The 264,083-nt window shown below is 42.3% G+C and overlaps 5 protein-coding genes across 5 annotated transcripts; 2 read left to right on the plus strand and 3 right to left on the minus strand.

The window, feature by feature from the left end:
* Positions 1 to 20,814: 20,814 nt before the first annotated feature.
* On the minus strand, positions 20,815 to 112,170 carry LOC104570863 (mitogen-activated protein kinase kinase kinase 5). Its single transcript, XM_088529680.1, has 30 exons — positions 111,786 to 112,170; positions 84,400 to 84,539; positions 82,098 to 82,121; positions 74,353 to 74,546; positions 73,914 to 74,082; positions 72,853 to 72,959; positions 69,149 to 69,319; positions 65,356 to 65,468; positions 59,506 to 59,665; positions 56,950 to 57,103; positions 53,844 to 53,951; positions 49,567 to 49,616; positions 44,804 to 44,899; positions 43,678 to 43,759; positions 41,627 to 41,760; positions 38,473 to 38,600; positions 37,542 to 37,678; positions 36,702 to 36,807; positions 35,638 to 35,795; positions 34,986 to 35,163; positions 34,216 to 34,236; positions 32,932 to 33,109; positions 32,668 to 32,836; positions 30,173 to 30,358; positions 27,382 to 27,487; positions 24,554 to 24,797; positions 23,528 to 23,640; positions 22,518 to 22,630; positions 21,756 to 21,832; positions 20,815 to 20,875 (listed from the first exon to the last, which is right to left on the minus strand). The coding sequence occupies exons 1-30, from the start codon at positions 112,168 to 112,170 to the stop codon at positions 20,815 to 20,817; spliced, it is 4,062 nt and encodes a 1,353-aa protein (XP_088385806.1).
* Positions 112,171 to 118,781: 6,611 nt separating this feature from the next.
* On the plus strand, positions 118,782 to 160,511 carry PEX7 (peroxisomal biogenesis factor 7). Its single transcript, XM_088529681.1, has 10 exons — positions 118,782 to 118,902; positions 120,515 to 120,572; positions 121,670 to 121,820; positions 126,432 to 126,509; positions 126,806 to 126,914; positions 135,731 to 135,837; positions 136,230 to 136,343; positions 139,220 to 139,275; positions 151,929 to 152,028; positions 160,326 to 160,511. Exons 1-10 carry the CDS (start codon positions 118,782 to 118,784, stop codon positions 160,392 to 160,394), a joined length of 963 nt encoding a protein of 320 aa, XP_088385807.1. The 3' UTR covers positions 160,395 to 160,511.
* A 6,693-nt stretch (positions 160,512 to 167,204) lies between these two features.
* SLC35D3 (solute carrier family 35 member D3) lies at positions 167,205 to 169,454 on the plus strand. The gene is made up of 2 exons (XM_088529672.1): positions 167,205 to 167,640; positions 168,604 to 169,454. The coding sequence occupies exons 1-2, from the start codon at positions 167,205 to 167,207 to the stop codon at positions 169,434 to 169,436; spliced, it is 1,269 nt and encodes a 422-aa protein (XP_088385798.1). The 3' UTR covers positions 169,437 to 169,454.
* Positions 169,455 to 202,727: 33,273 nt separating this feature from the next.
* IL20RA (interleukin 20 receptor subunit alpha) lies at positions 202,728 to 209,922 on the minus strand. Its single transcript, XM_010223360.2, has 6 exons — positions 209,779 to 209,922; positions 207,854 to 208,032; positions 207,013 to 207,188; positions 205,378 to 205,522; positions 204,676 to 204,815; positions 202,728 to 203,672 (listed from the first exon to the last, which is right to left on the minus strand). The coding sequence occupies exons 1-6, from the start codon at positions 209,850 to 209,852 to the stop codon at positions 202,731 to 202,733; spliced, it is 1,656 nt and encodes a 551-aa protein (XP_010221662.2). The 5' UTR covers positions 209,853 to 209,922; the 3' UTR covers positions 202,728 to 202,730.
* A 41,898-nt stretch (positions 209,923 to 251,820) lies between these two features.
* On the minus strand, positions 251,821 to 256,319 carry IL22RA2 (interleukin 22 receptor subunit alpha 2). Its single transcript, XM_010223361.2, has 5 exons — positions 256,038 to 256,319; positions 254,981 to 255,131; positions 254,080 to 254,258; positions 252,629 to 252,798; positions 251,821 to 252,191 (listed from the first exon to the last, which is right to left on the minus strand). The coding sequence occupies exons 1-5, from the start codon at positions 256,099 to 256,101 to the stop codon at positions 252,036 to 252,038; spliced, it is 720 nt and encodes a 239-aa protein (XP_010221663.2). The 5' UTR covers positions 256,102 to 256,319; the 3' UTR covers positions 251,821 to 252,035.
* Positions 256,320 to 264,083: the final 7,764 nt, after the last annotated feature.

Below are 264,083 nucleotides of genomic sequence, written 5' to 3' on the forward strand. Positions count from 1 at the left end.
GAGGATCCCCTCCCTCAACCTGCTGGCAACACTCCTTCTGATACAGGCCAGGATCCCATTGGCCTTCCTGGCCACAAGCGCACATTGTTGGCTCATGGTTAACTTGTTGTCAACCAGGACTCCCAAATCCCTCTCCACGGAGCTGCTTTCCAGCAGGTCAACCCCTAAATCTGTACTGGTACCTGAGGTTATTCCTCCCCAGGAATAATGTGTCCTTGTTGAACCTCATGAGGTTCCTCTCTGTCCAACTCTCCATCCTGTCTAGGTCTCCCTCAATGGCAGCACAGCCCTCAAGAGTGTCGGCCCCTCCTCCCAGTTTGGTGTCATCTGCAAACTTGCTGAGGGTGCACTCTGTGCCCGTGTCCAAGTCACTGATGAACAAGTTGAACAGTACTGGGCCCAGTACTGACCCCTGTGGGACACCACTGGCCACAGGCCTCCAAGCAGACTGAGCCCCATTTATCACCAGCCTCTGGGCTGTGCCATCCAGCCAGTCCTCAATCCACTTCACAGTCCACTTATCCAGTCCACATGTCCTAAGCTTTCCTATGAGGATATTACGGAAGACTGTGTCGAAAGCCTTGCTGAAGTCAAGGTAGATAACATCCACAGCTTTCCCATCGTCCATCCAGCCGCTCACCTCATCGTAGAAGGCTATCAGGTTCGCCAGGCACGACTTCCCCTTGGTGAATCCATGCTGACTACTCCCGATCGCCTTCTTTTCCTTCACATACCTAGAGATGGTCTCTAGGATGAGCTGCTCCATCACCTTTCCAGGGACAGAGTGTATCACTTAAACATTTAATAAATCCAAGAAAGAGTTGTTAAGACTACATCCCAGGTGCACAAAAACCAACAAGGCAGAGGAAGAGGGACACACTAGGGCGAACTGAACTGCTTGTGTCTGAGGTAAAGGAATGGCTGCAGTCTCAGCTCATGCACTGAGAGGATGCATTTCTTTAGTTTCATATTAGCCTACTTGGACATATCTGTATGATTTACATAGAAAAAGCACGTTCACTGCTACCTGCAGCCACAGACACCATACCTCGTGCACAACACAAACTCTAAGGGAGCAACGAGGCTTTAAGTGTGCAATTCGGGGCCTGTTTTGTCTGGCCACTTTGGGGATGCAGTTGCAGCACTGCCAGAAAGCTGGTGACTGCAAACAAAAACAATTCACGTGCAAAATAAGCTTCTGCAGTCCTGTGAGAGCCGTATTTGAAAAGCATGCCCTTCGTAACAAAATCAGTGTGTTATAGCGGGAGAGGAGAGCAGGAGATTCTAACAACAGCGGGCGGTAAAAGCCAAGGGCAGAGCAGACTGAAGCAGCCTGCGCTGCTACCGCTCGGTGCCTTGGCAGCAGCAAAGCTGGGCCCCAACAGTGGCAATAGCGGGTGCTAAACACACGCAGAGGCCACAGAGGGGCTCCCAGTGCTACCCGGAGCGCTCGCTCTGGGGCTGCAAACACAGTGCCCAAGTGAAACACAGCACGTGTTTCACACGTGGCTACGTACACTACAGTTTGAATGGGAGATCTCTGAAAAGGGCACGCCGCTTTGGAACGGAGATTTAGGATGACCATGAGGGAGGCTTTCACTCCAAAAGATTGAGGTGTTTCAGCAAATAATGTTTTTCCAACTAAAATCATGTTTTGAAGGAAAAACGTGCTCTAAGTGCCTTCAAAAGCATGGCTCTAACAACTGAAAAATTAGGCACTAATGCTAAAACATCCAAAATGTCCCTTTGGAGACCTTAGTTTATTACTTGTCTGTGAACTGATTTCCAAGAACGCTCAGCCCAACAGAACCAGATACACCTGCAATATGCATTTTAGATAGATGCTGATCCTCAATTCACGTTCAGACTTCAACTGCGAAACAAACAGTCCCCAGGATTTATAACCTGGGCAACTTCTGGAAAAAGGCTGTCTAAGCACCACAGAGCCTGGACACCAGTGACAACTCCCACCACTCAAACAGCCTTCACAAACAAGTCATGAGTTTTCCTCCGTTCAAATATAATAATAAAAACATCTCTTCAAAGAACATGCTGGAGATGCTACATTTGCTTTCCCTTAGTGCTATTTTATACCTCTCCAGACATTCGAGCACTTAAACTCACTTGGCTTTATTTCAAACATCTGCTTAAAACTTTCTTGATTTAACTATCACCCTGGCAAAAAGACAGGAGGTATCAACAAATAATAAGAGTACTAATAAAAGTTAAAAACAAAACCAAAAACATTACAACATTGCAACAAATGAAATAAAACAGCAAGGAACAGCCTCATTACGAATGCCTATGGGATGAGAACGAAACTCAACCTTTCTGACATGAGCACTCCCTGTGAAAACATACATCAGCACCTTCAAGTAATGTACCTAAGTAGAAAAAAACACTAGTTACCTACTAAAAATATCTACAATAAATGGAATATACTCTCTCCACCACTGATTTCAGCCAGCAAACCAGTGAAAGTTAGTATATTAAGAAAAAACTTTTTAACAGACACAGGCTCAGATGAGATTCACACAGAGGCTTGTAGAAAATTCTCAGGTAGAGACTGGAGGGAAAAAACAGAAACAGTCCTGCTTAGTTCTAACTGCTAGTTTGCTACCTGCTACGCAGATGAAAGCAGACACACGATTAAGAACGCAGAAATCTACTGCTGCCTTCTCCATCCTCCCCAAACAATCATTTCCCAGCTCGGTAAGGTGTGAGGAAGCGAGAAGAGGGGCCTAGGAAGTTAAGGCAGGGTGAAAAGCAGTGAATACAATTCATAGTAAAAGGAATCAGAAGCACACAGCAACAGAGACCACTGAAGCCTTTTAATACCTCCAGCTTAAAAAGAAAAAAAGAAAAGAAAAAAAAAAAACCCTGACATTTTCATTTAAATATTTGTTTACACTGGAAGAACAAGTTCAATGCCTGCCAGGCCTCTCAGATTACAGTACAGGCAGTCAAGGACACTGAGAAATGGCTGGTCTTGAATCAGCTCACAGGAAATCTAAACTGTTAACCAGTTTACAATCTCCATAAATATTCTTATCCTTGATGACAGTATTAACTCTCATACAAACTCGGAGCAAGCCATAATGTTTTAGGAAGATCTGGACTACCCACCAACAGGAATATTTTAAAACTCACGATGATATTCAAACATCCCTAGCTAGAAGTGAACTGTTTTGTTGCTTTGGAGTAGCAGATCCATTAGAGGCCTCCTGGGTTTCAGAAGTGCACAAGGTAACCCAGCTTGCTCACAGAAACTGCCGATGAAAAACAGTTATTATCTAGCCTGTCTCCCACGAAGACGACACTAATTCAGTACGTGCTAGAAAAACACGCGCTGCAGAAGAGCGCTGAGCATGCAGCAAACAAGGCAGCTCCAGCACCAAGACGGAGCCAACACTGCAAAACAGCAGCAACCCCATGGGCTCGGGTGACTCAAGGAAGCTACACATGGATCCTCTGAACTTCTTACGTTTCTGCTCAGAGCTGCACTACGACCTTACCCAGTATCAGGTAGGGAAAGGAGAACGCAGCCTTGAATACATGCATTTCATACGACCAAGGATTCCATCTTTAGCCACCTTTCCACTGATCACGCATTCAAATATGCAGAAAGGTAAAAAAAGCTACATACACCAGTATGCAAATGGTGGCGGAGAGGCAGAATGTGCTATTTTAAGTATTCAGGGAAAGAAAAAGCCGTATTTCAAAAAGCTTTTGCACGACCTCTCATGCTTTCTCTCACTAAGAGCATTCAAAAGCAAGGCCACCTCACTTTCATCTTAGTAAAACCCTGTACATTTGTTTTCACATTTCACTGCAATGAGAGAAAACAAGAATGATCAAAAAGAAATCAAAATAACTTTAACGAGAGAGGCAAGTGAGAGGCAGCTCTATGTGACTGCTGTGAAAAGACAACACAAAGTGAACTAATAAGTCAACACCAACTTTTATCCTGGGAAACTATCAGTGGCACTGAACAACCAGGAAAACTGTTGATCTGTAGCTTTGTGGACTATTGACTCTGGCAATCATCCAGTGCTGATAAAGGAAAGTAATACACTTCTTAAAACACTGAAAACCACAATAACCTCACAATAAAATTTGCATCCTCATTTCATATGGGCAGGTTAAAAGATACGGAAGAGCAAGAACAACACAGTAGCCACACTAACAAAGACTAGCAATACAGATGCTATCATGAAGCTGAAATCTGTGACTTCTTTACTCTCAAGATAAAAAGCAGAAGATTTTATCGTAGAAACAAACACAGAAATTCAGACATGGGGAACTTTTGTTACAGCCACCAAATCAACTTTTTGCTTCAAGAAAATAACCTTTGAGCTGCAAACAATCCAGCTCCATGTAAATATACCTGCTATACATTTGCTATTTAAATGTTTGCTTGCTAGCTAGTCTTTCCTGTTATATGGTAGAATGGAAACATCTGAAATTTGATGCACTATCCTGAGGCTATCAACTAACAGATGTTTTGTAAACAAACAAACAAACAAACTCATACTTTTTTTTTTTGTTTGTTTCCAAATAAGACAATAAAAAAGAATGTTCACGTAACTGTAAATCACTTGATCAAGAACAACAAAATCTAAAATCCAATAGTATAAGCTTAAAATATCACAACTGCAAGATGCAGACTCAGAGAATTTAAACACTGGAATCCAGGCAGAAAACATTAATTACATGATGCAAGATAGACAGTGGCTACACAGGCTTGACAGACCTCTGCTATAAATCAAACACCAACATCCCTCCAGCACCACCGCTCACCTACGGCAAACAAATCATTTTTATCCAGCAGTAACAATTTGTCACAGCGTGCCCTCGTTTTAGTCAAACTTGTCAAAGTTGCAGTATCTGAACAATTAGGCACAGGAATGGAAGTACAGCTGATTTCACATCCTCTTGGGCAAAGCTGCCTTCGAGACAGGCTGGTATTGCATTCTGTATTCTGCAAGCCTAGAACCACCTCTTCTTACAGGTCCCTGTAAGCCCTTTCAGAGAAAATATATTGGTCAGTGTTCATTAATAGCTTCATTTTTAGGTAGAGGTAAGGGTCTTGCATTAGCTTTGCTTACCTCTACCTAAAAACGGAGTTATTAAAAAGTGTGTTTTTTAACTCAAACCCGAGACAGACGCTTGCATAACGGCGCAAGAGGCCGAAACGCCAGCACGTGCCGGAGCGCATCCGCGGGCGCCCGGACGCGTCCCCGGGCTGCGGCTCCGCGCCGAGGAGCAGCGCGGACGATGCTCCTGCTGCGCTGCGCACCCCCGCTCACCTCTCGGCCTTTTGGGGTTGCCGTTCTTCTGCAGCTCGTCCTCCTCGCTAATGGTGAATAAGCCCGGCGGGGTTGGCCTGGCGCTTGTCTTCTTCAGCCTCTCTTGGCGGAGGGCAGCAGTGGATCCGGGCATGGTGCTGCTCCCCCTTGCTTATTTCAGAGGGAAAAAAAAAGTAGAGCGGGCAGCCCCTGCGCAGCAGCTAGCTGCAACGCCGCCTGCTCATTTGAGCGCTTGTAACAGATCCCCTACGGGTAAGCAGCGTGCAAACAGCTGACAAATACCAACATCCACTTGGCAGCGGGGGGCCCGCCGCTCTCCCCGCCAAGAGAAGCCCGAATTGAAGGCACGCAGGTTCGGATGCCGCTCGTCGCGCTCTCAACCTGCTCAGCGAGATCCCGGCGCGGAGCTCCCGGTCCCTCGCGCGGCACCTTCCTCCCCTGCTCCCAGCTACAGCACGGTAAAATATTCAGCACGCCACGCAGGAGGAGAAAACACGATACGCCGCTGTTGGCAGTTGCCCTGACAACAGTGACACATCCTCGTCCAAGGAGGTCTCTGCTCGGCCGCAGCGAGGCGGCCTCGGGAGCGCGGCTCCGGCGGGAGCGCCCGCGGGATGGCGGGAGGACGGCGCTGCGCTTGCACAAGCCCGTGAGCACCGGGCGCAGCGCAGCCCGCGCGGCCCCGGGCGGGAGCCTGCGTCTTGCCAGCTGCTCTGTTTATTCATGTCGAGAGATCTCAGCCTGATCTAGGCTAAAACAATGAGGATGAGTCTTCTGCCGTGTACTCAGAAGTATTTTTTCCCTTAGCTTAATCATCTTCCTATGCACCACATACCTTTTGCATTAAGCAGGCAAACACCCACACACACGGGCAGGTGTTGGAACATTCTGCTTGGTCGAGAAAATCCAAAATCAGCAGGTCTGGCCTGCACAGACAGCAGAGGACTATAAAAGGACTTTTGAAGTGAATATTCTCCATTGCCACATCAGGTTTATAGCATGGATCATCAACATCCACTTGTACGAAATGAACAAAATACAAACCACCAAGTGATTAAAACTGCTCTTTTTTTTTTTTTTTCCTCCTCTTTTTATGTTGGCACCCTAGATCTTCTTTAGTCATTTACAACACAGCACTTACAGGTTTTGCAACCTGTGCATTCCCAGAACGGCTCCTGCTCAGATTTGCTCTGTTCTTGATAGCTCCAAGAGCCGCTATGCAAAACCCTGAATGTTTCACACACAAAACCACCTTCTTCCACCTCAAGCCTTCCAATGCACATTCACTATTTTAAAATACCATAGAAGAATAAATGCAAGATAAAAAACACTTTACAATGTCAAAAATGATGGTATTTCCTCCCTCTGTGGCTAAGACTATAAAGAGGAATTTTATGCAGACCGATCATCCCCTCCACCAGCAAGAACCACAGGATGGCCCTTATTTTACCTAACCGTTTTGTAGGGGGCTCGTATCAGAAACGCATCTCACGCAGCCGCAGAGTTAGCCGAGCAGCAGACAGCAGCTCTGAGCAAGAGGCGCCGGAGCGGGCGGCAGCTCCGTGCTACATGCACCGCTGCGGCCGGGATGCTCCTGCCAGGCAGGCGCAGGGGGAGCCGAGCGCCAGGACAGCCCGGCCCCGGCACCTCAGGGCGCACGGGCTCAGCACGGCCCAGCCAGAAGCCGCTTCCCTCTCCTCAAGGGTGGGCTCAGTGCCGCGCGGAGGGGCCGGGGGCCGCGCGGAGGGGCCGGGGCCGTGTGGAGGGGCCGGGGGGCCCGGCCTGCTGCGGGCGCCTCCTCCAGGCCCAGCCTGCCGCCCGCGGCTGCCCCGCGGCTTTGCTGGGTGAGCACACCGGCTGCCCGTGATGACACCCGTCTAAATCACTGAAGACACTTTGTACTGAAGGGTGTGGAGGCACAGGCACACGGAAAGCTCAGCCCAAGCTGTGCGTTACCTCCGCAATCTGCCTTCCAGTCCTTGCACTGGCTGCTCTCACACACTGTGAGAGGAAGGGGGCTCCATCCCCAGGTGCCCTCCCCTTACCGGCTCGTCACACACACACATGTAACTGCACATACAAGAAACGTGTTTGTGGCTGGATCCACAGTTCCTTCCATTGGTTGCGTGACACTGGTTTCCAATGGGAACAGATACAAATAACTGAAGACAACACCTACATGTCAGCTTAGCTAAATATCACTTCAAGCCAGTAAGAAGGAACTCCTGCCCCTTTTAAACATTTGGTTCTGGAGAAATTTGTAAAATAACCCCTATCACCTAGAATTGCTGATCTAGCTAACTAAGTATTTTAAAAGACGTAAGAATCACCTGAGAGAAATACACCTGTCTGGAGGGGATTCAAGTTTACAAGCATGACTAATAGCGCAATGGAAATGCTTAAAACAATTATTTCTCAGGAAGTTATCCAAAGAGCCATGGGAAACAGCTTCAAGAGTGGGAACGCCTTCCCCGCTCCCTGCAGGATCCTCTGCGCTTCCCAAGGGCAGCTCGCTCCGCCTAACAGCAGTGACAAGGCCCAGCGTTTCAGCTCGAGGGCTGACCAAAACAGGTTTGGGCTCAGACACGCAGCAGGTCGAGGCACGGGGGCACATTTCTTTCTATGGACTTAGTAATGAAAAGACGACTTCTGACAGAGGAATGGGACTGAGAGCACGCTCAGCTGAGGCAGCGGGATGTTATTTCAAGGGCACAATAGCTAAAAATCACAACAACCCACAACACGTTTGCAAGTGCCTAATTAGATGGCACCCAAGCCACCTGCAACATACTATGAAAGCGTAATAAGAAGACACCATGTAAGTTTAGGCTAACCCTTAAAGAAACCTTCAAGCGGGTCTGGCTGCCGCGTGCAAGCGGGCCGGGCCGGCACCGAGGGCAGGGGCCCCACGCGCTGTCCCCACCGGGAAGGCTCTGAGCGCTGCAGCCTCCTCAGCTCCCAGGCAGCTTCTCTCCGAGGCCTGGATAAAGGCAATTCTCCCAGGGGAGCAAAACAAAGGACGGTTTCAGCAGCAGGGCTGTTATATTCTTTAAAGGAATAATAAAAAGTGAAATAGCCATTTGTTTCCCCCATCCCCCTTGGAGATTTCCTCCCTAAAGCTGTGCTGACACTGAAGTCATGGTAGTGCCCTTACTGATGGGGTTAGATTCTCTCAGGACAAGGAATGAGGGCAATTGGGTGACTGAGTGGTAGATATTTCTTTTCCACCCCTCTCCTTTTTACAACATTTTCAAACACATCATCTGTTAAACCTCTGAACTTAAACACATCCACTTTCTACTGCTTGCAGAAAGCATTGCTGGATTCCACAGGCATAATTACAAAGTATGATCTGATATGTAACAGTCTTAAATAGCAGTCTGAACAAAGAATAATTATACTGTGATCTGGGAAATGTAAATATTTATAATAAGGTGCTAATTGATGCTCCTGTTTTAACATCACATATTAAGTCTTGGTCTCTCAACCTATTGAACATCAAGCAAGTTGAAGCCAGCCTCGTAATAGTCACTGTGATTCCGATTTACAGTCTGCGGGGGCCAATCTAATCATTTGATGGCTGAACACTAAACATGCTACCTTCATTCATTCACCAGACTGTGTTAGTACTTCTAATTATCCAAGCAATACATAATTTTAAATCGCAGTGATGAGCTTCATCATGACTTGCATATGAGTCGGTGTTCAGAGACCCCTGCCTTGCAAAGCGCTCTACCCACCTCGTCCTGTTGCTCGATCCTTGTGACCGCCCAAGATAAATGGTTGGGTTGAACTCAAATGAGGTAACACTTGCCAAGACAGAGTAATTTTTATTTTTCACGAGGACTGAGGTAACAAAACCTGTGTACATTCGCAAGGAGAGAGCAACCTTGTATCATCAAGCATGGCAGGCTGTATTTCAGAAAGCCAAGCCCATTGATGCCAGATCATATACTATTAAAAGAAAAAAAAAAAAAAAGAGGGAAGAATTTTGAAGAATAGCTAAGGGGAAAACTCTTCCTGAAAAGCCCTGCAGACGGCAGCACTCGTAAGACAGAACTGAACCACAACATATAGCCAGAATTCTCTCGCATTGCTCGGGAACAACTGAAAGTTCAGGAAGATACCTTTTCTAGGAATTTCACGTCCTTATTCCGCTGTTCTCCTAGCATAGCGTAGTTAAAACATCACTTTAAAAGAACACCGCACCCAAAGAGGAAATAACCAGAAGCAGAAGTCCCAGCTTTCTGTTTATTTTTGACTGGGGAAAAAAAAAAAAAAACATGCACCCTCCCAAGGAAAATAGTCAACACTCCCAGGTCAAATAATCTTAACATGCTCACAAAATACAAGCTATTATCAGGCATTACTGTGAAATCCAGGTACAGTGACCCTCCACGGATACCACTAGGTAAGCTCTAGCCTTCGGGTCCCTTTTCCTCGCCACAACAGGATACAGAAATACCAAAATCTAGAAGTGCAGAGATATGCAGCCAGGGGCAGGAGCCAGCATTGCCCCCAGCTCACCACTGCTTTGACTCTTGGGCTCTCTGAAGCTTGAAGCACATTATTCTGTTTTATATTTGAAGAAACGGAGACCAGAGTCTCAGTTAAACACGCTCAAAACATGTTCAGAAGAATTCTGGGAGGAATTCTTGTGAAACATTTTTCTCTTCTGAAGTACTTTGCAAGAGCTTATCATTGTTATTACTGTAACAGATAGCCAGCAACTACTGAACGCATGAAGAGACGGCACTGAACAGACAAGTCACGTGGGTGCTTCAGCTCTCAGAGCACTGACCACAATCCTCCCCTTATCCTGTTCTTTTATGTGTTACTTTCAGGTAAAACTGACCATGGCGGGTAGCAGAAGCAATCTGCACACCCCCATCACACAAAATCAGAAAGAAAGAAAGAAAGAAAAGATAAATAAATAAATCAAAGCACAAAGCCTGAGAGAGGTCTGGGTATTTGCCTAGGTATTTGTCAAGCAAAACACATGACTGCCCTGGGGTGCTGATCTGAGCCCACAAACACGACTGGAAAGCTGCCCCTCAGCCTACATACACTGTGTTCCAAGAACTAGATCACATCAACTCACACTTTCAACCCATGCCCCTTTCCAGTCGCAGATACCACGCTATTTCCAAGCTGCTTACACAGTGCCTGGGTACTACTAATGTGCAGAACAAGGTGGTCACATTACCTACAAAGCAGCATCAAGAAGGGACGTGTCAGTTCAGATTTAAAGATGTGTTTTACCCAATACGGAACAACTGGACTGGGATGAAGACCAGCAAAGTCAAGCTATGGTTAAAACCCCCCTTCTTTTCTGCAAAGACACACCCAAGTTTTCTACTGTGCTTCCCAATCAAAACCATAATAATCAGGAAAAAGCTAACCATGACATGCAATCATATACTGCATGAGCGTTATTCACATTAATAGTCAACTGTGCCAAAAACTTTCAAGAATTCTCAGAAATATGTCATGTCTAGGCAGGGCTGCATGTTAGAACATACATGCACTAACAAAACTCCAATTTTCATCTCTTCCTCATTTCCTTCAGAAGACTCATATCCCTGCATTCTGCTTCGACCTACCTCAGTAGATTGTACAATCAGGCCAGAAAACAGAAAGTAGGTTTTTTGTTTGGTTGTTTTTTTGGCATGAGCAAACAGCTATTTACTCAGCGTCAAAGAACTGGCAACCTTATTTTCAATGCCATGTAAATCTGGGGCAGCACAAAACAGCCTTCGGGAAAGACAAGAAAAAAAATGCTGTTTTCTTAACAGTGAAGTTGGAAATATATATACATTAAATATTTTTGATATATCACAGAAAAAATACTTGATGCCCTTAAGCCTAACACCACCACAAGTATCACACACCTCTATTTTTTCCCTACTGTGCACTTGTATTCTTTCTTCCCTCCACCTCCTACTGTCACAGAGGACAGAACAAGCCACTAAAGGCCCTGTGCAGAGGCATCTGAATTTGTTTACCCTCAAGGGGAGTTGCTAAAGCATCACTCATGTACAAGATAATAAAGTTGTAGTAGATTATTTCAAAGTACATTAATTTTTAACAGCTTTAGTATTTAGCATATATTTGACATAATTATCGATTTCTTCTTTCTACTTTCTTGGAAAGAGACCACTTGCACTACTCCTTAACACCAGATATAAAATACTAGAGCACAAAAAGTGAGACCTTCAGTTTTTTCACTAATGAGAACTCTGCCATCAAGAGTTCAGGCATCCTCTGAATAGCTTTAAATAAGCAATGAGTTGACTTGCATCAAGGCCAAGAAAACACAGCAGTTTCATTAATTTAAGCTTCATTCATTGAATTAGATGCTTTAAATCAAGAAGAAAAAAGCAAAAGCCTCCAGACAAAGTGAACATCCACTTAGACATGCACAGGGAGAACAGAGGGGAGACTCAGTGCATTACGGAAACTCTTCAGAAAGCAAACTCAGAAAGAGGAGAGGTTTATCCCTTCTCCCCTTTCTCACCTGAAAGTTTGAACAACTGGGTTTGTTTGCCTGAGTTCTGGTTTTACATACCCGTAACTTCTTCTAGTAAGAGTGCAGAATACTGTTTATTATCAGTATCTACCTAAGAAATAATAAAATACGCTAGGTCCAGAAATGAACTGCCCTGTCTCCTTTGGCTTGGCCCACCTGCCCCGCATGCTATCCCACGTGCTGCAGACACTGTTTTGATGCAAAGAGCAGCACGTCCTGGAGCCCCAGCCCTCTCCTTTATCCATTTCCCGTTGATAAAGAGAGGAGAGGAGATAAAAATAAAAAATAAAAACAAGGAGAGCAGAAGTCACTGCCACCACACTGAGGGGAGAAGCCGGGCAGCCCTGCCCCGCACGGTTCAGACTGGCTACTTAGAGGCTCCGACGCACGAACGTCTCCCGGGCCGTAACGCGACCGGCGGGTCCCGCAGACACCTCGAGCACAACAGTCGAACACCGGGTGTACGTCGACGAGTCTTGTTGCATTTCTAATTAAATGGATTTGCAGGGTATGACTAACTAGGAAGATTGCACCATGTTTTTGTGCAGCACGGCACGCATGAGCTCACTCTTAGCCAATACCTCTTATCCACACATAAGGGCACGCTGATGGATCAGGCCCTATCGTACAGTGTATCACATAACCTCAGTCAACGCTCAGTTTAATAAGGACTGGCAGTGAGAAACAGGGATGTGGCAGGACAGTGCAAGACATGAGTTAATCAATTACAAGGCCATTAATTACCCTACTAACTCTATGGGCAGTCCTGTCACTGCTCCTGTCGCTAAACAGGCCACATTTTTAATACCTACTTCATACACATGTCAAAAGAATCAAGTGCTTATAAAACACGCTGCAAATGAAGAGCACTTATGTATGTACTAACATTTTTTTGCTAGAAATGTGAGTGAACTTCAAAGAAAAGGCAACATGCCAAAACCAAATTAAAATTTTCTTCATTGCTATCACTGACAGCATCTGACAGATGAAAATCCGGAGAGCTCCTTCACGCTGTGTTAATTACCACCGCTCTCCTGATATCTTACTTTCCAACGCATTTATCAGGAGGGGGACCCAAGAAACCAGGAGGTCTGGGCCACTTTCTCAGAGGACAACACATGAGCGCATCAAAGAGATGAGAAATTTGGGTACTTGGGTGCATTACTCTTCCCCAACAACCTATTTGCACTTCAGCTATCCATCTGGAGCACAAACCCGGCCCTTATTTACCTCTCTGAAAAAAACCTCAAACTCAACAGGAGTCGGGGTTGCAAGACCAGCCCACTCCTCCCACGTCACGTTAATAAAACACCTTTTAGGCTTCCTTTCTTTAAACATTTCATTAGGTCTCTCGGGATTCAAATTTTCCAAGCGTTTCTTTCTGCAAAGCCACCAAGGGTGTATTTTTCACTTATTTTCATGAAGATGAACATTACATGATTGCAGAAGCCATACTCAGCAACAGCTGTAGAATGAAATCTGAACCGGGTTTCCAAGTTCACCTTCTTCTCATAGTCTTTTCCTCCTTGAACACATCTAATCTGCACAAGCATATTATATGTCACAGTTCCCAGGCAGAAGCCACATTCTGTAAATGTCCTTCCTGGAAGAAACATGGATATGCAAAGAGTCACCGCAACAGCGTGAGCAACACGCTGTGGCTTGCAGCACGCATCCAGATTTATGCACATTTTTCAAGGGGAAAAGAAAATACGTTGTTGCAAAATCACAGAGTGCTCACATAATTGAGGCAATTATTACACCGATCAGATTTAATTACATTTAACACAACAAATAATTTTCAGCTGTAAGTTTTAACTTGTTTATATGCACAAGTATAAACCACTCATCGTAAAAAGTGTCAGCCTCGGCTTCTTGCAAATTCTATGTGTTAAAGTTTGAAACAGCACGTAGGAAAGAACATCCATTTCCAGATGAGACCCCTGCGAAATGACCGAATATGCTGATTTAACTACATTAGCACAAACTGTCTGTACCGAGAGAGAGCAGCACATAACCCAGTTGCTCAGGCACCACCAAGCGTGTCTGATTTTCCCCCCAAAGTGCAGTATATACATACGTGTATACACACATACACACACAGGAGTGCGGGGGAGCGGGTGAGGGAAGCAGCATGGCCTGTGCTGCACAGAGCACACACAAAAAAGACACTTTCAGCCCTTGCACAAACATTACTTGGCCACGGAAAGATACTAAGATACAGGAATTTAGCAGCCTATTAACAAATCTTTACAGAAGCCATCCCTTAGCATTACCTCCCCTCGCTCTACCACATGCTTTTGAATTCAGTTTAGTTATATCACTTCTATTCTACAAGCTACGGAATAAATCAGTGTCTCTATGTCATAATGCTCAGAGATGCAGCATTATTAGGAAATTACTGAAGTAATTGTAAGACCTGGCCTAGAATTTGAAAGTTTGATATAGACTCTAATCAGAAAAAAGGTAGTAATGGAATGACCAAACTCAACTTTATTTTTATATTTAAAGGGTGAGAAATGTTTGCAATAAATCTGTATCTCATGTTCAAAAAACCTAGAGGACAATAACAAAAGAAAACATAAAGTGAAAGAAGTGGTATAACGTCTCTGACAAAACGTACGCTTTCTAGCACTTGCAAGAACTTACAGTTCTAGTATGTGTAAGAACTTACTACCGAGGCAATACCGTATCTTGTCTCACATCAATGTTACCTTCATGCTGCCTTGCTCTTTGATAAACACAGCCTGAACTTTCGAACCAGAGCAAAAGTCTTTGCTGGAGTTACTCTTGGTTCTGCTCCTCTGGTGCCGATACAAAACAGAATGTGAAAACTTCATCCGAACAGTTTTGGCAGCCGCAGAACAGAATCCTGAACTGCGGCATTCCCTCCCTCAGGAAGCGCGCGAGATCCTCCTAGCGGCACGGGCACGAGAAACCCGCGCACGGCGCGGGGCGGCAGCCAGCGCCGACGCACTGCCACACACACCGCCTCATTCCAAAAACCTACAGGAAAACACTGACTTTTACCATCTCCCGAGGAGGGCCGGCAGCTCTCGCTCACTTTAATGGGATCTATCTGCACAATAATGACCGGATTAAGATATCCTAACAACCTCTTAACCAAAAGACTTCAATTTATATCACAGATAGGAAGGAGTTTTAGGAAACTGGATAAGGTTCTAAGCTCCCATCTGCTGTATTCTTTCTGTATATTTATATTTCCCTTGCAAGTTATCTATTTGTTCAGAAGGCCAAATATCACAATAAAATAAAATTTCAGTAATTCCCACACTGAAAACAGATGAGGATAAAACAAAGAGACAGATGAAAAGCCTCCTTGCAAGCTGTTACAGAGAGAACACTTGAACAGTTTCCTTTAACAAGTCGGCCAGAAGATCTGGCATAATTTAAAGCACAGATTTGCACTGCTGGTAAAGGAGAACACAACTAATATTACAATTATTTGTTTAGGAAAAGAAAATGACTGGAAAAAACATGCAACATCATTAAATTGAAGTTTTCTTTGCAACAAAAGCAAAACCACCATCCTGCGTGGTTTCTTGATGCCCGTGCGAAGCGCTACCCCTGTTCACTGCTGGTCGAGGCGGGTTTGGCGGGAAGAAGCAGACGTGATTCCCAGGAGCAGAGGCAGGCGCCTCCGAAACGCTCCCTGCTCCTGAGGGTGCAGGCACATGGGCAGCCCCAGAAAGCTCCCCAGCACTGCGAGGTGCCCAAGAAACATCAGGGAGGGAGATGTATCCGTAACCAGCACAGGTTAGACTGCAGCCTTGCTGCTGGGCTCGCCTGGCCCCTGCACACTGAACTGCAGCCTTAAAGAAAAGCAGAAAGACAAGGAATAAAAGGCTCTCGCTGGTGGCCAAGCCGCGCACCTGGAGGAAGGCAGCCGGGCAGCGGGGCACCTGCCTACCACGAAAGGGAGCAGCCCGCAGCACCTCTGCGCCGGCCCTCGCGGCGCCGGCAGAGCCTCCCCGGGTTATCTCGCAGCGCCTGTGTACCCAGGCACCAGAGCAAACACCGAAAGGGCGAGCGGGAGCAGGGAGCCAAGCAGGAGGCCAAGCAGGAGGCCAGTGTCACAGGCGAGGAGGGCGAGCTGCCCCGCGGCGCCCGCTGCGGCGCACGGGACACCAGCTCGGCCCCGCCGAGCCCCACGGCCCCGGGGCCGGAGGACGTTCCTGGGGGCAACCGCGCCGTACGGACGGACGGGCCGCAGCAGGGAGGCACACGGGCAGCTCGATGAAAGTTTAACTCTGCTACGTGACACACAAGGAAGCTCTGAATGAACTTTAACTCGTGCTCGAGCCGCCTCGCGAGGAACGCAAGCGGATCCACCCCCCGTCCGCAAATATTTTGAACGGGTAGAGGTCAAGTTCAAAACAATAATGTGAAATGAAAGGAAAATAAACAGCAAAATCCATCAGAATAAATCATAGGCATGTGACTCTTAAAAGTGATAAATAATAAATACATAAGACGTGTGTTTTCTTGACGCTCATATATCCTTTTTGATAAATAAATAAACAAATAAATAAATCACCGATGACTGGTAAAGCAGAAGGCCCAGCAGCAAGGCAAAGACCCGCTAAAGACTTTGCAGAAGGTCTCCTGGCAGCGCACTGGGTCTCGGCCCTTCCCATGGAAGGGGCAGCGAGCGCGGCCACCAGCGTGGGCAGACGCCGGATAACCCCGCACATCCTTCCCGAGCCCTTCGCAGAGGGGAAACCCGCGCGAGAGCCCCGCGCCTCCAACTGTTATTAAAGAGGAAAAAAAGCAAACAACGCGGCACGGGGGCGGACGGGCCCCGCACGTTTGCCGCCCGCCGCGTTACATAAAGGCGCGTTACCAGCAACGCGCGGCGGCCGCGGGCCCGTCCCGCGCGCCCCGGCGGGCTCCCCCGCTCCCCGCCGCCCGCCCCCGCTCACCTGCGGGGCGCCGGGCCGCGCCGCCGCCGCGCGCCGCCTCCGCCATGTCGCGCCGCGCGCAGGTGAGGGCGCCGCGAGCGGCCCCGCGGGCGGGACGTGCCCGGCTGCGGCGCCGGGGGCAGGTGCGGGCGCAGGCGGCGCCTGCGGGCCGCGAGGGCCGCCCTTTCCGGGCGCCGGGGCCGCGCGGGGCGCTGCCGCCGGGGAATGGCGGCCGCGGCGGGGCAGCGCCACAGGTTGCGGCGCGGGGAGCAGCCCCGGCCCGGGCGGAGGAAGGCGCTGGCCTTGGGCGGGGAGCTGCGCCGCGCGGCTCGCGTTACCCCTGCGGTAGGTGCCCTCAGGTAGCGGCACCCCTGCCCTGCACCGGGCCGGGTAAAGAGCTACCGACACCACCGTCCCGGGAGCGCTCCTGCGAGGTGGCCGAGACGTGCCCCGGGTGCTCTGCCGGCTCCTGAGCATCTCTTTGAAAACAGCTCTAGATCAGGATTAAAACATCGTTTTATTTTGCACCTGCTTCCAGGTAGTAAAAATTCTTACAGCTGTGGCTGAAGCAGGTTGGATGCGACATGGGTGCCTGGCACGGGGGCAGCCAGGAGGCAGCGACCCAAGCGCCTCGCTCCTTGGGGGCACCAGCAAGCGGGGCTGGGCAAAGCCGGCCTGGCCCGCGCAGAGCCCAGCTCGGCTCATGAGCCCTCTCCTGGGATGGGGGTAAATGCCCCGGTGCCCCAGGAGCCACTCGTGCTCCGAGGCAGAGGGCCTCGGGGGTAAACACACCGTGTTTGAGCGTTTTTTCATTTTTTTTTCAATGCCTTGATTAGGAAATGAATTATATTCAACTTGTATTTTGTATGAAGTAAGGCTCCCTGAGATTCTTTGTGTACATGGAATAGCAAAGGGGAAACTATAAATCCCTGCTGTGCATATGTAAATGTTAACAGCTTTGCAAATGAGCCAGTTAGCACTTCATACATGGCCTGAAGCAGCTGTGCTATAAAAGAATTTGCTCTCAAGCGTGAGAATATTTTGAGAATGAAGTCTATCCAGTATATGGACAAACACTCATAAGTATCCTTCTCCGAAACCAGTCGTTGCCTACATAGACGGGGTTGTCCTGCCCAGCAATAAGACATTGGGCGCCTCTTCTAGCCCAGCCATGTTTTACCCTCAGACGATACATCTGTAGTCGTAAAAGCTGGGCACTGCTTCCAGGTGAAGCGACCGCTCTGCCGTCATGCCCGCAGGCTGCACGCGTTTCCTTTTGCCATGAAAGCAGGGAGGCCGTTGTGAGGGTGCTCCCTACACTGCGCAGGGCCTGCCCGCAGCGGCAGAACAGCAACATCCAGCGATGGTGCTGCCCTGTAATGACCAGCGTGACACACTCAGCAGGGAGCAGGACACTTAACCTGCAGCCTGGCTGGGGGTGTCCAGGACAGGGATGCAGAGATGGGAGCCGTGCAAGCACACTGGTGCTGCTCATGGGCGCTTTGGTGCAGCACTGAGCCCTCATGAAACCCGTGCTGGCAACGCCGAGAGCCACCTCAGAGTTCTCTGCAACATGTTGCAAAGCCAGGATTATAGCGGGAAGTGCAGCGAAGAGACAAACCTGCCTTCCCACAGAGCTGGAGCAAGTTTGGCTGGGCTTGTTTGTGGTGTCCTCGAAGGATCAGAGCTGGTGGCACAAGCTCTGTGAACAGACCCCCTGCCAGCGAGCGCTGGGAGGCCTCCAGGGACACAGAAAACTGTGGACGCAGAGCGCGCAGTCAGCCTCACCACGCAGAGCACGCGCTCAGCTTCACTACACAGAACCCGTGCTCAGCCTCACCACGCAGAACCCACGCTCAGCCTCACCATGCGGAGCGCACGCTCAGCCTCACCACGCAGAACCCGTGCTCAGCCTCACCACGCAGAACCCATGCTCAGCCTCACCATGCAGAGCGCACGCTCAGCCTCACCACGCAGAACCCGTGCTCAGCCTTACCACGCAGAACCCGTGCTCAGCCTCACCACGCAGAACCCGTGCTCAGCCTCACCACGCAGAACCCATGCTCAGCCTCACCACGCAGAGCGCACGCTCAGCCTCACCACGCAGAACCCGTGCTCAGCCTCACCACGCAGAACCCCTGCTCAGCCTCACCACGCAGAACCCGCGCTCAGCCTCAGCACGCAGGTGCCTTGACACGGCCAGCAGCAGGAGCGCGGGGCTGGCTGCCGAGCAGCTCTGCGGGAGCCAGCGGGCGAGCTGCGGGTGTTAATGCCCCCCGGTGCCAGGCTGCATCTCCTGCAATTGCACAGTCTCCATCCCCAGCTTACAGGAGGCCGATGTTCCCAGCCCAGCGTAACTAGCCACAGCCAACAGGGCTCCCAAAGCATCGACACGCAGAGCGCTGCAACCACGTTTTGTTCAGCTGTGTAACACCAAGGTTTTCAGGCTGCAGTTATTTGGTACAACCAGAACATTCTATTTTGTACTGTTGAATCAAATTAGGGATATTTTCTGAGGTACCCCTTTCCATGTAAATAAGTTTTAGTTGCTTTGGGTTTTGCATGTCATAAGCTCCACAACTGATTTTCCTGGTGCTTAAAATCACCTTGAAAAGCTATTGCTTTCACCTGTAATAGCAGTACAGATTGTTAAATAATAGCTATGTTTCTCCTGAAATGTAGGAAGATTGATTTCATTCCAAAAAGGTGACTGTACACAAACATCCATGAAATTATCTTCAGGGAGCTACAATTTTGTTGTTGTTGTTTTGCCTGTTTTTTTCTTGTATACAATGTTGTTGTTTTCCAAGGTAGCAAATTTACTATGTATGTGTTAGGACAACATCTGATTAGAAAAAAATATATATTTTATTTGAAAATATTTATTAAACTGGGAGAATTCAGGACAAACTGTTCACTGGTTATGAAGAGGCTTGTTTTTAAATCAAGCCTTATTCACTGGCATTTTTTGCAGTCACCTCCCAAGAATGTGATGTTAGCCAGAGCTGGAGCGCTGGAGGGACATTCAGTGTGGATGGAGAGGGAACATCCACTGTCCTTTTTCATGATGCATGAGAAAAGACGTCTTGACTAAACAAAAGCAGAAGGACACACATTCCAGAATGACTATTTGGTGTGTGGAGGGTGGATATTAATTTCTTGAATTTCTCCAGACAATATTTTTTTGTGTACCTGGATTATCAATGCTGGAATTAGACTGAATAAGAACACAGGAAATATTCAATGCTATGATTATCAAAAGAAAATCATAGTAACTTTAACACGTCAGAAAGGTCTCCTTGATACTCAGTATGATTTTTGTCCTCTTTTTTTTTATTCCAATATTTTCCAGTTCTACACCTTTATTTTTGAAAAGTCCAAAAGCATAGGAAAAAGTAATTCTTAGGTTCTCTTTATTTTTAACTGTGTATGTCAGAGATAGCTTTAGAACAAGCTAACATTACTATGGTTCTGGTGTATGCAACTGGTACAGTTCAGTAGTACATAAACAACTCTAGAACAAATGCACCATAGAACTTAAGTTACCAAAAATAAACAATATTAAACTAGGCAGTAGGTAAAAACAATTGCTTTTAGATCTTGCACGCTAAAAGAAAAAATAACTAATTGTGATTGAAATTATGAAGTTCTACAGATTACTGAGATATATTACAAAGAAAAATAAACTTGAGAAGTTGTTGTCACATTTTGGTTTTGTTCCAGTGATGCACAGTCACATGAAATCCTACATGATTGTTTTTACGAAATTAACGTCTGGTCACTTTAACAGGTCATGAATTCATAAAGCTTTGTGGAGTTTTTTTGTCTTAATTTTTGAAAAACTTGCATGTAAAACATATAAAGTAAAATAACAATGCAGGCTGTTTACATATTTCTTAGGGATTGTGGGAGTGAAAGCAGTCAGGAAGCTGCAGTGTTTTTAACATTGGTAAACAAATACTGGATTAAAGTGCAACAGTCCTTCTGACAGCACACCTGCTCTGTGCTGAGAGGAGAGGTTCTCCCTCTGCAGAGGAGCCAAGGCAGATTTCAGTCAGGTGTGTTTCTCTCGAAAGTCCGTGATGGCCTTCCAGAGCGTGCAGAGCATCCCTCCCCTGAAAGAGAAATCACAGAGATGCTCAGGTGCAAAGCTGCTCCACAGCCTGCAAACACTCCCCTTCAGGTGCACACTCATTTTTTGCTCTAGTTTTGATCAATGCAATTCTGTTACTAAAACTCAGGGGGAGGCCAGTCAAAGGTGCAGTACAACACAGGACACTCCAATGGGGGACAGAAACCTTCTCGGCTTGTGGTACAGGGCAGTGCTTCCACTCTTCAGGTGCCTCTTTCAGAACTCAAACTTCTGCTTCCAGTGACATGCATAACCAACAACAGACCACCATCATTATGATAATGTCTGTTATGAAAAATCTTACCACCTGTTTAATTTTGTGTGTATATATATATTCATACATATGTGTGTACATATATATATGTATGTTTTACAAAAAACTTATGTGCACACACAGTTTTGGCAAATGGCAATTTCTAGCATTTCTGTTTAAAATGGATCCCGCGTTGGCGGACACACTTGATGTGTCCTGATGCTAGGCTGATACAGCCTAATATCAGTTGCAGTCCATAAGTATTTCTGCAGCTTTCTGGTGATAACAAACTACATAAGGTCATGTTATCTTCCTTCTTACATAACAGCAAATCTCTAGTGGGACATCCAGTGCCTCCAAACATAAGGTAAAAGCTTTACTTTGAAAAATAAGCTTTTCTTCTAAAGGGAGGTGAAAGGATTTTTTTTTAACTTAAACATTATCAGCGTATTACCAGGAATGCGTCAATATAAAAAGAAATATTTAAAATTGTTACTTGTTTAAAATTAATACAGCACAATCCAGTAAGTAACTGCTCAGTATCAGTTACTTTCTGTTGTAACAGAGCACACTCCAGTTCCGCACAGTTCATTTAAGTCTGAAGCATTACCTCAGTCTCAAACATTTCAGATCATCTCGTGTAACATAGCAGAGAACATCCATTAATGTATAGTCTTCAGCTAAGAACTGCAGGAAAAAAAAAAAAAGGTTAAGTGAACAATTTTGCTAGAAATATAACCCAGTTTTCTATGTTTTATATAGAGGTTTAAGTTTAGAGTAAACCTAGAATTGAGCTGAAATGTGGTACTTAACATAAATCAGGGCAAAATTAATACCCTGGGTTACACAGATGAAGAAATAAAAACAGTTAAGATCGATCTTTTCAAAAGTGGCATCTAACCTTGCTTGAATTTCTAGGAAGTTTTCATCTGATCTGTAGGAGTGACAAGTACCCCCAGGTTTTACCAAGTCAGCTGGAATTCTGAAAAGTCCAACACCTCTAAAATGATGTCCTTCCTGAAGACTAGACATCTACTTCAGGAACCTTCACTTAACACAGTTAGCTAAGCATGAACAACTACTCTGTATCCAAGTGTAATCAACAGGAACTGCTGCAAAAACTGTGAAGATAATGAGGAATTATGAACTAAAGCAACAATCTTCATTAAACAGAGCAATTTATCCTCTTATGCCTAATCAGACTACTAACAATGCTACATTTTTATGAAAGCCCTCCATATTCATGCTTTTCTTGTAACACCAACCACAAGTTGATCTCAAAATGTGATAAAAAGCAAATTAAAAACCTGGGGATCTTCTCAAAATAATACTGCAACCGTGTCACAAGATGAGCAGAAAATATCATTCCTACCCTGTTTATGGTATCCTCATCTGCTCCTTGAACACTCAGCCAGTTTACGAGATCAGGGTCTTCAGTCCCTGTACCAGTGGAATGACGATGACAGACAGACAGTCCAGGAATATCTAGAACAAGTATTTTTGAGACAAGGTTATGTCTTGCCGAAGAATTCTCCTGTCATTTCTGACCTGTGAAGCACTGAGCTTTCCCTCGAGCTTAGAACACCGGTGTCCTCATAAATAAAGATATATGTCATTTCCCAGAGCTCACATGCTGAATGACAGTCTATAAGCAGCTATACACAAATTGTTCTGCTTAGTTAGGGATAAAGCTATTTTACTCAGAAGTAAAGTCTTCAACATGAATACATGATACAGATGCAATTTCTCTCCTCTCTTAAGAACAACTTTACTAGTAAAAGGCACATCAGTATCACTGTAACTGTGTCTATAAGAAGGTTCTTCCGTTGATTTAACTAAATTGTTCACTGTAAGTGATAAAACTGTGTAGGCAATGCCTTAGACTGAGGATCAGCTTTTGGAAAGTAACACTTCTCAGAAACACGTTGCACTGAAACACCAAACAGCACTAGCCCTTCCACCGCCCTTGCCGCACCAAACTGCTTCCCCCAGTAGAGCTGCCTTTACATCGCCTGAAATAGATCCTCTTGAACTTCCAAAGCAACTAATAGGGTAGTCTGCAATTCAAAGGACACATACTTAATACTACTAGATCATCCCCTTTAGGAATAATATTTATTTTGTGGGAAAGATTCTCGTTCTCTTCAATATGATCACAGACAAAAAATATTTGAATCATCCCTTTCTATGTACTGTGATTACTGAAACAAGTTAGTTAACTTATTCCCATAGTATGAACTCTTACTTCAGAGCAGATCCTACCAGAAGCAGCACAGTAAAACACTTGTGTTGAGTCTGGGTCAGCAAGAGAAACAGAAGTTTAGCTGCTGCTGTCTTTTTTTGTGTGTGTGAAAAATGTCTTTGAAATCTCTCCTCACTTACGTATTGGCTGTGATCTAAGACGCAGATTTTTGATCTCTTGATCTTTTTCTTCTATAGCTTGATGTAAGAGGACTTGAAATTCTCTCTCCTTTTGAACCAGCTCCTCCAATAGCCTGTAAAGTTATGGAAAGGAAGCATGCGTTTTTTTAAATAGCTTAGAGCTTTCAGGAAAATGAAGATCTTATTAATACTGTCATCTGGGAGTCACTCAAACTGGAGACATTCCCAACAGAGACAAGGGCAGACTACTGGGAAACCCACTGCCATAAATCAAATCCTGCAGCTAAAACATTTGCTCTGAGCAGACTAGCTAATATACTTTAAATGCAAAGAAAACACAATTATCTGGAAAACAATCTTTTGATAAAACAACAAAATATCTTTTTAAAGAAAGAAAAGGAACACTTTTTAGCTTCAGAATGGCATATGTATATTGATGAAAAATCCAAAACACAGATTTAGGCATTGTTACTTCTTTTAAACACATTTATTTCTCCATCCTTCTCTGATGAACAGAATGTCTTTTATAAAAATGTAGGGCTTGTAAACACTGATCCTCCTGCACTGAATTCTGTGCACAAAACAGGTCTGATGCAGTTTACTTGAGCAGTTTATGTGTGGCTGTCAAATAGCTTGTGTTTGTTCCCTAAGAATAACTACAGAAAGGAACAGCAAGTTCTGCCTGTATGGAAACAAAACACAACACCATTCATCAGCCATACACAGTATATGAAGGAGAGAAAGAGCAGAAGTTTGGCAGCAAGCTCAACTTTTCCAGACTTTCCTTGAAAGGGAACCCAAAATCAAGTCAGACCTTAACTTGTAGCACTATTGTTCTGAAATGAACAGCAAAACTAATACAAGATACCAAGCACCACTGAATGCTGACCCTCAGTTAAACTAAATACTTGCAGTACTATGGATTTTTGATGCTGTCATTTGTATTGTAACATATACATTTTAGGAGCAAAACAATACATATTGTCACAAATAGTCCAGGGGATCTTGACACCTGCTTGGACTTACCTGTTTGTCTCTAACTTTAGTCTCCCCAGCTGGACACTCAGTGACCTATGAACAGCCTGGGAGTCATGGGACACCGTGGAGCTGAGTGTGCTCACGCCTGAGGTAGCTACTGCATCTTCCATGACAATGCAGGGCTGCTGGACAGCTTGGTTCTGAGGCCGGTCATCTTGGTCTTCTTCAATTTCTACCTCATCCTGATCTGCCGTATCACTTTCAGACGCAAGACTAAAATGGGGCCTCAATTCTATTAGAAACATTAAAGCATAAGCAAAAGAAAATATCAAACAAAGTTAAAACAAAACTAGCCTTAAGTGAGTAATTACAGATGAGAACAGAAGATGCTTTCCAGGAGTTGACCACTCGGACAACTGCAACATACACGTTGCAGCCTAGTGACCATTGGAAGTGAAAACCTGGATGAATGGGACTCCCTGCAGGCTAGCACTGGAGGTCAGACTGTGCAGAGCTCTCCCCGCGCGCCGCCTCGCCAGGCCCAGCGCAGCGCGACCAGACCGGGGCACGAGTGCTCTCTGCTGCCCTGGGCAGTGACTGCCTTGGCCTCGCCAAGCGCCGTGGGGAATGTGCTGCTCTTCTCTTGTTGGTCATGAATGACTGCTGCTATGCACAGCATCTGAGGACACGGCTAGCTATTAATTAATACCACTCCTACCGCCTTGGATTTATATCTCGGCTATGAAGCAAAACAGCTGTGTGTCTTGTGAATGCCTCACAGCTGTGCAGGGGATTGGAAGCTTTAGAGATTTTTCAAAATAATCCCCAAATCTCTTTTCTGGCTCTAAGCTGAAGTACTCCATGTAGCAAAAGCACTTTGTTTTCCTTTATTCTGTTCTCAGCACTTTGTGATTTTTCCATGCATCTGACCTGAATCATTTTATTAAATAAATAACCATTATTTTTCTTTCATCCAAATATTCCTGATGCTCATATTCTGTCGTACTTAGCAGTCTCACTATAAGAACACCGTATTTACCAAAAAATTTCATCCAAACATACAGAGAGGAAATAACTAACAGACCCTCTTCCCAAGAATTAAAGTGGCAAACTTCCCTTTGACCTAGCGGGTATAACTCTGCCTGTTCTGTAACAACGTACGTCCACCACGTGCGTTTGTGTGGTGATACAAATCTGAGTAAACCTGAGTTTACCCTGCTTAAGCTACCTACCAGAATTTACCACGTATGCAAAATATGTATGCAAGGGCTGTCGTGCTCCTACAAAATCCATTACTGTAACAACAACTGTTTAATCCTAACCATTTAATAATAAATCTTCCTTCCTTCCTTCCTTCAATTGTAACTGCTCACTGCTGAGCACTCCCTTTAGTCTCCTCACCAAAACATACACTTTTCTATGTAAAACTCATTTGCTGGAAGTTTTTCCTTTTTTTAAAAAAAACTGACAAGCCCCTTCAAGCTCTTCTTTCCAAAACTGACATTTATTCCTTGATCCATTTCTTCATTTCAATGTTACACCTGTTTCAAGGCTGAATGCATCAAGTCTGTGCTTATAGTCTAAATTAAGGAAAACAGATTTATTGTATGGCAGTTACTCAAATAGTGCTATTACACTGGGCAAATATGTCGGGGCTTTCTTTAAATGTCTGGAACTAATAGGAACAAAAATGATTTTTTTTTTGGCCATGTAAGGCATCCACCAATAAGCATAACAATACAGTATCTACTTCTTACCATTCCTTAAACACTATTGTTTTTAGAAATATTAGACCCTTGATAATTAAATGTTATCCATAGGAAAAAAATAATCAGAAGGATGTGACAGAAGTGACAGAAGTAATCAAAAATTGGGGAAAGCACTTAGGGAAAAGGCAGAAGATCAGGGTCTGAAAGCTACTGAGGCAGCAACTTTAGTTTAACTTTGACCATGTGTAATCACCAAAATAAGAGTTTATTAAGGAGGAATTCTACAGTATGGCAATATACAGGCATGACATACATGGCTATTAAAAATACTCAGCATTCCAGTCAAAATTTAGATTTTCCTTGTGACTTGCAAGCTTCACAGAAAGTCTATTTATGCCTTGCTGGCTGGGCTGGGGATGTGGAAAATACCACGGACAGCAGGAAGTGCCATACCTTTTACTGGAATTTTCAGATCCCGTGTTGATAATTTAAGTCTTTACCCATTGCAGAAAACAGGAACTTAATCATTTTTACTTTAGAGTTGGAGCAATAAAGTGTATTTCACCATTAGTCCCAGCAGAGGGCTGGGGAGAGGGGATTAGACACTATGAAGCAGCAGAGAGAACTCTTGAAATAGGTAAACCAGGCAAACAGCGTGGGTTACTGCTTCGTTTATATGGAAGCCTTCCCTCAGCCAAGCCACGTATTCCACTGCCATAAAATGGAGTATTCAAGCAGCACAGTGCTGATTATCTGCTTTGGACAGCTTCTTACCAGGAGACTTCTGAGTGCTCAGAAAAGCAAACCATTAATCTGTGTTTGCAAAACAGGCTCAAAAATCCACGTGTGCTGGGTAGGTCAGCTCTCCTTTGGATTTCAAGGGACACTATTGGGCCCTGAAAAATGAGACCTCAGACTGCCTTGGTGAGCAGTAGCTGGCTACTACCTTGCAAAATGGCTTTAATTACACATCTTAGAAAGGTGTTGTCCAAAATAATTTGGACAACTCACTCGGAAATGTTTGAGCTGTGAAACAGCCAGCAAACAGGATAAAGCTCATTGCTAGTTTCAGAATACTAAGTAAGTGAAACACCCTAACTGCTGCTCTCAGGCACATCTAAAGGGATCAGGTAATGAATACTTGCTGAATATTGAGAAATGACTCACCTGGGACCAGAATAGTAATAGCAGTCTGCACAGCTTTTCTAATTATGCTGTCCAATGCAAACATCCAATGTGGTTTGATGTTGTGATTTCGGAGAACTTTGTTGACCTGGTAACAGAGAGGTCAGGTCAGCTATTACATCCCACAGAACTTTAAATTGTGATATATCATCAGCATTACATAAAAAGTTTAAACTTACAGGTGCTATATCAAAGCAGGTAACTCAAACTATTTCATGTTGTCATTAAATTAAGAAAATAATCACATAGCCATAAAATGCCTGTAGTTGGCAAGCCTTAAAATATTTTGTATTTTCATGAAGTACCAATTCCTGTGATGGGTAGATTTTGACAAATGTGACACTGAAGTTTATTTAACCTTCATGTTCATGGGCAGAAACTGAAAAATGCGTGCCCAAAGACAAAAAGCAAGGACTATATTATGAAAGTCTCATAACTTAAGCTAATTAATCTCCTTATTTTTTGGCATGGTTTTTGACTGCTTTGTCTGGGTAACACAGTTATCCATTTTAAGGTACAATTGTAGGAAATATCAAAGAACTAATGTAATGCTACTTCCTTTTGATTCAGAAAATAGTTAATACTGGTTTAAATGGCTTGGGCCCTTGTATTTGTATTCTGTACCATTTTCTTTCCTTCTCTTTTTTGTTTATTGCCTACACTGGATTATTCCTAATTCCCTACATGCCAATTGCGAACTTTGTTTTCAGATCCTATGGATGCTCTGTGCAACTTGCAGGAATGTCTCCATCTCAGGTAAAGTGTTTTCCAACATCCAAATGCCAGGGAAGAAGCAGGTGAGGTGATGGTGCTGAAACAAAATGGCTAGCCACAGTAAACGACATAGCAGAGAACAGTCTTAATGCTATTTTTCAGGCATGGAAACAGTCAAAATCAGCAGAATCTGTAAAACTCCAAAAGTTGCAGGAACATATACATTTAGAAAGTTATAAAAACTACTCCAAACCTTATGGGGGAAAAAAAAAAAAACATCAGCAGCAACTATGGCTTACTGAGGATACTCTTATATCTTCTGAAAAAAAAGAGAGTTTGATTTAATTCTCTCAAACTGCACAGCCTCTCTGTAAGAAGTAATCGCAGTCACACAGTCGATGCGTTCAGAAGACGTGTTCAAGATTAGTAAGTGTTATTAATCACAAACCCCCTCGTCCGTGCCCCAGCATTCCCGCAGGGAGCTCAATCTCCGCGCGGGTGTTGCCGGCAGCCGCGAGATGGCACCTGGACACCGGGCCGGAGGCGGCGGCATTCCCGGGATGCAGCCCCCAGGCCCCGGGAGGCAGCTCCGCTCCTCTGCCGCTCTCCGGCCAACACGCGGCTGCACGGAGGCTGCACGACGCAGCTCCGTCAAAAACACACACATCCACAGCAAAGGGATTTCCATTTTTATAACACAACACAAAAGTCCTGCTTTGGTTGCTCTGATGAGGATATCCTGCGTATTAAGCCTCATTACCTCAGATTACATTATTAAGCCCTGAGAACAAGGAACCGTTTTGCCTCGCTGTGAGCAATATCCCAGTCTCTATGGTGCCCAAGGGATTGGCACAGACATAGTGTTCCACCTACTAGAGAAATCATTTCTTTTTTTCTCAATCTAGTATATTTTTATTTCATAGGTCAAAACAGGAGTAGTATCAAGCTAAATGGAGAGCAGTTAAAAGGAAGTATACTCAAAGTGAAGACTCAAAGAAAAGCCTCTCATTTGGGGAAACTTCTTCTTTACAGATTCATCTTACACATGAGGTTTTTTTTTTTTTTTTGGTAAACAGCATCTAATTCTCTGCCAGTGCAGTCTGTGCAACAGTATAAATGCTGTGCAGTCCTTCCCGAAAGCTCTTTATTACCTCTCAGAGTGCCCAAGACTTAAGTGCTCACAAATCATCCACCTTGAAAGTCTACTTGGATTGTCTTTCTGGTTTTACTATATGATGCCAATCCAAACACAGTGATGCTCAGCACAGTTGCACTTTCCCACATCAATTATTCACTCTAAGCATCAAGTCTGATTGTTTGTGACTAACATTTAAATACAAACCTTAAGGAGAAAAAACATTCGGTTTTGGTAAACTAGCTATTTAAAGGTTATTCATGTGTGTGCTTGGTCGCTCACTTTAGAAAACATAATTTTTGCATTAATTACTGACCAAAATAAATCTTTCGAGTTTCCACCTCATGTAAAAAGAATATAAGCTATTTTTATTCCTATTTGTCTTGATTATTGTAAATTGAAATGAAAATGCCTAATTTGGCAGAATTACTAGACAAAAACACCAAAAGAGGAGTTCAATGCAGTATCATAAGGCAGACAAACTATAATTTGGGGCACAAAGTGGCTTAACAAACTTGTTTATAAGGGAAATTGAGTTTGAGAGTTTTGCTTTTATGTAGAATAAGCCTTAAGCTCAATGCTGGTCTTATTTAGCAGAAAGCACTTCAAAATGAGATTTTTTTCAAGGCTCTTCTACTGTAGTATTATGGTATAATCTTTGCACAACTTTGGTGAACCTTCTATATCTTTATTCAGAGAAAACTGGGCAGTCAACAAAAAGACAGACAACCAAGGACAGACAACCAAATTGTGATTGTGGTCTTTTTTTTTCTCTTTCTTTTTCTTACTAGAAACTCAGAGCCTTCAAATATTCATTTTCTGATAACTCTGAAAAGAAGCTACTGAAGTTCATTTGTTCTGACTTCTAGTTTGGATGCTTTCTGAGGTTTCATCACACAAAAAGTTTTGCGAATGACAACTTACAGCATCTTGGAATCCAAACAGCACCAGCTGCACCTGACTGATTCCATGGCTGTCGAAGTCCAGCTCCAGTTTCAGCTTTGAAAGAGTGGTCGCGATGATTTTGCGATCCGTAGACCGCACAAATTCTCTGAGGCTGGAAACAAGTGTCGTGATGTGTTCCCATTTTAGCTTGGGCTCTTCAGCTCCCTGTCAGAAGGAGAGGGAGGAAAGGAAATAGTATTGAGCGTTACCTTTTGAAAGGTACCCAGGGACTTAAGCCAAAAATGTCACCTGGCTATAGCGATTTCCAGAAAGTCTGCTGCTACAGCGAACGCAATGGTGCAGCTGAGGTCACGCTACAGTGCAGTATCCAAGAGCTCTACCACTGAGCTCCCTGCTCCTGCGGTGTGACTTATGAGTAGCTGACTTGGTGTTATGGTAGTTGCTGAAGCATACATACAGATTATAGTCTGCATGCGTGACCAAACAGAAGCAAAAGGATGTGACCTAATGCACTGCCCACTACAAGCTACTCCTTTACTTGCCAAAATAGGTACTTTGCAGTGCCTCTGTTTCTTCGATGTGAGCATAAAGCATGCAACAGTAGTTACAGCTACATCGTTTCTCTGTTCCAAGCATAAATTCAATGTGTGCAGAGAGACAACAACATGTGAAGCTCCACAGTGGCTTTTAAAAGAGGAGATAAGAAGGTCAAGCAAAACACTCAGAGACTATTTCTTCCAAGCATGCTTAATTTCTCTTGAAACGGGACTTTTACACTTACCTGTTCTTAGAGTATGTCTGCAATCTCTCACTAAGTGTAATGAATACTCTATAACCCACCACTCATCTACCTCTTTTTAGAAGCTTTTATGGTTTTGTGTCAGCTACAAAGACAGCCAAAAGTTCAAAAGCATTCATCAGAGTAAGTATCTAGGTAACAGCCAGAGGACTGTATTTGCTTTCTAAAGTTATGCCAACTGAATAAAAATTCATTTCCAAATCTACAAATGAAATCAGAAAGATAAAACCATTCTGACTGTTCAACATACAAATTCTTATTCTGAAGGAAAGTATTTATTAAGTATTTATGGAGACTAAAGACAAGTAACACTGATTTCCACAACAGAAGACAGCCCCTCTCTTTGAGGCAGTAAACCGCATCCTACTGAAGGGGTAATAGCCCCATGGTTGTGTGCTTTGAACTCTGCCTCTACAGCCCTATCCCTCTGCTCCTGTTTTGGATGGTGCAAGCCCAGCCAAGGATCGGCAGTTAGTCTGTCTGCCAGCATTTGGTGGCCAGTCCGGAGCAGATCCCGGTGGCTGAAGGGCATTCCATACTCACGTTACATGCACTATGAAGAGATCTCTCTACACCTTGAGGTTTTCAGCCTCTCACACTCACTTTGGTTATTCCTTTCATACACATGCTAACAGATGTATATGTTATAGCAGCAGAGCAAGGATCATGGGCATCTCTATTGCCATCTTCCATTTTAAAACTTTCTACAATTACCGATTTTGTTTATTTTGTTTTGCTCCCTCCAAGAGTTAGAAGCTTCTCATATTAGCATGGAAACAAACCCAGCTACGTAAACTGCGGTATATGCATGAGAATCATACTGGTTTGCATCAGTTTGTCAAACCACTGCTACCTTTAGAAACCGATTTACCACATTTTATACAAACACCCTGTGATACCCAGCCTTGAGAATGAAGTGAGTCAAATAACTACTAAGAAATTACAAACACAACATGTCCAAACTCTGTGTTGCAACATCTAGCAGGATAGTGGTGACCTAATTTATTCAGAGTCATCCTGAACTGCTACATCACGACCATCCCCACAAAGAAGTGCCATTTTTTTGTTTGCTGCAACAAACTCAGCACTCCCTACTCTATTCTACTCTATTTTCCCTCTCCTCTGTATATAATCTCCAACTGCTGTGTGGAAAGTCTGCTCCTTGATCCTTTCCTTCCACTTCTGTGGTTGTTGGCTGGAATACACTGAGGTACCAGTCAGCCCCATATTTTATATGCAATAACCTAACACAAGGTCGGAGGGCACCACAAACCCGAACCTTCTCTCCATGAAGGCACCCAGCTAGAACACAGAATGCTGCACGAAAGGCAGGTAATCCTCTCTGGAGCTGATCTCTTCTACCTTAGTCAATCTCACACCCCCAGTTTGATCTGTTTGAAAATCACAGGTGAAAATAGAGTAACATGAAGACATGTTTTTCCATTGTTCAACCATCACTAAAATCCAGACACAGCTATACTATTTACAAATAACATGAAGCATTTGTACTACAGACAGCATAAATATAATTTAGTGCCTATTTTTAAGAGCCTCAGTAAAACAATGAACCACTACAACTTACATTGTATGTGCCTTCAGGGTCAAAGATTTTTTTTTAAAAAATGCTCTAGTATTTAGTATTTAAATGTTTAAAGTAATTGTAGACAAGTCTTCAAAATATATAGAATTTTGTTGCCCTCTGAAATTGCTTTACCTGAGCCAAAGCTTCCATTAAGTTCCTCACCACCTTTTCTTGGTCCTCAGTTAATATCCTGTGAAGAGTGGCCCTCCTTTCACTGTCTTTCTTCAGCAAAAAAAACCCAGAATCTTTCTCTTCAGGTGAAGGAGGTGCACTGTGATCTTCAAAATTCTCATCTGGGATGCTTAAGGAAAGACAATGAAAAGAAACATTAACAAAAAAATCCCAATGCAACGTTCCTAATCTAGTGTGTAACATAAATGCCAGGTAGCTCTTTACCTCAGAAAAAGGGACCTGATTCCCTTTCCATCTTTTTCTCCACAGGATTTAGCTCGTGTTTTGAAAGAGAATGGATCGATTTTTAACTCTGTGTCAGGTGAGACGGAGCCATATTCACTGCTGCTGCTTGTATCTTCAACCAGAACAGGAACAGGTAAGGATATACTCCGAAGATACTCTAGTCATACAGGAACATTCAGAAAATTACAGATAAATAGCATTATCACTGTCTTGAAGTGAAAAGGCTACTCTTTCAGAGGAAAAAAAGACTCTAGTCTTTTTTTAATTGTCATTACACACACACACACACACACACACAATAATATCAAAAAAAAGTCCCCAGAACTCATTCTTCTGGAATAGAATAGTCACAATTTTAATGAAAAGCTGCATCAGATATGGAAATACTGGGCTCTTTGCAAGCTTACTTGGCAAATTTCACCAGTGGAGTGAACATGCATTCCATATCATCAATATACACTCTCAGAAATAATGAGGTATCTCTATACACAGGTAAGCTACCCAAATCCCTTGCAAGAATTTAACTTAATAGAGAAGAGATTGGCTCCATTAAACCCCATTTCCTGAAGTGTAAAAAAAAAGAAAATATATTTTCTGATTTTTTTAATCAGAGAGTACTTTGTCCAAGTTCAAAGAGTTCATCATCTTGAATAATAAACACTTATGTTAAGTCAGATTTTTTTGAATCAAGAGCACACATCCAAGTGCTGCAAGAAACAATTGGTACACATTCCACACACACACACATTTTTTAAAACATGCTTTGATGTTTTAAAACCCACCATGAAGAGAACTGTTCTTTTTTCATTTATACCCTCCTCCGTTCATTTTCATAAACAGATGAGTATTATGTACCCAGGCCAGACAAAATATCCCAAATGCATTCTGATTTTTCAAATATAAAATTTAGTCCAATAAAAATATTTATGTTATCATTTTCTACAAACCTTGGCTCTATTGCTATAACAAACAACAGCCCTTTGGTACCTTCTTCAAATTTCCCCTGAATGGCCCTACAACAGCAATGTAGCTATTCAAACCTCTATTTGCCACCTGCCTAGACAACCAAGCCATAGTCTGGTTTGATTATAAATAGTTATTTTAAATCCACACAAAGAATTAAAGCTTCCCAACAGAGAAAGATCACTTTACATAATTATACCCACTTCTCTGTGCTATGTTGTGGTGTAGCGTGTTACAGAATAACTGGCAACAACAGTGTCTACACATTCAGGCTTGATAGAAAAATATGTTAAAACTTACCATTTGAGCTAGCAGAAAGAGCTGTGAGAGAAAAGCAAAAAGAGGTTAAGCATTCTAAAATCAACTGAGAAGATACAAGTATATTCTAAAGGATAACTCTATTCCCACTTTTATGTACTAACTACCTGCACTCTCCTGTCTGCAATCTCATTTTAAATAAATACAATTTCATGAAATGTAAAATGAATTTAGAAAAATAAGTCAAAATTCTCATCTAATTTTATCCTTTATCTGTTTTTTTCTTCTTTTAGGTAATAAAAAACTTGCTGAAGGCATTTTTTCATATGCATATATAGATGTACATAAAAGTATTCCACTTCTACTCTCAAAACTCAATGGTTATGTCCTATAATTCAGAATGCTGCAGGGGATTAGCACATAAAAGAAAAACAATGCAGGATATGTGTACATTTGCCATGGAATAAAGATTTTTCTGCTCATATAGAAAACTCAGCTGAGGCTTAACATCATATTATGGCTTTATACAAAATGCACACTGTGCACTCTTTCAAGGAAAAAATAGGCACATTAAAAATAGATTGCACAAAACCAGAGAAAGACTTAGAAACTGCATTTATTTGAATCACTTTGTGCCATGGTGACATTCAAATACTACAGCCCTTCCGCAGCAAGGTGCTGGAAAAGATTATGATTAAAATTCAGCTGAAATGGGGATCTACCATTTCCATCCTAAAGACTAAACCAGCAGTGTTAGGAAACAGTATCATTATCCAGAGAAAAACTCCAAAGTGCACTCAGCAACGCTATACCTGAGAGCTTTGATGGAGACTTTCTTTTTCTACTTGAAACCTTCAAGAACTCATCTATAAGTAGCTCATGAGCAAAAGCTCGTTTATCAGGATCCGGTTCGAAGCAGCGCAGAATGAAGGCCTTGGCTTCTGCAGACATGGATTCGGGAATCTCTGGGTGTATTTTAAACATTCCCACCTGAGACAAACAAAGGAAAACACAATGGCCTGCATGGTTCTCTTCTCAATTATCAAACAGTATCAAAAAAAGCTTTACCATATTTGGACATTACCTTACAGTAACTACTTTATTAAAAATTAATTAATCCAAAGAACAAAATTATTCCAAAATGCATAATTATTCAACTACATAAAAACCCAGTTCCAAGAGGAGCTCTCACAAAATGTAAAACTACTTTGCTCAGCTATTATTTTATGGTTTTTTTAAATACCCAGGCTGGTGAATAGCTGCTTCATTGCTCAATTACTCTCTTCAAAACTATACAATACTCCCACTCAGTTGAATCAGCTCATTCTTCTTAATATCCTCATTAACCAGGCATTTCCTTTATCTTATTTTCCTGCAATCTCTATTTCCAGCTTTTCCAAAACAGTCATAAGATTTCCTGTGTTTACAAATACTGGTTTGAGCAGCACAAGGAAGGCGTCTGACCTTGAACATCGCTGCCTGCGGTTCTCCTAGTTCGTAAAATGGGGGTTTCCCTGTAGCCATTTCAATAATTGTGCATCCCAAAGACCAGATGTCTGCAGCCTTCCCATAGCCACGGGGGCCTTTGTCTATGATTTCTGGTGCCATATACTGAAGGGTACCTGTTTAAAAAATACTCATTTTTTACTTTGACACATGAATAATACAAAAGAGACAAGAATGAAATCAGTGGGAAATGAGTAATATCAAGAGATTAAAAAAAAGCTCTTATTCACAATTTAAAAATATTCATAAATAGTTGACATAAAACTCAAAATACTATTCAAAATTATAAATCATAATATTGGTGCTAAATTTGGTTGATGCTAAAAGCATCTGGTATCATCTACTCATCTGGTCCTGTCCCTTACAAAGTCAATAACAACTATTAGAGGTTTCAATAAGCTTTAGATCAATTTTAACTTTCACTTATTGTATTCCAAGATCAAGATTAAAATAAGGAAAAATATCCTGAACTGCATCCAAAGAGGAAAAGGAAGTAAATGAATGAAGTCGGGATGACCAGGTGATCTGAACATTTCCTCTGATATATGGGAATCATCCTGATATAGCACTCTACATTTTGTTGAATTTGGAGCACAGGAATTTAAAATAGGATGGAACTAAAATAAGTCACTTCTCATCTTGCATTATTAGTTAATATGGTACCTCTGAGTGATTTCCAGTCCAAACCAAATTACTAAGAGGAGTGAGGATCAAGTTAAGAACAGACTCTGCAGGTGGCAATTCTGGAGTTGAAGCAAGAGACAAACTCAAATATGACAGAAGACAGACAGCACTCTTCTGCTGTGGAGGACCTTCCTTTCTCAAATGAAGCTCCCCAGACAGTATTCTCTTTGAACAGTGCACATAGATAATCTGTAGTTGAGGATCAGGTACACAGAAATAGCTTACAGCTGCAGCTGCACCCTAATACATTGACTCAAAGTCAAGGAAAGCTGAGCAATGGTGGCACGCAAGCCCACCCTCACAGCTCGAGGGAGGAAGAGGTTCCTCTGGGAACGTACCCGTGAAAGTTTCAGTACATGGGTTGATTCCTGCAAGTCTCTTAGAAGTTCCAAAGTCTGATATCTTTAACACTCCACTGTAAGTGTTGATCAGCACGTTATCACCCTGGAGAACAGAACATTCAGGCTGATTATTTTTCTCTGCTGACTATTCACTTAAGATTTCTTGCAACACATAGTTCTAGAATAGACTCTTTAATATGTAGCAATTGCTCCCCAAGGCTCTTGCTAGGGTGATGAAATAGGACTCCAGAGTGTTCCTGCCTTCTGTAATCCCATTATAAGAAACTTCATTTCAAAGAGAATTTCCCCATCTACAGGAAGTTCTCAAAGAATACCAAAATGATGAAAAAAAGAAAAAAGAAAAAGAAAAAAAAAGCAAACAATTTGGGTCTGAAGGAGTGGAATCTCACTGCAAAAGCACCTGCCTATATCCCTTCCACAGTCTCCTGATAGCTTTTAAGAAAGTTTGATCATGTAATTGAAAACAGCAAAAGAAAAAATATATCACCTTTAGCACATTTTAAATGGTAGTGCTAATATAAGTTATTTCTTCTAATAAAAGATATTTTGTTGATGCAGACCAAAATTAACACTGCGGAACAGCAGATAATGTATCTGACAATAACTCATAAAATTTTTTTAAATACAAAACAAATGCTTAGATAGTTACATAACTGTGTGCTAAATGTTTGCAAGTCACTCCAACAATAAAACTGTAGTCATGTGATCTATTAATCATATCAAAGTACAGAGAACTATTCTTCCTTTCTTTCCCAAGCAAAGCATAAGATCAGTATATTACTGCTTTTACTCATTATTTTCATGACAGCTTCTCACCTTTATGTCTCGATGCACTATCTGATTATCATGCAGGTATTTTAATCCTTCAAGAATCTGTTTGGTGTAAAAGCCAATTGTCTGCTCATTATTTTTTAATGGTCCCCATTTTGATCGTAGAAGAGCAGAAAGGCTGCCTATAATTTTGGAAAGGAGAAAAGTGAGAGCAAAGCCCAATTACATTATGCTTTCTTTTCCAAAGGGAAAAAAGAAAAAGAAAAAAAAAAAGATAACAACAAAAATGAACAGCAATCTCAAATCAAGGGTAGACTCTTCTGCAGCCAAAGGCCTCTCATGGATAATGCTTATTTGCATCATCGTCTGCCCAAGTAATTAAAAAGAGAGTTTAAGTATTTCCACTGGCCTCAGCTGCAGCTGAGGAGCATACGCTGGTGCAAACAGGACGATCCGAAGGCACCTAATGAATGTGCCCCTCTCTCTCCGATGGCTGGACATAAGCTGCCTAAGAGGAACACTGAGAAAGGCGAAGGATAAGCATGCACATGAGAGCCTGTGTACATACACCAAATGTCTGGAGAAGTTAGAAATGGAATTTTTATTATGCCTGGCTGCTACAAGTTCTTTTGTGAAACAGAAGAAACAGTCACCAATCACCCTCTCCATGGCTATGTACATTAGGAGGATTTGGCCTCTTGAGACTGCTTTGCAGGATGACCACAGATCATCTCTGGTCTGCAGGGAGAAGGCGCTTACTTGACACAGCAGTGATCAGAGCTATATCTGTATCCATCTTATCTGCCCCATGACCAGCAGAACTCAAGTACTTGACCTTTCCAGTTTTTCCCATTAATTTAAAGAAGAGATGGTAACAAAAAATATATTTGCATAACGTATATTTCTTTACATTGCTATAGGCTTTGTATTTTTAAAACATAAAAAGAAAACCAAAACCCATTAAACCACAACTTACCACCTGGCACCTGTTCCATGAATATTTTAATAAAGCCATTCTCACTAAGAGACCCTAAATACTGGACAATATTCTTATGTTTGAGATGCTTATGCAAAGCTATTTCTTCATGTAGAGGTTGGGAGTACCTGCAAATAAAGGAAACATTTTATGCAATGTTGAGTTTAAAAAGCAAAGTCTTGCGCCTGCCATAGTACTTGAGGTCTTAGGAAACACATGGCACCTCAAATACTGGAGCACTATGTACAGCAATATAATACTTGTATGTATTAGATATTTTTATGTATTAGATATTTTTAACAACAGCGGTCATGAACTCCATGTACTAAAAATTATATAAACATAGTTACCTAGAAATAAAACTATATCCAGCAAAACATATAATACTCTCTATATACACATACACCATATATATACACATATACTTCTCATATATATATTTTTATATATATATATATATATAAAATACATATATATAAGCATATATATAAATAAACAAATAGAGGTAGCAAAATAAAGCTTGTGGAAAAGGAACTCTCCAGCCCAAGTTGAAGAGAATAAACATTTGGGCAAATAGTTGGATCTACATTAAGGCCAAAGTAAATGAGAAAGTCAGCACAGAATAATAACCAGCTCAATAATTAAAACAAATTACTATCTAAGTTTCAATTAGTTTATATAGGGGGCTTATCCAAAAGCAAGAGTGGAGAGCTATCAGATCCTCTCATGGGGAGGTGTTGTAAAGAACTGACAACGATTTCATCAGGCGCAGCTTGGCCAAAGGTGAAATATTTTTCAGTGACACGTTTCAGCAGTGTTTTTGCCAGGCAAATTTCTAAAGTCCAAACCCTTCCAGAGTGGAACAACACCAGGACTCTGTACCTTAGAAGCTGATGTGCTCCCTTCCAACCAGCAGTGAGTCACACACACCCCATCACATCAGTTGCCAGATTTAATATTTTATCTGGCAAAATTTAGACAATATGTTGAGTCTAATGGCCATTTTCACTAAAGCACTAAAATGTGCAGCTAGACGTCCAGGCTGCTGAAGTAGATGTTGGACACAGACCTCTTCGGTCAGTCCAGCTGCAAGAAGCAGAGTAGAGTGCTGAGTGCCAGAAGGACACACTGAGGAAATGCTGACTAGAACAGCTAACTTCACCTTGCGGCCTCTCGACACCAAAAGAAATAGTTTCATTGAGGTCTTCACCTTCATCAAGCTGATCTCTGCCCAGCCTTTGCACCAACACTGATGATGTTTTGGTTTTGTGAAGAACTGGCAGATTATTGTTGGTTTGGTTTGGTTTTGGTGGGGGTATAAAGAGGGCAGATGTAGCTGCGCTTTCTGCTGATTGAGCTCGAAGAAGCAGCTCTCCCTGGAGCCAGAAGAGCAGCTAGTGCCAGGAGTGCAAGCTAAGTGCTTGGCCAGAAGCTAGCAGGGAGAAGTGTGTGTGAGCTCCCCTCCTTTTGGACCAGGTAGTCATCGTTCACCTCAGCTACAGCCTCCAGCAACAAGTGACACCTGAACTTTTAAAAACATGTCCGAAAGAAAAAGTAGGGGCATCCGAATATCTCTTCAGAATATGACAAATAAAAGAAAGTTTCTATTTCATAAATAGTGTGCCCTTACAGCACACAAAACTTTGTAGAAGTTTTTACACAGTCTTCTCTCAACATGTAGGATCCTATACAATTATAATAACAATAGGATAGGTTGTGGAAAATAATGCTCTTTTTTCACAGCTGGTGGGTTTATCCCGCAGTCAGACATTCTGGATGAAAATGAGAACAGCAGCCATCATGACAGGCATGAATATCCTCTTGAAACTGCTGGTTTGAACACTAACACCTTCTTTAAGGCAACTGGGATATACAGATAGCTAAAAACGGTTTCCTTCCTGATATTAGCTGTATACTGAACACTGTGGAAACAAGGATCCAGTTATTTCTTCCTACAGAGAAAGTGTAGCATGCTAAAATATGGGGCATCCTGTTGGCGGAGAAGCTATCCAATAGATCAGATTACTAAACCAAAAAGCCAAAATAGGCAAAAGAAAACAAGACACTTGGAAATATAGATTCCATTCCCGACTTAAATAATTGGCAAAAAGTCACCTTTTGGCATGCCTGATATTCTGCCTACATTCGCTTAGCATTTGATTCCTCCTGCTACCAAGGGAAATTCTGCCTATATAAGAAGAGTTGCCTTTATAAAAATACTTATATAATCATTAAAAAAGAATAATTTATTTTTCTGTTATCAGCCATGCCAAAAGGTGACTACTTTGCTGGTTTTCTGAAAAAATCAGCCTGAATTAGAGACTTCCGTAATATTTTACAATGTGCCAGAGAGTCACTTTAAAGATTGAGACACACAAGTTAGCTGCTAAGAAACAACTCTTACACCACTTCACTACAAAAAAGAAAAGGTTATTGTAAAATATAAGAGTGAGAATAACTTTACAACTAATACCTTGAATTTGATGCTCAGATTTGCTGCCACTTCTACTACAACATGTATTGAAACATTTTTATTCACGAAAAATTCACTACTATCCTCAAAATTTACAGTTACTAAGGACATTAACTGTTTGGTCTTTACATGGTAACCTTTATAAATGAGTAGATCAATAAGCCCATAAAATGACTCTTATAAATGGTGGAAGAAAAGACCATTCCACAGTTCCACATGTTTTAGTCTCTTGTTAAGAGACTACATAACAAATTGTGCATAAACAGAAAAGGAAAATGTCTCTATCAACAATTCAGGCTCAGAGTTTTAAATAGTTCTATAGACCAAGAATATGAATAGTTCTATAATAAAAACATGCACATGCACGTATAAGAATACAAGGCTTATCACAATGTATTCAGATGAGATTCTGTTTTTGGAAAGAAGATCAATTGTAAACCAAAATGCCAAAACTTGTAAACATTTCAATGCTCAGTGGTGACCATTTGGATTGGTATTTTTCTGTCTAGAAACAAAACAAAGTTAGAACTAAAAACTGAGGAGACCATTTAATACCAAAGACAGGTAATTTATTGGCAGCTTTGCAGGTCAGTTACTCCCTAAGCGTCAAACTTGTTATACGTTACTTAACAATCTAAGTATGTAGCACACAGAATTTGTAATCAGCTGCACATACTTTACCTGCTATCTCTCTCTGGAATTTCTTTAATAGCAATTCTGACTTGATTGCTCAAATCTCGTCCCGCATATACAATGCCGTAAGTTCCTTTGCCCAGAATGACTCGCTCGCCATTTTCATCATATTCGTAATCATACTGCAAAATAAACCACAAAATGAGAGAAATGAAATGGATTTATTACATCTGACAGTATGCACACAAGTAAGGCTTCTAGGAGACTAGCTGCTCTCTGCAGACCACGGAGCAGGAGAGAAAGGCTCTACAAAAGGACAGTCAGATACTGCACAGACACGGCTGTGTCCGCACTGACTGTGCAGGGAGCAGTGGCTTCCGAGTGGCTGCCATGTCAGACCAGGCACGACGCTCAGCTGCCCTCCGTCCGGTCGGCCTCCTTACACGCGAGTGTTGCTCCCAGGAGACGCGGTAAACGCAGCCCGAGGCGACAGAGGGCACCCGGCACCCAGGCCAGGCCTCCCGCTCCCAGCGAGGCCGCGCGTGCCCGGCGATCCCAGGCGCTCTCCTGACCCGACCGCATCTTCCCAACGCGGCACAGCCTCCCAGACTTGAGGCAGGGCCCGACCAGCCGAGCGCGGCAGCAGAGGTCAGGCAGAGCTGCAGGCACTAGGGGCATCTTCTGCTGAATTCAAATTATCAAAGTTTAAGGCCCGTCCCGATGCGGCCACTGGGTTATATCGTCTGCTCTCCCATTTGACACAGACAACGGATTTCACTCACTCCACTGTTGAGCTCAGCAGCTCATGCTTGAATAAAGCTTTTTTTTTTTCTCTCCCTTTTCCTCCAAATAAAGACTGATATCTTTTTAATACAAGATATAGAGAATCCACTGCTTCCTTTACTAGTGTGTTTCCATAGTTAGTTACTCACGTGGTAAATCACGCCTATTATTTCTAATTCTAATTTCTTGGGCTTCACTTTCACATCATTGCTTTTCTTCACTAGATTAAAAAGCCCATTAGCACCTAGCAATTTTCCCTGTAAAGATACTTATCCGCTGTAATCAAGTCATCCACTGCTTGTCTTTTCTTTTTTTTTCCTAAAATACACAAATTAGGCACCCTCAAGTTCTCATTACAGAGCATTTTTCCTATTCCATGAGTCACACTAGTGGCTTCTGTTTGCCCCATTTCCAAACTTAGATATATTATAAGATTTCAGCAACAAAGTAAGATGCAGCACTGGATTCAGTATTTAATACTGACACTGCCAATCAGTTCTGGCAGTCACCAGAGCTTTAGGACACCAGATTTTCATGAGATGGGACATGGGCTCTAGTATTTTATCCCGTTCCCTGCCACCCGAAAGCAAGCCTAAACAGACCGAGTCCTGCACTGCAGCCCCTGGCGTTGTGCTCACCGCGTGAACGTCCAGCCGGGCAAACGAAGGTGAGAAGCCAGCTGTACAAGCATGCCCAGGCAAACTATCACTCAGCTAACGTGGGAAACAGCAGCAGAAGCAGGGCAGCCTGGGCTTCGGGGCGACTTCACGGGCTAAAAATACAAACCTCAGAAGCGCCAACACCCCTCGTACGCTTTGTGCTAGCTGCACATTGCTGTGCTTGCCCACAGAGCAGAACTAGCAGAGACAAGCCTGCCCACACCACAGTTACAGTCTCGTGTGCTGTGCAGCCAACCTGCCAGTGGAGCTGGGGTACGGGATTCCAGCGATACACGGGACGGGCAGCAAGCAGTCTTTAAAATTCAAACAGACCCTAACACCACCCGGCTCCAGTGACTGTCAAGAGACTGTAACAAGTGCCATTCTGTAGCAAGCAAGACAGTGCAGAATTCCAAAGTTTCTTAACTTGGTATGCTAACTGAAATAGGAGACATTTAGCTATGCTGGTTATAAATACTATATGAGGACAATTGCTAAAAATGATTAATTTATAAACAGGAGACAATTTAAAAAATAGCTTTAGTCTAATTTCTTCCAGTGAAGAGATCAGTAATTTCATCCCCCAAGTGAAAATCTATATTAAAATCTATATTAAGAGCCCCTAATTCTTATTATGGTGAAAAAAATAAACAATACCTCTAGAGAGTCTCCATCACATTCCCCATCATCTGTATTCTTCCCTATTTCTTCAGTTATACTGTTCACCATGTCAAAAAACCTGTTCAAGCAAACAAATACGCACTTGAGTCTTAATATGAGGGCATCAAGAATAATTCTCTAAATAAATGAAAAGAACAAAAGTGTTTTACTTACAAAACAAAAGCAAAACAAAGCAATAAGCACGAACTCAGTGCAACAGCAACTTGTTTGTGGGCAACATAATAATACTTTCTTTTTACATGGAGTCTTAACAGCCAAAATTTGCATTTTCTTATATATTTTTATAACATATAAAAAGTGGATGTTAAATGTCCATGATGAATGAAATTCACAATGAAATTCACACTTCAAAAAGCTATATACCATGTGAAATTATCATCCCATACCAATGACCAATAGAAGGACTGAAACATGAAAAGTTCCTAGTCTTGGATGTATTTGGAGACTGTGAGGTGCAAGAAAACTAGTTTCAGTTTTTATTTGAGTGGAAAGGTACTACAGAAGGAACTGATATGAACCAGGAGAGATAAGAGAACTAGGGATTGAGTGGGGCAGGTACAACAGACATTAATATGGAGATATGGAGTACTGCAGTTTTTTTTGTAAAGCTGCTGCCTTTTTAGCAGGAAAGCACATGAAATGTCCTCAGGGAATGCCTTCTGGATCAATTCAAGACTACAGCCCTCAATTCTAGGGAGTACAACTGTGGCTTACAGCAACTGAGATACTGCCCTAACTGTGCTACAACCCTTGCTATTTTTTTCCTGGTACAATTTTACCTATGTAAACATGACCACAGTTACGTAAGGAAATTAAGTACACTCCTCTCTAATCAGAGATAAAACATCAGCTTATTGTTACCCAAAATAATAAAGTTAAATTTGTAGGTATATTTGTTTTTAATATTTGCCTGTATCTGGGCTTTGACCCTTTGGATTTCATTAACCTCTAGGTCAGTACTGGGCTATCAGGTAGAAGATGAGAATTGAGAATGCTGAGACCACCTCTTCCCGTGGTTTGGAAACAGTCAGTCCCTGTTGTGCATGCAGACACAACCTACCCCATCGCAGGCGATCTATATGAAATCATAACTGGCACACACCTCCTGCAGTGAAGCTCTGTGCAGAAATAGATTTGAAAGTCATCCGAGTTGTGTAGCACATAGAGGAAACAGCACCGCTCCTCAAACTTGGAAATGCTGAAAGAACAGGCAAGCAGAACGTGTTATTGGGAAGATGTGTTTGGAACTCTACTAGTTATGTCAAACCACACAAATCAACCCATTTACTGTGAAAAACTGTCAACTTAAATCTAGGAAGCCATGATGCATTACTTCATCGCAAATTTATATTATTTTATCCTCCAAAGTTCAGATTCTACTTGCCTCTAGCTAGCACGTTGCCAAAAAGACAGTCTTGCTTACAGTAAGGTCCTTAAATTCCACTCAGTATTGTCATTACCAGGCTCCTCAAAGAAAATACCAATTCCCTATCTGAATGAGCTTTCTGCAAGTTTGTCACACATTATATATTATAAGAGAAAAGGATGCAACTAGAGTTACTGTGAGGGAATAATAAAATATTTGAGGAAACGACAAATTAAGTCTACAATATTCTTAAAATGCTGGATGAAATCTATGATCCTAATGAAATCAACTGACTTAAGCTGGATCAAGATCATGTTTTTAATCCACTGAGAAAACAGTATTATTCTATGTTGTGCCAAAGGCTTCCTGAGCAGACAGAGTTGATTAAAGCTGCAGTATTTGTTTAGATTTCAGCAAAAAATTGTAATTTTCATCCTTGAGTTAGTGTCTAGAGTTATCTGATCATTGTCTCTTTTTATGACTTTTGAACTGTAGTTTCCTTGTGGCAACATTTGATAAGCAAATGGCTTTTTGGGTAAATTGGGGGATAATAAAAACATTTTAAATAGGTACTTCATAAAGCTACTTAGAAAAAGAATTAGTTTCATTAATAATAAAAACATATATCTTTGGGTTTTGTGACCCATTTATTTGTATGTTAGGAAAAAGACATACGTGTTAAGTGAGGTACATATCTGGGAAGACAGTCACTGACTCCAGTTTATAAATTAACTTGTAATCCACTAGGGTTTACAAACGCATAGGTGAACTCACCAGAGTCCTACTGATATTAACAGAATTACTCATTCTTCTAAAGTTTCATGTGATTAAAATATTTTATTAACCTGACAGGCACAGAAACCAGTTACTGAGACAGGAGTGAATAAAAGGGTAAGAATGTGGGGTATACACAGAGGTCAGGCAAATCCATAAATATTTACAGCCTTTAAGGGAGTGTTTGCATTTGCTTATATGTTGTTTTCCTCCCTGAAAAAAGTAATAATAAAAAAAAGAGACTAAAAAAACCCTCAAACTTATAAAAAGAAGCTGGGTAATTTGCTCAGGAAATGCCTCATTTTGAGAGTTACCAAACATATGTACTACCCACTGGCTTCTATGACGGCAGAAGTGGAGATGAATCTGCAAGACTGAGAAGTCAAGCAGGGAAGGACAATGTTGTGTGGCCGCCTGCCCAGCTCCTGGGGGCAGCCAGAACTCCTGCTTGTCAGCGACAAATACAGCAAGTATGTTTACCAATAATTCTTAATGGAGAAGCAGAGAAAGCAGAGAAGCATTGGCATCAACCACAGAGAAGTAATTTCACGAAATTTCTGTTTATTTTCTAAAAGCAGAGACACCTTTTGTGGTTATGGTGAGCATTAAGTAGCGTGACAAGGGTCCAAGCTCCCTGAACGCCAGAGGAGACGAGAGGAGAAGCTGAGATAGCACACGAGCACCCTTGCTGTCAATCCTTCAACCATGGCGAAACTGAACACTGAACTAAATCCAACCTTATTGCTATGTTGCAAACACTACATTTATCAGTATGATCTGTGAGGCACTTTCCCATGGAAACAACACAAGTAGCAATTATTTCATAATCCAAGGCTCCTTCTGGATACCAGGAGTATTCCACTCGCAGTCTAGCAGCTTTGGTTTGCCATGTTCTTTTTTTAATTGGCAAAATGAAGACTGTATCCTCCTGCTCGTAAGATGTCGGCTCTGCAGAACATCAGGGTGTTTTTCTTTTTTTTTTTTTTTTTGAAATAACAGAGAAAGACATGAAGCACCTTGGGTAGCAGCTATTTTCGAAAAGCTTTGATGAAGATTTTAAGACTCACAGTACATTTTGACTTAATTCAATAATACATTTGTGTTTGAGAGGGTGAGAGGACATATGACAAAAGCAGAGTTATTTATGTTTCAGCACACACCGCTAGCCAACGAGTTTGCCAAATCAAACTTGGTTATCATGACTTCCTGCACATACAGTGTGATTCAGCACTGTGTGCAGAGCTGCTTATTATTTTTCAGGTCCCTTTGCAATTCTCCAGAGCTGAACTCTATTACTCATGAAATAAAGTGCTGATTACACTGGCTCATGAGTAGCACACGGAACAAGTGTCCCCTCAATCATTTCCTTGAAGTATTTAACAAAACCATTAGTCATTCCAATGCTAGATGTCGCCTCAGCCCTGCTGCCGAGAGACACCCTGTCTAAGCCAGTAAAGATTTATGGAGACTTTTGTTGAAAAAGTCTCCAAACCATGAGGAAAACCTGCCTTCTATGTTAAGCCTGTTCCTCTACAGTTGCCTCTTACTAGTCTAGAAAGAGTGAGAAGCCTCATTAAGCTTGAAACTCCGCCTTCTTAGACAGCTTTAAGTCTAGGACTTCAAAAGGGCCAAAAGTAGCCTGGATACAACAGCAGATTAGGAGCAGGCCTGGTTGTAAAGGATGTCCCGCTCCAAAGACTATCTAGTGTCAACAGAGCTAGTTTAAATCTGAAGATATTGGAAAGGGAATGATCAGAAACTCACATACGTTACAAAAACAGCCTTATTCTGTTTTGTAATAGCATAGGATAAAGACTATTTTCCCCCTGCAGCGCCTCATGGAAGCAGCCACTGAGCTTTTTAAGAATTCAGTGACTCTTGGCTCTACTCAGTCTTACTACAGTTTTCCAGGTCTTCTTGGACATTTGTCTAGATGATCATAGACTGGAATTTTAATTGGCAAATTAAATGACAATTGAACATTTAAATAACAAATGCGGCAGGGTACATAAAAACACTACTGTAAAAACACTACTGGCCACATAATGGCTTAACAGTGCCAAAAAAAAAAAAAAAAAAGAAGAAGAAGAAGAAGAAGAAACACAGAAAACACAAAGCTAGGCAAAAAAGTATATATAGTGTGTCTATGAGTATTTGGAAAAAAATATATATCTATATACATATATACGCATAAAAACATACTGTAACCAAAACCAAACCAGACCGAATTAAGTGCATCATTGCAAATTTTGCTTAAAATAAGTTGAATCCCACAGGAATGAATCTCACAGGAATGAATGTTAAGTTACTTTTTGGAAGGAGAAAGAATTATCCATCTGTGCAAAAAATGTACTGCAGACATAGCAACAGCTTTGTGTGTATGGAACAGTTATTATTAGAACACAGCAACGACTGTTTAAAAAAGCTAAGAAAATACACTAAATGCAAACACTGAAGAGGAAAGTCACAGGATGCCAAAGTGTTGATAAATCCTAGAAAAGCAAGTGAGACTGTGACAAAGAATTGATCTGAATAGTTCACAGCAGGTGTGCAAGACTACTTTCTTAGCATCAGTAGGTGCAAACAGTGCACATATTATGTTCAATGTGGGCATGTTAGCAGACTGATTGGCTCCACTTCTGCTGTTCTCTACTAACAATATGGTGCAAAATCCAGATTTAAAACAAACAGACAGACAAAAGAAAAGCAAACCCAACAACTCCCAGTGAAGGTTTTGCCATAGCAGATAGAAAACTTTCTGCTGAAACCAAGCCAAAAGATGGCTACGCTTCCTCTGTTGTCAGCATCTGACCAAAGACGGACGCCTTGGACACGTAACATCATGTCCTTCTAATCCAGCCAAAGTGTTCTTGCAGGTGGCTTCTCTGAACCTACTGCTCTAACCCACGTAAACTGGCTTCACAGGAGCCTTCGGGAGATTGTTTATTTTTCTTTTTCCTATTGACTTCCTCTGTAATCCCTCAAACAATCCTTAAGTTTTCACTCTGCAGCCAATCCACCACTTGGCCACATCAGTCATCACTGGATGGATGGACAATCTGCCTTCCCCATGGGCCCCCTCTGAAACTCTGCTCTGCTGCCATGCCTGTACAAAAACCACAATTAAAAACAACAACAACAACAACAAAAACACAAAGAACACCCAGCCCAAACTCAAAAAGTGCTAAGCAGCTATAACACTGCAGGAGACGAAGAACACCACCATCTCGCCAGCTCTTCATGTTCTTCCTGTCTGCCCCCACTTGTCATTTCTGGGCTTTTATCCTCTGAACATTAGGCATTCAGGACAAGAACTGCCTTTTTTTTTGTCATTTATGAATTCTCCAATATGTCAGAATCTCAAACCTGTGACTGCAGCTCCTGAGCACAACATAAAACTGAAATAAGACAGCATAAAATGTAAGCAGTTATTTTAAATTCAGCGTTACTTAGCATCAAGTCAGTGACTACTACCATCAAGAAAAACAACAGTGCTTTAACTTAACATGCTATTTGCTATTTTTTACGTAGCAAGCTCTGCAACTCATCATTTCTGAATCCAGCCTATGACTTCTCAGGCTTCCCTTGCATCAGGGAATCTGTGAAAGTACCTGCAATACCCTGATTCACTTTTGTGCCTTTTATTCCAACAAGGTCCACAGCATTAGCTCAGATAATACTCATTCAATTACTCTTTCCATTCAAAACACGAAAGAGAAACTCACCTTACTCCCCTGATGGAAGCAGCACTGAAGTTCCACTCATGAATACCTTTCTGCAACACAGAAGAAAACAAACATTCCTTTTTTAAAGTAAAGAGTCAGCAGGTACATCTTTTAGTCTAGAAATCAAGGGAAACACTCAGTTGTAACAGTTTATTACCCTGTAACAGTTATTCTCCATTTTTTTCAGTCATAGCCAATGTGACATGTTCTAGGTAGAAATGTTGGTTTTCTCATTTCTTCACTGTTTACATTGCAAACACAGTGCTCCCCCCACTTTTTTTTTTTTTTTTAAGAAACTGCGAAAGCATCAGACCAGAAGGGCTGCCCATACAGACTGACTGTCCTGGGTGCTGAACTCAAGGTCATGTGCCACCCTCTGGAAACAGAGAGAAAAAAAAAGCATCTGTGGGAATAAGAGAGCCAGCTCTGCATGCTTTGGCTCCTTATGGTGTGGGAAAAACAGGCTGGGAGAAATAGAACTCAGGAGTTTTGATGCTGCGAGGCAAGTTCCTAAAAAGCAGGCAGAATTACTTGGGGAAGGAGCAAATCAAAAGGCAGACTGTCCAGGAAAAGAGACACTATCTCTAAGAATACAGAAAAGAGCAGCAAGGCTCCACTAAAGCCCCCAGAGCTGTTGGAATGGGAAACTAGCCCAGAAGAAAGAAATCATCTTGCAGAAGCAACAAGGGCCAAGCCTCATTTATTTTCAGAAATCTGTCACAGAGCTGAATTGAGTTCCCAACACACAGTCATATAAGTTTAAGTTCTAATAAAACTTCAGGAATCAGAAGCCTTTTGTATCTTCCGATGAAAACACTCTTTCAGAGAAGTTTGAACTACACCACCCCAAAGCTGTGGCAGCCTTTCTAGCATAAGGCCACGGTGTCAGCCACAGACATAGCCAACTGTGTCCCAAAAGAGGACATCAAGCTGGGCAGCTTATAACACATTTCATGAATAGTGAGATCTGGAGAAGTTATAACAGATACACTGCCAAAATAGTTGCAGTATGTGCAACAAATCAGAGAGAAAATTATTTTCTCAGATACAACATTTTTCTGTAAGGCTGACTGGATCAGTTTCTCCTCCATAGCTCTTTCCTTGCTGTTCAAATTGTACTAAAGATTGTGAGGCTAATACAAAATTTCTTATACAATGTGCCACACTTATATGCAGTTTTATTTCTTGAAGCCCAAGCTTCGCAAGATTGTAACTGTAATACATAATTAAGTGACTTCTCCAATGTAAAACAGGGGGCTGGGAATTCCAATGGGGGAAGCAGAGGTGGAAGGAAAGAAGCCAGAGGTGAATAAAAGGTGGGACTCCATCTTGAAATAGAAGTACTATATTGAGTGTTTGCAAAGCTACCATTTGAGTTGCTTGGTTGTCTTGCATAAATATCACCAGCTCAGCCCCTCTGCTGATAAGGAGAGCAGATTTGCAGGGTCTGCCCCTCCCTCCACATATGAACTCTGCCACTTTCCAGTTTTCCATCATTGGAAACTTTCTTCAGTGCTTTTCTACTGGTGCCTGTCCAATTCCAACTATCGGGAATAATCTAGAATTTAAATCTAAAACAAGCACCGTGACAGGCAGAACTGTGCAAGCAGCACAACAAGAAGCACAAGCACTGTGGGTTTTTACCCATCATTTACATACAGCTAAGGTCTCCTGCATTCATACATCTTTCATTTCCCACATCATGTTCTCAGGCAACAAAATAACACAAAAACTGTGTCCCTCATGATCTTGCCAAGTTTCAAATACATTGGAGTAAACATATCAGGCATGCTATCCAAATTCAGCATCTGTTCTTTGCTTAGGCAAAAAAAAACACCAACCACTCAAAACAAAACTCAAAATGGATTCAGAAGCCAACACGAAACAGAGACAGGCTGTTCTATTTCAAACTCGCAAACAGCACTGCTGCATTCCTCTAAACCTGTGAGGGAAAAAAACTGCTAGAACCAGGGAACTGGAAGGCAACATAACACGCATGCTAAAAAATATAATGCTGTCTGACTTGTATATACATCTGTCCATGTAAAACTTCACACTGTGAAAGGCATAAACATTCAGATATGTTGCTAAAGAGTCATAGAAAAGGAAAAGGACATGTCATTTTTCTTGGCATTGACTGTCTATCCCCTACTCATTAGAAATTTACCTCTTTCTGACTCCACTGAGCTCCATTTTGCATTTGAAGCAGAAATTCATTTTGCGCACGAAAAAACAAACAAAAACCATACTCGTTGGAACTAATATTTTTCATTCTTAGAGCACTGACTGAATTTTGCAAAATAATGATAGGCAAATACATTAATTTATGAGCCAAAATGAACTGGAATGTGACCCATGAGCTGCTAAAGCTCTGACAGACCTGCAGTGGGTAGATTAAAGCTAGGGGGTTGAAGCAGCTTCTAAACCCACCTGCCTGTCTTGTCCTTGAGCAAGGACAGCTGCCCTGTGCCTGTTGTGGCAGTTTTCAGCCTTGCATATTAAGAAGAAACAAAGTAAGAGTATTTCTCACTTGGGCTGAAATACATCTAGTTCCTTCAGAAAAAAAATCTCTTATCGAAGACAGATATTGCTTTGGTTCTATCTAGCCAAAAAGCCAGTTCTCTTTCAGTCTCATTCCTCACTTCTGGTGGATTCTAAGGCTCACAAAATTGCAAGGGCAGATTAAAACTGTGTAAACTGAAGCTGTAACTACAGTATTGCCCATTGCATTCCTTTGATGGATGTCACGGCTTGCAGGGCAGGAATGCCAGAAGTGAGTATTGATCAGATCCCAAGATACTGCATAAACTCACCACGTGAGGGGTTCTGGCTAGAGCAAAAGTACTCGCAAGTCCATCAAAAACGACCTTATATAACATGATTGATGAATAACCAGGGTAGCAAAAGTAGGAAACACTAATCTGCAGAAAATTTGGAGAATAAGGAAGTAGGAATAAGGAAATAAAATGGGAATACCAAACTGGAGTACAGAATTGCAAAATGAGAAAACACTACAAAGCAAAGGCCAAACTGTGGATAGCTGAAGTCACCACACGCAGCAGACAAGTACAAACTAATACACCTAGATCCTTCTCCCAAGCACATGATGACTGTGAGCCATCAAATAGGACAGTCATGAAGGCAGCCAATGCTAGAAGTATCAAGAGATCCCCAGAAGCTGAAGACACACTCATGCACCACAAAAGACTTAAATGTGGTCTACAGTTTGGGTGCTCAAGAAAGGCTAGCTCAAACTGAAATAAAAACAGAGGCCATGGCAGGTTCACCCTCATGTCCCTCATGGGAAGGACACAAAGTCTGCCTACTTGTTTAGCCTAAAGAAAAAAATAAAAAGAGTAAACATTAAGAGACATTACAATTCTCCTATAATAAACTCCAGAGAGGAACTTTTTAACATGAGCACATTGGTACAAGGACCAACGTGAGTATGCAATGGCTGTGGACATATTCTGCCTGAAAGACTTCATGTTCCAGCCTTCATCTTCCCCAGCAGCTCCTCCAGCTGGGCAGCCACGCTCTGTATCCACTTTCCAACACGCTTCTCCGTGACACCTAACAAGCACTTAGAGGAAGTTTGACTATGTTATGTGAAATATTACACAGCAAGTGTGTCTGCTCAGAGGGAAAGTCCCTCCCCTGGCTTCATGCTCCATAGTCCCAACAATACAGTCCTAGGACCTTCTTACATGTATGCCACTTAGCAGAATGGAATAGACCATTTGGAAACACATTACTATATCTTAGAAGCAAAGTAAATAGATAAATAAGCAAACCACAAAACACTATTGAATATTCAATTGCTATTTCAATACAATAATTCCTATTTATGCATTAAATAAGCCTTTACCATAGATAACAAGCAATACTGAGGGTGCAAAAAGAAGAAAGTTCTATTTGTTCATGCTGCATCCTTTGTGATTTTCAGTATATTGTATATTCCTTATGAAATCCTAAGCTACAGATTTGTTGTATACTGCACATTAGTTTAAAACAATCTGAGATTCTGTGCGATTTTTTAATGATGAAAAGGAAAGGTCCATTAAACAGCAGCAAAAATAAGGATGAAGAATGCTATATTAAAAATAAATGCACAGCAAGATATGTGCAAGACATCTTTATGCATTTCACTAAAGCACTCTCCTTTGCAGAATCCATCATTAGGTATGACTGTGCACACTATATACTATATACCTCATGTGACATGCACTTTTGCTTGTAATATAAGTCACAACTGCAGATACTGTGATGGCATATACCTTGTCATCAGGCAGCACGTGCCAGATAGATACAGTCTTCTCCTCAGCTTCACTGTTGATGGAGAGATATGAAGGCTGATAAATTTTTGTTGGTTCTAATATTAAAACCTTGTAAAAGAAAATCAATTTTAAGAGTTAGTGCAAGACACACAAAATTTATAAGCATTAAAATCAGTTAGAACTATTTCTACAGTCATATCAAGGACCACCAGGGAAACACAAAGAACAATAAAACGTCAGCTACTGAGCTAGGCAAGAGTGGCTCATGCTAACATAAGACACAAAATCCCAAATTTATTTATTTTTTTAATTCAAGTCTATCACGTATCACTCAGTAACACATACATTACTTTTCCCAAATGTTTTTCTGACTACTACCAGAAATCTTTGAAATCTTTTGGTTGCAAGTCATTCAGTTGCAAAGTGTCATTTGGGAATGCGTGTCTCCCATGCAGAGTCAGGCGGTGTCTTTATTATCTCACTGTAGAAGCATATTTGGGGAGCTCAAAAAAAAATTACATAATTCTAGAGCTACAATTAACTGCTTTTGAGTTAATGGAGAGTTCTAGCACTACGGTGAGCTGGAGAAGCTAGATTAAATGATTTTCTCAAAAGCAACAGACACCACTGCAAGAATCTCAGGCTGACAACTAATAATTATAGAAAATTTCTTGAAATAAATTTAAACAAAATCTGGAAGAGTCATGTAAAAGAGAGAAACATGCAATGGAGAAACATTTTAACTAATATAGCCACTTCCAAATAAATGAAACCAAATCTATTACTTTAATAATGTTCTGACAGAACTACTTGCAGATCCACTTCCTAAAAGAAAAAGATCAACTGAAGAAATGTAGTTTCTCATTAAAGCTTTTTCTTTTTTCATTAAGGATTTTCAGTGCTTAAAATCTGATGTTTAAAACCCTAAATGTATATTGGCTGTGTAGAAAGCATTCTTAATTGAAGAACGTGAAACATTGATATTAATTCAGGAAAAAGTCACTCCATCTTCCACTGTATCATTTATAGAAAGATTTCTGAGTTTGAATCTGAAAGATTCTGATTTTAAAGTTGGTAAGCAGCCTGATTATCTCCTTCCTTTCTTCTTCACTTCCTTTTCCCAATAAAGGCCCAATCAAACACCGTCTCCAAAATATCCAAGCTGCAGAATTTCTTGTTTAATAGTTTTTTTCTACCAGTTTGATTTCTGGATTTTAAAAAATGCTTTAGAAAATAAATGATTGATGGTGGCAATGTGGTCTACAAGAAGCTGATTTATGAATAAGTTGCTTGTGTTGTGGATGCCACCAGAAATTCCCTTTGTCACTTCAAAAAAATACATGAAGTCTGCAGCAGGAACTCTTGGAAAGAGCCCACGTCAGACACCTAAGCCATGGCAGCTCCTACGGAGTCAGCCACCGTGGGCACACACTTTGCAGCTGACAGAAGCGCAGGGCCAAATTTTGAAAATAAATGGATGATGGCTAGAGAGATTTCAGAAGTACTTCTCTGAGCCTCCAGACACTTAAGTAGTTTTAAAACTAAAGTAGTTTTAGATCATCTCTCAACCTGGGGTGGTTGGTGTGTTATTTCTTTTGCTAATGGCTACGAGGAGGATAATGATACGCAGTCATCATCAGCTAACAGAGCAACTGACAGCTCAGCTGGTGTAAATGACCAGGGGAAGTCCTTACCCTCACGCTTTGAGGCAACTCATGCCAAGGAATCTGCAGAAAACTACTTATTTTAAAAGAAGTTATTTGTAAGTTTCTGGGAGAAGAAAGAAAATAAGTTACTATGTTTCATTTTGCTGGCTTGATGAATGGTGTGATTTTCCTTCCAAATACAGAGCAAATGACAGACACAAATATAATTTTATAATACAAGACATCACATATTCCTCTCTGCACTACCAGAACTGTTTCCTGTATAATATAATCAAATTATATGGTCATTGGGATGATCTTTTAGCCCACACTATCTCAATGACCAGTTTGTCTCTCAATATTAAAAAAAAAATCCAAACTATTTGGCTTGGACTGTTCTGCATGTCTGAGTCTATTTTAAGTATTTAACTGCAACATTTCATCATCAAAAAAAATCTAAAAAGGACATAGTTTCCTTTCTGTAAGACCCAGAGGATTCAAAATATTTTCTGTTTTACTTTCCCCAAAAAGTTTAGGCCCATTTTCCTCAGCGAAGCAGAATGCAGCTCCCTCATGTGTCACACTGTTTTCACTTTACTGCCTCAAACTGGTACTGTTCAACACTACAGTCTTAGGGTTTATTACTCCACCTACACAGAACCCAAAACGTAGAAACCAAAAGAACTGTACAAAACCAATATGCGCTTCGAGTATTTGGAGGATGACAACGACTGCTATTTAAAATGTTAAATGCTGTATTTGTTAGTAGTTACCGAAAAAAAAAAGAGTACATAGATGTTATTTCCCCTGCTTACATAGATAATGTATATGGGCAACAAAAATCTTTTTACAGGCTGTTTTCAGTTCCTTTTAGAACATCAGGTAAATATAAAAACATAAATAAATATAAACATAATATATTTAGTAAATATAAAAAAATAACAAATTATCCATGAGAGAAATTGAGAAAGCCTATGAATACATATAATCCAATGTTGTTGAAAGTTATTGTCTGATAGTAGCAACAATAGATTTCTGACTGTTTGGGTTCCTTTTCAACATCTAACAAAAGACAGAATTTATCAGCAGTAGGACATGCAAAACCTGCTGAGCTAGAGAAAGAAATAAAATCTCTTTTCTTCAAAACATAAAAGAGTATCACCTGGCATAAACTGGAAAAATTTGCTTTAAAAACATATCTACTGTTAGCAAACATTGAATAAAGTTCTGTCTTGACTTTTCTCTCATTATTTTGATATGAAATTGCCTGTGCAATCCCATTGTAACCAAATGCATGCAATTAAAATCAGTCTAATGTGCAGGCCAAATTAATTTCTTCTGGGCAAGGAATTTATTGCCTGGCAAGCTACAAAAACACAGTGTTTTTAGTAACCATGCTTGGTATTGATTCTCTTTATGTCACAATTAAATATAAAAACAAAACAAGACAAAACACTTACTGGAAATCTAACTACAGACACGTCTGTCTTTGTGGCTTCAACAAGGAAGTCCATCCAGAAGTCAACAAGTTCCTGCTTGGCCATATGTTGCTCTGGATTCAGTTTCTTAAAATGCTGATATATCAAAATGGTCTCTACAATAGACTTCAGGTACCTGTAATCATCCAAGTAGACACATATAGTACATTTAATATAATTTGTAAATAATAATCTCTCTACATTTAATCACAACTTAAGCATTCACGATTGAAACTCCAAGGCAGCCATGAGGATTTTGGTTTTCCAAGACTGCTTTTAAAAATAACAGTTTCTCAGTGGGCATGGAGGAACTATATTACTAATCTGAAAGATAAATGAGTCCTGGGATCCTCCTTCCTGCACATATTCCTATCCCTTATACTGCCTGCTATTCTAAACCATGAAAGCTTCCTCAAATAGTTAAATCTTGTACTTCCAGACTAAACTGAGCCCATGACAAGCTGTTTCAGTTGTAACCATCCTCACGGGAAAACTCGGATGAAAAGTCCACTAGTTTAACCCAGTGCACTGTTCTGGCTTCCATACGGCATCTGTATTGACAGATCTTTAATGTAGATTTTTAAAGATGACACGTTTAGGAAAAAAAAATTCTGTAAAGACAGCAACTGTAAGCAGTCTTTTGGCAATACTGGAGAAAGGATAGCTGAAACTGTCTCCTAAATGAAGCTCATACCATTCTCCAGTATTTTTTATTTCTGGGGCTGGTTTATGGACCTCCCCAAAGCATTGATTTCCCTTGGCTTTTTTGAGGGGAGGGAGGAGGGAAGAGAAAAAAAAATGTAAGCAATGTAAGCACAATCTTCCACATTTTTTATGGCTACTTGTGCAACAAGATGCTCAAGTCTAAATAGGATTTGTCACAGTTACCATAGTTAAGACTACCCTGAAAATGTAGTTGAGACACCTGTGGCAAGACGCAAACTCAGAGGCCTTTTGAGAACTCTTCCATAGCTGTGCAGGCTCTGACTGTCCTGTGGAGGCCAGCTGAATATCCTGGGAAAGCTACCACATCTATTCCCCTTTGTACCACGAGGGTTCTGCTGAAGAATAAGCAATGAACTGGGAAGGAATTTCTCACAGGAAATAATTCCTGAAAAGCAAGTGGGGGTACTGTGTTTTCAGAATTTAAGCCACAGACTCCAACCCCAAGGGCACTGGTACATAAAATCCTGACAAGCAGGCATTTATAAATACCAGGAAATTCTCATCAGAGACTTCTAAAGAGTAGTATCCAGTTTTTAGTAAAACATGGCATGTAGTAAAAATTGAAAGCATTGCAGATAAAAGCTGTTCACAATATGCTTATAAAACATTTGGTCAAAAAATCAATAGACTTGGTGTTTCCTATGTTATGTCAATATAATCCCAGGAGACAGACCTTTCTGCCTATATAAAAGGGCAAAAGCAAATAGATAGTGATGTGTGCACTTTGAGTGTTAAAGGGACTGCTTTTAGCCAGAAAGGCCTGGGTTCTCCCGAGCTAGCAGCACCCAGGCCTTGTGGGCAGGTGACTGCTGCCTACAGCAAAGCAGAGCAGGTGCTGGGCGCCGGATGTCACGGCCCTCGCGTAACAGATGCCAAGCACACAGGGCTCTCTCCAACCTCTCCATTTACATAACCTTTGCATTGAGCAGACCTTGATCTGCACTGCTCTCAGTCATGACCACATGAGACTTGTCCCAACCAGCTCATTTGCCTGCCCTCCCAGAAACATCCATGCAATTGTGACTAAATCCATGCGTCCCCACCACTTGTCCTCCTGCACAAGGCCACTGTACAGGAACTCAAACTAGTGCCTACACTGCTCTTGCCCTAAGGAGGGGCTAGCGCCAGTGGGTAGCACCCTCCTCAGCCTCTGAACTAAAATGTGCCATCATGTGCCTCTCTGCATCCTTATGCAAAAGGGGGAAATGATTCCTAGCCTGCGTGGAAGTGTAAGGAAGCAAGACACAGAGTAGCAAAACTGTTTAACAACCAGTCAAATAATCTATCATATACATTCAGGATAATTTTTTAATGATCCCTCTGAAGTCTATGCTTTCGAAAATTCTGCTGTGGAAAAAAAAATCCTAATGGTCTAAGTGCCTCCAGGGATTCAGGAACATGGTTAGACCTTGGTTTCCTTGTTCTGCACATGAGTTTCTCCCAACAAACAGTTAAAAACGATTTGAACATGCATTCTTAACCAGCTCCGAACACCACCTGCGAGGTTTGCTGTTCATAAGCATTTCTGGCTTGCTCTTACATCAAGTGATTTTGTATACCGGGAGAAAAACAAAGCACAAAATGACACATTGACCAGATTTTGCCCCAAAGAAAGGTTTGAAAGAGAGAGAGCATTTCTCTTGAAATCATAGACATAACATTTTCTGGGGAAGAGGGACACATTTTCATTTTAAAAACAACAACAAAAAAATATGGGTTATACATAAAAGTCTGAATCAGTTACAAATAACGCTAAGACATTTTGAATGCTTTAAAACACGGCAATGTACATGATCCTGCTCATCACCTTACCATGCTGGTGCCTTTAGCTTAAACAGCTTTTCTGAAGCCTGGATCACTCGTATGTGGTCGTTAGCCAACACACTGGCCCCCAAGAAAGATCCCACTTCCCAATAGCTCTGCAGTTTTTCCAAGCTCCCCTTTTTACCAAGCAGGCTGCTGATCTTTACTCCTGTAGTAATAAGAATGATAGGTCACAGAAAGGCATTGACATAGTTTTAAAATAAATATTTTCCTAATTTCAATCTATTCATTGATAAATTACTGCAGCCTCTCCATTTCAATGAATTAAGATGGAAATTATACTTACCAGACATTTTTTATATGTCTTCCAAACATCATAAGCTGTAGTAGATCCTATGTTTCCCTCCCCCTCTTCCTAAAGGCCTCTCAAGAAAGGGACTTTAAGACATCACTGTCAGGACAAGGCCACAGCCAGATTACCTACGTTCTTGCATGGACCTCATCTGTAAAGGTAAATTGGGGCCTTAGGCTACACAACACAGCTGCAAAAACTTAACAGATGCTGAACATGGCACCTATTATGTTTTTTTCTGCCTTTTTTTTTTTTGACTTACAAGCCCCAAGCCCCAAACTTACCTTTATAGACAAGGTCCCATGCAGAAAGGAGAGATGATCCATTGGGCTTCTTCCAGCAGTGATGTTCTTTTAATTGCCGCAAGTCCTACCCCAATGAAAGACATCTATTAATATTCATAAGTCCCCCAGCAATTCAAGACCATGGAGAGGCTCAGGTTTTACCTTGACTTGCTATGTTTTCTGAGAACTACATGTTTCCTTGTGGCCTTCAGGATGATTTTTGGTTCACATTAGCTGCCTAATGTTTATAGCTGACACAAGATAGGCTACATCATCACCCACAGATGCAAACAGAACTCCCAGTTTACAAGAAAAGCCTCCTCACCACCAGTACCCTTTTATTCACTTTCCCCACACTCCTCCGCTATGGCAGTTTTCCTCCCACATCACTTTTCTTTGTCCTTGGTACTAAGGCTGAATATTCCCAAGAAAGATGAACAGTTGTTCTATATTTATCTTTTCCTTTACTCTACTTGCTAGATGACTACGCTTCGTTCTGGCAGCAGCAATAAATCTTATCAGAGTGGATGTCATTACATTAACGACATTTCAGTCAAAGTTCATTTTGTTTTCTCATGCTGCTTACATTTTATCAGCCAGACAATAAATGGAGACAATTTTACATTTTATTTAAATACAATTTGTCTATAGCCTATTTCATGTCTGTTTCACATTTTGTGCTCTCTTGCCAGCAAGAAGTTGTCATATTTGCTAAACACTTAGAACAAAGTAACACTTAAATCTAATTAAAAACATGACTTGCTTCTTAATCAAATAGGGTTGCTAATTTATTCCTGAGAACATGCAATAGCTTTTGCAAAGCGCGGTCTTCATAGGAGACCATGGCAGCTATATTATCTCAAATAATTTCACAATATATTGCAGTCATTGTTTTTATGTATGTCACAACAGCTCTTCTAGGCTTTCAATTAGGGTGCCACACACACACTGAGTGTCAACAGATGGCTCCAGAATGGTTTGTTTCATGATGCAGTTGCTGTTGTAGGCTGCAAAGGAGGGACTTTTAAGTTACGTTTACTCCATTTGGGGTTCTGGAAACTGAAGCCTATGCTTTATCTACGTAACACAGTACAAGGGATAAATCATCTTCTCCGGGACCCTAGGATATTCGGCAGCGTCCCGGAAGGCTGAAGGGCTCTCCTAGCACGTCTAGCACATGCAGGCAATAGCAACAGGCACAGACACCAGCACACAGACACCTATGGAATTCCATGGGCTTTGAACACGGCCGCCCCACAGGGCAAGCAAGGCCGTGGTGCGGGCAGAGGCACCAGAAGCCTCTCAGGGGACTATCCTGCTGCCGGGGAAGTGAGGAGGGAGCGGCTGAGCTGCGCGGGTGACCCCGGTGAGCGAGCGGGTGGCGGCTCTGGGCCACAGCGGCTGCCTTGGGGCTGAGGAGCAGCGGCCCGTGGTGCAGCCGCAGCGTTGGGCCCTGGCTGGCAGGCGGGCTGGGCCGCGCTTCAGGAACCCACCGTGCTCCACACGTCGGGGCAGGTCCAAAGCAAGGAGCAAGCGGGAGCCCAGGCTGCTGAGAAAGAGCGAGTCCCTGGGGAGCACCCGGCACCCTGGCACACTTTGAGCAATGCTGCTTGTGCAGTCTTCTAGGTCTTGTACTGCAGCGCTGCTGCTGTGCGGCCCGGAGCAGCCGCAAGCTTTAACCAAGTGTTCAGTGGACTGGGTTCTGCTACCTTAAAGAAGATGGGACCAGCGGCTCTTCGTATTCCCCTGAGACAGCTGAGGTTCTCAGTGCTGAAATTCACGCTGCTTTGCCAACCTTCCTATACAGAGCCCAGCTGCAGACCTTAACCTACCCCTGAAAGGCCCTGAATAGTTAAAAAATGCACTTGGAGTGCACAGACACTTACATGGAATAAAGAGAGACCACTGTTTTACAGAAGTGTGCTGGTTTGGGGGTTTGTTTTGTTTTCCCCTGTTTTGGTCTTTTTTTTTTCCCTGAAAACAAAAAACTTCTTTCATTCTGTCACAAGAAAAGTATTCTCATAAAAAGCTGAATTCCAGTATACTCTATGAAAAATATTTTGCTTTAAGAATAACTGAACAAAGGTGTAAGAGCCATTCATGACAGAGTAGCAATTATGCTTATAATACCAAGAACATACCCACAGCTTGTGAAGAAAATAACGTACAGTAACTAGGTATTACCATTAAAAGAAAAAAAAAACTATGAAGGTTTTTTGATTAAACTGCTTTCCTCGATCAAATATTGACAAAACCAGTTTGTATTAGCAGACTCTTTGTGTACCAAAGTCACAGTCTGCAGAGATCACTATTGCCCATGCAAAGTACTGCCTTTATGTTCTGGTCCCAAAGTTCTGCAGTATGGTTAAGAAAACAACCATCTTGTTCAGAAAATATACAGAGAACTTTTATTGAAGCTTTATTTGATCACTTCATTATGAACTATTATTCTGTCAAGTAAAGATATGAAAATTTAGTAGGCAATTTTTCAGATCAGATGCAAACGGGTAAAAATTCTCTGGTTACTTGGACTTAATTTTACTAGAATTATTATATTTCTGCAAATGTAATCTGATCTGTATCTGCTATTTACAGCCCCATACACTCTCAGAAATGCTAGTCTGGTTTTGCCATCTCCTTGCGCAGCCATTCCCAACCTACCAATATCGCTTCCATCAAATCAGGATGGAGCTTCAACCTGCCTCTCATCTTCTCCACAAAGAAGGGCCTGCTCCAAACTCCAGGCGCTATGGGCAGAGCTGTGGGCAAACATGACGCCGACAGCACTGTTGGGCAAAGCTAACGCTCACATGAGGGTTCACGAACACCGACCAAAACAGGAGGCGACACCAAAGAGTAACCTGTGACCATGGGGCTGAAAAAAGCATTTTTCCTAAACAGTTGCTGAGGTTTTGCTTAGGTTTATCTTTGTTTAAAAAATGAAATTTGTCCAGGAAAGAAAAAAAAAAAAGCTGAATTGCTCTCAGAACCTAACACAACTCAAGTTAGCTGACAAACTTCCTTGTATCCACTGGAGCCAAGTCTTATTGCCAAGAAATGAATGATTAATGACATGTGCAGGGTTCGTATTATATCTGGATTTGAAAACTTGTTTAAAAACAGCTAAGTCAGTCACAGTCTCAGAATATCTTAACGTTTCCCATAAACATAGCAAAGCAAGACCAGACACTACAGATAACAGGAGGAATTATTTGTGTCACAGGTTTTCAGCAGAGGCCAAGCAAATGCTCATGTGAAAGTGACTGTCCCGTTGATATGGGAAAACATCCTTCCACCTACCAGCAGCTGAGTATTTCTCCACTAAACCATTCATTAGCCATGGATGGAACTTTAAGCAATAAGGAACCTTAAGGAATTTCCATACATAGAATAGGGTAAAACGGCACTGGCCAAACTCACAGGAAGAAGATATCAAACATCTGATCCCTATAAATAATACTCAGATTTCATCAATTTGTACCAATCTAACTGGCTGCAGCCTGCAGGGAATTGAGAACCTTCCTTAAATGGAAGGATTCAAAATTAAACTAGGCAATAAATATAGCCCCGATTCTCTAAGCTATCTGTAATTTCAAATTAGGCCAGTTGAGTTAAAATTTGCAGATGCAATGTACAAAGCAAAATGTATGTATTTTTACCTCCTACACTGTCACAAGGACTCAAATTTCAGCGTAGGAGATGACAGCGTTCTACCCAACCCCAAAAGTGAAATCACACCCACTCACAGAAGGGCATGCACAGTAGCTAGGACAACTCTACACAGCCTATCACATCCAAATGAACACCCTCTACCACCAGAGAATTTTAATTTCAATTCTATTATCCTTATGGAAATAACCATCTTGCTTTGAGCTTCACACTCAAAAAACTGCTCAGCATGAAAAAGAGAAATTCACATAATATCCCTTCCCTGTGCTCCATTCTCCAAAATGATCTTCACCGAAAGCAGAGATTCCTCTCATCATGGTGCTCAATGTAGATAGCTTTTGTAAAGCAGATCAAAGTGATGAGATTGTAATTTTGAGGAGAAGAAAAAGAGAGTTCAGATGGTCAGATGACAATGTCAGCATCCTGTGGAGGAGTTTGGGAGTCTAACATTATGTCTCATCCCAAATCAAAGTAACATTTGAAAGCTGATTGCTAAAAGAAATATTTCACAAACATTTTGTTTCAGTAGATCACACTGTTTAGCTTCATTGTTTACACTTTAAAACCATGTTATGTTGATTAAAATGTTTTGTCTTTTGCATGTTGTGAATAAAGTAGCAAAACTTGGAAAGTCAAATGAAGCAAAAATAACCTGTAAAAAAGCTACCTGTACCTAAAATATTTCAACTTTACCAAATCAACATTTGGAAGCATTATAAAATAATATAATCTTAAAAGAGGACTTTAATGCAGGTAAAATACAACAACCCAACTGGCAATTTATGGTCATTAAAACTTCTAAAACATAACAGATAGATGGGATCTGGACTCTACCTAGGAAATTATTTCCAGAGTTGTAGTGCTCATGAACCAGCACTCTAACTTAGAAGTTACATTACAGCCACATTCTGTGAGGAATAACACTTCCTTCTTACATCTCCTTCAGGAATAAAAGGTTAAAGAAAGATGTAAAATAAGTCAACAGTTACATGGACTCATGGAGAAGAATGGCAGTGGCAGAGAATATGCTATTACATACTACAACATTCAGTGTTTTCTGTCACGCCTTTTATATAGATAATATTATAAAGCTGACTTTGCATTCTTCTCAAATCCAGCAAAATCCCAAAGGAAATAGGCAATGTAACAGATTCAGGAAGCCTCAAAGAGCGCATCTGAAGAGAAACATGACCCTTTCTTTGCTCAGCCCACCCCAAAGAGAAATCAAGTTCCTTTGCCCCGCTCTTAGGATGGGTTTTTTGTTCACATTTGCCATCGTTCCATAGAGCTGACTTTCCAAGAACACCAGCTGGGCAGAACTGCCCCTTCAGGTGCTACTTCTGACTGATACAAAAGATGTCACTGCAAAGAAGGATTGCCAGGTTTTACCTTACTCAGCTAAAACCCTGAGACTGGAACCATTTTCTCACGCCAGAGCTAAGATCACCCTCACCAAGCGGGATCGGTAGTGGCAAGGGGACCAATTTAAACATTTGTATGCTCGCTATCAAAACGCCCTTCTACATCCATCAGACTTTTTCTGCTATGACACGAAGAATGAGATTTCACTGTGAATTGGCAAGCTATAATTACCAACTTTCCGCAGCTCAAAAGAAGTATCAAAGTGATGTCCAGCTGCCAGGAGGAGAACTGCATAATTAATTCCTGACTGTAATGTTGGCTCTGATTCAAATGCCTTCTTGAACCTAGAAAAAACAAACATACAAGTTTACTTTCTAAATAGCGCAATCTAACAGGGGCATAATTATACTTTCAGGTACTTTAAGTGCTTATCGTCTGTTTACACAGCAAGAATTCATGGAAGCCAAAACATTTTACTGTTTTCCACACATGCTTTGTAGTTGTTCTTAGGAGTGTTATTTATACACCCTCCTCCCATTTCCTTCCTCCTCACACAACAAACATAGACCCTACTCATATACCACAGGACAGCTATAATACTTTACTGGATGTGCAATTTTCAAAGAGATAAAAGAAGAAATAATACTATCACCTTGTAAAAGAAAGACCTGTTTCACAGTTATATTGATTTGTGGAATATTTAATTCGCTCTGAAAGGTATCAGTTTTCACTGGCTTAAAACCTTAGATTATATTTTGGATCTCTACTATGATGACAGAGGATATCAAAACATGTTAACATGAAGGTGAGCAATACGAGACACACAAATTATATTTTGCACAATTTCAGGTAGTATGAGTTTTATTCTTTACTGTCTCGTTGCCATTGCCTTAGGGGCCTATTTACATAAGGAATGGGTTGATTCTCCTTGGAAAGAGCTTGCAAGAGAGTGAGGGCACGGCAGCAGTATTCATCTTACTCATCAAGCCTTCGAGTTGGCTTATGGAAGTCCAAGGGTCTCATGGAGGTGGCTCTGATGGCCCAAATCACCCAGGTGCAGCCAGGCTCTGTGGTGCTGCAAGGCTGACACCAGACTGCCACAAGGCGACCACTGAAGCCTGCCCAAGGCTTTGGGCTCTCTGCTGAATGGCAGACTACCTGGGACACCCTCCCTGCCCGCTCGGAGCCATCACCTCTTTTCGCTCCTTGAGGTACCAAAAAAAAAAAAAAATCCACAACACAACATCCCTCCCACACACTCTATTTTCTCAGATTAGACACCTTGGGACTTTCTGTTCCTTGGCTCTATTTTTTCACTGCAAATTGCTTTCAAATCTCACCTTGCACCAAGAATTAGTAACAACTTGGGCCCCATAAAGCTCATTTGCTACTCTTAAATCATTAAAATCAGAGGGTTATATGTTTCTTATTTGGTGTGATTTTATCCTGGCATCCTTAAATCTGCCTCATATAGTTTGAACAACAAATATCTCCCCATACAGCTTCAATAGGAAAAATCTGCAGACTGAAAACTAACCTATAGTAATAATCTTAGCAAGCTGAAAACTTTCATAATTTCCCAAGTAATTCACAAATCACACCTGCTCAACTGCACTGATTTTAATTCAGTCAGTGCAATCACTGTGCGTTGTCAAGCCTGAAATATCCTTGGGGAACCCGTATGGTGCCATGGAAAGGAACGCAGGCCCTAAAGCGGAGCCTGGCTTAGCTGATGCAGTTATAAATTCCATCTGAGAGCTGAAAACTGACATTTAGGGAGATGTTGTGGTGCAGACACTGAATTAGAGATGAAGCAGTGCAAAGATTTCAATAAAGACTTGACAGTATTGGTGAGCCCAATTTACACTGTCAGAATGCAACAAAAAGTGACAGTTAATAATTAGACTGCCATCTCTTGCCTCATATTTATGAGGAAAATGTCTTGTCTTCTTTTTTTTGGTCAGAAAAGCACACTTCCTTCCTATTCCTTCTCTTCTTTGAACAGGCCAACCTGCTTGACATTACTAGCTGCTGCAAGGCCGAAGCTTTGGTCCTGCCTCCAAGTTCTTCTTCTCCTCTGCCCTCTCCCTCCTTCCGCCCACAGCCTCGTGTCTGTAGGACGGGGTGAGGATCTCGGTGGCAGGTAGAGCAGCAGCACGGCGCAGGCACCGCTCCTGCGCACACCCTGGCAGCTGGAGGTAGCCTCGCTGGGGCTCTGTCCCCTGCAAGGGCCTTCGGGGAGGCGGAGGCTCAACCCGCCAGCCACATCAGGCCTGTCCTATGGGTAGTGCTGGAATTAAACCAACATCCAGCATGAAGTCAAATGAAACCAAGGCAGCTGACCCACCTGGCAGCCAAATCCCAGCTTGGCTTAACATGCACCACCTTGCACTGGGCAGTGAAGCCGTGTTTGCAGACAACGCTTTTGGGAAGCAAACCCCCAAACCTGCCTATATTGGTTCTGCTGGCTGGAGACGTCAGGGATTATCCAGACTGGCCTGTCAGCATCCTGCCCTGCAGCAGGAGCTGCCGGTCTGCTCGCCTGCCCGCATCTGAGAGACCTGCCCTTATTCCCTGGGGTGACATCTCTGCCTGGCTGCCAGCACCGCACCTCTGACCTGCAGCTACCAGCCGGGACGCTCACACCTCGGCCAGAAGAACACACCAGCAGGAATGCTACCCCTTTTAAAATAGGGCTTTTTTTAGTTTAATTATGTTAGCACGTCTCAAAGCTTATCTGTTTTTAGGTCAGTTTAAATGAGGAAAAAACAAAATGCACAGCAGCGAACACAAGTTTTATTTATTCTTCAGTAATACCTAGTATTTAAATGTTTTTTTCTTTACATTAGACTGTGACACTAGCAAAATACTTTTTAAAAATAGAATCCTAGAAGTTTGCTATGGACTTTGGCTCAGTGAAATACAAATTTTCTTTAATTCAAAACTATGAAGTGGAGGGGGAAACATGCTGTATTACTGCTATACTGCTTATCTTTAAAAGTCCAGTTAGCATTAGAAAACTGTAAAGTATGAAAGTCAGACATGTATTTTGAGACCATAAATGGTAAACAATTACATATTATCTTTCTCCAAAGGCAGTTTTAATCTGCAGTTGACCTAAAGCAATAGCAAAGGAGGAAGAATGTTTTTAAATCTAAACATTTACTTTGACATACAGTGGATGAACATAAGACCAGAACCAGAATCTGATGAGCAGAGTATGCACAACATAAACAAAGATTGCCTGTATTCTCAAACGCTCTGTTATGATGGAGAATGCACAGAGCTCATCCTGGCAAAAGGCTGGGATGGCATCCAGTGCCCCCATTCAGAGTACCTCTCTTTTTGGAATTAAAGTCTGAGGAATAAAATAAGAAAATAAGAGTAAACCTCTCAAAAAACATATTCCACATGACAGTTCTCAAAATATGGTGCATTTCAAAAAAATCAAGAAAAACATGATGTTTGCAGGTAAAATTACCGTAAGAATTTGCCTCGTACATTGTGTGCTGCTGTGCCAGGTACTTCAGTCCGCTGCAATACACCTGTATTACATATGGTGATGTTGAGGCAAAATATTTACGAGTTTGAAACAGTTTCATTAGTTGAGAGCGAAGAAGACAGGAAAGAACAGAGCGGTACATCTGTTCAGTGTTACACCTCAACACCTTTAAGCCTAGTTGGGTAATATCCAGCAGGTTGCAGATATGTCAGTTGGCTTAAGTCTAATGATTGTCTACCCCAGATTCATAAGAACAATGTGTTAAATAAAATTTATGTGGGGGAAGGGGCAATAAGCTATGATGAGGACTATCTGAAGTGCTTTATAGACTGGGATATTTGTCTTCTTAGAACCAGATCAGTGAACAAGACAAATCTCTCATTCTTGATATATATGCAATACAGGCTATAAGATTAATTGTATCCCTTGAGAACACCAAATATCTGGAATAAAAGTTAGAAGTATATTCTTATTGAAGAAATACTTTTCAAAAAGAACACAGACCAGAAAAATAGTACTCACCAGAACGTCCCTTTGTCTCTGCTTTCTGTATCTGTGAATCCGGATTCCAAAAACATGTCCTTGTAGATTCGCCCAACCAGGCAATACATATCTGAAGCTACTTGGTCTTCCTGTTGTACGAGGGGAGCCATAATTTCTAGAGCTTTCTGTCTGTCTCCAGGCAGATTTCGCCTATTAAAATATTTATCTTGATAAATAAAAAGTTAAGATGAACTTTTTCACGATCACTTGTAAATCTGTATACACATTTTGTCCACCTCAACTTCTTTTCTATACACAATGGACTATATTTTGTGTGTGTATACATGTATATGTATATTTTTTTCTTTGCAGGACACCCTTATTGAACTGCTTTATAAAAGTCTCGAAATATGCTCTTTCTCATAAAATACCAGCAAGAGCAAAACAGTGGAAATAACAAGAAGAAAAGCCTCAGAAGCAATTCTTAGTTTGGAGAAGGAAAATTCAAATAGCATACAGTGCTTTATTACTAAATATCAATATATAAACTTACATTTCATATCTATTTAAGATCTCTCTCACAGTCACTCATCCTAAAAGGAGATTTAATCTTGTGTTTGTGACTTTTTATACATATATTTTGAAAAAAAAAAAAAGTAAAAAAGATTGAATTCTCAGGATAAGAAAGGTTAAGGAGTCAAGCCAATGAGGTAATATTAATAAAAACACTCCATACAAATAAACCACATAATTGCAAGCATTAAACACTTCCTGATGAGTCACAGTTTGGATACATACATCATTACCAAGACTTCAGAATTTTTTAAACATATTTTTGTACTGAACAATCAAATGGCTCTTTTCTCAATAGAAGCCATTCTTCATTGATTTGGAAGAGTTTAGTTTTGTTTTCTTTTGCAGAAGTTTCTTGAAGCATTTTAGTAGCTATAATTTGTATTAGGAGTGTATACAATGGCTTTTTGAAGGCTGCTTCTTGAAACAAAAAACAAACAAAGCAAAACAAAACAAAAAAACCCCCATTCTTCAACGAGATGCAAATATGAGGGCATCTTAAAGCAAATACTGCTTAATCAGAAATTGATCAATGGAAATTCTTCTTCCCGCCAAACAAAAACACACCAAAGCTCTGACGTGTCCACACGGGCAGCATGTCGAGCATGAGAGACCAGAGCGTTTGTTCTCTCAGCTACGAACGAGTTCTGGGAGCTCGTGTATGCAATTCCAAAAGGAAGCGATGTGGAAGTATAGATTTACATTAAGCAGAACTAAGCAACAGGAATGAACACTTGCATCATAACATAAGAATAATCAAAAGAACAGAGGAAAAGCACTCGTTTCAGCAGTCAGTATGAACTGCTTTCCTGAGCACAGAGCCCAACAGGCCGTGCAAGATGTATGTGCTGGGACAACCGCTACAGATGTCTCAGCTTGGTAGGAAGGACAAATGAAGCCCAGAGTCCTCTCCTTCCAAGCTTCAGACCAGTCCAGTTCTACCAAGTTAGGGAAAATCCCTTCAGCCTACAGAGCAGCAGTAGTCTACTCAAGGATTTCCAGAGGGGGATAGCGGTGCTGGTTTGCCTCTTCCAACTAGACAGATGCCCCCAACCCCAGCCCTAAAAGAGACATGAGCAAATAACAGAGCCTTCCAGGTCAGCATTACTTTGGTTCTTGTCCACTTGTTTGCTTCCTTCTGTCTTTTCTAGTAGTGACCTCGCTAGTGAAGCAACAGGGATAAGTCTGCAGCTTCTTCACGTTTACTGGCCGACTTCCACCGCAGAAGGGCTATTTTCAGAGTGGAATTTCAGTTAGATAACTCCTCTGCAGTCACAGGTTGACTATCACTAATCCTAATCAAGCCAATAGCTATTTGAACGTGATCAGAGTAAGACAGGCCCAGCAGTGCTTTATTTATAACAGCCACTTATACTTTGCTGGTCTCCAGAGAGTAAGATCCCGACTTTTCTCTCCGCTTGCTCTTCCACCAGCAGTGCACTTGCACACTTGTGTTATTTAGGTCAGGCTAATCCCACCTAACTGAGCTGCTCTGCCCCTCAGCACTTGTGACCTAAATGACAGGCAAAAGATGTGACTTCTTTGATAGCAAACATTCAGACATGCATCTTGAACTCCACCAGTCAGCACCAGATCATCCAGACCTGACCTAGCTCAGGATGTTCCCTTCAAATTCCCAACAAGCAGAAAGCTACAATTAGTCCAAGCAACGCCTTCCTCACTGATTCAGACACACCAAAGCATGAATAAATATTTTTGTGGTTGTTGCTGATTCTGGTTGAATTTACAATCTGAAGAAGGAAGAAGGGGGGGAAAAATGATCTGAACACATTTGGAGGTACAGCATGGAATTTCTGTCATGTTAGATGAGCTGCAAGACCAAACACTACATTTTAGTCAAATCTTTAAAAGTAGATTTTTCTGTCTGCAAGAACTCCCAGCAGAACCATGGCAATATATGGGTCTGTCTGAAAGGACTGCATTGTATTTTTGCAGCCAAAAAAAAAAAAAAGGAGTTTTAAGCACTCCAGTGAATATGAGTCCTGTTTTCAAAAGTGACTTTATTTCAGAAAATGGTGACCTTGGCATCCAAATAACTTCTTACAGACTCATAGGTGTATAGTGACTGTTGTGAAAGCTTAAAAGTGGCAGATATGTGCTGGATTTTTAATTTGCAAAGCTTACAAATTTATGGCAAAGTAGGAACAAAGTGGGCTCAATATTTATGCCTTTATAATAGGCCAGAAGGAGTCTGGACATTTTACTCAGAAAGAACCGTGCCAGGCAGTTTTTTCATAACAAATCTATCCCTTCAACTTATTACTTGAGACAGTTTTGATATCACTTGGATGCCATATGCAGTTTTGAGACTCCTCAGCAAACCTGAATTACAATATTCAAAGCTTTGAGAGAAGCAGAAAGATTTGTTTTTATCTGTAGATATCTTGTAAAATCTGCACTCCTGCTGAACCTTATTCTGCTCTCCTGAATGTCAACGGCACAACCATATTCTTCACTGTGAGAAAAAAGCAAAGGAGCAGTAATTCTTTATAGATTCCTCTGCAAACTTCCCTTTTAATGCTATATTTTAATGCTATATTTTCATGGAGAAAAAATGGGCTTGACTTTTATGTAATCCAAGAAAGCAATGCATGTTGCTGCACGTGGAACATTTTGTATGTGCTTTCAGACACCATGAAAAATTGCTTTTGTAATTGTAAATAATTACAATAGCATGAAGTCTGCTGATTGACATTCCTTGATAAAAGTTCTCCTCCTGTCTCCTGACACTGGAACGCCCAGGACTCAGATGAGAGCATGTCTAAGTCAGCATGAATGTTGCAACACGCTGCCACCCAAACATCCACTTAGGAGTGTATTTTACTTGTTCTGCTCAGCACAAATTCGAGTACTGGAGGGAAAAAGTTAAATATAGATACAGACCTATGGAAAGACAAATCATACAGATGAAAGAAAGAACAGAATCTGAGAGTACAAAAGGATAACTTAATGACAAATTTAATCACTAGCTTAATTTAATCACAAAGCTCCAAGTCCCCCCAAAATGCTTCAGTGAAAAATGGAAGGACTTAAGACCTAAGCAAGAAGATTCCAGTAAAAGAACATTCATCAGGATCATCAACTCTGTGTGAAGCTTGCAGTACTGATTTACTACTATTCAACTGTGAAAGGAAGGCGTAGATTCTTACCTGTTCAGGGCAAATGCATAATGAAACCTCACATGGTGGTGGGAGGCCAAGTCAAAAGTAGGCAGTTTTTCTAAAGTTTTCACCAGTTTCACAATGGAATCATAATCCTTCCAAAAGAAGAGAATAATGAAGTTTTAAGTGGTTACATTGAGGTATGCCTATATAAACTCCTCTTTGAACTAAGGACTCTTACTGAGATATATTTGCAGATTATTGCAAGTTTTATGGATTTCAGTTTCTTCAGTCTAAGACTGCAAATGGCCTGCTATACAGCCGAATTGTGAATATGGACAGTATTCAGCAGGGAAATACTCCTTGGTCTTTTATGCTGCTTGAATATGGATCTAGGGAAATTTTAGTACATAGATTTCATGCCTATGAATGAACACATTCAGGGGATGAACACATTTCAGAGTTCAAATTGGATGCTAATAGATTGCTAATACAATGCTAACTATATCTGCATTAAAGTCTCCCAAAACTCTGGAGTAAGCAACTCTGGAGTTAGCATGAAAGCATAAAAACAAAACAAAACCTTTCAACACCATAGTTCATAAAGTGGCTTACTCAGACACATTTAACAAAAAAAGTCAAATGTTTTAGAAGCAACAATTATTAGTTGAAATTATGAACAACACAGTGAGCAATTACTAGCATCCATCAGACAAGTAGAAATGCATACAGCCATATTGCCCTGAGAAACATCCTAAGCAGGGCAACACAGCTTGCTCGTAAGAATACACGTTGGTGTAACACAGAAGATACCACAGCCTTTAAGTCGCCTACACCAAAGGCCGTTCATCCCATATTAAAGCTGAGGCAAAGAATAGTTTATATATGATGCAAATGTTCTTAGGTGTTGTTATATGTAGATGGAAAGTACTGTTATTTTGAAGACATACTATAAAGTCTACAACTACAAAATAAATCAAAAAGCATCAGTGAAGATACTGTAAGGGATTTTTACTCGTGTCTGTTATGTATATAAACAGTAGAACACTACAAACTAGACTAGAATTGATTTACTGCACTTTAGAGTATTTTGAGCATTAAATTCATACCTGAATGTCTCTATAAGACAGCAGCAGGTTTATTACAATGTCAGCAGACAACACTTCAATATTATCAACTCGCTGTCGAATTCTTGCCAACTCTGCTGCAAGTTCTTTGCCTGTGTAGAGGGTCCGGGCCTTCCTGATATCATTGAGAATGGATTGCCGGAAATACTGGCTGGAGAGCAACAACTTCATGTTAGCAATTTGGGACAAGGTCCTTGATGTTTTTGTTTCTGGCTCTACAGCTAGAATTTGGAACATTTGTTGAAAGAGCATTTATTGAATCAGGGGGAAGATTTAGTCCAGCGAAATTATTCAGAGAGAAACGTTATCAGTGTGTCTCAACAGAAGACAAACCTCATCACCCTGAGGTAAAACAGTCTCACATTTATATCATCAATACAAATATATCCATTTTACAAAAGAGTATGAAAAGAGAACTCACCTTGAGCTGGCCTGTGCCACTTTTAAGAGTTGAATAAATCGATCTACCAAAGGTAAACATATAGGCCCAAGCAGTGACTCAAAACTGGGCTGCATCAGTTCTGTTAGTCCCTTCATAAAACTGCTGTCGCAGCAGTACACCTTGTTGTGCGGAGTTATCATATAAGGAACAAATATGTAGTTACCAGTACACATCTGTAGGACAACAAGATACAGTAGTTAGCGCACTACTGGTGTGACAAGCCTCAGCCTCAAACATTTGCAGATATTACGTGCAGAATCCACCTGTTAAAAAACAAAGTGAGATTTGCCGCTTACTGGAGCAAGGCAAGGATTTTGCCTGTAAGCCCCAGGATTATATAAATCAATTTTCATCTCAAACATGATACACACCTTTAATGTATTCTTTTGGATTTCTGAACTGTTTTCTATAAAATAAGTCTTTTTAATGACAGCATTTTTGCCTTAAAATAGCAAGCACATTGGATAAATAGGAAAGCAATTTTGAGTCATCACAAAGTGACAGACAGACTTAAATGAAAGGCAATGTTTTAAGGTGATGTTCAGAAGATGACAACAGCCCTTTGGGATTTACTATATCGTTTGTCAGGCTCGCAGATGTTATACACAGACCACTTGAATCACAATATGAAAACTGAGAAAACTGTTCACATGAACAGGAAGATAACTGACAGAGTTTAGGATGACAATGACAAATGAAATTCACTGCTGTGCTGCAAGTCTTTCTGATCAGTGGGACTTACAACCTGATGTATTTCAGAATAATCACTTCTGGAATGTCTTGTATTGCCAGACTATATTGATTTCCATATGGCACTGTATGGCATACACTCTGGAGAAAAAAATAAATTTTCTTCCAGGAAAGAGGGAGGAAAAGTATTTGCTGCTTGCAGTAGGTACAATATTTGAACATTTGCGCTGAATATCTGAAGTTTTGAAACACCTCAACTTTGAAACAGTGTACCATCAAGAGCAGCAGGAGTTGCACCATTTGGCTATCAAATCTCAGGCTCTGCTCCACTCTTGTATTCCTTCTACTACTGAGGTGTCTAGCAACATAGCAAGAAAAAGTCCAAGGAATCCTGTATTTTGGTGCCCCTAAATTCTATCAAAGCCTTCCTACTTTCTGGTCAGCCTCTTCTGCTCTCCTAGAAGCTATGACAGCAGTGAGGACAATTTCAGAGCCTCGTCTGGCAAGCAGGGCCCGATACATTGAGATGCAGTCAAATGCATAGTTTTCAAATGCTATGTAAGACCAGGTGTGCACATAAAATATGCATTTTAATGTGCATGTAAAGATTTTAAGAACATAGAAGTCAGGAGGTACAGAACATGTTTTGCGTACAGATCAGAGGCCGGCTATTGAAAGTACAGGAATGACTTTTTTTTTTTTTTAATTATACCTATTAGGCTGTGAAACCGTAAGACCTCATTATATGGCCCCTACTGATTCCTACAGAGAAACTGTGTAGGATTTAAGCTTTCCTGGCATATGCACTTTCATGAGATCCACCGAGCTTTTTACAACTAACTCAGAATTTGATTGGAGATTGTTGCATACACATCCCACTGCATAAGAGTGTAGCAATTCCACAGCGAACTTGAGAATTAGGATGTGTGATGACAATATTTTTAATAAGTAATTAAGGAGTGCAATACTAGAATCCAAACTGCTTCTCTTCAGACTGTAAGAGCTGAACGGACATTTCTACTTTCAAGAAAAACAAACAAAAAACCTCCACCCCTTTAACTCCACTAAAACTAATAAGCTCCACAGTCAAAATCATAAAAGAAAAGAAGATTTTGATAGAATATGGTTATATACTTTTGTTATTAAAAAGTAGACAGTCTATTCTCCTTTTTTTTTTTTCCTTTTTTGTTAATAAAGGTGCCAAGAGAGTACAAGTGGCTGCAGATTTCCAGGGGCAAATATTTTACTTCCTAATGTTTATTCAGTGCATTAAAAATAAACCTAGAGAGGCTTGCAGGAAGAGTTCTCTGACCTCTGGTCCACTGATTTCAAAAGCGCAGTTCTTAAATAAAAGCCAACTTTGAAAAAGGACATTTCCAGCTTTTGAAACCCACAGAGCTCAAAGTTTATCCTGGCATAATGGTCAGGCCACCTACAGAGACAGGACTGGATCTTCATAAGTAGTTCTGCAAGCAGGAAGACTACTCTTCTCCCTCACAGCACAGAGTGCTCGAGTCTATTTTTGAGCAAGAACTCTCACCAACTGATGCCAAATGTGCTTTCTGCAGACAGGACAGCTAGGCCAGCAAAAAAATAATTTCCCCACATTTTCCCTGCTAAAAAAAAGCAGCTGGTAATGCTACAGAGCCTGCAAAGGAGGAAAGGCAGACCCATGAGCCTCCAGATGCAGAGGACAACAAATGCAGTGATGAACTGAACTGCAAAAGGCAGGAAAAACTGCAAGAGAGAGAAACAGAGAATGAAGCAAACCCGCAGGAGTCCAGAGAGCCATACAAGCAGTGCAGGTTTCTCCAGGACTTGTCTCAAGGCAAAGTCTCACCTGGATGCCTTGGTGTCTGGCAGTGTGGGAACATAGTTGCCTTGTCCTCAGCCTGGCTTTAATTTGGGTGTTAGCTGAACTAGACATGCTTTGTGGGGAGCTCTGTATCTCTGAAACCTCAAAAATTTCGCCAGACAAACAGGCAGGTACAGCAGGAGGGTGGGGGAGAAAAAAAAAAAAAAACGGTGCAAGATCGTAAGTTTCCATTTCCTTTGTAAATCAGGTTAAAAAGAAAAACAGAAAGAAAAACTTCACATTCAGTGAAACTAATAAATATTGATCTAAATTTCACTCTCCAGGTTAAAGGATATATTAGGTATTAATAAGCTGGACTAGACAACGTAGTACAGCTGACTTAATGAAAAAAAATCGAAGTTATATTTTATTTACTGAAGGAGGTGGGAGAAGGAAGATAAGATAAGTGACGGCAAGACTGCTCCCACATAATACAGTTCATGGTCTCCCACAGTGGTTGGTCTATAGGTAAAAAAGGAAACATAGTGTTGCCAAATGGGGCTGTTTCTGCAGTTTGGGTTGTAACAGTGCTGACATCCTAAGGATCTGGACCCAGAGAATTCCGTGAGCAACATGTTACAGAGATAGCAAACCATGGTTTTTAGATTTTAAGCAAAAGTTTTTCGAATTACTCCGTTTCGGTTCTCTGCTGTAAGGTATCCACCCTGCTAAGCTGATAGCATCACTCTGCTGTGCTGGAACACGTTGGGTAACCCCTGCCAGCACCACCCCTGCCCCAGCTGCTGAGCAAGGCTTGGTGCTGCTAGGTCACTGCACCACCTCTGTTCTTCAGGGGTCTGCCACCAACCTCTGGACCAGTCCCTCAAGAGTCATTTCTCTAGAAAAAGTTAAATACTTTGTCGTCAGCACAAACGCAGTGTCGGGGATGGGAGCCTGCTGGGCAGTGGCTGCCAGGCAGGGCCCAAGGGGCTGCCCCCTTTCCAGGCAGGGCCAAACCATGAAGCCAAGAGCAGAGGCTGGGGCTCGCCCCACTCCTCGCTCCCAGGGCGCACAACCTCAGCCCAGCTGCTTCACTGCTTCTCTCCATCCCCACTCTGATCTCACAAACTCTGCTTTCTTTCCCAGCCCTAATTAACTCTGCTCAAGACCATGTTTACTGAGCGCCCACGACAAGATAGCTACTTCTCCTTTCATCCACTACTCTCACTCACCCCATGATGTGCACTGAAAGTAGCAGCACCAAAGCTGTTCATGAAAAAGTTTAAGAACTTCTTTCCTGTGAGGGTGACAGAGCCCTGGAACAGGCTGCCCAGAGAGGTTGTGGAGTCTCCTTCTCTGGAGATCTTCCAAACCCACCTGGATGCCACCCTGTGCCACGTGCTCTAGGTGTCCCTGCTGGAGCAGGGGTGTTGGACTAGGTGATCTCTAGAGGTCCCTTCCAACCTCAACCATTCTGTGATTCTGTGAAAAACAGGCCATTTCTGAAGAAGCAGCACCCAAAGTACTATTGCAGTACTCTCAGTTACATCAACACACTCTTAAGGTGCAAACAGCATAAAGGAGCTTCAAAAGCAGTCAGGAACAGATTCCTCAAACAACAGCAGTGTCATTTTCCAGCCCTATTTGTTTATGAGTCATCATCATTTACGGCTCAAACGTTCAAAATGGAGTCCTGAGAGTTCTGAAGTTTCTGTAGGTCACCTGAGCCATGAGCTAAGACGCAGCAGTGAAAACACGGAGTGAAGGAGCCAGGACCAGGCCAGCCGCGAGTGCACGGGCAGCCTGGGGCACAGGAATTCAGGGCGCTGGGTACCGTGAACGTGCCCTGAACTCTCCGATCAGCTGCACTGGTTACAGCTAGGAGATATGAGCACACATATCTACATGGGCTTTGGGCCAGCACAGTCGGTACCTGGCGGCATCAGGCAAATATTAGAGAGAGTATTTGTACCGTGGTGCCACAGCCCTTGTCATCAAATCAGTCCAAGTAATCAGAAAACAGAAGTACTGGCTGGAGCCAGTTATACATGCATGAATGTTTACCATCAAGTAACTAAATCTGTGAATCATTTTAGGAATGTTTTAATTGCTCTATATTTTTCTAATGTCCCTTCCTAGCATCCTGTTCAAGACTTTCCTCTGCAAGTTTTAATAAGACCCAGTGCTATCTAAACGAACATTTCTGTTCTGCATGTTTAACTCAGACCTTGAGTTTACCTTCAAAAGCAGGAGGAAAATCTGCCACATCCTAGCAAGTCAATGGCCTCCAGTCTCCTCAGTTCCCTGAGGCTCTTTATTAACATTACCCTTTTGGAACCATTTAGCAGACAAATATCTACAGACAGAAGAAAACTGTGCTTGAAGACAAGAAGCACAAGCCCCCACACCTCACTTCATCCACCATCCCCTTCTAAAACATGACGCGTTGCTCATGGACAGCAGGATCTGGCAGAATCCCATCCACCTGTCCAGTCTGCAGGTCAGCACACCTTAAATATGGCTTTTTAAAGATTAGCAAAGGAGACAAAAATTACCACTCTCTGTCACAATAGAAACTATTTTTTCTTGCTGACTCTCATTTAATTATAATTAAGCTAAGCTTTTTTGTATTTTTCCTAATAGTTCTCTTTTGACAAATATCTGCTCTTATTTCATTTCTTCTGATGATCTGATATTTACTAAAGGCAATTCTATGACTGCACATGGTATTACATGCAGCAGATGGCCAAATCCTAAAACAAGTTATTAAATCTATTCCCTTCATCCCCCAAACACACAGTAAATCTACAGGTGCTTATGTTTTAATGAACACAAACTCACAGTTTGGGTTCACTCCAAATCCCACCCAAGTGAATGACAGTCTTGCTATTGATCTCAAAAGGCACATAACCAGGCCACACACCCCAAATAAATGAAAGCACAGAGACTGGCTCTGCTCTCTTAAATAGCTCCCTTTTTTTTTTTTTTTTTTTTTTTGATGCCCAAAAATGAAAGCCCACTGCAACCATGCTATATCCAAAATGTTTCTTAAAAAAGAGCATATCTTTTGCTCGGTCCTTTCATCATATTCATACAGAGAATGAAAAGTTCTGACTTTTTCCAAGGCAAATATGTGCCACATATATTAGTAAAGGAATTCTAAATGCACGAGAAGGAGCAAGAGCTGCTGAGGTACCTTAAATAACAATAAATACCGCAGTTGTCATTAGCAACCCAGTATTTATTGATGGTTACTACCCAGCATTTTCAATATTTGAATACCAAGACCAAACTGTCCCCAACCCACTTGACAGAGAGGACCGTATTAAAACCCCTCATCACTCTGTGGTCCTGCTCTTGGGGCCACTTGTCCCTCCAGTACTAGGTGGGCAAGAACCTTAAACCAAACGTGAGCGCTGTGTCAAGGCACCACTGAGATCGGTTGCAAATCATACATATAACATGTAAACATTAATCTTCCTCACATTCAGTTAAAAATGAAATGAGAGGTGGGAAAAAACCACCACTTGGAGTCTGCCTTGTAGCTTTTCTCCAAATCTGGTAACGTTCAAGCCGGGGAAAACTAGAATGAAATAAAAACTAGTGAGCTAAAACAAAGTACAACCATGTGCTGTAACCTTTACTCCAACAACTCTTTATGAGACTCTTTACTGGTAATTCCTAGAATGGTTTTGCTGCTTGGCTTACCTCAAAGATCAGATAACAGCAAAAACTAAGCTTTAGTTTTTGAATATCAAAGTAACTGCCTCTTGTCAAAGCATAACTCCCTGTAAAACTACATTTTTTTTGGTACTACTGGAACATTTGGAATAGATCCAAGCTCTATCAACTAAATAGCTATAAAACCACATATAACAGGAAATGAGTCTATGTTATCTCTCACTGCTTTGCCCTTACAAGTTTCAGGCAGTTTACCCTCGCTGTATAACATCATATTCATCCTTATTTTGAAGCAGAAAAATCCAGACAGAAGAAAAAATGGATTTTGGTTGAAAGCGCATTGGGATCCTGGCTGGATCTAGCTGAAAATGGGTATTTTTTTTCCCCTCCATGTCTACATTTTCTAGATGCCAGTTACATTTTTTCCATATTTGCAAACTCAATTGCTCATACAACTTTTTAGTAAGGGTGGGCATCAAAGTCAGTGTCTCTGAAGAGTGATACCTTTCATGTATCAATTTAGTGTTACAACTTATGAACAAACATGATTTTCAGAAAACAGGAATTGCACCCATTACCTCAGCTGCTAAGCTAATTTTACTGGCTCTCCTGTTCTAACCCCTGGGAAAATACTTCCTCACAGAAAAAATGTTACGTGGGTGCACCTGAAAACACTAGAGATTCTCCAGGCACACTTTCTTTAGGCAGCTTCTACTGAAACATTTCTAGAAGTGAAAAAAATGACAGTTTCTTAGCCACCTATCCAAATTTAAATGCTCAAGTGGAACAATTCCCTATCAAACAGATAGAGGCCAAGCTATTATCCCTCTCCCTAAGCTTCAGGGATTGTCATTTAAAGTGGGACAACAAGACAACATTACCCCTTTTTCTAGTGCACAAGCCATCGTTACAGCCTAAGTCAGCTGGTTGCCTGATAACAGTGTTCTGGCTCCTCTGAGGCATTGTGTTGGAGAGTCACACTATCATCTAGATTCCTCTCTATCTGTGTTGTCAGACAGGTGAAAAAAAACAACAAAAAAAACCCCACACACATACACACAAAAAAAAAACACAAAAGGCTGCACATGATTTTGCACAGAAGGCCTTACAGTTCTCAAAGTTTCTTTTTGCCTGTGTAAAGGCCAGCCCCGTGCTGCCCAACAAGCCACCCAGGGAAACCGGCCTCCCATGGCCAAAACTCTGGGTTTTCTAGAAGAACAACATGGACAAGTGGAGCAAGTGGAAAAAGACAACAAGAAAATACAACCAAACTAACAGATAAAAATGATGTGTGGAAAAAATATGATGGAGAAGTACAGGCAGCAAGGAAAATTCTACTGAGAGATGAAGGCAAGGTGAGAAGTGAGCTTGGTACTTAGTAACAAAGTGATACACATAGACTTTCTGCTAGGAGTTCCAGAATTCTGCATCTAACTCTAAAATACAGTAGGAAAATGTTAAATGATTCAAACAGAAAACAGAACCAGATAAACAACGTTAAATGGAACAGAAGGTTGGAATGCCTAGGATTCAGCTGACACCCATAAATCATACTTACATTATTCTTCTGGCAAATAATTTCCTGGGGAAAAAAAAAAGGAAAAAAAAAGTGTTAATAGCACTGAATAACTACTAGGAAAGATATATCTGATCAGTATGATTTGACAATATTAACATTTACAGCACACATGATCGGAGAAGGCTGGTTAGTAAAAGATGTTTTCTAAGCCTGTCAAATCAATCTAAATAAAGTTCTGTCTCAGGAGACACCAAAAGACTACAGAACGGAGTGCATACATACATACAAACACACCCTGCGGAAATTTTTCCTGGAGGGCCCCTGGCTGAAAGTTGTGCATGAATACATATGTATTCATAGTTGAGAAGTTAAAATAAGGGCCATTATGCTGTCAGAGGAAGAAGCCTTAAAAATAGTAAAAGTGTGATTTCAAGTAGCTTTAAATTGACTTTCACTGAAAGACAGAAAAGCATTAGCTTCTCAAACAGGCTGAAAATCATGTTGCTCTAATAACTCTGTGGCAAAGAATAAATTTTCACAGGTTACATATAAGATTTCAGAGAACAGGAATTCCAAGCCCACCAAGATGGAAAGAGACGGTTCTTGCCCAGCAATCTGAGCATAGAGCCCAAGAAGCTGCCTGAGCACAAGCCACCCATTGACACTTCAAAAATTTCATGAGCAGCTTCAGCTGTCTGCAGCTGCCAACCCCACTGGGTTTATCAGGCAGCTACTTATCAGCCCTGCCACGGAGAGCACTGAGCTGCTTTGTTTTCCTCACAACAGGCAGAATGGAAAGAGTGTCAAACAGAGGCTCCCTCGCGCTTTCCACACTGCATGTGTCAGGCAACAGCTCTTCCCCTTGAATGAGGTGACGTGTTTCACACAGGGTCATTGCCAGCATTCAAAATAAGGGCCATTACTATGTACACATACACGTGAATATCCTATCAGTGAAAGCTTACTTATATTTCTTTGCACCTCAGTTAAGTTAACCTAAGTTGGAAATTTGCACTTTTTACGTTCCCACAACCATTTTCCATTTTGAATTCACCACCATTCCTCTACACACGATCAAAACTATTACACACACAGCAGTTCAACAGTGACAAGAAAATCTCACTGAGAAAACGCAATCATGCTGCATCAACTGATCCTCCTGCATCAACTGTAGTGTAACTGCAGGCTGGAAGGAATCCAGGAGTAAACAGTGCTTTGGGGCCACACAGGCAAGGCACAGCACAGCCAGTTGCTGTGTAGGTAGGGAAGGAGCCCTGCTATCTTAAGAGATTTCACTGCCCGCAATCAAAAGCACTGGTTCGGCCGAAAGCCCAAGGAAAGAGGGCAGCCTTTCGGCGAGCAACCAGAACATGCAAGTGTCACTGGGCAGGACTTGGATCCTTGATATCAACCCAGCACGTGGCCAGCTTGCAAGCTAGGAATAAATTTTTCCAGGTGCCCAAGGAAGCTTGGTGCTTTGCTCCAAGTGTGGGAGTTGGGCATTTAGCTCACCAAATCGCTTATTGAGATGCTTCTCTTTTGCAACGCTTAGAATTGAACTGCAGTAACATAAAGCACCTGTCAATCAGAGCTAACGATTCAGAGGGATGGGAAGTAATTTAGAAGATTGCCACTCAAGTTGCCTGTCCTCCTCAATCCCTGCCCTTAGGGGAATAAGCAGGAGGAAGCAGATGTTGGTCGGTTTCTTGGCTGCCACAATTCACAGCATCATGGATTATTTTACACTTCTACTTTGACTTAAGACAGCCTACCACACTGAGAGCTGTGTCACTGATGACTGTTCCTACTAACTCTGCACTGCTGCTGGCCATGCCCAGCCCAACAATATTGAGAGCAGCTGCCCCTTCTAACTTGGCAGAAGGGCCCAGACACCGTCTGGAGGCCCCTTCAAGCTTGCCCAGAAAACTGCTGTTGCTGTGGGTGCTAAAGCGTCAGGATTGTCCTGCTACACCTGCACACAGCATCCGTCCTCACCTGACTGTTCTCCACCATGACAACTTACCAAACAGGCTGGTAATTCCGTTGAATGTCAGAAACATGTATGTAATTTCTCATTTGAAATTTGTCAAATTTTCCATGAAGAGCTATTTAATATCTGGCTATTTAACCAGCTATGATACAGTCACCTAAATCTTGCCTTGGCAAAGCTAACGAGCTTTTCAGCATTTCACCATGAACATATTTTCCAGGCCTCAGAACATTTTTGTCATTCTTCTGTGAACCACAAATGGCCTCTGAATTACCCCTGGAAACAGAGAACCTATTGCCGGAGTTAGACAAGCGGGGCTTCCACCCACCCCCTTTTTCCATTGAGCACTACCTTCAGCGACTGCAGAGACTCAGCGTTGGTGTCACAGTAGAGGATGATGTTGTTGGCCATGCTGAAGCTCTCTCTGACTCCCAGGTGGTAGAAGAGGGAAGGCTGTCGGAAGGCATCGCTCATCTCCACCACAGCAATATCTGCGGAAAGAAGCGAGACGTTAAGTGTCGGTGCCACATGTGTCAGAAAGACAAACATCTCCAAGCCGTTTATTTTCACTTATTTTACTTTGATAAACCAAGGGATATTAGGTAAGAAGTAGGGATCTAGAGGGATTTCCCCATGTTAGTTATTGTGCCTGAATTTTGAGTATAGTCAGCAGGATGTGGTATAACTTTTCTTCATTATTCGGTTCCTTCTTCCTCACCCTTTTTTTTTTTCTTCAAGATCTTCATTTCCATAGGTAAAAGAACCAGATTAAAAAAGTAAAAAAAACAGTAATCAAGAAAAGACAAAAATTTCATTTTGTTCCTTAGATGACAAAATCTGCTTATTCTACATATATTGATTAATGATATTAGAGGAAAAAAAAAAAGATTTTATTTGATGCCTACTTTCATCCTCTGGGCAAGCTGTTCTTAAAAACATATTGAGATTACATGACTGCATGATGACATGCAGTGTAGATACTGTATTAGAATTTTGGAAGAAGTTAATTTATTCTTTAAAGAAAATATCTGTAAAATTGAATGCAAGGCAAAAGTAAAAATCCCGTATAAGTTACCAAACAGATTATTTTAATTTAAATAGAAAGACTGGTGGGGGACAAGGCGGCGGCACAGCAGGAAGGAAGGAAAGAGGAAGTGAATATAAAAAAGCCATAGAAAACTCCAAATAAGAGATTTACTGCACCAAGATAATAATTCTGTTCATAGTAATTTCATGTCTATGAATAAAGCTAAGCACATGCATGATGCCTACAGCAGGAGGAATGTAGCCTCCTGCAAGTTCTCTTCAAAAACACATTTTACTTTTCCATATTCACAACAAAGTGCAACCAGAGGCAATCACAAAATGTCTGCAGAAATAGTTACAGCCTCTCTTATATCAGGTAGCATCTTTCTTCTGCAATGGCCACATTAGAGCACAAGAACAAACCAAAAAGCCAGACTCGTCTCCAACTCTCTTCTCCAACACCTCTCTGTCTCTGCACCCAATTCACTTCTTTCTTCTCTCCCAAGGAGACAGAGAAAAAAATATTTCAAAAACCACATAATTCTGTGAAAGGAACACAAACAAAGCCTGGTTTCCAACATCTCTCCCTGCTTTGTTCTTCCAGGGATTCTTTTATGACAAAATCCACAGAGCAAGATAAGCTCTGCAGGCAAAAAGCAGATGCACCTTGAAGTTCCTCTGCTTGGAATCAACTAGATCTAACTGATCTAATATGAGATTCTACCTCTAACCACAACTTTCATCCTGCCTATTTCCTTGGATCATCCAAACCATAACACATACATTCAACAGAATACATGTGGCCATACTTACAGCCATACTCTCAACTGGGAAGACAACTGGGGGGCCTCTCAAACTTCCTGTAAGTGCCTCAAAGATGCTATTTTTCTCTTCAGTCATACACAACTGTAACTGATCCACGATATTAGATACTATTAAGAAGCCAGAAGGAAAAACAGAGACTCGGAGAGACAGACAGACAATATTTGCCTAGGTAACTTCTTTAAGACAGAAAGCTAAAGCAAGGCCATTACCACTGCATTCAAAAATATCTATTTTATTAATAAATCAAAAATAAAATTCTATTTTTAAAATTTTTTATAATTTGTGTTCTAACAAAGACAAATTCTTCTAACTTCACATAAACATTTTGAAGCGTGGATTCCACCAAACACATTTTACTGAAATTAAAAAAAGGCAGCACTGCTCAGATCACACATCCACCGACCTTCACTTGTTTTAGGAAAGTGAAAGATAGCAAAAGTCAAATAGGAATGGTGATATTCCTAATGTATTTTGTTTGGGTGAAACTATGACTTGTTTATTTTCTTTAGGAAGTTGCCAAAGTACAAGTTCGATTTTTAACTGCTATTATTCACATAAAAGTCTAATCTTGAGTAATTTTAAGTCTAAGGTACATTTGTGTTACATTGAGAAGAAGGAAACTGAGCAATTTTCCATTACTTAATTCTAAAATCTCCCAAGACGGTTTGCTATTGCAAAAGCTTCAAAATTAAGATGAAAATAGATATAGTATTTACAAAAAGAAACCAAAGTGATAGCAAGTGACCACAATTAGAATACGGAATTTTCTGAGAAATCCTATGTTAAAAGGTTAAGCTCCCTCACAGAACCATGGAGAAGGAAGAAAATCCTTAAAAAATCACTGTCTGAGATCATCTGGCCAAATCCATTAAGCACAACTGTTAGAACACACCAGACTCTGGACCACATTGCATAAAAAGGGTTCTTAGGTCTTGACCTATCCCTCAAATTATAGCAAAACCAAAGCAAGAAACTACATCCACAAGAATCCAGTAAGTCTGGATTACTTAAAAAGAAGAAGGAAGGACCATGTGCATAAGTAAACATTTGTAAGAAAAAATACACTAAAATATTGGCATACACACTCTCTTGATACTTGTAGTTCTTCTGTAACTAAGGGAGATTCATTTCCTTGGTATTTTAAAAATTTCTGTGGAATTCAGAACTTCTAGATAATCTCATTTGACAAAGCAGAATAAGGATTAGTCCACTCTCTCACTCTTCAGTCTAGCAGAGCCTCTCTCTTTTTAGGAAAAAAAATGAAGTTCATGACTACAGTCAAAGAGAGAAAAGAGGCTGGTCTTTCAGGCTGGTCTTCCATGGTTAGTATCAAAGACTCCGAGGGAACCAGACAGTCTTGACTAGGAAGTCCAACATGCCACAAAACACATATGCGCTTTGGGGACCCAATGTCTATCCAATAGAAAACTGTACCCTAAACCAGTTCCTGTGACAGATCCATTCCTGAGTATCTTTTTTAACAATATCTGGAAAGAAACATCTCTGATTGAGAGATTTAGGGGTGCTGGTATATGGACCATTGGACTGTTCAGTCAAATGGAGAGCAGCAAATGGGAGCTCATCTTCTGGGAGAACTTCAGCTAGTCCCTGCATTTTTTCTGTCTCAAGATCTGCCTATGAAGCAGAGTAATGGCTCCTACAAAGGGCCTGATCCAAAGCTGGTCGAGACTGACAGTTTTCAAGATAAACCCGATATCAATCTACACCAGAATTCCTTGCACTTTGAAAAGACAGGATTCATTTTACCATAAAGAATATTTTGGCCACCAGTACAGAAAGCACCAGAATCCCACCAGAATCTCTCATTTTCACCAAATGAAATTAATCTCTCTAATGGACAACTGCAGTGAGAGACGTATCTTCCATCCACCGGAAAACACTATTTCACAAGTGGCAAAACAGCATTTCAATAACAGTGGCAGAACTATCTCTACAGTTACAATGGAATGAAACAAACCCATTTATCCAAGTTATTTCTAGCTTGTTTATTTATCAAAGTTTATTTGCAGCTTCACTCTGAGGACAAGTAAAACTGGCCATGCGTAGGGAATCAGAGCAGAGCCCTCTCAACACTCAAGCCCTTGGTACAAAGTGCTTTGAGGGCCAGGGACTCACAGCACCCCAAACGCTCCTGGGTGCCCCGCATGCTGCAGCAGAGAAGGTCTGCCCCGACCTTGGCAGAATCATGTGCGGGGAGGGTAATTAGGGAGGCAGGAGCAAAAAAAGAAAACCCAAACAAGGAAGTGGAACCGCACTTCCTGCAGCCCTGCTGCTAGAGCACAGGTTGCGGGAAAGCAACACAACGCGAGGTTTATCTCTGAACTTGGGTCTTGTGCATAGGATTTAAATTTCCACTTTCTTGGGCTAATGAAAGTGGAATCACTGATATAAGGCTATTTATAGAAAACGGTAGACACTCCTCTTTGCTATGATCTTGAGGCGTATGGGTAAATGTCTTGCTAGTTCACAAAGGATGAAATATGTCTAGTCAAAACCTTCACTGTCACGGCCTTAACTGCCCAGTGTGCCTGTACTGCTGTTACCGTGCAAGAGCTTCTCTTGGCTGGGACCACGTAAGCTGCGTAGCCGTGGCAGCCTGCAGGCCTCGGCCTCCTGGCTCCGTTTTGCAGCCCTCTTGAGAGCGACGCGGTGCTGCGGCAGGAGCGCCTGGCTGCAGCAGAGCTGGGCTCGCCACAGCAGCGACCGCGCGGCCAACGGGCCTGGGCTCAGGCTAGCCAGAGGCTGCACCAACAGCAGTTCAAAACACAGGCTTGTACATGCAGGAGAAACAAATACCACTAGGCAGGGAATCTTCTTCCTACTATGCTGCAGAAATAGATTGGTGTGAGGGAACAGGAGGAACTTCACTTGAGCCTTCTTGCCTGAGAAGCAGCGGGAGCTCGAACACTTGCCTCTGCAAGGACGCACACTACAATTTGCCATATGCTACAACTATGTGAATAAGCAATTCTTTCCTGCTGTGACAGTTAGCTCGGCTCTCTCCCAGCAATATGTGCATTAACATATAAAATTTCTGCTTAATCTACTCATAATTAATTAATCTTTTCTGAGAAAAGCTGAAGATTATCATACGATAACAAGATCAAGAAGGGTAAATATCCATTACTGCATATAATGGCCTTTGCTCTTGGCTATTGCCAGGGCCTTTAGTCTCCAAGAAAGCAATAAATGAAATGCAGAGGCCAAAGTTTCTCTCCCAGTCATTGATTAAAAAAACAGGGGAAAGAAGAAAGTTTAAACAAATACTCCCAGATATAATATATGTGCATCCTGCTTCTGGATACCACCTGCTTACTACCAGACAACCCGGAAAAATATTGAGTGCGAGGAGTACTGTTATCAACCTAATGAATGTTTAGGCTTGCTGTCATCTTCCAGTTGACTTTTGCCAATCACTGTTGCATCATGTTCACTGCCCAATAATTAAGGCAACACAAAAACCATTGCAACAGCTTCTTGGACAGGCCAATATTTAGTTGTCTGGGGAGGGCTGTCCACTTTGTTTTGTTTTTCCCTCCCACTCGGGGTTCAAAAGCAGAGGCCTTTCATAGAGATATAGGCAGAAAAAGGACTTTGGACAAAGTTTATTTCAGTGCAAACTTCATCAAGAGGCATCTTTCATGCTGCAGTAAGAACCCTGCGCTCAGCACTGTAACCGCAGATTCAACAGAGCGCGACGTTCGTTATTGAGAAAACCTTCAGGGACGGGCGCAGGGGAGACGTCCTCGCCTACTTCTTTGTGATTCCCTAGGTCCAGCACTGACACCCTCTGAGACTGCCTGCGTTAGCTTGGAAGCCAGCTCTGGAAGTCACTCCCACGGCAGCACCGCTCGGTTACTCTGCTCCCTGTCCATCAAACTCAGCACTGCTGAGCTGCTGGGAGACCGAGAATTGGCCATGTCCTGTCCCGGGCACCTCAGGTACCTGGCAGCCTGGAAACGATTGGCGTGAGCCAGGCGGGTGGGACACCAAGCACAGGGAAAGGCTGACGCCTCAGGAAACCCGGCCAGCTGAGCCAGTCCTGCGGGACAGGCTGCTTGGAAAAAGCACTTCACGGATGTGCCTCAGGCTTGGACAGGAGAAAGAAGAGGTTACTAGCTGCACAGGTGAGCTAAACACTCTAGATACTGAGGAAAAAGCAAGAATCTCTGCCCCATGGACAAAGTGCATAAGAGCACTCAGAAGAGACAAGCGATTGACAGGGTTTGCTACTATCTCCTGAAGCCTCCAACTTCCTGGCTAGCTAGGGTCTAAAGAGCTATGGCTTGGGATCCTTATTTCAACCATGTCGGGTGCCAGGAACCCCAGGGCCAGCAATGTGTGCATTAGTGCTCGGGGAAGCACTGCAATAAAAAACCTGGGTCAAGTGGAAATGTTCTCCTTTTGTGTTGACATGGATAAAGCATCCACTTGCTCAGGATCCTCAGATGTAACATCAGCACAGAAAAAAAAGTTCCTCACAGCACAATACAGCACAAGATTTTAAAAAATGTATGCCTCATCCCATTAAAAAATGTATGCCTCATCCCATTAGAGACATCTAAATTTTAGCATTCATGCCTGTATTTATAAAGACTGTGTATGATTCAATTTAGATCCTTGATTCTACTCAATAACAAAAAAACAAACAAACAAAAACTAATCAGTTAAACCATCTTTCCACTTTTAAAAATATTGATAACTGCTCATACAGTGCTTCATGGAACAAACGTTTCATCAGCTACTATAAATAATCTGGAGAAGGAAGGGCTATTTAAGCAGAGGATGATAATTTGGTGCAGAGCAAATGTAAGTCATCCCTAAATTAATTTAAACCAGAAATCACCAGAATGGTCATGACCCTCAAACCACAACGCTCTGAAGCACCTACCCACAGGAGCAGCGGCTGAAAGGAACTCAACTGCTCTACAAGTGGAGCTTGCTAAGCGTGCACATGGAATTAGATGTGGGGCTGCCTGTGAAAGCTGAGGTCCTAAACTGATAATCCAAGCAGACTTCCCCAAGCATGGTGTAAATATGTTCTGGTGTCTAGACGCCCTAGACAGAATCAGAGTCCACCCTGCACCAGCTGCTGACCTTAAATTAAGGCAGTCTCTGCTTCAAGAAGCTTATAGGCAATAAGGAGATGCAACAAGTGGGACCTCAACCAAAAGGTATATATACGAGAGAATAAAGTAATTATTAAAAGAAAAATCCTAATGTAAACTGGCTAGAAAGTCCAGACTGCAATTTTTAGCCCTTCTACTATTATTTAAAGGGCAGCTACTGAAGCAGGGACAAACTATAGTTTCTACCAAGTGTTTAACCCATACATGGTATTTGCTCCACTGTCACACAGGCAATTTAAATAACTCGCAGACAGTTTCGCCCACAGTGCCTCAAGGTGCTTTTTAGAGCTGCACAAAGGGCCAAGGGGCTCAGAGCCTTCTCATAACAGCAAGGGTAAGACTTCACAAAGCAGAACCATCCAGACAAGAAAGAGAAACACCCTCACATGATTGCAGTTTCTTCCCAAATCAGTCTCCACATGAACTCTCGGCTTTGTCGACTGCAATACAAGTCTCTTTTCTCTGTGCCAGCCTGAGTGCGAGGGGAAAAGCACCTCTTGACTCTACAAGCTCAGGCCGATGGGAGCAAAACAGAGGCTACTGAACTGAACTAAAACAGGAGACTGACAACTAGCTGGTCATACAGGTGCTAGAGGAACACGTGCTGGGGGGAGGAAAGGAGATGACAAACCTAAGGATATTTGTTCCCCGAAAGAGGGGAGTGTGTAGGAACTAGCACGGCAGCTACCTGCCCACATCTAAAGGACTATTCGAATGATCTGAAGAAGGTACAACAGTATAAAAGGGCTTTTGCTGCAGAAAGTAAAATATAAAAGAAAATAGACCAAAGAATTCAGTCTATCCTGACCGAAAACAAAGGACTGTGACATTATCACATGGTTACAATCCCAAACAACTGAAAAACAAAAAAAAACCCTCTCACCTTGATGCATGTAGGAGGAATTCAGGATTAGGCAAGAATAAAAGCTGACAAGCAAACAAAAACCAATACATTTAAAAATAACCTCAGCATGCTCAGGCTCTCAGCATCTGTATCAATCCCAGCGAGAAAGGCTTTCTAGTCCCAGGAATATCACACAGTGTTACCACATTTTTTGTTTTAGAAAATACCCAGCGTGCAGAGAGTTAATTAATAGATGCTCAAGTCTTCAACTGAACTGCTGTGCAGTTAGTGAGCTTCAGGGTCCTGTACCAAATACACCCTAATTTAAACACTCCAGGTACAGTTGCACCTAACTGGTCAAATACCAAATGCAAATAAATCACCAAATACATCAACAGAAACATTCAAGGAAGACGAAACAAGTTACAGCAACTCAATACTTCTACTTTCAGAAATCGTGGCCAGAGGGTCTGCATCGCAGCAGGTTCTTTCAACGTAGATTGAAGTGCTCCTTCAGCCTAGACAAGCTTCTATCTTGTTTTTTTTTCTATATTTCTGTTATTTCTATATAAGTTTCGATTTATGTTTTGCCTGCCTTAAGCACCCTAAGGTTTTCTCCACCTAATAAGAGAAGTATCATAATTTTTAGGTTGATAAAACACAGCTCTTTTGGTTTACACCATGGTTATACAACGTGGCTTCTTTAGGAAGCTCACTCTGAGGAGGCAGTCATGGCAGATCCACCTCCAAGCTCAGATCAAGCTCTGCTCAGCTCAGTCCCCTCTCCAGGAGGAGCAAGCAGTCGATGTTGTAAAGGCTGTAAGCATAGGGCAGATAAAGGAGGACCTTTCTCAGCATTCCCTGACAGCTTCCAGCAATCCATGCTCAAGACACATTTTGATAAAACTCCTGATCTACCTCAGAATTTTAGCAGTGGCAACTAATTTAGCACTCACTACTGTGTGCATAGAGCTGATTTCCTCACATGTTACTTTGCATTCAGCAACAGCAGACTTGAACTGTCTTGTACCTGCCCTTTAGCTCACTAGCATAAGACCCTTCTGCCACTCATCACAATTAATTTCAGTTTTGACGAGACTGATTATAATCAGCACACACCACCAGCCGACTATCATCAGAAGAGAGCTAATCACAAGTCCCTTGAAGTCCCTTGAATCTTCTATTTCTCACTCTTTACTCCTTCGGATTAATTGTTTCTTAAAGATCTCATCTCTGTTAATTGTCAAACTTGTCTTTTTAAGAGTCTCTCATGAAGGAGCTTTTCAAAAACTTCTGGGGGCATCCAACTATATTATTTTTAATAGGCAGGCCTACTCTGCCTGCTCACAAAGAAAGACTTCAATATTTTGAAGCCTGACCTCCCTCTATAAACAGCCATGTCAGCTCTTACCTACTGCAGGGTTTTATCCATGTGTCTCTATCACCTCTGTCTCACTGGGGTTGCAGTATTAACTCCCCTTCCTACGGGGTCAACAGCAACCAAAGTCAGGAGCCACACACTATGACTAATAGCTCTGCATTTTTAATCTTCCTTAGAAATTTGAGGTGATCATTGTATGATTCCTATGATCTGGTACCATCAGCTTGTTCGAAAACCTTTTTCTCCTGCAATTTACATGTGAGGTAGTTCCTCAGACTTATCTCTTCAAAGAAGGTCTTTCATAAGACCCTATCAAGAAAGCTGCATCTTTTTCCAAGCCCTCCTTTTACAAATTGATTACATAGGATCCCTAAAGGGCTCCCTGTTGCTAAAGCATGTGAGAAAGCTTCTAGTTGTTGCTGTCTCTGCTAGGTATTCCTCAAAAAAGCTTTTGGGATCCATCTTAAGTCTTCCATTTGATTTTCTGTAGATCACAACTTTTTTCTTGTTACTCCATTTGAAGAAATTTCTACTTTCAAAAGGGATCATTCTATTCCCTTATCTTTTATAACAAGGCCACATTTGGGGGGCTATTTTAAAACATCTTTTAGTAAGTAGCATAGGAGGATATAAAGAAAAAAAAATCCTTAATTAGATAGCCTTCTTGCTATCTAAAAGCTTTTACTCTTTCTAGCTACTCCTTTCAGTTTCTGGTTAACTAACTCATTTTTATGCAAGTCCTAGTAGAAATTTGATCTGCACCAAAGATCACATTTGAGGCCAACGTTAAGTTCAGGTAAGGCCAAGCCAAACTAAAAGGCTCAGCCAGAGGCTGATGCAGAGGGTGCCTTCTTCAGGAGGAGGCCAGAACCCTGTTAAGCTCACAGCCCCTTGAGAAAGAATTCAGAATCACAGAATGGTTGATGTCGGAAGGGACCTCTAGAGATCCTCTAGTTCAACCCCCCTGCTCCAGCAGGGGCAACTAAAGCATGTGGCACAGGGTGGCATCCAGGTGGGTTTTGAAGAGATGTTTCCAGCTAAAAGACTTGGAACCTTTTCTCACATCATTATTTTCAAGTCCTGGGAGTGAACATTTCCCATTCAATGAGAGCAGAACTAGTTTTTAACATGGAAAACTCATTAGCAGTCAGCACAGATCTAAAATACATTGTATTTATTTTTACAATATGATGAACAGCAGTTGGAATGTCAGTAGAAAATAGGGATCTTCCCAGACTTCTGAATATTTGGAAGCAAAAATATTCTAAGACTTGTAAACAAGTACATTTGCTAAATATCTTCAGTAAATATTTTATCTTAAGAAGAAAATGTATTTCCTACATAATATGGTATTTGAAAGTTTTAGGCCCCAAGCCCAAACCTAACAGAAGGTACAGATTACATCCACCTTCTCTGATTCTTCCCCTCAAGCTGGAGCTCTGTGTATGGCACATGCATGGTAGTTGTAGAGTGTTCTCCCAGAAAGACCCCAATCTGAAGAGACTGAATTCCCAAGGGCTTAAGAGTCTCACACACCATGTTATCTAACAGAAAACACCACCATTGCTTTAAAGTGCACAGATCTTTGCTCATTAGGTTTGATCTAACCTAATTACGTTCTCTGTAATTCTGCTCTTCATGCTCTGTTAAAAGTTTGATATTAGAAGTGTCACATAAATTGTTTGATTGTAGCTATTAAGTTGGCAATATACTGTGTTGCTTAAATTTAAAAACTCAGGAGTTCAAACCTCTACTTTACTGAACTACTTTATTCAGTTTCCTCTTGAATATGTAAACCTGACAGTTTGAAAAACCTGTGCTTTTAATTTCCTTATCGGACAAGGTGGTCATTTACCAGCACTTTCCTGCCAAGCTGCAGTGCCATGTCAAGCGATACCATACAGGAGTGAGCGGCAGCGAAGTCTGCCTCACTGGCTTTCAAATGAATACTGCTAGAATTTGTCATCTCCACTTTGGGAAGCCCCCTGAAGGAAGGAAAGCAAGAATCAGTCTGATAAATTTATCTGAAATAAGACTGACAAAATCCAGTAATTTGGAGTATTTCTTATTCCCTATGCTTAGGGATGGTTCAGGGGTCATTACCTCCTCCACCTGGCACTCCTGGGGCATCACATGCACACTTGGGAGCCCAAGGTGGATTAGGGATCTCATGGCACCATGGCTAGATCTACATTTTTCTGTGCTTTGCACGCCCTTTTTTATTTGCAAGTAGAGGGCACAGTAGGCTACTCTTGCTTAACAGAAGGGTACTGTACTGTTGGGTTTTGACTTCATACTAGTTGAATACTATGTATATTTTTGCCATGTATTAAAATGTGCAACAATTTAATTATTCTTTAATTAAATGAGGAATATTTTTATGCCAATATCTATGTTGCACATACAGTAAACATATGTACATATCCAGTCTAATATACCTGAATAGATAGTGTGTATATATACACATACACACAGGAAGCTTTCATGAAATAAAGGAATCAGTATTTACAGTAAAGAAGCAGACAAACCCATCAGCCCTCAACCTCATTTTATTTCCTCTTTCTAATAAAACACTTATCTGGAATAAATGCATGAGAACAGGTAGAGACCTTCTTTCAAATTCCTGTGAAATGAAAAGTCAAAACAGAAGATTTGCTCCGACCACGCTCAACCACAGTGTGATTGATTTCAGCAGAGAAGATAAATTACACGAGAGTAAAACAAAGTGTCCTATGAAAACATCCTTTTTTTATCCCAGCACGTTAGATGTTTCTCATTCACTTTAAGTGATTTTACACAACAAAGAAGTTGGTAGAGATGCCTTCTACGAAGCTTTCTTTACATATCTGAGATACAGGATGTACCCAGAAAGGTCCAAAGAGGATCTTTTCTTCAGAGGTGCTCATTATTAGTCAAACTTCCTTCCACTGAAATCAACAGTAAGATAGTCGTGAAGGACAGAGGAGTTGGGTTACTGTAAGAACCTTAGAAAAACCTAAGCTTTTCCACACTCTCTGAAAGTTGGCCCGGAGCACCATGTCCAGGGGTTTACTGTCAGGGAGTTTTGATCATGCCAACAGGGGCTACATCAGCCTGCTTTTTCATATCACCTTTATCCACTGTCGACATATCCATAGGCATCCCTTCTACCTCCAAATGAAAAATGTGTTTGATAGAAATTGGACATTCTATGAAAAGCACAGGCCAAAGCATCCCTATAGTTTTAGCCTTATTATTTATGGTGTTAGTCACCAAGAGGCCAAATTGAGCTCGACTTCCCTGGACCTAGCTTTTCTCAAGCACATATGGGGGTTCGGTGATCTGGAGAGAACCTCTGGGAAACAGATGAGCAAATGCTACTTCTCTCCCAGCATCATCCCTACAGGTCTCAAGGTGAGGTTGCACGACTCCCTCCATGCTTCAAGAAACTTGAGCTCAAGCACTGAGTTCCCTGGCTTAACTGTGAAGGTGACCCACAAAGAAACGCGGAGCTGCTGCCAGGGAAGAGCATCCTGACACAAGTGTCCCCGGAGCTCTGCTGTCATGGAGCTAAACAGGCAGCACAAGTGGCAGTGCAACAGGGCACAGAAAGGGAGCACCAAAGCCAAGCTGGCACTCAATTTATAGACACTCCTTCTGCTATTTCAGATCCCGAACTGATGCCAGATACGAGCAAACCAGTGTCCTTCTGGGTCAAGTCATTTTTTTTTCTTTCTTTCTTTCCAATTTATGGTTTTGAATTGTATCACTTTTTCCTTGATTTTGCTTCTCAAGTCCATATCTATTTTGTTTTATCTGTAAAGAAACAAATCCACAAATGCCTCTGATAATAATTGTTTCCCTTCTCTATGACTTTTACCAAATTGCAAATTCATTTTTGAAATAAGTAAAACTGCATACAGTAATGAATATATGATACACACTTGCACAAAGCTGAAGTATATGATGACTTTTTCCTGCAAGCTGCGATTTTGATTCAGCTTCCTACTTTAGGCTAGTGTGTTTGGAACTGGTGGCACAAAAGGTTTATTAGAAACAGAGCATCTCTCCAAGTATAAACACACACATGCTCATCCAGATCTTCCTTTATTCCACTGAATAACCTTTCAGGTAGATCAAGGTTGACTTTACTTTCAGAATTTGGAGAATATTTCCTTGCTTTGCTCAAGCAGAACACAAGTCACATCTCTCAATACCTCATAAAATATGAGGGCAGCTAAGGCCTAGAGAGGAATCAGAAGGGAGAAGAGGAGGACAAAACTTTATTTCAGTTGTAACACACACACACAAAAAGAGTTGGTTGTGGGTGTCCAAAAAATTAACTTAGCATTTAATCTTCCGGGTTTTCATACTCAAAGCTTCCTAAGAAGTAACTGTTAATTAACAAACTAATATATAAAATTTCACTAGAAAACACTGCACACCTAAAATTACTACTGCTCTCACTACCGCACCATCTGTCACCAAGACAGGACTAACTGCTCAACCTCACAAGTAACTGCACTTATTGCATCCCATAACAGAAAACGGATATGACTCATCTGAGCTAAATTCTTAACACTTGACATGAAGGCTGGTAATTGCTGTAAAACTAGATTAAACAGATCCGATAAGCAGGTCTGCTACTCCAAGTAGCTGCCAAAAGCTATGACTTCATTCTCATTCAATTCAGTTTTATGGCGAAAAGAATAGCCCTGACTTGCTGTGGTGCAACTCTCTGTATGAAAATAAAAATATTTGCTTCCAAAAGTGAACAATATTTGCACAGAATTCTAGCACCAAAAGCTGCCTTTTTTAACACACAAAATTGATTTAGAATTATTGCAGTAGAGTCTCATACCCAACTATTCTGTGAGAAACTTATTTTGAACTCCTCCTCTTCCGGTTTGACCTTAAGGATCCCATCAGTTCATAGCTTCTTAACGGAAGAAATGAGTCATGTCTTTTCATATTAGTGAGCATGCTAGCAGTGCCCGTGATCTACTGGACAGCTCACAAATTCACAAAACCTGTACTGTCCTCAGGTGGACAGTAGCCCCTCGCACATTGGAGGGTCTAGCCCTCCAATTTCACCAGAGTTTGCTATTTGCTTCCTCTGTAAAGTGCTAGAAATGTAGAGATGAAATCAACAAGTAGATATATTATTAATTAACGGGAATAAGCCAGTCCTATAGCCAATGGCAGCAATCTTTAGGCAAGACACTAGAAGCGATGCCAACGCTGAATTTGACTAGGAGGTACGAATGCAGGGAGAGCGTGCTCAGTAACCTTGCAAATGGCCAAGGGCAACTTTTCAGGCAGTGACACTGTTCCAGTGGCAGTCTCTGAAACAGAACTAACACCCCAGCTACAAGTGAGGTTATACCTTTGCACTTTCTGGACTAGCATCATAAGGACCAAAGATGAGGAATTTCATTTGAGCTAAAAAGAAAAAAGGAAAAAACAAAACACACAAGCGAAAAAACACAGTAGATTTATTTTGTAATAATATATTTCCATTTAGACTACAAAGTAACCTGTTAGGTTTTCTGAATCATAGCAGACCGCAAAAAGCCATGCTAACCTAACTAGCCCACAGCTGAACTCAGGAGACTACGCAAAAAACCTTATGAACTCCTCAATTCCAACCGACTAAACCAGTGGTCCAAGGGGGAGTTTGAAGACAGGTTAGCAGACCCCAAAATGCTGTGACTCACCATTTACAAATTTAGCAGGTATTCAGTTATCCTATATTTTTATTCCTTCTCTACTTTATGTGAAGAATAAATATAAATATTTCCATCCCACTAATTTCTGAAAGTCAATTAATATGCTAAGTGGCTTGGTACCAATTAACTAAAATAGCTCAGTATGCAAGATTTAACTGCAAGATTCACCCTGAGCATCAAGCTCCATTCAAGTTCAAGAGAGGAGCTCATATGGTAACAGTCATTAACGCTAAAAATAAAGAATTTTCAGCATTATTTTTTTTCCTAAAACAATTATTACCCCATTGTTCCTGGTGTGAATAGGAAAGCTTCACAGATGCAAGTCTTTGAACTATTGCTAATGAAAGCAATATTCAGCTTTACACGAACTAAACAACCGACACAGCTGGTAAGAAATATATCTCACTTTTGATTTGTAAAATATTAGCATTTTAATTCCTATGCTTCAGCCTCTTTTTAAATTTCTAAATAAAACACTGGAGAAATGAAACCATTTAAAATTAAGAAACATCAGAGGGATTCTTGGCTGGGTGGGGGGAGGCAGTAACCACCACCTGCTCAGTTTCATTTTTAACAGAGTAACCATCTTCCACAAACAGGGAGATTTGTCTAAAAATGCAAGGATACAAGGACCACCATATTAAACCATGAAACCAGGAACCAATGTTTCCACTACTGAACATAACTTTTACAATGTCCAAGTCAAGCTCCTGAAGCTTCGCTTCTTTCACAGTCAAGCTTTTTCCTTTTCCATATTAAAGGCTTATTACAAGTCTTTCCATTATAACAGCAATAATTCAAAAAATTAAAATATGCTGCAATCCATCACTGAAAAATTTGATCTTTCATCAAAATCAGAATAGAGAAGCACTCTCTCAGTTATTCCTTCTAGTTGGACTTTACGAACATTTGGACATGTTGCACTTACAATGTAAAAAAGTGTTGTATGTTTGTATCAGTCATGAACTTTTCCATGTCACATGTAGAGACAAATTTGTGATCTGTACTGGAAATGCTACTCAAGTGCTGTACTGGATACCTAGTCCTCTATTTACTATTTTGGAAGTTTTAAATTTTTCTTCCCCTAAGAGCAGAGCATATTAGCAGATTATTGATAACTACACACGCCATTCATTACACTTCATTACTTCACTACACACGCCATTCATTACACTTAGGTGTAAGAGAAAAGTACCCTGAATTTGGAAGCCGAGCTAACAAGGCAGTCCCCAGGGCTGTGCCCCGACAGACACGATAGCTTTAACCCACCTTCTTGGGATACACACAGCCCAGAAACTCCACTGCCAACACAAACTTCCAAATGATTTTTCAGCGGGCACACCTGCTGGGCCCAAGCTAGGAAGCCATGAACGAACGCTAAAGGGTTACACGTGCCCCACAGCACTCTGTGGCATGAGGACCAAGCTGCACAGAAAGGCCCACGTCTGTACTGCGCTCTCCTGCCCTCGGGTGAGCCCTTCAAATTGCCTACCGGGAATGCTCCCAAACTACAAGCAATCATTTGGGATCAAGTATTAAGAATGCACTAAAACTAAGGCCTGAACTGTTCTAGGCATTTAACAGCATGCACAGCAGAGCCCTGGTAGCTGCAGATTCACTCTCCACTCTGCCAGCTGAGATCCTGAATCTTTGAACTTCCAGCTGCTGGGATGTCCTGAAGTTTCTGTTCCAGTCCAGAGCAAAATTCAAGTCATATTTTGAAGTTCACAGGAAAACAGAAAGTTTCTGAAAAAAACAGCAAGTTGAAAGCACAACCAGCTGGCACAGCCAACACGACATACACTCCTTACCCACGCTTACTGGGAGAGGAAAGGGTATGAAGCAATGCACAGCTAGACAAGAAAACGATGAAACCACACCTTCAGGCAACCTAAACTCGTTGCTGCAGTCCCACTCCCAGTCTGGCCTCTGGAACTCATGCTGAAACACATTCAGTCAGCTGAGGGAACTTACTCAGCTGAAAGCTAAACAAGAAATTAAAAAATACATATATACATACATAATTATCACTGGTCAGCTGCCTGACCTGCCTTACAGTGAAACTACGTGAACGCTGAAAGCTGGCAAGTGACAAGAAAGAGCTACGTTGGCATGTTTTTCTCCCTACTTAATCTGTCATAGGATAGCACCTCACAGATGCATAATATTCTTCGATGGTGCTAGCAGTCTTCTCTAGTAAGAACTACACACAAGATTAAGCCATACCACCTTCTTTTCCTTCTAGTCATTGAAACTATAGACACGTCTGGATATTTTTGCTGAAGGATGATTCTCTTATCTGATATTAATAAGCATATTGCTGCGACAGTCATCTTACTAGTACTTATTTTTTTAAACAGCACCACAGATTCTTGCCAAAACAGGTTGTGCCCACTAGGCCTTTTAGTGTTGGAGCCTGGTACAGCTTTACTGTAACTGTACTCACAGAAGCACCTACAATAGTAGTTCTCAACCAACAGTTTCAAGTCACCATATCCACTGAATAACTAGTTTCTTATGAACAGATTTGAATCCTGAAGACTGGCACCTGCCAGTTTCTAGGCAGTCCACATAGACTGAAATCCACCAGCCAGCAGGCTTGGGAAGTCTCTGGTGAAAGTTTCCTGGTAGGCAGCTCTCCTTAAAGTACTGAGGACAAGATGAAAGAGACAAAATTATCAGGTTGCCAACCCACTGATCATTCAAAACAAGGACACTTAAGGGATGTAGCAGAAAACAACCCCAAAATGTGAGCAGTTAAACAACAAAAAGGACGGGAAGTTTTCCAGTCACACACCCATCTGGCAGGGTTCGCAACAGAAGCTCTTCCTTTAGTTTTAGTCCATTTCCCTAGTGCTATTATTGCATTTTGTCCCTCTTGCATCAGCTGGAAATGGAATCTCATGGATTCAGATGATACGGATTCCTGCCAACAATCCTGTTTGCTCGTTTCTTTTGCAGAACATTTTTTATAAACATATTTTTCATAATTTCTTCCTTTTCTTCAAAACCACAAAATGCTCCCAATTAAGTATCCACTGAGATACGTCAACCAAGTTAAAGCTACAAGACCTTCTGTTATTGCATCTCAGAGACAGCGGTGCAGAGTGAAGTGTCAGCATGAGCTGTCCGAGCAGCAGCTAAATCCAGCCTACGGGGCACTGAAACTGCCTCCCACCAGAGGAGAAGGAGGGCCTTGCACGCCCTGCGGCAGGTCCTGCCCCACCTTTTGGATGCAGCAGGGCAGCATCACACGAGCTGGCCCCTGGAGAACGCTGCCCACATGGGCCTGGGCTACAGCAGCTGCCGTGAGCTTGTGGCCAGGCTGGAGGGCTCCCCGCCTTGTGCCAAGGGGGCCAGGAAGGGCTCTTCTGTGGCAGCTCCAGACTTCACCCCTGCAGAAGGTTTTTGGTGACCACGGTAAGTGATGCTATGGCCAGCTGCCCTTGCTCGGCGAGACTGCATGGCACGGGGCAAAGCAGACAGCGCTCTGCTCTCTGTGAGAGAGACCCAGGGCAGAAGGCAGGACACTCCAGAAGCAGACAGCGCCGCGGTATCCCAGCGTTTCCTCACGCAAGACAGCACGGGCCACGTGAGCCTGCGCTCCGGAGACGGGTAATGCCTGGAAAGACTGCCTTCTCCCTTCCTTTTCCCTTTAGGGCTGCAGTGCTAGGGACCATGCTCTGCACACACCCATGGAATGCCAAAGAAGCTTCCTGCTTTGAGCAGCAGGTACCGGATTGTCGAATCCTGCAGTTGAACAGGATATTTCAGAAGCTCCACTTTTCTCTATGCCCTGCAGTCTTTCATCATGTTGCCTCCTATGCACCGTGTTCACTTTGCCCACAGTTGTTATTCCTAGCTAATAAATCAGGAAAATCTCCAACTGTAGTGACAATCCATAAAGGCGCCAAGAGGGGCAAAATATGCTCAGCCAGAAATATAATGAGATGAGAAGCACTAAGCTTTTGAGCTATACAATTTAAAAGCAAAAAAGTTCTGTCCCACTATGCACTCAAAAAGCAGCTGTGGAAGGTAGCATGGCCTGACTTTCACTGCAAGACAACAATCTTGAAACATAATAGTATATGGAATTAATTAATTGGGGAAGTTTAACTCTTGAAATAAGCTTCTCACCATAAGCTGAAGAAAACAGCTTTTGTAGTACTTTGCTTGGAAATGTTTTCAGTAAATTGCAAAACCACGCAAATACACGTTGCAGGTCTCTAAGTATCAAATTAAGAACACTTATTATTATAGGAAGTACCAGTGCAGTCAACCTCTACAGAAAGCAAAACAATAAAACTGACCTCAAGGGAAGAAATAATAAAAGAAAATATATTTTAGCTCATTTGCACAGGTAACAGCCTCTTAATTTCTAGGGAACACGATCAACTCAGTATTACCCATCTTTCTCAATAGCATGTTCCTGGGATTCTGATGGTGTTTGGACCCAACCAAACTCCGCTCCTAAGGAGCCTGGGAAGGATTCCCAGCTCTTCACACCAACTATCTGGCAAAGACTTTCCCCTTCCTGCTGTGACCTGGAAGAAAAGATTGTGTTCAGGAAGTGACCGGCTTCTGCCCATCTGCCCAAACGCTCCATGTTGCAACAGTCACTCGGCCTGCTTGGAGCGAGCGAGGAAGGGCGCTGCACATCCCAAAAGCCTGACTGGGACCTGCACGCTGTGCCGTAGCCAGCAGCTGGGAGCAGAGCGAACACCACACCAGCACACATGCACCTTCGCTGAGCTCAAGGCCTCTGCACACAGATCACCTGCAAAGTTCATGCTAGAAGTCTGAGCAGCCTTACCTCAGGCACGGCCTTGAAAGGTGGCAATAAACCAGGGAGACGTGAAATAAAGCCAGGCTTCTAGCCTCGGCTTGCCTCCCCTCACTGCTATTTCTCCACAGGGAAAGAACAGCACCACCATGCTTTTAATAGTGCATGCACCTGTAAAAACCATCTCGAAGGTGGAGCAGAGGAAGCAGGCACTTTAATCAGTGGGTGTGCCTCTATGGTGGAGTTAAATGAGGCACTTGGCTGCTGTGTCTACGTAACTGGATAAATTTATCCCAGGCATGTGGGGCTGCACTTCAGAATCATAAGTGAGTTCCTACAGTCTCATGGGTATTTCTGTCCTTTGTTCCTGCCTCAGGGCTTTCCGAGACTCGTTACTCCTGCAAATCGCAGGACTTGCTTCTCCTGTTGGAAAAATGAGAAGTCAAGGGAGGCTGTTGTAGGACTTTAAACTCGTGACAATCACTTATCCTGCATTTTCACACTACAGGTCTCAGTCTATAGTCCCTGGTGAGCCACAAAGTATGCACTGGACACCTCATACCTGCATCCAGTGCTGATTGCAAAAAGGGGAAGAGAAGCAGACAAATCCTGCCAGCCACTTTGGATAACTCCTCTGTGAGGACACCACTGAAAAGCTGTACTCACCACTGCAAGTGCCAGCTGCTAACTTAGCAAAAAGCCACACTCTCAGCAAGAGACATCCACTGATGCCATCAGCAAGAAAGCCCCAGAGCATCTCATTCACTTTATTATAATAAAGGGAGAAATGCAGAGCCAGGTTTTCACAAGGGTATGCAATTGCTAAATCAAAATAAATGTTTCTTATGGGATTTGCAAGAGTGCTGATTCCCACTGATTTCAAATGACACAGTCTGTGGGAAATCTTTAAGATGCAGTCAACATCTAGCTGCATTTAAGTGCATCTTAAAGGTTATTTACAATGGCAGACACAATTTAAAGCAGCATTCAAGTGCAGCATGCCACTGTTGCTGGTCTCATTAGCAGTACTCCATAATCATTTTCTTGATTACATTTGCCCCAGTCAAGATACAAACTTAGTTTTCAGAGACAAAAAAATAGCACACAATAAAAACAAGCAGCCTGCGCTTATGTTATGTAAAGCTCAGTCTGAGGGTTTATTTTCTGTTGGAATGGAATTTTTTTTACAGATATTTACCTACAATTGAAAAAAAAAGTCCCAACTGCCCTCTGTCCCACATGCTCTTCCATGAAAGATGACTTCGCTCAGTGCTTCTTACATGTACCTCATTCAAGCAAATGTTGTATTTCTGAATATATTGGTGCATATGAATATGAGCCACACAAACTTAGGAGGAGATAACTACTGCAAGCAGTAGATGTTGTGGGGAATCTGAAGCAGGGGGCTGTTATGAAAGAAGAGGATCCCAGCAAGGGCTTCCTTTTTACTAACCACATGCATGCAAAGCCCACATTGAAACTGAGCTGCGGAGTTTTTTTAGTTACACTTCACAAATATAATTTGCAGATGACCTATGTATGAAAATACAGCACTTCTTAAACAAAAACTGCAGCTTTCCAAAGAGCTAGAGATGAAAGGAATAACTTTTAAGTAGAATACTCTTAAAAGTGAGCTCTTCTCCACCGTGAAACAGAAGAAAACAACCTGGTGTAAATTTGAAACTTTCACTAGCTTAATTCTATTTTGTTTAACAGAGTAACAGATTAGAAAATACACTGCAGAAGGTAATAATGCTAAATCACACATTTGGCTTTTTCTATTTCTTGCCTGATCCTTTAAACATCTGTAACAAATTGTTTCACTCTGCTGCCACTTGTTACACATATGCAGCTCTGTATTGTGCTGCTTTACTTTAGAAAGTGACTAAAAAGAGAAGTAATGGCTGTGGTAAATTCAGGAGTCATTTCTGTATGACACATCCTGTTCAGAGCTACAGAAATGCAAACAGCAGAAAATAAAGCAGTCAAGGGCTTCCTTCTGTGTTGCTCTCAAGAAGCGTTTATCTAGCTTCATCCAGGCTTTCTTCCCCCACCCATTGGAGAATATATTTTCCTGCTGCCCTCTCATATAGCTGTTTTCATATGCGGTGCAGAGCACTGTTTACACCGTTGCACTTACCCAAATATCTCATCGATGCCATTGGGAGATTTAATAAATCAGCACTGCAAGAGCATATCCTAACACTGTCTGCATTAGAGCATCAGCTGGAGATTCACGCCAGCCACAGGGCTTTGTGCCCAGAGCATCCCTGCAGAGGCTCTGAGAGCACGGGTGCCTGGGAAGAGCAAGGAGGAAGGTCTTGCTGAGCAGCAAAGCTACAAAACGAGGAGAAGTCACTTGCAAAGAGCATCCAGGTCCCACAGCAAACATAAGCTTCACACTTCTACTGAGCTCCTCCTAGATCAGAGATAAACTAAATGGGATACTGGTCTTCCACGCAGCTGCTGGCAGGTAGTCTACTGGAAGTTATGCCTAGAGTATCACTATTGGGATCCGGTTAAGAAGTTTGCAGTGCTAAACAAAAAACCAAACCTCTTTGAACATGAGTTCCACTGACACTGCTACTCAGTTTGTTTGTTTTAAAGTAGCTGTCCATGACTCTGAAACCGGACAAGGGTAACACACCAGGAGAACTTCTCCTGCTTTGTAACAAAAACTACCATTTGTGCGGTGACTGTCTAGGCAGGCCTCTATAAAAAGAATACAGTACTTCAGCAGCAGACATGGGGGGAAGAAGAGAGGAAGTGTCCAAATCTTATGAAACGTGATGGATTCAAGTGCTGCCTCATCGCAGAGAGAGCGTGCACTGTTTCAAGTGTCTGACAAAACCTCTATTGGTGAAATTTTAATAATAATAATAATAATAATAATAATATGAAGCACAGAGAATAAATTAGTGAAGAAACCAATTGTTTTGGAAAAGAGTCAGAGTGGAATGGAATAGCACTCACTCACTCTCCCTCTGGTACTACAAACAGCTAACACCAGGGAAAACAAATAAATCAACTTCTTGAAATCAAGAACACTTTTTAATTTTTTTCTTTTAAATCACTTCCTTGTACTATAAGGGGAGAGTTTGCACTGCTGTGTCACAATCACAGACTTCCAGGAAACTTCTATTAAGGCATAAATCTCTTAAAGAAACAGAACCATTTTGTTGAAATCTTAAGGTGTTTAAAGTGTGAAATAAAGGATTCTTTAAACTTAACATCTCTCAGAATAAATAAAAAGAAACCCCAGGAGTACAGATGGGCTCAGGTGCTGCTTTACTTCATGTATGTGTGCTGGTAAGTGCTTAAACCACAATCCACACAAGTTCTACGAAGTATGCACAAAATAATTTGGACGCAGAACATCATCCAAGCAAAATTCGTGTTTACACAAGTGAATGCCTTGGCTCTCTGAAGATTAGCCTTTTGGGGCCAAGATTCTCCAGGTACATTGCAGTAAGTTCCCTTGCATTCTTAAGCCCAGAGAGCTGGCACCAACTTGCCAGCCCAAATTTACACAGATTCCAAAAACAATTACACTGAATTCCAGAAACAGCGATCTGAAGCTAAACCCATTACCTGTTATTCAATGAACTCTATTTTATTTAATCATTGACACTGTGGGGAGTTATCTCAATAGCCTCACTCAACACTGTTAGTACAAAACAATATTGCAAGGGCCACTGAGTCATGAAATATGAGGGTAATAAGTTGAAGTAAAGAAATTTCCTAATACAGAACAACAAATAAAGTTGCAAGGAGATATTTCTGTGACAAGAACATCAATCAAAATGTTTACCTTTAGAACAAGCTTAAACAAGTGAGTGCACAGATCTGAAATGCCAGATCCTCTTCAATCACTGACTTTGTGATCCTTCTTATCTTCCATCGGTTCCTCTGTGAGATTGTACAGTCTGCAGGAAGCTTGATATGTTGTGCTTTAACTCACACAGAATTGCCATTCTTACAAGAAACTTAATTTTACTAAGCAGAGTGAGAATGTTTTATAGGTTAGTCTTGCAAGGCAGACAAGGAGATGGGACCTAACAATGCTAACAAAATACCATCTCTATCCATCAACTAAAAGTGGCCACAACAAGTGGGGAAAAAAAAAAAAGGCAAGGTACTCCAGAATAAGACACACTGCTCTTAAGATATCTATGCAACTCCTCTAAACTATATTCAAACATGAGATTTCCAATCTCTTTAAGAAGAGCGAGCACAATTTTCACCTTTAGACTACTGTGCTATACAGATTATTCCAGAAACCTCTCAACATTAATTCGCTTGGTGCTGACACCTATACATCACTTATTTGGCCCTAATTCACCCTGTGCTTTAGAATAAATAATAAAAAAGACAAATTTCAAGTCAAACAAGACATTAGTTCAAGCATCTAGGCAAAATTGGGCATAATCCTAAAATCCTGTGTAAAGAATGTACATTGACTTTGAGCGTTTCCCTCATAAGGGGATTAAAGGAAGAGATCTGGTAACCCAGATCATCAGTTTATATTTATTTTTCCTTTATGATTCCTATTTTTTTTTTTGGTTGCTGTTCAGTTAGCCCACATGATGCATTTGTTTCTGTATAATAAAAAGTGACAATCTAGAAATCTGCAGAAAGGGCAAGTGAGGTTAATTTTTATGTCCTAAAAAAAAAAAAAAAAAAAAAAAGGATGATGCAAAAGGCATAGTGAGTTGCTTACATGAATCAAACTGACTGGCCTGTAATCCTTCATGGATCAGTTTTCAGAAGGAACTGAGCATTTAAAAAAAAAAAAGAAGAAGAAGAAGAAGAAGAAGAAGAAGAAGAAGAATTAACAAAACATGAACAACAGGTCATTTTCATGCCGAAAATGCACTAGAACTACAAATAATAATGGTTATAGTCATATGGTGTTCTAAAAGTTACTACTTACAGTCTTCTATCGATAGGTTTCTCTGCCTTACTATTTGTTTGCATGACTTTACCTACTTGAGTCTTGAAATATTTCTGACCCTTTTGGAAGTGAAGCTGAAGACAGAGACTTGTAATGCAACCACATCAGCTCAATACAACTGAGGAGAAAAAAAAAAAAAAACACCTAATCTAAATATTCTCTTTATGGATAAGATAAGCCCCTGAGACAGCAGGTCAGTTTCAAAGACATTGCCATTTGAAAGAAACCAGTCTATATTTTCTGTTCTCACCCTGGTATCCAAGGGAAGGAAAATACAAGAATTGTTGAAGTGCCTGTTTTTCTCAGATATTTTTTCCAGTACTTATTAGGACTGATTTAACACCTGCTTCATAAGAATCAATTAAAGAAAAAAAAAATAAACCATGTGTTTGTTTAAACACTGACACTAGAACCAGCCAATTCTTAGCCATTTGCTGTTGAAATGGTTCAGCTACACTCAACTAAAACCTACTCACTAATCATAGGCACTGCTAATTATGTCTCAGCATTTAAGGACCATCAGTTGACTGAAGCTGGCAGAACAAGATTATTAATAGGCTAATCTACATTAGAGCGGATGAAGAGTATTTACATCCAAGATTAGAGTTTATTTAATACTTCTTGAAATTTTCTTTGAACTAGTGAAAGGCATGAAGCAAATCTATATCCAAGATCATTGAGAGTTCAGACTTTGTTATATAAAGCAGAACAAGATATTTAAAAGAGGAGAGGCTGATGATGAACAGATATATCATACAAGATCTACTGCCATTCCATCACAGTTGACTTGCATACGTTACAAGACTTAAGAGGTTTTACAGTTTATTATTTAATTCTAAATTAAAAGCTTGAATTGCCAAACCTCTATGCAGTCATTACTTAATGTTTTAGGACCACTAGACTTGAATAAGAATTATTTGTTTGAAAGTATTTGCAACACTGAATCCTTACTTGATGCTCGCTCATGCTGTACTGTTTCCATGCACGACGTTTTACATAAATAAAGTTGTAGGCTGAGATTCTTTATTTGTAATACCGCTATCTTCAATCACTAAAAGCACATAGCAAGACATGTGACAATATGTGGAATATGCAAATATGCAAGATTTGCACCTTGCCATGTATTTGCATTCTTCAGCTGACATGCCTCAACGTCGTAATGATGTCTTGTCCCTAAACTGATACTTGTCTTTTACTAGCTTAAAGTTTCTGGGAAGAAAAACAGTTCTTAAAAATGCACACTGTGAATAAAGTATGACAGAAATAAGGAAAAGGTATGAAAATATTCAGATTTTTCTAGACCCAAGTTCTAACCTCAAAGTCAACAGCACAAAACTGCTTTTGGAAAGCTGCAGGTTCATGACTCCTCAGATCAGACTGTACATAGCATACTGGAAGCAGACACAAATTTGTTCTTATGTCCTGTTCTTTTCAGCCCAGGAGCTGGATGTTTCTCTCAGTTTTTTTGCTTATTTATGGTCTTTGCTACTAAAGCAGAATGGCAAGGCATTTTCCCCTGTTTTACAACACTCTGATTAAGTTGCCATAACCAAAGAGTATTGAAAGAAAAGGCAAGGCTTTCACACTTAAACAGCTTGCTCAAAAACCATTGAAATAAGCAATGTTATATTACATAAGTGTGCAGTTATGTAGAGTTATATGCCAGACGCCTACTGGCAGGATTGAAGGGGCCCCCTTTCAAGCCAAATGTCCTGTTACAAGAAAAGCCTCTGAACTACTGAGACCCATCCCATGTGCAAAAACTAAGAGCACACACACAAACACACAAAGAAACAAAAATCACAAATGAACCAACTCTGAGTATTTTGATAGAGCTTCCACAATGAAACAAAACAAGAGCCTCATGTTTTAACTGCCCAACCACTAACAGGTGTCAGGATTTTAAAAATCTGGTCTCTACTCCCTGTGGGGAAAGTGCAAGATCCATATGGAAGTCCTACTCATTCCTGCTTCCCTCTGCTAGCACAGCTTCTCTGCCTCCTGAAAACTCTCAGGGCACAGCACTGTAAGAGGTACAAGGTGCTCCAAAACCATCCGCCGGAGTGAAAGCAGTGCTCCATGAGGAAAAGCTTTTGGGTTTCTAACAAGTGACATGCATATACATGTTCATGCTGAAGAACCTTTCCTGGAAAGGGCCTACAATCCAGCCAGAAGAAGCTTTTTTTTTTTTCCACCCTCCCCCCCATCTCCTCCGGGAGTGGAGGAAACTACTGTATTAGACAAAATTTTCAAAGCACCCATTTGTCAGTGTATTATGCACACAAAAACACACACATACTAGGCTTAAAATTCTGGGTCAAACTGCTGCTTCTGTTTAAGGCAAAAAGGCATCCATTCAATACTAGAGTTCTTAAAGAATCTACTAAGCAGCCGTTTTTATCCTCCATGCAATAAGAAAAAGAAGTGAAACAGTAGGAAGCTTTTGGCTATTATTTAAAAAGAAATAGGGCGAGCTAAAACATAACAGACAACCTAGGGTCACCACAGCTTTCAGGCAAGGAGCTGCAAGTTTCATAGTCTCAAAGCGGGCAACCTGGGGCGAGAGGATACAGCACGGGGACGCTCCTGCCAGCCGACTGCATCAAGGCACTCAGTTCCACTCCATCCACCATAAACCTTTCATGCAGCTGATATTTGAAGCACAAACAATATAAAGAGCATCCCAATTACGCTGCTAAGCCCCTGCAGCGGTAAGCGACTCCAACCGCAGTTCTGCGCTTTGGCCAAAGCCTGTCCTCTCCCTGCATGCTTTGGTATGGTGACCGGGAGGAAACGGTCACGTCGAGGTTTGAGCGCAGGTTTAAAAACAAAGAAAAAAGAATCACAAGTTCTGCATCCTCGACAGCTGCTGATTCCCAGCACACTTGCTGACGCGGAGTTTGTTCCCCAAAACACATCAGTGGCGGGAGAGAGTAGAGAGAAGCGGGCAAGGGGGGAAGGAGCTGAAGCGAGAGAGCAGCCTCCCAGGCACGCGGGCGGCCGCGCCGGGCCGGGCAGGGGCCTCGCGGGGCAGGAGCGGCCGGCAGCCGCCGCGGCGGCGCTCACCTGCGTTGTAGAAGCGGTCCAGCACGGCCGTCTCGCCGAAGTCCAGCTTGCCGAAGTGGAGCGTCTCCAGCGCGGCGCCCACCGCCTCGCACGCCTCCCGCAGGCTCTGCAGGGCGCCGCTCTCCGCCGCCACGAGCGGCCCCTGGCTCGCCTCGTTGATCACGTAGGTGACCGCGGTCCTCCTGCCGCCGCCCTTGGCCCGCGCCGCGCCGCCCTCCTCGCCCCACAGGCTGCCGGCCGGCGGCGCGGCCAAGTCGGGCAGGAGGCTGCGGGCGCCGCCGTCGGCCCCTTGCGCCCGTCGGCCGGGCGCCTCGTCGCAGGGGCCGCCGTCGCCCGGGGGGCCGGGCACGGGCAGGCTGATGACCCCCTCGCTGCCGTCGCTCATCGCGGCGGGCGCTGCTGCCGCGGCCGCGCTCAGGCGGATGCCATGGAGCGCCGCCCGCCCGGCGCTCCGGCCCGGCTGCGCGAGCCGAGAAGCGGCGGAGCGGCCCCCGCTCAGGGGAGGCTGCCGGCGGCGGCGGGGCGAGCGCAGCCTCCCTGGGAGCCCGGCACCATCGCGCGCCGCTGCCTTCGCGCCGCCGCGTCACCTGCCGCGGCCACCTGGAGAGCGCGGTCCTGGTGCCGGTGCTGGCGGCGTCCCCTGTCGCGCCGAGCTGCGGGCGGCGGCAGGCGCCACTGCTGGTGGCTCTCACGCGTGCCCGGTTCAGCGAGCGGCAGCTGCGAAGCTCCTCGCGGCCGGGGCAGGGGCGGCCCGCGGGGCCGGCTCCTCCCCCTGACCGCCCCCGGGCGGCACCCGCGGCGCCACCGCCCCTGGGGCCCGCGGGGCCGCTCTGGGGTCGGGCGCCGCCTCTGCGGGGAGCGCTCGGGGGCGGCGGGGCGCGGCGCGGAGCCGCGCGGGGGGTTCCTCGCGAGGGGGGTCTCCCTTCCGCTGGGGAGCGGGGAGCGGATCCCCGCAACGCGCCGGGCGGCGGTTGGGGCCGGAGGCGGCGGTTGGGGGCGGTTCGCGCCTGTGGTAACGGCCGCGCCGACGGTTGGCGGCGGGGGCAGAGGGTGCCCCTCGCCTCAGCGGCGGCTCCTTCCCTTCCCCGCCGTGTCCCGCCTCGCTCTGTGCCCACGAGGCGGGCACAGCCCGGCGCGGCGCTACCGAGCGGTGCCGGTTCGGGTCCCGGGGCGGAACCGGCCCCGGCTTGCCCGGAGTTTTAGTGCGCGTTTTTACTAGCAGATGTTAGTTCAACCTACATAAACCCGTGCTGGCGTAAAACTAAGTCATGTGTAATGGCTCCGGAGAGCCGCGGGGAATTTTGCCATGTACTTTAGGACTGCTCCAGTTGCTCCGTGTTTTTTTTTTTAGTTTATGTTTTTCCTTATGATATTCTGGTCTTAACTAGACTGCCAGGCCTTATAGGGGCAAGCGAGTGGCTTTGTGTGTTTGCCCAGAGCCCAAAGTGCTGTCAGGATTTAATACTCATTAACCCCTGATTTCTACTTTTCTTCCTGCTTAAACTTTCCCCTTCATATTCCTGAATAGCCTCAAGTCGGCCAAAGGATTTATGGCCACTTTCTGCAGTACCTGGCTTGTACTTAGTAGCCTACTTGGTCCCTGTATTTTGATTAAATATATTGTATTTCTGTATTCACCTGCAGCTTATCTTTCATGGGCGCTTTGGCTTTCAATATTTAACAAATATTTCTTCGTGGAAGAGCAAACTAATCTAAATAACTAGTGTATCCTGCAAAGGAATGTTAATTTGGTGTAGTAGTCTTTGCAGTCAATGCAAAGAGACCTTAAGTTTTGTAAATGCTAAAACTTTTTTTTTTTTTTTTTTTTTTTAAGACCAGTGCATTGGTTGCAGGCCAAGAATGAATCACTGGGAATTTCTAAATGGATTTGGAGAGGAAATGGAGTAGAGTTCTTCAGTCTGTGTCTGAACAAAAGTACAGCGAAATCCTAACGATTACTAGATTTTCCTTGTGTTGGGGGAACTGTAGTGAGTAGATCCAGGGGAAGCGTGAAGGAAAAACAGTGCTCTACATATTTATAATTATGTTTATTTGTATTATCAATAAGGCCATCCCATTAAAATTCATCTCGTTAAGACCAATCATCTTGTTGGCACTGAGCCTGTTCCTGTATCACTGTTTTCCCGTGACCTCTGTAGACAGAGGATCAATTCTGGACTAATTAAGGAAGATTAGTCACTGCAGTACCTTCAGTAGCCCTGTTTGCTTTTGCGTGGATCAGTCCTCTTTTCCAAAGAGATATGCCTGGCATTTGCTTCTCCTGATAACAAATGGGGTGGGAAGATGAGAGCAAACTAAAGACCAATTTGCAGGCAAAAGTTAATATTTGCTAATCGGCCATTTACAGTAGGCTATTGTTTCTTGCTCCATTCGGTGTTTTTCTAAATAATGCAGTTTTCCACAAAAGACAGAAGCAGTGTTAATCCATTCAGCCCTCCATGGCTGCAGTTGCAGCACCCCGCAGGAAGCAGGAACAATGCGCCTCTGTGCTGCTCCCTGGAATAGCCCCTTTGTCAAGCGCGGGAGGAAGTCGCCACTGAAAGGAGGAGGAAGGCGCACGCTATTTCACTTAGCGTGACCCTCTTGTTTCATTATTAATACCTTGTCCATCCCGTACTCAGCACGGCTTTCTTTTTTCCCTTATTGATTTGTCTATAAGGTTTGGCCCTTAATAGAAAAAAAAAAAAGACTCTCAGTGATTAATATGGAAGAATAGGTGCATTGTCTATTTTTTTAATACACAGGAAAAGCATTTTTTATTAATGTATTAGCTCCTTGAAGTGAACAATCATACATTCAGGAGCTCTTCAGTCTGGGTGTTTGATTAGGAGATGGTCATTCAAAAGACAGTTTTTTTTTCTTTTAATCCAAAATAATATTCCATTTGTTTTTCAAACTACACTTGCCTTACTCAACTGTTTTTTTTTTTGCTGCTGTGTTACTAAGATTTTTAGCACCAAACATGGCCTTGCTTCCACACTAATTTTTTTTTTTGTGGCAGAAATTTTAAGAAGCACTTAAATGTACAATTATTGAAATAACAACCCTTTCCTCGTTATATGCTTTTACAGTCATTAGCCATTGACTTCTATTCTTAACCAAATTATAATTTTAACATCCAAGAATTTGCTGTTTTTATAATTCCAAATATAAATGCGTTTTTTTGATGAGTGTCAAATAGCATATGATAGACACAACAGAAATATTTGCTCATGCTAGCAATAAAAAAAAAGATGCAAGTCAAAAAAGGGCAATTATCCTGGATGTGTTCTGATTTACAGAAATGAAATCTAAAGTACAGGTACAATGAAAAAGATTTTGTCCAATTTGCTTTTAATGTTTTATCACCATCAATGTTCCAGCAAGGGGGAAGGGAGAAAAGGATTGTAGGTGATTGTGCCTATTGAGTTTACTTGATGCCTATTGGATTTTAAAGTGGATGCTAAATTTCATCCATATTTTAAGACCTTCTTATCTAACTATAGGACAAAAAAGAGAAATTGGAGACACTGTAAAATTTTCATTAATAAGCAGGAAAATAGTTTGAAAAAGCAAGTTATGGGTCGAGGCGTCATATAAAGAAACCTGTGGATACAAAATTGCAAATAAGATCTTTAAAGCACACAAACTAATCCTGTTTGCATGAGCCATAGAAGAGAACTCTCCTAAGCAACTAGGTATGGTTATTAAAATAAGCAAATGCTCTTAACAGTTAAATCTTTTGCAAAATGAAAGTTAGCCTAAGTATATCATGACAGATAGTTAGAGGTATCCCTTATGCTCAATATGGAGAGGGCACTATTTCATTAACAGGGTACCAGCTACCAAGTTTGTTTATTTATTTAAAGATACACCTAGAATGAGACGAGGTGTAAAGCAGTACTCAAGTAGTAAGAAGCAAGTAAATCGAGACTGGTGGTGGTTCTGCAGGAAGGCAGCTGATCATGTAACAGTAATAATGGGACAACTTCACCTCTCAAGTGATGGCCTGCTCCCTCCAAACGGTAAAACCAATGGAGCAGTTACAGATGTACAGGACTGACCTTGAATCCCCTGTGTGTGAAACAACAGACCGAGTGGGGTAAAAACATGCCCTTTGCTCATACTTCTTTTTCACATGACAAGTCTCACACTTCTTTCTAAATCACCCTGTCTTTCTTCTTCCCTTCCAATGTCTTTCTACCTCCTTAGTTCCTTTTGCTCTTTCTGTCCTCCCAGACAGTCTCCTCGCTAACTGCCTTTTCTTTTTACTAACTTCACTTTCCCCATGCGACTGAGTCTTTTCCCTTTTGTGTTCACTGCTTTAACTTCCTTTATCTTCCCTTTTCCCAAACTTTCACCTTTGTTTTTATTTCCACTCTTGCCTTTTTTGCAATCTTACCATGAACCTTGAGACACTAAATGTTTTTCCTAAGACATTGACTCATAGAGCCTTTTTATTACCCTGGAATTTCACTTGGGAAAATCTCTACTTTTCTGTTAGTCTCTACAGTCTCTGAGTCAGTGAGCACTCACTGTTGTAAAAGAAAACCATGATAGCATGAAACCTGTAACTAGAAGGCAGAAAAAAAAATCCTGGCTCAGCTGACACCTAAGCTGGCTGTCAACCAGCAAGCCGAGGAGATGATGGAAATGAGTCTGCAATAAAACAGGACAGCAGACTGGAAAGGGGGTGAACTGGGTGCAGAGATATTGCTGTAAGCATCGCAGCTACTTACTCTGACACTAGCAAGGCTTAGCCAAGTGACTGCAGTATAAACACAAGTCCAAGCTATGTGTTTATTATATAGGAATGTAGTTCAATCGAGTGAGCTTGAGTTAGCAAAAAACACTTTAGTGTTGTGGGGAATTCTATCCCAGAGCTGTGGGATGTGGGCGTTTAAATGGAACATCGCTGCCATCTACTGATGCCTTCTGCCTGCGTCTGTGTTCACTTTTCTTTGGTGGAAGGGCCTGACTTCTGTAACATCTCAGTTCGGCTCACCCAGTTCAGGAGGAACTGGGCACCTTTAGCAGCTCTCTTTGGTAGACCTGCTCATAAAACAGCTTTTCTTCTTTAGCTGTCAGTGTATCTACCTTGACATTTCCTATGTAAATACTTGTAATATTGTTTTGTCTCCTACTTCCAAGTATATTAAAAGACATGAATTCACAAGCATTTCTCTGAAAAGAAAAATGCTTGGGAGCCATTAAAACAAACTAGGTCCTTCTTTCAGGATTTCCTGGTAATCCTCTTTCCATTTCCTGCTATTTATATCTACTATATTTTTTCTATGCTGTTTTTAAAACAGAGCTGTGCCCCATGTGAGGATGGCTTTCTGTTTGTATAACCTCTTCGTGGAATTTCACTGATTATAAAAGACAAACCGGATTTGTAGGCTACTTGGAAAATGCACGACGAACCCTTTCCAATACTTGGATGTACAACTGGTAACTTGTCCATAGAGCAGCTGGAGGTTACGCCATGGAACACGCGAGCCCAAAACAACCCCTTGCCAAGGGCAATGTCCACAGTTACTTACTATGCTACTACTGAGAATATATGGATTTTTATGTTATTATTGACTTCCAAATCACGAAAGACAACTACCATAAAAAGACCTGCTCAGGAGATTCTCTTGTGATCCGTGTCTCCAAAAGACATGTTGATTTAAAAGGACTTCACAGAGGCTACCTGGGATTTGACCTGCAGTAGTCAGCTGTAAAGTTGCTGTGAGGTTTTGTACTTACTAGATAACCCAAATGATACACTACATTGAGCTTCACTTGCACTATGATTGATTTTATTATAAAATCTTGGAGGCTGTTTGAAAAACAACATTTGATTTCATTTTTACCACAAGATAAAAAGATAAGTAAAAATGCATAATTCAGTGAATGTGTCAGTTTAAGGAATTATATATTCATGTGACTTTACAATAGATTTTGCAGCTAAAGTTTAGAAGGTTTGAAAAGTTTAGCTAAGATTTAAAATAAAATTAAAGAGCAGTATCTTCCAAGATCCATGAGGTAGCTCAGATTAAATCATCTGACTGCCCGTTGCCTCACTTCCTTCATGTGTGAAACAGTAATTTTCTGTCTTCATCACTACACATGCAAATGGATCATTATAACTTACTAGGGAAGCCTGTGTCCACTGGAATCATCTTTGTGTATATTCTAAAGTCCAGGGTAAAACGTTATCAAAAGTTGCAGCTGATGAGCTTCTCATGTGTGTTTCTAAGCCTGAGCCCCTCTTTCTTTAAAAGGCAAAACTCCCACCGTCCTAACAGAAGTTGCCATCAATATGAAGAGAAAAAAAAAGTTTGTCCACAAAAGAGCTTCCATAAAGCATGCCTGAAACATGGCAAATGGTGATAAATAATATCTGCTCTATGCAGATAAATACTGATAGATGCAAATGGACTCAACAAATGGCAGACTGGAATAGTTTGGAAGGAGGCTTTTTAGGAGAATGACTGTACACCTACTCGAGATCAAAAAATAACATTTATTCCAATGTGTTGACAGCATGAGGTGACATATATCTCAAGGGGATTCTCTGTGCAGTTTGGAAATACTTTTTTCTCCACCAAATATCAGAATTGTTTATCACAAAACGGGCAGTGAGTGGTTAGAAGCCTTGTCCCGATCAGATAACTGTTAATCACATGAATCACACGGGTGCAGGTATCAAAGTGTAGCTCTATCAAGTCACAAATTTGTGGTTCCACAGCCTTAAAAAAATAAAAAAGAAAGAAGGAAAGAAAAATAAAATAAAATAAATCTCTGCGGGGAGCGGGGACTGAAACGGCAGGGATGCAGCAGCCCCCAGGCCACGGGGCAGGGCGCCAGCACCCAAGATGGCGGCGGCGCAGCCTCAGCACCGCCCCTGAGGCACGGGCGGCCGCTTCCGGTGGCGGTGGCGGCGGCGCCTCCTCGCGTCGCGTCGGGTCGCGGCGCGGCGCAGGCCGGGCCGGGGGCGGCGGCGGTGCCATGGGGGCGGCGGGCGGCGGCTCGCTGCGCCTGCCGGGGCTGCACGGCTACGCGGCCGAGTTCTCGCCCTACTGGCCGGGCCGCGTGGCGTGCGCCGCCGCGCAGTACTACGGCATCGCAGGTGCGCCGCGGGCGGCGGGGGGCTGCGCCGTGGTGGAGCCGCCCGCCCGCGCCGCTTTGCGGAGCTCGTGTTTCCGGGCGCCTCAGTGCGGCGCGGGGGGCACCGCAGCCGTTAGAGCCGTTAGCGCCCGCGCTGCGAGCGCGGGCAGGGAGCCGCCGGGCGGGAGCGCGGAGCTGGGCCATCCAGAGCCCGGCGAGCTGGGAGGCGAGTCCCGGTGTGCGGCAGGCAACGAGCGCTCGCTTCTTTTATTTAGATTAATCGCAGTCACGGGCGCTGCTCCGCCGTAGAAATAAGCTGCGGTGTGGCGTGCTGTTGTAGGTATTCCTGCTCCAGGGACACAAGCGTGACTGCCCCCATCGAGGCCATTCTTGCCCTTGAAGCACCACGGCAGGAGTGGCTGTCACCCGTCCTGCCGGGGGGCTTGGTGCTGCACTCGTTTGGAAGCTGCAGTGCTTCTCCCCTTGTGTTTATTCTACACGGTATTGTGCTTTATTATGGTAACTACCCCTAAAGAGCAAATCAGGCCCCATTACAGTGAGTAGAGTTGCTCATGTCCTCACTCACGAGTCTGGAGTTAAAGGCGTTTGCTGCCCTCAGGTAGCATCGGTTCCTGAATGGCGTGTGTGTACAGGTTGTACAGGGCTTTCACAGCGCTTCATGTTTTTCCCTTTCTGTTGTTTTTGTTTTGCATGGACACAATTCATGCCTCAGTTCTCCCCCAAGGGAAAGCTGTTAATTTTGGGAAGCTCTTAATTTCAGATGAGGTTGCTAATCTGATGCTTGTGCTCTAAGTCTCCCAACCAGCTAAGTTTTCCTACTTAAGAAGATGCAAAACTTTGTTTCTTAATTTTATAAGAACTCAGGGAAGTATTGACTTTGCAGAAGCATGATACCTCATACAGGGTAGAGGAGGCAAACGCAATAAAATGTCTGAAAAATTCTACTTCAGAATTTCCGGTCTCTCGTGTTAAGTGTTCAGAAAGGCCCTGGCAGCCCTGTCCTGTCCTCTAAAGAGACAAACTGAGATTTTTGCAGTATTGGAGTCTCTTTCATTTTCTCCAGGACCGATATCCCTAAAAGTGTTTATTTTATGTAAAGTTTCTAAATGTTGCTTTGGCGTTACCCCAGAAAGAGAGTAGTAGGAGAGTAGTACCATGCGAGAATGAATAAAGTGAATATCTTTGTTTTGTTTTTGGTGATCTGTGTTTGTATGCTAGATGCATTCTTTTTTTCTCTCTTTGTAAAGAGTTTTTGTCGTATTATCAAAAGATGTAAGGAACACCAGACTGGTATGTCTATAACATAGGGCATGTATGTGAATAGGAGAAACACTTTCTGTGCCCTTTTTTTTTTTTTTTTTTTTTTTTTTTTTTAACACATTGCTTCTTTTCCAACCTTACCCACAGGTATACGGAACAAAAGTCTGACTGAAATACTATTTTAGGAACATAGGGTAGATTTAAGGAGCTGTTTATACCTACAACTCATTATTTCTTTGGTTAAATAAATCCAGATGCTTTCCATGTTTGTACAGCATAACTACCTCTGAAGACTAGCTTGCATTGTCATAGGGGAGCTAGTTGTGATGATTTGTTTTACTTTGTTGTTTTAGGTTGTGGAACTCTGGTAGTACTGGAACAGAAAGAAGCTGGGATTGTTCTGCTCAGAAGGTAATACAGGTTTATATTTACAAGCTTGAAATTAGAAATTTTTGCTTTTTAGGAGCAATGCATTGCCACCTAAATTTGACCCTTTGTGAATGGCTTTATTGAAAGTGGAACGTGAAGTCCTTTCATGCAGATCCTTTACAGGAGATAACAGTTCTCAGGAAGTTTGACTGAGATGGAAGGAGTAGAAAGGTTAGGGAGGAGGGGGTTTAGTGCTCAATCATCATTCACCTACAATGTCCTATAGTTTAAAACAGCAATTGCTTATTACTCTGATAGTTGAAAGAGAAATACAAAACAAACAGTGCTGCAGTTTATCATATTTTCAATGCATTTCTTTTTAATTCACAATTATATAACAAGTAGCTATTAAACACTCCATTAGTTCTGCTATACACTGTGGTTTAGTAGTGTTCATTTCTGTATTTCTAGAGACTCAATTTATGGTAGAAAGTCCTGTATTTTCTTGTCCCATGAGCTATGTCGTGTTTTCTTCAGAAACTTTTGATGTGTAGGCTTTTTCCTTATAATTACTGTAGGGTGCCATGAAATTAATCTGAGTTTAGTTGGCCCTTAAGTCAAAGGGAGTGAATAACTTCCTATTTACCATAAGATAGCAGCGTGGTCACTGGCAGAGCACCTGATACATGGTATTTTTTAATCATTGGTGTGTTGAAGCCCTTTTTAGGGGGTATGCAGGTCTTTAGTATGTTCATAACTGCCCTTCTGCTGGGCTTTCATTATACCTTAACTTTTTATTGATATTCTGGATTGGACAGAGCATTTCCAAAACTGAGAGTTTTATTTCTTTGTTTGCCACAGTTATTAAAATATAGCATTGCAATCAGATTTGATTCTCTGTGTTGAAGGTCCTTGACTCGTTTGTACTTTAACCTAATCAGCCTGCTCTGGCGTTTGTAGGTAAAAGTTCCCATGATGTCAACCAAGTCACTAGTGAAAAGATTCAGTACAAAATCAAATATATCAAAAGGATATTTAGAATGGTAATCAGGGTGACTTAAAGTAGTATTAATCTCTACTAGTCCAAACATGTATGTCATGCTTTCTCATGGACAAATATCTTAATTGTTCTGATTTAGTTTTGACTGGAATGATGGTCTATTTGATGTGACGTGGAGTGAGAATAATGAACACGTGCTCATCACTTCTAGTGGGGATGGATCTCTGCAAATCTGGGATACAGCTAAAACCACAGGTCCACTGCAAGTCTATAAGGAGCACACTCAGGAGGTAAACCAGGAAAGCTTGAAAATGTTGATGGCCTGACTAATGCTTGAATTGCTGACGGGGTTATCGAGGAATCACTGTCAAAAGTATCTGTATTTTTATTGTCTATCTTTTCACTTTGCTTGGGTCTGTGGTCTGAATTTATAACTTAATGTTATTGTAATTATCAATGAATTACAAACTGTCCATACTCATATACCCGTATCCTATAGCAGGTACCACTTAATCAAATGAATATATTCCCAAGTAACGTTTGTGGTTCCTTGTAGGCTAAGTAGTTATTCAGTTGTGTGAAAGTATTGAAGCCATTTTATGACTCCAGAGAACATAATAGAATAGGTCTAACTCAGATAACTGATGTGTGCAGCAGTGTCAGCTTGAGAGCTTGAGGATACAGTGACAGAAATTATACAGATCCTTAGGGCTTCTGTTGTGTCAGGAGCTGCTTGTCCTTTTCCTGTTCTGACATTTGTGAGGTCCTACTCTGAGTAACATAGATATTGGGAAAAGATGAACTTTCTTAGCCTTGGATTGATACCACTGATTTTTTCTTAAAAATTCAATACCTTTGTTATGCAATATTGGTAGAAAAAATGTATTATTTTCATCTTTAGAAATGTATTTGCATTATGTGTCTGTATTTGTCTTTCCCTAAGGATTTTTTCTGAAGTATACTAGCATTTAGCATGCTACCTGGTTCTCAGTCCTTTATAGATGCAGGCCCTTTGTAAAATGAATAGTTGCCAGTAACTTCTTTCACGAATAAGGAACTGTTTGATTAGAGACCTAAAACAATGTAGCTTCTGAAGAAAGTCATTGACTTGATAGAGTACGGATTCAGTGACTTGCTGTAAGCTGTCTATTAGGAATTTTAGTTAACTCTTCTATTGTATTAAGATCACAAACTAGTCTCTGAGAGATTCAGGAAAAAAAATCTAAAAATAAAGATAATTTTGCAGGTGGTATGCTGTGCTATTTTAGGATAAGTAAGCACCCAGTACTGACAGTTGTTGGACAGACAGGCAGGAGAAGGAAGGAACTGAAAGTTCTTTCGTGCTTTCCTTCTAGTCCTGTGCTATCTTCTCTGAAGTTTCTTGCCTTCTGATATGATTGGTTTTAGTTTCTCTGTTGCCCAGATTACTGCTACTTTATATGAATAAAATAAATTATTGCCAGAGGACCAGCTAGTGGATATGTAGTCAGCAAAAAATGACCGTGGGAGGCCAGTTATATATTCATGAAAACCTTTGATTCTTTGAGGTATAAGGCACAAATCTAAAAGCTGTGTGACTGCAGTTATCCAAGAGTCTTCTGTACCCGTTTTCCTTGTAATTTTCCTACTTTGGCTCAATAGACAAAAATGGTCAAATTATGCAAGTAAGGAATTTACTTTGTGGTTTTGGTGAGAATTTTATGATAGTGTAAAGAGACTGATGGTAGTAATGGAAAAATATTGGCAAAGCATAATACTAAATTCTTCTTTTGTCCATACCATTTTTCTCATTGAAATTCTGTCCATAAGATTAGTTTGGTTCTGCTGCACCATCTGTTGTCTGTAAAATATGAATTTCTGCATCCAAGTCTTGGTTTAGCAGGGAGCATGGGGAGGTTGACGCGCTCAACCATGAGTTGGAAAGACAGTTTAGGACACGTGGGCTGAGTGTTTATTGTGAGATATGAAAGGATTGTCTTGATTCTTTTAAGTGTGCATTAAGATGATAGATCTCAGTGGGAATATAGCTAATAGTTTGTGGTAACCACTGGCAGACAGTGCTCTTTAAAGTGATTGACTACCTTAATCCCTATCTGACACTTTTACTGAATATTTTGTCACTGAGTTTTATAATTACTTCTAAGGCAAGATTGACAGGGATCAGTTTCCTATTTCCTAAATGAGATCATTGTCCTTCCTTGAAAAGAACATACAATTTTAATTTAAAAGCGCATCTTTATTATGAAAGGACAATGAGTTTTATTCCAGCACTAACCAACTGCTGAATCTCATGAATAAATTAGTCTAGTTTACTTTGGTTTTGATGAAGTCTCTGTGCAATGTGAGACAAAAGAATATTTCCATTAAATTTGTCCTGTAACTTGTGTCCTAACATTTATTTTGATTTTTTCTTAATATATATGTTTACATCTTTCGCTCTTCTTTGATCCTACCTATAGAATTTGTTGCTGCTATTTATACATAAATAGCATTAATACATTCTGTGATTATAAATAAAGCACTGAAAGACGGGCATTTTGAATTCAGGTATATGCTGTGTTCTCAGTCTTTTCCTGATGCTCAACACAGCTTCTCTTGAAGCATCTGTAAATTAGTGTTGGTTGATAGACATGAAAAGGCAAGAAGACTCAAACTCACCATACTTGGTTGCCCACGTTTTCCTCTCTTCATTCGTTTCTCAGTACCTGAACCTGTCACATGTCATGGAAAATAGCTCCTGCCTTTCCTAAGCCTGTTGTCTGTTCTGTGTGTGCATCTTGCCAGGAGGAGAATTGTTGCAGGTGCCGTTACCTCTGGTGCAGCTGCAGAATGCTGGGCAGGCCCACTCGTGGCTGCCATATGTATCCACATCAATAGCATAGCATGTGTGTAGCAGACCTATATGCTGAGCTTGTGAGTGAGCTGGAAGCCGTATGTGCACTTTGTGTTGTCTGTCTAGTACATCTGATATATCTGAAATATGTGGGGTGAGCTGAATATGTGATACAGGTACATGTTTTTGCAGACACATGTTTCTTCCTCGGCAGTTCTGGACTGGGGTCGGAGAGCCCAGTGCCTCCACTGGAGCTGCCTTTGTCCAGCTCTTGCGTGAAAGAGGCCGCTACCTAGTGACCTGTGTAGGGGCACTGTGGCACGACAGCTCACCAGATACACACAGTTACATCATCAGCTACACAGCAGACAGACTCGGGGGAAGGAGGGAGGTTAGTCCTGGAGCTGCTTTGGAGAATGTCTTTCATTCTAAAAAATTGAACTTTTTTTTTCCCCTCATTTTAATGGACTGAGGCAGGTTGAAGGGGAGGATATTTTAATGAGCTGGGGTACTGTTAGCTAGTTGACAAAAGTAGAAAGCCAAGGGGATGTAAAAGTGTAAACAAAACAGTAACTCTTGATTTATTATTTGTATAGTTTTTGTCAAATACTGCTACTGCTCGCATGTGTTTTGTGAACCCCTAACAAAAGGGCATTAGCACCACATGATGCTAGAGCAACATGCTTTTTGGTACATGGGAAACATGACATTGTAAGATTAAAAAAAAATGTATATGTTGCAGATGATGCACTGTTTTTCCTTGGGCAATGGCTGTCTTCCACTTATGTAAAATAAGCAAACAGATGAAAAACAGCTAATTGACACTGAATCCAGCATAGTCTGAAATGGAGTTAGGTGACTTCGGCTTTTGCTCCTTTAATTTTCTTTCCCAATTTCGCTTCTCTCTCTTTTTTTTTTTTTTTTTCTTTCCCTCCTCTGGTAGCAAAGGTCCAAACACTTTTACCTTTGAAATAGGGTTGCTTTAACTTAATGTATGATTCTGTCTGTGCCAGAGAGTGGGGCCAGTTACGCTGTGCTGCCGTAGACAGGGCATGTAGCGTGTTGTGGATAAGACCCAGCGACGTGCTGGAGCAAGATGGTCCTCGCTGGAGTGCAGATCCCTGATCAGTGGCGCAGCTGCTGAGAGCAGCGCTCTGCGGTCAGTTGCCACGTTGCTGAGAAGTGTCACGGAAGGCCATGTTGGATCAGGACCTCAGGCAGATGAACTGTTTAAGCTGGTCTTTATCCACCTTTAGCCCTGAAGTGGTTCAGGTTAAAACTGCATGTTGTTCATCCAGAGGTTTTGGAGCTCCAGTAATTGTCACACTGTGAATAGTCAACATTTCTGGCTGAGATAAAAATTAGAAGGAATTGAACCATACAGTGTGTATATAAAGTGAATTGGAAGGTAGCAATTGTGCATGATTTTGAAGCCTTGTAATATGAATATTACCCCCAAAAAAGTCTGAAGATCAGAGTATTTTATGGTATGTATTCTCCCTGACACCTCATCATCTTCCTTTTCTATGTAGAGTTATATTCTGTGGTAGTGGACACTCTGGGAAAACCAAAGATGCACATAATTAGAATTGGTAAAGAAGTAGTTATTGTTAGCTAAAACCTCAATGTTGACTCCGTAGTCAACTCTGAAGAGAGGTGTCATTAACACTGTTAGGGATTAGAAATTGTGAATGTTTAAATAATGTTGGAGTGGAGGTAAGAAGTCAGTCTGAGTTATGGCTTTTTACAGTGGAAGAAACTTCCAGTGATGGTGAGTGCATGCAGATTTTTAATGTCCTTTTCATTGTTTCAAGGTGTTTTATCTTTTTAGATATTTTCCTGAGCTATACGTGCTTTTAATGTGCCAGATTGAGAGACTGAGATGTTATAAATTTAATTTTTCCTCAGGTAAATGACATCACTAGCAGCTCTGTGATTTCTTTTATTTATTTATTTTTTAACTGTCTGTTTTAAAATCTGCAAATCCAGATGTACTTCATGGAACTTAGGCTGATTTGAATTTATCTGCTAATGCTGTTTCTAAATTAGGCCGTTATATCTTTTATAGGTGTATAGTGTTGACTGGAGCCAAACTAGAGGAGAACAGCTAGTGGTGTCTGGTTCATGGGATCAAACAGCCAAGCTGGTATGTTGTGTTTCTGCTGAAGGCAAAAATGTGATTTGTTTTGAAACTGATATTGCTTTGTGTTAAGAGACATTGTCTATTTACTTTTCATCTTTATTTTTAAATGGAAGCTGCGTTTCTGTTTTATCTGAGATGCTACCTTGGCCTTCAAAGGATGTCAGTTTAAGTGTTCAAGTACTTTTCATGATACACCGTAAAAAGAAATTCTTTTAGTCCTTTCTATACACACAAATCTTTTAAGAAAAATTTTCCCTGCTTTATTGCATGTAAACCTCAATATTTTTCTTTTTATTTAGTGGGATCCAGCTGTGGGGAAGTCATTACGCACTTTTAAAGGCCATGAAGGGGTCATTTACAGCACTATATGGTCTCCACACATCCCAGGTTGTTTTGCATCTGCCTCAGGTAAACATGGCTGTGAAGAATTTCTCCCAGCAAAAAAAATCCTGCATGGTGTCATGTTACTTTTGTGCTTTTTCCAGCAGGTGGTAGTGTGTATCATAGATAAAAACAGAGGAAGAGAACTACTTAGCTGTAGATGGATTTGTAGGCCCTATTGCGATCTATAAAACATTCTCTTGGCCTTTTAAACATGGATCAGAAGTTTTCTAGTAGTCAACTCAGTAACTATGTTGCAATTATTTTCTATTGTTTTATGTAGCTCTCATTCATTCATATGACTGTTCAGTAAACGTTATATACTTAATGTTCTGGTGTGTATTTTTGGTCAAGTTGTCACAAAATGCATAACATCATTTGGCTGTGAAGAATTTAGTTAATTCCTATTGAGTATTTTACATTCTGATAGAAATCACTGTGCTTTGTTCTTGGGCAAAGAAAAAATCAGTTTTGCTACTTCTGCCAGTTATGCGTCTTGCTGACTAATAGTCATAGTTGAGCTGGGACCAAAGAGACAAGGCAAAGAGGCTTTACAGCATTTTCCAGAAAATGCTCCTGTTTTGGGGGCACAAGCAGCGCTCTGGTGTTAGACCTGTGGTTGTTAACTGTTGCCTGGCTGGGGGAGAGGGGTGCTTTGAGCTGGACAGTGTGTTTGGGAAGCAGAGGAGCAGGAAAATGCTGGCCCAATATGAACATCAGTAGATTCACTCCAGTGGCTTAAACTTGTCTGATTTCAAATCTGTTTGAGTTTTGATAGTGATATAAATTGTTTAGTTCTTATATCAAGAGAGGAAACAAGTAAAAATATGTCTTTTTGTTAATTAAATTAGGAGAGAGGGTAGCACTTTTACAGATATTTTTCCTATTCTGTGGGAAGTTTGGTTAAAAAATGTGCGTGAATTTTATTTTATAAGATTTCAGTCTGTTTCTATCTGTCTTTGCTTGAACAATGGAACTCAAATAACTAACCAATTTCACATATTCCTTCTAGCCTAGCAGTGTTTGATAGCCAGGTACTGGTGCACAGATGCTTCCAACTTAATTGGAGGTTTATTAACGTAATGCTTGGGAAGTGCTTATCTAACAGGATGAACAGAAACTTAAGAGGATTGAGCCCTGCATACTGTTTGAGCAGAACCACTGAAATACAGCTACCTGCCACACAATACCGACTTAATACTATTTGGTCCAAAGTAAATGGTGAAAACAGTGTGGAGTTTTTTTTGCAGATTCTAGTTACAGTCTCTATGAAGCCCTGCTTGCTGAGAAACCTCCCCTCTGTGGCATAAAATTTCTCATGTCGTGCATGAACAAAAGGGGCTCTCCTGATCCACAAATTATTTTTGATTTTTTAGTAAGTGATTCAGCTGAACAGCTTCTAATATACTGCCGTTTGAACAGCTTTGGGAGACACTGCTAGGTGCCGTATACAATAGAAGTGCTCCTGTACAGCAGCAGATAATTGATACATAAGATGTAATTGATCTGTTCTTTCCTCACTAGGTGTGTTTGAAGGGTTTGACATAAACAGTCAAAGATTCTATTCTTTCGCAAATTTTAACTGTAATTCTTGAAAAGGTGTACTACAAAAGCCTGAAACTAATCACTGACCGATGACTCCATGATACAGGAGTTTTGCAGGAAAACCAATCCATTATATTTCTCTGCTATAAGTACTACTTGGATATGAAATAAAAATCCTGTAGTGCATTGCTAGGTGTAAAATCACGAAATAAGAGAAACTCATGACTTCAGAGTCATGTTGAACTCTCTTATGGTTTCCAAAGTAAAACATTTGGTGTACTTCTAAATGAAATAACTTCAGACCAAGATCTTGCATAGAAGTCATCAAATGCCAATGTGGAATGTCTTTCCTTGTTTTCTTTGGTTCTATTTCAAACTGAAAATTTCATGTGATTTGATTAAATTAAGTGAATTACTTCACTGCTAAAAATGTGTGTTGGGAGTTCGATCAGCAGTAACAAGCATCTTTCTGTGGTAGAAGTGCACATGTAGCCCTGGCTACAGATTCCATTTCCTTATTGGAAAGGCCCAACAGACGGTGTGTGGTCCAAGCAGCCCCTTCACTCTTCAGGGGTTATTGACTCTGCTAAGTCAGTCAAGTGAGAAGAAATGTTAGGGCAGCCAAGTGGAGCTGTCCAGGAGGCTGGGCATGCTCATCTGGGATTTGCAAGGATTCACAAGCACATAAAGATGTCAGAAAATTACAGGACAGAAAGCTTAATTTTGTTCATGACTGAACTTCTGCTGAGCTAAAGGTGGAGCTGAAAGAAAAGTGCAGTCTTGACATGATGATACACTTACTGGGAATCTCAACCTGAAGTTTTATGGTGTCTATTCTGGTGTGAACATGCTTTTTTGAAAATTGCTAATTGAAAACGGGCCTGAAGGGAAGCTTCCTGAACCCGCTTTTCTTTTTTCCTCCAGCTGCTTTAAATCATTCCTATTCATTCCTTTCTTGAAGAAGGCTGAGCTGCTTTAGGGTTATATTGAGTGTGTGTGTGTGTGTGTTCGCTCTCTCCAGTCAATTTCCTTTATTTCCTCTCACCTTACACACACACGTTCTCACAAGCACATATAGGCATATGTTAATGCTATAAAGTTGGAGACCTTCAGAAATGAACGATTTCATGTTGCAACTTTGTTTTTGTTAGAAAAATTATACTTAAGAAGTATAGTGTTAACCATAACTGGAAAACATATTGGTCTTGAAATATTTCTAATTTGTTAGGTAAACACTTGATATTGTGGGGAAGTAAATAAGCAAAAGGGAAGGAGATTTAGGAACTTTTGTATGCATCACCCCAGGCTTTGTGCTGCCGTTGTTTGAATCCACTCAGGTACCAGCAGACATTTAGTTTCCACTTAAGTAATTGGTTTATGAGCACTGAAAACTGAAACTGCAAGACACAGCAAAACAGCTGCTCAGAAGGACCATGAGGTGCCCAGACAACTTTGGCCTCAAGCTAATATGCTTAAATCTGGCCTTTGGAATATGATTTTCTATCAAATTAATATGAGACTAGAGAAGGAATGTGAACGAAGAAAATGAGAAACGTAAGACTGTAATGTGAAACATTTGAAGAACGTAATGCTAGGTGTGGAATGCTTGCTTAGGTCTTTGAGCTGAACACGTGCAGGAGGACTAACTTTGTGTGTAGTGGACAGTAAAATGTGATTAAATTACAGAAGAAAAATGTGTGAGGCTTCAGTTAAATTAGCTTTTATTCAGCATCTAATACACTTCCATTTAATGTTTGGAGAGATGTTTGAGATACTATACAACGCTGTGATCTTCATGTACAATCATTTATACTCTTAAGAGGCAGTTTAGTAATGCCTTATATTTTATTGTTTGCAGTTGGAGATACTACATTAACAAAAACAAGCAGTTAATTCTGTGTATATATAAATGAATTATGTTGTGATGTCAGTAATGATTTCTGAACTGATAAGATAAGCAGGATGTTCAGGTGGACGTGCAGCACCAGTGCAGAGCCCTGGCAAATGTCTGCCTTACAGTGGAGGAAAAAAAAAAAAAAACAGTGATGTGGAAAATGTGATTAAAGAATGACATAAATAACAACGGCTTCATGGCTAAAAGGGTTTAATGACTCACTGTGTCATTTGCCCAGAAGGTCTCTGCTTTTTCTTTCTTTTTTTTTTTTTTTAACCTGGAGAACAAATTGATGAGAAGCACATAAAGCAACACACAATGTTAGTATATAGTCAAACATAAATCAGTTGAACTAAATGAGCCTCAGCAAAGGCAGAGCAATAAGACTTTGCTCAGTCTTCTGGTTTACAAGGAAAGCATCCTTTGGAGTTTCATACATTTTTATTGTTCTTTAAATTTACCAGTGGGAACTGAGTGTACCATTTTATCTTTATCTGCATAACTGTAATATTTTTCAGTACATATATAAAATGGTCAAGAGAAAATATTGTGTTCTGGATTTGACAAAGCCCAGGGAGATTTAGAATGACTGTTAGCATGTAACTGAACTACAGGACCCTCTGTCTTAATGCCACATTCATTTTTAAATCATTAACACAATCATTAATTTTATTGATCTGGGTAGGTGCAGGCTGTTACATCTTTATCAAGTCATGAATTTTCAAACTGCTTTTGAAAACTGCAAGATTATATTTTCTCTATGCAACATAATGTAGATCAACTAACTGCATTCTTTGCTTAGAGAATTTTTTTCCATTCTTCTGTATTTCCTTAGGAGATTTTATTTTTTTAATTACACTAAAAAGTATTAGGAACTACGGCATTTTTGGTTTATGAATGAATACGAAAATTCAGTCTCCACACTTGGTGCACCCTCATGTTTGGTCCTCTTCTTTAAGGTTGCACTTGTACATCACTGTCTCTTGAATTCCATCTCGTTACCTGCCCTGATCTACTGACTTGCTTTCTTAAAAAAAGAAAAAGAAAAAAAAAAAAAAAAAAAAGAAAAATAGGGTCTTCATAGTCCTGTACCAGCAGATGGGTGTAGTCCAAGAGTTGTTGAGCCGTAGATTCAGAGATTGGGCTGACATAAAATTTTGGTGCATCTTTCAGTGCTTGGGATCTAAACAACTGCAAAGGCAGGCTATGAATAAACCAATTATCTTCTGTGAAAGAATAACCAGGAGAAGGTATATGTCTAAGAAGAGAAAAGATGCTGAATAAATGAGGAATAGTCGTGAGTGTAGCTGCTCATTAAAGAAAAGTTTTTCATGTACATTTTCAAGTTTGTTAACAAAATTGGACACTTTCAGTTCTTTTATCACAGTTTTTTTTCAAGCTTTAGTTTATTTCTGAAGCAGGAATGTAGCACAGGGCAAAAGAAAGAGTTGCTGGGAGAGTGAGAATTGCAGACAGGCAATTCCAAAGGTATTTGTGTTTGTTTAGGTTCCTACATAACTGAAGTAAATAGCCCTCAAACGCTAGCATCTCCATGGCTTGGTGTGAGTTCAGAAACACATTACAAGATGCTCGTATTCCTTTAGTTGTGTGTGGGAGGGGATCTGTTCTTTGCCTTTTTTTATAAAGTTCTTTTGTACTTATTTGCATGTCAAACGTGTTAAAAGAAAGACCACCATGAACAAGATTCAAGGCATCGCAAGAATGAGAAAAAGTTGGTCATTTGGGGAATCCAGATACTCCGAAGGGAGAACAAGGAGCTTCAGCTTAGCGCATGGCTTCTGCTGTACAAATCAGGCATTTGAAAAACAGCCTAACTGCAGAGATGATGCATTTGATTGCAGTTCTGCGAAGCTGCTGTTTGTGTTGTCATTTATGTGCCTGCTTTGTTCTGTCAAATTACATAATGAAATGACAAGGGTATTTTCATTTGAAACCTATTGCTTCAAGATGTACCACTGTGGTTTTGAATTCATCTGTGTCTTGTGTTCAGTAAGCTTTATTGAATGGACCCCTAATTTGCCAGCTCTTTGGAAATATCTATGAAGAAGTTAGTCTGGCCCTCAATTTGTGCTATGTGCTAGCAATAGTGCAGTGTTAATGAGCAATGCTTACTAGAACAGAGAGCATTTTCAGGTTGCAATATTTTCTATTAGATTGTCATCTTGTAATATAATGTTTCAGTGTTAAGCAGAAATAACATTTTTTTATAGTGAATAAGGATGTTTCGGGTGCCTCAGGTTAGATATATGGAGAGCTTTCCCATTCACTTAATAATATGGTAGGCTAGAGTAAGTCCATTGTGAAATAAATACAAGTTTAGGACAGAATTTTATTTATTTTACAAAATATTGTGAGTTTTACTAATTTCTTTTTAACAATCTGTTCTTGAAGCTGTTTTGATTTTAGCTTTACAGAATTTTTTTATGAGACTGAAAAATTAGTATTTGGGAAGTACATTTACACTCAAATTATGTTTACTTTGTATGTGCTTTATGGGAATAGATTTTGTACATTCAGTAGAACCCGATTGGGTGTTTTAAATAAACCTCCTTATTTGTATCACTCTTTCTCTTTATGTGGAATCCCAGAAGATTTACTAATACTGCAGTAGATCCATGGTTTATTTATATTATTTAAAGATGGGTTTTGAGTCATGAGATTTGAGTTCTCCTCTATTCTGTGTTTGATTCTGAGAAGATATTTTACGCTATTTTTTTTATCTTTTAAAAATATACAAGCAGACAAAATAACATGCAGCTGTTCAATAGATTGACATTAAGTGCATACTTTAATGAAGTTTTTTTAATGTTACACCATATATGCCAAAACTCGTGTCTTCTGTGCTGACTTCTTTTTTTACAGTACTTAAAAGTTAGATTATCCATTTTTCTCTTGAAGATCTTATGACGCTTCTCTTGTCAAGATGCATAAAATCAGCTTCATCTTGAAAATTTAAGTTAGCAGTACTTCAGTTCTTGGAGGAAAAAAAATCTGTCGATTAGAATACCTTCTGCTTTCAGATAGTGTGTGGAAATTTTTTTTTGCTTTCAGATAGTGTGTGGAAATTCTTTTTGCTTTTGTTCTTTGTTTGCTTGTTTTATTAATCTCTTAAATACCCAGCTATGTTAACGCTGTGCCGCAGCACTGTCTAGAGTAGATTGTTTAGCTGGTTGTTCTCACTGGCCTTCATGCATAATAATTTTTGAATGTGGCTAAAACACATCTGAGAGCGAAAAGTCAATATAAAACCTACGTGACATTTAAATTTCAAGCAAACTATGTCTCTCCACTATACTAGTCATTCCCATTAGCAGTCTTCATCCCTTGTATGGGGATGATATCCTTCTAGATTAGTATTTCTTTCAGAAGTTTTGAATAGATGAGTATGTATTGTGTAGGTCTATTGATTTGTCCAAGATTTCACAAATATTCATTAAAATGAAAGAAAACAAGTACAATATACAAACAAGTATGGCATCATAATTATCTAACAGACCAGCAGAAATCTGTTGCCATAGAGAAATTGCTTCTAACAAAAATAGAAATATTTTGTGGAGGAAACGTTGGCCACTTTTGTGGTTTCTTTGGGATGCCAATTGGAAGTGGCTGCTAGTGAATGTGATTGTATTCGGTGTCCTTTCCATGTATTTTTTAACTATTATTATCCTACTTCTGTTTTGTCATATGGAAAAAATGAAACCTCGGTAATGAAGATTTAAAGGAATTATGGAAATGTGGAAATTCAAGGATAATTAACAGCAATTTTCATTAAAATTAGCTATTAAATAATATATTGTGAAGTCATGGAAAAACATTTGAGCTAAAAACAGTGGTTGCTAAAATGTGTGATGTGTCAGGATTACACTATTAGTCACTTAAGCTAAAAAAGAAAAAAAAAAAAACCCTAAGACTCTTTCCTGATCTTTTCTGACTCTTTCCCTTGCAACTTAAATGGGAAGATGGATTTTTTTTGATTTGGGCTCTAATTCAGTCTGTTCCTTTGACTAAAAAGAGGTTCAGAAGGCTAAAAGGTGCGTTACTGGATTAAAATAATTCACAAATAGAGTCAGCCAGAATTAATAACATCCAACTTCAGTTTTTCAGAAGAAAATGGGGGGGCGGAGGGGAATAATGTTGTTTGTTTGTTTGTTTTACTCATGGGTCATTTTTTTTCTTTTATTAAATAATTGGGAATTTTGTATTTGATGTCAAAACTGTTACTGGCTGGCTAAGTTGTTCTTCCAAATGTTTTGGGGTTCTAATATAAAGCTACCGAGGCTGTGTCTGTAGTAGTTCATTCTAGTTCACCTGGATTTATATATTTATTTTACTTATAAATATTGTCTTGTCTGTAGTGAAATATGAGCTTCCCTTTCAAAGCTCTTATCTGATGAAGTATAAAATAAAAGCTTTCTAAATACATTATTTTATCTCCAAAAGCCTTAAGATTCAAATTGGTGTCTGTCCTGTGCATGCAGGCGTATTAGCCAGGCACGCTGCCTTTTCCAGCAAGCTCCTGCTGGTCCTATTTCCTCCTCTCCATATGTCGTTCTGTTGTTATAAGCACTGTACCAATATCTGGGGCTTCAACCAACTGCAAGGCATCATTCTGGGGAGTGCTGTGTGTGCACAGAGTAACAGACGTTCTCCTCCTTGGAAGTATTAAAATAGGCAAGGGGAATGAAAATGGAGAAATCATGTGTTGTTCCTATTTTACGGGTGGGGAATTTAGCCATCAACAGTATCTCTCACAATCATGAAATCTGAGGCAAAGCCGACAACTAGAGCTAAATTTTCTGTAATCTCTGTAGTACCATAGTCCCAAGGCCATTCTTATGACAAGCATTCAAGATTAGAGCAAATGTTGATTTTAATATAAGTAGAAGTTTTAGTGTCATTCTGCTATCTTCTACACTTTTAATGAAGATCTGTGTGCAGCCTTAGCACATGGCTAGTATGGGAAAAGTGCCTGTATTTCTAATTTTGCTGAAAGAAGTTGAGTATAAGTTGCCTTTCACTTTATACAGACCAAGACCATGAGTGTAGGTACTTCTCTTCGGTGACTTGCAGAGAAAACTTGTTCATCATTTTGATCTCCTAAGTTAATTTTGAAATGGACCATAAAATGTATTTGAGTAAAATGTATTTGAATATTTTACCCCATTTCTTTTTAGTCTGAGTTTAAAAAGATAATGGAAGTGTTGGTAACAAAATGAAACACGTTGTGCTTCCTTGTGTGCGTCTGTGCTTGTTTTCTTTGGCCTGCAGATGGTTTGTATTTAATAGAACTGAGAAATCATTGTCTACTCAATAGTACTGTATTAATAGTACCTCTCAACTGATTCATCAATTGATAAATTACACAAAATTATCTTTATTCCAGGTGACCAGACTTTAAGAGTTTGGGATGTGAAAGCCCCTGGAGTCAAACTCGTGATTCCAGCTCACCAGACCGAGATCCTGAGCTGTGACTGGTGCAAGTATGATGAGGTATAGTCCTGTTCATCCAACTGCTTTTCAAATGGAATCACTTCCATTAAATAGCTTTTTTTTTTTTTCTTCTTTAATGCTATATTAGTATCTTTTCTTTTTATATGGCAATAAAAAATGTCTAGCTGCTTGTTACTTTCATTCACTAACTTCGTCTCCAGAAGAGTGTTGTTCCAAGAAGTAAATGGCACCTGGGGTTTGGGTTAGTGTTTCGCATAGCACACTGTAGTGAGGACTCTGTTCTCTTTAATTAACATAATGGGGACCTCATTTATGATTTATTCATCAGTGTTGTTTCATTTATTTAACTTCAGTAGTCAATATTGCATGATCTGGATCTTGACAATTTAGTAGCTATTTGTGCTAATGTCTGTGTTGTTTCAAATCATCAGAACTTGCTGGTGACAGGAGCAGTTGACTGTAGTTTGAAAGGATGGGACTTGCGGAACATCCGTCAACCGGTGTTCGTCTTGCTTGGTCACACCTATGCTATCAGAAGAGTGAAAGTAAGTTGTATTTTGTCCACCATAGCCCATCATTGAATTATTATGCCAGCTTGCCAGGAAATCCGCAATATTTTATGTAACCTGGTAGCTAGGAAGAGAGCAATAAGCACTCAAGATTTTAGATGTCATATTGATTGCTTTGGGAAATCTTCAGTTCAGCACAGGAAAACATTTTGATATTTAGCAGTTTGCTAAGGGTCAAAGAAAATGTCATGATCAAAGGCAGTATGTTTGTTCCTCTGGAGAATTCTATAGGTTGAGAAGTAAACAGGAGGTTTGCTTTTGGGAAGTTTGGGCCTTTCAGACTGGGCCTGTTCAGCCTCCCCTTCAGGCTCCCTCTCCCTGCAGTGTGGGGGGATCTTATCAGTGTGTATAGATGATGCAGGGATGTAAAGAAAACAGAGCCAGACTGTTCACTTGCGCCCAGATACAGGATAAGAGGCAATGTGCACAAACTGAAATGCAGAAAATTCCATTTAAACATAAGAAAAAAACTTTTTTCAATGTGACCGTGGTCAAAACACTGGACGAAGCTGCCCAGAGAGGTTATAGAGTCTCTGTCCCTGAGATAGTCAAAATCTGACTGGACATGGCCCTGAGGAATCTGTTCTTTTTGACCCTGCTTTGGCCAGCTGTGATGGGCTCAGTGGTTCTCACCGGTCCCTTCTAACCTCAGCAGTTCAGTGATTCTGAGCTAATGCTCTCCCAACAGCTAAAGATACAGTCTGAGAGAAACGGGTAACAGGAGGTGCCCAGCTTCACGTACTCTTTCTAACAAGCATCTGCTATTGCCTCTGTGGGAATCAGAATACTGGGCAGGATAGAGCAGAGCACTGCTCTGGTGAAGAAGGGCTTTTCTTATACAGCCTCACCAGAAATTTCCAGTTTTGGCCCATAATGCTCCCTCTTCGGATATGTCTCAGAACAAACAAAACAATTGTTAAGCAGAAGCCAGAGGTAAAAGTTTTTTTCCACGCCCAGCTTTGAAGTCAGTTCAGTAAGTGATTTTAAGGAGATAGTGGGGATGCCTTATATGTATACATAGCTGCTGGTTCAAGTTAGACTAGCCCCTGGGGACATAAGATGAAAAAAGGTGGTGTGGCTGGCCAGTTAGCTTGGTTGCTATCTAAATACAAGCCTGCCCTCTTAACCACTGCATCTTCCCTTCCCCATGTTGTGCTAACACTAGCAATTGTAAATCCATGTAGCTGGCTCAGCTCATTGCTGTGTCTGAAAATCCTGTGACTAGTTTCTGCATGGATCATGAAGCTGACTCATGTCATTGCTGAAGTGCCACATGCTTGCAAGCCCTGACACAAGGGAGGAAGCAGGAACACACAGCCTGAAGCAGAAGGGAAGCCCACTGCTCTTGGCAGCAGTTCAGACTTAAATTAGCTTAGCCAGCCCTGAAATCACTCTTTGGTTGTCTAGTTTTCTGTGCCCCTTTCAGTTCACCAGGTCAGGGGCTGGCAGGGATTCTACCCAATGATGTGTTGTCAGGATTCTTGTGGATTTGTCATGGTGTTTCCCTGCACTGCAGGATGGTGTAAGTATACTGAGATCATCTAGAGTCCTTTTCAGGGGATTTTGGCATTGGTGCATTTTAATGCCTCATGTTCTTTGCTGACTTTGGTCTCATATACTGAGTAGACTCAAACACTGACTACAGTCTTTGAGTCTACTTAAAAAGAATCTTGAAAGAGTGATCTGTGACATACTGAAGGTCAGACTGGGTGATAAGTTGGTCTCCTTTGTTTATATAAAATTGGTGAAAGGGTCATCATAATACTTTGCAATTTAAGGGAACAGAGTGTTTAAATAGTCATTTTGTTTGTAAAGAAAGTAGAATGCACAAATCCCTTTAACTTGTGTATGTAGCACTCCTAGGTATTTAGTTAGAGTGGTTTAGGTAAGATACTGGCTTACTTACGCTTAATGATGCTACTGACAGAGCTCTGAGGATAAAGAAGCAAAGAGAGAGGATATGGGAAATACACTATTGATTTACATAAATCAGCTTCCTCCTGTTTATTATTTATGTTTCCAAGGTGCAGAATAAAAAAGAAAAGTGTTTTGTTGTGTTTTTCTTTCTTCTGCAGAAAAATAGAGCAAATCTAGGGAATTTAGAAGGTAAGTCAGCAGAGTTAGTAATGATTAAGAATTGCTTTGCAAGTAAGCTCTGTGTCTGTAGGAACTCAAAACAGATCTTCATCTTATCCTAGTTTGAGTTTTTCTTGGACTTGCTGGTTTACTTGGTAGTTTTGTAGGAACTGAGGTTTTCATTGCTGTTTGTTCTCTTTGATTTGATGTTTCAGGATCAGGAAAGCAAAAGGATGAAAATTGTTTTCTTCCTTACTGGAAATGCTTGTAAAGTTTTACAATAGTGAATTTGTGAGGTTCAACTTTTCAACTTAACTCAAATTTTCCCATTCCCTTAAGTAAATGCAGAATTCAGGCACATAGAATTGATGCCAATAAAATATATACTACATCTCTGTAGTACAGCTCAATTTAAGTGCATCCCAACAACTGAGCTTGAAAAATAAACTGGTCATACAGCTTTACTGAAACTTTCTTTATATAATGACATTATACTCAGATTGTCATCCAGAAGCAGAATTTAATGGCTGTTTATATGACTGTAATAAACTGCAGAGTTACTTAAGTCAGACACAGTCAGGATCCCACAGAACATTCCCTGTAGTTAGTCACGTGGTGGTTAAATTTGTTTTATTGAAGTAGCTTGTTCTGTTGTGGCCTGAAACGGGCACCCGGATGGTTTAACTAATTAAATTTTGGTAACTACTCACAAGAAATCTCTAAATATGTTCATAATGTTTATACTTTAAAAGCCTTTCTGTTTTGTTTTCTTACAGTTTTCACCATTCCATGCTACCTTATTGGCCTCTTGCTCCTATGATTTTACTGTAAGGTACAGTAAGCTTTTTATTGCATAAAACCAGTAATCTACATTAGTGGTTGATCTCTCTTCATGTGGCAGTTCTAGAGTGGACATGCTGAGCTGCAGATAATGTTGCTCTCAGGTGTTTCCTTGCTTTGAGCTGTGCTGCAAGTGCTGGGGTTAAAGGCTGAGGCCAGCTCAGTCACCCCTCTGAACGATACCTGCTCCAACAGACAGTTCTGTAAGCCCTGCCCGTCATCCTGCTGACTGTGTCCGTGTCCAGCTACCATAGTCTCTGATAAGGAGGTAATAGCCTCTTAAATGAATATAGTTGAGTGACTTAATACAAGTTTCTGGAATTCATTTTTTATTTAAACCTTTAATGAATGGTTTTCATCCTGCGCATATCTGAGGAAGCTTTAGTATTGTTCCACAGTACGTGTGCTGAAGTTGTTCAGCAAGTTCCCCTCACTGTCAAGCAAATCTTACACTGCTACACAAGATTTCATGATTGAGCTGATTTGATAGAGGTCAGACTTCATACTAAGACTTCTCTAGGATATACAGTGTGAAGCACATTCCTGAATATTTGTTACATGCTTTGATCTACATTTTAGTCTTATATAACATGACTGAATTTGGTAGGCAGTAAGTTTATAAACAGGAGAAAGAAACCCCCTTGCCTAAGCTTGCCTCCACAAGCAACAGCAAAGTTATCCCACTTGCCCAAATCATCCCAGTTATTGCCACTGCTGGTTACATCCTAAGTGATCTGAGAGCAAACACAGAAGGGTTCTGTTTTCTAAAGGAAACCTTCTTGAGACCGCAACACAGGTAGTAAGCAACACTGTATGTGCACTATACCAGTTTTGCTTTAAAATACTAGCTGTCTATCTACAGCTGATCTGCACCTTTCCAAGCTCAGACTCTCAGTGCCTGTGTGTGTGTCTCAATAGTAAATGCCATAATATAATGTATAATTGCAATATGAACTTAGTCTTCTTTGCATCATAGGAATCCTGTATGCTTTGAAAAAACCTTTTTCAAAGACTGGTGCAAGCTGGAGTGCTCCCTTTTTACCTGGACTCTTGATCCAGACTAGTGGTAGTTTTACTTGTCCATGAAGAGTTTCTGAACCTGATGCACGAGGAAAAAAAATGTTACAAATTTCTTAGTTCACTGACTTGAAAGACCCAGTCCCTATCATCTTGGCTTTTACATGAGTTTTTATTGTTTGACGGATGAACCAAGTTACCTCCTTCTCTCTGTTTTTGACAAGTGTGTCATCTCAAAACCAGCTGATAAGCTTATTGGAAATACCAGCAGAAAGGATAGACACAGTTTTCACCCCCCCAAAAAAAGTATTTGGAAATAAATGCCTGGAGCTATGGGTTAGACATATGAAAAATGCTTAAGTTTCAGGGACTGATGTTGCATTCTTTCCTGGGGAAGGATGCAAAACTCCCCAGTTCAAATTTAAACTGAGGGGAAAGCAAATCTCTGAACTAGTAGAAAATCTCACTGGATCATCTCCCTTGCCCTGCTCGCAGTGCTTTGCCTAGTGCAGCCCGAGGTCCCCTTGGCCACCTTGCCCCAGGGTCACACTGCTGCCTCGTGGTCTTGCCCCCAAGGGCACAGTGCTCCCCTGCGGTCAGACCGTTGTCCAGCAGCTCTCCCAGGCCCATTTGTGCAGACCTGCTCTCCAGCAGGTCGCCCTGCAGCTTGTCCTGGGGCTGGAGTTGCACCTCCCTCGTCGTGCAGCGCTTTGCACTTGCCTTTGAGCTCCGTGAGCCTCCTCGTCGCTCGCCTCCGTAACCTGGCCAGCTCCCTCTGCGGGGCAGCACGGTGAACGGGTGCACCCTGTCCCTCCACGTGCACCCCTGATGAGCAAGGGGAACAATGTTGAAGCCTGCATTGACCCCTGGGCTGCACCGTTAGCCTATTTACATTGTAAAGCAGCTTTCATGTGGGAGTAATGGTTTTATTACATGTAAAATCCCACACCCCGAGCCATTAAGATAAATTAAATGATTAGATAAAAACAAAAATCAGATTTCCTGCAGCAAGTATATTACTGCTTTGCCCTAGGCAACACAAGTACCAAAGTGTTTTGTTATGCATTAGACAGTAGAGCTCTGGAAGCCACAACTCAATTTCCTATGTTCAAAATTCAAAACGTGTGCTCTCAATGTGAAACAAATTAACCAGGAATACAGCATTAATCACTGAAGTTGTCATACTTAAATCAGTTCTATTGTTCCCATTAGTATGCATTTACAGTACTGAATTTGTAATTTTAGTATGTTTATTTCTTTGTGGAGTTTTCTGCTAAGACTGTGCACCTGTTCTGGTTTCTCAATCCCATTCCTCTTTTATAAACTTTAATGTTTGTTAACCTCCAATCTCTCTTTTTTTTTTTTTTCCCTGTCTTTATCAGATAGTAGAAGTAAAAGAGTTTTCAATTGAAAAGTTGTGCTCAGATATCTTCAGATATCTTTTTAAAAAGCCCAGCATGGGGTTATTATCTGTTATCTGATGCCTGGGCCTAGGCAGCACCTCTGTAAGACTGTCTGCACCTGATCTCTAGCTATGATGCCAGCTGAAAGACCTTAGCCTCTCTCACGGTAGTTGCATTTAGGAGTTCCCCTGATTGCGGAGCAGGCTGTTAATGTCGTGGTCGGTAATGACGTGCTTTGAGCCTGAAGATAAGCAGAACTTGTTCACAAGACTCGCGTGCTCAGCTGTAGCCTGGGAGTGGATTACAGCATGTGGGACTCTTGTGGCCACACGCGTCCCTTGGCTGCTTCCCTTGCATAGGCAAGAGAAGTGGCCCGTTTTGCAGTGCTTGCTCTGTGCCTGGGCTGGTGCCTGCTGGAAGCCTAGGGGCAGGAGGTGCCTCTCAGCTGCCCTGCTGGTGAGCTCGATGCCAGCCCGGGCCCGCGTGCTGGCGAATCAGGCACCTGCAACACCCTGCCTCGCGCTTGCCCTTCCGCGCCCGCCGCAGCTTGGATGTGGACGGGGATGCAGGGAATGCAGCAGTGAGGGCAGGAGGAAGCTGCGGGAATAGGGCAGTTAATGGATACGGAGAGATCAGTAGGTATCCGAGCGTGATGGAGAAGGACTTGCGGTCAGGGTAGCGCCAGGAGTGCTATGCTAGGAAGGAGGAGCTGGGAAGGCTGGGAATCAAGCCAGCCCTCCTTCTTCCATTACATTAAGATACACTATCTTGTGATGGGAACTTCTGGAGGCTGAGAAGTTGCTGCCAGGGAGGACTGACTTCTGGAAGCCTTTGCTGCCAGCAGGTTTTTTGCTGTGTCCTGATTAGGGGCACCTGCAGCTCCTTGCTTCAAGTGGGGGCTCAGCAGGCACTGATCAATTCTCGAAGTATGGGAGAGGGGCTGATTCAATTACAATTGGCATGTAGCTGTGATTGGCTCCGCAGATTTCTGAGCATTGACCGTAAAAAATTCCAGGACGGGTCGCTGTAAATGAAGTTTGATTGAGTCGTCTGGGGATGTCAAACAGCCATGCAGCCATGCAGCCATGCAGCCTAGGGGGCAGCTGTGTAACTGGCACCCAGAGTGCGTCGCCCCCAGAGTGCGGGGCTGCAAAGCTCTGCTCTAGGCACCGTGGGGCTGCTGGAGCCAGCAGTGGTGGTGGTGACATGCCCCCCTGTCCAGGAGGCTGTGCAGACACTGCTGTGACTTGTCCACTTCTCAGAACGTGGCTTTTTTTCTGCTGTCTGTAGGGGCCGTAGTGTTAGTGACAGGGGTGGCTGTGAATGTAGTGACAGTGGCTGCATGGGTCTGGAGGCCCAAGCAATGTATTCCTCAATTCCGAGAGGATCCTGTGAGCAGGAGAAACATCCTCAGGTGCCAGTACCTGGCTGCATGGCTGGTGTCAGAGTTTGGCTCTGTCCTTGCCGCCGCAGGGCGCCCTTTGGGGCAGTGAGCGTGGTGAGGCGGGCAGGAGTATCCCTGCTGGTGGGGCGTGCTGGCCTGGAGCAGGGCACGTCGAGCTAGGTCCATGGGAGAAGTGGAGAGGAGAGGTGGCGTGGGGCACGGGGAGGAGGCGTCTGGGGAGCAGCAGTGTCAGGGCCCTTTCGCTCTCCCTGTGGAAGCAGCATGGTGCATCGGTAAGGGAACCAGCGGGAATTAGCATTCCTTGGGCAGTGGCAGAGCTATGGCTGCATAGGGGTTATAGAGACACGTGGGACAGCTTGACTGGCGGGCTGCACTAGACCAGGTTCCTCAGAGAAGATGGGAAGCTGAGGAGGAAATGGTAAATCAGTGAGATTATCACTGCAGTCAGCTCTCTGAATTTTCATGCTTTGCATGGAGTCGTTCCTTTCAAAAGTCATGCCTTTCCCTTATGGATTAGAAGTGGATGGTGAGTTTCTATAATACCTGTCACCTGTTGGGGCATGTCATTGTTTCAGTAAAACATGTCAGTGCTTTAGAGTCTTTTCCTACACTCATTGCTATCCTCTTGCTTATTGCACTGAGGAGTAGTGTCTTGCCAGTGATACCCACATTCCTTGGTTGGTGCCAGAAGCCTGAAAGTGCAAGTGCTATGCTCTCCACACATCTAAACTTACAGAGTGCTGTAGCAGCATTCTGTCTTATATAAAGTGTTTAATTTCATTTATGCTTGTAGAATACTGCACAGGGGTCTGTGGGCGTTATTTATGTGATCTTACGTAGCATTTTTTACTGATACAGTGCCAGCTAGTTTGCAGAGTATGATTTCTCAGAAGGTTTCTTGGTCCAAAATAAAATAAAAAGGATTGGCTTCTTCCAGGGACCTTGTCTGAGCAGTAAGATTAATAAAGAGTAAGAAACTGCTGATGCATTAAAATGATTTTATTGTGTCCTCATACTCTCCCCATTTTTGACACCAAGTGTATGTCCTTCAGATCTGACAATAATGCACTTTATGTAGAGAAATCTAGTACAATTTTAGCTCTTACATTTAATCTGTGAGAACTGTTGCTGGAGGTGGAGAGAGTTCCTAGATTAGGTACTGTGACGTCTGGAAATGAAAACCATGCAAACCTTTTCAGAAAATACTATTTTTTAACTCTAGGCATTATTTTTCTGTCCAAGCAATTACTTGCTCTGACCAGTGGCAGAAGGATTATAGTTGAAGAGATAGAGATTTTTTTTAACACTATTACTTGCTGGCTTTGGCATTGGAAGGCCAAGTGAAAGTCTTCAGAAAAGACAGCACAAGCAAAATACACTATATAACGAGAAGAAGTGGCCACCACAGCACTTCTGTAGCATCTCTTCTAAAGAAGAGATGCTGTCTGATAATGTTACAACTCTAGCAGGAGCACATACACGTACGTGTGCATGCACACACTCAGCTTTCCACTCCACTGCCACTGCTTTGTCCTTCAGTCTGCTCCTAGTTCCCACATTTCCTTGACTGTTGCCACAGGTCAGCATAGCTCCAACAGCTTATTTGCTTGGGTTTCTCACTTGGCCCGTCATGTATTGCGGCTTCAGCAGCGTGGTGAATGTCAGGTAAGTAACATAGCAGTATAATGTTGCTTGAATAAACTTGTTTAGGATTTTTTTGTGAGGGAAATGCAGCCAGACTAGTTACACTCCCCTCATGAAGTCTAATGTGACAACAAAATGCATTTTTGATTCAGGGGAGAATCAAATGTATAAAATTCCGAAGGTCCCTGGTATCTGTTTGATTCTTACTTCTCCTTATCCCTTTCATATCAACAAATGACTGTTCTGAAAAGGCTCAAGGAGCCCATAAAGGAAAGAATATAGGAGTGTAAATTCACAGCAATGACTAGATCTTGAAAGTGAGACTATTAGAAAAAAAATATAAGAAAGTATGCACATGCTATCTGTTCCTCAGATAGCTGGTAATTCTACACTAGGTTCAGTCCTGACATTTTATAATTGTATATCTGTATTTTGACATCAATCCTCAGACCTTGTTGTCAGTTTAAATGAGTAAGTTAGTAATTTGTAGAGCAATATGACAGCACATCCTTTAAAAATACATTAATTGGTACAAGCAGGACTCCTAAAATAACAACTTAGTTACGATACTGTCCTCTGGTTTTTAAGCAATTCTGTTTGAACCTCAAATTGTGTATAAGAACATAGAGCAGAGAATTGAATACAGCTTATTTTACTTAATCTCTACAATCTTAAAAGGTATTGCAGTTTTATAATTAAACAAAAAAGACCTCCTAGTGAGACGAGATGACAATACTGCAATGTAAGGAACAGAGTTTTTGTTTCGGATATGTTCATAAACTTTATCAAAATGCTGTTTGAAAGGCTTTCAGTGTCAGTTCTCACTGCAATCGTTATTTTATATTTCTGGACTCTCTTAGTATATAAAATAGCCTCAGTGCATTAGGTGAGACAGTGCTCACCAAAATCTAAACAGAAAATTTGATAAATTAAAGAACTCCACTAAGCTGGTATCAGGCCAGATCTTGAAATATATTCACAAGAGCTTACCTCTCAGTTTGCCTGACACATTTATTATTGAAAGTCTTTCTATACTATACATCATTTCTGTGATATGATTCATGACATGCTATACATCATCTCTGTGTTATGCTTCCCTTCATCTAACTATCTATTGCTCTGAACATGTTCAGTGACTTAAATCACAAAGAAGATTTCAGAACTTCTGGAATAATAGTGGTTATAAAAGGAACTGTTTTTCCACTTTGGCTAATTATCTTTGTCTTCTTTTTTTTTTTCTTTAGCCTAGGAAAAAAGTGTTTTTAATTTGTTCATTTTTAAATACAAAATGACTTTTTAATCTAAATAAATACTTTTCAATGGCATTTTCCAGAGTGAAACTGAAAATTCTGCAGCAGAAGGACTTACTGATTTGAGTGTCTAAGTTGATGGTAGCTCCTGCAGCATTATAAAAGGTCTTCTAGATAGTTAAGATGCTGTAGGCAAAAATGTGGGCATTACATTTGATGTTTTGAAAGTAACCTGGTTCAAAATGGTTTCCTAATGGTTAATGTAATTCAGTTATGATTTAGCTGTTTTCTGAAACTTACTTAAGAGTCAGTAAAAATTATTCATATACCACAGTCTAAAGCATATCTGTTCTTTCATATATTTCCTTATGGAATTAAAAGAAGAATTGCAGTGTTGAAGTAAGTATGTATTTTGGCATATAAATGTATGTCCAAGTTCTCATATTTTATTAATTCATTGACATTTTCCTTCCTGCAACTCCTTTTTTTTTTTTTTTAATAAGTATTATGAGATGGGATTTGTCTTAAAATTAGGAAAATATTGTCCGTAGAAGATGTTTACCAAGTAGTTCAATCTCATAAACAGAATGGCATCTTTCATCTGTGAAAACAAAATTCTGGTGCTATGAGTAGCAATATTGAAAGGTTTATGGTTGGAATCGGTCTTGAAAGTCTTTTCCAACCATAATCATTCCATGGTTCTAAGATAACATTGTTGAAAAATTATAATGATGTGGTGGTATATGGTTTTTTTTCTTCATTTCTCTTTATTAAGAGGCCTGTTTCTCTAAGCATTATTAAATAATAGTAATTAATAATTACAAGCAGTGAAGATTCACCTGTGGCAGTATATAAATAATTTACTTACGGGAAGTGGATTTTTTTTTTTTTTTTTTGCTTCCAAATAACCTCTTTTACTTTTTTGTTGTGTAGCTGCAATTTTTCAGCTTGTCACATGTGTAAATCTTTCTGTATGAAATTTATTCTTTATGAAAGACAGAGCTAGTGTTTTTATGGCCACATGAAGAAACAGAAGTTTTGAGAGGGAGTACACACACTTGCAGCGTTTTGTGTGCCAGTGACACCCCTTTCTGTATCTCTAGGTCATCCAACTTACCATTTTTAGCCATCATGCCTCTTCCAGGATTTGATGAAGAGTAGGGCATGAGTCAAAGAGGTGACCTGAAGCTCCAAGCCAAGCTACAACTGGATTATTAAGGGATGGGAGAATTTAAAAACTAGAAGCTCTGATAAGACCATGCAGGTCCCTGAGTTAAGGTTTGGCATCCTCTTTTATATAATTCATAGGTTGGGGAGAAATCAGGGAGTGAAGAGTAAGCAGAATAATTTTGGCCGTCATACACAATAATTTAATTGCAGCTATCAGCAGCAATGAGGCTGTCATTACGTGTAATTGTCTGGAAGACTGTTAATGCTGTGCAGCAGCCAGCTCATAGGGGTGCATAGCTTTGTGCCCTCAAGATTAAAGTCGCATGTGATGCTGCATCTTGGGCTGCACCTTGTACTGGCTTGAAGCTAAAAGTACCAGAGAAGTCATTTACCCATTTAAATGGAGTTTCTCACTTGCATTTCTCAAGTCAGATTGAAGTTTTCAGTGATGAAGAATATCTTTGTCTTGGTAGGGTACTGTGTTTTTAGGACCCCCTGTTTCCACTTTAGGATCTTTTGATGGTGCCTTAATGCAATAGTGATACAATAGTTTCTCAGACTGGTTTTAAACATGCTGGAGGGGAGAATTATGCTTAAATCTCTTATTTGAAAGAGATTGTTAAAGATACTAGCAAGCCTTATGAATTTGAAAAATCTTTAAAAGCAGAAGTGATATTTGAAGTCCAGTAATGAGTTTTCTTAAAAGTTATCCCATACTGCATGGTAGCTGAAGAATTGAAATAAACATATCTTGTAGTCTGCTGCTCTACTGTATAGAAAAATGTCTTAATTGGATTTTGTTGTCATAACATCAACTCAAACATGTAGCAAGGGAAGCCGGGGCTTCAGTTAGAGCAAGGGCCTGTACTTGTGAAAGCGATGTGCTTTGTTTCCCCATGCAGAAAAATAGGAGATGAACTAAATATGAAGTTAGCATTTCAACAATAATTGCTTTAAAGTACTTAAGTTGAGTCCCTACAGAAGAACTGTGCTGTTGGAGGAAACTCAAAAATAAAACCTGTTTCAAAATTACCTTTTTGGATCTTCTTCCTTCTGATTTGGCCCTCGAGCAATTCTTCCACTTTTCTTTGATGCTTCTGGGAGATGATGCTTTGAATAAAGGCTTTCCTCCATACCTGAGCTACTTCATAATATTGAGATTTTAGTGAAATTATCCTGTAATGAAATAATCTCCTAAGGATATTACTGTGGAAGTAATTGGATGTCTCCAGTTACTGCCTGAAGTAACAGCATTGCCCTGAGTTGGGGTATATTCAGGAAGTAATTTGACACGAAGTTCTGGTCAAAAAGAAGCACTTTTAGTTTGCAGGAGCAACTTGTTCTTTAAAGGTAGCTAGCTTTGAGTGGGATTAGAAAATGGGAGCAGTGTGCAAGGAAATCAGCATGTGATTAGCTGGTTTGTGTCCCCTCAAAAATGCAGGGTAGGAAGAAACCTGCTCTATGAAACCTATAAACAGTAGTAAAGCTTTCCTACTTGAGTATTTGTCACAACACTTTGCTTTCTCCCCCGAAGGAAATGGGTTCAGAGAGCTGCATTCTTTGTGTTTCCATCTCTCCATTTCCTTGAGTAATACTGGCACCTGTTGAAAATGTAACTCTTTGGTAGGTTGTAGTCTAAGTTCCTTAAGATTGTACAGCTGTAATGCAAATACGTGGTAGAGAGACCCAAAGCATTATGTTAACTAAAGACACTGTGAATTCACCACTTGCTTGGCTTGCTGGCTAGCTGATCAGCATGCAGGAATAGCACTTGTGTTGTGCTGTGTTGTGCAGCTACTACACTGGCACGTGAAACCCTACGTGCTGCCTTTTGCACAACCTGGGGTTAAGAGATGTGGCAGCTAAGAGTAGAATGGGAAGGAGGACACGGCTGGGAGAAGGGAAGGAGAAGCTCTGCTTAGTGTTGGAAGGAGTGTTTTGGTAGGGGAACACAGGAGATAAAGCAAGATTGTGTCTTGCTATGGTATTGCTGTGGGAGGGACAAAGTACAGAATCCATAGGAAGCCAGACCTGTTCTCTTCATAGAATCATAGAATGCTTAAGGTTGGAAGGGACCTCTAGAGGTCATCTAGTCCAACCCCTGCACACGCAGGATCACCTAGAGCACGTGGCAGGACTGTGTCCATGCGGGTTTTGAAGATCTTCAGAGATGGAGACTCCACAACATGTCTTGGCAACCTGTTCCAGTGCTCTGTCACCCTCACTGTCAAGGAATTTTTCCTTAAGCTCCTGCGGAACTTTCGGTGCTTCAGTTTCCGTCCGTTTCCTCTAGTTCTGTCAGCGGCCACCACTGAAAAGAGGCCAGCACCATCCTCCTCACTGCCTCCCTTGAGGTACTTATAGACACTGATCAGGTCCCCTCTCAGCCTTCTCTTCTCCAGGCTGAACAGGCCCAGCTCCCTCAGCCTCTCCTCACAGGGCAGATGTTCCAGGCCCCTGATCATCCTTGTAGCCCTGCACTGGACTCTCTCCAGCAGCTCCACATCCCTCTTGTACTGTGGGGCCCAGAACTGGACACAGTACTCCAGATGCGGCCTCACCAGGGCTGAGTAGAGAGAGTAGAGGTTCATTTAATGCCTCATTAAGAATAAACAGTCGATTTACAATGTACATGTACATACAGTGCTTTTGGAGTACATGGAAAATGAATAATAACCTGCTAGTAAAAGTGAGTTTGGACTAGCAGAAGAAAAGGTGAACCTACATTGCTTTTAACAGCTTTCTCTAGAAGGTGTTCAAGCAAACGCGCTCAGCGGCAGGTTGTGTGGTGTCTGCAGGGTCAGTGCAGGTGGCACTGCGGTTAACAGGGGGAGAGGTGCCGTTCCATCTTGGTGGCCTGTCTGTGACTGCCCAGGAGGTACAGACCTGCCATGGACCCTACAAGTGTAAGTGGTTGTCTAGCCCCTGTGGAAGGTCATGCTGCCCCACGTTTAGATCCCCTTGACGTGGCGCAAGTGCGAGCGTTTGTGCAGTGAACGTGTCCCCGTTGGCTGTACAGCTGTGCTGCGGGCTGAGGGGAATTGCTGCGCTGTGCTGCAAGGCTTCAAAACGCGCAAAGGCACAATGCTGTTGTCTCCTAGGTTTGGAAGGTGACCAGCAAATGATATTTTTTCACTACGCACTGCAGTAAGTTGCTGTCAGAGCTGCTGCTAACCCAGTGTAAACCTTTCGTTCTTTCAGTAATGAGCATTTGTAAACCAAAGCAAAGGCTCCAGGCACAACACTGTATGTGGACTTCCATTGAGCTGTACCACTCTTAAACTGAAGGCTTCTTCTGACTTCACGCAAACATGGCTTTATTCTACAGGCACCAAATTGCCTTATTCTGTTTTAAAAATTGATCACAAAGTCTTTTTTTTTTTTAAGCTTCTATTCATACACATCTGGAATTGTCTCCTTAATCTTAATTTTCAGTTATGTAGATGTGTCTTTTGAAAAGAGATGGCAGAGGGCTAATATGGTAAGAAGGGTGGCGCTATTTTTTATGAATAAAAACATGTGTTTCTTTGCCATCATATGAACAGATGTGTGAAGATGGAAGTGCTGAGGTGGTCTTGTTCTTTGCTGCTGTCAAGTTAGTTGTTTATCTTAGATCTCAGGTACTAGGAAGAAGTTAAGAGGGTTGTTGCTATGGCATAGCCATTGTGCTGATATCACCCTGCTCATTTATTAAGGAAATAACATCTACACATTAACCAAACTAACCCTTTTGTCTGCAGTGTTTGCTGTTTTACCTGAATTGGCTCTTTGAATATACAGTGTTTTTCAGTGTAGGTGGTCTGATAACACACAGTTCTTGTTAATTATTCTCACTCTCCTCAATGGGAGTAGGGCAAAGAGACCTCCAGAGGGTATGGTGTAATTGGTATGGAAAAACTAAAGCATGATTGACCATGGTGAGAAAATATGAAATGCAGAGAATGTGGTTACATCTGCCCGGTCACAACATGCCATGTGCTCTGCAGCCTGTGGGCTTCTCAGTAAGCTGTCCTGTACAACCAAAATGAGAAATAAAATCTTGGTTTTGTGTGTTTTCATTACAATATGGTATTTTGTCAGTGCACACCTATCCGAATGTTCTTTTCCTCAATGCATTTTTCATAATTGAGATTTCTCATACCTTATACTTTCATCTTGCATTTTACCAATTTACCTTGTTGTTAACTGCACTACTGAACATTGCATCTGCTTGGACAATAGGGAGAAGTAGAGCACTTCAGGAATCTATTTTCAAGCATTTATATCAACTGAACTTAGAAAGAAAAATTTATTTTTGAAATATAAGTTATTGGAATTAACAAGTAATGCCACAGACCTTTGTAATAAAAGCATATAATTAAATTATAAAAGTATATTTTGTTTTACAGAAGCAGTGTCTCAAATCTGAAAGGAAGAGTGACCAATATCTATAAATGAACTCAAAATTTTCAGTAAACAACCATGTCATAGGGAGCAATACCAAAAAGTGAGACAAAACCCATAAATTGTGCCAACAGCTTTCAGGGATAAAAAGATGGTTTTGCCCAGTGAGATTTGATTTATGCAAATCAGCAGATGGCTTTGCAGGAATTTGATTAATTGTATTTCCTAAGTGGATGAGTTTGCTTTTTAAAATATCCTGGCAGCAGCAGATTTGTCAATATTCTGCATTATGTTTTAAGAATGGCCTTTCAATTACTTTAATTGTGGTTTGTTTGATTTTTCTCTCTCTCCCTCTCACACTCTGTTTCTCTAGATTTTGGGACTTTTCCAAGCCTAACCCTTTGCTGGAAACTGTTGAGCATCATACAGAATTTACATGTGGACTAGATTTGAGCCTTCACAACTGTGGTCAGGTAAGAGGTGATGAATTTACTTTGCCTATTACAGGGATCCTGAAGAAGAGCCACAGGACTGCAGAAAGCCTCTGGGGATGAGCTGGCTGAGTGAACAACATTTTAGGCCCACATTTATTTATAAAATATTTGGGTTGGGCAGAAGAGGAGGACAGGACAGACAGAATTGCAGAATCAGACAGTTGAGAGCCATGGTGAACACAGGGAAAGTGAGGTAGTTTTGTTCTGGAAGGAAGAAAAAGAGGGAAGAGTTTAAAATGCCAAGCGGAGATGCAGAGCTTTGCCTCACCTACTTAAGAAGGTGAGTAAAACATTGCGGGTGTCACACTTGGTTCTTAGGCCTAGTTGTCATAATAACAACAGTAGAGGAAAACACTTAATATCTAATTAAAATTATAAAAGTTCCAGCTGTTAATGTGAATGGGTGGCATCCATTTCAGCAGACCAGGCACACTGATTTGTGTACTAGTTTGGGTGGGATTCTCTTCTATCTGTTTGGACCCAGTTATCTTTGCTTCTGTGTTTTGTTTTTGAAACAAAGAATTTTTGGTTTTGCTTTTTTTTTTTTCCAGGAAAAAAAAAAGGTAGGAAGAAGCTAAAAATAAAGTTAATTATTTGCTTTAAAAACAGCATGCTTATGTTTTCATGCAGGAAGCTCTGTCTCTGTATTACCTTCAGCTCATCCGGTATTTAATGTGCCACAGGTATCATTCTCATCTACATTCTGCCTAATTCATAGTGATTTTAATTCTTTATTGTAAATAAAAATGACGTGCAATATTTACTATTCCAACTAAGCAAAGATAATAAAACCATATTAATTTCCGCTATTGATCAAAAGACACAGGAGGAAGGTGTCGGTTTGGCAAAGTACTTAGCTCGATGCATTTGGAGACATTCTTGGCATGGCAGCAGCTGGCAGAGGCCCTGAGCTGCCCGCTCACTCCTTCCCCTGCTTCTGCTGCCCGCAACGCGCTGCAGGGGCTGCTCATGAGGCCATGCTGAGAACCATGAAGGGAACTTGTAGGGCTGAAAAGCATCTGGAGTTATTTCTCATTGGGGCAGGGCAAGAGTAGCTTCAAGACAGTTGAATTTCTGACTAAGCAGAAGCCAGAATGAGCTGCAGGAATAGTGTAGGGGTTTAGGACATTACAGTGCTACCTCACAACATGCACTGAGCCCAGTTAAGCTTTCCATGCAGTTGGTGTCAGCTTTGCCATGGATCTGAACAAGGCAAAAAGAAGGATTTTCCTTTTTTTTTTTTTTTTTTCCCTCCTTTTTAATGAGGAGCTGATTACACCTTAGCTCCAAGCCTGTTGAAAAAGATCACTGTGTGTTACAGAGTGGGTCTCAGCGAATGTTGTTTCTGACTGGCTACGTAAGACTTCTTTTTGTGTGATAGATCTGACAGACTGAGAGTTGCTGCTAAATGGATGTTATCTTCCTTTGTAACTACAGCGTATGGAATGGCTTTCTTGGAACAAGGCTGGATAAATATACTCATTGATGATGGAAAACGAATGCAAAGAAAACAGCTGAATATGCAAATGTATGTTGGGAGGAAAAAAAAACAGAAAGAAAGAAAAGAAAATTATAGTGTATATACCTGCCAGCATTAGGGCATTCATGCATCCAGGGACCTTTTTTTTTTTTTTTTTTTTGCTTCCACACATAGAAAAAATCTACAAATCCTGTGCTGGATTTAATTCCTGGGTACTGCTCTCTAAATCTAAGGTACATATCCAAAATAGTTTATGCATGTGTGACTCCCAGGCAGAAGTTTGGCATCTGCAACAACTGTAATACTCCCCTGGAATTTTACGTATTTATGTATGTATGCTGTACTATTGTATGCTGATTTAATGTATTGCAAGGCTTAGATATCACAGCACTGAAAAATGTACGTGTTATATTTAAAAACTAATCAAACTAAAAACCTCACAACAGAATCGGGCTATAATAATAAGGTAAAGAATGAATATCTGCTGAAGACGCCGGTTGGAGTCCTTGCAACCTTTACGTGGCTTCTACTTTGAGTCTTGCACTTAGGGAGGAATAACCCCAGACACCAGTACAGGCTGGGGACCGACCTTCTGGAGAGCAGCTCTGCAGAGAAAGACCCGGGTGTCATGGTGGACAACAAGTTGACCATGAGGCAGCAGTGTGCCCTCATGGCCAAGAAAGCCAATGGGATCCTGGGGTGCATTAAGAAGAGGGTCTCCAGCAGGTCGCGGGAGGTGATCCTGCCCCTCTACTCAGCCCTGGTGAGGCCGCATCTGGAATATTGTGTCCAGTTCTGGGCTCCACAGTACAAGAGGGATGTGGAGCTGCTGGAGAGAGTCCAGCGCAGGGCTACAAGGATGATCAGGGGCCTGGAACATCTGCCCTGTGAGGGGAGGCTGAGGGAGCTGGGCCTGTTCAGCCTGGAGAAGAGAAGGCTGAGAGGGGACCTGATCAGTGTCTATAAGTACCTCAAGGGAGGCAGTGAGGAGGATGGTGCTGGCCTCTTTTCAGTGGTGGCCACTGACAGAACTAGAGGAAATGGCCAGAAACTGAAGCACCAAAAGTTCCACAGGAACTCAAGGAAAAATTTCTTAACAGTGAGGGTGACAGAGCACTGGAACAGGCTGCCCAGAGAGGTTGTGGAGTCTTCTTCTCTGGAGATCTTCAAAACCCGCTTGGATGCAGTCCTGTGCCACGTGCTGTAGGTGACCCTGCGCGTGCAGGGGAGTTGGACTAGATGACCTCTAGAGGTCTCTTTCAACCTTAAGCATTCTATGATTCTATGATTCAAAAATCCCAACAAGGACTATTTGTCCAAAATATTTTCCTGTTCCCAGTATGTATCACAGAATCACAGAATGGTAGAGGTAGGAAGAGACTTCTAGAGATCATTTACTCCAACCCTCCTGCTCCAGCAGGCACACCCAGAGCATGTGGCACAGGGTGGCGTCCAGGTGGGTTTGGAAGATCTCCAGAGAAGGAGACTCCACAGCCTCTGTGGACAGCCTGTTCCAGGGCTCTGTCACCCTCACAGGAAAGAAGTTCTTCCTCACGTGGAGATGGAACTTCCTGTGTTTATATTTGTATCCATTACCCCTTGTCGCTGGCTACCATAGAGAAGAGTTTGGCCCCATCCTCCCTACATTCACCCCTCGGGTATTTGTACATACTGGTCAGACAGGCCCAGCTCGCTTAGTCTTTCCTCATATAGCAGATGCTCCAGTCCCTTAATCATCTTTGTAGTTATCCACTGGACCCTCTGTAGAAGCTCAATGTCCCTCTTTTACTGGGGAGCCCAGAACTGCACCCAATACTCCAGGTGCGGCCTCACCAGAACTGAGCAGAGGGGCAGGATCCGCTCCCTCGACCTGTTGGCAACACTCCTCCTGATGCAGGCCAGGATCCCATTGGCCTTCTTGGCTGTGAGGGCACACTGCTGCTTCATGGTTAACCTGTTGTCAACCAGGATTCCCAAATCCCTCTCTGCAGAGCTGCTTTCCAGCAGGTCAACCCCTCATCTGTGCTGGGGTTGCCAGGGAACATGTGCGTTTGCCTTCATGTCTGCTCCCTGTCAAGACCTGTTACTCAGCTGCATTTATTCTTCTCCTTCATGTGTTTGTATGATTTGTGATTTCATTGTATGCTTTATAAGGAGCTGTGACTTGAGATTTGTCTGATTCTCTCTGCAATGTGTGCAGGATATTATGTTCATAACGGACAAGCTATTCATTTATAGGCAAATTGAGTACTGTTCTGGTCATCTTATTTTGCTTTCATTCTTAACGATATTTTTATGGTTTTCTATCTAGGTGATATTTTGGGGGGCTGTGCCAAATGAACCTAAGCACTTTTCAAATATCTTTCATAGGTCAAGAAAAAGCAATCTCTGCTCTTGGAAAGGAGTTCAAATTAGATACCCAGATTAATTAACCGATTTAGGGTTTACAAGACATTTGCATGGGATCGGTTGAAGTTTGAACAGAATCCGTAGACAGAGCATAAGTACCTGCAAGCAAGCTGCTTCTGGTGCAGCCCCACTGAGGGGAGGCAATGAACAGGAGACTTGCCTGGTCATACGGGATGGACCCCATTTGTATCAAGTGATTTGGCAGGCAAACTTCATGTTTCCTCTAGCCCTTTGTATGGCTGTGCTTCCTCACATAGATACTCCAACAAAATAGATTATTTTGCACAGAACTGATTTTTCTTATTTCTTCCAAGTGCTGGGAACTCTGTAATGTATCAACGTGAGAAAGGGCATGGCCTGAATTCCCCTGTGCTGCGTTCGGAGACAGCGGTGGCTGTTATTGCCACATGATACCAAATAGGGTGGGAACGGTGATGCTAACGTAGTAGCCCTGCCACAAGCCTTGTGCTCCTTGTGGCCCAGCATAACTGGCTCCCCTTGCTTCTCCCACAGCTGCAGGGGGAGGCCCTCTCTGCGCCACAGCCCGGCCTCGCACCGGGCCCGAGGCGGGTGAATCGAGCAGAGCTGCCTGCTTTGTAGTGTCGCTCAAAGCCTGCTGCTATCCCAGGAGGAGGACTGTCCTGTGGACATTGTGAGCCTTCCTAGGGCATCAGGATCACGGAAGTTTTAAAAGCCATTATTTTTCATTAGGTGGAAGCAGGCCGTAGCCAGACTGTACACTCTTGAGCTGTATTCCCTGAAGGTAACTGAAATCTAGTTAAAAATTCTTGCAGCTTCACTGAGTCATTTTTGATCACCTTTTAGGCCCGTGCAAACACCCCACTAGCTGTGCCAGCACAGCAAACAGGGCAGGAGAGGGCTGGTTAAGTTGGCTTAACCAGCGCAGCCAAATATAAATGCAGACAGTCTCTTCAGTGGGAACTGTTCTGCTGTGTATTTTGCTCTTTGCCTAAATTAATCGTGCTCCCCTCCTCCATTCCAGAAGAGTTAACTGTCTTTTGTCAAAGCAGAGTTATGTCTTGTGGAAACGTGCAGAAAATCAGCAACCCATCGTTTGCCTACTTGTTCTTATCTTTTGCACAGAATTGCTAAGGAACGGGTAGTTTCTACCCAGCTGTTGCAGCTGTCGCACTGCTATCGACTGTATTTCACTGTCTGTACCTCTTTTTCATCTCTCCTTGTAGTCCTTCCCCAGGATGGTACTAAAAGTTATGCACTTAGTGATCCTTTAGGATAAAAAACTGTACAATGTCCGTTCTCATATTTTCAGGGTGGATTTTTGCTTGGAAAGATTGGATTTCATCTCCTGCAAATGTTACCATTAATGCAATTCAAACACCTTTGGAGTTGGAGGGGCAAAAGGAGATGGTGTTTTTTACTGTCACTTAAATGTGTGTTCTTTTGAGACATTTAAAATGAGACTTCTGGTGGATAAGTCACAACCAGCTCTTCATGAGTAATGGCCATCCATGAGTATTTCACCCTTATCAATGGAAGTCCCATCCTAAGGTGTTTGGAAATGTTGCTGAGGCAACAGAGCTGAGTGACACCAAGATACTCCTGGATAGACTCTGAGTTGAAAAGACTGAATATACTGCAGCTGAAGTGGGCTGCACACTCTTCTGGTTAAAACCCTCATAGAGGAGTTACCAAACTTGACGTTTTAAATTATTCTTTTGAATATATTTCATTACTGTTTGGCTGTGGGCTTTTTTACAGCTTCAGATATCGGGAAAAAAATAGGTACTAACTTGGAAGTTTTATTTTCTTGCTCCTTGTGAGCAGTGGAGACAGAATGTCGTCCAGGTAATTGCCCTAGACTGAACGGCTTGCCCTCGGGTGCTGCAAAAGGTCTAAGTCTATTGCAGAGCAAGATCCTTGTGATGAATAGGAAGCACAGGGCCTGTCAGAGAAGTAAATAAGTTAGTGAGTCAATGGAATTTATCAATGTCTTTGATAAATTAACAGATATTGATATTAAATCAGTTGGGGGAAAGCATCATTATAATCTAGGACAAGGTTAAACACTTAAGTAGAATATGGGATAGCTGTTTATTTAAGTTACACTATGACATCCAGCTTCCTAAGATGATTATTTTTTGGATTGTGCAGTAGCTGCTTGACATCCACTTTGTGGTTCTGTTTCAGTCACTTGTGTTTTGGGCAGTAGTGCTCCATGAGGTACTCCAAAGTGGTTTCTAACCACTGTATATAAGTTGTTGCCGGCTGTCACATTCATAGCCTGCAGTTGACCCCTTCCCCTTACAGTCCCTGCGGTGTTTGGGAGAAGGCCTCGGTATGACTTGCTACCTGGGGTGCTCTTTTGTCTGCGTCCATCCCAGCACAGAGCTGCTCCAGTTCTAATGCTGGTTCTTGCTGTGGTAGCACATTGTCCCATAAATACCAGTTGCCCTTCTCTGCATATGTATTTTCATCGAGTTTCTGATACCAGTCTTCTGTTACAGCCTTCCTGTGCCACAGGAAAATTTGAGAGAGTATTACTTGGTGTCGCTCTATTTTCCTTCTGTTAACTGGTTATATTTTCATCTTTCATGTGCTGTCATAAAGCTGATGAGTTGGGCAAATTATTCTGTGTGATCCTTTCCAACTCTCTTTTAATAACCCCTATTTCGTTTTAACGTTGCTAGATTAAATGGTTCCATAACTATATTTGTTCAGAGCCTGCTTCAGGATGCTAATTAAATTTTAACAGGTGGGAATTCCCGTGAGATTTTTTCCAACTGTCAGTGTTTCTTGATTCTGCAGGAAAGTAGAAAGTATTGCCTATAGAAAAAAAAAATGCTAGTGCAGAGCTATGAAGAGTATAAAATACTTTGTGTTTTGTGATTGCAGGTTCCTACACAGAGTGCACTGGAGAACTCGTGTTTTAGTTCTTGAATGTTTTGGGGGAGCTGCAGTGCAGCAGGGTGTTACATCAAACAGTGCTCTGTTATGTTGTATGAATAGACAGTGCATGTCATCAAGAGATTTGGGGGCCATTTAGAGGTATATGGCAAGTAGTTCAAATAACTTAGTAAAACCAGCTAAGGAAGCAATAAAAATGAATAATAGTGCAGTATAGTAAACACAAAATGGGCTAATTATAGGCTGAAATCAAATATTGAAGTTGGATTTCCAAATTTTTAGTATGCAGCTGTTCATTCTGGCTCTAGAAGAGAACAGGAATTGCACTCTGAAGCAGGAGGTTGCTTGTTGTGTAGCTTCTTGTGCGCTGCTGCTTTTGTGCAATCCCAACTGGAAGGGGCATTGGCAAGATGCTTGTTCCAAGATGAATTCATCCAGATTGTTGTCATGTATATGTGGGACTCATCAACTTTTTCTCTTTAGCTCTTCTCTTTCCTCTTCCCTTTGCCTTAGCTTTTGTGTCTCCCAGTGTTCTGTAAATATAAGTTAGAGCTTGTTTATTTGAGTAATTGTCAGTGCAGTTAACCCTTTTTTATTTGTTACAGATTCTTAAGTGCATCATTGAATCTAAAGCATTTTGCAGTCTACTGTTATGTAGTAGACAGAATCTTACTGTTTCTTAAAATCTTTTTATGCTGTAGAATCAGAATAGCTTTCTTTTTTGTGTGATTTAAGGTATGAACCTGCACCTAAAATAGAGTTTGTGCCAATTGGGCAAAAATCAGTAATGCTGAAATCAGCTGCTCTTTTCGTAAGATGCCCTTGTAGCGAGTGGCATCTCTTTCTTCCTGGGCTACTGGAGTCTGATCCGTGCGTGAGGCCAACCCCACCGACACTCAGGTGCCTTCCTCTGTCGGCAGCAGTGCATGCCTGGCAAACAGGCATCTGTGTATCTCAACGAAAGGCAGTGCAGCCACCTCATGGGTTCTCTGAGCAACGCTAAATTTAAGCCTTAATTCTTCCAGAAACTTGCTGCATCGTCTTAATCAACTTTGGTTTCTCATTTCCTCATCTTTCCTTCAGGAAAATGCTTATAATAAATTCCTCTAACTCTGTGAGTGTAAGAAAGTTTGCTTTTATTGTGATGTGTCTAGATGCCACGGAGGTGAACAGGTCCTGAGAAAAAAAGCATCATGGCTCTGTGAAGACAAGACAAGTAATGGGACATGGGCTTTTGTGTCCTTCCTTCACCCCACCTTTTCCTGCTTTTCCCACGGCTGGCAATAAGAAATGGAAGTTCCTGTGCACCTCAGTGAAATTTAGGGAGCAATTTAAAAAAAGACACATTACTACATAATTTTGAAGCATTGTAAATGGGAGTGCCAACCAACATTAACCTCTGCATATCCAAGAATTCCTTCTGCTTCTTTTTTTTTTTTTTTTTTTTTTTTCCCCAAACTCCATTTTCAAGGGCTCTAAGCAATCTGTGTTTGCTTTGTAGGTGGTGGACTGTGCTTGGGATGAATTAGTCAAGATCTATACACCATCATGCCTGGCAGGTGCTGTATAGAGCCAAGGAGAAGACCTGGCACAGTGGGAATCCTCCGGTCCAGCCAGACTTGCACTGAGTGTATCAGTTGTGTCACTAATCCTCATGGCCCTTTTAAAGCAAATGACTGTTTTTTAACTGAAAACGTTAAGCACCTGGGAATTTGGACTTGCTCCGCTCTACAGGGAGCGCTGGAGTCAGCAGGATGCTCAGCAGCCGCCGCGCGGCCCAGGTGGGGGTTAGCTGCTGTCCTCGGAGCAGAGTCACCAAGCTCATCCTGAGCCCATGATCTGGCCGGTGGTGAGAGAGGAGCGCTGAATTTTCTTGATCCTTATTAAGAATAAAAGTAACTGGCAGTTTATTTTTAGGTAATTGTCACTGTAAAAATAAAAACAGTAATAAAAAAGTGTCTTCTCACTGGAAGATACTATAATGGCAACAAAGACTTGTATCACTCAGATTAGTATTGCTAAGCTTTGCTGTGACTCACATTGCGTTGTTGTCTTGTGCAACATGACCAATACTCTACTGTCTATGGACAGTAAATGTCATACTTTACAGCCAGCTGATTCCTTTGACCTTTTTGACTGCTGCCTCACAAAGATGGTAAAGATATTCTTTTTTTTTTAATTTGGCTCCTCTTGAGTAAAACACTTGATGAAGTCTAACAGAAAGCTACTCTGTTGATGGAAAATATGCTTAGGGAGAATACCTGCAAAACTTGCTGGATCAAAATCCTTAAGATTTAGAGATAGGAGTATCGTGTATTTTCTTCAGCTTGTTCCATGTTTCTCATTAGGAGGTTTATCCTGCCGGGTAGCGGAGACCCGTGCCTCTGTGCACAGGAGCCGTGGCAGGAATGGCAGTGTGTGCCGGCCGAGATGAGCGCGAGCCCACGCCCGTGGTGCTGCCGGCTGAGGCAAGCGCGAGCCCGAGCCTGTGGCCGCGGTGCTGCCGGCCGAGACGAGCGCGAGCCCGAGCCTGTGGCCGCGGTGCTGCCGGCCGAGACGAGCGCGAGCCCGAGCCTGTGGCCGCGGTGCTGCCGGCCGAGACGAGCGCGAGCCCGAGCCTGTGGCCGTGGTGCTGCCGGCCGAAGCGATTCCGAGCCCGAGCCCGTGGCCGTGGTGCTCCCGGCCGAGGCGAGCGCGGCCGCGTTGGTGGCAGCCCTGCTCCCAGTGGCGCTGCAGGTGCCCTGTGAGTTACAGCTGCCTCAGGTGCTTTGCACCCCCGCGTGCTGCGGTTCCCATTTGAGTTATGTCTGGGGCAAGCAGGGATCATTTCTTAAGCTTTTCCAATCTCCTTTGGATACTCTTAAATATTTAAGTCTCCAACAGTGATTCTCCTGTAATCCCATGTGTGTATTTTTTCTTGTTTCTCCTTCAGCCCTGTTTTCTACCTTCTTGAAGTTGCCTCCTTTCTGCTGCGAAAGCTTGCCCTCCACCTTACCCAGAAAGACTCTTTGCAGGTGCCAGCCATTTGATCGGTGTCTGCATAGTGTGCTGCAAGTGAGCGCTCACTCACTTTAGGTAGTGTGCCACGAGTGCTTACTCACTTTAGGTAGCGTGCCGCGAGTGAGCGCTATGGCTGCCCCAGACACCTGACAGAAGCAGGCGCTGCCTGACCTGCTGCAGGTGGTGCATGAAGTGAAAGAGGGAGCTCAACAGAGCCCAGATGTACGGTTTTGCAAGGCAAGAAAAACTGCTGTTCTGGAGAGAGAGAGAGACTGGGAAGGGATGGATGGATGGATGGATGGATGGATGGATGGATGGATGGATGGATGGATGGATGGATAAGGTGTTAGGGTAAGAAAGAAGCTGTCTTCCACCACATGAGAATTTGGGTCCTGAGAGCTTCTTACGGTTCCTGCATGAGCAGAGAGTGCCACAAGAATGCCACCCTCCTGAGCTGAGCTAGAGTGGATTTTTTTTCCCATGAGTGTGGGTCACCAGTTCCCAAGCACTGAACTCGCTTTAGTTGTGCGCGCTGAGGAGTGATGGAACCACAAAGCTGTGCCGCGTGCAGCCTGCGCCAGTGCCACTGGCCATGAATTAATCCAACCTTAGCAATGGCTCCAGTTTTCTGACCTGTCTCCCCTTCCTGCTCAGAGAACAAGTTCCTCGTTGAGCGGATGGGCAGTGTGGTTGGCAGGTATGAAATTTGTTTGTGCATTTGTGCAGCGGGGGAAGGTGCAATTCCAGAATGCTGCTGTAGTTAATCGGTTTGGAAAAAAAAAGTTTAGAAAATGGGATAAAAGCAATCACAGTTCCTGACATGCACATCCAACACAGGGATTAAACCTTTCCTGGCTCCTTCTCGACCTGTCCTGGTCATCTTCCATGCTGAGGGCTGCTGACTCCAGACTTCACTGTATTGAAAAATGAGGGTATCCAGAAGACAAGCAGAGTAAATAAAAACTGGCCCTACTGTGTGATTTTTAAATTGGGAGAAGGTGCTTGTGCAGCTCTGCACTGTGATGGGAAAAAATGACCTGTCAATAATTGTTGCTGATTCTTATTTCTCAGGGAAAGTTTGGTGTCTGTGTTTGTTTTAACTAAACTTTATTTTATGAACACAGTACTAGTTTCTGATTTTTTTTGTTTGTTTACAAAAACAAGCCTTTAAATAAAACAATCTTTGACATTTCATGTGTTCTACTTTTACACTTGTTCTTTTTGAAGACTTTGATGCATTGGTTCCCATGTTTCTCCATGGTTCAAGAAACTTGTTGATTAGTCATGTTTTGAAGGAGTGAATTTCTTGTTCTACTCTATTATTAAATGAATTGCACACGTCATCTTTGGCTGCACTCTTGCATTCATTTCCCTAATAGAGAAATGTTGATCAGAAAAACAAATGCAATAAAAGATGCTCAGGATAACCTTACAGGTAACAAGGACGATAACCATGGTTTGTGTCTGCTGTGTGGCTGTTGAGTGGCAGCTGTGTTTTTCCTCTGAATTTTTAGAGACCAGCCCTTAATGCAGTTCTGTGTAGCTCTGTGTCCCCTTGGGTCTGTGGTGTGATGCAGACAAGTTCTTCATGCACGTTCGCTTGTGGAGGCTGCGTGCCCGTGGGGAAACGAGCCCCTTCATCTATCTAAATAAAATGCTGGCCCCAAGGTTTGATGCATCCTCCTGAGCAATTCCTGCATACTAAGGTGATATCCCTTAAGGCAATGCCCCTGGCCACCCCTCGCAGGAGTGGTGCTCAGGTGGCACGTGCTGTGGGTCGCGTGGTGGCGGATGGCTACACAGCGCTTCCCCTAGGCGTGCTGCTAGGCCCTTATCAAAGCAGGCTTTCCAGCAAGTATATTTTGGGCAGATCTTTACTATTTTCATTCAGGAAGCCATTTTTTTTAAGTGTTTGATGCCCTTATTAGCCATGTGAGAGCCTTTTCCCGCCATGTGTTTTCTCTCACCCGTGTCACTGTATAGAGGCAAAACGAAGAGCTGAGAATAACTCGAATCAACGGATTCGAGCCAAGGGTCATAATCATCTTGTTACTATAAAGAGTCTCAGAGCGATTCCTCAGGTATGGCCTGAGCCCCAGCACTAGGTGGCAGCTGTGATGGAGTGGTCTGGCCAAGGGAGCCCCAGCGCTCCATGTTTTCCCCTCCTGACTTGTCCGTCGCCTCCCGCTCGCAGCGCTGCCACATGCAGCCGAGCTGGCTGTGCTCAGTGCACTGTGCCCGTGTGCTGTGAATCCCAGCGGAGCCTGCGCACAGGCTGGGCAACACGTGGCCCCCAGGGGTTCGGCCGCATCTTCCGTGGGGAAGCCCAGCACAACTGGTCGTGTCTGAGCGCAGGGAGGTGCTCGTGCAGAGACCAGCCCTCGGCCTGGCCCGAGTCTGTGTCAAGAAGGGGCTGAGCTGGCAAGCGACAGCAAAACCCACCTGTAGGAGTGGTGGGGACTGTTGTGCACAGACAAGACTAGGATTAGGGTGCCTTGAAAGGTGCTGTAATAGGAAGTGACCTTACAACAAACCTGAGTCCTGAGAGGTCGAATATGATGTCTGGGATTCTCACATTCTCAAATTCTCATCCTTCTGATAGGTGTGTTTTCTGTATGTGTGTGTTATCTAGCTCCCCATCCAGATTTGCAGCCTGATGCTGACTGGTGCCCGGTCACCTTTCAGTAGTAAGGGCACAAAATTGCTCCTTCCAAAGAATAAACTTCCTTCTTGCTGCCTAGGTGTAAAACTCTCATTGCTTCAGCATTTCCAGGGAGCCCCCAGATCTTTCTTAATCAGCATTTAGTTGGAAGAAGGGGATTTTTTTTCTGCCCTATGCAGACTTTATCATAGCAATCCCCCCGTTGAGATCAGTCCAAATGGAGGCTTGTGGAAAGTGCCTGCGTGCATTGGCACAGTCCTGCAGGGAGTTTTAAAGCCAGGAATGGTCTCCAATAGGTTTTAATGAAATGAAGCTGTTTAACCTTTATATCCTTTTGTATTGCAGCCTGCTTAACTGTGAGTTGTCATTTCACACTGCACTGCGGCTGCTGAAACTGGTGAAGCCCTCAGAGCTGGAACGCGGTGCTGTGGAAGGGGAGGGACAAAGTCCTTTTGCATGAAAACTGCTGGAGTTGCTGCCCGCTCTCACCCTGCCCGCCCTTGGCACAGCCCGAAGGCGCCCGGCGGCTGATGGCCCCATCCCTGGCCCTTGTCACTGGGATAGCCCGGAGGTCCACGTATGCCCTGTCCCCACCTGCCAGCAGGGATGCACAGAGAGCCCTTTTCTGTGTGATTCAATATTTGGGGTGTACATGCAGCCGGGGAAATTCTTAGTCCATACCATTTGAATATCATTAAAACTGAAGACTGGAAAAAAAGAAATCCTTGGGGAGAACCAGAGAGAGGACAAAATGGAAGATAAACAATGGTGGAAAATGATCAGGGAGCGTGTCAAGTGAAATCTGAAAGGGAAAAAGTCAATTTAAAATAATAGATCTGAGGAGAATCCCACAAAATATTTAGTAAAGATGAAAAGAGTGAAAGAGGGAAAAGAGAAACTGCAGTTTTGTATCAGGTCAACATTATCCTTCTTGCAGTCGGTTTCTTCTTATTTCAGTAAAGTTAAGCTCTTTAACGGCAAGGGGGCAAGAAAGGAAATTAGGGAAAGGCAAGGCAAGAAAGATGGAGAGAGAACAGTGACTCGATACTGTTACATAAATTGAAGAGAGAAAACAAGAAGCAACAGGCAGGCTGGAGACAGGACAGCCTCTGGTGAGAAAGAAACATTTCCACACGTAGAGGGCAGCGTGATGGATATGCCCGCATCCATCAGTCGCAAGCAGAGTCAGCAACAGGTTTGGGAGCTGGTAAACACGGCCCACAGCACCAAAAATCAGGAGTGACTTCCTGGCGCTTAGTTCACAACTTCTGGAGGCAAAATGCAGGTTAGATTTCCAAGCAGCCCAGTCCCTGCTCCTGCACTTACCTCCGGTGGCTGCTTTCCTCTTTGCTAAGAGGGTGATGTTCCTTCTCTTGCAGTTTGCCCTCAGTTGCTGTAGTCCTGAGGGCTCCTCTCCCTCCTTACCAATCTTCTTCCTCAAATATTCATATCTTCATGCACCCCAACTGCTTCGTTCTGTAAAGCCTTCCTGGCACCAGCCACACTGCAAGCTTTCAAATAGGAGCTTCTGTGATCACAGGCTGAAAAATATAAAGCATCTTGGGGGTACGTGAACAGGTCTTTGAATGGAACTAACACTAAATGTAACATCCTCCTGCAGCAATTTCACATAAAATAGTTGTGTCTTTCTGATACTGCTGCAATACACATGTGGATGTATTTGTGTTGAGTTCTGTACAAGTACAGCAGAATCGATGGCCCCATCAGGATGAAATCCACTCTTAGAAGCCTTCCTAAAACAGGCTCAGTGTGTTAAGCTTGCCATTTTGCCTCAAGTTGCTTCTTTCTGACATGGTTCATGTTGCGAGTCGGGGAAGACAGAAATACAGAATTGCTCGAAATACAGAATAACACTGCAGATCTCAGCTGGGTCAGTGAAAAGCTGTCTTATTGCTAATGAAAGAGCCCTGAACATGCCTGATGCTACGAGAAGCTCGCAAGTGTGATATGGCTCACTCTAAAAGTATATATGTTTATTCTCTTCAATTACTGGAGAAGACAAAAGCTGTCAAAGAGAATTGCCTTTGGTTTGCTGTAGGCTCAAAGTGATCTATTTCTGTCTAATACAAAACCCTCACTTGCCACTTCGGGAGAACAGATTTGCTACTTTTTCAAGCTTTAAGACCAAAGTTTTGAGTAATTTGTGCAGCTACGAGTTTGCAGCGTTATCGCGGGCACTATCCCGACGGCTCCCTTGCTCGAAACAAGCTCTTTTTCAAGAGCAGTTTCTTTCGCTCTGCCCTCCCGCAGCCCGAGCCGCTGCCGGGAGCGGGCGGGATGAGCGGAGCGCCCGGCGGGACGAGCCCGCCCGGGACAGCGGCGGCGGCTGCGCCCCCGACACGCGCCGGGCGCCGCGGGGCTCCGCGCTGCGCCGCTCCCCCGGCCACGGGCTGCGGCCGCGGCTCCGGCAGCGGCTCCGGCTCCGACAGCGGCAGCGGCTCCGACAGCGGCTCCGGCGCCGGCAGCGGCTCCGTCTCCGTCTCCGTCTCCGCCGCGGCTCCTCCGCGCCGGGCGGGCGGGCGGGCGCGCGGGCGGGCGGCTCTGCGGGGCCGCGGCCGGGGCCATAAAAGCGGCGCGGCGGCTCCGCGGGGCCAGCGGGGCGGGCGCCCTCCCGGCAGCGGGGCCCGCCCGCCGCCCCGCCCGGCCCCGCCGCCGCCTCCCCGCGCGCGGCCGCCGCCGCCGCCGCCGTCCCGGAGGATGCCCCGCTGCGGCGGGCGGCTGCGGGGCGTCGCGGTGGCCGTGGCGCACGGGCTCTGCTCGGGCTCGCTCAACATCCTGCTCAAGTTCCTGCTCGCCCGCTACCACTTCGCCTTCCTGACGCTGCTGCAGTGCGCGAGCAGCGCGGCGGCGGCGCTGGCTCTCGAGGCGCTGCGGCGGCGGGGGCTGGCGGCGCTGCCGCCCTTCGGGCCCCGCCTGGCGCGCCCCTTCGCCGCCGTGGCCGCGCTCGCCACGCTGCAGTCCACGCTCACGCTCTGGTCGCTGCGCGGCCTCAGCCTCCCCATGTACGTGGTGTTCAAGCGCTGCCTGCCCCTCGTCACGCTGCTCACGGGCGCGCTGGTGCTCCGCGACGGCTTGCCCTCGCCCGGCGTCCTCGCCGCCGTGCTCATCACCACCTGCGGCGCCGCGCTGGCCGGTGAGTGTCCCCGGCAGCGGCAGCGGCAGCGGGACCGGGGCGGCCCGACGGGACGGGACGGGGCGCCGCTTTCCGCAGCCTCCGCCGCTTCAGCCGCGCCGGGCGGGACGGGACGGAGTGGGATGGGATAAGACTGAACGGGATGGGCGACCGGAGGCGCCGCGGGGCAGCCACGAGCTGGAGCGGGACGCGCACCCCCGGGAGGCTCCCGCTGTAGCAAGTGCAGCCCTGTGGGGACAGGCGGGACCTTGCAGGGTTGGGCGCAGTGTTAGGGGCAGGTGCGACCTCTTGGGAGCAGCTGCAACCCTGTGGGGGCAAGTGCGAGCATAGAGGAGTGCGTGCAATTTTATGGGGGTATGTGCAAGCCGGGGGGGGACAGATGAGACCTTACGGGGGGTGTAATCTTAGGGGGCAACCAGACGCTTAAGAGCGGATACGTGAAAAGGCGCAGGGGCGGCTGCAACCCCTGCGGGGCAGGGGCTGCCTGCGGGGCCCGGGCTCCATGCGCACCCGCTCCCGGCCGGCGCGGGCAGCGGGGAGGCTGCTCTGCCGCAGCCCGGGTCGGGGAGGCAGCGCCGGGGCGCGGGGCAGCGCCGCGGGAGCCCCGGGAGCGGCGGGACCCCCGGCGGGTCAGCGGGCCGGGCTGCCCGGGGGTCCCGCTGCGCCCGCGCGGCTCCAGCCGCGGGTTCCCTGCGGTGTCTGCGCAGAGGGGGCTGCCCGTGAATGCTGGGTGGGGGGTTAGCGGGAGAGCGAAAGACTTTCAGTAGCAAAACCAACAGAAAGTCTCTTCCAGGAGGTAAGTGTGTCCTGTCCTGCCTTTGGACAGGCAGACAAATCGCAGGGACTATGGAAATCCCATTGAAGCCTCTTTTCTTTTTTTTCTTTTTCCATAAATATTGTCCCAGTCTTTCTGTCTCACAAGCAAAAACTATGCCCGTTTCTATTTTTTGGCTCTCCTGGCAGGAGCTGGCGACCTGACTGGCGATGCTATGGGCTACGTGACGGGCGTGCTGGCTGTGCTGATACACGCAGCCTACCTGGTGCTCATTCAGAAGACCAGCGTGGAGAGTGAGTACGGACCCCTGACAGCTCAGTACGCCATCGCTGTTTCAGCCACCCCTTTCCTCATCATCTTCTCCTTTGCCAGCATGGACTCCATCAACGTGTGGTCCTTTCCAGGCTGGAAGGACCCGGCCATGGTGTGCATCTTTATTGCTTGTGTCCTCATTAGCTGTGCCATGAACTTTACCACCCTTCACTGCACTTACATTAACTCAGCCGTGACCACCAGCTTCGTAGGGGTGGTGAAGAGCATCGCCACCATCACAGTGGGCATGGTGGCCTTCAATGATGTGGAGCCCACAAAGTTATTTATAGCTGGCGTCGTGGTCAACACCCTGGGTTCAGTCATCTACTGCGTGGCCAAATATGTCGAGACCAGGCAGAAGAGCAGCTACGAGGACCTGGAGAAAGAAGCCAAGGAAGAGGAGGAAAAGAGCCGGGCTGGGGAGCAAGTGATGTTTGCAATGGAGGCAATTTCCAGGGCGGAGGGGGCTGAGGAAGCAGCAGCGGAGGCCTTGGCAAGCGGGGACAGCCAGAGCCGCGAGGAGGAGGAGCGGAGCCCTGGGAAGCGCACGGAGGCGCTGGCAGCTGCCCGTGGAGGAGACGCTGGCGCCGAAGGGGCGAGCAGGAGCTCGCTGAAGGATGCCTATCTTGGAGTGTGGAGGTTGGTGCGGGGGGCCAAGTACGTAAAGAAGGATTATTTGATAGAAAATGAAGAGCTGCCGAGCCCTTAGCCAGCAGGTGGAAAGAGCCAGTGGAACGTGTTGCTTGAGGGCAGACGGACGCCTCTCCGCATGGGGGGAAGGCAGAGCAAACATTTCTCACATCAAACGTGACAGGTCCAAATCATTTAGGATAATTTTACCTCATCATCCAAAAAGCCAGAGTTGGCTCGTGCTTCAGGCTTGCGGTGACCTGCTTTTAGTAGGACAGTTTAGAGCTGCCACGGCTGCGGGAACCACGTCCTCCGCTGCGGGCGCGGAGCCGGCTGGTGACCGGGCTGCCCGGGAGCCTGCGCTGTGGCCATGCCCGTTCCTGCCACGTTTGGTGGCCGTGGTCGTGGCCATGATGCGGTGGTGCCTGCGGCTTTGCTTTGTCTGGAGCCTGGTGGGTTTGACCTCGGTGGGGTTGAGCTCGAGGGCTCTGTGGATGTGTTTCTGTGTCTGTCTCTGTGCACTTATAGGTGTTCTGTAGAAACATATCCCTGCAGTATGTAAACCTCTACAGATTGTACTTTTCTGTGCTCCTCTGTATCAGTATAACAGGGCTAGAAGCTGTGCCACTTTAATCATATTGGTGTAAAGTCACCCTCTTAACTGAAGACTCAGAATTTCCACAAGTTATGTGGCCAACCTGAGCCTTCAACCTAGTTTACACTGAAGTGGTTTTTGTCTTCAGCAGAACTACTTGTGTCTCATAGTGGTGAACCTGGGAGCAGAATCACATCTGAACGGCTGAGGAGCTTTGGTCAGCAAAGCAAGGATGCTTTTCCATGAGCTTTAAGTACACATCGCATTAGGAATATTAGCTTGACTCAAATAAAAGAGTTTGGAAATGCTGTAATTAATTGATTTGGTTTGGGGGGAGAATATTAAAGAAAATATAGGAAGAGAGTGCATAGTGCTATCCCCCTCTTCTACCCCAAAGCCGAGTCAGAGTCTGGATATGACCCCTCCGTCTCTCCTTCACCTGAAGCACTTTGCTGGGCCCTGAGGGGTAAAAAGCTGCCTCGACCTCACATGTTGCGGCGCTTCTGCGGGAAGCGGGAAGCACCTGAGTTTCCCCTAATTAATATGCTGATATTCTGTGTGTAACACATTCAGCAGGAAAGATGGAGAAAGCAAATGTTTGAGTGCTCCGTAGCTTGGGAATAGGAGCTGGGAGGTGGGAGTCCTGGCCTCCTGGGATTTGACTGTGTCTCCCTCATCCCAAGTGTCCCAACCAGTGTGCATCCGGACCACAGGCCAAAACAAATTGTTACCTTTTCCTGTGTTTCAGTAGATCTAGGTTGTTCTTGTCATTATTGTTACTATTTATTAAGCAACTGAACTGAAAATCAATTACTCCTGCAGCCCTAATTAAGCAGTGCCTACTCTGATGCCTTTGAAATCTAGCAGGTGGCATTAGCCTCCTAGTGCATTCGTCACTGCAATCAGCAGGACTGTGCACAGAAACAAGCAATTCGCCCAGCAGGGAGTATCTGCAAACACTGCTGTCTAGGCAAGTTTAGATTCTCATCAGATTAAATGCAGACACGAACATCAGGGTGCAATAGCGTCTTTTTTAAAAGCTGAGTCCAGAAGTTGGATGACCTGGTATCACACATGGATTTTGCAAAAGATGGTGAGAGAGACATTCTGACCAAACACTTGTAGCCGCTGTGTTGCGGGGCCCTGGCATGGAGATCTGTACATCACGCTTAATGTATAGCTTGTGCTGAAGCCCTGAGAGCTACTGGCCGTGTGCTGAAACACAAAGTTTACCTTCCGTTCAAGCCCCACGGGGCATTTTTCAGTAATATACTATTTGTTGCCTGTAGGCTAATGCCATAGGATTTTTGTTGGCTTGTTAGTCAAATATATCTTAGAGTCAGGAAGTTTGTGTCTATGACCGACACTGCAGTCTGTACAGGCGGCGGGAGGGAAGCCTGCTCTCCTGGTCCGTCTCACTCTGTGCTCGGTGACTTGTTTCTACCAGGAATACAGTTTTTCACCACCGGAGAGATAGTCTTACAGATCTTGCAGAAAAAGTGCCTGTTTGGCACATGCTCTGGGAAGATCCCCTCCTGGACTCCCATCACAGGATTTTCCCTTTCGGGGCTGTCTAACGTTTTGCTGCTCGTGGTTGAAGTACCAGTGGAAAAGTATGGAAATTCTAACAGGGTTGAGTGCCACAAAAGCTGCTGTTTTAGTGTTGTACATTTGCATGTATAGTAAAAATGTGATCACATTGTATTCTGTTTATACCTGTAAATTCCCTGAATTAAAAAAGGGATTTTGGCAAATGCAATCCACTTTTTCAGTAAAAGAGGCTGACTCACAGTAAAATAAAAATACTGCCTGGTGCTGAGGTATTTTAATAGCATCAGCAGAAGACTGAAGAATGAAATGTGGGAATAAAATGCACTGCTTTCCAAAAGCCTTTTGGTCTTCTTATTGTTGCTTCTCCAGGGTGCTCATTTTTGTCTCACTTACAGTTATTCTTGTGCCTTTATAACGTCCGAGTTTCCTCAGCATGTGACAGCACCTCATAAATACTGTCATTAACAGAGGGACTGGGGGTTAGCCAAAGGGACGCAAGAAATCTGAAGTGGCCACCTTGTCTGTGGAGTTCAAGCAGCTGTTGTTCTCAGCAGTGATTTATTTGGCTACGTATTTAAGGTGATTTCGTGTAACTGCTGTAAATTTAAAATAAAAAAAATAAATAAGATAATGCTCACTGTTAATAGCAAGATGATAAAATTGTTGCATTATTAAAGAACTTAGTATTATTTATTTTAAAAGTGTTTTTTTTTTTTTTTACTTTTTCCTTTAGACCAAACGTGTATAATAGGCTCAAAATGAGCAGTGCCACATGCTGGGGGTGGTGATCATTACCAAGGTCTTCTTGCAGGGCGGCTTGCAGGAAAAAAAAAGTCTTTGTTCCATAGTAATGAAAGGATATGATGCACGATGAGTGCTTTGAGAATAAATATTAGTTTCAGTGTCACTGCCTCATGGAGTAGCACCTGCTCTAGCACTCCTGAGGTAGCATACACGTGCACGCAGGGGCAAACCCAAGAGGAGGAAAGCCAGATGGGTATTAGCTTTCCTAAAATAAAATCTTAGCTGCAATATATTTATTCTCTAAATTAAATAAAAGAGAGACCAGAGGTATAGGGGCAGCGATAGCTAAAATTTCTAAGAACAAGTAAAATATTTACAAGCATTACCGATAAACTGATCCTGAATTTACCATTTCCTTGCTAGAAGGAAAACAAACAGCAACCTGAAAATAAACAGGCGAGAGTGAAATTCCCCATTTTATTAAACTACACTCTGCAGTCCTATATATGATCAAAAATTGTTTACTGGCGGTGCTTAATAGCTTCCACTAACTTGATTTTATCTGTTCACTGCAGGCAAAGGCTTCAGTACACAGAAACGTGTCGGAGCTTCGGCTCTCATCTCTAAGTTAACATTTGAGTGTTTTCCTGCCTGGAGCAGTGAGGGTTGCACGGCAGAGGCTCCTGCCCTTGCTCTCTCTGCCCCTGTCCCATATAACCTGCCGTGTTGCTGCCGCGAGGTGCCACGCACAGCGCGGGCCGCGGCTGGCGGCTCCGCTGGGGCCTCGCTCGCCTGCTGCGGGACTTGGGGACGCTCTGCTGGAACGTGTCCCTGCCCGCACGGCCGCCTCCTCGCCCCTGGCTTTTCATCCTGAGCACAAACGTCATCGTTTGGGGCAAGAATAGCTCGGCCGGCCCGGCAGGGACGCGCCACAGGACCTGCCACAGAGGCTTCTGCCACATAATTTCCCTTTTTTTTTCCTAGAATGAGGGGTAGGAGAATGGACCTGCAGGATCTGGTGAGTCCAGATTGCTCCTTGCTTCCTCCCTGCATGTGCCCGGGCACTGGGATGGCTGTGGCCGCTTGCCAGCAGCCTGCAGGGCCCAGCATGGCCCAGCCAGCCCTGGGGGCCGCATGGGCTCTCATGGGGCTGCGCTTGGTGTGGCGGGAGGCAGGAGGGAGGTCCCGAACCTGCTGGCCTCTGCGCTGGGCCTTCCCTCTCATGGATGCCGCTGTAGGTACTTGTTACACACGCAAGGTCAGCAGGAGGTTTCTTTTTCTGCAGTTGAAGCATTGCTAGGAGTCAGACGAGGAGTCAGGTGAGTAACGAGCTGGAGCTGGTCATGACAGTAAACCAGCCAGGTTTACAGTCTGCTGTAAATATTGACTGCCATCAATAAATAGAATTGGTTACAGGCGACTGGGTACGCTGAGTATCACCAAGAGCTTGGTTCTGGAATTGGCCTAATTCTCTATGTGGATTTTCAATCTTAGCTTCTCTGCTAATCTGTCATTATGATCTGCACAATTCCAAACGATATATGCTTGGTTAAAAGATAAAATATGGATTTTCCCTCTGATGACTGCAGCACCAGCCTGTCAGGGGGCCGAGGGCAAGCTGCTCATGTGTCATGGTGCCTCCGGGGATGACTGAGCAGCCAGGGCAGTGGCCGAGGTCCAACAACATATGTTATGACATGCCCACGAAAATCAGCTCAGTTCTTCCTTATGCCAATTTTACAGGGAAAAAAGAAAAAAAAAAAAAAGACAGTTCCTCAAGTGCAGTGCCTGACATTGCACTGGGACAGACTGTTTGCTGCTGCTGCTGCTGCTGTGTGTTGAGCACGAGAAAGCTGGTGCACACACAACACAGTGCACAGGCAGATGGTCCTGCCTCTGCGGGCTGCAACGTTTTGTAAAACAAGAGTCTGGGATGCATTTGCCCAGTGTCATCGTGGCTGGCGGGGGGAGAAATTGCATAACTTAGGAACACTGAGGTATATGTCTGCATAAAAATTCTCTCTCAAAAAAAATTATTTCTAAGCTTAACATTTCAACGACTCCTAAAGGCAGGGTTTTCAAAACTGTTCATCTTTCTTGTTCAATTGATAACACCTGAGCATCAGCAGCATGGTCTGGACTAGCCCGGTTGTGATCCAGGTTGCCTTATATGCCTCCTGGGTGCCCAACTCTTTTGAATCAATTAAATGTTGCAGGGACAAGGGCTAATGCTGATGAATCTGACTCCACGACATGGCACAAACCCTGATGTTTCTTTCTCCATTTGCAGCATCTACTTAGCAATGACAAAGCACACTTGCACACTTATAAATGTCCTTCACGGACGCAGCTGCTCTGGGTATTTGAAGCTGTCATTCCAGAGCGATACTAGGCAATACCCAGCCACTAAAAGGCTGTCGTGGCTGGACGTTGCACAGGTAGCACATGAAATTTGACCCCTTTCATGTTATCATGTTCTACCGTAACACATGGAAGATGAGAATGGCAGACAGTATGGGCTTTTCTATGGAAGATTTTGCAGGAGGATTGCTGGTGATTTGTTTTTCAGGCTTTTAGGCTTTCTTCATTGGTATCTGCTCCAGTGCCTCAAGACTGTTGTCTGGTCTGGGCTGAGTGTAGGCTTGACACCATCCTTGTTTTTACGAACATCCTGCAATCCTCCCCTTTGCCAGCTCCTGTGTGAGGCTGGTCAGGCAGGGCACAACGCGCCCCTGTGCCTGCGAGTGTCCTGGGATCGCACTGCAGGGAAATCAGAGCTGCAGACAGCAGATGAAAAGAATCAGATCCCTTGCTCCTGGGCAAAGACAAGGACAGGCTGTTCTGTGATGGAGCTTAATTGCTGATTTATACTCGCCACAAACAGTGACAGTGATAAAGTCCTTTAGAAGTAAGGAGAGCATCCTCAGAAATGTGATATTTAAAGCATGGGTTGAGACTGGAAATGATTTGTCAGTAGGTCTCCTGATGGTGTGTTCCATAAACCCAGGCTTTGCAAGTGGCTGGTAATCAAACTATAAAGGCTTTAGGCTGCTGCTGAATGCACATTCCTATATGGCACTATAGGGCAGAATCTGTGGCACCCTCCCGCTGCTCACCACTAACATCCTCCTTCACCATACTTTCCTGTGTAGCAAAATACTTAAGTATATATTTAATCTGAGCCTTGAGCTAGCCCTTATTCAGGAAGACATGAACCAAAATGCAAGCACGTTGCTGAATTAGGAGCTTAGTGCTGGCTTGTGTTCTACCGCTGTGGCCCAAGGAGAGTGTTCAAATGTGGTTTTGTGATGGCTTCTTTAGTCTCAAGCAAAAGCTCAGGAAGCTAAAGCTCCCGGGACCTTAGCATGGCTTTCCAGACAAAGAGTCAGCGAAATAAACCCTTCATCTGCCCACGCTGCTGCAGCAGCACAAGCCGTGGTGGGTGCACCTGCAGCCACAGAGGAGTTTGGGCAGCAGAGGCTGGCGTAAGCAGTGGCACCACATGGAGGGAGGGGAATGCCACCAATCTTACCTGTGCAAACCAGGCAGGCTATTTCTGGAGCAGAAATGCTTCCTTCATTTTATATATACATATATACTTGCTTTTCAGCCACAGCGCGCTCTATATTTCTGAAAGGAAAAAATGCAAAGCCATTAATAATTTTTTAGAATAAAGGATTTATTTAAGAAGCTAGTTCCTGCGGGCAATACAGCACTGGCTGAGCTTGCAAAATAATTCAACGTACAGTATAGATTAGGTTTGTGGCTGCTTTATGTTCATTGCCTCTGAAGTGATTGGGAAAACTAAGATGTACAGGTAAGAACTGCAATAAAGAATGAGCTCTGCAAAGCAGCTTTGCTACTGCTGGCCTTAAAACCTGTCTGAGAACCTTAGAGATTAAACATCATCCTTGAGCTGACTTGACAAACAAATCTGGCATCCTTACTGCTCAGCCTTAGAATATACAATGCAATAAATTCAATCTCCAGCGAGATAAGGAGTAACCAGCTGATTCCCAGGGCACAAGCTGACACGCTGTCCTATCGGGGCACTCTGCTGCGATGGGTATCTAATTTAGGTAAGTGCATTCCCAGCATTAGGGCACATGAAGTCTGACTGTGGGTGACTGCCCACGGAGACAGACAAGAGCAATGTTGCAGATTCTCACAGAAAACCACTGTTATTTTAAATGAAATGCTAAACATGAGTAAAATGCAGATTTGAGCAGAAGGACATGTTAAAGTGCACAGGTTTGGGCACACAACTTTTGGCACAGTGTGCAGGCAGAGCTGCTCGTGAGACCTGTCAATACCTGCGTGCGGGGTGTGCAGCCATACCTACAGCTTCTACCTTTTTTTTCCTACTGTGGAATGGGCAACCTTCTACGCTGTCCCCCTTCAATGAAAAGTTCCTTGTGAATGTCCAGAGAGAGGGAAGCATACGAAAAGCAAGGTTTTGTTTTTAGTCTTTGCCTTGCTCTTTTATGGTTCAAGGCAGCTCTTGAGCTCAGGTTACTTGTAGGATGTCAAGCAGAGAGGCCTAAGAGAGGAGTCACTGCTTTCCAGGACTGGTGTATATGTTTCAATAAGGCACATTACACCTGGAACATAGCCAGATTCTTCCTTGCTGGTCTGTTTTCAGCTGCAAACAGAGCTGCCCTCCCTCCAAAATTGTGCTGTCACTTGCTTTTACAAAAGGCTGCACCAATATTTGGGGTTTTCATCCATTGATTTCAACTACAAATTAATTCTGTAGATTTGGTGAAATCGATGTGCTTCAATAAAAGTAAAGAGCACCTTCCATTATGCTAGGTTGGCATGGCCCCATAATGTCAACAAGACTGATCAGAAGGAAGATGGTTTGGAATAAAAAGGTGCCCCCTGAGCTGCACTGGGCTCTGCCAGTTGGGAAGCGATGCAGCTAAAGCTGCCAAGGGCTGCTCTGCTGTGGCAGCACAGACTATCATGAAGCAGCTCCTGTGAAGGATGGTTATTTGGGGTAGCTGTCACAAGGGTTACAGAGAATATTTTCAGGAATATTTTCTTGTTAGACTTCTCATGTTGCTGTGTGGTTTCCTGTGGGAACCATTAATTACATCCATTTAGGGATGCTGAATGGAGATCTTTTTACTGCTGGTGCTTCTCTAAGTGCTAACAGTTTGCTATTACTCTGTTATTAGGTACGGTTTTCACTGTACTCTCGGTCTGCAACCACAGACTCTCTTTGAGGAGATTTCTGTCCCCAGAGTTAGGAAGCAGCCACACAAGCTGCGGATCCCTCATTCGGCATAACTCAGGAGCAGGAACCTCCGGGACAGGGAACAGCAAGAGGATGAACTCAGATCCTGCTGAACCTTCCTCTGCCAAGCGTAGCTCCACATGAGGCTGTAACTGCCTGGGAGCCCCCTCCATGGCCCCATCCCAGTCACAGGTGTTTTTTAACCGGGTGCTGAATGGACTGACATCTTCACCAGGTGATGGGGAGGAAAACACTGTGATGTCTAAACGTGTTTTAAATTTGTCATTTAAAAAAAAATAAAATGCAATTGAACATTTAAATTAAATATTTCTTAAAATTGCTTTCCAGGCAAATTAGCTTTGCTGTTTACAGTGCTGCCATGCCTGCACATCCTCACCAGGTCCCTGCCTGCCGTGCTGGAAGATGTCCATCCTGCTGCACCTGGACACAGGCAGGCACTGGGAGAAGCAGCACGATTGCACCTGACCTCAAACTGCAGCCAGCCCCGAACTGCTCAGCTTCCCATATTATCTGACATTCATTTAACTACTATGTCTGCTACCACCCCTGCATGATGATCAATGGCAAATTAGACAAGCAAGGGTAAAAGTGTGCAGAGAAGAACAGTCCTGCATGAGCAGGAAGAAAGTGATCCCATTTTGGTAATTCTAGAAATGTTTGTGATTATGGAAATTACAGAATTGTACAACTCCACCCAGACCTTAGATGGCCTTACATGCACTATTCAGTGTTTTTCGTCCTCTGCCGTTTCATACTACGGGTAACACGTTTTTTTGGCAGATGGTGGCAGCATGTAGCTGCGCTGCGTTGTCTGAAACAGCAGAGAACGGAAAACAGGGAACAGTGCCACCCACTGACTGATTTTAAGGGCTTCTTTGTCTGATTCCTGCTAAAAAGGGGGTGCAGAAATGATCCTTGATTTGTTTAATCCTGATTTGGTGGTTTGGAACTTTAAATGTGAACAACAGGACATGGAAAAGTCTGGATTGTGTCCGTGTTATGAGGCTAGTCAGTCCCCTCAAAAACAGATTGAGTTTGTCCATATTTGGACTCGTGTGTTTTCTGAATCTCATAGCCCTGAGATATAATTATCATTTTCTCTGTGGCTTTTTCCAGGTCCAATTAGCTGACATAACATGAGGACTGTGCTGCAGCTCTGGGTTCAAAACAAGCAAATGGAAAGGCTGTCTACACAGTAGGCAGTAGACAAGTGGAACTTGTTGCCAAAGTATATAACGTTTTCCTTATATATAAGCAAACTTTGCCACTGAATGTTAATAAATATTGCAAATCATGTCTAGATTAGGAAGTCCAGTGAGCTGAAAGTATCATAAATCTGGGAAAGTGTTCAGAAGAAGGACCATATACATCACCCTGTTCTTATTCTTCCTTGGCCGCCTGCTTATGGACACTGTTGAAGAGAGGATACCAGGGAAGATGGATCTTTCATTTGACCCAATATGGCCATTATTATGTTCTCTCTAAAGCCTTCTCTCCAAAGAAAGTCCATTAAGGCTTCTTCAAGATATTTCCCATCTTCAAAGGTCCATGGAGAGCCCTTCTTCAGCCATTTTCTCTCTTCTGCTGTGCCAAAGTGCTGTGACTCAACATGAGCACAGGTAAAATCACCTAGTGAAGGATTCTTGCAAAGGCCATTAGGTGCTGGTGGAGAAAAGTTCACCAGCAATGAACCATTTGCTTCTGTGCCTATGCCTTGTTGGAGTTATCTCCTCCTCCTCTGTAATCCATTGTAATCTCCACCACTGTAATCACATATAATTTGTAAGACATATAATATTTATAATCATGATGGGCAAGGCCTGCATACCCTCTGCTTGTAAGAAAACACCCTGCAAGCGAATGACATACCCGCGCCAACCCACTCCTGCAGATACTCAACAACCCCAATTTACAAGCACAACATGCAACCGTGTCAACAGATAATCATCAAAACATCCATTTTACCACTCTCCCCCATCATGTTTACAAAATGCTTAAACAGAATTAGGCTGGTGACCTGCTGTGTGGCACAGCAGTGCTTTCGGCTGTAGAAGGAATGGCCTCCTGAGTTTCCCCTTTACTGTTTCTACCTTCGCTGCAGTAGGCACCTGCTCCATACATCTTCACAAAGGAAGAGTGAGCTTTGGGTACTGTAACAAAAAGAACTCTGAAGAGCTGCACAAAATTGTGATAGGTGGATCTTACATGTGGGAGTGGAGGACACCTTTGGGAGGAATCCTAGAATATATTTCACATAGAAGAACTTTTGATGATAGCTCAGCTCAGAGATAAACCCTTTAAACCTTCTGCTCAGACCTCTGGAAGCCTAAAGTCAACAGAGAGGGAAAAAAGAGGCATTTGGGTCTAGACCAGCTTACATCTAAGTTAGGGCTGTGCTGAAAACCTTTTTCATAGTCTTTCCACTTGGATTTTCCCTAGTGATGAGACATGATCAATCAAGTATGGTTTGATCCTCAGGACACACCCAGACCAGCACCGATCCACAAGTATTTTGTTTTCAGAAATAACCCAGCTGGACCTGTTTGTTGACCCAGCAGCAGCAAACCTGAGTGTAGCATGAGCTCAGAGGTGACTCAGTGTGGAGCTGAGTTGCCTCTAGGTTACGCTGTTATGTTCAGCATGGAAGTGTCTCATTCAGTCTGTGTGCAGAAGGTGAGTGGCAGCATGACTATAGACTAATGGCTACCGCTGTGCTCTGCAGTCAGCCACTGCTGACTGAATTCTTTAACTGCATCTTTAAAACAGTCTCTAGAGTGCAACAGTAAACAGATTTTATTTTATTTTATTTTATTTTATTTTATTTTATTTTATTTTATTTTATTTTATTTTATTTTATTTTAATTTCCACACTTCAATATAAATAATAGCAGGTGACCTCACTTGAAAAGACTGGATTCAATGACAATTTGATTCTCATATCTAAAAGATCTGTTACATCACTTAGAGCTAAACACATGCAAGGTTTAACTTTGCAAATGCACAAAACAGGTGCACCCCACCATGTGGCCACTGACGGCAAAACCTGAAGTAACTTGCTCTTCTCCCCATGGAACTCTCCATTTCTACACTAAGGAGGGCTGTCCTTCTGGGAACCAAAATGCACGCATTTATGTTGAGGGCAAGAGATGCAGACATCCGTAGGTTATCTGTAGCCAACAGGGTTACAAAAAGCAGGGTGGCTGCGTTCACCTGTGGCACTTAAAGCAGTCAGGAGCAGAGCCTTGCACCCTCTGGCTGCACCAGCCCGCTCAGAGCTCCTCCATGGCCCCTGTGCAGAGAGCTGATGTCCACAGTTATGGCAGCAGTTTTCCAGCTGCTGCATCAAGGACCCAGCTGAGAGCACGGACGCTCCCTCAGTGCGGGGAGAGGGAAGGATCATAGGTTGTTTCCACTGACTCAGTAGGTTCCCACGGGGACTGCACGCTCTGAGCCCTTTCTTGGAGCCACGGATCTCTGCTGGAGCCGTCCTGCCCGGGGGACTGGGGCTTACTGCAGTGCCCTCCCCTGGGTTGCTCCTGCACAGCGGCTGGGGCTGTCATGGGGGAGCAGCCTGTGCTGAGTCTGTGTCTGCCTCAGAAGGCAACTTTGGCACTTGGAGAGAGCTACCTTAGCCATGGGGCTACTGGGATCCATACCACAACTGTTGTGTGGACTTCTCCGTGGTGGCTGAAATAGAAAATGCTGATTCAGCTCATTTCAATTAGTGACACAGCTGAGAGCATCCTTGGGGAGGCAGGTTACTTCACCTCCTACATGGCCTCTTAAGCACTGACAAATAAAGAACTCTTTATCTGTCTGCATCTGCCCAAGCTAGAACACACTCCTGAAGTGCTTATCGAAGTGAGACAGGTGATGGGGGACCACAATGGGCAATGGCTTGATGCAAGGCAAAAACTGGCTGGAGGACTAAAGTGTTCTTGGGTCTGATCAGTGGCAGAAGCTCAAATGACTACGGACTTCAGAGATGGGCATCACTTAAGAAGCATTTCTTAAGTTTTTGTTTTGTTTTGTTTCTTCTGGCTTCTTTTACTTGCGCTTTGCAGCAAGCTTTGGCTACAAAGGTTTACTTCATAAAGCAACTGACACAATTCCAAGAGGATTATAGTCACTGTATGCTGAGGAAGGTCTCAGAGGAAAATCAGTCGAATATTCAGTACTTGCATCCCAGAAGTAGCTGGAGGGCACAGAAAAAATCAGGTCCCCATTGTTTTAGGCTCTATTTATACATGAGATATACGTGAGATAGAAGACCTTACAATCAAAGTATGTGCTGAATGGTCCTCTGCAATTGTACATGCCGCTAGAAGATAAAACTGAACCAAGTACATAATAAAATTACTCAGTTCACAGACTTGTAAGGGCAGATGGATGGCATGTCCTCATCTAATATGGGATTACATTATGGGGGTAACCTCTCATTAACTATCCTGTATTCCTAAACAATACATAACAACTCGTATCTGAAGAGCAGAAGATGAGCTAGTGAAGACAGCTCACAGGTGCAGAAGTGAGATAAAGAAAGTGCCAGGAGTTCTCCATAAAGCAGCCGCTCAGATGCTCTTTTTCTCTTTACCTAAAATGTTTTTTGAGTCCATGGTATATTGTCTGCCGTGAAAAACTCAGCCTAAAAGTCACTTGGTATCTTCTTGTCCAGAGTTCTACAGCAGCAATGACTTCAGTGTATTTATTCCCAATGGAAAACTTTACTGCTAACTTTCACAACATTCGTCTTCCAGACACCAAGTTATGGACAAATTACCACGGGCACTAAGCGAACATAGAACACAACCACCTTGCAGACTGCAGTGCTCTGGTCAGCATTTCCTTTCCTAGCAGCTCTCAGGTCAGCACAGAGCTGAGTCGCTGCCTCCGCCAGCACCCTGAGCTACCTGCAGACCTGTGTCTCTCCTTGGGGAAATAGTACTCCATGAGGCGATAGGGAATTTCGAAACTGGGAATTACCATGCTGAAACCCTCTGAGGAGCTCTGAAGTTCTCATGCCTTATACCTTGTCTGCTAAAAGGGTTGTGGCATTCCTGGGTTAGTCAGCTCTGGGAATTAGCTTATGAGTTACTCTCAATAATGCTGCATTGTTCCCGGGAAGATTATCTAAAGTACAGGCTACCCCAGGTGTGGATACAGCTGAGGTGGCTTTGTGTGCCAGCATGAGATCAGTAGAATTTGCGTGGGTGGAGTGTCATGTGAACAGAACTACACTGCTTCCGAGCCACCTAAGCTCATGCACATGCCTGGTCCTGCAAGCCCCAGTGAGGGTTTCCATGGCCTCAGCTGCATTTTATTCTGTCTTTTCCATTAACCAACTTACCTATTATCACTGATCAGAGAGTCTGCGCTATGCGGCCTACAGGCATATCGACCTGGACGTCTGTGAGAGTGTGCTGGTTGCTTTAGTTACAGATTGCACCCGAAGATCCAGCTGCTCCATCAGTGGCAAATGATGCAGCCCCCAGAAACAAGTGAAAATGGATGTGAACTGCATATGCTGTGGGCAGAAAGTGTTGGGGTGGGGACTGGCAGAAGCTTACAGGGGAGTGCAAAAAGACAAGTCTCTCTTCCCCAGAGATGCCCTACTTGGCTTTCTGCTCAGGGCTGTCTGTGAGAGACCTAAGAAAAAACAACACTTTTTATACAACAATGTTCATTGTTTATGTAATAATATATAACACAAAATGTTACAGATTTCATTGAGTTGGGTATGCAGTGCTGTCCTCCAGCTTGCGATTTTCTGTAGTCTCTACAGCTTTTCCAGTCTCTGATCCTTGCTGAAAGATCCTCGTGTATATGTGAGCTCCTGTGATTCCTAGAACATGTCTTGCAAAACGACAGGTTCCCATGAAACAAACACAAAAACTTCCTGCACTCTAAAAATAAATGAAATGAAATTTAAAAAAGGCTATTAAAAATGACTAATTGAATGGATTGTCTACTTGAAAGAGATTACAACATTCAGTTGGTCTAAACTCTAGGTTCTTCTCAAAAGGCTCAACAGAAAACCAATGAGAGGTCTAACGAAAATTGCAAAGTCACCAACACATCTCATACTCGAATGATACTAATTCACACAGCATGCAACAAATATGGCCTAACAGTAGCACCACTGTTGTTTTTTCTTCCACCAAAGCCCTTCTTTTCTTTGAAGATGGATAATTCTAAGGAATATAGTACATTTGACTTCCTGTGTAGAATTTTTCTCTCCGGTCCCTGCATTGTACATTGCATTAGCTACGATGATTAAAGCTGGCTTCCTGCCCCTCTTGTTGTCTGTCAGTGCCTCTTACGGGCTGAAGCTATACAGCTGAAAAGCATGCATATAGACATAAAAGCCTATTATCTTCAAAGAGATTAAAAAAAATAGGGGAGCCTTGAGAAATCTATTGATTTCTCTGAAAAAAAATATATATAAAAGAAAGAATTGCTTTTATTTAATCAAATTTAAAAATATTTGAAAGTAAACCAAAGCGGAATATGAATTGTTGGTATTATCTCTGCAAAACTGCTCCGGGGTTCATATCCTGAGTCTACCCATTGTGTTTGTACCTTCTGAAAATATGGGATTCCAAAGATATTAAAGCAAAGTAAGAACAGGCCTTTTATAGTGAGGTTAAAGTGCTCCACAGAGTCTTTATTTTCAAGGGCATTTGCCTTTAGCTTTGTCCTTCCAGTAATAGGGCCTCCATTTTCTAGCAGCTCCATGAGGAAGAACATACAAGTGCTCCAATATGGTCTTCCTGATGCACCAACACAGAAGCCAAGAAGACCAGACTGTGGCCACATACTCAAGCACTAGTGCAAGGTGAATGCTGTTTCTAGGGCCAAAACGCTCTTCTGTGGCACTGCTCTTGCAGAAGGGGGACATACTTGTACTTTCCACAGAAGGAAAACCCTTCTCCTCACATTGCCACTTCCCTGGCTTCACAGGCTCATGGCCTGGTGCTGCATTCTCCTTGCTGAAGGGCAGGCAAGACTCGGAGAACGGCTGTGGGCATCCATTTTTCCGTAAGATGGCTAAAAACATTCCAGTTCATGATGAGGATTTGCGCCTGCACATGATCATGCAGAAAACGAAGAGATGGCCCAGAATTTGCATGGAGTGTATTAATTACAGACCATAACCAGGAATGGGATCCTCATCCGTATATACTCTGACATCTGAAGAATTGGCTTCGTCTGCACTATTTGACTTTGTCTGCACTATTATTTGGTCTGCAAGAAATTTTATTTCATTCTATCAGTACTTTTGTATCCTATGGAAGGGTAAGTGTGATTAGTCTCCCAGAGACTTCGGTGGCCCTCTGTTTCCTGTACAAGCATACACTTGTATGCTTATACATTATGCTTTATATCTAGGATCACTATGGTCCAGTCTTTGATAGAGTTCTCTTCGCTGATTTATGAAGCTCTTAAAAATAGTTAGATTTGGGCTCCTTCCTGCTATTAGAACTTCCATTCCAGAATATCAGCTCTCCAACAGTGAGAAATTTTTGTTTCATTTCTGTGTTCACATGCTCTGTTTCAGAATCATGGCTAGCAATTTATAGTTTAGCATATCAATCCCCCGAGCCATTTTGGCTCCATCCTCCTATTCGTCATGTCCTATACCATCTTCCCTAGAAAAATTGTCTAATAGACACTGACAAGTTGGGTCGCCTTACAAATTCTGTGTTAGCTGCTACATCCTCATATAGGACATCCAGAGGAATTGTCATTCTTCCCATTGTATCCAGTATTTGTATCTAGTATTTATCGATAAAGCAGATCACCAGTACTAAGAAGAGAGACTAGAATACATGACTTCCCGTTCTTAACAAGAAATGAAGAAGTTGCTTCCCTTGGTGCTTTTCAAGATAGATGGAAACTTACTTGAACTGCTACATAGGCCTCACATGTTCCTGGTGTATGGAGCGTTCAAAGTCATACAGATTTGGACCCCTCTCCCCCACACACTTTGAGTAGAGGAGGAACTTAAAGCCTGGGTCCCATTTCCTGCCTGAGTGATCTAATTGTTCAAATATGTTGGTGATATCATTACCACCCAGTGATCCTGTTCAAGAGAAGACTGGGCGCTTCTTGCTTTGGAAACCTATATTCAGAAGGGACATCAGGACTTGGGATATTGAATGTGGAGCTTTCTTCCTTTACGCCTTATACAAGTTGACACACCTTGTCAGCACAAGGCACAAAATTTCATTGCTCACCCCCTTGCACACTTTTGTTCGCAGTTTTGCTTGCTGATTTGCTCACTGCCTTGAACACTGAGGATTCTGTAGCCCCTCCTTGAAAACTGACTTCCCCCAGCCTTTAAATGGCGACTCTGGGCACCAAATGAGGGCACTGGAGTCCACAGTGGGGCTGATTCCTACATTTGCGATCTTTATTGGATTTGCTTTGCTCTTTCTCTCTGTTCGCTGGAAATTCAGTGGAAGCTGGGTATCTACATTCATAAATGCAAATCTCAGAAATAATGAGAAAATAGTGAGAACGCATTGGACTTGCAATTATTAAAAGGCTCAGGCTACATCTCTGCTATCTGGAAAGAGGAAGGCAGGGATAACTCTCAAAATGGGGAAGAACCTGGCAAGTTGCTTCTAGATGGATGCTCAAAAAGAGCTTCCATATGTGTTCCATCCTCGGAACTTCTATTCCAGATCTGTGCACATGTACCTCATGGGTGTCTCCTACTTTTCCATGGGCTTTATAGGCAATGTTTTGATGACTATTGTGTGTGATTTAGGGCAGAGAGAGAAAATGGTAAAGGAGTTGAATTTAATCAATTTTCCTTTCCAAAATCTTGCTAAGTGAGAATTTCTATCAATCACAGACAAATGTGAACTTTATATCCTGTACCTGAGAGGAGGAAAGACAAAATGGTATTTCTGTGTCAGCTGAAGCCTATAGTGTTGTGCTATAATACTGATATAAACAGATCCCAGTTTACAAGACCCACATGATCGCTGGGAATACCAGTGCATCACTTAGAGTCCTTCTCTAGCACTCCTCAGGTGTGCTTGGAGATTAAGTCAACAGGGAAAGGGGTGGCAGAATTTTATTTATTTATTCCAGGGAAAGCTTGGAGTCCCAGCAGTAAGTTAGTGTCATTCAATGGCTCTCATAGAGCTCTAGTTCTGAGGCAACCTTGCTTCTGACACTATCAGCTAACATAAGCATAAATCTTTCACATTTGTCTGTATGCACACAACGTGCTGGGCAGGAGGTCTCAGCTAGGGAAGGATCTAAAATAGGTTTTCAAATGTTCTTCCCGGTTTTGCCCCCCCCAGGGTGGGGGAAGCAGAAAAGTGAAGTTAAGAGGTATCAAAAGGACTAAGCTCTCTCAGGGTCCTCAGTGCTTTCCCAACGCGTGGGTGAGAGTTTCGGACCCCGCTCGACTGCATCACACTCAGGCTGCTGGGACTACGCGGTTTGTTTGTTTCAGCGAACTCCCCGGGCGCAGGCAGCACCGGGCACCTCCGCGTGCCCGTGCCCGACAGAGGGCAGCAGCCGCCGCGGCCGCTCCGCCCGCCCGGCTGTGGCGCGGGGCTCCCCTCAGCGCGGCCGTTTCCCGCCTCGCGGTCGCCCCGGGGCTCCCCTCAGCGCGGCCGTTTCCCGCCTCGCGGCCGCTGCGGGACCTCCCTGGGCAGCGGCGCCGGGCGGGGGCGCTGGGCGCCCTCTCCGCGGGGCGGCCTGCGGTGCCGGCCCCTGCGCGGGACAGTTGCTCCCCGCTTTAGTAAATGCCTCAGATTAACTGAAAGGGAACTGAGAGGAGTGAGAATTTCCCTTTATGCTCAAGTGACGCTGTTACTGGAAGGAACTCATAGCCATTACTGATACGCACTGGCCTAGACAAAAAATTAGCCTGCAGTGCACCGGCTTGGCAGCCCACACATAATCCCCTGTGCATATACCCAACAGCTGCAGCGCAGGATTTGGTTAAAAAAAAGGTGGTCGTGATGTGATGGCTTGAGTGGTAGGCAGGAGCAGGCATGCGGAGTGAGACGGTGGCTCCTTGGTGCCCCTTGTTGGTAGCAAGGCTTCCATGGTTCCCTTCTGTGCCTGGGCAGGAGCTCATGGGGAACAGCCCACAATCCCGTCCTGCATAACGCATGTAGGGGAGCACTGGCGGCGTGCGTGGAGCAGTGAGTCCCCATCCACTGCAGCAGAGAGCACGGCCACATGCTCCTGGCGAGTCTAAGAGCACAAGCACTGAACTCTGGCTCTTACTATGCCACATACTGGTATACTGGACTTTCAGGAGTAAAACTAAGTGCTCCAGAGATGTCCCAGCAAATAAGCATTTCTTGATGGAATTAAGTTTTAATTATTTTCTGTTAGAAAAATAAAGATCAAGTTATCAGTTCAAAGGTACAGAATGCCTTGGGACAAAGAGTTGCTGAGGGCAAACATTTACAAAAGTCACTAGGTTCTTTTTTTCTGTTTTGGCATCCCAAGAAAATGAAATATAATTACATAAAATCTTAGCTTAAAGCTTAAAATCAGTGTAATTTTGAAAATTTGACCAGAAAACATTTTCCAGATAGGCACCAAGTATTTTAAATGAAACTAGAAAAATAAATCAAAACCTTTGTAGGCATCTTTTAAAAAATTAATACAAAGTAAACTCAACATTTTCCGTCTGCCTGCAAGAGCTTTGCAAGTGCGCAATGACAGGAGCTACCCGAGAGACTTCCGAGTGCGGCAGCTGAGGCGTGAAGGTGACAACAAGGTCAAGGCACCTAATGTGTTTCAGTCAAGTGAGACACAGAAAGTAGAGCAGTGGAAAAAAATGCTGCCGCACCTAAAAGCTTTCTGAGAGACTCTCACTTCCAAAGGTGTGGCTCCAAGGACAGTGTATTTACTTGTGCATTAAGACAAGACAAATCTGAACCGTGACACTTCACAGAATCCTTAGTCTGCACCTCTCTGCGTGCTGTGCTATGCTTAGCGGACTTTCTTGTAAAAACGACCTCTATGCAAGGCCCTGCCTTTACGCAATGAGCAAGATTTGTGGCTGGGTAATATCTGTAGTGGACTGACTAGTAGAATAGTGAAAATGAAAAAATATGTGTGCTCACAAAGCTGGCTTTAAGACCCCAGATGTACCTTGGGGTTATCTGTTCTCTCAGTGCAGTGATAGTCTAGTTAGCTCTGAATTTATGGTTACAAAGCAAAATTCACCTCAGAGATACCAGTGCCAATGAAAGAATTGTTTGGTGACTAGAATAAAGGTAATTATTAGAATAATAATAGAATAACTGAAGATTGTGGCAAGGTGCACAAAATGGCCTAACTAGCCTTGCAGAAAGGGAGAAGTAGGTAGTGCAGGTGAAGCACGGTGCTCGTCTTGGGTCTGGAGCTGTGCTTAGAGCTGTCCTGTTTGGTGTTTGTCCCTGGAAGAGGTCCTGGCAGGTCTCATAAGCACAAAACTTCTAGTCAGATTACAAGAAAAAAAAAAAGAAAAAAGAAATTAAACAAGTATGTTTGTTCAGCGTAGTTACACGGAGCCTGTCTTGGCTGCAGTACTTTCTGCTTGACATACTGTAACACAGAGCAATTGAGAAACCAATCTTTGCTTCACCTTCAGCTCCCCTCATATCCAAGTTTTTGATTGTCCTGCCGGTGGAAGTGTCACCAAAGGCCCATAGCGCAGTGCTGCAGCTGAATTGGTAGGTGCTCTTACACTGCCTCTCACTGCCACCCACCAAAAGATCACTCTCTTTTTGAATGCAAATGTTCACATTCGGTCTGAAGTTTCTTCTGGTCTGCTTGTAGTTTAACAGCTGAATGAACTTCTCCAAAGCTTGCCCTGTCTGGGCTGGTCACGTATTTCACCCAGAGCAACAATTCCTGGCAATGCTTAATGCTTTATAGCTAAAACTAACCAGTTAGTTAAAAATTATTTAGGTTAGAGACAGTGCATTGTAATCAGGCAAGTTTACAAGCAGTCCCTGTGATTACATGCAAAACTATAAATGATAACCAGGGCTTGTGTCTCTCATGTTGTTAGCTTTCAGAAAGTGCTGCAAGAGTCTCATTTAGAAACGAATACAAATATATTGATGAGAATGAGTCTGGGCAGGGTGTGTGCTCATTTACGTTTAGTTACAAAGCCTGTAATTCTTCTGGTATATGTAGTAAGCTCAAGGAACATGTCACACTCATGCTCCTCCAGAGAAACCTGTTATGTTTAGCTGTTTGTCATCTGACTGAATATTGTCATCTGTTTCTCTGGGAGTCAGATCCAGTTAATTTACATTTTTAGATACTGAAATAGCAAATGGATTTCACCTGTTGCAAATCTTTGGCTCTGCAGACGTGTTTGTTGCACAACAGGAGGTTTACATTGAGCCTGTTACCACTGTAGAATTCTAAGCTGAGAAAATTGTGCTGTTTTTTGCCCTTTTTATATTACTGGAAAGATGCAGAGGAAATAAGACACATCTGAACTTGGGTTGGAAGCCTTCACAGCCTGAAAAAAATAACACAAATGGAGGAGAAAAACAGAAAGACGTGAACAGTGGCGTTCAACGTAAATCAGCAAGACTTAGAGCAAGTTCTCGGTTATCTGCTCTCCTTGAGACTGCATGACTGAAAGAGTGCCTGGCTTTCTGCTTTCTTCTACATTGCTGGCAACAGTTTTAAAACATAAAAACAAACAAACAAACAAAAACCCCAAAACCAGTAGATCCAGTCCATCTTAAATTATCTCCAGTCCTGTTTGTGAGGAGATTCTTGCACAGTGGGCTGTTTGCCTGTGTGGGCTGTCCCTCTCAGCAGCTCAAGCGGACTCAGTGTGTGTGAGGTGGCTGAACACTGTCCCCTGCCTTCTGAGCAGAGAGGGGCTTTGGGAAGCTGGAAGCACCTCCTTGCCACAGGGTGTCTACGGGCCTGCAGCCAGGCTCCTAGGCACTGCCCGGCCTCTTCACTCTGTAGCGTGACATCCGCCTGCCAAGCAGCTTTTGCGGTGTGTGGGATGAATCAAAGAAGTTCCCCTGTGGTTCCTGGTTGTTGTCTGTTGTCTTGGCCGTGGCGATACACTTGCGTTGTCTTCAGTTCTGCTTTGGCTACTGCTGCTACACGGTGGCGTTCAGGGCTGTGGCGAAGGGGCGGCACGCGAGGAGGTGCACTCCTTGCTGTCAGAAGCTCAACAGGTGCCTTCAGCCCAGGTGCACCTCACGCTTCTGCTTAGCAGGGTGTGCAACGATCACTCCAACGTGTTGTGATGGCAGATGTCAGCAGTGTCCAGGTTGGAAGACTCAGTCTTCATCCACCAAGCACCCACACTGCAGGCAGGCACAAATCTGGTCTTGTGCTGTGAAAAGGCTGTTTGATCTGCCCAGTTTTCGTGCATTTGGGCAAGCTCCGGAAGTGTGGGATAGATGAGTGGACAGTGAGGTGGATTAGGAATTGGCTGGATGGCAGAGCTCAGAGGGTGGTGATTAGTGGTGCCGAGTCTAGTTGGAGCCCTGTCGCTAGCTGTGTCCCCCAGAGGTCAGTCCTTGGTCCAGTCCTGTTCAATTTATTCATCAATGACCTGGATGAAGGCACAGAGTGCTCCCTCAGCAAGTTTGCTGATGATACCAAACTGGAGGAGTAGCTGATACCCCAGAGGGCTGCGCTGCCATCCAGAGGGACCTGGGCAGACTGGACAACTGGACAGTGAAAAACCTCATGCAATTCAACAAGGCCAAGTGCAAGGTCCTGCACATGGGGAGGAATAACCCCAGACACCAGTACAGGCTGGGGACTGACCTTCTGGAGGGCAGATCTGCAGAGAGGGACCTGGGTGTCATGGTGGATGACAAGTTGACCATGAGGCAGCAGTGTGCCCTCGTGGCCAAGAAGGCCAATGGGATCCTGAGTTGCGTTAAGAGCGTCTCCAGCAGGTCGAGAGAAGTGATCCTGCCCCTCTACTCAGCCCTGGTGAGGCCGCATCTGGAGTATTGTGTCCAGTTCTGGGCTCCACAGTACAAGAGGGATGTGGAGCTGCTGGAGAGAGTCCAGCGCAGGGCCACAAGGATGATCAGGGGCCTGGAACATCTGCCCTACGAGGAGAGGCTGAGGGAGCTGGGCCTGTTCAGCCTGGAGAAGAGAAGGCTGAGAGGGGATCTGATCAGTGTCTATAAGTACCTCAAGGGAGGCAGTGAGGAGGATGGTGCTGGTCTCTTTTCACTGGTGGCCACTGATAGGACTAGAGGAAACGGCGAGAAACTGAAGCACCAAAAGTTCCACAGGAACTCAAGGAAAAATTTCTTAACAGTGAGGGTGACAGAGCACTGGAACAGGCTGCCCAGAGAGGTTATGGAGTCTCCTTCTCTGAAGATCTTCAAAACCCACTTGGGTGCAGTCCTGTGCCATGTGCTGTAGGTGATGCTGCGTGTGCAGGGGGTTGGACTAGATGACCTCTAGAGGTCCCTTCCAACCTTAGTCATTCTATGATTCTATGATCTCCAGATAGGTGATATACTGTTTAGAGTCACTAGGCCAAATCAGCGTGAAACACTGCGTGAAATCTATCAAGGAGTTAATGGTACAGGGAAGGAGGAGAAGCAGCACACCCTGTGCCTTCTGCACACTTAAAGTACATTACTTGGGAAAGGAGAAAAGAAAATGTCCTAAAAAGCTGATAATCTAAACTGGAGTCAGAGCAGAAAGGAGGTATTGGCAGCAGGGAGACACAGAGCTTTTCTACTCACAGGGATACAGCTCAAATTTGTCAGGACTTTGCAAGGGCTGTGACACTGCTACCCCCCTGACCCAGAGGGAAGTCGTGCTGCCCTTTCAATTTGTGCTGTTGATCCAAGCAAAGACATTGGAAGGCCAGTGGCCTGCAGAAAGCAGCAAAGGACACGGGAAGGAGAGAGCTCAGGGGTGGCTTCCTGTGCTTCTGTCAAAACACCTGACTGAAGTGACAAAGAGTTTTCCTTCTCTGTCCATAAAAATGTGTGGGAGTAAACCATTATATGGATCTGGGCTCCATCACCATCTTCCCAAAACAATTTTGCTGCTTTGTTTTGTTTTTGTTGCTTTTTCTTTATGGGGAACATTTCCAGCAAGAAACATTCTTCTACAAATGCATTTTTAGGTTGTCTTCCCTTTTTTCAGAATGACGTGTGTGGTTTGGGCTAATGTACAGACTTCCTTTGGGCACGGAGGAACTTAAGGCTCACTCCTGAGTCTGCCACCTGACTTTTGGTGTGTTTGATCATAATTGTTACCCCTCTCTGGCAGTTACTGTCCTTCTTTAGGGGGGGAAATGTTTTTCACTTTGTATTTTCAGAATAATCAGCATGAGGCATATCTGTTGAGAGCCTAATTTCAGACTCCTAGGCAAGCTTTGTCATGTGCTAGGTATTTTCTGCTGCGCATTACAAACAGCAACAATACAGCAAAAGCTGCAGGAGACAATAACTGAGTCTCTGCATGTATTGCACTGGGTAGACCAAAACGGAGAGGAGGTTGGGGAGTTTTATAAATAATAAGTACAGAGACAGAAGTAGGAAATTGAGAGAAATGATTTGGTTTGTCCTAATGAAGTCTATTAAAGCCTGAGGGCTAAAAGTGAAATCCCAGTCTTGGATCTTAACTGCAACAACTTTCCTTCTCTAAATTAAGCTACTTGTCCATGTTGGTATTTCAATCATGCTTGTTGCTATGAGCTTTCTATTTTTAATAGGTAGAAAGTTTAATTGGATTTCAGTAGAACACACTGGCTTTTGACATGTCCTTAGAGAAAGTCCTGGATAGTGAAACAACAAAATTATCTTGATGCTAACTGTTAGGATGAGGTCCCAGCTACCTCAGTGGAAGTTCTCATGTGCTCTGTCACAGAAGAGACAAAAACAAGTAGTAATCAAATCAGACTGGAAGAGATCCAGCCATCTGCTTAGTGTCACAGTGACTAGAAGTCCAACGATAAGCTAAATTTACAAACCCAGTCTCACTGGGGTTGCTTGTTTTGGTCTTTATGTATATTTACCAGGGACTCTGATGGCCTTACTATAGCAGATAGCTTTCTGATAACTGCTAATAAAATTATGAGGAACAGTTCTACCTACTGCCTGATGAAAAAAAAAAAAAACAGTAAAAAGCAGGAGAAAACAAGCCACAACTAGTCCATGCACTTAATGGATTTTGATTATTACGATTTCCTGGAATATTTGGCTTTGGATCAGTCAGGAGCCTTGAAGACATAGCTCATCTCTGTCAGGCAATTAAAATTATGGGAGCCAGTAGTAACATGACCTGATCACTGCACAACCTACGAGTGATAGGTGGGATTTTGAAAAGTGATGGGTGGCAGAGATGATGGATCTTTCTTCTCTCCCTGAGAGAAGCTGGCAACCTGGCAGTCCTGCCTGTCCCATTGAGCATGTCGGGTCCTAGAGAAGCAGTAAAATGCTTTGCCAAGATTTCCTCTGAGATTAAGTAGGAAAGGATAGCTACTTCATCTTAATGGACTTGAGGAAACATAGCATTGCATAAGTAACATGATAAAACGCCTACTACTATAAAGAAATGTCAGTACCAGAAGAATAGAAAAACTAGAGCATATAGTATGTAGAGCCCTGGTCAGCTGCCATGTAGTGTGACAGAGCCGTTGTGTTCCGGAGGGAGGTGGTGGGCTAGCTGCTCTGTGCTGCTCCATCTTGGGGCAGGGGTTGCTCCTTAGCCTCTTTTTAACAGCAGAATGGGCACAATCCGATCTTTTACTTTTTAAAATGGAACTCCTGTGTTTCGGTTTGTGATTGTTGCCTTTTATCCTCATGTAAAAGCATATCCAGATTAAAAAAAATAAAAGGTTCTGATTTCTCTCTGGAAGCAAGCCTAGAACAAATCTGTTTTGACAGAAAGGTTTACGTTAAAGATAACGATGTAAGTGGGGTAGAACTGGTCTCTCGTGAGAGACCCGCTTATGGGAATATTAGGTGTCATAATGGAAAGAGTCTTTTGTTTTTGGCAAAAAAATCTTCTGTGTCTACTAATTGGATAAAAGGCAATAGTTTTGCAACACCTCAATGTGTTAGACTGGAACATGTTTATGGAGACCTGGGGATGTTTTGACAAGGGTTGGGACATTAGGTAGTTCTGCCACCTGTGTTTTCTTAAACTGAAAATAAAATCGTTCCAAAAGATTGTGATGAAATATTGGTGGCCGCTGTGTAAGAATACACAGCTGTGTAATATCTGTGTAAGAAGTTAAGGATGTTGCAAATATGGGAAGGACACAACTACCAGTAAACAGGTGCTTAACTACTGGTGAAAGGTACTCCAAAAGGGCTGTGAACTACATGTCAATAGGTGAATGTAGTAGGTGGTTTGGAGTATGAAAGAACATGTTCAAAGCTTTCTTTTCCCCTAGGTTCACGCTCACATTTGAGCTTTAAGGATCCTGGGGTCGGTTGCTGCTGAGCCTCGGCTTGCTCTGGAGAAGAGGGAGCTCATGGCTGGCTCCAGTGCTTGTGCAGGGGCTCAGCAGAGCTGCTGGCTGTTCACAAGTCTTTCGAGAGCAGCTGCAATAGCCAAAGTCTCCCTTAGAGAGCAAGCGACCGAAGGAAAGGAGCCCTTGTCCTTACTGTTCCCTAGAAGTATCTTTGCTTGGAATCTTCCTGGACATTGTTCAACTGACAGCTTGACACAGGGGCTAATCTTCCAAGTGTAATGAATCTGGAGTGCTTTGCCCCAGGCCCCCATTACAGCATGGTGAGCGTGCCAGTAGATTGGCACTGGGATGCAGGCGCTCCTGTTCCCGGGTGAGACGATGCCCTTGCCAAAAAACAGGGTGAAAAGCTCCTGCCATTTTGCTGAGGCAGGCACAGGCCTTTGCTGTTCATCTCCATCATGATTAAACTTCTGATTCTGCAAAGAAAACAACCCCTAAGTAGCTTCTGCTATCGATTTGCTATTGCTCCTTGACCAAACACACTGTCTTTATCCCAACCAAGCGCACTGCCTGAATTAGACTTGCTGGTTATCGCTGAACAATACTCAGTAACCCACTGTGACTGATAGCTCCTTGCCCTACTCTCACTCTGTCTTTTGGCTGGAGTTTTGAAATACAAGGTCCAGAAACAAAGAATATGGGAAGAAGAAAGAGACTAGCACTGAGCAACAGCAGCGTGCTACCCATGCTCTCCCATAGCTAAAACTGTGGAGGTTAAAAGTTTGGATCGATTGTAAAAGTTCTTTGAAGTTTACTCTACCAAATTTGTTTTATGTCTTTATGGTGCTGGGCAAATAATAAACGTTTGTTTCTATCACTATGCAAGCTATGCAAGATCTATCCTGCATATTAGGGAACAGTTCAACCTAAGATTCCTCACAATTTGTATAATTTTGTTTTCTTTTTAACCATATAATCTCTGGGTAAATGCTTAAGGAGGAGTTAAAATGTCTCCCTAGCCACAAAGGAAAAGATAAACATTCAGCTCAGATGGACAACTAGTTTGGGATGTTTGCATTAGTTCAGGAGGAAACAGCACATTGTGTTTTTAAGTCCAGTGGGAGAGCACTGAACACTTCTCTGAATTACGTTGTAGAGACTCTAATTGTTATTTCTTACGGAGTGATTTCTCCTCGCAGACTATCTATTCCAAAGGTCTGTCATTCTTGTTGGAAGAAAACGGCACTGCAGAACAAAACGCACAGGGTGATATCAGTCAGCATGGGTGAGGTGGTGGGACACGGTGCTCAGCGAGGGCAGCGCGGAGCTGCCCCAGCCAGCCCGGGTGAGACTGATGCCACATCAGGATGGCTGCGTGCTGTGGTTTCTAATCTTGCCTTCCCTAGAGGGCAGTTGTCCTAGCATGGCCTTGCTGACCTTGCCTTCATTATCATGCCTGGACTCCGCAGTTGGTTCACATTTTCCTCAGAATTTCAGTTTTTAATTCAAACCAAAATAGGTATGTGTGCAGCCCTCATATTTCCAACAGCGCAGAAGTAATCTTTACTGTGGTAACACATTGGTGAAAGAAACTATGACCCTAATGCTTAATGCAAGTCTGGGGAAGGGGGTTATATTTTGGCTCTCTTGCCTTGCTCCCCACATTATGACGTGATGGGTTTCAAGCCATTTTAGTCTTTCCATATGCTGGCTTCACCACTTGCAAAGCCAAGATAGTTACCCCTCTTACTTTCCCATAACTTTGATGAGGAAACAAGTAAGGCCACAGACAGAGTCAGATCTAGGAGGATGTCTTGGGAGTGATACAGAATTAGGAATTTCACCTTTTGGAGAGTTTCAAGCCCCCGCAGAGTTCACAGTGCTGCAAAGAGCAGCAGCAAGTGGTCACAGTGGAAACAGTCTGGGCGGTCAGAGAGCAACTGGGCAGCTGTTTCTAGACTGTGGCCTCTAGAAAAACATCACAGTAATGCAGAACAAAGCTTCTCCAGCAGGATGGATACAAAAGCTGGGAGCTGAAGAGGAGGTAGTGGAATATGGTGCCTTGTCTCAGCAAGTTTTTTTTCTCTATTTCCTACACCAGGTTTTCATAGCTGTGTGGTGCTAAGGAGCGTCTTTGTAAAGCCTGAGCTTGTCCAAGAAAATCTGTGTCAGCTAAATTGATTCTGGAGTTTTTAACAAACTGAGATCTTGTCTTTTTGTTCTCTCTTTTTTTTTTTTACTTTTGTCTCAGAAAGGAAAAAAATAAAAGAGTGAGAAATTAAGAAAACAGGTAAGTATTACTGCATGCACAAATCACCAAAATCTTTATGGTTTCTAATTGACACAAAACATGAAAATTACTTCCCACACTTACTGCTATATGATCCTGGGCTGATGAAGCTTGAAACCTGTATGCAAAACCAAAAAAGCAAAACCTGCCTTCCTTTTCTGCAAAACACTGATACTGTGAATGGACAATTGAAGGTAGCTGAATGATTTTTCCATCTTTAACTTGCAAGACTGAATCACATCCGACAGAAACCTGCAGTTGTGTTAAAAATGATGTTAATAAGAACTGTTTTCAAGCTTTACTGTATATATGAACCAACATTTCTTATTTAAGGAGAGGGACAAAAGAAAAAAAAATGGTTTAATCACTTTTAAGACTTGATAGAATATCAGCATCATTCTAGCATTCAGCATCCTCCAGGATGAACTTGGCCTGTCTGTTAGCATTATGTTGAAGAAAGACAGCCCATTTTAAAGATCTGCAGGCACTGGAGAATATTCATAACTTTTCTATATAGTCAGTTGTTCTAAAAAAAAAAAGTCAAAAGTTAGAACTACAGTTCTATTTTAAGTTTCTTTTCACCTACCAATCATTTGGTTTAATTAAGCCTTTATTGGTAGCATAGGCCTTAAGAAATGTCATGACTTAACATCCTCTTGATAAACTTGATGGATTTTGTCAGGAAAAATTCAGGAATTCATCCCCTTTCAGGAAAGTGCTTAAATATAGATTTAGTTTGAAATCCGTAGAAGTTAAACATGTGACTGATGACATAATTTTAAGTATTTCCTTGCTTAGGACCTCATTTTCATACTGTGAATTTTGCAGGCCCTCAGAGTGCTTTTCAGAGATTTTCTGAGGCCTTAATAGCTACAGGAAGAGCTGTGCTAGCAGTTTAATGGTATTAGCTACTTCTTGCAGGGTCTACCTCTTCTCCTGACTGCTGCACTCTCAGTACTGTTGCAAATTACTGGACTGTCGTAGATGCTGAGGCATGGCTGTATTATGTAGTTCTGATGGATTCCTCCCTGGTTAACTTCACACACCGGCTCAGTTCTCAGGCTGCCGTCCATGCCGATACCACGCACGCAGCGCACGCTGTGTTTCCACACACCTCATTGGGACTTTTTCATTCACATGTTCTTGCTGAGCAGTAATCTTTCTAGGGCTGCTTTAAGTCAGGCCACAGGTATCCTGTGCTCAGATGCCTCTGTCATTCACTCCTTTGAGAACCCCATCACTCTAAGTTGTAGGCAGCTAACCACACTTACAAATCATAGTTTCTCTTCCAAAATGGTGTGTGCCCACACCTAGCTATCAGTTTCATCATTACGAGATCTCTGTTTGATAGCGAGGCTTCCTGTTTTTTCAAGAGCATTGGCTTAACCTTTTATAGCATTACCTCTCATCTATCTTCATGGCTTTGCTCATTTTGTAGAAGTGATTATGTCTTTCAAGCAGTGACCACATCAGTCCTGCAGGCAGAGGTAAAGTTCTATTTTCATTGCCTGTATAGCCAAGAAACACATCCCTCTGTTCTCAACATACTGCTATTTAGCACTATTAATCTCTCACATCAGTTTCAAAATTAGTGATTTTGGGGCTACAAGTAGCTTTATGTTTGAGTGCAATCTCTAGTTTTTATGCCTAGATATATCACCTTGCCTCTGGCTGTATGTAGACAATTAAATGTTGCTCACCACAGTTTAATAAAATGCAATAAAGACTAAGATTCAAACATGACATTTCTCTTACTGCTTTGATCTTCCATATAGCTACTAGTTGTATGTTGTCTGAAAACTTGTAAATAGAATTAAAATTTTATGTGTAAGTATTTTTCTTCTTGCTGGTTGTTTGGCTTGCTGAGAAGTACCATACCTGATGAGTTTGAGTTGATTAATGTAATTAGAATTAAGGCAAAATATGAGTATCTTGGGCTATTAAAATGTGACACAGAAATTTACTGCTATTATATTGATGGAAATTGATACAACTTTGTTTTCTAACAAATCACTTCCAGAACTTTTGAATAGCTAGCCTGAAAATTTATTTTGTTTCTAAAAAGAATTAATTAAATTTGCTTAATTTTTCGGTGTCTTTGCTGTGAGTATCCTGAGAACATCTTCAAAGTGTCTCTCATAACTATGAAGTGGACCTCTTTGCTTAATATATTGCCAGTTCTGAATTCAGTTAAAAATCAGTCTAAAAGGAAGCAAAGTTGAAGGTGCTGCAAATTTCTGTGGGAAATAAGTTGGTCTGAAAATCACTGGAAGCATTGGAAAAGCTCCGATGGTTGCCACAATCTCCATATCCTGTACTTTGATCAAACAAAATGTTAGCTAGGAAGGCAATACCTCTTCGAGTGTAAGAGAGGAAATAAAAGCCATGCGATTTTAATTGTAACTGAAAAGGCTTTTTAAAATGGGGGGATTAAGGAAAGCCCATTATAATGACACAAGAATTGAAAGACGTGCGCTATGATTTTTCAAGATTTCGTATTTTCAAGCAATGACTTGATTATGATACATATCATAAAATCATTATGATTGGAAAAGACCTTCAAGATCATCGTGTCCAACCATAAGCCCTTCAACACCAGCCCTGCTAAACCATATCTCTAGGTGCTTCATCTACACGTTTCCTGGACACTGGCAGGGATGGTGACTCCACCACTTCCCTGGGCAGCCTGTTCCAATGCTTCACCACTCTTTCCATGTAGAAATTCTTCCTCATATCTAACCTAAACCTCCCTTGGTCCAATTTGAGGCCGTTTCCTCTTGTCCTATTGGCCGTTATTCTGGAGATTGCCCCCCGCCTCAATACAACCTCCTTTCAGGTAGTTGTAGAGAGCGATAAGGTGTCCCCTGAGTGTCCTCTTGTCCACACTAAATAATCCCAGCTCCCTCATTTGCTCCTTGCTCCTTGTAAGATCTGTGCTTCAGCCCCTTCCATTAGGAAATGTTGGGAATGGCTTTGAATGGCCTGAGTGAGGTCAGTCTATAATCAGAGTAATTATGTCATGTTCACATCTGCTCGCGAGACCCTCTCCAACCTCCTAAACTGTCTGATGCACACATGCATTGATGTAGGCATTTAGCTGTAACATGGTTACAACATCTGTATCTTTATAAAAAGAAAAATGTGAACATTTTTCCATCAGATAAGGAGTTGCCAGCAATGAAACATTTGACTGTCATTTCTGGTTTAAAAGTTTATGATTATGAGTAAAGTATTTCAGAGAATGAATAGCCACAGAAAATGTCAAGACTATGCATCAAAAGCACTACCTGAGAGAAAAGATATTGGTAAAGATAGCACAGAAAGTTTTTTTTTCTTCTCTTCAAAAACAAAATATTACTGTGGTTTTTTGTGCTAAAAAAAAGGAAAAAAGTCCATTAAGTGCATGAAGTAGAAAAGTGACAATTATGTTTTGAAAGAAAAAATGTTACTTGCCTTAATATTTTCTAGAATATCCCATAATTTTACTGTTTTAAATAAGTATCACAGGACTTGTGGAAACCAGGAACTTGTACTGAATGCCCTGGTAAGAAAGATAAGGACAGCAGGTAAGAAAAGAGAACACAGGTAAATGTTCTGGGTCATTCGTGGCAGGTGTGATGTCATGGCAGGAGCGATGTGCCAAAAGTAACGGAGGTCTCTCTAGCGCAGAATTTCTGGGAGCTGTGACATACACTAGAGGGCTGTGCTGCTGTTCAGAGGGACCTGGACAGGCTGGAGAGATGGGCAGAGAGAACCTCATGAGGTTCAACCAAGGCAAGTGCAGGGTCCTGCAGCTGGGGAGGAAGAACCTCAGGCACCTGTACAGGCTGGGGGCTGACCTGCTGGAGAGCAGCTCTGCAGAGAAGGATGTCTTGTTGGACAACAAGCTGACCATGAGCCAGCAAGGTGCCCTTGGGGCTACAGGTATCCCAGCATCAGGAGGAGCGTTGCCAGCAGGCCGAGGGAGGAGATCCTCCCCTCTCCTCAACGCTGGTGAGGCCACACCTGGAGTATTGTGTGCAGTTCTGGGCTCCTCAGTACAAGAGGGATGTGGAGCTACTCAAGAGAGTCCAACATAGAGCTACAAAGATGATTAAGGGATTTGAACATCTCTCGTATAAGGAGAGGATAAGAAAGCTGGGCCTGTTCACCCTACAGAAGACTGCCAGGGGATCTCATTGCTGTGTACAAACATCTTAAGGAAAGGTGCAAAGAGAACAGGGCCAGACTATTTTCGGTAGTGACAAGTGATCGTGTGAGAGGCAATGGGCACAAACTGAAACACGAAAAGTTCCATCTGAAGTTGAAGAAAAACTTGACTGTCAGGGTTACAGAGAACTTAATGAGGCTGCCCAAAGAGGACGTGGAGTTTCCTTCTCTGGAGGTATTCAAAACAAATCTGAACACAATCCTGTAAAATGTGCTCTAGGGAACCCTGTTTGTGCAGGGAAGTTGGACTAGATCCCTAAAGGCCCCTTCCAACCTTAGTCATTCCACGAGTTCTCCATCTGATCAGAGTTAGTCATGATAGCCTTCTTCAATGTTGATGGAGAGAAAGAAGCACTAATAGGACATGGGTTATCTCACGTGAAATGCCATATTGCTAATATCTAGGTTTGAGTGGGACATATTCCAACTAGTGAGCTTTCAGAGGGGAGCTTTAATCACTGAATGCCTCCATGCCACTTTTCCCCTCAGTTTAAAACACAAGTAACTCTTACTTTCCTTACTCCTATGGCACTGGAGACAGAAGGCACCCCAGCAAGGAATCTGCACAGAGCAATAAATGAAAAATTCATTAAGTAAAAGAATGTTTATTCAACAAAATGAAAATGGCGTGTGTTATCTTCTGCAAAAGTCAGCTTTAACCATTACAAATACCAGGAGTGAGACCTAGAAAGGACTACATTATGTCAACATAGGTTAAAACAACAGACACCTCCATGAAAAGTTCCATGACTGTAAGAAGCTCTGGCACAGAAGATACTCTGTGTTCTCTCCTGTTCCAAACCTGGCTTTATTGCTTTATTATGTGACCAAAGAGAAAAAGTGTGTGTTTTTTTTTTCCTCTAAAAATAACTTTTCAAACACAAGTACCTTACTTCGGTAAGAGTTACACTATGAAAATTCTAAAAGACTTTTCCTGTAAAAATATATGCATACATTTTTAAGATAATTTCTTAACCAGTGTATTTTACCTGGGAAACTTTTGATGGGAGTTGGAATCATTTATATGATGGCTAAAAATTGTTATAAATACTGTATCTTGAAGAAGTTGTTTAACTGATACCTGACAGAATGCTGTAAGATAACATCAGGACAGAGTGTGTAGGGTAGGAGGGCATAAGGGTGAGTGGAGAGCAAGGTGAAGAAGCTGTACCACAAGCTCTTGACTATTCCTATCAGCGTGACACTTTTGCAATTTTCAATACATTAAGATGCATTTCCTCAGCGGAGTCCATCATTCTGACAGTGCAACAAGATTTTGCATGTCATAACATTTTAGAAAACTACTGTTCAGTCTTCCATTTTTACATGCAGTTCCCATTGTTCCTTGAATCGCAGAAGGCACATTTCTTGGTCCTCGGATGTTTCATCAGTTACCTGTTTCTTATACAGTCTGGACAAAATTCCCTCTTTGTCAGGAGCATCACACTGAAATACAGCTTCACATGCCTCATTTTCAATACTGGACAAAGTAGGAATGTACAGTCTTCCAGTGTGAGGATCCCAGTCTACGACTATGGTCTGTTCATTCTCCTTCTCTGGGTCTTCTGATGCAGATGGATGCTGGAGGCTTGGTGCTATTGTTTCTAGAGGACAGGATGTCTGCCCAGATTTTTCAGTATCCAAGTCCACCAAATTGATACATGCCTCATTCAGCAATTTGTCTGCTGCAGGAGCCATCTTCAAACCCAGTTCCTGTAGTTTCTGTCCCAAACAAGGATCTGCTGTCACCACCTCCAGCTGTGGGCAGTACGGCTGCCCTGCCTCACTATCTCCCAAGGCCCACGCCACACGTGCCTCACCCAGCAGCTCCCTAGGGGCAGAAGTCTTCTCTTTCAAACAGAGTTCCATCAGTTTCTGACAAGGAGGGAAGTCTTCAGCCCTTACATCAAGTTCATACTCTATATTCCCTTCATTTTTTTGGCCCATAGTATTCTTAGGCCCAGCCTGGCCATAAAGTGACCAGTTCCTAGTTTGGTCCCCTTTTGAGAAAATATCCACTTCTTGTGAAATACTGAGCAACTGTTTTGTTTCCAGCACTTCTTTTGGAGACAAATCCTTCCCTTCAGTGTCATTGTAAATGGTATAATAACGGGGACTTTTCCTTTCTGACAGATGAATGGATTCCTGAGATGTCTTGTACTCATCCACATTAATAGTGATAAGGTTGATCACAATTTTTTCACAAGGTATAAAAACGCTTTCCTTGCATTTATCAGTATAGTGCCATACCTGGAAAGCAAGAATATTTCAATTTGACGAAAACATAAGAAAATCTTGCTGCTTCTCATACTGTTATCTGTTTTTAAACTATAAGGCTGGGTCATATCTTTTTAAGTCAGTATTTCAATTTAGGGGAAAAGAAAGTTCCACATATGTACCTCCAGGATTGTCAATGTGCTCCACTTTTTTTTTTTTTTTAATTCTATAGTAAGTAAAAACATATTATGACCAGTTCTAATTTCCATTTTCTCATCTTACCAAAATAATAGTTAGAACAACTTTGTCTCAATCTGCCTAGCACAAACTCAAGTGACTTCAAAGAAAACATGCCAGTTGCCCTTGGGTCACAGATGACAGCATCTATTCCACTCTATTTAACCAGCGAAGAGGAAGTGTAGTTGAAACCACATCCCACAAGCACAGAATCAGCTACCATGTTAAAGTATAGTTTGCATAGGATTGAATAAAGCAGATTTCCTTTCAAAGGAGAAAGCTATACATTAAGGTTAAAATGCATTGTATGGAGCCTGCATTATGGATTCTGCCCCAGGCTGGGATTTGTGACTCTGGGATAAATCACCTACCTAGTTAAACAAAAGGAATCTCCCTGAAATTAACAGTATTTCTGACAGAAATAAATATTGTACGAGCAGTTACTAAAATACCAGAAGTGGCACTTGAAGCTATTTTGAAGCTTGAATGAAGAATTAAGACCACAAATCTATATACTAAGCAGCCTGAAATGCTTGCACTGGACCAGAACAACTTACTTATTTCACTTCCCCTTGGCCACAGGAGCTAGTCATGTGAAATAGTTTGCCACTTAGGAAAAGTGACAATCATTGAAATATCAGGTTTATTTTTTTCTTGTATTTAGCATCTCTCAGGTGACGCTTATTTCTTTGTTCACAATGTTCAACCTTTGTGCTATCTGTGGTTTCCTTCCAGCTGACTCAGAGCTCTACTGCACATGCCAAGCTTGGCAACATCTGCAGCAGTGCAGGACACTTACCAGGTTTGTTGGATGTTTCTGTTTGCTGACATGAATATACCTGTACACATAATAGCATGCCATGGAAATAAAAAGGACAACCAGAATGATAGGCAGAACATATCCAAATAGGTTTGTTATAATCTGATCTGCTGTTTTATCTGTTAAAAAAAAGAAGTTTTAATTTAATATGTTAAGAAGTTGCTACATTAATGGATAATTCACATAGTATTACATACATTCAGTACACTGCTTTTTAGCTATGGTATGCAAATGTTTTAGACATTAAGCAAGGAATCTGCAGACAATTAAAATGTTGACATTTGAGCTAGAAGACTAATTTTTATACTGTAATTCTAAGAAGAAGCACTACTCCCTCTCTCAGAACCTCTTCTTCCTTACTTCTCCCCCCTCCAAATGATCCAACTCTGTCACTCCTAAACCTCTTCTTGAGAAAAAAAAAAATCTCCATTCACGAAGACTTAAAGAAGCCAGATCTTTCTCTTCACAGGTACTGCCATAGTGACCGCCTGCTAAGTAGAAGAATTTTTTTTAAGTGAAGGATTTGTTTTTCATCAATACAATTGCAGAGTGTGGAGAAAACCACATACACCACATGAGTTTTTCAGCCTCCAAATGGATACATTAAGAACTTCCAACCTCAGTGACCATGACATTTTCAAACTTGGATCTTATTTCCATAATCTGCCAGCCCACACATACCTTTCAGAGTCGCAATGCAATGCTCCTTGGAAAACCCGCTGCTTAAAAGCGGCGTAGTGACGTGTATCTGCGCACTGACACAATAAACTGTTCCAGGTTCTAACCAGGGCACAACCAAGGTGTTGTTGCTGACAGAGAACCACCACTAGAAGGCACAGGAGAGATTCATCCTTTTAATATCTCACTTCACAGAAAAATAAAGAATTTTTATATACAAAGTATTTCACAAGCACTTTTTTTCCTGGAAAATGCAAGGGTATGGCAAGAACTGCCAGCTGCATTTTTTTTTTCCTGAAAGCAATCAAAACTCAAGTGATTTATTAGGTCACATCCTCTTTCAATATTTTATTTTCCATTCAATAATTCCGCTACCACTACTAGATAATTTTATGTGTTCTATGAAAGAGAATCATGGGCTATCACTAGCCTACATACTCATGCAGATGTAATAAAGATAAATCATTACCAAGAGAAGGCACTGCTAAGGACCTTAGGATAATGGCGATAGCTGTACAGACCTTTGAGTTCCAGGTAATTGTTCTATGTCAAGCATCTTAATAATAAATAAATAGACCACCTTTGTACACTTCTAATTACTAATCTAGGGAATTAAATATCTCCTTTGATGAGACCTTTTTGATGTGAATATTCTGTTTCTTGTAAGTTCAGAAAAAGTGTCCAGAGGACAGGGATAAAAGAATGTTCTTGCATCTGATCACTGAATTCTTCCTCATCTGCAACTTTTATGCTGGAAACTAGTCCCTGATACAGAAGGTAAATTTGGAAGGACAGATGAATGAAGACATTCAGGTGTGGTGGTAAAAGATGCAGTTGGTAGCCATGTCCTGCAAGTTCTACACGCAGCCTGATCGGCAGGGGAGCAGCTCAGCTGAAGGCCTGGGGGCAGGCCCACACTGCACTAAGGCAGCCATGCCCTGGCAGCAACAGCATCTGGGCTGGATTAACAGAACAGCCAGCAGATAAGGTATTAACCTGCTTTATTTAGCACTCACTAGATCACATCTAGTGTGTACCCCATCCAGTTTGGGCTCCCCAGTAGAGGTGGTCATGGACAAACCACAGAGGGTTTAGCAAAGGATCATCAAAACAGCCAGGGGCTAGAGCACTTGTCCAGTGAAAGGAAGCTGAGAGGTTTGGGCTTGTTCAGACTGGAGAAGAAAAGGCTGTGAGGGGGACCTCATAGCAGCCCCCTGGACCTACCTAGGACCCCCAAGTCATCAAAAACAGGGTCAGGCTCTTCACAGTGCTGAACAGCAGAAGCATGAGAAACAAGGGGCACAGGCTGAAATAGGAAGACCAGACTGGATGCAAGGAAACACTTGACTGTCCCCATAGAGGAAAAGAAGTGAAGCAGATTGCGCAGCCTCCCTGCTTGGAGGTTTTGAAGACCTGACTGGACCTTGAGCAAGCTGGTCTCAGCTCAGGGCTGACCCTGCTTGGAGCAGGAACTGGAGTAGAGACAACCCGAGGTCTCGCTTCCAACCTGAATGATCCTACAATTCCTACCATCCTATGAATCTTATTTCAGTTATTTCTATTGTGGACAAAACACATTCCAATAAAGGCAGAAGACAGATTTAACAGGTACAGTTCTATAGCCTTTTCAAAGCTTACCCGTTTCTTTGTTTTTTTTTTGAGGACGGACACATTGTATTGCAGGCCAGGATATACCTGAGCCAGAGATACGGATTCTTCCTCAGGACTTCCCTTCCATTTCTCTGGAGCTGTCAGAATGATTGAAATAGATTTCTCTGTAGAAGATACGCTTACCATGGGTGGATCAATTTTAGCTGGAAAAACAAGCATTTATATAAAGCCATTTCATGCAGTAGAGTCGCATTAATTTTACTATGAAGTTTCTTAAAGTGATTGACGTTACCTTTTTGTAGTATTTTGGGGAGTCCAAGTAGTACTTAGTAGTACAATTAATTTATTTTAGTAAAAAAATATTTCCAGATACCTAATAAAAGTTTCTCACTGACAACGTGAACTCTGACTTGGAATTTTGCTAGAAATTCCTATGACTTAACAGAATATAAAACCTTGCAACTCCATTTGCTAAAATAAGCTAAATTACCAGAGTGCTCCTGGATTATGTGGCACAGCTGAAAGATATTGTGCTATAGAGTATGATTACTGCTTGGTTTAATATACTCTTCTAAAAAAATTCTTTATCCATAGGTATTTTTTCTTTTTTGATTGAAGGCTTATCAAAACACAAAACATATACAATATACAGAAGGCCTTTCAAATATATTAATTTAATATATATATTCAAATTCTCATAAGATTATTTCAACTACTGTTGCCAGCAACACAAACCTCAAATAAGAGTAAAAAAATTCTACGCTGTCACTAAAATCAAAACAGCATATGCTATTTACACACATGCACACTAGGAACGCGGTACTAATCCAGATTATCAACATCTGCCTTTGTGATTAGCTTTCCTTACTCTCTGTGAGAGGGCTGAATCGGGGAGTCTCCATCCACTCGGAGCACATCCCGTGTAGGAAGGCTTTAACACTCGCGTAGTATTGTTCTTCATAGTCAGCTGTTTCACTGGAGAGGTCACACCATGTTCTGCTGATATTCTTGCATTCTGATTTTCTTACCCATTTGCCAACACCGTATCTATGTCAAAAAAAAAAAAAAGGAGTTGTACAAAAACCATCGCCGTGGTATTAGTCATCTAGTAACATACACACAGGAATTGATACTAGAGCTGAGAAAATAGTTTGCCTGCTCTGCAAAAATGTGCAATTTCAAGGAATTACCAACTCCAGCTGAGGAAAAAATAAAACACAAGATTTACCCATTTTTTAAAAATAAATAAAAATCACAATAAAACTTCTCCAGAAGAGGCAATAAAGAACTAACTGAAATGCTAGAGATACCAGTGTTTTGCCTGCACAGATCAGAGATGGCTGCATAGTTTCCACACCTTTAAGTCTAAACACTATAAAGAGAAGAGAGTTCAGTCTATTGGCTATCATTCTATCCCAGGTGACTATTTATATGAAGTCTAATATCAAGAACTGACTAGCCAAAATGGCCAACAATGGTATGTGAAAACAAATGCTCAGGAGTCTCCAAATACCTGTATAGGAGACCACTAGTCTGTAACTTTTAGGCTGTCCATTACTTCCCTCTTTGCTCAAAACAAAGAATCCATCTGAGATGCAGTAAAGTTCAAAACCCTTTGAAGTGCTGGAGCACAGGCATACACATGGTATCTACAGTGCTTCTCTACTGACAAATTTTTATATTTTGCTAGAAGAATTGAAAATTTTGTTGAAAAATTCCTGCCTGGTTTTGCTCAGGAGCTCCTGTTCATATTGAGCTCAGGAGCTCAAATTCATATTTTGCTGAAAAGCATTCCCATTTGGCTGCTAATTAAAAGGAAGCTTCTATGTTTTTCCAGGATAATATCACTCACTAGCATTTTCCACCTAGCTCCAGGCCTTGCTCTTCTAGGCAAGAAGTCATATGAATATAAAAAGATGAAAGATGGCTGTAACTATGACTACACAATCTTGTGATCGGCTGACCCTGAAGAGGCAGTGTAGCCAACTCTCTTTGAGTATTTTACCTTCTGCCCAGTTATTCTTGATTCTTCTATTATTGAGCAATTACTTCCTTTTTAGGAAGGTGAAATACATCACTCCTCTGTCAGTAAGGACAGCAAAAAAGGGCGCAATCTTTGCTTGTAAAAAGAACTCCTTGCATTTTTTTTCCCATAACCAGTACAAGTTACAAGAAGCTTCCAGAAATTTAACTTGGTTTTCATGTCATGAAAGAACTACTAGACTCAGGGAAGGGTATATAGCAGAGAATAAGACTGAGGATATTAGATCCTTGATAACAACAGCACTACGCCTTTTAGTAAGCTAAATTCAATGTACTGTCCTGCAGAACAACCAAGTTCTCTAGTAGCTTAGTATGAATAAAGGAAATGGATTCTGGTCCCAATTGATTCCTTGACATGCTAACAACCATTATGTGCAACCTTGTCAAATATAAGGTCCTGATTCTAATCGCTTTGCTTTGCTTTTTACCACAGTTGAGAACTTCAATGGATTTACTCCCAAACTGCAGGAATCTGTGAGATCAGAGGAGACCAGTGTGTGCTGAGTCTGATAGAAAAGACCAGTGAAACACTGAGTGCTGTTTATATTCCATTAAATATTCAATTCCTAGATTCATTCAAATGTGTCTAAAAGGCAACTGTGATGCCAATCTACAGCACAATCCTTAAATCTTCTAATCCACGTTTTAGTTTTCCTTCTTGTACTTTTTAACAGCCATATCTTGCATTAAAAAAAATCTTATTTTAAAAACCTAAAATGAGTGAGGAATAAAACCAACAAGCCAACTTACACTGAATACTTCACCTTGTAGAGCACTCCATCTCCTGTGCCATCTGGTGCTGACCAGTGTAGGACATTCTTCATGTTTATAGATTCAAAATGGACATTCCTAGGGTTGGGCAAGGAGCAATACAATTCTCCTGGAAAAGGAAAAACAAAAGAGTGATATACACTAAGAATCAGCAAATACATATGCTTCCATGTAAGGAAAAATATTTTTAAACATGCAATAAAATACTAAATGCTGCGTCCCCCTCAGAAATTCAGTTAATTCAAAACAATGTCCCTATCCCTAGCTAGTTCAGTCCTAAGAGTTTTTTGTCTCTTGCAAAACAGCTTTTCTATATGACATTGGCATAGAACTATCTAAAGCTAAAACTAGGTAAGTTCAGTCTAAAAATAAGAAAAACATTAAAAAATAAGAAAATAAAAATAAGAAAAACATTAGAAAAAATCAAAATAACTGATTATCTGCACAACTGAAGACTCAAATGCGTATAACATTCTTGATGCTTCCCTAGAATTCTTTCTGTATTTGAGTGCTCATTACTGTACATTAAATGTTTAAATGTTTAAAAAGACACATGGAGCCTAGTTCAAGCGCAGCTCTATAATCAGAGGTAAAATTTCACATTGACAAATCTGGCCAGATGATTCACAATAACCCTAAGATAACTCATTGTCTAAATTTATTTTCCAGAAAGGCACAATTGAATACCTACTCATATGTCACTCACTGAAATTACTGCTTAATGCACCAACCTTTGAAAAAGGTTGCAAACACGTCTGGGGTCTAAGAAGCCAGTTACATCTGTCATTAATCCACACATTTAATATTATAAATTAAATGCAGACGTTCACGTGGCTAAATGGCTTGCATAATGGAGGCCCTTGGGCCCAGGGGCATAATCCCAATTTGCAAGTTCTCTACTCCATCCCAAGCACCTCCTGCCATGAAGATGATGAGAATTGGCAGCGATTAGTAGTTTCAATAGTCAGTTCTGAAACTGGCACTGCTGTGAAAAAGCTTCTTGTGAATTGCCATGAGAGCGGGCACAACAGGGAAGAGAGAATGCGGATCTGTGGTCTTTCAGGACCTTTCTAAACCTTTTAGCTCTTCCTCCAGGGACACAATTCTAGTTCTGCTTTAAGATCACTAAAAGAAACAGGAAGAGGGAAATAAAACATATTACAATGAACAGTAGGAACTCACCTGAAAGAATGCTTTGTGACCTCTGTTACTTCCTTAAGCAGTCCTTAAGATTTTAATAGCATATTTCACTATTGAAGTGTTTGTTCTCCTATATTATTATGTCTTGTATCATTGCTTCTGTAAATAAAATAAACTGCTGTCCTGATGAGCTTGCTGACTTCCAGAAATCTTTGAAGCACACAGTAAAAGTCCGTCAAGACCAACTACTTTAAAGCTTTGTGGAAGTTGCAGGATTTTCAAGCTTCTAGCTATATATTAACATTCAAAAACTCTGGTATGTGTCTGTATCTGTAATTTCTTATCATTAAACTGTATAGGGAGCTGTATTTTTAGGACTTAGCTACTTTTCATTGATTTTCAGATTTTTTTTTTTTAAATTTGGAAAACAATTCAAATCGTGCATAAGGTAAATTTATTTATTTCCAGAGCATATGCAGCAAGTCCTCTTTCCTTCATTGTTTGGACATAGAGAGGTGGCGTAACTGTCACCTTGCAGGGGCTAAAACCATGGGTTCAGTTGCAAAATTTTAATGTTGAGAACTGGCAAGATACATTCAGTAAAACAGAGAAGTTCCTAAAACATTGATGCATATGCCATTAAGAATAAAGCAAAACACAGACTGCAAAAAACAGGCATCAAACTGTACCGTACCCTTGCATTGAAGTGTCGGAGGTTACAGAATATCCATCACCTGTATAACTAGGTAGGAGAGATTAAAAAAATCAGAAGGAATCTAGTCCAAGACCTAAAAAAGGCAACCGGGCAATCAGTGTTGGAGGAGAGGGAAGGACTGAAACACAATGGAACTTTCTGTTGCAGTGCCTGAATGAGAGGCAATACAAGGTAGGTATTTTCTCAGAGTGCTGCGAGTCAAGGCCGTGAAAGGCTTCTCAATAGAAAACAATGAGGAAAAACTAAAAAGCCTGACAAAGAAAGAGATAAGTATGTGAAGCAGTCCAGAACAAAATGCAGTAAATATTGAAAGGTCCAAAAACCTTTAGAAGAAAGATTTAAAAAAAAAAAAAAAAAAAAAAACTGAAAGACTGGACAATCTCCTAAGGTCACTTTTGCCCCACTTAGGGCTTCTTAAACTAATATTGATATCTGCCTTTGAACTATCTAGTAATGTATTTGCAAGGGACCGTGTTTACACAGATAGAGCAGAGCTAAAAATATCCTCAACGGGTTGATTTTCAGACCTTTATCTTCAGACTTTATCTTAAAAAAGAGTTTTAAAAATCTGTACTGCTCATCAGGCTAATACAGTCACTGAATCAAACTAGATGGAAGCAGTGAACTCATCAGACAAGGGAAATTACCTCGCTGATTTTCTGAGTATTTTTGTTTGCCTGTACCTTTTGACATTTGTCCATCCCTGCATAAACACATTTGTATTTCTTGAGCACATCTGTAAGCCTCTTGAAATTAGAAGAAGTTATGTACAGAAGATATGAGTTTATTATATTTTAATATTTTTAAACTACATATAAAGGTATGTTTGTTGATTTTTTTTAACACCCTTCCCATTCTGTGGTTTTTGATGTGGTAAATGAAGTTTCAAAACAGCAACATTAACTACAGGAGATGATCCAATCTCAGCAAACAAAACCCACAGAACCGTATCTTTTCAAGATCTAAAGCATTACAACACTGAGTTTGCTCCTATCTGCCCGAGTTCTGTGTGATTTGGAAGACAGAAATACTGAGACCATCAATTTTCCATTTACTCTAAAAGCAGAGATTTTGTTTCTGTTTTTTGGTCTTTTCCCTTTAGTAAAGATTTCTTTTTGTCCTTTGTCCTTTTGTCCTTCTTCAAAAATTTATATGTAAAACAGGATCCACCACAATTTCTACAAGAGTAAACGTCTATATAATGCTCAACAGTATCAGGAGACATAAAACTTGAATGATAGCAGGTATGTTCCAGAGTCACCGATTAGTGATGAAGTATCTGTAATTGCTTGCTTACGTCAGTATCTTGTCCTTTAACACAATATATCCAATCTCATTCAGATTTGATTTCTCCCTAATAACCAGAATTAATGTCATGGATGTGATAGGAGTATTTCCAGTTTACAGTGGCCTACATGAGAGCAGACGTCAGTCTTGCATTTGGCTTCGTTAGGCTGGGTCTGCATCATATGCAGTGTCTGCAATGGCTGTCATCACTTTCCAGTATAATGAAGTCACTTCCTTAATTTATTTCTTGTATGGAGAAACCTGGAGCCCTATTACTGTCTTTTGAAGTGTTGTAAATGAAACCTTGAGCAATATTGTTTTATATATCTCCATGACTCTTTGCACACCAGAACTGGAAAGAGAACAACTATAAAGGTTTATAAACTTGATCATTACAATGAACAGCCAGGCCCTGATCTTAGAATAAGCAATTGCAAGGCTTTACAAAAAAAAAAGGCAGTCTCAAAACAGCTTAATATGTGAGCAAAAAACCCCACTGATGTCAGTAAGGTTATTCACATAAGTAGAAGACTGCTTTGCGGATGCCTCATCTACTTTATATGAAAGAGCCTGCTGGGTTTAAAAATGAAGCGTTTAAATTGCATAGAGTTCAGTGCTTTACTGAAGTCAGTCCTTTTCAAAACAGTCTTGATTACAGCAATATCTATATGCCCACATGCATACATCTATGTGGAAATATAAAATACAAATGCATACAGTCTCTGTGATATAACTATCTGTTCAGCGTACCTACTCTTTATGTCTAGCTGTCTAATTCTGTGGCAAATAGCTAGTGATTCTTACTAGTGCTTCAAAACAAATCCAGGCTGCAACTACCTGAATGCCCTATCAATTGAATTGTTAATCCAGTCCAGTAGGAGATGGTATTTTTTTTTAACTCCCATGGAAGCCAGAAGAGAGCCAGCTCCACTTTTCACTTGAATTTGATGATATAGCACTACAAAGCATAAGTACATGACACACTTGAATTACTGTTGGATTTTCTTATATTAAATTAGTTGCTGGGAACATCTCTAAAGGACTTAACTCTTTGGAGGCTGGTAATAAGGTAAGCACTCCCTGCGCCTTGCCATTTCCAGCTGCCAATTCAGGGCCACTGATGTAGGCCAATTTCACACACCTAAAAAGGAGACTTTCAAAATGCTGAGTCTCCTTTCTTCACGGGGAACTCTGAAGCACTGAAATATGAAGCAATTCAGGTGCTAGCTTTCAAAAATACAGTACTAAAACATTCCCTTTGAGCTTTTTGTCTATCCTGTAACTCACCGACTTCTTGTTCAGTTTGGGTGACTTTCACCAGTTCTTGTAATATCATGCTTGTTTGCTCTACTGATGCTTTTTCCCCCCCCCTTTAAGGAGCTCCTGCTCTCCTGTCTAACTCTAGCTCATCTCCTAAAATGGTTACATTGTTTGCAATGAAAAAATATTCAAATACACACCTAAGCATAACATGAGCGGTAATACTGGGTCAGACTAAACATCCGTTTATTTATTATATTAATTTAGTAGTATTTGCTAGCAGACGGTTGGGACTGTCTTTTCTGGCGCATCTATGTTCTTCAGCAAGCTGACACTGGCCATTCAGGAATGTGAGGGAGTACATGAAATGGTAAACAGCGGAACTGCGCCAAAATTGGAAACCAAAAGTTGCAGAGGGGAAGGGAAACCCTGCAAAGCCAGGAATATACGTTAGCAAATGTCATTACCTGGTATTAGTCACCCCAGCAGCAGTCTAAGCAAATGAGTTAAAAAAAAAAAAAAAAAAAGTTCAATGGAGTGGGCTTGAAAGTTTTCTCTGCACTGATTCCTTAAACTCATTTCTGAGATTCAACAGACTGGATAACTAGGAGAAAGGCAGATAAGACTCATTATAACTTGGCCACCTTTTGCCATGGTGTCTTGCTGGGGATGGCAGAGTATTAAGCCGCTGGTGAAGACTTTTACTTTAGCAGTGCGGGTGGGAATGTGGGGAGAAGCACAGAGGTGATTTCCTGTTTTAGTCATAGCAGTGCTTGACACATAACCACAGAGAAAGCTACTGCCCTCCTAGAAGTGGAGTCAGTTACTCCCATCAGTCTTCTCATTAGGGGCACAGGGGAAAGGGGAGAAAAATATACGTACAGAATCAGAGTCATAAGACTAAATGAAAATGAGGAGGTGGGGCAAATAGAAAAGCAAATTTAAGAGAAGAGGTGGGAAACATGAAAATAAAAAGACTTGGATATGTTGGTTCCATTTTTGATAAAAATAAGTATGGTTGCCATTGTAAGCAGGTGGTCGTTTGGGGAAAGAATAAGAATGGTGGGAATACAGATGCAGAAGGTAGACTGAAGGTGCAAACTCACACACTCTCTTCTATCTGAAGTCTCAAGTTATTTATCCACATCATGCTCTGACTTAAAAAAAAAACAGCCCTGCAGAGAACATAGTTCAAAAAACATCAGAGGTTAGAATGGGTAAAGACTCACTCTGCTAGAAAAGAAGAGAAAATCTTCCCAGGCCAGGGAAGGCTTGCTGGAAGATAGCTGGAAAAAGCTGTGGCAGCTGATGACTACTCCATTTGACCAGCTTGTAGGATGGAAACTAAATAAAGTGAATTTACTTTCCACTGCTCTGAAGGTTTCTATGTGCAAGAGTAAAGCTGGTTCTACCTACTCATATTCCGCTGCAAAAACACTTCCTCGATGCAGTCCAACGGCAGAAAGCTATTGCAGTCACTGAAATTACAATACCTGTTGATTTTGAGTAATGGCATCATAAATATTGTCTTGAAACAACTTGAGTGAAGTTCAAGATGTGTTGTCTGAAATTACTTGCAACCTCTTTAATACTGAATGATAATCTATCAGAAAAGAATATTTTTACAAATAATTTAACTTGATATTTTGTAAGTCTAACCCATATTGTGACAAAAAAGTCCTATTTTTGACATAATAATTCTATGATATAACAGCTGCTTCTCCAAAGCAGATCTTCAAAATTATATAAATTTTTAGAAATAGTCCAACTGTTCAGAATTTGAGTATTTTTTTTCTCCCTAGAATATGTCTAGAATCATCGCTTTTCCACAGATCATCCTGAAGTAAAGGGCTATCACAAGTTAACATGCAAAAAACACATCCCAATAGCCACTCAAGTTAAATAATCTTTCTTTTTAAAATGAAAGAGTATAAGACAGATCTCATATGACAGCTGTCAGCTGAATTCTGACACACCATGTTTGGACCAATTCCTAAATTATACATTAAATGTATATAAATTTTTTACACATAAGCTCAGCAAATACTAGCTTTGGCTTTCCTTATTTAGTGCTGGCTAGTATCTATTAGGCAACTAGAACTGATAACATTGATTTATTGCCTAAAGGGTGTTGTTCCTTGCTCCGGGACCTACTAATGGCCTGTCTAGACAAGAGATTGTTTTTCTTGAAATACAAATTAATTGCTCAAGTGAAATGTTCTCTTTCGAGTCCACATTTTCCCCTGGGCATAGTATGAAGCAAGTGAAAAATGAAGGCAAGGTCTCATCTTCAAGGGAAAATTAATCCTCAGAAGATGCAACTTGAACACATTTTTCTATATCAGAGTCTCGGGAGGTAGGACTAACGCACCTTACAGGCTTGCAACAGCTCAGCTCTCGGGTGGCAATATGACCCTCTCAGGCCGACTGCCTGCGAATTTGGAAGATAACAAATGGCCTATTTCCCATCTCCAGTCAATGCTTGCCACTGGCAAGAGAGTACTTCCAAGAGGTTGCAACTCCATCCCTCAGACCCAGACAAGCACTCCCAGCGTCTCATATGACACTATCTATAGTCGCGTTAGCAGCGTAATCAGGGTAGTGCAGCGCAGAGCCTGGCAGGCCTCGCAGAAGTTACGTAGCTGTGGGGGCACTTGCTGTTATCTGCCTGAGATCATGCCTCGTGCCAAAGCACAGGCGTGTGGGCCACAGGTCACCTCCTCCTCTTACCCTTTGGGAAATCTCCTCTGAGAAAAGCTCTCCTCTCCTGCTCCACCAGCTCCACTTCCAACTTGCCAGGCTGGAAAGTGTTGGAAAAATCCAGAAGAGCGCAGAACTTGAGCGCACCTTGTAGGATGCTGTGCAACGTTCGGAGGTTGTTCTTTGCAGTGTCAGAGATGTGCTAGGAACACACCAGCAGACTAGAAGCGTCCTGCTAAGGATTTCTTCCACTACTCAAAGAACTCACATAACAGTTATCTTCCTCCTTGTGCCCCACATTTATCCTTGTTTCTTAAGGCTGTAGGACAGAAGCACAAGGCAACCCTGAACAGCAGCCCTTCCCGGCCCTCAGCGTTCATCTCATCCCGACTAGTTGATGAGGTTGCTGGAACAGTAGGAGGGATCTGTGTGGGGAGAGGCCCAAACAAAGGAGCAAAGGGAGGCTCAAGCCTCAGCTGCTTGTAGGGAGCTCACATGCAGTGCAGTTCGCTGAAGTACAGGTGCACGTTTCTGTTACGTCCTGTGAGGTACGGTCTCGTGTGCTTTGAGGCACTGTCTGCGTTCAGAGTGCTCCCACAGTCATTTCAGATGTGAACTAGTCGGTATCTAATAATAGGTACGTTATTATTTTTAGTCTCTTTCCTGTACTTAAGGCTTTGTTGTTGTTGCTGTTAAAACGGCCAGTCATGAGTTTTAGACACATTAATCCAGCCTGTAGATTGGAAGCGTGTTTTTTTTTTCCCCCTCTACAGAGTATGTTATTTGTCACAGTCATCTACTACTTTTACATATAGGTTACTAAGAACTGTCTTGGGAATGCTATTAAAGGAAGTAACACACACAGTTGGATCTAAGGAACACTGTATTGATGCACCCTAAGAACAAGATACTGATGCGCCTTCAGAAAAGACAAGGAAAGCCAAGAGCAGAGAAGTGTGGTGCAAGCGACAGGCCATCATAAACACCAGCTTCACTGCCCTCTCCAGCTCTAGCAATCTTTTGAGAAACTAATAGGAAATAAATTATACCCTTTCATCTAAGGGCGGTAATCATCACAGAAGTTTATGTTTTCATGCATGGCGTGTAATTAAGATCAAATACTTTAATCTTGGTAACGGCATATAGGAGTCCTTTCACTTGAAGCAGTATTCTTTTACTGTAAGTCTCTTTGGTCACACTCCTCATCTCTTTACAAAAAATCAAGTGCAAACCTTAAGGCTGAAAAACAATTCAACTATCATCTGGTGAGATTTACCTTGGGATGCTGAGGAATAAAGAAAGGAAGAAGAGACTACAGCCTTTCTCTGGATCAGTTTAATTTAGTTTAAAATAGTCTTGTAGCCAGGCAGAAAATAATATATGAATACATACCTCTTCAGTCCTCTATATTTCATGTGGAAGTACTACAGCTGATTAGTTGAATTAACTCTTCACACCAAAAGACATCCCATACCCCTTCTGTCCTATACCTTGCTTACTTTTATTTATTTATTTTATTTATTTATTTATTTTCTTTATCTGGTTTACTATACTTTTTCTTAAAAAAAAAAAAGTTCCCACCACACTAATTATAAATTTACACAAACAGATCTGTAACAAATCATTTAAACATAGTTCTCTAGCAAAACCTCTTTTTTATCCAGGGATGGGCCTGGCTTCTAAAAACACAGGCTTCATAAGAGATGCTTTTTAACTCTCTCAGCTATTAATCATGTGGTTGTAGATAAAAAACACCAGTCCTTGGAGAGAAATTAATCAGTAGAAACAAGCCACAATTACTACATGAAACATAGGCCGGAACCTCACACTCTTGGAAAAGACTTGAGTAATACTAACCAGTTGTTTGTCTTGGAATTAAGAACACCAAGAAGACATTGCTAGAAAACAACAATGAAGGAAGGCTGAAGTTATCAGAATGGTAAACCTGAACGTTAGCACACGGAACTGCAAAACAAACCTTGGCTTGGGGCTTTAAGCACAAAGTTCCAGTAACATTGAGAAGTTTCTCTATAAGAAATACCTACTTTAACCACTTATATTCCTATTAGGCATCAATAAATTGTCTGCTAAGTTGAGGAAATCAGAAGCAAATCCAACTACTAGAGCACAAACATCATCTGGAATAGGCTATCATGAGAAAGTAATTTAGAGACAAGAATGGCAGGAAGATAAGATTTTTTACATTCTGTAGGAAGATAAGATTTTTTACATTCTGTAATGTTCCTTACGATCTTCTTTCATATTCAAAAAGTACCTTAAATTACCTTGTGTCAATACCGGAACATCTCAGCACTCAAACTTCAGGCCAAACATTACATTTCTGTTCTACAATAATTATGAACCAGTGCTCAAAGATCATATATTCTGTATCATGTCAAACACGAATAAAAGGGACTGTAACTGAAGAATGGGATAGAGCAATTCTGGTTCGGACATTGTACGAAAAGCTACCAAGCAAGTTCTTTCTGCTGTTCAAGTTTCCAGAGGGAGCAAATCAAACTGCTTGCAAAGAGCAGTCTCTTTCCTCCTCTCAAATTCAGGAACAGCAGGCACAGTAGCAATTCAATTCTGTAGCAGCCAAGTCTACTATTTTCTGTAGTAACATCGTAGACTAATTCTAGGGAGAGGAAAAATGAAGGAGAATGCCAAGTGGGGTAAAGTTGCTTTAAAATACTTTACATATATTGACTTCAGGATATTGATGATTTACTATGATTTCTCATTGATTTACTATATATAGGTACAGATGAAAGCAAATATATTGTTAGTACTGGAATACTGCCTATCTTCTGGATGTATTTAAAGCATAATAAGGTATAATGTCCGGGCATAAATCAAATCCCTGACCTCAAGCTCGGTGGTTTAACTGAAAAGCCCGTACTACGCTCCATCATTTTATTCTATATTTCCCAGAATAATTTATTTATAAAAAGAGACATTTTGTATCTTTCAGTATTCTAGCAGTTGTCAGAGGTCAGCTGTCAGCTGCAGCTCCTTCTCAGAGCATAGATTTATCTATTTATGAGTAAAAAATTTGACAAAGCATAAATTGTGAGATAAAAAATAGATTAGGTCTGCAAATGCAGACCAAACAATTATTACAAATATTAAAAAGGAGGAAGCTTGCAAGATCCCACCTTCAGAAACATGGCTGGTCTATTAGGGAACCAATTCCAGTGTTATTTAACGCAAAACAAACAAACAAACCAAAAATAAAAATCCACAAAACACCCATACCACACACACTATAGTCTATAATTTTCTAAAAAAAAAATGTAAAAGGCATCTGAATGCCAGTTATACAGACGCAATCATTTGCCTAAAACAAACTAAGTATTGTAAGATGGAGCAGCCTGAGGACATACGCCAAATGTCGAAGTCACTGATGGAATTGTTTGTCAATGAATTAACTGAAGCACAATCCTTAGACAGTGCCACTCAACAGCAGGATAAAAAGGAGCACTTTCAACCACAGTCCACCTCTCACTGGACCTGAAAGAGTTCTGTTGTGGATTTAAGTCTCTAAGGATGGAGTCTGATCCTATGTTGTTTGGGGGGCAGCAGCTGCAGCAGAAAACAGAAGCAAGAAGCCTGGCGAGGTTTCTCAAAAGATCCCCCAACCCAGAGAATACCTTGCTCTAGAGTTTGTTTGCTAGAGTCCAAGAATTGGCTGCTAGAACTGCTCACACGATCCTTTCTGGCTGGCCCATTGTTTGCTGTTTGTTTTCTTGTCCTGGGATGCACGGCTCTCTCTGGGGAAATGTTCAGGTTGACAGGTGAGAGGAATCAGAACTATTCAGGAAACTGGAAAATTGGAGCTGACTGCCAAAAGTTGATCCTGTCGGTTCCTTGCAGATACCCTGTAACTGAAGGGTCGGCAGCACAGAGGAAGGGACGGAGAAATGGACGAACTGTGCTAGTGGGCTAACTACAAGTATTTCAAGTGCAGAAGCGATGCCCAGTCTTCGTTTAACCTGACTGAACCTACCCCAATAGCCCCGAGGAAGAACTCCTGGGGATGGGGACCATCAAACACACAGGAAAACACAAATAACACCGACACCTGGGGAACTTCTCCAACGCACGTAACAAGAACTATCTCAAGACTATACTCTCAACTTAGAGCTCACAGCAAATAACGTTTCGAGACCGTACACCTTGACAAAACGCAGACGCGCGGCCGCCGGTGAGGGGTCGGTCCGCGCGCCGCCACCTACCTGCGAGCGCCGCGGCGGGCGGCGGCAGCAGCAGCGGCAGCACGAGCAGCCAGGGCGCCCCCGCCCGCCGCCACGGCCCGGGGCCGCGCATGGGGGCACGGGGGCATCTCCCGGCCCGGCGGCGGCGCCCCCGCTCCCGCCGCGCCGGGAAGGCAGCTGCGAGAAGCGACGCGAGGACAGCACAGGAGATGCGAGGGGAGGAGCCGCGCGGGCAGCGCTGCCAGCGGTGCCGGTGCCGCCGCACGGAGCCGCGCAAGGAGGCGGGACGGGGGCGGCGGCCGTTGGGGCGCGGCGGCCGTTACGGGGCGGCGCTGCCCCCTTGGCGCTTGTGGAGGCGGTTGCCACGAGGGGAGCTGCAGCCGCCGGCTCCGCTGCGCCCTCAGCGCCGCTCTGGGGCCGTCGCCGCGTAGGCGCCTACCCGAATCGCCAAGAGGTGCGGCAGGGAGGTTGTTGCGCTCCTTTGCTGTAGCGGAGCCGAAGGCAAACGTGCTGTCCATCCCCTAGGGTGTGCAGATACCTGTTTTTCACATGACTTTGCATTAAAGAGTTGTCTCCATCCGTGGCAATGCTGGAAATCCCACTGGACCCAGCCTTCAAGCAGGCTGCTGCTGGTGTCCTTGCGGTGAGCAAGGCGTTGAGCCAGGCAGTTTCCAGAGGCCACTTCCCACCTTAGTGACTCTGCTGTTCTGCAAAATAGCAGCTTTGTGTCACAAACAGACAGAGCCCTTGCTGCTTTTCTGTGGATCAGCTCCATACCTCTGTCCGGAGAGCAGGTCTAAGGGAACCTGAAGGGAGGTTGTAGGAAGCATTAGCAGTTGAAGGCCTGTGGCATCTGTCCTATCCTCCCACTCCAGCTCTCCTCCTGCTAAACGATCCGGGGCTGTTCTCCATTGCCGCTATTTCTGTCTCTTTCTGAGTACTGTTCATGTTTCTGAGAAATAGTCTTATTTTTTGAAGCATTGGACATATTTGCATGTATGAGTGTTCACGGCTTTTGGCTTTAACCCTGTCTTCAGTTGTGCTCCTTTCTTAGTAAAGTTACTCCTAATTTTTTTGGAAATTTGCCTGGGTGAAGCAAGCAGAATGTGAACTTATGTTGGTGTCAGAGGATGTTAATATATTGATTACATTTGGGTGCTGACTATTGTTGGGTGTGTTAATGGAAGAAGAGAGGTAGACACACTGTGTATTTATTACAGATGATGTTTATCATCTGCAAATAATAACAGAACCATCCAGATAAAATAGAACTTGATTTTGTTTTAGAGTTCTAACATCAAGCTTCTAATACATCCCCACTGAATCTGCGTGGGTTTTAATTATGACTAACACACAAAAAAAATCTTTTTTTTTCCTCCCAACAATAAGCAAATTCCCATAGAAAAAGAGAGCATATGCTCAACTCTCTAAATAGTTTAACTTAGGAGTGTAAATAAAATATTTTGTTTCAATGCAGATAGCATAAGACATTGCTAAATCTGTTAAGAAAGAGTGACATGAAAATCAGGAAGGAATGGAAAGCTCAGAGATATGGCCAAGATCCAAGCCACCTTTGCAAAACCCACATTTTAATGCAAATATTTAAGTGGTTGTAATTAAATATGGAGGGAAACTGCCATGACTAATTTTTAAATACTTGCATCAAAAAAACAAACTTCTACGGTTACTCAAAAAACACTTCAGGAAATGTTTGCTTCTGTAATAATTCAATAAGGCAGTAACAGCTGAATATTTTTTGGTGTCACTTAAGGATGTGCTTGAAAATATTAAAATATGCTGTCAGATTTTTAGTTTCAAGTCCAACTGTAGAACTAAGAAAGGTTTTGTTTATCCTGAACACTGCAAAAAGCCAGCCCCTGGATTTTCCTGGCCAGGAATGGCAGTCATTGCTTGCTGATGATAGCGTTACTGTCTTCAGTATTTCATAACTGTGGGCATTTGAAGATAATAGGTGTGTGCTGTCTCTTATTTCCTGTCCCTGAAGAAAAGCCTTGGAACTAGGACATTATGCTGGTTAAATGATCGTTAGAAGTTCACCTTTTTTTTTTATGGATCTGATCAGCTGATTTAGAGTTAAGTTGGGTTGCTTTTTTCTGATGAACTGCATAGATAGAACTGTACGTTATGTTTGTGACGTCCTTTGCATACTCATGAGTTCTGTGCTGCTGAAACCGTGTTCTGCCAACCACGTTAAAACTCAGGCACAGGTTTCTGCTGGCACAATCAAGAGGCAATGGTCTGGCTGTTCACTTCAGTAGAAGACACATGGGAGAGTTTCTCTGCCTGACCCGGGCATTCATGGCTCTGCGAATAAGTGCCACTGATACTGTCACTACTAATTGGAAGACTTCCTGACAGTGCTAGCTTTTCTACCATCTATTTAATAATTGTAGCAAAAAATAATATCCTAAGGAGAAGACGAACAAAACTCATTTGCTTATGATTCATCCTATCAGATTGTGAAATTCTGTCATGTTTTGACAACAAAAGAAATACATGTTCACGTAACAACAGGTAACAGGTTAGAAAACCTTTCTCCTCTATGATGACTCAGTTTTCAAATAGAAAGGTGATTAGGACAAAATAAAATGGTTCTTAAGAGTTGGTGAAGAGACTTTTGATCGATGATTCATGTTCCTCTGGACAAAGTTTACAGGCCATTCTGTACATGCTGTTAGATTCAGTTTCACCACTTTTATTTATCCTCCCTATAACGTCCTTCTTGTGAAAGAGCTACTTCATCATCTTGTTTCCTGATATATTTTTGTCACTCACTAGAAAAGAAATGAAGTTCCTATTTCCAAGGTAGTGCAGCCATTTGCAATTGTAGGTTGAAGAAAAGAGTCAGATGTTTATATTTCCTTAAGAATATTACCCTGAGAAAATTTTTGGCAATATCTGTGAATATACGGTTCAAAATAGCAAGAGCCCCAGCAAGATCTCATTCTGAAAGTTTTCTTCTCCGGATGTTCAAAAAAAGGAAAATCTCAGAAAGGCCTGCTGTTGCTCACAGTGAACTAAAACAACTTAAAAACTGCTTATGGCATCTTCATTTGCTCTTTGTACATTAATTTGCTGAATGAAACCAGTAATCTTAAACTCTGAAATAAATCATCATTCAAGTACTATTACCTTATATGCAGCTGTAATCAGAAATACATCTTTACAAGTGCACTCTTCAGAGCACAAGCTTGAGTGAACGAGATGAGTACATATTCTGAACCCTGAAGTTTATTAAACTGCAGATCCCAAAATGCTTTGCCTCCTGCCTCTTTCAAGCTGTTGCTAATAAAATGCAAGCAGGACTAAGGAAAAAATTCCAATACCTGTGACCCAACAGGTGTGCAGATGCTTCCTGTGTTGGACTCCCGTGGGTGAAAGGGGTGGAAATGGCACCCCAGCTCCCTGTCCACCTCCTCCCGCTCTGCAGCAGCCGGAGTGGTGGTGCTGCCTACGCGGTCTCGTGTGCAGCTGACCTGCGTTGCCTCCGCATCGCAGCTGCATCGCCCCTTAGAAGACTCTCTTGACTGCTTCATGTCAAGAGATTTGCTCTGTTTTTTATCATAAAGGAGATCTCAGGGTACATGATCTTTCCCCAACAAAAACCCTTAGACTGCTGAATCCAACGTGCAGTCAATAGGCCCTGTAAAAATACATAGTTCAGAATAAGGACTAATATACAGTACAGAATGATATCCTTCATAGTGACCGCACTTGTTAATACATTTACCCAGAGTTGTTCTTGCCTCTAATTCAGCCAAGAAGACGACTTGTGATTCATAATTAGATTACATCAGATGACATATGTGGATCGACATGGCAATCAGTCTAATTTGACTGCATCTGCCAATATTATGAAGATCCGTGCAGTTAAACCACTGCATTAAGGAAGTGAAAATCTTCCAAAGTCACAGCTGCAGAGCTATTTTGAAGGGTATATTTACAAATCCAGATTTGCATAGCCCAAACAGCAGGCCCAAATGCTGACCACAGCATAGAGCACTCGTCCTGTTTTGTAAAAGCGAATCCAAGATGAGTTTGCCGAGACAGAGAAGTAATAATCACAGCAGCACTGTACCTGACCCAGCACATTCAGCAAGGCACAAAGAGCTCTGAGTAATGTTTGAGCCCAACAACACATATGTAATATGCAGGGTGCCTGTGTAAAGACCCTATGCTAATGGCAATAAATGATTAGTGCCTCCTTCAGGAAGAGAGCAACTGGTAGGGCGCCTAGAGACCTGATTTATCCTGTCTTCCAAAAACAACCCAGAAAGCATCAAAAAGTTGCACACTGTGCATGCAGAGCAATCTGAATGGGCTGACCATGAACTGCATATCTCTTTGTTGTCTCTTGAAGAGGGGATGGGGGAAAAAAATAATGATATGTGTTGTCTTTTATATGCATAGGTCTCACTGAGATGATCAAGCCTTTTTTTTTTTTTTTTCCTTCTTCCTCTTCTCTTTATTAGTTTATTGTATAATTCATCAGTATGGTAAAACAGTAGTGGTTCTCAGTTTCTGGGCCCAAACATGTAGTTGTGTTCCAGGCAACAGAAATCCTGCTGTGTAGAGGGGGAGTGCTCTAGCATGCACCCCGAGAGGTCCGAGGCTTGTGGACTCTCCGAACACCAGCACCATGGCACACTAAGTATCCCTGTCCAGATCGTTGTTTAGTAGAAACATTTATAACAGCAAGATACAACCCCATGGAATAAAAATGAGTGTAGTAAACACCTGAAGGAGGAATGCAAACATATATTGCTATATAGGCCTTGGGAGCAAAACCTGCCCTTTGCATCTTATCACCTGGCCTCCAAACTCCAGATAGATGTTTTGGGGGCCTTTTTGTCTCCTAGGTACTTTGTTGCTGCACGTGTCATTCCTGGCCTTAGAAGCAGAAAAACGATATATTTTTAGCTATGTCTAGGCCAGACATCTGTATTTGTGGCTTTTTGTATACTCACAAATGAATTCTGAGCAGCTGCAATTTTTTAAGGTTAATTGTTTGAAGTGCTGCTAGAGTTACAGACTCCATGAGCCCCACCCTTAAAAGAACTGACTTTCAGTAACCTAATAAAATCTTCATATTTTGAAAGTAATCCCTATTTTTGATGCCTTCCTAAAATGAAGACTTCCAGCTTACTTCAAAACGCTTGGTGAGATCAGTGCCCTTGCTCAGGTGGCTAGAAAGCCACACACAATTAATACAATGCCCAGAATCAGACATACCATAAGAATCTGTGAAGACTTGAGTCTGTATAACTTGCCTTGTCAAGATTATTCATCATACGTGGAATAAGACTGGACCCACTGCACATAGTGCAGGCTTTGCTGCATATGTGTGGATTGAATTGGTGTCACACAGGTAGACCTGACCTACTTGTGGTTGTACTTAACGTGTGCTTGCTGTGGGGATCACCTCTCAAAATGAGGCTCCGTTAATTGGCCTGGTTAACCTGGGCAGAACCTTCCTGTAGGTATTTTGTGTGCAAGAATATGGGCGTATTAGAGAGAGTGAGGCTAAAGAACTCACACATTTAAAGGTTTCGCCATAAGTGATAACACAGATGTTCTATTGATCTGCAACATCCCCTTGGGAACAGAGTGAAAACCATCCCACTCATAGTGATATCGATGTGTTGTAATAATAAAACAAAATGAAAAAACAACATGGCAAGTGCTTAATAAATCACAAGATACTGTTGAAACTGTCATTTCAGTGAATTGAGAAGGCATAGTACCATGTAAATAATGAATGGCTTCTCTTATTAAATCCCAAGAGATAGATGGCAAGTATTTAAGAGAGAATATTATCTATATAGTGGAGTTTTATGAAGCAAGGCAAACACTAGAGAGCTATCTGAGGGCCAAAAAAAAAAAAAAAAAAAAAAAAGGTTTCGTGTGGAGCAAGAGCCCAGCACTGTTGAGATGGCACAGTAGCTCCTATGGACGGCGTCCTGCAGCCGCAGCTCCTGATGAGCTATGGTAGTCACCCGAAATGAAGCTTTGGCGCTTGCAGTTCCAAGGAGAGCATCTCAGGAAGGTGGACTGGGTGCTTCTGCCCTCTCAAAGTAAATGTTAGTGAGGCATGTGCCCCGGCTCAGATGGACAATAGCCTGAGTGCTGGGGCAAAGAAAGGAGTATGTCTGAAACTGTTCCCTTAGCAGCTAGATCATCCTCCTTTTGGAAGAAAACACCATCAAAATGGGGTATTTGTGATTTACAACCCCTTGCAGGGTGCAGTCTGCAGTTAACTGCTATCTAAGAGCATGTCCTGATCTCCAGGCTAAAGGATGGACAAACAGAAGCATTGCCTGCTGAAGCTGAACTGCTATGCAGGAAATTCTGTGAGGTTAATGTGTTCAGATTGCGGTTGATGTAGATAACACTGAAACTCTAAAACCTTATGGCTACAGCATGCTGCTGGGAGAATGCTCTTGCCTCTATCTGATAAACATTGGGGAGAGGAGTAACTGCTGCTTCCATTTGTATGCTATTGGAAAAAAAGACCTTTCCAAGGCATAAGATGGTACATGGGATAGGTCGATCAGTGGAACTGTAGTAAAAAGAAAAGAGAAAAAGGAGGCTGGAGCATTGTCTTAGGTTACCAGGAGCAGAGTTTCCTGCATTGCTTCAGCAAAGGGGAACTTGAGAGACTCTGAGGTGTCATGGAGGAATCTAGAGTACATAAAAAGAATAGATAAAGGCATATTTTTTGTTCATTCCTGCAAAACATGATATGAAGCTAAGGAACCTGTTAGCTGCCTCTCCCACTGTGTAGACTTTCTGAAATTACTGTCCAAGTGGTTCATGCTGTATTGGCTATGTCTGGAGGTTGTAGCAATGTAGCACATTAAAATAACTGGATGAATGCTACTTGACCTAAAATTTTAATAACATTATGTTTATTAAATAATCTATTGGATTTTTCTTTTGTAATTATTTCACCTCACCGTTAAACTCCCTAAGCCCAATAAGAATTTGCCTCCATCATTCTGGTAATACTTTGGATCCATTTTAAGGAAATGCTTTGCCAGTTTTCATCTGGTGAAATCCCTTGTGAACCTGGCAGTTGTTAAGCCTGCAGGCAGGTTAATCATGCCCATGACCATGTTTCTCAGGAGCAGGACATAAGACACCACTTCCTGAAGTAAACTGCTTGTTTGCAAAAGTCTATATGCCAAAGCTCATAGGCATCTAACCATGGACAAGCGAGGGAATTAGAATGAATTAATAGATTAGTTGACAGTCTTTATTTAAGTGCATGCAATAATGGTTATTATAATAGTTATTATATTTCAAACAAGTCCCTTGAAACCCATGAAAGCTGAATGTGATTTTAAAGCTCACAATGGCAGAAGCATGATGAATGTATACATATGGAGAAGTTTAACATTACAAGAGTTTAATGAGACTACTGATTAAGCATATGAATCACAGCCTTGTTTTCCAGGGACTGGAGGATGACTTTGCAAGTACAATAATAAAAATAACCTAAGCGGCAATTTTGATTCCATTACAGTTGTTCAGAAAATGAGCAAATCTCATTGCTTCTAGCTTAATAATATTTCTGTTGATTTTATCTCCCCTGCTTGACTCCAATATCAGACTGATAAAGCCTAAAATCAAGTTTTTAGAAGTATTGAGTTATACTAGGAAACTAAAAAAAAAAAAAAACTGCTAAGAAGTCACAGAGATACAATTTTGAAAGCATTGTCTTTTACTTAGATTATTAACCTCTAAAGGAAACAAACATTATTGCTACTCTGTTTCTATGCAATGACAAAGAAAATTACATGGCTACACAAATGCTTGATAGCATCAACACATGAGTCACTATAAATTCTGCAGACTCTAATTTTTAAATGGTCAGCACACCATTCCCTAGTGGAAACTACAACTTCTGGTTTACATTTATCAGTATCACTCTTTTTTAGAACACATTAGAGCAGCTTAGCTTAAAAACAAAACAAAACTTCTGAATTTATATTTGCCACAATAATCTCAAGGAGTTTAAACTAGACTGTGTTTGCATACTATACCAGTTCTAATTGTAAATGAATAGAAGAATATCTATATTCATTGCCCTAGAGTAACATTTTTAGGGAAGTTGTATTCATAAAGGGTAGTAAAAGATCAGCTTACCAGCTGAAAAGGAAATAACATAGTCACAGTTGAAATTGCAGCTCTGCACAAGATTAGTCTCAAAACTAATGTCAGTTGATGGAGATGTGCAAACTCTTTGCAGGCCTTTGTAGTCTCTGCCAAATAGATGGCAGTAATCATCTGACAGTAAGGTAACAAATACCTAAACACATAAAATGAATTTGTGGTCTAAATTGGTTTCTCTTATTTACTTAATTTCAAACCTATGTTCTGGGTTGTTATGTGAAGAAATACATTCTTTACATTTCTTCATTTCATTTTTGCATTACTCCCAGCTCTTCAGAGTGTACACATGACTTGTGAGTTATTCATGATTTCTGCTGGACTTGCTGAAAGACAGTGAACATTATTGATTCCACATTTGCCTAACTATATGTATGCGGTTTTATATATTCACCTATGGGGCCACCATAGCAGATTTCTAAGCCACCATAAGAGATTTCTAAGCTTCTTCAGCTCTTTGGTGTTCAATCCATGTGGAGTTTGCTAACAGAGCCCTTTCTCAGTGCAAAGGTTTGCAATAGATTGGTTAATGAAGAAGGGTTGAAATGCCTTCCGATAATCCCCATTATGCCATTTATCAATTACTTTCATCCTGTGAAATAGTTCTTCACCTGAAAAAGCAAATGTAACTTATCTTTTACGAGGACACTGCTGGACTTCATCATTTTATTTCTCTTTTAAAGGTCTTTCTGGGGAAGAACAGCTCTCCTAGCCAGAAGGAATCTCAATGCACTTTCTCATCATGAAGATGATGAGAAGTCATTGTAGTCTTGAAAGAAAGATTACAGTTTCCTACTTTGCTCAGATAAGTCTTCTTGGAGTGGGTTTCCTGTATACAAGGTTGTTTTTTCTCTAGCAATGCCCCGATTTTTTTCCCTCTCAAAAATGTCCAGATAAGCTATAAAACTTTTCTAAATAGCAACTGGATGTCACTGTTCTCTAACAATTTCTACTGCAGCTTTTTTACTGCAGTGTTGTAACTCTCTTGTGGGCTGCCAGTGAACCTGTAATGTGAGCTTAGAAAATCAAGGCAACCTGAGATACTGCATCCCTAGCAATGAGGTCCTCGGGGACTTGCTTTGAAATGAAACTATAGTCATTTTCAATATGGAATCGTTTTATTGTTTGGGTGCATCTGCACATAAACCTTACACTGGGTTGTGACCAGCATATAAAGGCTTGCTAGAGATAAATTAGACTAAGTATAGCACTCACCATTAATCAGGACACTAAAAAAGCGTGAGCACTAGAGAATGAACACAGCTGCCGGTTCATTTGTCTTGCTGTCAAAAGGTAACTCTCCTACAGAGAGAAGCTCAGAAGTGGTGGCCTAGGGTCTTTTGTGTTTCTCTCTTTCATAGCTTACAGAGAATGCATATGGATATAAATATAATAAATACATATAATATTACACACATACATATTTATGTTAGACAAATATATTGTATATACGCACATTTTTGTATTTTTGTGCGCATATTTGTGTTTGTGTGTCCTAAATAGTACAAAGTTGTAGCCTTGAGCTGCAACTCTCATCTGTTCTCCCCAAATGAAGATGTGATAGAGGTGTAGCTGATATGGTAAGTTAGAAAGACTTAGGTTTGATTTCAGAGTGAACAAGTGATGCTGGAAGGTAATAGAACATATTTTTTCATTTACTTTAGAGAAACTTACCAGGAAACTGAGGTAGAACTTGCTGAAACTCTGAGTGCCATTTTTGCAGTAAGTAATTTCTCTGCATCAAAGCACATTTTGAAGACAAGCTAACCAATGACTAATCAAATCCTAAGTTCATTGGGCAACAGACTCCAGCGGTTGGTCTTCCTTAGTCTGACCTTTTGCATGAAAGCAATAAATCAACTAGCCTTCCATGTCTCTGGTATTGTCCCAAGCTCTTGGGAAAAGGATGATTTAATGGGAAGAATTAGTGCTGCTACATAGGATTTAGCATAACGGATAGATCATTAACCTTTTAAGTCTGGTATCCTGGCTTCTGCACTGACCTACCATGACTACTGCAGGGAAGGAGAAAATCTCCATACATGACTGAGATGGTTTGTTCAGGGAGGCAGAAAGATTTCCTTGCCCAGAGTCACAGGAGCGGGTTGCTCGTGAGGCTGAGTGGCACTGCAGCCATGGTGGGACAGCAGTAGAAGGTATGCAGGTGTCAGGGACATAACGTACACGTGTCCTCAGGGCCACACTACCAGGACTGTGCACTCACCATGGTCAGGGCTATGCCATCCTGTGGTGCCATCGAGACCATTACACAAGGTAGCTGAGATACCTCTAGCAGGGTAACTGCGGGAACGTTGGCAACTTTGTGGCATTTTTATGGCTATCCTGCTAGAAGCATCCAAATTCACTAGTTTGAAGTTAGTGTAAGAGTGGACACCTAAACACGCAGACTGCAGAGTCTGCGGTCATTTTGTCCACAGTGTGGGCATCTCTTTAGCTTATGTGAGCACAGGTGTGAGCTTCAGGGAAAGGAAGCAATGCTGGAGGAGAGATGAAGGAAGGTGACGTGTCTTCTCTCACGTGCTTTTGCGAGAATACAGACTGCTTACCAGCAAGCTATGTGAACCAGAGAGAAAGTGGTTTTTCCAGCATTGTGGAATCAGTGGAGATCCTCATAGCCATGTGTTTTACCAGAAAAAAAAATCAAAACAACAACAAGAAAACAAAACAAAACAATGAGTATATGTTTATTTATTCTTCTTTTTATGGTGCCAGTGAATACTCCTGGAAGGGTGTGGAAGGAAGGATCTCAATATGATTCATTTTGGATCTCCTCCCTGCTATAAAGCACATGACTATAGTTACATGTAGGCATCTATGCTACAGGCAAGTTGAGCATTTTGAAAACAGTTATTTGACTCCAGTATGTTTGATATTTCTTATGGCCATACGTGAACATATGACTCTCTAAGTCTTGCTATAGGTGTAGGCTATCGCTACCAAATTGCAAGTGATCTAGTTTTTGTTCTGTGTAATTTTCCTTATCCTGTGAATCAGAAGTTATAGATACTTCAATTTGATATAGTTCTGTGGCTGCATTTTATATTTCTATCCATATTATTAGGTCTTTGAAGGAGAAATGATTTTGCTGGTCTGTGTGTGCGTGAGACCTAACACAGTTCTTCCTACTCTTGCTGGCCGGCATGCTGTGCAATACAAACAGTAACGACTGATCCGTGCCAGGATTCTTGCCCTCAAAGTCCCGCACAAAGGTGGCCATGTGTTTTACTAGTATCACTGCACAGCTAGGGAGAGGATGAGAGATTATAGGCAGTGTAGCTACCTAGAATTTCCATTTAGCCTGTTGTCTGCTATTCAGAGATGTTCAACACTGGGATGCCAGCAGGTTCCCTCAACCTCCAGTAGATGTTGGGCTGATGTCAGTGTCTTCCCTTTATTCCTCAAAGGGACAGGCTGGACAGTGGCAGCAGTCACTCCCAGGGCTGCTCCACCAGTGTTGGTGTGTGTTGTCACCAGCAAGACAATCAAGTGGGTCACTTTGCCTCGGTTCCTTTTCCTAGATGGCTGATAAGTGTCTCTGTGCTGATTGCTGCAGATGTCTTCTGGTTGGGACTAGCACAAGGTCAACATGCAAGCATCTGTCTTATCTTTTCAGGCTGTTTTGCTGTGTTATCAAACTCCAAACTATTTGTATGTTATAAACTTTACACTTCTTATAACAAAGTAATATTGAAAAAGCAACCTCATAAGAAGGTTAATGAAATGATTCTGTTTTTCATCTTCCCCTTGACTTCCCTGTGTCTCTTGATTAGTTTCAATTCTACATTATCTAAACTACGATTTTGCTGGTGACTTACACTCTTTCCAACTTATGCTTGGGGGTTAATATGTCATGGCTGAACTTCATTTTCTGTTTAAATGTGTTGTCATTCTTCCTTCTAGAATTGACTGGCAGGTTGGAATTAAATGAAACTTCCAGTCTTCTGTGTGATGTTAGGGTTAAAGGAGGTTGCTCCAAGGCAGAACTTCAACTTTTATTTGATTTAAACTTACATTGTAGGATTTGTTTGATCTGTTGAAAACATACGTCAGAGGACTCTGCTGACAGGATTTGCCAAGGGAGAAAACAGCTAGATGGAGACAAAGCTAGATAGGTGCCACATAATCAGATCAGCCCCAAAAGTACCCTTCAGCTAAGCACATTTTCATTTCTGGTAATTTTGATAAACTCACACTGTCCATAATGTCCATAAAGCATGTGTCCATAATGTAGTTTTATAAATAAAATCCTGGGCTTTATAGTCTGTAAGCTTTAACTCATGTCTGAGCAACATCCTACAAAGAATTTATTAACATTCTTCGTGTGTCATCTTGCCATCTGCCTGCACGCAGAAATTACAGTCCCATTGAATTACACTGCCGAAACCCTGACTCATACTAAAACATATGAGAATACCTGGGACGCTTCCTGCTTGGCTGATGCTGAGATGGTTTTCCAAATAACAATCAATGCAAGGTGTCTGCTTCAGCTGCCTTATACCTTACATTCACAGTCTCATAGAAATCTCGCAGTTTCAGTACTGTTTGTACTCCCTCCTTTCTTACCAACCAGGAGCGGTGACACAGCAGATAGCTGTGACAGGCTGGAATTAAGTATGGGCATTAACTTGTTTCCAGCTGCAGTAGCTCTGTGTTTCCAGGGAACCACGTGGCAGAATGCAGAATTTACAGAATGAACAAAGTTGGAGACTGACTGGACTACTGCCTCTGGGCCTATCGGCCAAGGATGGAGGCCAGAGATCTATGGATAAAAGCCGAGGTGCTTGTGACACTATTGCCTCATGGAAAAGTTGTGATACTCTTCCCCCATGGAAAGTTGCCTCATTGCATATTCCAGAGCTCATCACATGTCTAATCAGTCACTTGGGTGTCTGCCTTGTGTGTGTATTCACAAAACTGTGTGAAAAAAAATCACCATGCAGTAAGCACTGTTTTTCTTTTGCAAATTAACTTTTTAATGTCTAATCTCACCTTCCCAATGTTTTATTATTGCTTTTGTAATAACTGGGCTTTGTTATCATCAAACAACAGATTATCAACTGACTTTACCTGACAAATCTCACCTCAATAAACCTTGTGGAATAGGTACTGTGTCTGTGCTACACTCAGGTCATATCCTTATTGGTCCAGTTTTGCTGACGTGGAAATTTTTATCCGTTCCACTAAAGTCTTAAGTCAAATTATTTAAATGTAAACATCACTAAACATCATAATCTTTGAGTTTCTTCTGTTTATCTTTTGTCACAGGTTATCCATGAAGTGACAGATTTCACCCTTGGGAAGTCAGATTTTCAGCCCCTAGGTCAGCCTCATAGACCTGTTATTTTCACTGTAGAGGGGAGAAGTCATAGGTATAAATGAGTTAGACTGAAAAAGTCAGTGTGCACCTAGCTTTATGGAGGAACAAGGCTGGTTTAAAATTCACAGGTCAAACAGTAAAACTTTCCCCTGTGGACAAACTGTTAGTGTTAAGAAACCAGAGGACTGTCACATTCTCACTACACTTAGTAAGGCAGCTGGGGATGCCCGCTCTCTCTGTCTTCTGAGTAGAGGCAGAATTTCAAGAAGAAAGATAGGCTGCCTTTTGAGGTTTCTTTGCAAAGATTGTTGCTGTTATATCCAATGCATCTGGTAACTTGTAGATTTTTAAAAGCTCATTTCCAGGCATTCGAGTTCAGGCATTAGTTTTTCAGACTAATACTTGGATGTTTCCATCTTGAAAATCATAATATAATATTAGTCTTATGTGCTCTGTTTTTTTTTTTTTTTTTTTGTCTTCTCTGGGCATACTTAGCCTCCTGCTGTCTCCTGCCTGCACATACCTGCTGATCTCCTATAGCTATGAAGCACAAGGCTTTTGTAAGCCTTTATCTAAAAAGATCTTTGGCATTTTGGCCAGGGCTCCAAGGGGTAGGGAGACAAACAGGATTCTCAAATTGCAACATTCAGAATTGCCACATTCAGCATTGCAGTATTTAATTTCTAGGCATCATACCTAGTGCAGTGCACCATCTGAGGTGAAGCGTCCAACCTCTGGGAAGGAGTTCATTGCTCTTACCTTCTCTTTCTTATTGCCGTTCTCCCATACCGAATTTCTTTCCTGTCTCGCCTCTCTCAGACTGTTATATTCTGGTCTATTTGTACTCCAGCCGAGAAGCTGTTTGTTATGGAGCAGTGAGCAGCCTGGGGTGGCTATTTCTAGTCTGGAGTACCAGCGGATAATGCTAGTGCAGAGAGTAAATAATTACTAGTGCACAGCCCAGGGCACTGTATGAGAGGCACAACCACTGGGCTGTGAAATAACTTTTTTCAGCCTTTCCTTCCCTGGCTCAGTTAGATTAATTATATTAATCTTATAACAGATTTTAACCCTTTCACTACAAGTGTACTTTTCAGGTACTATTTTACAGGAAGGGTTTCTTTTGGTTTGTCAGCAAACTTCAAGTCAATTGGTATTTGAGTCTGTATTTATCCTGACAACTACTATTTATGTTAGTACAGAAAGAAGAATTATGCACTAGACAGTGGTGGGGATGTGAAACAACTTTGTCATATGCCAAAAGCCACAAAAAATATTAATTTTACTGTAGGTAATAATATTGCAGTGCTATTTCTTCATATTAGGCTACCAGGAAAAAGATCATTTGCATTAAATTACCTTGCCATATTTTATTTCTTCTTTGAAATTAATGCTAGAATTAATTAAAATTATGAATGACTTAAAATAATTGTAGGACAGCCTAGAAAAAAATCATACTGTATTAGTCAAGTATTAGTCACTTGTTTCTAGGCAAAACTTGCAAAGGGGCAGCTTTCCCACTGATGAAAACATACAGGTCTAGAGGGATTCAGATATGCAACTCTGAAATTTTGCCTCGACAATTTGACAGCACATAGCATTTCTGTAGGTAACATGAGTAGCAAATCATTCTGAATAGGCTTATGTTAGGGAAAGGAAACAGGAATATGTGTAGTTTCACCAGAATGTACACATACTCAATTCCAGAAAAAATTTCCTCAGCAAGCTAAAAAGGAATTGCCTACTCATTTCTGTGGACTGCAAGTTTCTTACAGAAATAGCCATAGCTCTTCTGTAGCTCACTGCTTATATTTGCCTGAGGAACCATGTATTGTCACTGAATAACAGAAATTCTCTTCAATATAAAGTTCAGCAAAGTCAAAACTGTTGCTGCATCATCCAACTGACCTCTTTTCACAAGAAGTGCTAGTGACAGGAATCTGCTTTTAATTACAAAAGCGGCTAAAACGTCAGCATACTACATGGTTAAAAGATCTCAGACTGTAGCTTTAGAATCCACATTTTAGTGACTGGATGAATAAATGAGTGGGCATTTTTCTGCTAAAGCAGGGTACATAGTTTTTGTGTTCAGTGAAAACATTTTAGTGCTTGTTCAGTATTTTCTTCCATTTAGCAGAAAAAGGATATGACCATTATCATTCAGGATAGACTCTTAAAACAGCGTGTCATTTCTCTTGGTACCACAGAGTTTCTGTAATTTTGTGCTTCTGTTGAAATGCAGCATGTCAGAATCGATAATTTCCCTTTAAAGGATTTGGTACGTACAATTGGGCCGACTTCAAACACTGAATGTGTTGGCTGTTATAAGCTTCATTGTTTTCTTTATTGCTAAAGAAGGTTTATGTTTAAATTTAGCATTTATTTATTACTTTATAAGGGTGGATTACTTTAAAAGGAGGCAAATCTGTTTTAAGTGTTAGACCGACAAAGCAGTATCAGAACAACCTAATACTGAAGTCCTCAGACCAGATTTTAAAAGGTCTAGTGTCCTGCACTGTTCCATAGCTTTCCAAATAATCTTAGCAAGTCACTCAGTTCAAAGATATTTGGGATGCTTAAGTCCCTTAATGTACTTCCAAATATACGTCAGATTGAAGAGCTTCTGTTTTTCAGAGGGATATTGCAAATATAAATTTTAAAAGCACTCTGAAACTAGAGGTATTCAGGTGCATAAGTCACATTGAAGTCAGTAGTTTCTCAATACTGGGTTCTTCACAGAACCTATCTAAAAAAAGAAAGTATCCATTTGCTAAGTTGCAGTTTAAATGACAGTGTTTTTTATGGTCATATAAAGAAGGTCCAGGATCCACAACTTTCATACAGTCCAGAAAGAAAAACACAACTTTTGCTGTACATTAAGCAATCCTACAAAAATCTAGTTTATGCAAGTGATTTGTGGTAAAATGGTGGCTTGTAATAGCGATGTCATTCACGTCGCGATGGCAGTGATATCGTTCACGTCATCCTTTACCCCCAGTCTGTGTTCTCTCATGAGCATGAATTATAGCTCTCTGGCACTAAATCCAATTCTTGTGCTTCTATGAAATTGAAAGTTTTTCTGAGTTTATGCCAGAGACAGATTTAGTACCTGAAATCATTAGAGGCAGATGATAATGTTTTGTTATGAACCGCCTGTGGTATTTGCTAGGAAGGAAGAGGGGAGGATAGTGAGTTTTATTTGCAGTTGTTGATCAAAGCACATGGGAATAGAGCGCTATACAATGATCATTTGCAACATCTTTTCTGTCTAATTTGAAAGACTGGAATTCTTCAGCCTGAAATCCTGAATTCTGAAGGCTGAGATATAAAGGCTAAACTGGGTTTTGGTCACCATGTCTCAGAGGGACAATTAATTAATTGCTTTAGTTCTGGGAATTCTTTTGACTGCAAGTTCTTTTTCCTCTGAACAAGTCTGTCCCACGGCACAGTTTGTGTATGAAATTTTTTTGTAGCGTCAGAGATCTGGAAGAGATTATTCAACTGAGTCATTCAGAGATGGTTATTTAGAAGAACTTTCCTGCTGTCTGAATGTGGACGAATTGTTTGAAAGCAGAACTGAGAGGAAAACTAGGACCTAACCAAAGTTTTGGCATTACAGAAGCTTGCTTGGGGTGCTACACAGTTGCCACTTCCAGGATGGCTGGCACGCACCGACTCAGCTCCTCCACGGTTCCCTGGGCACTACAACCTGCCCTCCTCGCAGCTGCAAAGGGGAGTAACGGAGGATGGAGCAGAGTGAAGGCACCGCGGCCAAACTCTGTCACACCCCCTGTGCTGGGTTGCTGATAAGCCGCACAGTGGCTGTCTAATGGGAGATATACAATAACATGTCCGGTGCTGAGCCAGCAAAGGTGGCAAAGCACTCCTTTCAGATGAACTTTGCTTGAACTTTGCTCATCAAAACCACACCTCCACCCCAAAAGTCACCCACCTCCGAGGTATGACCACTCCTCACTGAGCATGCGCTCTAGATTTTCGGTTGACTGTACCTTTAAATGAAAGCGAGACACTTTTTCACCAATCAATAACAATATTAAGTATGACTCTAGTTACTCAAGCTCCACCTGAATGTGAAGAAAAGTATAAAAGGTGAACTAAGGATGAAAAGGAGGGGGGAAGAAATCATCCTAACTCCTGGGTCTGTACACGGGCTGAGTGCCCTTCCCTCCCCTCAGGTCCGAACGCTGCCTGAGGAGACTAAGGAGTGAGGGGGGAAGCACCCATCGTAACTCTTGGGTCAGTTGACGGGCGATCCCCCTTTCCTCCCCTCGGGGTGGGACGCCACCTGAGAAGACTCGCGACTCAGAGCCCTCTCCCATCTTCTGGGGTGAGTGATGATTGCACATTTGTACATCAGAGCTAGCTAAAAACCCCATGCTGTAGTAGAGAATTTAATGTACTGACATCCAAACCTGCTTTGTAAATGTTGTGTTTGAATAAATCACACTGGGAACTCGATTTGCCCCTAGGAAGGCGATCGGACCTATGGTCCATAGACTGTTTGTGAATGCGATACTGATTTGATTTCTCCTCCCCCCCCACCACCACTACCACTACGGCTTTCAAACTGCAACATTTCACACTGAAACCTCAGAATTTGCAGGTCTTCAAACAAAGCCTTGCAGTACGGGCTGTAGGATTTTTGGTTCTGACTTTACAGACATCTGTTCTTCATGCGAATAGATGAGACTTCATTATCATACTAAGACGAAGAAGCCCATCAGTTGTTTCAAATACTACCATCACAAAAATTAGAAGAAACCTGTTGTGAGTTCTCGCGTTACCTGGCTTTTTACTTGTCACTGTCCTGAAGTCATAGAGTCTAAAGCAAAAGCAAAACTTCACAGTGACACACATGACCAAAAATAAATTGTACACAGACAATGTGCAGAATTGGCTTAGTTCTAGTCTAAGAATCTGACATCAGACATCTAATCTCTGAATCTGACATCTTTGGGTTAAGACATGAACAATAGCAATAATAAAAGTATCAGAGTAGCTTATGGTCTTAGCAGAAGTTATTAAGGAATTGCATTACTGCTGTCTTGCCACAATATGTCACTATAATCCTATGCATTGTTCAGCCACACTTGTCTATAGTTGTGTTTCTTTTTGGAAAATGTTGCTTTGAGATTTGGGATTTTTCTGTTGTTCTTTCCTGCTTTGTTTTTCCTTCTGTAGAGAAATATCTGTATGCACTGAGTAGAAATGTGCTTCTCCCGAGAAAACAAATGCAGAGTCATTTCAGAAAGAAAAAAAAATAATTTGTTTCATTCTCAACTTTTTCAAAATTTTCAATGAACACATAAAGAAGAGATTACATACATTTAGTAAAGCCTCAGTTCTGGAATGCACTTTTTAAATGCACAACGCAAGCCAAGTTATATGAGCTCAGCAAATACAAAGAGATTACACTTTTGAATGTGGTTTGGTTTTTTTTTTTCTTGTAATTTTGAAATTGCAACACACTTTACCAAACAATTCTAGTTCTTACTATGGCTGTGAAATGCATCTAGTGTTTTACATGGACTATGGCTAAGATGCTGTCTTTAAGCAAGTAAATACAGATGGTCTGTTTTGGGGCACATCAGATTGTGAAAGCCAATTCAGTTTTTGGCATAGCCAAGAACAAGTGAAGAGTCAGTTCCTCCTCACGTTGGGCTCTCGTGATGCTGGGATATCATCACAGGCTGGCTTTCTTCCTCATCCTGTTTGTCCAGCATCAGACTCACACCCGCTCAGTCCTTAGAAGCTGCTTTTACAGCCCCTTAAATAAGGGTATCCATTGCAAGAGGGCCTTAAGGGATGTGTGAATCTCTTTCTATTTTCTTCTACTCAGCCACTGAGCCATTGTAAATAGATCTGGGCAATACTATGTTTTCCGTATGGCAAGGATATCGTAGGACTTTTCTGGACTGGCTGACCTTGTGTGCATCAACCTGCAGCCACTTGAACCTCTTCAAGGCTAGGGGGGGCACAATCCACAGAAGGTTTTTGTAAGTAAGTGCCTTAATAACTTTTTCTGCATAAGAAATACTCCTATTCATATAGTATGCTTCTTGATATAAGCATCTGGTTTCCATGTTCTTTTGAGCTTGTTCACAGCTTGCATTGGGAAATGGGTGTAATGCTGCCAGCTCCGTGTGGCAGGTCTCACTTCAGCCTTTGGCTTGCACAAGTCTTGAACTGCATTAAAAATACTAGCAGAGACATTTGGACTGGATTGAGCACATTCACAGATGGTTTTAATCACAAATGTTTGTGACAGTACACTGCAATTCTGAATTACTCACTACCTTTCCAAGAAATATCCACAAGCACTTGTTTGGCTTTTTCATTTTGTAATGAAAGACTTCATTAAAAAAATAAAATATCATTTAAATATTTATGATTTTAAACATCACAAATATTTCACCTATTTTGACATTGGAATAATTCATAGGACAATGCTTTTACAGCTACTGCTGTGCCATGATATATAACAATTTCAGGAACAATTTTCAGTGTTTCAGATGTGGTAGCATTGAAGAGCTGCTTCTTCAAAACGTACATCAACATATTAGATTTTTTCCTTATAATATCAGGAAGGTGACCAAGGAAATAAAGCATTATTTTCTTGAACTAAACACTGAATATTTTCTATTGACTATTGCTAAAGTAGAACATTCTGGTTGCACCTTCTGATAATATTTGATAAGATGCTAAGGCAATAATAGAAATAGAAGTACAAAATGCATTGAGTTCATAACATTAGGATAAAAGAAAAAAAGGAAAATGAGGAAATATTAAGAAATGAAAGACTAACTTTCAAAATAAATTTCACAGCAACTATGGTTTGATGAAATTTTAAAAATATTTCACTTTGTTCCAAACTGAGAAAAACTAGGTTTCACGAAAATCAAATCACAGAATGGTTGAGGTTGGAAGGCACCTCTAGAGATGATCTAGTCCAACCCCGCTGCTCCAGCAGGCACACCTAGAGCACGTGGCACAGGGCGGCATCCAGATGGGTCTGGAAGATCTCCAGAGAAGGAGACTCCACAGCCTCTGTGGGCAGCCTCTTCCAGGGCTCTGTCACCCTCACAGGAAAGAAGTTCCTCCTCCTCCATGGAGATGGAACTTCCTGTGTTTCAACTTGTACCCATTACCCCTCGTCCTGTCACTGGCCACCACAGAGGAGTAAGGCCCCATTCTCCCTACATTATCCCCTCAGGTATTTGTACATATTGATCAGATGCTCTCTCAGTCTTCTCTTCTCTAGGCTAAACATGCCCAACTCATTTAGTCTTTCCTCATATGATAGATGCTCCAGATGCTCCAGATCAAATCATCTTTGTTTCTCTATGCTGGACCCACTCTAGAAGCTCAATGTCCTTCTTGTACTGGGGAGCCCAGAACTGCACACAATACTCCAGATGTCGCGTCACCAGAGCTGAGCAGAGGCGCAGGATCCCCTCCCTCAACCTGCTGGCAACACTCCTCCTGATGCAGGCCAGGATCCCATTGGCCTTCTTGGCCACAAGGGCACACTGCTGCCTCATGGTTAACCTGTTGTCAACTAGGACTCTCAAATCCCTCTCCGCGGAGCTGCTTTCCAGCAGATCAACCCCTAATCTGCACTGGTGTGTGGGGCTGTTCCTCCCCAGCACTTGGGACCCTGCACTTGTTTTTGTTGAACCTCATGAGGTTCTTCTCTCTGCCCAACTCTCCATCCTGTCTAGGTCCTTCTGAAGGGCAGCACAGCCCTCGGGAGTGTCCGCCCCTATTCCCAGTTTGGTATCATCTGCACACTTGCTGTGGTTGCACTCTGTCCCTTCATCCAAGTTGGCCACTGGTCACAAGTAGATCTGGCCCCATTTATCATGACCCTCTGAGCTCTGCCATCCAGACCATTCTCAATCCACCTCACTGTTCACTCATCCAGCCCACACTTCCAGAGCTTTCCTGTGAAGATGTAAAGCCTTGCTGAAGTCAAGGTAGACAACATCTATGGCTCTCCCATCATCCATCCAGCCAGTCATCCCATCGTGGAAGGCTATCAGGTTTGTCAAACACAACTTTCCCGTGGTGAATCCATGCTGGACTACTCCTGATCACCTTCTTTTGCTTGACATACCTAGAGACAGTCTCCAGTCTCTAGGATGAGCTGCTCCATCACCTTTCCAGGGACAGACGTGAGACTGACCGGCCTGTAGTTTCTCGGCTCTTCCCTCTTGCCCTTTTTGAAGACTGGAGTGATGTTGGCTTTCTTCCAGTCCTCTGGCACTTCTCCTACTCTCCATGACCTCTTGAAGATGATGGAGAACAGCTGAGCAATGACCCCTGCCTGTTCCCTCAGCACTCTTGGGTGCATCCCATCTGGGCCCACAGATTTATGGGTGTCCAGTTTGCCTAAATAATCCCTAACCCAATCCTCCTCGACCAGCAGAAAGTCTTCCTCTCTTCTGGTTCACTGTCTTATATACAGTCTCTGTAGTTCATGGGGACTAGCCTTAGCAGTAAAGACAGAAGCAAAGGCATTTAGTAACTCTGCCTTCTCTGTGTCCTCTGTCACCAAGCACCCTCCCCATTCAGCAGTGGACTAACATTTTCCCTAGCCTTCCTCTTGCTGCTGATGTATTTGTAGAAGCCCTTCCTGTTGTCCCTGACATCTCTTGCTAACTCTGATTCCAAATGGGCCTTGGCCTTCCTTGTTGCATCCCTGCATTCTCTGACAATGTTCCTATATTCTTTCCATGTGGCCTGGCCCTTCTTCCACATTTTGTACATGCCCTTTTTCTCATTAAGTTTATCTAACAGCTCCTTCACTATCCACGCAGGTCTCCTGCCTGCCTTGCTCGACTTCTTTCTTATAGGAATGCACCAATCCCAGGCTTGGAGAAAGTGGTGATTGAATAGTAGCCAACTCTCCTGGACCCCCTTTCCTTCTAGGACCCTGGCCCAGGGGATTCCTCCAAACAGCTCCCTGAAGAAGTCAAAGTTAGCTTTCTTAAAGTCCAGGGTTGCAATCCTACTTCTTGCCCATTTTCCTCCTCTCAGGATCATGAATTCCAACACCTCACGGTCACTGCAGCCAAAACTGCCACCAACCCTCACATTTCCCACTAGACCATCTCTGTTGGTTCGTATCAGGTCTAGCAGCACCCTCCCCTTGTTGGCTCATCAACAACCTGCATCAAGAAGTTATCTGCAATGTTCTGCAGGAACCTCCTGGACTGTCTGCTCCTGGCTGTGTGATAATCCCAGCAAATATGAGGTGTTTGAGGTCCCCCATGAGGACCAGGGCCTGGGATTGTGAGGCTTCCTGCAGCTGCCTGTAGAAGGCCTCACCCATCTCCTCTTCCTGGTCAGGAGGCCTGTAGGAAACTTCCAGGAGTTTAGGGCTCAAATGTCAAATGTCTCAAATGTCTCCAAAAAAATCAATTTCTGCCCATTTATAACTAGAAGTAACTTCTTTATTTACTCAACAATAGACACATAGAAATTAGGTAATGTGGCACTTTTAGCATTGAAGACATATATACTAAACATTTCCTGCATTTTAAAAAGGGCTGTTGCATTTGCATGGAAGAAACTACTTTTTACGTGCCTCTAGGCAGGGAAAAGATATACTTATAAGGACACTTGTATATTCTGCTCAGAGAGGCCATTCAGCTATTTCAGAGGCAATCTTACAAGGCAAACAGCCGCTGTCATGAGTATTTCAAAAACGAGAGAGAAAGGGAGAGAGGAATTTGTGAGTGAAAGTGGGGGCAACAACTATTGGACAGGCCTATTCACAGCAATCCTTCAAGAAACAAGCACACAGAGTTATCTAAGCCCAGAAGTCAATTGACATTTACTTTTGAACATGCAGACCATTTGCACAAGTTTGGCAGATGCAATGTGGGCTCTATGGGAGACTCTCCCCTCCTCACCTTGGCAGCCGCAGTCCTGTGGGACACCTCACAGATCTACCCCTGACCTATGCTTAGGTGACTGAAGTTTTTCCCTATTTCCTGAAATTTTATTGTAAGCTACTAACAGAACAGTTACTAGGCATAAGATGGACCTTGATGTATATATAATCCTTAAGGTTACAGTAAGCAATTTAAAGAAAAAAATGTGGCAATGTATCACAGATAAGAAAATCTTGGTGCACATGCTAGGGTTCTAGGGTACCTTAGCCTTGCGATACCTGGGGCCTTCCAGTTGTAGTTCCTCAACCTGCCTTTCACTCACAGCTTGTAACTCTTCACCTGGTTGTTGTGGCTGTGTTTTCCAGAGCCTCCAAGACAATATTTTTTTTCTTGTTTTCGTGTGCTTGCCCTTGTGCTGTAAAGGCCATAAGGATATGGCCTTGCACCTGCAAACCCCAATACTGTTGTCATGATGGATTCTCATGGGAAGCAATTGTCATGGGTCTGAGAATCATAATCTTTTTTTTTTCTTTCTCCCACTTCCTCTTATCCTTTGTTTTGTGGCTTTAGCTTACATTAAATACACCCAAAACTCAGTATATAGCAGAATAGATAATAGTTGTAGGTCAATAGTCAATAATTATTCCAACAAGGCAAATGCACAAACCTTAGCACTCTGAGTGCACCTGATTAAGCATGCTCCAGTCAGTGCTAATAGCATCATAAATGGGAACAACCAATACAGAGTTTGAGTTGGTCTCAATATTTAGTCCTTGGAGAAATGCACAATGTAACACCACCATTATCTTCCCTGTCACCACATGCAGAAGTGGAAAGGTCATGCAGGAAAAGAGACTTATCTAGGGACCTCCTTGCTTCTCTTCCTCTGTGGACACTGGAAGGGGTGTACTCCAAGAGTAAATTTTGTCATTCGAATTTTCAATTACGGATTGTGCTAATAAAGCTCTGCGCATGTAAGCGTGTCTCAACATCCTTAGTGCAATACTGGAAAGGTTATTTTTATTGTAAGGATTTATGAGCAGGATTTAGAGGCAAAAAAGTTCTATCTTGGCTAAATTGTTCATGTTATAGAAGAAGAGCCCACAAAGGAAGATCAAAGGTATAAATAAACTACTATACTGATACAATAATAGAAAAGCCAAATTCATAGTAATTACAGGAGTGGCCCAAAGAATGAAATAAAAGTATTGGTAGTTTGCTGGCAAAACAAATTGTTAAAATGTATGAGAAAAGGGATCTGATTTCCAAGACATGACATCACATGCTGTGCACATTTGAATGATCTTGCGGAAAATTGGAGTAAAAAGAATAAAACTGTGAAAGTGAATGTGAAGAAAATGCAAGAAGAATCTGAATGAGATCCAAGGTGGGCATTGCCTCATTACATGTTAATCTTGAATAGCTTCTAGAAGCTGCTTCTCTCTTCTGAAATATTGTCACTCTCATAAATACTATAAAAATGAAGGCATAAGTAAAGAAAGGCATGACATGACTTAAAACCTTTCAACATCTAAAAAATGTCTATAGAATGTCATTCCTGAGGGTACAAGACCACTGGCTCATCCAGAGTTGCTCCTTAATTGTGCTTGCCACACAAGAAGCTTTATAGAAAGGAGAAACTGAAAATAATGAAAACTGTAATGTCAAGTTTTGAAACAAAAGAAAGTGGGATCGAACAGAAGCAACAGGAAGAGATGAGCAGAACAGCTCTGAGTCAAGGAAGTCCAACTCAGAGTCATAGGGAGAATTATTACTTTTATGTGGTAATCCAGCTCTTATGCCTCTTTGTGCTGAAAGCAGAGCTACTACCATAAAAAAAAAAAAAAAAAGCAGAAGGAGAAGCTACAAACTTGGAGTAACAGCATGCATTTCAAGTGAAAAGACAATAAAAAGTTTCCTTTCTGTGTGCCCAAGAAACTATATCTTTGATTTCCCAGACTCTAGGTTTTTCCAGGCCAAGTCCAAATTTCCTTGAGGAGCAAGCATAGGATATTTTTCTAATCAATAATTGTAATCAGTCTTTATCTAAAGCTTCTAATCAGCGCTCATACAGTAGCCTTTTGGAGTGATTTCAGTGAGGCGATATTTATTTGAAAGCAGAACAATTCAGTACCATCTCTAGAATACAAAGTATTTCCATGATCTGAAGAAGGGACAAAAGAGGACATTGCACCATGCAGACTTCATTTGGTCAGGAAATGCTCACACCAGAAGCTGAGGTTGATCTGATCATCCCATACCTCTTACTGATTATGCCGCTGTGAGTTAAACATTGCAGACTGACACATCTGCACAGTATTGATATGAAGCCAAAGATTCACCTCCTTCTTAGGGTCATGCCTCTTTTCTGCTGCAGGAATTCTGCTCCTGCTCATTCCTTGCAAATTTCAAAAATTATACATAACTCGTGGGACTTCAGCAGACATAACACATATTATAAGGTTTGCAATGCAATGGCAAACTTTTTTTGGGAGGAACTAAGTTTTTAATCTTTTTTTTGTTGTTGTTGTTGCTTTGGCAACATCTCATAAAGGATTCAGAAAGCAAATTTTGAAGGATAAAGGAAGTTTAGTTATGCTAAAGGCCTGTGTCATTTCTTTTCCTCTGCTTCCCTGAAGAGACACTCTTGTTTTATGTCCTGCTTCCTTTGCGGCAAACCAACTCTCAGGGGACTGGTTTTTATTTCTTCTTGCTTCCTTTTTCTTATAAGGCAGCTTTTACAGATTGATATCTTTGATCATGTAGTAAAAATGCCATTAGAATCAACTGAGAAACATGTATTTATAATAATTTCCTTGTATGCCTATTTATAATAAATTCTCTGGTAGATCTGATGCAAAAAGCAGTGTCATTTCATAAAGCCACAGCACCATGGCCATGCAAACCATTCTCAGCCAAGATCAAGTTATGCATGTAAATAAACCCCAAGTTCACATCTGATTAGAACAGATATGTGGGAGGTGTGAACAGGACTGACCAGATGCTAGACCATATGATAAACACTGAGGTTCATGGCATCGTATAAAACCAGGCATTTATTTGGTGCAGCTGGCCACGCATAATCTTCTCCTAATTTATAAGGCTGGAGCATCTGGTCCATTGCTGTCATTCTAGCAGCCTTTTTGGAGCCCTGTTCTTGAATCTCTCATAGTTAAATACTGCAGTTTTGTGTGCTGGTAGAACAGGAAGCTAAAACCACTTACAGCAAGAGATAAGCTGTTACTCCATCAGACTGATAAGGTGGTATTTAGTCATGGTCATGAGAAGAACAGTAGGGACCACTGGCATGAGCTGCACATTGAATGGCAGACTGACAAAGATCAATAACTGAATTTCTATAAGAGGTAATCTTTATTTCTCATCAGCTGAGTCCTCAGCCACGATACAGGGATTTGGCAAGCTGAAGCTGTTGCAACAGACTGTGCTTGTGATTGTGGACATTCCCCAGTGATGCAGCTAGCAAGGTCTAAGAGGTATAGCTTGCACAAGTCCTGTTATACTGTTAGTTATAGTTAGTTATACTGCTTAGCCTTTCCCACCTCATATCGCAGCACCAGAAAACAGAATTTATTTCTCCCTTTCCTGAAACATAAGCTAGTATATGACACTTTGTTAGAAACTGCCTGATTTATAAGGAACCAAAAAACAAGGGGTGAGAGTTCTCATTTGGCCTTCCAAAGAAATAGCAGATATCCTTAAATGTCAGTGGATATAATCTCATTACCTTTAGGATATAATCTCATTAGCTTTAGGCGTGTTTGTGCTGGGAGATTGATCCTGCAAGGTTCATCTCAGGAGTCCCTAACTGGCTCACAGCAGAGGTGAGGCTGGGAGGGGACCAGAACGTGCACTGCTCGAGCAGTCCAGCAGCGAGGGCCAGCAACACAAAATAAAGGTGTCCTACACTGAGGTGTCTGTGCTCCCAGCTGTGGAGAGCTCCACAGCACACAGGCTCCATGCATCCATGAGGAAGAGTTGAAGACAAGGGAAAGGAAGGCTAAAGCTCTTGTTTTCCAGGTATTTTCAAACTGACTTGCCTACAAGAAAGCCCTTACTCGAGGTTGAGGGGAGGGCCTCTTCCTCCACTCCAACTTCCCAGAGACATAAACAGCAAGGCAGCTTGCAGGGTAAGGCACTGAGGAAATTGATTTTAAGAACTAAAACTTTACCAATGGTATCTAGATGTTGTGGGTGCAGATCAGTCTGCTGGGACCTGCCACAGCAAAATTCATCTGCTTGCACAAGCCCCATGTCCAGTGTCTGCGACAGAGCATGTTATAGGAACATGCCGTTCTCATTGCTCATGGAGAAAAATACAGCACCAATCATTTTACCAATCCTGTCCCCAGTAAAATTATGTTTCAGGGCAGAGCTGAAGGGAAATTTGCATTTCAAATGGAAAGAGAAAATTGTTTTTTACAGAACATGTGGGGCTGGTAATAATAAATCATGGCACTGTCACCATGGCAGTGGTTCCTGCAACTCTAGCACTGCTTTCTGTAAGTGTGCAGTGTCACAAAGGAAGCGAAATCTGGTTAGCAAACACAGTGCAAGAACCTTCAGAGCATTTATTTGTTTTCCCAGTGTGAGTGCAGTGCATTTATTGTGACTTTATCAAGTTAAACTGTCAAGTTTCCAGCTTCTTTGAAGACCTGAAACGTGAGAACTGGTGTATTTCATACCCCTAAACAATTTCATGCTCTGCATCTGACGTAAGTAGAGTATTTGGCATTGTTGGCGACTCTTCCCTGACCAGAGCTAGTAGATGTTACTGTAATAAAACTTTACATTTGTTTAACAATGACAAAATGAGCTACACTAAAGAAAGAAGAAACTTTGAGAAAGAGTTTGAATTACTGCAAACACTTTTGGGGGATTGTGATAACCCAAGAGTGGGCAAAGGTACCATCACTTGAAGACAAGATGGGCTGTTTCTTAATAGACTGCCTGGATGATTTTGTTCTGGTCTTGTCCAGCACAGTAGAGGGAATAGGGCAGTGTGTGCTCATCCAGACACTGGATATTGCAGTTCTTGCAGTCTATAACCATCTGTTAGAATCTGAAAATTGTCGTGGCACTAGGTACTGTGCAATTTTTTGGTAATCTCTTTTCCCAATGAAACCTTTACATTAAATAAAAAAGGCAAGACAAAACAACCAGAAGAAAAAGAGAGGAGTGAAAAGGGAAGAGTCATGAAGGAAATCTGATTTTACAGACTAGGTGTGTAGAAGCGGCTAGATGCCTGCAAATCTAATCATTGAAATATACTGTATGTTATAATGAAATGAAGGAAATATTTATGCCTATCCTCACTTGATAAAGTGTGACCAGCACTCACCTAGTCATAGCCTCCTTTCTAGTGAGAGCTGCCCCGAGATCCTGATGCTGCTTTGAAGACTATTGCCCACAGTGAAGTATTATGGACAGAATAAGAAAATGCTTTGGATGTGGTTTCAGTGATCTCAAGGCCTGCCACTCAAACTGATTTTATACTACATTTATACTACATTATAAACCACATTTTTATATACACACACACAATGCATTATATAAGTATTTAGATTCTCATTTTTTACAGATCTTAAAGAATTGGAAAAAGAAATTTCCCCTCTGTATTCTGTGGCACCTTAGCGGTGACCCAACCCTTGATCAAGAAATCATTTCCTTTGTGAGATGAAGACTAGTAGGAAGCTGATTATTAGAAACCGCAGATACGAAAAGAGTATACAGTGAATGCTGAATGAATGCTGACCACTAAAGTCTTGGTGTCTGTCACTGACTGAAAGAGAGGATCCTTTCTGTTTCCATTTAATGAACTCCTGCATAATCACATACTAGGTTCACTACCAGAAGCAGTTATGTCAAGAGCCCTACCATGACATTATAAACGTGGGGTATGCTATTGGATTGCCCAGTTCTTATTTTAAACAAAGGACACTAGTTTCTATTAAAAACATATTTTAATTTCAAGGTTTTAAATGGTGAAACGCTAGAAAAAGCTTTAAGGATATATTTTTTACAAGTGTTTTTTGCTTTTTTTTATTAAAATGCAAGGCTATTTGCTTTGAACTTCCAAATGAATGCCATTTTAAATTGTAATATAGAAAATACAAATAATATTTGTGTTTCGTGTAGCCTATAAAGATTGTGATGAATCAGATCATTTAGTGAGGTAAAGGTTAATTAAAAAAAAAGAAAAAATGAAATATGTATTCCAGCCATGTCCTAATCCACAGATGTCCACTCACATTTGGATCCATGATGGAAAGCATCTTCCACTGTTATCTCTATGGGAAGAGAAAGAGAATTGCCAGTGAAGTGCATATTTAAACTGCATGGTACTAAGTTCAATTGCAAACGTAATGTATGACATCCTACTGTACCCCTCCTATATTTCTACTGTTTTTCAACAGCACAGCTCTAATAAGAGTTTGCAAGATTTTTCAGTGCTAAGTAGCATTTCAGCAGTGCAAGGGAATTACTTCAAACCCAACTGCCTTCTTAGCATGAATGCACTAACTCTCAAGAAGGACCGACTTGTGTCACGTTATGAAGAAAAAGAGTGTTGGAGCTCTGGGCTGAAGACAGAAGCCCAGATTCAAACTTTGGTGCTTTTCCACTTTAGCCCATTTGGCTAAAAAGGACCCAAATCAAAGCTTTCTGAGGCTGACAGCACAGAAGTCAACTTTGCCTTAGGTCTTTGTATACTCTGTGCTTTGGCAACTGCAAAGCAAGATTAATAGTAAATCTCTCTTTCTCTTGGGTTTATGGTGTATCAAGACAGTGTGGTGACTGAGACAGGTAAATGGTCCTTTTAGATTATCTAGTTGATCTAATTCTTGTCTTTCAGCTCGTAGAAACTCATAAAACTTAATAACTGATTTATATCTATCTTACATACTTTACACTCAAAGAATGGCCACGAGGGGAAGATGGAAGTGATAACTGCTGTTGAAATAAATTCACCAGGTAAATCCCTGAAGAAAAATACAGGGCTTTCAGCAGAATTACATGTTAACAAAGTTGGAGTTCACTCATTTTCTTAGTTAATTATTACTTGACAGCAATAAAAATTGATGAAAGCAATCTTATGTATAGCAGGTTGATGAAAGGGTAAAGGGAGTCATTTCTGATCAATTTATACAGGGGATTTCCTCAGGTACTTACTGTAACAGTGTAAGTACTTTGCCAGCATGCAAATAATTAGCTACACCAAACTTCTTATTTTCTTTATCATGTCTTCCTTATCTGATGTGAAACTAGCTGAGCTGATATAAAAACTCTGGCTAATATTATTCGTATCTCTCAGAAAACAGCAGTTTAAATATATATTTTTTTCTTCTTCCTTTTGGACAATGTCTCCCTTTGATGAGGGGATGGCTCTTGTCCGCCAGCACCCCCAGAAGCTCTGTGGGTGACTCACCTGCCGTGGTGGCTGCTCCGTGTCACAGCAGCACCGTGCAGTGCCGCCGGCTGTACGCACTACTGCGGGACAGCAGCGGCACGTAAGTTTTTGCCCTGATGCAGTAGCTGACGCCAGGCCTCAAATCTTCTATTGTAATGACCTTGTCTGCTCCTTCATAAACCAGGGTGCTGTGTTTCTTCAAACAGGATGGAAGAAAAACAGCCAGTCAAGAACATCGCCCTAGCAAGAACATCAATGGCTACAGTTTGGTATGGCCATAGGATGCTGAACAGCTCAAGAAGTTGCATGATGTCCAAATAAATAACATTTTCTTTTGTAAAAAAAAAAAAAAAAAAGCCCAAGCAATCCTCCTCCTGGTCCATCTAGTTTAATTAGGCCTGAGAAGATAAAATACTATATTGTTGGGAAAACATAAGGAAGGGAGGAATTACAGCTTCATTCAGGCAGATTCAATTTCTGAAAAATAAGTCTAGCTGTTTTCAATATTTACACAGTCACTGATACCCTCACAATCCTGGAGAGTTGTTTCGCTGTAAAACTGAAGGGGATGCCCACACAATACAGGCTTCAGTTTTCCAAGGGTGAAGGCTCTGTATTTGAATGTTCACTTACCTCATCCAACAAATTGTTAATTATGAAGACTTGATATAGGAGATCATAATAATTAGTCATTGGTATGCTGCTGCCTGTCTTCCTTTTATAAGGGGAACGTGGAGCCTGGAGCTTTAGAATTATGGATTTCTTTCTGCGAACCACATTTACCGATGGAGGTCCTATCATAGCTGAAGAAATAAGCGAAGTTGTGAGTATGATTATTATGGTTGTTTAACACTTCACAGAGCAGAATTTAAATCTGTTTAACCATGTAATGTTAGTGTTACCAACTGGGGCTGATGATGATTTAAGCTTGAAACACCACTTTGTAAGTTCTTACTTTGCAGTAGTTATTGCTTGGGATATTTTGGGGCTGACGTTTCCTTGGTTTTAATTTTTACCTTTGAGCCAACATTTCTAAACTCTGTCAGAGCTCCATGGTGCTGACTGCAGGTTACTCAAGTAAAATGCTTTGTATTTGTTGGCTATTTTTTTCCTGTTTTTCTGTGCGCGTGCACTGTATGAAACAGATATTTGAACTATTTTGGTTATGTGAAGGGCAACATCTTAAATCCTTCATTTCAAAGGTTTTTCAAGCTGCTTGACTAAGAGTGGCTGAGGATTGAAGCTAGTCCCTGCAGCCCCCAAAGACACAGCAAAGCAAAGATGCTCTGCTCCTCGCAGCTCTCTAGGAGAAGGATGCCGTGCAGGGTATGCTGCTATCGCTTTTTCATCAGAGTTTATGGATTTGTCTGTACAAAGTACTCGAATTTGTTTGCAGCTCAGGGCTTTGAAATGAGCTACACTGACTCATGCAACACTTACTATACATTGACTACTGAGGGAGAACTACTTAATACGTAGGCAACTTAGTGGTAGGGACGCCTATACCATTCAGTATTTTTACAGTCCTCTAATTTATCCTGTACCAAGAGATACTGTTCTTGAAGGTCTTTTCCAACCATAATAATACTATGATTCTACGAGATTATAATAGCTGTACTGGCTAAAGCTTTGCGCATGGCTCTTCTAGTCTACTGAGGTCAGGAAAAAACATAAACATTAGAAGATTGCTGGTTACACATGTCTCTGCTTTCTTCGCCCTTTTTCCAGCCACATAGAGTTTTTCTATCTTTTTCCACCTCGTGTCCAATCCTTCCAACAGCTCTGAAAACTGCTGAAAATATCCTATGTAGTCCCCTGCCTTGAGGATTCCTAATTACAGGTAAGTAATTATCTGTTACAGATAAGTAACTACTTATCTATAATTGGTTGGCATTCAAAGATTGTCATAACACTTCACCTAAGGAGTACTGGTTCATGACTTCTTTGTATAAAGCTTTATTGCTGAAAAGAGATTACTCGTGATTGCAGAACGCAAGCAAAAATGTTATATTCCATGCCACAAAAAAAAAAAAAGAAAAAAAAAACTAATTACTTTTCAAACAGCCCCATATGTTTGTACTTACTTTCTTGCCATGGAGTGAATCTGCAGCTGAGATTCCAGTCAGAGTGGACTCCAGCTGAAGCAGCTTTTACTCTGCCATAATAAGGCTCTTGGATGTTTGAAGTCTCATTCGTTAGGTCACAAAAATGCTTTTGAATCCCCCAGCAGTCCTCTTTGTTCTGCCACGTGCGCTGCCCATACCTGTGGAGAAAGAGGAGGAAAGGTGCAAGTGTTAGTCACCTCCAGCTGGGTCTGTACAGCAGTTGAATGAGCTGTAGCAGCCACAGTTCTGCCATGGAAAATAAATTTCCTTCAATTTGTTGGGAGGGCAGATTGATTTCCAGGCTCTTTAGGAGTTACATTCACCACTCAGGAGAGGTAGATGAGCTTTGGTTTACCAGACCTACTTAATGCCAGATAGAGCAGCTGTTTCAGCCAGTTAATTCCTCCAAGGCAAAGGTGGTTTCAGGGATTTATTGTCAGAGGTGCTGATCAAGGTGTGCAAAGGCAGGAGTTTTTGAAAGTTTTTACTGGGCTCTCAGAGTTGTTTCCTAGTAAGGTCTTAGGTTGTCACTAGGGTTTCCTGGGTCATTTGCACTCGATCAGCTGCAGCTGATGGAGTTGGCCTCCTTCAAGCAGAGCTTTGGTGCAGCTGACCTTCAGAGGTCTCTTCCAAGCTAAATTTTCCTGTAATTCTTCTGTGCCATGAGGGTGCACAGCACGTTGATGGAGATGCTGGTGATCTTCGGGCAGTTAGACTGCGTTTTATGGGCTATTAATAAGAGAACACTGTGAGCAAAACTAAGCAAGGGTATCCCCAGCCTAAGGAGACAGTAGCTTTTTGTAACTTGAGAAACCCTATGACTTATAAACGGGGGCGGATCAGGACCACACGGGAGGCTGGAGTTCCCCTGGGTACTTACACTTTATACTGCACGAAGTAGAGAGTGTCTCGTGTCTCGCCGGCCCTCCCGGGCAGCCAGCTCAAAGTGTTGTGGAAGTTTAACGAATGAAACTCCACCTGCCGCGGTTTAATCGACTCTTGCAGGTCTTGACTTTCCGAAACTAGAATTGCTGCAAACAACGAGGGATAAGAGTGTGTTTGTCACAGACATGCTGTTTCTACGTTCAGATAGCACATTTGGTTTCAGACTAGCAGACTTCAAGAAAAATAGATGTGCTGGATCTCCTGTTTGAAACTTTCCAAGTTGCTGTGACCAGATTTGGCAGTTACAGAATACATCAAGTACTATGAAAAGGACATTCTTATGGCTTTTTTTTTTTTCCTTTAATATTTTTCCTGTGAAAGAGGGCTTACGGCTGTCTTCAGAAACAACCCTTCAGATCAATTCACAGAGCCTGCAGGAAGCAGCTACATCAGAAGTTTAAGTTAAATGCTCTTTCCTCCGCATATCTCAGCTTTAACCTTCAGGAGTTATAGCTGTTTTTCACGGGAAAGTTCTCATGCCTCTAAGCTGCCTGTTATGGGATCACTTACCATAGTTCTGTTTACTGCCTCTTGCTAAGTGCAAAATAACCTGAGGTTCATTGCTTTTTCCATCTATGCTGCTCGAAAAAAAAGTTTTCAAACTGAGGCCATCACAGAGGAGAGAATCAGTTCACAACCTCTCTGAAATACCCAGGTCCTGAAAACACCCCGAGAGGATGCAATGACCCAGATGACTCTATATTACTGCAGCTCTTTCCCCAGCAGTGTCACCTGTTGATACTAAGCTGTTACTAATATTACCGGCTATTGAGATAAGACTGGTAATACAGCTAAAAATAAATGTAGTGGGCAACGTGTTTGTTTTAACGTCTGTTCAGAAACTTGAAAGACAGCCAAGCAGACCAACCTGGAAAGGACAGAGCTTTTGAAATCCACCAAAATATCCCAGGATTTTTTGACTCGTCTACAGTCATTAACAGACCAAGCATCCCCTTCCCCACATTGGAAGAAAATGAAAAGCTTTTACTTACTAGTTGTCTCTTCTTGAAGCAGGTGCATCAATAAGCAGAGGAGGGACACCGTGATCCCCCTCATGTTAGGAAAGCAGCATCGTAACTGAGGATCATCTCTCTTCCTCTTGGGCTTGTCTTGTAAGGAAGTAATTGTTTAAACATGCCAGAATTCCCCTTTTTCTTTTTTTTTTAAAGAAGATATCCAAAATCCCCTTTTTGGCTTTATTTTAACCTAGCAGAAAATATTTAAGTTGCTCTAAATTAAACATAAGTGATTGTTTGTACTTGGCAGCTGTGGTCACTCACACCTGGGTTTGGAATTAATTCGGAAGCAAACCAACACACAAAAAAAGATCCTTTTCTAGGCTCTAATTTTCAAAGGATCTGGACCTGGCAGTATAGCTTTTCCCCAGGAATTTGACAAGTCTATCTCCTTTGGAGTTTGCTTGCTAAGTGCTTTTTTTTTTTTTTTTTTGTTATTTTAGCTTGCTACTCTCTCAGAGCTGAAGAATATAAAGAATCTCACTTTAATAGCGTAGAACCCCTACCTTGGGACGCAGGCTGCTTTGGAGGCCCGTCTTTGGGCGCAGCACCGAGTGCTGTTTTCAGGAGCGCTCACGGCAGGACTTGGCCGGGGATGGGGATGGAGGTGGGATTCCCGGGCACGCTGAGGGCGAGCATCCCCCTCGTGCCCAGCAGCACCAGGAGCCAGAGCGCTGCTCCGTGTTGGACTTTGGACTGCCAGGAGTCACATGCTCTGTGTGCTGGGATGTGCCACAGAGCTGTGAAAATACACTCGGGAATGGGTGTCACTGGCAAATCCGGTCCCTGTGCCCACGTGCGCTGCAGCCCGGGGCCAGTGGGTGCCCGGGCACAGCCGTCAGAGCCGTCTCCACCAGCCAAGAGCTGCCAACGCCGCTCAGATCCTCGGCTGTAGAAAAGCCCCAAAGCCGGGTGGTGGCGGCGACCTCTTCGGCGCTGGAAGCAGTCAGGAGATGCCTTCCCTCCTCCTGCACTTACCCGGCTCCCATCCCTTGCCGCCCGCTCTCCTCTCGAAAGCTCTTCACCACAAACAAGCCCAATTTGGGGGGATACAGCAGAGCACTATTGAATGGTGCCCACCACTGCAAGAGCTACCTGTCTGTAGGAACGGGTATTTCTGCTTGCAGAAATAGGAATTTGCCCAATAACCATCCTTGCCTTAGGAGAAAGGGGAAGGAAAGCACCTGTCAGCACAATAAAAAAGTGCAAGTTCTGGTTGAAACTCATGTCCTTTCTCATTAAAAGTGCTCAGTTATACTAGGCAAACAGGAAAATAAATTGATCAAGGAACTGGGCTTATATAAACTTCAGCAGTATTTACTGGGCATGGGCTTTTTGGCTCAGCTGATCTAGTATACGTTGTTATTCAAGGCATTTGCAACAGCCGTATTAAAACTGTAGATGTCTGACTTCTTTAAAAATTAACTACTTAGCCCACTGTAGGGGATTACAGAACAGGGAAGAAATGCACAAAAGAAGAAAAAACATAAATCAAGGCAGAAGGTAAAAAGGCATCTCTGCCATTAGTGCCTGGAAATTTTTTTATCTGTCCACTTCCCAGACACATTTTTCAAAACCCCGTGACCTTTAAGCAGTTCCCCACACCAAATGCAATTAGCATTTCATCATCTCCTCTGAGCTCAAGTGCGGGAATGAGGAACGTGTCTAAACCAACGAGTAGCCCGAAATGCCACCGGGGCTTAGTCACGCTCGCTGCGGCTGCGCGGCGGCCTGCGGAAGGGGCAGCCCGGCCCCGCGCGGCGCCCGCGCTCTCCGAACCGCTCCTGCCGGCAGCTCCTACCGGCCCCGCAAAGCGGCCTGAAAGCCGACGGCGGGAGCGAGGAGGCCCACGGAGCTGGAGGTCCCGCTGCCTGGAGCCTTCGGCGGCGCCGCTTCCCGCATCTCAAGGGCGCTGTGTTTTGTGGCCACACGGGGAGAGAACTGCCCGCTCCCTTGGGCAGCCGGGTTTCCTGTGCGCTCTGATAGCGCCTTATCTGCAGGCAGCATGGCAGGCTGGAGTAGTTGTAACTCTTGCCAAACTTGCTAATTATTCAAACATTTGCTTATCCAGCAGCATCTTTACCACATTTTTGCCCAGTCATGTTTCTCGAGTGCGTTGTGGTTGGTATCATAAAAATAGCTATATTCAAACAATATCAGCTGTATGCACACATACATGCACATCTGTATGTACAGATATGTACATACATACAAATTCAGGACATACATCCTGAATTTAACAAACTATATATATGGCAAATTTTGTAAAAAAATAAGGAGGATGAGTCCAATGCACAGGCTAATATGTACTGAAATACTGTGTATTTTAAATAAATGTGAACATTTAAAAAGCAATTAAAAAAAAAGGTCCAAACTTTTGTGAAATAATGACTGAAATAGTAGTGCAGATGATCCAACAGAAAGCTCAGTCCTCTCTGACATCCCACAGGAATATACGCAGAACTGTGGACATGAGAAATTTTTCTTTTCCTGGAATAAAAGCCTATTTAAATGCTGAGAAAACAGAGTTCATTCTCTTGAGGTTTGCATATTGCTACACGGAGGTAAACGTCAAGTACAGTCAGGCTGGAAGCTGCCTGACTCATTTGTTTTGTTAGCACCATCTTTATTTTATTTTTGTGTTTTTTTCTCTTGGAGCAAATTGTTTCTGATCCAGAAGTGCACTAAAGCTAACCCTGGTGCTCCTGTTGCCTTTCCAGGATGTGGTTCTCTGGTATTTATTGCAGGTGCGTGGGCAGGTCTCACGTGTACGCATGACGCAGGTGTGGGATGGGAGGAAACTCCACAAGCGGGATTCACAGACCCTACTTCTAGTAACTGCCAGAGGCAGTTTCTCTAAGGGTCTTTCCATGTTTAGTGTTTTACCGGGGTTGAATGGACAATAAAAAAGCAGCAGTTTGGGTTATTTGGGCCCCAAATGGTGTTGTTGATTGTAGCAGAGTTTTTCTGTCTTTTACCCTTCTAAACAACCAGCACAGATTCATAAAAAAAGATAATAATAATGCTGGATGAGGGCTCTGGAGAGCGCCTAGTCCAACCTAACGCTCAAAGCAGGGCTAACTGCAGTATTATCCCTACTAACCACTTTAATTTTGAAGTGGTTTTCACTTACATCTCATTGGGATTCCCCTGCTGCTACTGAACAGTTGCTTTTTGTCTTTTGATTATTTACCTCCAGGCAAAGTCTGCCTCTGGCTTTTCTCTGCCCCCCTTCCTCTCCTTTTTATGTAGATCACAACCGCAATAGATCCAACCCCTTGCCCCATCCAAGACATCTCCTCTCCCGACTGAGCAAATCCAGCTCCCTCAGTTCTTCCCGTACAGTGTACGTGCCGCCCTTTCCGATCTTAGTGCTGTGACCATGAATCACTACTTACAAGAAAAAAAAAAATCAAGCAATGGGAACGATTGCTTTTTTTTTTTTTTTTTTTTTTGGTGTTCAGTGAAGGTGACGAGACTTTGCACCGCAAGAGCTGTTACAGAGAAGCTGCTAAGGAAGCGAGACTGACTTTCACTGTACAGCGTGGGCATTCACTGCTTCCTGCCTGCAGGTGTGAACAGCTCAGGGGCGAGAGGCTCTGCAAAACATGTTACAAATTACCACGAGAAACCGAATTGCCCCAAGACAACAGTAACCAACACTAGTGCTCATTAGGAACTGTGCATAACATCCAAAAGAAAAATTTCTCAAAGGATTTTATTTAAATAATGACTTTCTTTAAAACTGCTAGTCTGTTCTTATTTGAAAAGCTATATGACTTTTTTCTACTGCTAGGGATTGGAATAGTTAATTTACCCAGAGAATACTTGTTTTCCTTTAAGCTTTGGCTCCCTCACTGAATCATCTGCAGATTGAACTCCACCAGATGAGAGGCATGTGGGATTAATATTCCCTAGCTGCTCTGGTTTAGCTGATTTTAGCAGTGTAGGAAAGACGCCAGTCACTTGCTTGAGCAGTGAGTAAACACGGATAAGCCCAACACGAATGCTACTCATGTTTCCTTGGTAAGGAAAGGGGGTCTCAGTGCCTGGTGGCACGAATGCTTGTTCTGCTCGATACCCGGGCACCAGCAGCCGCCCAAAGGATGGCCAGCGTGGGCAGGACGTGACCCATGGGCTTGCTCTCTGCAGGCCGCTTGCGGGGTGCTGCGTCACTGATGCGGTGTCCGTGCCCGGGTCGCAGACCGCGCTGCTCTGACTCACGGCACAGCGCACAGGAGGGACCCCCACAGCGCACAGGAGGGAGCCCCATGGGAGGGCGGGAGGATCCGCTGTGGGAGACGCGGGAGGAACGGCCACGGCTGCGCCCGCATCGCCAGCGAGGCCTGCGCGACGCTCCGCTGGCCACCTCGGATATCCGAGCAGGGAGATTCGGATTTCCCGGCCAGAGGGAGGGAGCGCAGCGGGCAGCCACCTTCCTGGGGCAAGGACTGGGTGCTTCCGCTGCACCCTCCTCTCTGGGCAGGGGAGGGAGAGCCTGCGGTGCTGCCTGCGCCGCCGCCGCCTCTCACAGCAGCAGGAGAAACGGCGCCTTCAGGAGGCACCTGCCCCGCGGGGCCTGCAGCCCAGCCGCTCCCGCGGAAACTGCTCCACTCGGTACCGCCCTCACTGGGAGGAAGGGGCTTCGTTTGGAAGCCGGAGCGCGCCCAACCTCACCTTCCTGGCAGCAGGTCCTGACACATCCGCACTCCAGATTTTTCCAATTTTCCTACAGCAGTGTACAGAGGACAAAGCAAGAAGGCAAGAGTTGAGTAAAGACAAGCAGGAGGATACTCTGTATCTTCAGTCCAAAGCATTCATTCATTTTCATTATTCATTTATTTATTTTTGAAAAGATATTTTGAAAGGGATAGGGTATCTCTGAGCAACCCTACAGAATCTGCTTAAGAGATATCAGCAAAGGAAAAGGCTGGTTTGCAGTTTACAGCACTGCTTACTGTTTCAAATATTGTAAACATTGGACAACTGCAGGATTAATTTTGCAGAAGATATGAGGAGGTGGCTGTTGGAACCATGTGGATTGCTGGCTCATGATTTGCTGTGTCTAATATATCTATATATGTATATAAATATACATAAAGCTATACCTGGACAGCAAGAAAAAAGCTTCTTTGTGACAAAAGAAATGAAGAGAGTCCTTTTTCAGCCCAATCAACTATCTGGTCAGCTCATTGTCCTGTTTTAGAAATGAGTCAGTCAGCAAATGGGAACCTATTGAAACTGTATTCCATACACCTGGAATTCAGAATGGGTTAAAATGCTAATCCATTATTAAAGCTTCTAGAAATTGCAGTAAATGCAAGCAGCTAATGCATTTTGTAAGTTCAGCAGCGTTTCCCCAGCGGGCAGCAGGGACAGTCGCCGGGTCGGGGCGCCCGCGCTGGGTTCAGGTGACTCTGGCGACGAGGCGACCGCTTGGCAGGGATGGCGCCCATGGCAGGGTGCGTCCTACGGGTGTTTCCCCCGTAGGACATCTACCACAAACAGCGTTTGCTGTTCAGTTTTAAGTACCGCTCACACATACACAACACAAAGAAACACACAACTGAGTTTCAAAAGGAAGATTTATTCTTCGATATAAAAGCTAGCAGCAGCAAAAAGGACAGCACGTTTGCTTTCAAGATTTTTTAGTTGCATACAAAAAAACATTAAATTCACACTATTTACAATCAATCTTTACAATCCTGAGACAAAACCCAAAATACACTCAGCAGAGAGCAAAATACGCTCTCCCTTTCTGGCAAAACGCTGAGCTTGCCAAGACCAAGATGACTCGGGTTGGACATCAGAAAAATATTTCTGAAGAGTAATGCACTGGTAGAGCAGCAGCGTTGCGCTGTCATTAGGTAGGCATGTTGGAGGAATGATGTGGGCCCAGGGAGAAAAGCGAACTAGACCCCTGGAGGTTCCACACGTGGCCCAGCAACACACAATATGGAAAGGGTGTTAATAAATACGGATTTCATATTTAAAAGATTGGGCTTTTAAAAATCATACAAAAGACAGCTATGCAAGTCACTACAGAAAATCTCTGTATTTTGGCTTTAATATAGAGCAATCATTTTGTAAAATGAAAGGTGCATTTTTGGCACATTGAAACTAATAATATGAATTAAGTATTTACTACTATTAAAATGGTTACTTGACACCACTCCTTCTAGCTTTACTGAGGAAAAAACAGTATTTGCATGAAAGTCTCTCCTCCTGGAGTCATAACCAGTGATGGACTATATGCAAACATATACCACAATACTGTTAATTCTAGGGTTGATAAAAAATTGCCAAGTTCAAACAGAAAGGACAACTGAGTTCTTTAAAGAAGTTGTTAGCTGCAGCTGGCAAAGCAGTTCCATATTCCCCACCCGTGGAAGTCCCCGCGCTGCAGCAGGCTGCTGGACATGGGGCTGAGTGCTGACAAATACCACAGGGCAGTTCCCGGGGGCCCAGGGCCCTCTCTAAACACCACTGAGAGCTGCTGGAGACGGGGCTGCGGGAGATGGAGCTCAGCCTAGCGCAGAGGATTTCATCTCGTTTCACCCGCGTGTTGTGCTAGCCACAGCTAACAAAACAACCTGAGTTTATGCTCCCTGCAAACTTCTCCAGCCCACAGTCATAAACCTGGAAGCTGTTTGAGAACCGGGACATCTGGATGTACCCTCAATGTTGGCTCAAACCGCCCCTCTCCCACCGACTTCCAAGGTTTACTACACGGCACGGAGGCAACAGCTCTGCTCAGGGCCTTCTGCAGCTACGCGGGGGCAGCTTCAGTTGTTATTCTTGGAAGAGCTGCAAGAAGAGGTTAGATACGTGTGTGCACGTTGCCTAGTATGAAACATCTAAGCAGTGAAACTCAAGCACAGAGTAACAGGGCCTTTCTGTAACACAGAAATACCTTCCCACCTGCCTAATTCTTCACGGGTTCATCCTTTGTGTGATACTTCTGGTCAATCCTGACAATACCTACCTGTAACTGCATCCTCTCACTCACAGGGCTCCACATGCCTTCAAAGATCCAGGGCACAGCAATGTACAATGCAGCATGGGAAAGGGAATCAGAAAAGGTCACTTAGTTCTAAAACCTACCTCTGCCCCCAATCAGGCAAAAGGCATTGCTTCTTTTCCAGAAAGGCACCAAAAATCCACAGAAGAAAGCTATCCAGAATAGAAATCATTTTGTGAGCTCATCTATTCACACAAGCCTAATAGGGTGAATCTTGCTGAATAGTTTGCACAGAGAACAGTACTAGATATTAGAGATGCAAAGTGCAAACTAACACTAAATCTAACATTTCTAAGCATTTACCTAAGTCCGACAGGACAGTTTGGAGGCAGACAACCAAAAGGAGTGGTTGCTATGGCTAATCCCTGACATTCTTCAGGAGCAGCAACATTTTTTCAAATGGAGATGACAAAAAAAGATGCTGGTTGCCAGAAGAATTACTCCTAGTAGTGGTAATGAAAACAGTTACTCAGCAAATTAACATACGATTAGAAACGTTTTCAAGAAAACAAACGAAAACCCAACAAAAATACTTTCTAGTATTCTAACTCTCCCTGTTACAGAACGGCCGCGCGTCTCCTCAGCAGGCGCACGGCTAACGTGCAGCTCAGCGGCGCTCCACGCTTCAAGCTCATTTTGGTTTTCACAGCCTCCTCACACGAGAGAGGCTTCCTGCCCTCCTGCTGTGGGGATACACACGCACTATCAGATCCAGGGCCTCCACCAGGTGCTGGGAGCTCAACCCAGGATGCAATACAGAAAAAGTTAGATGGTCCCATTAGACTTAAACCTAATTCAAAAACACATCCAAGTCAGTTAGCACATACTAAAATCTTTTTAACTCTGCCTTCTGTTATAAATTTCTGTTGCAACATTTGCCTATTTGATTTGTGTCTTTTTTTTTTCTCCTTCTGTGAATTATGAAAATGCTGCTAGGAGAACTACTACAGTCCTGTGAGTAAGAAAGGAAAGAGCTTTTTTTCTTGAACCCTTCGGGTGCT

Source organism: Tinamus guttatus, unplaced genomic scaffold (genome assembly GCF_059628265.1).
Source record: "Tinamus guttatus ecotype Peru unplaced genomic scaffold, ASM5962826v1 Tinamus_guttatus_pri_ptg000336l, whole genome shotgun sequence".
Lineage (NCBI taxonomy): Eukaryota > Metazoa > Chordata > Aves > Tinamiformes > Tinamidae > Tinamus > Tinamus guttatus.

Bases quoted from the DNA above. Each gene is read 5' to 3' on its own strand.
- LOC104570863 (XM_088529680.1), bottom strand. From the start codon at position 112,170: ATGAGCGACGGCAGCGAGGGGGTCATCAGCCTGCCCGTGCCCGGCCCC. The intron at 74,547-82,097 runs GTAAGTATGATT...GTTGTCCTACAG, and splicing joins TTATTTGCCAGAAGAATAAT to ATGTGTACTGGTAACTACAT. The intron at 35,796-36,701 runs GTACGTTCCCAG...TTTTTTAAACAG, and splicing joins ATGTACTGAAACTTTCACGG to GTACCCTTCAGTATATGGCA.
- PEX7 (XM_088529681.1), top strand. From the start codon at position 118,782: ATGGGGGCGGCGGGCGGCGGCTCGCTGCGCCTGCCGGGGCTGCACGGC. The intron at 121,821-126,431 runs GTAAACCAGGAA...TATCTTTTATAG, and splicing joins ATAAGGAGCACACTCAGGAG to GTGTATAGTGTTGACTGGAG. The intron at 126,915-135,730 runs GTAAACATGGCT...TCTTTATTCCAG, and splicing joins TTGTTTTGCATCTGCCTCAG to GTGACCAGACTTTAAGAGTT.
- SLC35D3 (XM_088529672.1), top strand. From the start codon at position 167,205: ATGCCCCGCTGCGGCGGGCGGCTGCGGGGCGTCGCGGTGGCCGTGGCG. The intron at 167,641-168,603 runs GTGAGTGTCCCC...CTCTCCTGGCAG, and splicing joins CTGCGGCGCCGCGCTGGCCG to GAGCTGGCGACCTGACTGGC.
- IL20RA (XM_010223360.2), bottom strand. From the start codon at position 209,852: ATGAAGAATGTCCTACACTGGTCAGCACCAGATGGCACAGGAGATGGA. The intron at 208,033-209,778 runs GTAAGTTGGCTT...TTTTTGACATAG, and splicing joins TACAAGGTGAAGTATTCAGT to ATACGGTGTTGGCAAATGGG. The intron at 204,816-205,377 runs GTATGTGTGGGC...TTTTTTTAACAG, and splicing joins TTGCATTGCGACTCTGAAAG to ATAAAACAGCAGATCAGATT.
- IL22RA2 (XM_010223361.2), bottom strand. From the start codon at position 256,101: ATGAGGGGGATCACGGTGTCCCTCCTCTGCTTATTGATGCACCTGCTT. The intron at 255,132-256,037 runs GTAAGTAAAAGC...CGTTGTTTGCAG, and splicing joins GCTTCAAGAAGAGACAACTA to CAATTCTAGTTTCGGAAAGT. The intron at 254,259-254,980 runs GTAAGTACCCAG...CTTTCTCCACAG, and splicing joins TACTTCGTGCAGTATAAAGT to GTATGGGCAGCGCACGTGGC.